Source organism: Cloeon dipterum, chromosome 4 (assembly GCF_949628265.1).
Source record: "Cloeon dipterum chromosome 4, ieCloDipt1.1, whole genome shotgun sequence".
Classification (NCBI taxonomy): Eukaryota; Metazoa; Arthropoda; class Insecta; order Ephemeroptera; family Baetidae; genus Cloeon; species Cloeon dipterum.
This window is the reverse complement of record NC_088789.1, coordinates 21,643,776-21,917,637: the sequence shown is the minus strand read 5'-3', so window position 1 is coordinate 21,917,637 and position 273,862 is coordinate 21,643,776. Positions and strand designations below refer to the sequence as shown.

Sequence of the window (273,862 nt, the reverse complement as noted above, 5' to 3'; positions counted from 1 at the left end):
ATGAGGTATTTTTTTAACATTTTACGACCAAGATGTTAAAATATCTCATTCCATCTTGATATGTAATATTTTGAATCAATAACTGTAATCCCGGTGTAAGCTTGTATTACAAAAGTATTGCGGTAAAATTGGAATTTTAACATCAATTTAATATAACCGTTTAAATCGATAAAAATTGTTAGTATCAACTTTTTGTTTTATATTGTATAGTAAATTGATTTATATAGTTCTGCAGAATATTTCGATTATGGACAAATATATATTCATAATAAAAAGATACACATAATTTTTTTAACAATTTTTTCTTATCTGAAAGTTTTGACTCCACTTTTTTTAAATTTTTCTATCGCCTGGCGTCAATTCTTTGTATAAGAAGAATTTAATGTAAACTTTTTTTACCTCGAAGGGAAGGACCACTATATATAGCGTTATTACACATTTAGGATAACGTTTTATATATTAAGGTTGGGAAATACTCGGGATGAGTGATTCCTTAGAAATATATATGTTCATCCCATTTTTCAACACGTTGTTGTGACATGTCCCAATTGCAGACTGAAAATATTTTACCCCCCATACTTTTATTGGGCAACAATATAGTTTTAATGCAGTCACATCTTCTCAGGCATTTAATCTAAAAACCGAGTGTTTCCATATATTTTGGTGCACAACATAGGTACGGACAACTCAAAATTTTTAAATTGAGAGTACGGGACATTCAGAAATTTGTTAAAATTAAAAAATTAATGGAATTTCAATCTGAATGTAGCAGCCAGACTCTGGCATTGTTGAAGCATTCCGGATTAGGCGACATTGAAACGTTCAGGGCAGTGCGATGCGCAAAATTGCACCACTTGATTTTTTTTATTTGACTCCTGAAAAAGTCATATATTTTGCGCCAATATAAGATATGCATTATAAAAAATCCAAATTAAGCATTAAAAAATTATTTATACTTGAGATTTTTTTATAAAATGAATTTTGAAAAATAAAAATCATGTAGGAATCTGGCGTGAACGGGATGGAATTCAAATAGGTTGGAAGTGAGTTTGACGTCATTAATATTTAATTACTATGTCTGTCAGTGCCAGGCTAGTGAGTCATGATGGCCTCATTTCCACTTTTCAGTCAATAATATTTCCATCAATCATTATTGAAATATAAAATGACTGACTGATTATTCTAGAATATTTATTTTTATTCGCAGAGGTGCAGGAATTTTTTAATCCAAAAAATCAGCACGTAAATAATACCTTTCTCCTTCGGAATTAGATTCCTGATAGGATGGCGAGAGCGAAACTGGAAACTGGTTTTCCGAATGAGATGCGGCTGCTGCGATTGTGCGTTTATATTTCCCCTGAAATTTCGCCTCGGCTCGACTCGGGGGCTCGGTGCATTTTATATAAAATAAAATTGTGAGCGGGTTGCGAGCGAGAGCAGCGCATAAAGAATGGTGATAATTGCCGAGCTGCATAGCGCAATGCTTGCAATGTCAATTGAAGGTCGCGCAGTGCATATCCACACGGCAGCTCACACTCTCGCAGAGCGGCAGTCAGATCCGGTCAGATCGATAGAAATGCTGCTGGAATATAAAGGCAGAAGGCAGGCCGCGGCGGGCGGCCGACCGGGCGGGCGGGCGGGCAGCGAACAACCACGCCGAAAAGGCGCATCAACGTGTGTTTATTTTGGGTGTCAACGGGTGCATCGCGGCCGCCGACGAATGAAGTGCACCCTCCCCTATGTGGCTTCACCCTCTGCGCCTAGGGTTGCCACACGCAGCGAGAGATAGGGCTGCAAGGGTTGCGGAACAACTCCCGCACGACTAACATTTAATAATGACTTTGGTTTGGTTGCAGGAGACGTCACGTTAAATTCTTTCCGAGTTAAATTTGACTTCATGCACGATAAAGTAAAGTTCTTGCGCTTAAAGCAAAATTAAATTTTCTTTTTAGCAAAAAAACTCTGAATAAAAACTATTAGAGCCCCTTCTCCTAATGCTTGAATCCTATTTTTACAATTTAGCAGTCTCACAACATTGAAAGCGCCAGGAATTTAACATATAAGCATTTCTAGAACTTATAATATTGTCTATATAGTATTCTCCCTAGCAACCGTTTGTAGGGTTGAAACCCAATGCTTGCCTGAATTAACAAACTATCGATCTTAGCAAAAAGTGAAAATGCAACCATTGAGCTGGAAATTGTTGCGCATATATGTCAAGTATTATACATATAAGAACGATGCTAAAAAACATAATATTTTGATGTCATTAAAAAATCAGAAACACTCAGTTTGAGCGGGGCTGTGAATTTAAAACATTTTTTATTTTCAGAAAATATTATGTTATGCAAATTAAACAGAGTATGAGCCAATTTAGACGGTTTTTGACGCATTTGGACACGTTTCTTTTATTAAAAATTACAAGATTTCCAATTAAAACGGCTCTTGACCAGAAAAATCACGATATCTTGTCGAAATTTGGATAAAATGCCATTTTGTAAGTGAATATTGCACCGAAGTGTACAAAATAAAATAGCTTTTTAAAAGAAGAAATTGATATTGTTTTATTTTTAACGTTCTTCAAAAATGCAAAATTGTGGCAAAGAAAACTTTGTTGGATTTTCTTCTCTTTTTATACGAGTTGAACGCTATTTTATGCGCAATTATAAGAAGCATAGTATTGCCTCACTTTTAATTGGCTATTTCAAAACACTTCTATATTTGCATGCCATCGAAACGAATGAGGCAAGAGGTTTTCCTTGTTAGGAAGATGAGTGAATATATATAATTGAAATTCCAATATTATTTCTTCTCATCGTCTCGTTTCTACCTCGAAGTAATAAAAACTGTCACACAATGTCTAAAATTAGCTGAAACCAACTTTCATATGTGAAAAAAGTAATTCCGGTAACCCGGTTAAAAATAATTTATGGCTAAAAGGTCCACCAAAAAAATAAAACTCAACGCAAAAACATCTGCTCTCTTTTCCTCGGACTTATAAAGTCGATTTAGACGGTGTTAGGCTATTCTAACACGATTTTTATATGGATTTTGCAGTTTTAGACGGTCTAATTTAAAATAAATTGTATACTTTTGTCACAAAATTTCAGCCCCCAACATTCATCTTGATTCATTCATTAAAAAACGGAGCACGTGGCAACCCCTCGCGTGAAAGGGTGAAACTGATGATTCACATCTGTGGCGAGGATGACTTTTCAAATCAACCTAATTTCGTGGCTGAGAACAAACAGATTAGCATTAGCAGCTCAATATGTGATGATTGACAAATGGAAGGAAGGTGCGTCTCAAGTCTCAAGGCCCGCGCGCTTTCTTTAACGAGTCGCTGAGTGTTTTTGTGCCTCTCGTCGTCGCTTAAGTGATAACTAAATATCATTAAATTTGTTTTTGTTTGCCGAAAGAAATTCCGGCCGTGTGACAATTGCGAAACAGCAGAATATTAACAGGCAGAGATATCGCGTTGGACAAGTGGCCGATCTCATTGTATGACTGAATGAGTTTTTTTCATTGTTATCACTTTGCCCTTGGCATTGGCAGGAAGTTGGGGAGTGACAAAGTTGCGATGGTTAATTTTCTTCAAAAGTTGAAGCGATTGTGGAAATAATGCACTTCCTCTTTGCAGGGAAATGGCCACGACTGTCACAACTTATCAATAAAGAGAACAACAACGAAAAAACGTGGCATGAACTTGAAATGCGGGAGCTACACGTCAGAGTTGTAAATTTTGTCTCTATTGTGAGTTTTAACCGAATCCTTGGATACATATTTAACATAAATATATTTTTAAGATTTTTTCTTTCGAAAATCAAAAAGGGGATTTTATTTAAATGTACAATTATATATAGAGAGCTGTGAATTTTTGGCGTTTTTTACGTATAGATTAGATGCTTTTGGTAAAAGTTTTGATTCCAAGAATACATATTTAAACGGTGTATTCAGCATAATTCCCAAGTATTTGAACCTTCTGGCATGATATATATTGGATAAAACTGCTCCTATTGTCGTTTTTATTAAAGATTCAATTTTTTAAGAATAATTGTCTGAGGAAGATTTTATTGAAATTTCTGTGTCAAACTATATAGTCTACTTTTCCATCTAAATTTGATTATTTTGTCCAGATATACACGCAAACCAACTAAAGGAAAATGTTTTAAACGACAATGAATTACCAAAATGATCAGTAAGTATACTCTCCAATAAATATATGTTCTAAATAATAATTTGAAAAGCATCTTCCATTTTGACAAATGCAAAACCAATGAATTTCCTGGCCTTATCGGAAACTGTTTGGTTACTTTTTATTTATTTATGTTTTACACTCTCTGGAATTTGTTTAAGAATGGGGTTTCTTCTTCTGAATAAAAGAGGAATAAAAGCTAAAGGTTATTATTTATAATGGAACTATTTTTGTGATATATCGTTGCTCAAGGAATTAAACGTCCAAATATTTATCATAAATGGTTTTTTACTGCCGAAAATAGGATTTCTTATTAAAAATAGACCAAAAACAATATATTTTGTTTGGAAAATCACAACTAAAGAATGCTATAGCTTCTTGAGCACGAAGGACCTGATTACAGTTATATATAGAACCCGAAAATTCTGTTATTTCTGAAGCAACCAAAGGCAACAGTTTTATCTGCACCAGAAGAACAATCTGATTTCCTTGAAGCAGCGTAAAAGTATGAAAGGAGCAGCTCCTTGAATTACGAGTGTTCCATGCATTGTTTAATTTTGTAGAATTTGAAGAAAAGTAATAAGGCCTTATGTCTGACAGTAAAGGAACAACTTTTATATTGTACGCAGTTCGAAGAAAATGTAAGATAAGATTATCGTAGTTTTCGTTATCAGAACTATCGAAATCAACTGTTAAAGCTCTTGAATTAGTTTAGAGCACCCTAAAAATATTTCCCCAATAAGATTAAAAGCACAATTTTCCAAATAAATGTTGCATAATTCACTCTTTTTTTCTTACGTTACATAACGCTCTTCCACAATAGACTATCCGGTTTTTTTCCAACGGCCGGTTTTTAACTGAAAAAATAGCAAGAAATGACCGTTTCCCCAGACGATAGCTATATTTTTTGTTCTTAAATCTGTAGCAAATTACCAAATAGTGCAAGACAAGAGCTCAGTGAGGAACAAATCTTTCCAAGTTTACCAAAGTATTAATTTTTTCCAATCATATAGCCAAATTGAAATTGTTTCGTTTGGGCCATGGTGGTTAATTTTTAAAGTGTGACTTATTTTAAACTGAATTAAATTACATAAAAATCTACCTTAAATGTGCAACAATAAAAATCATCAAAGGCAAATGCACTTGGAGAAACAATTTTTACCTCCAAGACCGTCATTTCTTAACTTTCAAATTTATTATTAAAAATAAAGCTGTGCAAAATTAAAACAAATATAGTTCAGTTTAAAATACTCAGGTGAGTTTTATTTGGTAGTTTTTTTCACTCATTAGTTTTTGGACTTCTCATGAAGAAAACACAATTATAATAATGATTAACTTTCCTATAGCGATTTTAAATGGGGGCAATTCTCTTATAATTACTAATTAAGCTAAATATTGGGTTCTCCTATAATTTATATACGAGTCAAAAACATTTGTTCAAGAGGGCAGCTATTTTCCGGAAACTTTTCGACATTTATTATTTGAATAGTCCACCCTTTTTTCAAACCCTTTGCATAGCTCACGAATCGTCTTCGATCCCGAGGGACGAGCTCGTTGTCGGTGCTAATGAGACAATAATCGTCTGTCTGCTGCTAATCAGTGCAGCGGAATTTCTGCGGTCGGAATTTTTTGCGCTCGCAAGGGGGAGTGTGTGCTGCAATGCCATCCCGAGCGAGGGGGGTGAGTTTCGGGTGTGCGTGTGTGTTGCTGATCGGCACTCATGCGTGCATATTAAAGCATTTAACGGACCCTCGCTCTCTCCCCGTGTGTCACGTGCCACCGCGCCGCTGATACTCACTCGCTCGCTCGCTGGGGGAGGTTTTTTCAATTGGCAGCGCAGGGGCGGCTCTCGTTTTGGCAGCGTATTTACTTGGCAACCGCTCTTGAGACGCAATTACCCGTTTGCACGCATTACGCAACAGCTCCCGATCGCGACATCCAATTATACTTGTATATCTGCACCGCGCTCGCAACTCGCTGCTACCCCCTGCAGTCTAATTAAACCGGCTCCTTGGCCAATGACGTTTTCCGAATTCCGCACGTGCACAAACTTTTTGGGGTTTAATTTAGTTCTTATTGAATTTTCAAGTCAATTTAATGAAAAAACTGTTTGTTTTTTTGTCATAAATGCGTTTCGGGTTTGAATCGTAGAAAAAATATTAATATACCGTGTACGCCCTCGTATTTGGAAAACAGCTGTTAACACTCCTCGCAGGCCTCGTTAAGGGTTGGAAATTCAAGGCTATATCGACTTTTTTTGTGCGTCTGAGTAACTTGAATTATTAAGAGCCAGCAGAATATAACTTTACCCCATAATGCCTGCCCCCATCCAGAAACAAAAGATATTACAAATCAAAGCTTTCAAGAGGGTTCTTCTCGGTTTTCGACCGTCTGTTTAAACTCACTCGAATTGCCATTCATACAAATTGTGCTACAGATTGTTCCAGAGCCGCTAAAGAATTGGACTATTAAAAGCACTTGACGGGCACTGCGACTCTTAAAACCGGCAATTTGGACAAAAAAGGGGACAAATTACGAACTTTTAACTTTGGAGCAAACAAAGTTTCTTTAAGGCCAAAAAAGCCGCCTTATTCTTTCTACATCACCTGATAAGCGCTTTAAATTTTGTGTCCCGTTATTTTGAAACCTATTTTTGTCGCGTTTCGGAGCTAAAAGAATTCAGTTGCTGACTCCCAAACATAGCTTGAGGTTCCAGACAAAGAAAAATTATAAATTGTGATTCATTTCTCTAAAAAATTATCGAAATTTCCGGGTGAAACCATCTGGATTAGACCTTGAAGTGTTTTTAGCTATAACCAAAATAGAATTTCAATACCTTGAGAATATATTATTGTTGGCAAGTAAACAACTATGGAAAGAACTGAGAGAATGGCCTAAATATAGTCTAACACCATTTAAATGTATAGCCCACTATTGCAAGAGGATTGATGCTGCAAAATCCCGAAAAATCCTCGTTGACCTGTAAAATTTTCCAAAGTTGGCGTGATTTTCAGGTTGTGAGGCCTGTCTTCCTACTCGAAATCGTATTTTAAAGTGGAATGATACTGGGCAACAATTGAAAATTATTTGAATTGTTGGATGCTATAAACAATTGATCGATAAACAATTTGTTCGACAATTTGCAATAATAAAAAACGGCCCTTCCTACAATAAAAATTCAAATTTTGCCAATTTTCTCCAAAATTTACAGCGCTTGAACATATTTTCTTGGCATATTTCGATTCCTCTCGTCGAGATCTGTCCAACGGTGTATGCCACTTATTGGGGAAACTCTTGGTTTTGAAATTAAATCGGATTTCAAGTAAGGAGACAGCCATTACCATTTGAAAAGCACAGTAACTTTCCAGCCAATTTTCTCAAAAAATTACAGTGCTGCTTAGGTCAATTTAGGCTTCAACTGAATCCTAAGGGATGAGTTTATGCATTGGCAACAAGCGTTTTCCAGGCTTTTGCACTAGCATAACGTCTTTAATTCACAACAAGTAAGAGTTTTCCTTAATAACGTGTCATTGATTGTTGGATAGATCTCGACGCGAGGAACCAAAATCTACCATGTAAATAATGGCCAAGAGCGCTGCAATGATTTTTTCTGAAGATCATCAAAATTTTAATTATAGCAAAGTTTTTACTATTGCACATTGAACCCAACGATCCTAATAATTTTCAACTGTTGCTCTATGTATCACTCCAACTGCAGAGGGTTCTGAATCACCGACCGCAAAATAAAAATGATCGATTGTATTCATTGCTGACCTAAAAAGTGAGGAAATCTGGGGAAACTCCCTGCCTCCCTGCTGCGCCACCCTGGGCTACAAAAATAAATAAATATTAGTTGAATGAGGGCGTTATTGAACGTTTCACAAGCACCATTTAAGCCTTGAAAAAGCAGATTTGACACGAAGAAGCAAGAGACAGGCACTTAAGGATGCACGCGTTGTGCGTTATTTTCTCTTGCATAAACGCCGCATTAAGTGCAGTTTGCGCAATGGAACATCATAAGTTTTCCCTCTGTGTGATTACATTCTCGGTCGGAAAGAAGCGTACACAAGACAGAGAGGGCATCGCCGATCGCCGCCCACATGCAGCAGGTCTGCCCGATGCATATTTATACCGCGAGTCCGCGTAAACTCACTCGCTGTGCTTGTGATAAATGTATGTGTGCGCGAGGCGCGGAGGCAAGGCAACACAAGAGCCTGGGCATAATGTGCATTAGTCTGGTCCGCTCGCTCGCTCGCTCGCTCACGGCGGCACAAAAGCTGCCTGGCCTAAGCCAGTGTGCCGAGTATTTTTATTTATTCTACAAACAGCACTTTGGCGAGCACGGATTCTCGCCGCGCGCGCTCTTTTGTTGCGTGTGTGCTGTGCGTCGTCTATTTATTTATCAGCCGCGCCGCCGACAACCTTGAGACTTTATTTTGGTCGCTCTGTGCGTCGTGGTTGCTTATCTTTTCAATGAAATCCGCGGGTGCCCTCCAAAAGTCGATCATCCACGCAAACATGCATTTATTGTTAGTTGCAGTAGGAATTGCCCAGCAGAGAGCCCCAGCAGCGCAGTGCAAAATTTTCGTCGATAGACCCTTTTTATGGGAAATAATGAAATTGTTTTAAAAGAATAGGATAGTTTCAAAACTGTTTGAACAACCCTCCAATTTCCTCAAAGTCCTATTGTTAAGTTTTGACAATCTCCAAGTTTAGAGCAGAGGTTTGAGTTGATTAGAAATATTTATTATTTGAGGCCTACAAAATTAGTTTAAAAAAAGCCAATCAAATGTTTTTATCAATATCGACCGAAGTTTTTATAAATCGGAGAGCAATAATTGGGTTGGGTGGTATACGCACTCACAATCTTATAAATTTCTGAGGTTTGCTGTATTTTATCGCAGTGCACGTGGGTTGATAAAGTATTTATACAAAGTAAAAAATTGACCACTTAACTTGATATGCACAAGGAAAAAGTTAATTCAAAGCTATGCATGATAAGTATCATATAGGAAACCTTGAGATGATTTTTTTCAATCGACTCTATTTTAAGTTTCTTACGAATCTTGGAATTGATTTTAAAATAGCATAAATTTAAAACTGTCTTTAACTATATAACTATATCAATTGGTTTTTTACTATAAATAAATTAAATCCCCAAAAAGTGCATTCAAAACTCGTTGGATGGTTCTGGAATTGTGATCTTCCTCTCAAGATTTCAATATTTTCACTCTGGAAAATTATAGCCATTAAACTAAGAGTATTTCTGGCTTTTGGATCCAATTTCTAACCCTTGGAAGGGCTCAAGAAACCAAAAATACTCACCATTTTTCTTTAGGTGGACTAAACTTGGCAAAAATAATCGATCGATGGGTCGATTTTGATTTTCTTGAAGATTGCCTATATAGATTTAGGAACATATTTTTGCTGGGGATATTTACAAATAGCTCATTTACGGTTTGAGATACCGTTTTCAAACTTTCTGAGCCAACCACCAAGGTCATCGCGCGTAGTTCCGTTTTCCTTACTAAGATAAAATATCAAAAATATTATCTAGTTTCTTTTTTAAACTTCAAATTTGCCTCTTTTACAGATATAAAAAAATAATGCAACATTTAAAGCTGATGGGGAAAGAATAGGAAATTTCATCAGCTACTAGAATGTTTAGATTTTGCTATTCGGTTCGTGGTTTAAAATTTACAAGCCCCAGAAATAACCTTTATGGTATTTTTTCCGAACTGTCAAAAATGATCAACCGATCGATTTTTATCATTGAAATCTGCCAACAAATCAATGTTGTGTTTTAAATCAATTTAAAAATATTGGACTATAATCTTGCAATCTACAAAATAAAAATTGAATCGTAAAATTTCCACCCCTTTGCAAGGTTCACATAAGGAAAGATTACAAAACTGAAACTTCGAATCCTTTATCATATAAATATATATATATATATATATATATATATATATATATATATATATATATATATATATATATTATAAAATCAACCATATTTTGGTTAGAGTTAAAAAAATTCTAAAAAGTCCACTTTTAGCCGGAAAAAACGACAAAGATTATAGTCTAATGATAAAGGCGTAAAATGTGACACAGCCAAATTAACTATGCACATTCTCTTATCGTATTCCTCACTGAGTTGACCCTTGACCGGGCCGGCCGAGTGCGAGCATAACGGACATTCTCATTTTCCCCCAAATGCATTTCCCATGACGTCTTTTCTTTTTTCCGCTGTTGCAAACGAGCACGAGTAAAAAGTGCATCGGCGCTGCTCTTCTTTCCGTCCGTTTGCGCCGGTTTTTTGCATAATAACGACCGTCCGTCCGATGCACCTCTCTTGCGGCGGTTGCACTCGCGCTCTTTTGCGTCGTTGCATTGCACCCTCTCGCCGCGCCGGCGAGAGCTGGCTGGCAGGCTGGCTGGTTGGTTGGCAACCGACGAAAAATACACGCGGAAAGAGAGAGAGAGAGAGAGAGAGAGAGAGAGAGAGAGAGAGAGAGAGAGAGAGAGAGAGAGAGAGAGAGAGAGAGAGAGAGAAAGAGAGAGAGAGAGAGAGGCCCCTTGGCTGCTGGCTGCATCGGGTGTAAAAATACTCGGGTACTTATTATATGTGTGCTGAGGCTGGATGCTTATATCTGGCGCGTCCCCTCGATGCACCCTTTAAATGCCGTTGCAGTGCTCTCTCTCGATTAGTTTACGGCTCGTTCAGTCGCGCACATACGTTTCCTAAATTTAGAATCAAAAGATTTTGATCGAGGGGATTATTTCCCATTTCTCCCTCGAGGCGTTTTATATATATAGGGTCATGTTTTTACTTTTCAGGTGTCTTTTATTATGTGAAAACTAACCAGAAAAAGTAAACCACTATAAAACGCTGAAAAAAATCCATTGAATAAGAAAATACATGATTTATAAAAGGGGGAATTGATCAATGTAGCCATTTATTTTCTTGTTAATTTTTTTCTGGTGTTTTCATTGGTTTTCAGCGCATCAAATTAAATACTTCCACGTCTAGTTTGCATAATTAGTAATAATGAATCTCATATTACACCTTAGGTGACCATAAATGGAAAAAGGTTGATCTTCAAGCACTATAAGAATATGGGTTGGACATTTAAGACGATCAACTAGTTCTTGTACGTGTGATTTTGTTTCAGACACCAGATGAGCTCATATCACGCAATTTTAAAACTTTCTGAGTCACAATATACCGGCCAAAACCATCTAAGACTTTCTAACTCGTATGAACTTTCATATATTTATATATTTATTTTAAACTCAATCTTATAAACGCTAAAAAGGTCTACAATGTTGAGTTTTCGATTTTTTTCTGGTATTACCACTTGAACATTTTAAAAGGTCTACGTGATATAGAAAAAGACCTTAATTTAATGTAATGACGTTGAAACATTTTCTAGTAATCAAATACTTTACGAAAATTGGATATTAAAAATAAAAAATCTTTGCTGAATTTTTTAAGGCCATTGGTTTTCATCAAATTCAAATAAATAATTTCAAGAGTAGAGTGCACAGTGGCAGAATTTAGTCTGCTGTAATCGCAACGGAAGTGTCTTAAAATCGTAAATATACAGTGTTGCCAAGCAATGGCTTGAATCACAAATGGGTTTGTTTAATTGATGAATAGGCAAGAAACAACAATAGTTTAAAACCGTACAAAAGCGTACAAATTTGTCGTTTTTGTTGAAAACGTGTCCACAATTTCCAACCAAAAGATTGACCTTACAATCAGTTAACAGATTTAAAAAAACACTTGCAAAGCAAGCTTAAATTCTGCAGCTATCTTTGAGGAAAAATGCATTATCTTCTCTGCAAACAAATAATTATATCCACTCTTCCGCGTATTTGACGATTGAACGGCTGCAGTATTTTTTGTGCATTTAAACATGAAATATTAAAAAAAACATTCCTGTGAAGCAGAACTGAGAAGTGCATTTTTCATCGTGCTCACTGATTGGAACCTGAATATCTGTTTGTTATGTTCAACTGATGAGGTCGTGAAGTGTGAAGCTGCAACGCCGAGGAACGGCATTTGAACCGCATGAAATAAATTATTTGTGTTGAAGCAGAATTCGCTGCTCGCGTGCTCCCTTGACAAGCGCCCTTTCAGCCGACAATAATACAAATAACCGTCGTCGCGTAGTCGTCGTCGTCTTTCGTTTTCAAATAGCTCGCTGACCATGGCGAGTTTGCATTTATCTCCGGTTGCCCCGCAGATGCTCACTTTTCTAAACCATTCACGACGCAAATGAACGACGTGTTTTCTCAAATCGAAAAGCGGAAGAGGGCGACTGTATGTTTTGTGAGCGCATGAATGAATGAGTGGCGATCACTGTAGGGTTGCCAATTCATATTTTATACATATATGGTTTTCAAATTTTTGATTTAGTTTGAAAATCAGAGATTAATTTGAAAAATCGAATGCAAGAAAACTAGCAACAAGAGTAAATGATGAGTTAAAAATATAAATTATTCTATTTATTTATAATGTCAGTTGTACACCTTTGGTGTCTAATAAAGATTTTCATTCATTAAAAATATCAATACAGATATTTAATTGTAAAAGACACTAAAGTCCCACGGTGAAGAGTTGAATGTGAATGTGTGGCAACCTTATGAAAAGGCGACCGCACACGCAGCAGCAGCAGAGCATTTCCAACTGGCGACCCGCATATTCAAAGCAAATCGCCGTGCTTGCCTTCTTTTATCTTTAGTGGGACCATTTTCCCTCCTTTTGATTATTTGATGAGTCGAAAAGCTAAGCAAACTTGACGCTCTTTCGTGTTTAAACATTACCACCACGCATGCAGCAAAAAGACATTCGTAGCTCTCTTCAAGAGAAAATTTGTTTTGCTCGACTAGCTTGTTTTTCTATAAGATGAACCTTGTCCACTTCTGAGAAAAGACTTGCTCAAGCTATATGATTAATCGATTAGAAGAAAAGTATTTTTATTCGTTCCAGAGGAGATTAGTTTGATAGATTATACCTGCTCAGCCCTAGTTATTAGTGTTTGAGGAGATAATTTGACACCTTGATAAAGTATACACTATTGTAATAGCCAGTGTATATTTCAAGTTTTATTTGTTTGTTTTTTCATCAGAAAATAATGCAATGAACTTTTAAAACTCAGTTTTTACCTATTTACTTGAAAATTTGCACGATTTTACTAAGTTTTCGTGTCTGATTTCAAAATATTTGCGTCGAGATCTGTTCAAAAGTTCTATGATGGGCTGGGCCATCAAAAGAGCACTCTGACTCATTTGGAAAAATCAATTAGCTCTTCAAACCCAGTGACTCAATAAATTAATCAGGAATTTAGCTGCTAATCTCAGTAAAAGGTCAATGTTTAGTATATTTTCCCGCACTTATTGTTAGCAACACGTGCCATGCCTTTTTATTATTCCGTGGGACTACGCACCTCATTTCAAAATTTCCGGGATTTGCACCCTCCTCCACTGGTCAGGTAATTTAACGGGTTAAATTCCAATTTCACCTGCAAGGGGATTATTTATGGAATGAAGAATGAAGACTGTACTGATAAATATATTTTTTAATATCTAAAAAATAGTAAAAATGTTTAATAGATATTTAAACTTTAATAGATTGTACGGCAAGCATTGAAATAATTAAAAAATATATATTTAATTTCCTAGTAAGCATCTAAAAATTAATTTAAAATTTATCCTTTTACCATTAGAAAAAAAACAATTTACAGCAATACAGACCGAGTTTTTATACAGAACAACCAGCTGTCAGTATTTATATGATGGTTAATGTCCCCTTTGGCTAGATCAGACTTATATGCTCTATTTCCAGCAGCTTTCGTTGATTGAAGCCAATTTAATAAGTTAGTATAAACATCAGAGGCGCGCCGCAAACCCACACGATCGTGCAGAATCCGAGTTTTGCCGGCTTTGCTTGCGGTCGTAGGCGAGCGAGCGTGCATTTATATTATATAAGATCGCGTGCTGCTTATTTAGCACACTCGCAGATGAAAAATGAGCAATCGTGCTGACTTTTTCACTGCTGAGTGCCAGATAAACGCACAATACTGTACAATAATAAAACACTGCTCGTACACGTCGCTGCATGCATGGTGACCTAAAATAATAAAATGGGAGCTTGAATAATGTCAAGGGTGCTCTTCGCTCGCTAGCTGCTTGTCGCGAGCTCGCTCTCAATTATGTATCGCAGACAAATTGTTCTCTTCGCCTGCCTGAGCCCAAGAAACAATCGGCTTCCAATAACAATGGACGAAAAATTATGCTCTCGCATTCAAATGTCACCTCGCTCCGCGTCTCGACACCACAATGCGGCGGTCCACTTTTTTCTTTTCACACCTACGTCGCAACCCCTGCTCGACTAATCGGGATTTTTAATCGCAGTCAGTGTGCACAAACAAATCGAAATATTTCGATTTTGAGTTGATTTGAAACAAAATTCATAACCATACAGAAAATTATAAATCAGCAATTAGTTTTATACATGAGCAAAAATCTCGCCCTTTGATTTAACCTAGCCAACCTAAATTAATCCACGCAGATCTGAGCAATTCGATAATTTTACTGCGTGATTTGTTTACAAGATTTACCAGAAACTTAACACTATACAGGTTTGAGTTTTATTTTTACGTTTTTATCAATTTTGTAGCTTATTTAGTTTTTCTGAAAAACTTACTGTCATTTATGAAAAAACAAGCTATTTTTACAATAGATATGCAGGTAATCTACCAAAACAGACATATCAAAAACAAAATCTATACAAGACTGACAAATGAATCATTTTAATCCAATAAAGTTCTAACTAACAATAAGTAAGAACAAATAAAAATAGCTTTACAATGGGAGCCAGCAATTTCATCATGTATTGTGCACTCTCGTCCTGCCATTGCCAAACAAATTAACATCATGCATTTGTAAAGTTACAAAAGGAGCTCAAATTGCATTTACACAAAATTTTGCATGTCTATACGTTAACCCTTACATTCAGTATTTGACATTATTTATCAAAGAGCAGAAAGCTTCTGTCCATTCAATTAGACGCTTTTGGACGTCTAAAACTCGCATCTCTCTAATTAGTCCACTGCGGTTGAAAATCCCATTTGATGCTTCTGCTTTTGCTCCCATTTCTATAGCACCTCATCTGCTGTTTTTGATATACTTCCGAGCCGAAATTTATGATTTTACAGCGACACACGCGAGCAAGGTCGAATTGATCTGCGCAATTTTTCCGGCATGTGCTTATGCTGTGTGTGTGTGTTGTGTTTGCTATATGTGACGTGATGTAACACACAACAAGTTTACAGCACTCGCTCTCGGCGGCTATTCACATATATATACACACACGTAGACAATAAATTGATCGCTAATTGAGAAAAATTCATTCAAGGGCAAGAAGCACGCGACGCAATTCACACAAACACACATGCTCTTTTTTGTATAGCCAGTTTGAAATGAATTGCATAATCTTTGGGGACGGAACTTGGCGCAAGATTATCGCACTCGGGTAAATTTGCATATTTTTTGTTTCGAGGTCGGAGTTCAGTTTGACACGTCGCACAAAGCCGAAAACGTGACCGAACAGGAGGCAACAACGCAGATGCTATACCATTCCGACAGGAAGTTTGAGTGTGACATGTTTTCCGCGTTTTCCCCAACAACGAATAAAATCGTCGCACGACACTGTTTGACGCAATATTGTTCGACGCAAAATGTGGAAACGCCTATCTGAAACTGTCCATTGAGTCGCAATAAATAATTTTAATTCAAGCTCCGAAATTTTAAAGGCATAAGGGAAATTAGAATCAAAAAGTGCTGATCAGCGCAACAAGCACTGCAAATTAAGAGATAAGAGCGGCTCCATAAAAGCGAAGGTTTTACGATCTTTCATGAAGTTATTTCCCCAGATAAGAAAAAAGTGCAATTAATAATTTTACGTTCATATTCGAGATATCAACCTGTCCTTGTGCTTCAAGGTCTTTTATTAAGGATCAATAATATTTTCCCCGCGATTGGCCCGGAATGACTGGATTAGTTTCAGGGCCGTTTGTCATTTGACTCTTATCGCGGCTGCGACACTTGTGATTATTATTTGACCTCAGAGAAAGAATCACACACACACACACACACACACACACACACACACACACACACATCACACATCCCTTTTGGATTTAGTAATTTTTACATCCTCTTCCTCGATCGTTATTTCTCTATATTGCATCATTTTGACTGATATCTTCTCTGCGGTTGAGCAATATTGTGAGATTTGTATATATCTTTATTTGAGATAGTTTTGAAATTTTTCATTGGACAGAATTTACGTAATATTATGTTAATGTTGACTTTTTGTAATTGAAACAATATGTTTTTGAGTAAAACAGCTTGTCGGGATTAAATTATTGGCGATTACCGATAGTCGAATGCCAACAAGCTTCAAATAAACTTCAAAGTGCCGACAAAAGTTTACCTCAGAGGGCCGTTAAACATCAAGAGAACATCGAAAAAACTACCCATGTGTTTCACATTAAAATTTCAGGAATGGTTTAGATTAGATTTGTTAAATTTTATACTAGGAAATATTTGAAACGTATACAAAAAAAAAAGAAAAAACCTAAAAGGGTCCCTAATGATGAACTTTTGTAATTTAAACAAATGGTTAGGATTTATGGTTGAGCAAAAACCGACAAACATTTCATGTTACTGGTGATTAGCGAACAATAGAATGCCAACCAAGCGTTTTCAAACTTTAAATTACCGACGAAAGTTCACCTTCAGGGGGGCCTTTAAAGTAAAGACGTAGAGAAAAAATTTTAAAAATCCTTGTTTCAATTACTCTTAATTGAGGCTAATACGTAAATGCTGTAAAATCTTTAATTAATTTTTGTTTAAAATAGTTTGGACCCTTTCCACGAAGTTTGCGAGGTCAAGCACATGTGCTTTTTATATAACAATTTTAAGAAAGTAATAAATTTTACACCATTTGCGTGTTAGCCAATTTTGCCATTGCCTCAATTACAAGTAATTGTAACATCCTTTTAATTCTTACTTGAAATGCTCGTAAAAAATTAAGAAAGACGAGCTAATACTTCCAAGGTTTCCGCGTTTAAAGTTCCGGGAAATCGGTTAAAAAGTTTGTAAGCTGATCGAGCGATGAGCACTGTCTCCTTGCTGAAAATCAGGATTTAAATTGCTTGCCCAGTATAGAAGAGAAATTAAGCTCATATTTCGCAACGAGAGGAAGCGAAATCAAGCGGAAAAAAATCGGTGAAAGGCCGTTTAATCTTTCGAGAAATTCGGCAAATTCTAAAACATTTTTATTTTATTTCATTAATGCACATTGTGTGTATACAGAGATTAACTATGATAATGCTAGATCCCAATGATAAGATGAATTTTTACTGTGCAAGGTCCTTTTTTGATTGTTGCAAATTGTAGAATAAATTTGTTATCGATCAAAGGCTTATTGCATCCAACAATTCAATAATTTTCCATTGTTGCCCTGTATCAATCCATGTTAAATTATGTACGTATAAATTCCCTTGCGGGTGAAATTAGGAATTGGGATTTTCGATTTATTTTTTTATTTTTTTAAAGGTTTAGAAATTGGGCTTGAGATGAAATTAATCCTACATTTTGTACGACGTGAGAGAAATTTCCCAAGAGAACTGGTTTTAAATATCAAATGCTATCGACAGAGAACCGTGTCTATCCAGTTTTTAAAATAAAAATTGTGTAATTCTCGGAAAATCATAAAAACGCGTAAAAACTATTCATGAAAATGCATTTAAGAAATTTCCAGGAGGAACAGGAAATGGAAGGGGAACGCCATAGATAAACACGAGGGTAGATAAGTTTTACATTAAAAATTCATTAGTTTCCCGCAATCGTCTGACCACGTATTAGCGTCAGGGGTTTCTGAAATTGCGTATGCCTTCCTCGTAAGTTGAGGCTAAAAACACAAGAAAGCGTTAGCCGTGCGCTTTTCCGCGCCTTATCTGCACTTTCATTAGTGTTATTTCTTTCTTGACAGCTACGCGAGTTTGACGACCTGCGCCGAATGAAGTGCAATCGCGTCTCGAGCGTTTATGAAATCACGGCGCGCGCGGTGTGCCCCCTCGAGGGCCTCTTCATCGCCGCGCTCATCCCAAATAGCACTCGGCCACGGATGTTTCGGCGAACTTTGCTCCTCATCACACTCCGAATGAAAGGTGTCAAGGACCTTTCTCGCGCCGGGCCTGCCAGGGAAATGCGCGCACATTGCTTTCGCCGCCGGAAAATTTCGATTGCAGCAGGGCGTCGGCTCGAGATTTATTACACTAATTTCCTCCCTCTCTCTCTGATGGAAAAGCAGGCCACAACGGGCCTCGAATTGCATTGGCGGTTGCTCACTTGGAAAATCGGTGCCGAATGAATTCAGAGTACTTCTTTCAAACGGAGCCGAATTGATTTCCTCAAATGGAATTATAACTGCATTGAAAAATGAGGACAAATTATAACCTTTAAAAAGCGCAGTGCTTGTTTTTAAACCAATTCTCGGCTTTTAGACGGTTTGTTTGGGAAATATAGTCGGTTTCAAACGGTTTTCTAGAAAGTGCTTCGTTAGTAGCACAATTCCCACGTACTTAATGCAAATTCAAATTATTGCGAAATATTTACAGGGAACAATTTCGAATAATTCTTTTTGCATACACACTCAAAGGTTTTCATTAAAATCGTACTGGGAATACTCAAATATGTTGGAACAATAGTTTGTTCCCAGTTTACACAAAGGGCTATAAATTACAGTTAAATTATTTACCAATTTTGAAAGAGATTGGATTTTTAGGAATCTATTTCGCTTGACACAGAAATAAAGACCAAAAATGTGCCGGAATATATCGTTGCAGAATGAATTTAAACTTAACCATACAAAGGAACTGCATTGACTCACTTGTCATCAAAGAAAAATTAGATCTCATTGCTAGTTGTAAATCTGCTTCAGTAACTTATTTTTTTAAATGTATAATAATTTTGAGCAGTCAAAACAGTCAACTATATACTACTGTTTATCAAGGAAAAATTCTATTTTTAACGGTTTCTTGGTCGATTTAGATGGTTTTTAAAACAATTTCTATAATAATTCCCATACGTACTTCATGCTGTCAATGGTATTTTAATTTTATTCTCCAATTTTGTACCAATTTTCTGCAGATTTTAATTTTTTACCATAGGTTGACAGGTGGGAAAAACAGGCCATAAAATGCTTTCTATCCAAATGATGTTGTAATTTAATTTAAGAATTAGTAACATGATTTTCACCACCAGACATGGATAAACATTTTGGTATTGAATTTATAACAATGGTTTGGCATTAAAAAATAAAATTTTGTGTTTTTCACCAAAGAAAATTAATGGAATGAATAAATATTGTGACAAACCACGTAAAGGTGTAGGTCAATTGTTAAAAACATGAAAATTTATTAAAATTTATCGACGAATAATGGTCTTCAGTTAGCGCGGCATGCACAGGAAAAAGGACATACGTTTGATTCCAAGAATGTGGAGGTTTTGAAGCAAGAATAGAATTCGTGGAAGAGGGTGGTTATGGAGGAGGTGGGAATGGAATGCTCGGAAAATGTCATTAGTATCCCAAGCCACTTGCTTTATGATATTTGGAAGAATATTTCACGCGCTGAAAGGGGACAAAAACCTACCACCTGCATGTGAGTTTTGTGCGTAGATTTAACAAAGGGGTGGCTTTGAACTTTTCACATTTGGTCTTTGGAGCTTGCCTCAAGTGCCTCATGAATAGATGGGTGATATTTGTTAAGAATTGTATGGAATTTTTTGTGATATTAGTTTGTGACATTATTTTATTTGTGTATATGATTGTAATTGTAACTCATGATTAGAACGTATTTGATGACGTCGAAACTGGTCGAGGAATAAAAAGGACCAATTTCTTTTGACAACGAGGACGAAGCCTGGTTTTAATTATATTGAACATGAAAATATATTGTCGTTTAAAAAAAATAATAAAAAAATGGGCAACATACAACGCCACAAGTAAACATTTAAAGTGATTGGGAATTGACCCAAAGCTCTTCTAAGCCCGGCCCTGCCGTAAACAGAATTAGCAAATCCAACATTTTTTCTTGTAAAATGCATTGCGTAAAAACTGTTTTTTGAGGGGTTTCTCACAATTTGCGCTTTATTCCGAACCACATGCATTCTTGAAATATCGAAAAATAAATATTTCACTAAATAACGAATAGATATTAATTATAATTTTTTTTTTACTCTGTCTTATTTGGAATAAAATTTGACCTTTCCACGTAAAATTAGTTTGCATTCCTTATTAACTTTTAAGTTTTGGTCACACCAAGACCATGTCTTTTTGGTCTGTTCCTTTTTTTTAATTCATGATAAAAATCTGTTAAAATATTGTAAGATTCTTCCTTCAATGGCTGGTCCTGCTGGTCAACAGATTTTTACCACCACCTGCTTTTGGAAAAGCGACAATGACCTTTTGTGTTTAGGCCAGAGTGCTCATTTTATACAGTTCCCATATTTTATTCCTCTACAACCTTCACTGCGAGGTAGTGAAATTACATCTTTAAAACATGCGCTCAACTCATTGCTTGATTGATTTGCAGCAAAACAAAGAAGACGACCTAATTTGCATGAGGAGATCAATATCTATATTTAGAACTGAAGCTGGAGTAAGTGGTCTCTTTTTATATTGATTTACAACTAAACATGCAAATTGGTTCTAATTCTTAAACAGGTTTAAAGTGCCTTACATCCTAAAGTGGATCGATACAGGGTGACAATGGAAAATTATTTGAATTGTTGGATAATGCAATAAGCAGTTGATCGATAAATAATTAGTTCAAATAACAAAAAAGGACATTGCTATAGTAAAAAATCTAAATTTTCTCCAAAATCTACAATACTTGACCACTTTTTCTTGGCAGATTTCGATCCCTCTCGTCGAGATCTGTTCAACGACAGCGCATGAAACCTTTTAAGGAAAACTCTTTATTGTTGTGAAACAAAATTGGATTTCAAAAAAGGAGTCAGTCCTCAGTCCTCACCATTCGAAAAGCGTGCTAAGTTTCAGCAACTTTTCTCCATCATTTACAGAGCTAACTTAGGTCAAATTTGGCTTCAACTGAATCGTAAGGGAAGAGTTCATGCATTGGCAACAAGGATTTTGAAGTGTCAATCCTCTTTAAAAGTTTATATTATCTCTTTGAATAACATATAGTTAAAAGTGTTACATATTACTAAATCTAACTTTTGAATGAGTAAGTCCGCTCTCTGAGCTTGTGGTCCGTCATTTTGGTGAACTGCCTTCCCCACAGAAATTGTCTGAACTTCTTGACAGCCCAAACCACTGCACGAGCTTCAATCTCGACCTCGCCTGCCGAAGAAGCAAGTTAATTCGCACTTCCTCTTCTTTTGTCCACTATTACTTTGGCGAAGTCGAGATTGAAGCTCTTGCAGTGGTTTGGGCTGTCAAGAAGTTCAGACAATTTCTGTTGGGAAGGCAGTTCACCATAATGACGGATCACAAGCCACTATTGGTTATTTTTGGCGAGCGCAAAGGCGTGAATGATAATTGGACCACAAGAAACAAGAGATGGAATAAAAATGAATGGTTTATTAACATCAGATTAATTTCGTCTTTCCTAGCTAATATTTTTTCGTTCTCAACAGAGATGAATTTCGAGATTTTTAGACACTTAAGTCAGTTGTCATTAACTATGAAAAAGTTCCATTGACCAAATTTATGGCGTCTTAGAATTCGTACCGATGCACTCAGAGGGTTATTTAGTGGCTTGGACAGAAATTTCTCAGAATTAGTAACCCATCACCAAATTCTTCAATGTACATGTCAATGCTTCCCTCCTCTTTCATGGTTCACAATAAATAAAAAATTGTAATTACGTGTATTTTATCCTGTGTATACAAGCACAAAATACCTGAGGAGAAAAATTCATTGACCCTGCTATAGCATTTACACAATTCTAAATTCTTTCTCCTTCGAGGATTTTTTTATCTCTATCTAGCGTAATTTTAAGAGACAGGAATGTAATCAGATTTATTTCTAAATGGTGATGATAAATTAATAAAAAAAAAAATAGGAAATAGAGTTGCTTTTATAGAGCACGCAAAATGTCAATGTGGTTTTGCCAATCTTTTTGTGGTCAAATCAAAAATGAAAGATAGAAGCACAAAATATCTATTTTTAAATAAAATGAGAGCGGATGTGGTTTTACGAGTTTCAAACACTTGCTGTTTGCCTCGTGATTACCCGAGCCTATTTTCGCACTACAAAGTTAGCAGCAAAATCGGTCGAATCGTCTTTCGAGTCCGCGGTTTCCATCGCATTTGCATGGTAAAGCAATAAGTCGGCGGTGCCGTCTGAGGAAAAGATTACGACTGCGAATTTAAATATCAAACACCCATAAGCGAGAGAGAGAGAGAGAGACAGAAAGAAAGAGGAGCTTTTCAAGTGCTGATTTGAATACGGTTCCTTGTGTACGTACAAATGCATCTCATCCTGCTCCTTTCTTTCATGTGTGTGTGTGTGTGCTGCGAGCGAGGCATTAGCCAACTCGCGCTTGGTGCTAATAATTAAAGAGGTCATGTTGGGGCCTACAAAGTGATACAACGCGCTACTCGGGCGCAGGCACGCGTGTGTCTATCTATTTGTTCAACGAGTTCCGCAGCTTTTTGATGACCTTCTCTCGCTATGTTTTTTGCATCTCTTTATTCCCGCGAATTTATCGAGTCCTTGCCTCCGCCGCCGCGTTGATGACTCCATGTGTGCGTTATCTGCGTGAATTGACGGCCTTAATTTTTTAATGGCGCTCGCTCGTTGGAAGCCGCAATCAAAGTACTCGATCAAAAGTTTCCTTCTGAATGTGAGTGGCAGTCTCCTGAAAACGTCCTACATTTATTTATTTTATTATTTTTTCGTTTGCTAGACCTTCTTTTGTTATCAAAGGTGCGTTGTTTTCGTGTCTTGAAAAAGGTAAAAAAAAAATACCTAAATATTTGTATTTAGGACGAAATTGTTAAATTCTGTGCAGTGAGTGGCTTAAAAAGTTGCATTGAATTAATTTATTTTATGAATCAAACAAGTATTTCTTAGAAATTCTAATAAGGATTCTTCATTGTTTTTGTGGCTGATTTTAATTCCTCTCGTACCGATCTGTTCAAATATGTGTGGCTTCTGTGAACAATATTTCTTTCAGCGAAATAAATCACAATTTACAGGAAGCAGAGGATATAAAAAGAACGCAAACTTTGGAACTGATTTCCTCGAGAATTTACGTACTGCAACATGAGAAAAATGTTGCTATAACAGAGCCCTTTAGTGACAAAAACATTTTAGCCACTTTTTTTACGAAAAAAAAAAAACAACTTTAAATTGTGTTAAATGAGTTTGGAGAGTGTAGAACGCGCAAGTTAAAGAAGAAACTATTTGAGGTATTTCAAAGAAAATTGATGTTTTATCAACTATTGTGGACGAAGACTTAATAAACTTATTCGTAACTTCAGTAAAAATTTAATTTCTAGACTTTTGGATACAAAAAGAATGAAATTAAATTAAATCGTGGACGTTAACGTGTTTTCATTTAATAAATTACTGTTGTAAATGAAAATTCTGCTGTTAAGTGTTGTGTAAAGCATTCAAAAGTGTTTGGAAAGAAAACTGACTTAAAAAAGCAGCAAAATTGAGCTAAAAATGATCTATCAATTGTCTTGTATGCCGGCAAATTGAATATGTACATTTTCATTTTTTTTAACTATGACTGTAAAACCCTAAAACAACTTAACTATATGAAAAATATATTCAGATATAAATGCAGCCTAAAAATGTTTTAGTTTGGAGAGGTGGATAGCGAGTTTTTACACATGAAGTAAAGCTGTTTTGGCATATATTTTTTATTGGAAATCTATTTCCAGCTTCAAGGTTTGCGATATGCAAATAGCAGTTTAATATTCAGTTATCTCTGTCATGAGTAATAAAATTTATATTACTTAAGTCGTGCTTGTAGCAATATGTAAAACTTTCAAATTGCATCCTTGTATCAATTAAACAACGCCCATCCTGCTCCCTTCGCAACAAACAACATGGCGGATATATACCATCAGCGTAAAATTACATCTGTAATTCAATTTATAAAATAAATCACTGTTTTTTCTTTAGCTCGTATTTTAGCTTCCTGTTTAAACTGGATTGATACAGGGTAACAGTAGAAATTAATTCGAATTGCTTGATATATACAATTATTAACGGATGGATATATTGTTAATTCCCAACAATGTGAAATAACCAAATTAAGACCAGTAAGTTAACAGTTTGTTAAATACATACATAGTTCAGACTTTGTCATATATTTTTTGATGAATTTAAATGTTTGTCCATGAGTTTTTGCTTGGTTTCCATTCCTCTCGTCGCGATCTATCCAGTGGTGTGCAAATTACAAGGTAAATTTGCTTAACTGGCGAAATAAATCCTGATATATTGTTAACAGTGCTCACCACTTGTTTGGCATGCAAATTTTGCAGCCGATTTTCTTTGAAACTTAACAACCTGTGTAAATTTTAGCTCTTTCCCAAATTTCAGAGCATATTTAAAGGTAAAGAGGTGAAAATTATATAGTTAAGAATTTTCCAAGTGCTGGTCCACTTTAAAGTCAGCATTGGCCTGACAGAAGGAGCACACACAGTTCGTTATAAAAGTTGCCAGCCGACGAGAAATAAAGGTTAAACGCGTCACTGATTCGTGTAATTGTGCATTCGGCGGCATAAATGTCATGCGCGGTGTCCATATACACACGTCTTGAGTTGAATCCTTGCGAAATTGCTGTGCGCGCTCGTCATCTTCTCTTTTTTTTTGAGCGATTGTATGACTTGGATTGTTAAACACGTCTTGCAAAATGATTTTAAAAATGATTTTTGCAACGTCTTCATCTGCCGATTTCCCCAGGCTGTAAAATGAGTTGATATGCATTAAATCTTTTGTTGAGCGCATTCATGCAGGGGGAAATTTTCGAGCCGCTTTATAGATAATTGCATGCAACGCGGACAGAAATGGGTCAGTGCATTAATTAATCAAGTCATTAGCTGCACGCCGATCGACACAAATCGCCTATTCCGACAGCGCTTTTTAGGAAAAACTCGGCTTTTCGAGCTGCATGTTTGCGCTGCGCCTAATTAGAGTTGACCCGGTTAAAAGCGGAGCGGCGCAGTTCAATTACATGCCAGCCGTTTCACTCTGTCTGCCGAACAAAGCGCTCTTTAATAGCCCAAAATTGGCTCCAATTGTTCCTCTTCATGTAACAAAAAATATAATATAATAAAACTCCCTTGAATGTGTAACAGAGAAAATTCTTTCGGCGCAATCCACGCGTGGGCAAAGCTTGGCAAAATGGATGGCGCAGTTGTGCAGTTGCAAATAATAGGATTTGTTTTCAAATGGCTTCCTCCCGGACAGAGCTAAAAATATAAATTCTTTTGTGTGGATTTGTCTCTAGCTAAAATTGGAACAACATATTTTGCATTTAAAAGAAATCTAGGTCCACCTCTTAATAGCCCAGGGGGATGATTTATAATAATTTTTGCGTCGTCAATTTTCAAATAAATTTTAGGCAAAGATTTAAATTTTCTAAGAATTCAGATCTATAGTTTGTTGGCTGTTTAATCATGATTTATACTTCGCTATACGAGGAAATGATTTCCCTTGGAAGCTACACAAAATTGGTAATGGGAGGAATCGCTCAACAAGCTACAAAAAAACTTAGCGAAACGGACTGAAAAAAAATGTTGTAAGATGTATACACGGAGGTTAATGGTTGAATTTAAATACACTGAATTGCTAAAGAGCAAATACTGAAACTTTCTGAATTTTCAACAAATATGCTTCAATAATTTTGCAGCGCATCATTGCAATTTTTCCCCTAAACTATATGATTGCAGTGCGTTACAATTTTTGTCTGATTGCTCATGCGATTACTAGATTTCATGAGCATATTGGATTTAAAGCGAATGAATAAAATACTTGATGACATTTGTAAAATATAATCTTAAAATTTATTCAAAGTATAATTTACTTAAGTTACCCTGTAAATATCTGAGAAAATCGGCCCAAAGATGAATGCGGCCGCTTTCAAATGTCTCACACTATATTAGAAATCTTAATGTATTTTGCTAAAGCTTGAGAATTTCCCTCACACGTTGCACACCATTAAATAAATTGAGGCGAGAGGAATACAAATGAAGCGATAAAATCAGGCCCAACATTCTTTTTTTTTAGAAAATTATCAGCATCTAAATTTATATTTTAGCTTGCTTTTGACTATTTAATTAATCAATCGCATAAAGAAGATTGATAATACCAAGCTATGTAAGTATCTTGAAAATCCATGTTTCCAATGCATTAACTAATCTCTATGGGCCAAAATTGACCTAGGTGCACCGTAAATAGCTATAGTATAGCAGCAAAGTTAGCATGCTTAATTCAAATAATGGTAAAAGGACTGTCTCCCTACTTGAAATCTTAATTTATTTCGAAACAAAGAGTTTCCATAAAAGGTTTCATACGCTGTTGGATAGATCTTGACAAGAAGAATCAAAATCTGCCGAGAAAATGAGGTCAAGAGCTATAAATTTTGGCGAATTTAAATTTTAGAAGTTTGTCAGGGTCATCTATACATGATTGAACATTTTAGAACACCTTGTTCTCTCTGACAGCTTGATCGACTACTTTTTTACCTAAAAATTATAATATTCTACTCTGTGCTAAAAACCCACCAAGAGTTTCATTGTTTTTCTATAAAACCGCATCGAATTCTCGCAACATTTCGCCCTAAAAATATTCTTCACGTCTAGAAAATAGCCCCTACGCAAGTATTTCAGATATTCTTTGTAAAATGGCTTTGATTCTCCAGCGTTTTTAAGTCAACAAACATCCAAAATATTTTCATACTTCAAAGGCACTAAAGGAAATACAGAATATTGTTTTCTCCGTGCGGTTTACAGTTAACTTTTGAGTATTATTGGAGCTATATTCTTTATCTTCCGTCTTTTTGGTGGCGTAGTTTTTGTGGTTGAATATTCTGTTTTGTGACCTTCTTGGTGACCTCTAGCTTTGTGAAGGAGAGAAGATAAAAATACGTCAAAGAGGACGCTCGGCGCAAGGGAACCTAATTGCCCGCGTGCAATTAGCGTTTCCCCAATGGACATTTTCCACGTATGCAGTTATCGCAGCGTTCTTTCTTTTCCAGTCCCCGCTATTTCGACACACTTCCTGCGTGGGTGCTATCAATCACGAATTGAAAATAGACAGTTTTCCTTTTCTGGATTCAGCAATCGACACGATTTTCCGACCTGCAGAGAGTCGTCATGACACTCTTTCCTTGCGGCTAATGAGTGTTTTTACGCTTTTCTACGGGTCTAATAATATTGCACGGGGTGGCGGGCCGCGTTGCGAGCCACCCACTGTACACACACATATATTCAACGAGCGCGAGATGTGCGCTAGAAAGCTTTCCATGGCTGTTGCGCGGGGCGCGGTCGTTGCCCTCGTTCAATTGTGCGCTCGCCGACTACATGCACTCGCCGCGGACCGCCACTCGTCGGCGGCGCACTGTGCACCAATGCTCGGCTTACACGCAGCGCTGCACTCTTTTCCCAACTGCATGTTTCCGACACAAATATAATACACACCGTCCTTTTTATCCTTTGTATATCGACCACCAACGCATGCGAGAAATATAAATATAATGAAATTCTGAGCGCCGAGGTGAATGGAACAAAATGTCGGGGGTCATCCGAGGTTGCAAAGAGTTTAATTTGATTTTCTAACTCAGAATTTAAAAATTGTTATTTTTGTATGCTTCAGGGAAATGTGTGATGCTTTCCCTGCGCCTAATTCCTGGTTTGAATAAGATCTTGAATTGTCAACGAAAGGAATCGTGTCGCATTTTGCTAGAAATTCTTCAAGTAAAAACATGATTTCGTCCTGGTCCCGGAAAAATTGCGTAACTTTCAACAACCAAACGCGAATTTCCTTGTTGCAAGAAAAGGTCAACAATCAATTCGACACTGAAAATTTGGGTGTTTGTTGAACGTTTTTACCGGGACCAGGACGATTTAATTTTTTTGTGTGAATTGAAGTGAATTGATGCTAGACAACAATACGATAGGAAAAAAACAATAATGAGAAGAGGATCAAATGTGCAACAGTCAAAAGAGGGCCTAACAAAGTCAAATTTACAGCGCCTGATCATATTTTCTTGACGGATTTCAAACTCCTCTCGTCGCGATCTATACAGCTGTGTGTGACACTTCTTGGGGAAACTCTTTGTTGTGGAATTGAATAAGATTCCAAGTAGGGAGACAGCCCTACCTATTTATGAAAACCAGGCTTACATTTCAGCCACTTTCCTCGAAAATTGAGGTCATTTTTTGATGTAACTGAATCTGACGGGATTAGTTTAATCTTGGCTTAAAGGATTGGCAGTGTCAATCATTTTAAAATAAAAATCCTCATGCGTACAAAAGTTTATAAGTGTTTACGAGTTCTCTCATTTTCTTCTTCAAAATAATGTCTCAAATGTGTCAAATTGATAAAAAATGAAAACAATATGTGCAATTTTGTCTTCTTAGTCTGTCCAAGTGCAGTGAAAAGTGCTAACAGAAGCCACGGACTTAGTAATCAGGCCATATCAGCACCTGTGGTGAACGTGATTTTAGTTGTTAACGCAAAAAAATTTTTAAAAACGTTCTCTGGTATAGATTGATTTGATGGTTTTGTGGTGACTCGCGCTAAGCTCGACATTTTTCGTCATGCGAAATAAATTCATTTAATATTTCTAGGGTCATCTCGGTAGAAAACAAACACCTTGCATTTTCTGATGTGAAATTCATAGAGATAAAATACTCATAATAAGCTATAGATCCCGAAAGGTACACGGTATACTCCTCTGGTACGAATTGATAAGCGAAATTAATTCCATTCAACAGTCAAATTCACTTATTTTTTTAATCGTTATTTTATCAAACGATATAATTTGGAGAAAAAGCCGTGAGATGTCAAAAGAACGTTCGCATGAGTGCACTTGAGGCGACATGCCAACCTGTAAAATTTATGTCTGCGACAAAAACACGGATTTTGTTCACAGTTTGTCAGTTTACTATCGCCGAGTACTCTTGCATGCGAGTAATTTGTTTAGAACGGATCGAGAGGCCACTTGAGAGATAATATATTAACTGAACACTTGAGTCATATTTATTATCGTGCAACATGGGGCAAGACAAGCAAACTGAAACTTTTCATCCTTATGGAACGCACGCAGTATATAAAATTGATATTTCAATGCTGAATTTTTATATTAAAACACGGAACTGTTGTTGAGCACGTATCAAATTATCGATAAGTGACAAATTTTAAAAAATTCATGGCATTGCAACCAATACTTCAAAACTATCAATATTTCCTTACGGATAAAGGGAAACTTATATAGGAAACATGATTGACCGGCATGAATATTATCTCAAACGCCAAATCAAATTGAAAAGCTCCTATATACAAAAGGAAATGACCTGGCTTTTTTATAAATAACTGATTCAACTTTTTTATCGTCTTCCCTGTTCTGATTTCAGACTCATTATTATTTCGATTTTCCGTTGATTTTTCTAAAACAAAATTAGCACATAATATAATTACAAAAAAAAACACATTAATAGGGAAATTAGGCATTAGCAAAACGCTCAAACTGAAAATCTACATTAACAAACTCTTCCACATTACATTATATACAGCCTGATTACTGTCACGAAGAGTCCTTGACAACGACAGTTTTAAAAGCAGCAATTTGAAAATGTTCGTTTAATTTGCTCGGTCGGGTTCAAGGAGAGCCAATAAATCAGTATGTATGTGCGCAGTACATGAAAGTTATTTACCCTGGCGGCTTATATATCAGTTTCCCACGCACCAATTGTGTTCTCCAGGAAGTGTCTCTGCCCCTGGAATATGTAATTATTTGGTCGGTGAGGCCGCGCGCGCGGTAAAATACGATTCAACACAGCTGGGTTTCACCTCTTCGCTGATGCAAATCGGCTCAGATTTTCCGTCTCCTCTCCCGACATTACATTTTTTTTTTATTCTTGAGGCGCCCACCCAAGGCAGCAGAAGCGAACAAAGAAGACACTCTGCCGCCGCCGCCGCCGCCGCTTCTGCTTTGCGGCTTTTGTACATTTCGGTAAACAGAAAGGCTCTTTCTTTCTCTTTTTTATCCACTGGAGGTCTCTCTGCTGAGTTGTCGACGACAGGGTGCTCTTCCGTCTGCCAATTAACGCCGTGAAGGTCGTTTTCGATTCGGATAAAATGCTCGATGCGCGGTTCAATGTCGCGTTCGAGTGATGCGCCAGTTGAAATTAGGAAAATTGCTTTAAAAGCTTCAAGCTCTTCTCTTTGAAACATATTTAAAAAGTCTATTATATGCTTAATTAGAGAAAGAGGATCTAAAAAAAATTAAACTCAAATGGTTTCACTGGAGAATTTCGATGAATATATTGAAATAAAAAGACTATTGATTTTTCTTGCGGTCCTAAACTTCTTCCTTAGCTCACTTTCAAGTCAGGTACTGACTTTCTCGGCTAAAACACAACAGGATAATAAATTTGATAAAAACATTTTCCACCAAAATTATCTTTACGGCACGAAATTTATTGGGCTGTTTGGATCTATATCTATTTGTTAAGGATTAAAAAACAACAAAAATAGAAAAAAATACACTGTGATATGACGAGAAAATTGTTGTTTAGAGCCGAATGAAATTTTTGAAAATATCCAGCAAAAACTAGAAACGACTAAAAAGTTCTAGAAAACATTATTTTTTTATTTTTCGAACCAGGATTAAAGTGGAATGATACTGGGCAACAATTGAAAATTATTTGAATTGTTGGATGCCATAAACAATTGATCGATAAACAATTTGTTCAATAATTTGCAATAATAAAAAAGAACCTTCCTACAATAAAAATTCAAATTTTGCCAATTTTCTCCAAAATTTACAGTGCTTGAACATATTTTCTTAGCATATTTAGATTCCTCTCGTCGAGATCTGTCCAACGGTGTATGCCACTTATTGGGGAAACTCTTGGTTTTGAAATTAAATCGGATTTCAAGTAAGGAGACAGCCATTACCATTTGAAAAGCACGTTAAATTTCCAGCCAATTTTCTCAAAGAATTACAGCGCTCCTTAGGTCAATTAAGGTTTTAACTGAATCCTAAGGGGCGAGGTTATGCATTGGCAACAAGCATTTTCCAGGCTTTTGCAGTATCATTCCTCTTTAAAAAAGTGTAGCTTTTATATTGTAGTTTGAATGACCAAAAAAGTCTAAATATTGCGTGATTCATGCTCATTAGGCGTCTAAAAGTAAATCAGACGCACAGAAAAAATATTCATCCAGCTTAAAATACCCAATCTACTCTCTTAACATAGCAGAATATTTTGTTTTCCATTTTGAAAAATGGTGAATTTTATTGTCAGTGCGTCAAGCTGTAAAATTTGAGCGTTTTCAGTCTGCAACATTTATAAAATAGAGCCCTCTCGTTGTGCGGCACCACTTTTATGTATATTAGAGGCTCGGCCCCTGTACCACTGGGAAGCTATTTCTGTTTTCACTTTAATCATCGCCTACATCACATTTTTGAGCCAAAACGAGCCCTTTCATTAGAATCGGGCTTGTGCCTCCTACGCGACAAAAGCCATGAAGCAAAATTTGCCGTGTCATTCAGGAAAATGTGAAATTAAATTCTTGCAGCTTTGAAATAAAACTTCCCTTGGGTATACATTAAATCTAATTTACTCCGAATTGAAGCGTACGCAGCGCTTTTATCTCATAATGTCGCGCGAGTGAGTGAGAGCAACGTCCGCTTCTCGCGTCTGATGCTGTGTTTTTATTGATCACTTTTCGCAGAGCACTGCTCCCGTCATCCGAATTCACGCGCAATAATGTGTAACTCGAATAAGTGCGCTAATTAAGACGCGTTTTGTCCTGCTAGGCGCTTATGGAGTTGCGACAAAGTCTCGGCAGGTGCTTCGGCTGGCTTAATCGGCCCTTTGTGTTCGGCAGCGTTCACTTCTCAGTCTCGACTGCAATACAACAGCACTTTGAAGGGTCCTTTCATTCAAACACACAGCGTACTGTTCTTTTCTGCGCTCTCGGCGAGAGTATTTTTGCGAAACGCTGACGCCGAATTGCGTTATGAATATTGCAAAAGCCATTAAAACGACCTCTTTAATATATACGCTCTGATGTCGTTTTTCTCTCTCCCAATTAGCTCGGATTTTTATTCTTCAGTTATATATGATTCCTGTGAGAAGTGAAGAATTGGATTAAATCTGAAGAAGCACGAGAATTGCTTGTTAATTAATGAAGTCAACTTCTGGAGGTTGTTGAGATTCTATTCAAGCCATTTTTTATTACTACGCATTTTACAGACTGTAGAAGGAACAAAAAAATAAAATTTCCTGCAAGTGCATTTTTATTTCCTCTGTTCAAAACAAATTTATCGTATTGGAAATACCTCCAGCACTTATAGCCTGGTTTGATTAGGGCAGCAGTTCCGGCCGTCAAAATGGAACACGTCAGTCTTCGTGATAAAGAAGTAGAGTTCCACTCTTTTGATTTTTTTTTTTGCTCAGCAATCAGACGTTTCAAACAATCGTTGATTTATAATTCTCTGCAGCTTATTCTGTTGTGTAAATTTTGTTTTTAAAGTAAAAAAGGACTACTGATAAGGCTCGGGGAGTAGAAACAGCGCGCTAATACCAGGGATTATAGATTTTTCGCAAAATTCTACCGAAAGAAGCACATCTTTTAATCATTTCATTACAAAAAATAAGAGCCATTTCGTATTAGTTTTCTTCGTATCATTTTCTTATTCGCACAAATTCTTCTTTTCACCTGGATGTTACTGACAAATGCAAATGTAGTTATTGTAATGCTGATCTGTATAGTATGTACCATATTCTTGATTGTCCTTGTCCTTTAAAACCTTTGACTTTAACCAAAGCAGCCTCATATAAATGCTGGAAATAGTTGTACGCCGTTGGCGTTTAATAAATATTCTATTCATTTCGTATTAGTTTATATTCTGTTTTTCTATGTAGCAATTCTTTTATTCGGATTTATCGGAATTAGATAGGAAAATGTGGTCCAAAAGAGAAAGAAGACATTCTACGAAAGCCGCCATAGCAAACAAGGCAATAAAAGTGGCACCTAATCCCCTTTTACTATACAGAATTTACTTTCATAAATAATCCAGCTTATCATCTCCTCGTTGGGAAAACAAGGGCATTATTTAGCGGACTAATTAGGCTCTTAACTTGCAACAATTGATTTGAATAAACTCGCATCAAGCCAGCACGGTGAGAGACGAGTGAGGTTGCCTTTTACTTTACACACACCTAATGATGTGCGCAAGCATCTTTTGTTGCTGAAACGAATAAAACGCGGCTGCAGATGAAATGCTTTCAGGCTCTGTGCAAAAAGCGTTGGTTGGTCGTGGCTACGGCATTAGGGGCACGTAATTGATTTTATCAGCCGAACGAACGAACGAGCGAGCAAGCGAACGAAGGAACGAAGGAGCAGCGAAGAAAAGTGGATGGACGGACAGAAGTGGCTGTGGGAACGCAGCCTGCGGAGGAGAAGCGTTTGGTCACGGAGTGCGCCTCCGCCGGCGTGCACCGCGGCTTCATTATCCTCTCGTTAAGTACAGTGCGGCGCAAAGCAAACGGCCCGCCGCACACATCACAACAACAATGAATGGAATATCGCGACGAAAACGTCGCTCTGCTCTCGATTTTATTCCGCCGGCCCGTTGAGCAAGCTCTGCTCTGCGCGTATTATAATTAATCACACTCGGCGCGCTGCTCGATAAATATATTTAAACGTATACACACAAACGTCCAGATTGCGCAATTCATATGTGAGAAAGCCTGGCTATGTGTGTGTGTGTGTGTGTCGGTCGCCAGCAATTGCATGCACATGTGCTGTGCACCGACCGAACGGATTGAGCTGCAGAGGCCATCACTCGCGCGCTGGGCCGGGTCGGCGAGACACCAGCAAAAACTGATTTCGCGCAATTATCGCCGGCTTTCGCACGCCCGGCTTCGTTTCCCTTGGCCTCAAACCCATAAATTATGTAAACTTTTCAAACAATCGCCACTGCGTTTAATCGGCAAAAGAGAAAAGCGTCAAGATAAAGACCGTGTTTACAAGCGGCAATTTACACTCAAATGAATTGAACGATGCCAGGAGCGATGGATTTTTTCTCAAGTTAAATCAACCTGTTTGTCAAGAGCAAAAACTATTTCTAAAGATCTTCACGTTGTTTAATATTTGATAGGACAAAATCCTTCATATTTGTAGATAAAACTTTGTAATTTTTCTTATTTCCCGTTACTGACACTTTTGATAATAAATTAGAAAAGAGAGGTCACCTTGTGACCTTCTTTGCCCGAGCTTTTTTTGGCTGTTGCTTCGTGCAGATAAATTTTTAGCTCACATTTTCATAAAGATAGCGCCATAAATTGTAACATTGCCCCATCAGCAATCTTGCACGTCATAACCACCGTCACAAAATACATAATATTAACAGCAAATGCCAAATGTCACTTGTCCGCGTGCACCTGCTTGTCCTCCCGTATCATCATCAACATCATCATGTGAGCACACATCCATATAGCCGAGTCTGCTTTTTTAATTATCTCCCACTCATCCACGCACGCTGCATTCGATCTATTAAAAATAATTGGGAGCGACGAGACAATAATTCCCCCCGTCGCTCAATCATCCACGGTCGCTAGGTTCGTTGAGCGGCCGAGTTGGGCTGTTTTTTTTATTATTATTATTTCATTTTGTTTATCGCGCTTTATATTCCACGGTTCCAGATTTTTCCGTCGCACCCACTGGCAACTGCGCAGGAGGGACGAGACCGAAAAACGCAAGTCTTCCGACACGTCTAGCCGTTTGGCCCGCGGCGGCCGCGACGAGGAACCGGAGAATTCGCAGGGCGGGCGACAAAAAGAGCGGAAGGAGTACGAAGGTCGCGTATACGTAGTTTGCGTTCGGGTTCGATTTAGTGCGCGAATATTAAATATTGAAGGCAACGGACGAACGTTATAGCTGGCGCTCGGGGCCGGGGGAGCCGTTCGGAGCACTTCGGAGGTTCGGAGCGATCGTCGCGCGCAGAAAACAGTCGGTTTATTCAGCTGCTGCTGGTGCTGGCTGCGGACGGTGTATCGGTAGCCGTCGGTTGGCCAAAAGAACCGGTTGTTGGGGCCCTCAGCAGTTAGTTGTTGCCGAGAAGCGGACGAGAGCACGTCGCCATGCCCTTGCAGTGCAGTGAACGGCGGAGAGTGCGAGCCAAATGATGAAGCGCTGGAGCCCGAGGGCGTCGCCCCTGCGGTTGTCGCAGCTGTCGCCGCTCGCGTCCGAGGACGACGTCGGGCCGCGCTCCGGAGGGTGCACGGTGGTGCTCGACCAGCTGCCCTCGGATATGCTCGAGTCGTTGTCGTCGGACGGGCACGTTCGGATGGGCCTGCCGACGCCGCCCGACTCGGTGCGCGGCGACGACAGCACCAGCGTCGTCGAGCAAGACACCGTGTCCGACCTGCTCAGGGACATGGTGGACAGGCTGGACACGCCGGTCAGCCACGTCAGACGCAAGAAGAAACGCAAGTCGAAGAAAAGTAGGCACCACCATGAGCACCAGGAGAGGCCGCGAGTCAGTCCGATCTTCGTGTGGGTCAAACAGGCCGAGGAGGGCGTCATCGGGGAGGTGTGGTGCGAGGATTACGACATTCGCAACAGGCTCAGGCTGACGAAGACGCCGGCCGGCTGGAGGGCCATCCCCCGGACCAACACCCTGTCCGAGATGCAGAGCGCCCTCCGCAGGGACAGCTCCGACAGCGCTGGTTTCAGCGAGGAGGAGCTCTCCGAGCGAGAGGAGGACAAGGCCAAGTCCCAAAACGTGCAGGTCGACCCTGAGAGCGACCCTGAGCGGGAGGATGTCCCTGACGAGGATGACGACGAGGAAGGTGGATTTCCTGCGCGAGAGGACGCTCATGCGCAAATCGAGACTGGACCTGTTGTTCCTGAAGCGGATGAAAATGAAAATCACCCTGAGGAGGAGGAGGAGGCGGCCGACCTTCCTGAGGGGGAGGATACCTTGATGGACGATGCAGAGGACGAGTCGGAGTGCGAAGAAGCTTCACCTGAGAAGGACTGCGGTGTTGCCGACGCTTCTGAATGCTCCATCAAGGACAAGGACGAATTTGTTGACAAGCCGCGGGAGCAGGCGGCAGTGGTCGAAAAAAGTGAGAAGCCGGCGCAATCGGTGCCAGAGGAGATTAAGGAGAAGAAAGTGACCGTGTTGAACCTGAAGGGATACAGTGTTAAAATGGAGGTTCCGGAAGAAGAGGAAGTGGTGATCAACCCCGAGCAGGTGGCCGACCTGAGCGCCAAGAAGCGAGAGCCGGGCCCTTTGCCATGCCGCAGCCCCTTGATTCGCCTGCCTCCCCTCCCTCGCAAACCCCTGCCGAGCCCGGTCCTGCAGCAGCCTCCCTGCGAGTATCGGACACCCAGTCCGGCGCACCAGGCCCTGCCAGTGGCCTTGCCCGGCGTGCCCAGGCCCATGCTGTCACCGCTGCCAGCCCACGTTCACGAGAGGCCGATGAAGAGGACCATCGAGAACACCGAGGTGCCGGCCAAGAAGCAAAAGCAGGAGCCCACCCTGAGGGAGCTGCTGCGGGAGAAGAAGCAGGAGTCGATGTTGATGGAGCTTTTGATCACGAACCATTCCACCACCCCCAAGAGGGTCCAGCCACCCCCTGCGCCTGCGGCGCCCCTGGACGCGTTAGCGCAGCTGAGACTGGTCATGTCCAAACTCAGGGTGCCGGACCCTCTGCTGATCCCCCAGTCGAGACTATCGGCCCTCTTCGCCAGCCCTGCGACCGAGATCCCCCGGTTGCTCGCCCTGCCCCCTGCACCCCTCTCGCCAGACGTGATCGCCGTTTCCCTGGACCGGCTGCAGGCGCTGCTCCAGCGGTCCGACTCGGAGCTGCTCGCGTGGGCCGCGCACGATTGGGCCCTTCCGAAGCCGCCCGCGTGGCCGCCGGCCGACCTGACCGCCCTCCACCTGGCGGCCATGGGCTTCTGCGTGCCGCCCCCGATGGATACGTGGCACACTCCTCCGCCACCCACCAAGCAAATGCAATTCACGCCCGCCGCAGCTGCGCCGATGAAAAATCCACCAGCCCAAGGGCCACCAAAGCCCCGCATCGCCTGCAAGGCGCTAAGCGACCTGATGCCCAAGAAAAACAAGCAGGCCCCCAAACAGAGTGGTCCACTAGTCTCGCCGCCTCCCAGTCTCACTATGGGCTTGCAAGGGGCAACCAGAAATCTTCCTCAACTCTGGCATCCCCTTTTTGGAAGGTGAATATCGTTTATTTACCCTTTTTGGATTAAACATATTCACTTCATTTTTTTCCGCGCAATACGTTAAGAAATTTATTTAATTTGTTTCAGCCACACGAGCGACTCGTGGAACTGGAGGAAAACTGTCCCCGTTCACGGCGACTGATGGGTTGGTTGTTGTCTTCGGCGGGACACTGCTACTCTCGCCTCATTGTGATACTTGTCAGCACCTGGCCCAGCACTGAGTGCCATTTGATGAACAGTACACATCGGCTGCACCCGGACAGTGTGAATCAAATTCATCGCGCGACGACATAGTGAGAGAGACAGCCAGATGACAGTTGTGTGCGGCCGGTGCTGACTGAGCATATATACCAAAGCATAAATCGCGTTAATTATTAAATATTTAATATTATTAATAATTTAAGACTCTTCTACTGGCCAGTCCTGCGTGGACGAATGAAAACAAGCCAGTCTTTCGTTCATATACCCTCATCTGCGTATAATAGAGAGAAACTATGTTTCCATTTTTTCGGTCATTTTTTATTTGTGTCTTTATAGCTAAACCGAGACCAGTCCAAAAACAAAAACTCGCGGGTACAAAATCGAGAAAAAAAAGTTGCTACGAAAAGTTGATGTGAAAATTATTACGTCAGTGGTTGTACTTCTAAAATAAAGTCCCCTGTACAGAATTATACACAGTGAAGTTGTGCCGTTTCATTTCATTTCAGTCGAGTTAGTTTTTGCCAACGAGGGTTGCTGCTGCTGCTGGATGGGAAGATTCGAGGCGGGAGAGCGCAGCGCAATTCTACGTAGCACACACAAACATAATCAATACCGAGAGAGTGTGTTTCACTTTTAGCCACTTGCCCTGCGCGAAACTTGTGCAGCTCGAGCCAGCGCGGCCTCCACCAAATTATTATTTCGTCTATCTTGCCGCCGCTCTTTTAATGTAAAAATCAATGCCCTCAATTGCAACATTACCTTGTCCTGCTGAGCCTAACTGCTCCAAATATCAGGGTCGCACGGCGAGGGTGCAGGGGGTGGCGGGCGGGTGGGCTGGCGGGCGGGCGGCTAAGCTTTTCAAATATTCAGCAGAGCAGCCGTTTCTAGGGCAAGCTTTTTTATCTGAATTATTGATGAAATTTAAAAAAATAATATTTGATTAACGGGGCTTAGGAATTTCGTCGCGCAGAGAATGGGATTTGTATTTGAAAGTGGTAGGGCATTAGTCAGGGATTATGGCACTTTCTTTTAAGTAAATTCGCGGAGCCCCCTCGAGAACGACAATCTCTCTGCTCGTTGGTGCTGCGCCCGCTCATCTTTCATCTCGTTTCAGCTCCGCACTTTCTAACGCTTGCTCCTCTTTGTTGTTGTTGTTGTAACCTTTCGAGGGGCCTCAGCCGCGGTTGGAGAGCAAACAACGGCCAATTTCGTTATTTTCGCAAGGGTGTAGTGCGCCCCACTAATGTGAAGCGCTTCGGCAGCAGCCTTGGAAAATCAATAAGGTGCCAGCAAGCCTTTTATTAGATTTGCAATGCACACCTGTGAGCCATCGAATATTTCATCGATCAAATTCCAAATCCAATTTATTCCTTCTTTTACTTCTATCCTTACACGAATTCCGTGCTGCGCCTTTACCACTTTATCGATTATTTGAATTTCTGTTCCCACGCCTTCCGTCAGAGGCCGCGAGAGTTCGGAGTGGTTCGGAGCGCGCCACAACTCCCTTCCAGTCCGCTAGGGCACCGTGTAAAACCTCGCTTTTTCGACGGTAGATGGCGTACGGCGACGGCTCAACGCTCAACCAATGCACCGGCGAGGAGAGAGGAAAGAGGAAAAAGATCGCGCACCGCTTCTAAAGTGTCCCGGAGTCCTCTACCGGCGTACTTGCTGGCTAGTTGCTTCGCCTCGCCTATTATTCCAATAACACGACAGGGGGGATGTAGAATGCGTAGCTAAAGGAGAAAAACACCACTGCGTATAGCCAGCCATACAATAGAGCAGGAACAGGGTTGCAAGGCCGCACCACCGACTTTCTCTCCCCATATTGAGCATGCACCCCCCCTGGATGGCGACAGCGAAGCGGTGGGCAACAAGCTCGCAGTGGATGCAATGCGCAATAACGACCATAATGCTTCGCACCCCATCCGCACCATGCCGACCATGCATTTGAATCAAAACATATCCCAAGCCGGAAACAGAATAAACTAAAATAAACAATTCCCTGGACAGCCCTTTTGAGGGTAAAAAAAATAAAGATAAATGGTTTTTCTGGAGGTATGATAACCGCCAGCGAGAATGGTTGGCATTGTCCTGAGACTGACCACACAAGCAGGGAAGGCATAGTAAAGAGGCAAATCAGCCACGCAACGCTCTCTCATATTTATCCCTTCAAAAGCACACCGCTCGGCCAACTGCGCACACCTGAGAAACGCACCACCTGCTCGCTTGTTACAAACTATACCTGAGCCTATTCACCAAAGGAAGCGGCCACTGAATTTTTTTTTGTTGTTCATGCTCGGTGCCTCTTTTGAAGCCCCCAGAGATTGGATTAAAAATTAAGAAACGTGTGTGGCATCCTGTACATTTAGGGGGGTGCGCGTTTGGGGTGCGAGGAGGGTACAAAAGGGGAGGCAAGCGTAAGCCCGCTGGTGCACCCCCGTTGTGGACCAAGCTCTGTGCTCCGCTCTTGCTATATTATTTCGACGCTTCTCTCCTCTCGATTCTCGAACATTCGGATTTGGAGAGTAAATATATAAAATGCGTCCATGACCGTCGCGCAGTTTCTAAACGCACGCAACCACTTGGACTTGTTGTTTCCAGTCGTAATACGCATTGCTTGAGGTCAGCAACTTCGCAAATTATGGGGACGAATGCATTTCAGTGCATTCTCGGTCAAATGGTGTTTTTAATGTATCGTGCAGAGAGTCGAGTAGCCGATAAACGCGCGCAGCGGCCTATCTAGTTTGTAGTTTTGCAACTGCAAAAACAGTCAAGGTGATCACCCTAGAAATGGAGAACGCTGTGCTGTGTGCACTATTGGCACGCTGACCAAGGTTGTGAGCGCGGGAAACGCCGCCGCGCTTGCAAAACCACTCCGCGAGCAGGCTCCAGATCCAGAGCTCCATCACGCACACACGTGGATATCGACATTGAACAGCATAAAATGCACAAGAATTGATATAAAATTTTAATAATAAATCAGAATTTTATCGGTGTTCCCCGGACTCGGGACAAAATTCTGCAATTCTGCGTAAGATAGGCTAATTTTCCACCTCCGTCCTCCCCCTCCAACCCCCGACTCCGAAAAATCGAGTAATTTTCTTCTGATTTTTTTTTTATTAATTTGCCTATGGGAATGAATGTGGTTTTGACCATCGGAAACTTCATTTTTGGCACCCCCGTTCGTCGACCGCCCGGGTTTGGCGCCGATCAGACCGTTTTTGCCGATTTTTTCCAGCAGCATAGGGATGTATTTCGCTCGGCGGGCTACTAACAATTTCCTGGTTCGAAGTCACCGCTTTTTAGTGCATGTATGCAGTTTAGGTATTGTATTATTCGTTCTTCAAGGTTGCTGCCAGCAGCCGATTTCAATAGGTACAGCAGCGCAAGGAATTTTTCAATAGGAACCCAAAATCGCGTACCATATACACAATAGTCTTTCAACTAAAGTAAATGACTGATGCTTTTTTCTTAACGGATAAACAAGGTAGAACTATAAAAATTTCCATAAAAAATCAAGAGGTGCACCCCCCCTGTTGAGTGTAGAGCAGAGGGTATCCTGAACAAAGCAATTTGTCATCTTTTTGTGTCAATAGGGATGAAGCTTTCTCTAAAGCTCAATGACCTGGGTTTAAAAAAAATCCTGGTGCGACCAAATATGCAATATGCACCAAGGAAAAATTCTTACAAACATCTAGACAAAAGGACACATTGTGTGCTACAACAATAGGAGAATTCAAAAGATGATAAATTAGCCAATGGTACGTATGCGTCTGAAGTTATGGTACTTTGAAAGAAAAGAAAATTTTAAAAATATTAACTTGTTAAAAATAGTATTACTTTTCGAAAAATGCTCGGATTTTAAAAAACCAAACATTTTCGGACACTTTTGATGATATTTTTGTTTTACCACTAGAACACTACTTGGGAAATCTTTGCAGCTCTGTTATTCGTAAGCTACGCTAGATAGAAGAATTTTAATTGATGCTCGTTTCTCACGGCACTTAATACTAAAAATTGACCACTTGCATAAACCCTAAGTGTTCGAAGCCACCAACAGATGGCGCCACCGTAGACTTTCAATTTTAAGGCACTTCCGCTGCGATTTCAGACTCAATCTAGCTACTGTGCATTCTTCAATTAATATGCTTTTTAGACGTGCTGAAATCAGGGCCGGACTGGTATCGAAAAATTCACCGGGGCAATCTTAATTTTGGCGGCCCACGAGACCACAGCGCCCCCCCCCCCTCCACAAGGGGTTCGCCAAAGCCAAAAACCCGGATTTTTCCGGAAAAAAACCCAATATATTGCAAAAATTGCTTTTTTCAGAAAATTTGCGCATTTTTCCAAAACAAATGCATTTTTATTGAAAATAAATGAATGGGGATCTTTAAAAATCAGAAAAATATGCCTCTGGTTTCACCAAAGACTAAAAATTCTAGCACTAATCGAATTTTTCCAAATTTTCTGGCGCTTTTTGGGTGAAATGTGACCTTTTGGGGTTAAATTCTGAAAAATAATTGTAAAAAAACCCTAAAGTGGTGTTTTTTTCAGCTGTTTTTTTGCGCGAAAAACCAGTGGTGTATTTTTGTGCATTGCAACCCTGGAGATGAGTCCAATTATGGGAAGTTTATGCAATTCTGATGGTTTAAAAGAACCCCCAAAATTTGGGGTTGCAAAAATAATGAAATTTGAAAAATTGCAATTTTTACGAGTTTAGAAGTGTAAAAAATTACCACCAATAAATAATTTGCGTAGATCGCCTTAGTCACGGGACATCTTTTGAACGCATTTTCTAAACTTCAAAATGTAATATGTAATATGCAAAATGTATATGAGCAGTTATTCGCGAGATTGGAGGTCGATTGGACGCGATTTTTCAGCGTAGAAATTTTTAGATGGCAGTCATATTTGCTTAAAGTACTTGTTAATGGATGGTGAAATTCCAAATTTGAAGCTCGGGAATGGGGGCGTTCCCTATTTTTTCGGTATCTCAAAAATACCCAAAAAGCGAATTCTGCTAATGAATTCTAAACTGCAACTCTTGACTGCGTTGAGGTATCACCTTGAAATTTTCACTGCCCAACCTAGTTTTTGATCCTGAACAACTTTTGCGTTTACAAAAAATTCGCAGGTCGAAGGTCAAGGTCACCTTTTGCGACCTTTTTTGAAAATTCAAAATTAAGGGATGATAGCCCCCTACGATTTTTTGGGGTTCAGGGCTGAAATGTAGCCCGTGAAATTCTGAACAAGTACACCAAGTTTCCTAGGTGCAATCGCGATACTTTTGCTGCAATTTGAATTTGAAGTTTGAAAACCTGCTCGAGGCCGCTTTACCGCGCATGCACTTTGAGCGGCGATTTCGCCTCTGTGTGTGTTCGGGAGTCTTTTAAGGGTAATTGTCAATTTTACCGACTTTATTTCTCCATCCTGAATTTTACATATGTTGTTAGGGGTGTTTCATAGTGTGTAACCTGAAATTTTGAGCAAAAAATTCGGGGGCTTTTGTTGGGAAATCGCGATTTTCGAAAACGGAAAATTTCAGATAGTAAATCCGAAATATCAAGGTATCTTCGGTCCAGATTGGAATTTCGATGTAGTTTTTTCACCTCCACACGTAACTTTTTCAGTAAAACAAATTTGCCATTGGTCAAAAATTTGGAGGTCAAAGGTCAAGGTCACAAATTCGCATGCCAAATGTTTGGTTAAAAATATCGCAAAATACGCCCCTCGGATTTTTTTCATGAAAACGTAAAAAATGTAGCCCTGAATTTTTAGAATCGAATGGTGAAGAGAAATCGATGGAGACTCTAATAGATCGCGAGATATTTTGAATTTAAGGATTCGTGTCGGGCGTCCGGCACGACGACAATATCATCCGGCGATTTTACTTTCGTAATTTACGTCGGAATTTGATATGTAACCCACATGTTATGCATATGATTACCTAGAAAAATAAACGAGCTTTCTAGTGGTGTGCTTAAATTTTGTTTTGGTTTCAAACTTCTCAAGAAATAGCGGCGCGCGAAAATAAAATATAAATATTTCAAATTTTGATATTTTTGTAAATCTCAAATCTCGGGTTCTAACCATCAGAATTGCAAAAACTACCCACCGTTGGACTCGTCTCGACCTTCCCTAACCAGCTGAAAGGTTTAGGGGTGTTTACCCTCCACCCCTAAATTTCTAAACTTCAACCCCCTAGAAAAAAACAAAAAATGTAGCGTCTTACAGTTAGGGGTGGAGGGTAAACACCCCTAAACCTTTCAGCTGGTTAGGGAAGGTCGAGACGAGTCCAACGGTGGGTAGTTTTTGCAATTCTGATGGTTAGAACCCGAGATTTGAGATTTACAAAAATATCAAAATTTGAAATATTTATATTTTATTTTCGCGCGCCGCTATTTCTTGAGAAGTTTGAAACCAAAACAAAATTTAAGCACCACTAGAAAGCTCGTTTATTTTTCTAGGTAATCATATGCATAACATGTGGGTTACATATTATCAAATTCCGACGTAAATTACGAAAGTAAAATCGCCGGATGATATTGTCGTCGTGCCGGACGCCCGACACGAATCCTTAAATTCAAAATATCTCGCGATCTATTAGAGTCTCCATCGATTTCTCTTCACCATTCGATTCTAAAAATTCAGGGCTACATTTTTTACGTTTTCATGAAAAAAATCCGAGGGGGCGTATTTTGCGATATTTTTAACCAAACATTTGGCATGCGAATTTGTGACCTTGACCTTTGACCTCCAAATTTTTGACCAATGGCAAATTTGTTTTACTGAAAAAGTTACGTGTGGAGGTGAAAAAACTACATCGAAATTCCAATCTGGACCGAAGATACCTTGATATTTCGGATTTACTATCTGAAATTTTCCGTTTTCGAAAATCGCGATTTCCCAACAAAAGCCCCCGAATTTTTTGCTCAAAATTTCAGGTTACACACTATGAAACACCCCTAACAACATATGTAAAATTCAGGATGGAGAAATAAAGTCGGTAAAATTGACAATTACCCTTAAAAGACTCCCGAACACACACAGAGGCGAAATCGCCGCTCAAAGTGCATGCGCGGTAAAGCGGCCTCGAGCAGGTTTTCAAACTTCAAATTCAAATTGCAGCAAAAGTATCGCGATTGCACCTAGGAAACTTGGTGTACTTGTTCAGAATTTCACGGGCTACATTTCAGCCCTGAACCCCAAAAAATCGTAGGGGGCTATCATCCCTTAATTTTGAATTTTCAAAAAAGGTCGCAAAAGGTGACCTTGACCTTCGACCTGCGAATTTTTTGTAAACGCAAAAGTTGTTCAGGATCAAAAACTAGGTTGGGCAGTGAAAATTTCAAGGTGATACCTCAACGCAGTCAAGAGTTGCAGTTTAGAATTCATTAGCAGAATTCGCTTTTTGGGTATTTTTGAGATACCGAAAAAATAGGGAACGCCCCCATTCCCGAGCTTCAAATTTGGAATTTCACCATCCATTAACAAGTACTTTAAGCAAATATGACTGCCATCTAAAAATTTCTACGCTGAAAAATCGCGTCCAATCGACCTCCAATCTCGCAAATAACTGCTCTTAGGCTTTTAATGCTGCCATTGCTGCCGATAAAATTGTCCCTCTTCTCGCTGAAGATTGTCCCTGTCTCGAAACACAAAATTTGACCCGTCCCACAGGAAATCCCTCAGGGATGGGAATCCCGTCCCCCCTCTATTTTGTTTCAATTTTAAAATATTTTTTAACAAGCAAAATGACAATTTTATTAAAATGCCAAAGCAAGGTTTGGTAATATAAATCTTAAAAAGAAGTCTTTTAGAAAAAAATTCTAAAAACCAGAATTTTTTCAAACAAAAAACAATACCAAAACAAGAAAGGTTTGAGAAACAATACAAGACAAGAAAATTTTAAATATTCCTTTTAAAAACAATAGCAGAACAATACCAGTTTCGTCAAGAAAAGTTCCAGACAATACAAAAGTTTGGTATATAAATACACCCTAATTCAAACGAACTATTTAGGTGTGCTAGAAGTACACTATAGCACGCATGAGAGTCAATGGGATCTTCTTGCAAAAAGTGGTAGAACTTCACATATTCATCACAGTTTACACATTTACAATCGAAACCGGTGTTTATATGCAAGTGAAATGCGAAAAAAAATCAACTTTACGATCGCGAGGCGAAATCGCCGCTCTGAGTGCATGCGCGGTAAAGCGGTCTCGAGCAGGTTTTCAAACTTCAAATTCAAATTGCAGCAAAAGTATCGCGATTGCACCTATAAAACTTGGTGTGCTTGTGCAGAATTTCACGGGCTACATTTCAGCCCTGAACCCCAAAAAATCGTAGGGGGCTATCATCCCTTAATTTTGAATTTTCTAAAAAAGGTCGCAAAAGGTGACCTTGACCTTCGACCTGCGAATTTTTTGTAAATGCTAAAGTTGTTCAGGATCAAAAACTAGGTAGGGCAGTGAAAATTTCAAGGTGATACCTCAATGTAGTCAAGAGTTGCAGTTTAGAATTCATTCACACAATTCGTTTTTTGGGTATTTTTTAGATACCGAAAAAATAGGGAACGCCCCCATTCCCGAGCTTCAAATTTGGAATTTCACCATCTATTAACAAGTACTTTAAGCAAATATAACTGCCACCTAAAAATTTCTACGCCGCAAAATCGCGTCCAATCGACCTCCAATCTCGCGAATAACTGCTCATTTTATAATTTATTTCCACTTTTATTATTGTTGGCATCTCTCTTGATTTGAAAAAATCGGCGCGGCTGGCTTGCACTTGCACTGTGGAGTTCACTCCACGTGGAGTGAACGTGGAGTGAACATGGAGTGAAGTTGTTTATTTTTCCAGGCATTGTTGCTTTTGTTGCCCTCCAGCCCATTGAGGCAAATGGAACCATATAACTATAATCTTCAAAAGTCCGGCCGGACTTAAGCTTCATATTCTTTCGATGGCAAGACATGTCAGCTTTGGGTCCTTTTGCCTCAATGGGTTGGAGGGCAACAAAAGCAACAATGCCTGGAAAAATAAACAACTTCACTCCACGTTCACTCCACGTGGAGTGAACTCCACGTGGAGTGAACTCCACGTGGAGTACAAGTGCAAGCCAGCCGAGCCGAGCCAGCCGACCTTTTCTCGAGCGAAAAAATTCGTCTCACTTTAAGAGCGAAAAAAGCGGCCTGCCGCCTGCCACTTTTGCGTCTCATGTAGAGCCTAAACTGTTTAGTACTTACGATTGGCTATCGCATAAGGCCCAGCAGAACTTTACTTTCAATCCATTTTGATGATCCGCTTGGCCGAAAAACTTGAAACGTCGATCACGCACAGCATTATTACCGCACTTTTTGACACTTATTGTTAGGGACAATGCACTTGATATAAAACGTCCTCAAAACGTCAAAACCCGACTAAAAACGCCAGCGTGAGCACTTGCCGCGAAAAATAGACGGACCAGCTGAAATTGAAACTTTAAAATGTAAAGAATGACACTGATAGGCCAATTTTAATTTTTTGGACCAATCACAAATTAGTTCTGGTTATAACCTCACATCCTTGACTGGCGCGAAATCAGTCTGAAAAAATATAGGAACAAACTAATTTTTTTTTCAAATCAAGAGAGATGCCAACAATAATAGTGGAAAAAATTATAAAAAATTGCAAAATTAGTTAAGATAATAAGTGGTATAATAATTAAAATTATGAAAAAGTAAAATATAAATTAATATGGATAAAAGTCATTTAAATTAAATTAGTAAATAATTTAAACATGAAAATAAATACAGTCTTTAGGAATAATTGTTAAAAAAACTTCTTAAATTCAAATCTTGAATATAACATGCTTTATAAAACGAATAGCAGGTAGACTGGACACGGCTTAAAGAAGTATACATGGCTAGACTCAGTTACACTTTTAGGAATAAACATTTATTAAACCATTATTATTATTATTATTTATTATTATATTAGACACCAACGGTGTACAACACAGAGTACATTATATAACGATATTATTTAACTGCAATTTCTTATATTTAGCAGCTTGAAATAAGGTAGTTGTATTATTTTTACAATTGAGGAAATGATACATGTCTATACCGCTTTCATCGCAGAATTGGCAAACACAATTAGCAGAAACATCTAGATGGAAACGTTTGTCTTTACATAACAGAAAATGATAACCATGGAAAGAGTATCTCGTAAAAACACTTCGATCTTTACAATAGGGTAGCCACCAGTTCTTGTTTGTCATAGCTGGGGTATTGTAAAAATTAGGGTGAATATTTTGTTTTTTATGCATCATATTATCCAAGAATTTAATATAAACAGGTGTGTCCGGCAGGGAGAATTTTGTCTTTAAGTCATTTACAAAATAATCAGTCTCAACTAGATCATATACAAATCTTGATTTCATTCTCTTATCGACACATAAGGCTTTCTTAAAAAATCTAGACTTAGCACATTCAAGATTATTTAAGTCCTTTAAAGTCAAGTATTTCCAGACAGCTTCAATACCATATGAGGCAACAGGAGAAATAGCTAAATCAAATAATTTTTTGGCTGTAACAATAGAACTTTTTGACAAATTTTTAATTTTGCCTGTAGCAAATATTGAGGCTTTAACTCTCTTATCAATATGTTTACTAAAACATACACCTGCAGTTTGGAAAGTGACTCCTAGATAATTAATTGAAGAGCAGAAGGTAATTTTATTCTGTTTTTCCCAGTTCAAATCTACTTTGCTATAACGACCATGACCACCGGCTCTGAATTTCATGACTTGGCATTTCTTTTCGTTTAATTTTAAACATCTTATAGCTAGGTAGTCTGTAATTCTGGGCAGTAAAATGGAAAAATCATTTAAATTTTCACTTAAAAGTACAATATCATCTGCATACAAAATGCATTTAACGCCAGGGAAATCTTTCATAATATCGTTAATATCACTGATAGCAAAAATGAACAGGAAGGGTGACATGCACCCTCCTTGTTTAACCCCGTTTGACTGTAAAATTTCTTCAGAAACGGAAATACCATCATTAATTAATAGAAAATTTACGTCAAGAATTTCTGCAAGCAAGTTTAGCTCTTCACAAGAAAAGATTTTTGTATCTACGACTTTCTTAAAGATAAATGTTCTACTAATAGAATCGAATGCTTTTTGTAAATCTAAAAATAAAGCGTACAGGGGTCTCTTATTTACAATTACTGTTGAGTGAATATGTTAAATAAGTAAATTTACAGCTTGTACAGTAGATTTCCCTTTAATAAAGCCGAATTGATTTAATGGAATATAGCTGATTAGAGAGGAATACAAACGTTTGTTAAGCATTTTGTCCAAAAGATTAAACCATTATTATATTTGTTTATTTTCTTCTAAGTCAATATACATGTAAAATGCAATGTCAGGTTATATTGCTTCCATAATTTTGAATGTTAATTTTGATTAAATCTTTAGCAATCTGGTCGGCCACAGGGACATCATAGATTTCAATTTTCAGATTTTAGATTGACCAGCAAGTCGGGATTTCCCGGGAATTTGTTTTCAGGCTTCTGGGATATCACGCAAATAATGTTTTTAAAATGGAAAGTTGTCCAGGGTCGAAAACTAGGTTGGGCAGTGTAAATTTCAATTTTAAAAGCAAACGTAATTGTCAATTGTCACATAAAAATTCCAACGCCAAAAAATCGCGTCTAATAAATTTTGAAATTCGTGGAGAACTGCGCAGCAATTATTAATTTCTAAATCGAGACGGTTTAAAATAGAGCGTCCATCGGGATTACTTTTATTGTTGCGAGTGTGACTTTGCTCGAAAATTATTTAATTTAAATGACTTTTATCCATATTAATTTATATTTTACTTTTTCATAATTTTAATTATTATACCACTTATTATCTTAAATAATTTTGTAATTTTTTATAATTTATTTCCACTATTATTGTTGGCATCTCTCTTGATTTGAAAAAAAATTAGTTTGTTCCTATATTTTTTCAGACTGATTTAGCGCCAGTCAAGGATGTGAGGTTATAACCAGAACTAATTTGTGATTGGTCCAAAAAATTAAAATTGGTCTATCAGTGTCATTGTTTACATTTTAAAGCTTCAATTTCAGCTGGTCCGTCTATTTTTCGCGGCAAGTGCTCACGCTGGCGTTTTTAGTCGGGTTTTGAGGTCGTTTTATATCAAGTGCATGGTCCCTAAGCGGCAAAAAGTGCGGTAATAATGCTGTGCGTGATCGACGTTTTAAGTTTTTCGGCCAAGCGGATCATCAAATGGATTGAAAATAAAGTTCTGCGGGGCCTACGTGAAACAGTTTAGGCTCTCTGCATGAGAAGCAAAAGCGGCCGGCCGCATTTCGTTCTCAAAGTGAGACGAAAAATTTCGCTCTCAGTTGAAAGCCGATTTTTTCGTCTCAAATTGAGAATTTTTTCTTTGATTGAGGGGAGGACGCGTTTTATTTAAATAACAATATGAGTGCGGCACCATTTGCGCGCCAGAGCGGTGGACCAATCGAGCCAGCTGCCGCGCGTTCGCCTAGGGGTGGCTGTGGTAGTCGTGAGTCGACCGAGCGCAGGGAAAATTTGGTGAGCGTTTCTAGCGATTTCATGCAATGATTCATGCTGCGAGATAAAAGAGAACTAATTCTCGAGAGAAGGGGCGGCTGCGAAGCGTCGGTGGCTTCGGAGAACGTGCGGATACATTAAAGTGCATGCTAGCACGTATGCTGAGTTTAGGGGTACACGGCAGGAGAATCGATCTCTCCTGCATGCCCCTCTATCTGTTATGTGCATAGCACGCAGTAGAATTGCAATGTGCACCGAGTGGGGGAAGAGCAGAGCAGTGTCCCACTGCATCTTATGTTGTGCCTGCCTCATAATGCCGCACAATATACGAGCAGCCTGTGACTCATTCATCTCTCCTGCAGTCAACAAAGGAGAAGCGTTCGGTTGACGTCCAGCGAAATCTCTTCATTTTAACGAAAACCAATTTTCCCTCAACGTTGGTGTTCTTCTATTGTCCAGCTCCCTACACTTGTGTAAACAACAGCATCCTATTCATTTTTAAATATTTCTCATAGGTTCACTGAAGAACTGCATTCCAAATATCACAAAACTATTTTCAAGAACGTTGAAAACACCGACAGTCATATACAGCGAAAATATTCGTCATGAAATTTGTATTTGAAAGTAATAAAAATTACGGGTTTTCGCCTCCCAATAAGCAGAGTTCCGAAAAAAACCGCGTTTTTTACATTTTTCTCGACCCACCTGGGTTTTATTGGGGGGTTATCAGGCCCGGACTGGTAATCGGGCGCACCGGGCGAAACCCCGGTGGGCCGCGGCCCAAGTGGGCCGTCTGGACCGCCCAATATTTCCAAGACTGTCAAGCGGCCCGCGTTTGTGGCTGTCGCGGCCCATATTTTTTAGAGGCTTTTCCATGTTGGGCTGAAGGCAACACACGCTCTTATTATTCAATTCCTTGTTTTGGCTAAAATAATTTCAAAATCAAAGAAAAAATCTTTAAAAAAATCGAAAAATAAAGTTTCATTTTTGTTACGTTTGTTGCATAGCATACCCACCGGCCCACCGCTTTGGCCGTTCGGCCCGCTCCTTATTAAATTCATTTCATCAAATTTCTGTTGGGGAATGTGCAAACGGGAAAAACTATCATATCCTTGATTTTTCCGTCTTAGCACACAGATATAAAAATTAAACCGAGAGCTTGATCAGGTACTAGGACTCGGCGGCCCCCACTTCGAGAGTCAATTCGCTTTGCGTGTTTCAAACTAGCGCGGAGACCATTTTAAATGCATTTTTGGGCTACGTTTTAATTAGATTTTTTGATGAGAATAGGCCAACAAACGGCCGAAGGAGCTAAAACTTATTTTTTCCATTTTCGAAATTTTGACCGGCGGCTGGCGTGCCTGGCGAGCTAAAACCAAAGCGGCTGGCCGAGATTTTGGGAGGCTGGCTGATCTGAGTGCTCTAGCATACATTTATATTTCTATTTGGAAATCGAATATTTAAAAAAATTTCAAGAAAAAAATTAATGTCCTACTAATTCGTTCAAAAGGTAAAAAGGTATTATTAATCTGACAAAAAAATTCATTACTCTAAACTTCTGACAAGAGAGAATTTTGAGCAACACACAGATTTTAGCAACGCAACCTTATTCAATTGTCAAGATTTTCCTAGCTTTCCCAAATAATTAGGTCAGAATAGGTTATTAATTCACACATTTGACGTCACTCCATCCATTTCAGATGACATATATTTATACTGCACTACTAAAATATGTATAATCCGTTTAATAAAAAAAATCGGTTGAAATTAAAGGCAGCTTTATATTTTTCCGTATTTCTACAGAAATATCCTGCTCAGTTAGTTTCGGCTACTGGTTCTAGTCCTAATTCATGAGCTTCCTGTTCCTGTCACGTCCTGAGCAGGATAATATTTCTGTAGAAATACGGAAAAATAAACAGCTCACTATCAGGATTGTGTTTGCTTTAATAATACCACCCGATTTTTTTCACCACTGGTTTTTAACGGTTCATACCACTCAATTTTGAACAATCTCTTGCGCAAGAAATGAATTTATTCCATATTCCCCTGTGAAAATCTAAGATTTTCGATCGGTAGTGGTCAAAATTTCCTCTACTGTAAATTTTTTCTTAAAAATTGCCATTTTTGCTGCCTCATTTTCTCCAAAAAAAAAATTCAAGTCGAGGTCATGAGCAAATAATTTTAGAAAATTATTGAAAACTGTGATGCAAACATGGCCTACAAGAAACTGGTAAAAAAATGAAAAACGGTTTTTAACACTGACATGCAATTTTTTTAAATGCGGGTCTTTCGCAACCCTGCTCTCTCTATCCACCGAGGAAGCTGCCTTTCATTTCAATCGAAAATTATAAAAGTTCGGGGGGGGGGGGGGGGGGGTGGGCTGCGGTGGCTCGGTGGGCCGCAAAAATCAAGTCCCCGGTAAAAAATTTGGTGCCAGTCCGGGCCTGAGGGGTAATATGTTTTTTTTTGGTTTTTCGGGTTTTTTCAAATTTGCTATTCACTGCATTTTTTTCAAGAAACGAAGAAATTTAATCCTCATGCCCCGGTACTTGCCAATTTTTCAATGTGCAAAAATGCAGTTTTACCTTTTTAGCGTTAAAAAACAGCTAAAAAACGATTTTTTTATTTTCCAGCATTTTTTTATTTTTGATACTAAAAATATTGGAGCCTTGGGTAAAATAGTGGGTTTTATTGGGTTTTTAGCCTGGTTAATCCCGATAAAACCCGGACTTCATTGAAACACTTACATTCGTCCCGTGAAGCCAAATCACGCATGCTGGAAAGGTGCAAAGCAGCAAGTAGCGAGTCGGCGCTGGTGCGCCTCCCAGCCCGTTGAGCAATTTGAGCATTTCGAGTCACTAAACTAACCACTTTTTGCCATCTCTGACATTGGGTAGTCAGTATTAGATCTCCGAACTGCTCAAATATATACCTCCCGTTGAAACTGTAGTCGAGATGTCGAGAATTAAAACGACGAATTAGAATAGAACAACGATGATGAAGTCTGTTTTCATATATTCCCAATATGAACACAACCTCAAATTTTTTGAGTATCAGTTCAAGTTTAGACCTTGATTTATCAAAATAAAAAATATTTTTTTTTGAAAGCTAAAACGAGATCCTTTACAAAGAAATGTCACGCCGCACTGAGCCGCAAATTAAAATTTAATATCACTGATCACTTTTATGTATTATATTGTTGTCGTGTATACCCCCATTAAGGATCGACGGAAATCGTTGTTCCCCAGTTTAAAACTTTGGTAGTAGACAATCTGATTTTCTTAAATTAGCTGTAGAGCTGTTGGACAGAATGGAGAAACCCTATGAAGCGTTCCATTGTAATATGAGCTGTCTTATGCTGGTCCTAGTATATGCACGATTTAATAAGCACCATGGACTTACATCCGCTCGGCAAAAATTAAGGAAAAGGTGGTTGGTGCTCGAAAGTTTTGGTTTTTGCTCGACACAAAGAACAGCAGCTGCTGCTGTGATCGGGTACTGGTGGCACTGGTGCCTTGCCAGCTGTCGTCGACTTTTCCTATGGGGCAGCTGCTCTCGCCGCTCGTGCGAGGATCCCCCAATGGTCGGTCGCGCAGTGAATATATACGGCGGCGGCGGCGGCGGCTGGCTCGTGCTCACATAAAGAAACGGGAGAAAATATTATTTGCGTGTTAGTGGCATGATTATGGTGCTCGGTGAATCTGTTTGATTTGATCTCATCTTTGAGGATTTGGTGACTAACCGTACTGGTGGATATAGAAAGAGAAAATGATCGATTCTCCCCTTAATAACTATTTTGTGATAGAATTAAACTATTTATACTTTTTAACCCCTTTTAAAATTTGGGGGATATGAAGAGGGTTTGAAATGATGAAGACCGATAAATTCAGATGAAGAATTTGGTTGGTGTATTGGTTTACAGTTGGATATCCGATCGGATGCTTAATCAAATACAAGAACTGAAATGGTTTACAATAATAAGTTACAAATTCTTTAGTTTAACTGACGGTTGGACTCACCCCTTTGAATCGGGTTCTGCACTATTAAACGAATCACGTCAGCACCGTGTGGCTGACGGACGAAAACTGAATTCTTATTTTAAAATCATCTTTCTGCTGTTAAACAATAATGCAAAATTACAATAATTCAAACCGCCGACAATTGTTGGCTTCCAACAAAAAGCAAGACCGCGTTGTTATACCGCTACATTAGTCCGGGGGTCATAAACTGGAAGTTTGGAAAGCCAAGAAAAATTTAACTGGACCGACTTTGAATCGCCGTAATTAATCCAGCACATTGGTGTTGCACTGCGGTGTCGATCGAGCTTTGCGCTCCAGACCAACCGCAATCATCAACTACCAAAAATCTAATATTTTGTCATACTGTACACTCTGTTGCACGGGAATTGTCGAACGCGTTGTTCAGACAAGGGCAAATGGAAAGGAGTGTGAACTCCTATTCCACTTTAAGAAATGCAACAGCGAGGACAGCGCGTTTGAAATTATTTTGGGTCTGAAATTTTAACGAGTTTGTTCATCAGCAGAAAGGAAAATACTTTGGGTGACACATTTTATCTTTGAATTAAAATTATGGAAACTCAATCGCGACCGAATTTAACCCGTGTCAAATGAGGCAAACCTTTTTGTGATTACAATAAATTACAATAATTCAAACCGCCGACAATTGTTGGCTTCCAACAAAAAGCAAGACCGCGTTGTTATACCGCTACAAAAACAAGCTTAAAACATGTTTCTAGCTTAAATTAAAGTCCAATTGTACAGCAAACGTTTTACCTTAACTTGGTGTACTTTTACTCTATTAAAAAGAGATGAAATTTTCCGTATAATATATTTTTGAGAAAATCGGTTTCAAAGATTCCAATGCTATTAATCAAGTAACAATTTGGGCCCGATCATTAGACGAAGGTTTCGGAGTTGGTTTTCACCCCCTTCCCTGCATTTAAATACTTGGGTATGTATCCTCGTCGGGTGCACCTCGGGCCGATCCACCACCCACGCTCAATGTTAATATGCAGCGCAGGAAGTCGGTTTTTGCATAATTTTTGGCCCTCTATTTAAAAACGCGTTTTCTTTTTTACTGCACCTATAATAACCAACTAAAAATATTGAGCGTGATGAAATGATCGCAGATGTGAGAGACTAAACTTGCGCAGTGACTTCAACGATAGGTTTTCATTTCACTCAAATTATCAGACAGAAAGTAAAACGAAAATCATTATAAGTAAAGAAAAAATACCAATGAAATTAAATGAGAAAATAAATCGCAGCAAATGGAAAAGTTACAGTTTCTGCCGAGTCACACATCTCGTCAAATCTTATGAGAATCCCATAAAAGTGGGACAATTTTTTTATCCTACGGAAGGATCCATATTAAGTGAACCCCTGTTTGGCAAGTGGTCTTCAGATCTTGATGAAATTCGGTGAAGATGATGCCCTAGGGAACCTAAGTTAAACCCTAAAATATTAGGTCAAAATTCCAAAAATTGTTCATTTTACAGGGGTTCAAAATTTGAGATTTTTGAAAAAGGTGATGTTTTCGGCGATTTGTAACTTGGACTCTGTTTATAGTAAACACAAAAATTAGGTATCCAAAATATTTTACGTTTGATGCCAAACAACTTTCCCACGATGACTAACTTCGTAGGTCAAAGGTCAAGGTCACTAAATTGGGGTCAAACTTTTCAAAAAAATCCCACATACCCAAGTACATAAAATTTGGGAAATTCAAAATAGCCAAAATGTGCCTCATATCCATGGTAACATATAAAAAATTGGCGACACGTTTTTTTTTCGTTTTCGAGATATTTTGAATTGAGTGTTTAAAATCGATGTTTTCCGGGTCTTCTGATCATAAATAAAAACACGTTTTCCGCTTAATCTCAGCTTCTATGGGTCCGATTTACAAAAACCGCAAATAACTTGATTAACCTTTATTTATTAATATTTTAACAAAAAATTAATAAATGCAAGCAATTCAAATATCTGAAATTGCACACAATATGCACCAAATAATGATGGTTACACATAAATTAGTGGTTGCATTTATTTATAATAATAAAAGAACAGTGTGAAATATTAAATTTATTTTTAAAATATTAATAAATGAAGGTTAATCAAGTTATTTTGAATAAACTAAAACCTGATTTAATGCTATTTTTAAAATAACCCTAAATTTTTTTTACCATCTTCATATTAGCAATTTTTTTTGAAGGTTTCCTCTACAAAGAAAATAATAATATTTATTATTGTAACTATTTTGGGACATTCTTGATTGGTGTCACGCTTAATTTGTCGAGATAGAGGTTAAAAATATGAAAAAATAATTTTTTCGGATTTCCAGGGGGTGGTTAAGGGTTCGAAGGGGGTCGGCACCCTTATGATCACTTGCATTACCTAGGGGAGGTCATTACGTATCAAACGGTGTGCGGTTTTTGTAAATCGGACCCATAGAAGCTGAGATTAAGCGGAAAACGTGTTTTTATTTATGATCAGAAGACCCGGAAAACATCGATTTTAAACACTCAATTCAAAATATCTCGAAAACGAAAAAAAAATGTATCGCCAATTTTTTATATGTTGTTACCATGGATATGAGGCACATTTTGGCTATTTTGAATTTCCCAAATTTTATGTACTTGGGTATGTGGGATTTTTTTGAAAAGTTTGACCCCAATTTAGTGACCTTGACCTTTGACCTACGAAGTTGGTCATCGTGGGAAAGTTGTTTGGCATCAAACGTAAAATATTTTGGATACCTAATATTTGTGTTTACTATAAACAGAGTCCAAGTTACAAATCGCCAAAAACATCACCTTTTTCAAAAATCTCAAACTTTGACCCCCTGTAAAATGAACAATTTTTGGAATTTTGACCTAATATTTTAGGGTTTAACTTAGGTTCCCTAGGGCATCATCTCCACCGAATTTCATCAAGATCTGAAGACCACTTGCCAAACAGGGGTTCACTTAATATGGATCCTTCCCTACATAATATATAAAAATTGACTAATATTCCCATTCTCTTTTACAGGAAAAATAAACGAGGCTGGTGGTCACAATTATAAAGTAATTTTAGGTTAGAAAATCGGGGGATTTCAATGCTCTGCTTTATAAAATGTTTTACTAATTTTTTCAACGTTTTGTCTTCTGATCCAAAAGCTTCTAAAACAATAAATAAAAATATTGGTTTCCACACTCATCAGAATGTACGTTTGAAATGAAAAATCTTTAAAATTGACGGGGTCCTTGCAAATGTTTTTGGTTGCACCGGTGCACCCCGTGACAGAAGCAGGAGAAATATATTTCCTTTCAAATTTTTTCTTGTCATAATTCTTCAAAGGTACCCAGAATCTTTTTTGAATTGATCCTTGGGTGGTAAAATATTGCGACGTGCATTGTATACCCTATACCTACAGAGGGTTTTGGACCCTTTGTTGATTTTCGAGCATATGTGATTTAGTCACGCGGCAGAAAACCGGCCTTGTGTAGCAAAAGAGGAAAAAGATTGGTACGGAGTAGCATGAACGTGAGAGAGCTATGCACCAACACCAACCCCAAAAAAGGTAGCTGCTCTCCTGCCGCCAAGCCTCGTCTTGCTTCGTTTAGAAAACACTGCTCCCTCTACGTGGTCAGGAGAAAAACAATTATATTTGCCTTTTCTTTGCTTTTTGATTTTGTCCATGTCCACCATAAAATGTCAAACACTGATTTTAAAGTAAAATGCATTTTAATTGATTTCATTGCACAAATATTGAAGTGATTATCAAACAATTTTTTTATCCTACATAATATATAAAAATTGACTAATATTCCCATTCTCTTTTACAGGAAATAAACGAGGCTGGTCTGGTGGTCACAATTATAAAGTAATTTTAGGTTAGAAAATCGGGGGATTTCAATGCTCTGCTTTATAAAATGTTTTACTAATTTTTTCAACGTTTTGTCTTCTGATCCAAAAGCTTCTAACACAATAAATAAAAATATTGGTTTGTACACTCATTAGAACGTACGTTTGAAATGAAAAATCTTTAAAATTGACGGGGCCCTTGCAAATGATTTTGGTTACACGCCGTGACAAAAAGTACCAAAAATATATTTCCTTTCAAATTGGTTCCATTCAAAACTTTTCAGAAACGAGTCCATAATTCTCGTCAACCTTGCAACCTTGGTTGTGTTCCGACGCAGATACCCCCTACAGAGTAAGGGACCCTACCATGATGTTTTACCAGCGTTGGGAATTTGTCCGTCGAATAATGCGTATTGTAAGTTACAAGCAAAGACCTTGTTTTCTCTAGGGGCTGCCTGAAAAAGAACGCGAAGCGGAGGAGCAACAGCAAGGCATAGCAGAGGACACCACCTACCTACCCCCGGCTTCAACGCAAGAGTGCGTGTAGCTTCCCTATATATCAGCCTCTCGCTCAGTGGTGTCAGTTCAGTGCGCGTGTAGCAGCAGTCGTGAGAAGACGTGAGACGCTCCTGCTCCCTACATACACACCACGATGCCTCAGTGCGCCGTCTCGACATGTAACAATTCACACAGGAAAACGAAAAAAGATGGCATCCCTGAAAATCCTGATGATAGGATTAGTTATCATCGTTTCCCACAAGACCCCAGGGTAAGGGGACACTGGATCAAAGCATGTGGCCGCGATTTCAACGACGAAACCTCGCGGTGAGTTTATTTTCTTATGATTATCGTTGCGTGTATGATATACCAAAAAAGTCAAGCAGTGCAGCGCGGCCTTAGGTTAACAATTTTCAAGTTCGGCACGTCCTTTTTTATTTGTTGTAGTTTGGAGCCCAAATGCGGTAATAAGGATCAGCCGCAAAAAAATAGATGGAAGGATGTTGTTAAAATTTATTTTTCTTTTAATTATTTCTGGCGCCAATTCGTGTGCAGCATCCCTGTTACGAAGTTTGGCAAAATGATTGCAGTATGAAAAGCAATTCTGTATCTTTCGTATCTTTTTACCGTTGATTTTATTTTATTTTTGGTGTTTACTCCTAATAAAATATTTAATTTAACTCTTCAGATAAATTTAAAAAATACAAATTGTGTTAGGTGGGATACCAGCCCAAATTTATTAAAATAAATTTGTATTAAAAGAGAGGCAGATGATGAGCTCGTTAGTGTGTGGCATGGCAATACAGCCTTGTAAATGTTTGTTAGGGGTGTTTGCATTGCCCGTAACGTATAACTACTTGAAAACTAACGAAATAATTACCGCCGTTTTTTTACCACGTGCCTTTGTTTTCTGTTTCGTGCAGGATCTGTTCCAAACATTTTGATCGTCGATATTATGTGATCATTCCGCGAGCCAACTCTTCTCCAGGGAACAAAGAAATTCCCAATCGTCGACTTCTGAGAGGCTGCACTCCAACCCTGTCCTGCCCGTTCGTAGTGCCCTCTCTTGTTGAAGAGGCCAAATCATGGGGCCCACCGCAACGCGCAGCGCCACGCAGCGGTGATGACGGGAAGGTTGGCTTCAAGTCGGGGCTCAAGAAGACGGTTGGCGCGAACTCGCCTCTTGTTACGCTGCCTCTGACTAGCCCCGATGCCGCCTCAATCTCTTCAGTGGCCAGCTCCGACGCTTCTACCGTGTCGCAGGAAGAATTCTGCGGGGCTCTGGGCCTCACACGGAATTTCCTGCCTGCGCCAGGGGTAGCGCCGCACAGCCCCTTCTTCAACGGGTAAGAATATTTTGAAAATATTGTTGATTATTTGAATGTCTTTTTTTGCCTTTGCACAATTTCCGATGATTGTGAATATATAATCAATAAAATTGCCTTTCCGTTCTTTTCGGGGAAGGCACGAAAAAAATTCAAATTACCACGTTGTTCAACCGCTCTTTGTCCCGATTTGTGCTTCGATTTTCAGCAGCTATATTCCCAGTACAACATAAATGTTAAACACTGATTTTAATTCCATTTTTGCCTTCCGAGATAGCTTATCAGTAGAAAATTAAGAATTTATTAAAGATTTAATGACATATTTTACTGTGCATCCCCAAAATATGCAGTATAGGGGACACCTTTTTAACAACTGATGAATTTTGCAACACGCGACGAAAGATAAGGAGAATATTTATTATGTTCGTCTCCTGTTCGTCTCACAACCCATAAGCGCAGTGTGCGTTTTGTCGTCTCCCGTCTCCTTGCCTGCGACGCAAAGAGATAATTATTTAGCTGCGAGAAGGAGAGTGCGGCAAGCATGCGTGCGAATAGGTTATCCTTATGCCACTCATTGTAGCCAATGCATGCAGCTCGAGTGAAAGTGCTGTGAGAACGGTTTAAACTGTTTCTAAAGATAGAGAAGAATTATTTATTTTTTTTACAACTACCTTCTCTTGATTTCGATTACGTCGTTCTTTTATTTTTGCGTTCAAGCAAAATCCGATTTTTAAATAAAATTCCCGAGGCAAGTAGCGCGAAAGAATTCCGGCATTTCCGTTTAGGTGAGAGGTCGGTGTACCCTGCTGCCGCCCCGGCAGTACAGCGAACACAGTCGGTGTGGGTGATTTGTGCGCGGCTCCACTCTACGAGGGTCATTGGCCGCTATGTCAAGGACCTCGCCGGGCGCTGCTGCAGCGGCAGTCTCCCGAAGCTGCTATAGCTAGTTTCTTTTGCTCGCGCTCGCTGGCACACAACAGCCAAAGCAGCAGTTTGCGCTCGCGGAGCTGCATGCGTCATACCGTCTCCTTTTGTTCAGGTGAGATAGGGGCTTGATTGCCGCCCCCTGAGACGAACCCTCGTTCTGTTAGAGAGGGGGAGGGGGTAAGGAGGTCGAGCGAGTCAGGGTGCACGCGTGGCAGGCGAAATCCGCCTCAGGGGGTCTCAAACGCAGGGGGTTTCCTGTTTTATTTTCGGACAATTATGCTGGGAAAGGGTTCGCACGTACAAACGGGGTGATGTCTGTTTTGGCCGCATTTGCGAAAGGCGTTGCTGCGAATAAGGCGCAAAATTCACTTTCAGCCGCGGTTTTGTTTATTGGTCAAGGCGAGCCAGTAACCAGTCTGCGGACTGGAAAATTGGGCGATTTTGACAACCTCGGGACGCAGGGGTGCCGAGCGTTTGAAATCGAGTTCCGGCCAAAGTACATAATATATACGTGCTTCCAGACGGCACGTGTCGTGCCAAATGCGTCTGACGTTGCACCTCGAAAATATTTCGGGCTCACCCCCCGGCGGGGTCCGCGGCCGCTGACCTCTGACCCCGCGCCAGGCAGTGACGGGGTCATTGAACCCGATGGCGTCACGCTCTCGCGCGCGCTCTACCTGTAGCAGGTCGTTCACCTCGCCGCTCGGCCCAATTCTCCGGGCCCGATTTTCTCTCTCACTTCCTTTACGCGCGTCTTGATCGTGTTTCGGCTGCTGGCCCACTTTCGACGCCCGCTGGATCGAGACGTTCGCTCGCTCGCTCGCTTATCTTTTGTTGCATTTTTATTATTATTGTGTGTATATTATGCTCGTCTCGTGCGCGCCGGGTGCACAGCTACTCGCCCTCCCAAAGAAAGATAAATTCGTTCCGTTGCGTCGGGCTAGACCTCTGTGCATTTGACGCACCTCTCGTCTTGCAAATAACTTTGCTGCTTATCTCACTTGGAAACAAGGGAAGGCGCATTGATAACTGCACTCTTTTTCAAATTGCCGACTATAATTATGCGTAAACATTGATTTTATTCACATTTCTTGCTCGCAAAACAATGAACCTCGCGTAGATTTTAAAATTGCTTTTCACACACGTCAATGATTCTAAAAAATGTTTAAATTTCTGTTCTGCAACCTACATATTTATGGGATGAAAAATTTATTAATGCACCTATTTTTCTGGCAAAATTAAACTAAAAAAAACTGCCTAAAAACTAAACAATTTTAGTCTAAAAGTGCCTTAATTTCACAACCCCATTTTGCTACACTTTCAGATTTGTTGTATTTAAATATATAAACACAGTTAAATATTCAACGAATTATAGTTTTCCTCCCAACCTATAATTTTCCATGGAAATTTTTATTAAGTTCTCCAAACTGCGAAAATTGTAAAATTAAATACATTTATTGAGCCAGGCTACGAACATTCAACTATTGCGCTGCTCATTTTTATTTTATTTCTCCATATCAAGTCATTAAATTGTTGAAACGTTTCAATCCTTGCGTGTTTTTGTAAGGTTAGTGTGTTGCAAAGCAAAAGTTTATATTACATTAATTTGCTTAATAAAAGAGGCATTTATTTTGTTTCACTTGTTGAGATAAATTTAATATCATATCTTCTGCACAATTCTTATTTAATCTTATTAATTCCTAATTAATTTTTAATCTTTTTGAACGTTGAATAATTTAAAAAAAATTGGCAAAATATTTGCGGTGCCTAATTCTCTCGATTTTTTCTGTGAAACAACTAACTGTTGCTCCCAAGTAAATTTCACTGTTCCTCCCAACCACCAACAAATCATTGCATGTTGTATAAAATTAAATTATTTCCGTCTCCTGTGCCACCGTGAGAGCACAGAGGCTCCAGTGGAGGTCCGAGCGGAATCCGCGCGACCCTCGGCAAAAAATAATGTGCAATAAAGGGCACACACGAGCCGAGAAAGCTAGCTAGAGTATCGAGCGGTGCGTGTGCGCCTGCGCCCTTCGGAACGGGGCGCCGCGGACTTCACTGTCGCGAGTACTGAGTCCGATTTTTTGCTTTTTCGTAGGCCGCACGTAATGCAGGGAGTGAGCCCGTTAAATCAGGCGGCGCAACCGCCTGCACAGGAAGAGAGCGAGGAGGCCGCGGAGGAGGCCGCCCCCCAGCAGCAACTCGAAGGTGGAGAACGCTGCGACTCCATCATCAGCGAGGAGACCGTCGCGAGGACCGCAGCTGCTCTCGTGCACGTTGAGTTCGACGAGGGAGCCAAGCCCCTCGAGTTCACCGCTGCTGGCCACATATCGCCGCCAGGTGAGTTGTTTTTCGCAAAGGTCAAACAAAGGCAAATGCCGTCTGTGTTTATAGAACACGACATTGTTTCACCTGTTCGCGTCCTTCACAGTATTAACACACGTGTTGGCCATGGTGGTGCTTCAGCTAAATTTCTTACATAAGTTATTAACTCCGTTCTATAGTTTCCATTTTTCCTGCGTTGAAAATTGTCGAAATTAATTTCAACCAGCCTTTAAACACACAAAATATAAAATTTTCCCAACTCATTCACGCAATGAGAAACTAAATTTCTTTAAAAATACCAGTGAAGAAATTTAAATCTTGAAACTCATCTTGAGATTTTTTGCGTGCTTAAATACTAATTTAATTTCTAATTTTGCCCATGATTTTATTTTTATGCTTTCACGGCAGCTTGATACTTTTTTCGAATCACTCTCCTTGCACCAAGCTGCCTCTCAGCTTGGCCTTGGCCAACGCGCACAATGCTAAGTAATATCCATTTTCACTTACGACTGCACATTTTTCAATGAAAGCCGAAGCTGGTTCAAGCGGTGGTGGATCCGACGAGGAGGACGCGGCCCCCAGGATGAAGCCGTCATCCCGCCTGAAGCGCACCCACAGGCAGAGCAGTTCCGAGAGTGATGCCAAACTCTCTCGCCTGAGCAACGGCGAAACCCTCACGGACAGTCGGGAACGGCAGATCAATGCCATCCTCGACAAAGCTCGATCTCCGGAAGAGATCAACCGGCTGATCGAAAACACCAGTCGGGAGGTGGAGAGCCTCACGCAGGTGATCTCCTGCAAGCTGGCTGAGCTGTACAGCTACATCAGCCAGAAGAGCTTGAAGAGCGAGCTCTTGGACAAGGCACACGTCCGTCGTTTGATCCCACTGTCCATGAAGCCGCGAGCAAATGGCCTGCAGGAACAACTGCCCATCGGTGAGGGACGGCAAGGACCCATCATCAAAGCGTCCCATATCATCGCTACTCATAGGTAATAATAAATACCTTCGGCAATTTATTTTTTATTATCTCCAAAAAATACAAGAGAATTCTTGTTCTTCAGATAAGACATATTAGTTTTAAGATGGGAAATAATTTTTCTAGAATTCCAAGATTGTGATTAGGCCAGTTTTGAAATAATTAAAAAAATATATGCAAACCTTAATATCAACAAACCGCAGTTTTTTTATGTATTTTTTAATCTCTCAGCCAGTTTTTATAAATAATTTTTGGAAAAATTCCCCACTCCATCTAGAGGTTTATTTTTCCTTTTAGAAAGGCACAAAATGTTTTCAAAATGACTTCATTTAATGACCGTGGTTCTCCTCTCCGTATAGTAACAACCAATTTTTCACTTCCAGGCGAAACAATCCAGATGAAATCCCACGTCAGGGGCGCAGGATGCCACGCCGAGAACAGAGCAGCACCACCACCAGTGCCAACAGCAGCACCATCGCCCTGCCAACGATGGATCCTAACACGAACTTCCAGAACATTCTGCAAGGAATTGCTATCCAGAGCCGCATTGACAACAGAATGCAATCAACCTGCGGGCCCATGTCCAGCCAAGCGAGTCGCAGGCTACACAGCTACCCTGACGTGACCTTGCACCAACTGCCGCAACAGGTCAATCCCGCCACCACTCCCATGCTGCAGAAGATCTTGACCAAAACGCCTGGCAACACCGTCCTGGCCAACAACAACTCGCCCACCTTGATGCAGTTGTTGACTGAGCCCAAGAAGCCAGGCCACCAGGGCGACCGGCTGAGTGACATGCCCATCCCCAACCTAGCGGCTGACCACAACGTCTCCATCACCGATCTACTTGGCTCCTCAAAGGTGAGCCTTTACCTCTATTTTGTTTTTTTAATTCACTGGCATGCATTGAAAATAGATCAGTATTTTATTATTCAAAGGATTTTCCGTGCACAACATCTTGCAATTTTGAAAATCATGAACCATTTTTTGGGTAATCATGTGTTTCAGGGATTTGATTGAAAAATTCAGTGTTACACTAATATTTTATAATAATTTTTTTAGTAATCTCTGCATTTGACCTCCACTTGAGCTATATGAGTACGTAGGATGAAAATTAAGTCCAAATTGATTCAGGAAGAGCATTTTGAAATTATTACTCTTAAAATTGGTTGATTTTTTAAGTCTTTAAAATGTTGGAATTTTACTAAGGAACAAATAGATAAATTGATTTCTTTTTTAATAATTTTACTAAAACTGGGTTGTAAGGCAATGCTGAATTTAATTAAATTTAATTCATGAATTTAATTTATTGGGCAGCTAAGGCAAGACACGATTACATTTTGAATTTTAGGCTTTTATTTTAAGTTCTCGCACGCCCCTGTTCTGTTTGTTAACACATGCACCTTTGCTTTTAGGCCCACAGTGAGCTCACCATCACTGTCACAAACCCCACAACAGAACTCTCCAAGAAGCAGGGAACATCTCAAAGAACTGTACGTATCCTAAATTCCGTTTATGTCTTTTGTACAACCGATAAATGTTTTATTTTTTAATCAATAGTAATTTTTATTTGCACCAAACACGTTATTCTAAGTATGGAAAGTTGGATTTTTTGTCTAATGGAATTTACATAGATGGCATAAAGTTGAGTTTTTCTTGCGGTTGTGTTTCAGGTGGAGAGGCTGTGTGGTGACTTTGACAGTGACCATCTAGTTATTGACGATCCAACGGCGAGTGAGCCATGGAGGTCAGATGGCAAGGTGGAGATGTGCATGAGGTGCGATGAAAAACCGGCTAAGTTTGAGTGCGGTAACTGTCGCCAAGGACGCTACTGCAGCCGACAATGCCAAGTAAATACTACAATCTCTGATTACATAGATAGTGTTGCATAAAAATAGTTTCGGTTGTTATCAAATTTTAATTTTCCGCTGAAGTTAGATTTTTCTGCAGGTGTTAATAGCATTCTTTTACTTGTTGTAGAAAGATGACTGGGAAAGACATGAACTTCAATGCGTGCCCAAGAAGACCCCCAAGACCTCTTCAAATACGCCGTCGTCAAAGGCTGCTTGATCTCTTTACACTCTGAAAACTTCGCTCAAAACTCATTTGGTGCCAGTGTGACCCCACCTAAAAATTAAGCTTCGGAACTTTTTAAAACGACCATTTGAGTGGTTAAGCACCTTCACTAGTTCGACGTCTTCTCAATTAGGAGTATTTTTGTGTATTGGTTCACTTTGTGTAAATTTTTTTACCTAATTTTGTCTCTTTACACATATTCATTGTGAAAAAGCGCTCATGAACCGAGATTAAATATGGTGACACACCCAAATATATTTTTTTCGGCAATAAATTTTGCCAGATTAAAAACGCGGACATTTTTTTTCTCTCTTGAACGTGCAATCCCAAATGGAAATGGTCTAATCAACTAAAAATTTTGTAAATTATATCCAGACCTTTTTCCCAGTTGACAAGATGTCCGCTTTTTTGTTACCCATGTATCAAGTTCCTATGTAAATATTTTTCTTATTAGTTAGTTTAACGGAATGTAGATTAGGTTTGACGCTCGCGACTGAATGGTTCCAGCAACATGGCATGAACTTACATTATATACTTTTCTCCAATTTTTTTATTTCTTTTTTAAAATTTAAGCAGTTTGAAATGCCATTATTTGCTGCTAGGACCGAGTGCTCATAATTGAATCTAACTGCAACAACGCCACTCTTGTTGTCGCTTTTCGTTTCGAATATATTTCGTATATCAGGATCTCAGTTTTGTAATTAGGTTGATGTAATGGAGACAGAGACTCACAGGTTTATAATTACTTGTCTCGACTTCTTGAGAACATTTTTGAGTGGCGTTTTTTATAGTTTTCGTTTCGTGAAAATCACTTATTTACGGCACCAAGACGTATTATACATTGAAAAAGCCGGTTTTGATTTTCACATTTTTGTGAATTTAAAGATCTAGTGACGACTTTCATATTATTGTTACATCTCTAATTTACAATCATTTTAAAAATAGTTTTAATTAGACTGTAAATCTTCCTGGTCACGGTGGCAAAATCTGCTTCAACAAATTTTTCGCTGTTGAATTCAACCTTTTCTTGCAACAAGGAAATTCGCGATTGTTTGTTGAAAGTTAGTTGCACAATTTTACCGGGACCAGGGGAAATTAAAGAGGAATGATACTGGAAAAGCCAAAAGCCTGGAAAATGCTTGTTGTCTATGCATAAACTCGTCTCTTAGGATTCAGTTAAAGCCTAAATTTACCTAAGAAGCGCTGTAATTTTTTGAGAAAATTGGCTGGAAAGTTACCAAGCTTTTCAAATGGTAATGGCTGTCTCCTTACTTGAAATCTGGTATGGCATCCAACAATAATTCGAATATTTTTCAATTTTTGGCCTGTATCATTCCACTTTAAACTAAACCTTACAGTTCCAGCGTAACTGTAAGAAACTGATAATATGATATGTCAATAAAATATTTTGCATACTCTTACAAACACTGCTTTGTTTTCATTTCCTTAGATCACTTAACACCCTACACCATAAAATCCTCTGCTCTATAAAAATAGTTAATAATTTTCCATAAAATAGAGTAAATAAAAAAATCCCACAGGAATTAAAAATTAAAAGCTTTTTCTTAAAACAAGATATTTTTCGACGACTCACAATCATATTTTTAAATCTTTCACATCTGATTTATAAAATATGATGGAGTAAAATCTGCTTTAATATAAATTTTCTGTAAATTTCCTTTTGCAAGCATTAACAGTTAGTAAAATATGCCAAAAAATATAACCATCGTATGGCTCCAAGTCTACACGCTGATGGAATTCTGATAAGAAAAATTTTGACACGCTCTCTTTACTGCACAGTGGCTGATCTGCCCCTTCATTGTCAGACCTCATCAGCAGTATTTATATTATTTACTAAAATTCACAAATTCAAAATATGCAAAAAAAATAGTATCCTTTAAATGAAAAACTAATTTCCAAGTTGAAATTCTGCTTCATCTATAAGCATGGGAGTTCGTTATTATAAATTTAATGATAAATTAAGTGTATTTCTTTAATTTTCTGTTCGTCAAATAAATCAGGTTTGGTGACCGATTTAAACATTAATTTTTAATCCTCAAAATTGAATGATATCATCAAGTATGAATTAATTTAAGCCAATTAGGCAAATTCAGGCTTAATATTCTTGTAACCAGGGACTGACAATGAGAGAAAAATAATAATGAACCGCAATTGAAATTCACACTATACGCATTTGGCGCCACATTTTAAATCTAGCCAACTCTCTAAAGCACCTTACGTCACATCCTTTCGGCGCCATCTTGCAAATTTCTTGTTTCAGTGAAGTAACACGTCTTCACCAACTAGGGAAACATGAGGTGAGTATTTTTCATCTATTTTAAAGACTTCTTGTGTACTATTTTGCTTCTAGTCAGTCTTAATCGATTGATTATTCCGTCGAAGAAAGATTTACCATGATAATAGTGCTGGTTGCGGGGAAATCGGTGGATATTTTGGTCTAAACACGGGCCGGCACGGCCATGTGCTTGGCGTTTGTCGCCATCCATCCAAATTTTATTTATTTCGCATGTATGATAACCGCTAAACGCTACGGACCAAGTGAATTTTTCCAATGAGTACATGCTTTTGATTTGAATTGAATATTATGTAGTTATTCGGGCTGATCGATTGTATATTTTACATACATAAACATGCGTTGAAAAATTTAAATGTCTAAAGGTACAGAAATAAAAAATGTCTATTGACAGGCAGCCCATGAGCACATGGATGTCTGTTATCAGTGCTTTTCACAATATTTTCTCATCACTCATGCGAATGCTGATAGTAAAGATGAAATGATCTCTAATCAGGGTTTTTTTTAATTTCAGTTCCCTTAAGCTACAGAAGAGGCTTGCCTCTTCGGTGATGCGTTGCGGCAAAAAGAAGGTTTGGTTAGATCCAAACGAGATTAATGAGATTGCCAATGCCAACTCAAGTAAGTGTTTTCTTACAATGCTGCCTAAGGAACGATTCTAATTTGAATTAAATTTTAGGGCAAAATATTCGTAAGCTCATCAAGGATGGGCTTATCATCAAGAAGCCGGTGGCCGTGCACTCCAGGGCGCGCGTCCGCAAGAACACTGAGGCCCGCAGAAAAGGCAGGCACTGCGGCCATGGAAAGAGGAAGGGCACAGCCAATGCCCGTATGCCCACAAAACAACTGTGGATCGATAGGATGCGTGTGCTTAGGCGCCTCCTTAAGAAATATAGAGAGGCTAAGAAAATCGACAAGCATCTCTATCACGCTCTTTACATGAAGGCAAAGGGTAATGTCTTCAAAAACAAGCGTGTTCTTATGGAGTACATCCACAAGAAGAAGGCCGAGAAGACCAGGACTAAGATGCTCACCGACCAGGCCGAGGCCCGCAGGCAGAAGGTGAAGGCAGCAAGGAAGCGAAGGGAGGAGAGAATTTCCCAGAAGAAGCTGGAGCTTCAGCAATCTTATGATACTGAGGCAGCCACCACCGCGCCTGCTAAGAAATAATTTCTCTCCCCTGCTCTTTGTTAAATAAATTTTGTCCATTGATATCAAATCTGTCACCAGCTACTTCCTCACTTTGATTTCACTCTTAAAATTAGTTGGAAATTAAGTTAACTTCTTATGTCATTCAAACAATTAAGTTGAATGGAATCAAATGCAGATTATTATTAACAGAATTCAATATTTGTTTAGAACAAATTATAACTTACAATGGAGGTGAGATGCATAGTAACTTTTTGCAAAATTCATATTTGATGAGAAAGTTTATGCTATTAATTACTCGAGTAAGAATGCAATTTTTCTGGCTTTTAAAATATTTGATTCATGGGACTTGTGATGAATAAGATTTAAATCAAGAATGAAAAATCTCATTTTCAAAATAATATTTTGTGAAATAAGTCATACTGAAATTACTTTTTATATAATGGACTTGAAAGTAAGTCCAATTTTAAGGATTTTCAGTAGTTGGAGTAATTGCGTCGATCCACGAATTGAGGTTTTTCTTATTGATGCCAAAGCTTGCCAGAGTGACATTTTGAGATTTGTAAAGTAGAGAAAAATCTGCACAAATCAAAATTAAATTTTAAAATCTTAAAATTTACATAAGTAAAATATGCTGAAAATAATTGAAATTTACGTAAGGCTAAAAGCTTTAAAATGATGGAATTCTGGTAGGAAAAAAATGATGGGCTCTCTTACTGAACAGCTGCTGAATCAGCCGTTCATTGTCGGACCACCTCAGCAGTAATAAAAAAACCATAGCACAGCTTTAGCTTACTGATGAGAATTCTGAATCAGAGATCAGTGATCATTGAAAATGTCCGGCTATGTTATTCTCTTAGGCTATATCAGGATTAACACAATACATAATTACTATTTCCAATACAGACAGGAAGAATAGATGTTTCGCAATGATGACACACGCATTTGGCGCCACATTTTAAATCTCGTCAATTCTAAAGCGGCAACGTCACATCATCCTACATAGTACCTACGCCATCTTGCAAACTTTTCCCTCCCTCATTCAATGTGGTGGAGTACCACGTTGAACACGCCTTCTCCTACTAAGAAAACATGAGGTGAGCATATTATTTCTTCTATTTTATAGACTTTTTGAGTACTATTTCACTTATAGTCAATCTGAATCAATTGATTATACCGTCTGTCAGACGATTTTTCGCGATAAAAGTGCTAGTTGCGGTGAAATTGGTGGATATTTTGATCCACAATCGGCCCGGCATAGCCATGCGCTTTGCGATTGTCGAAATCAACCCAAATTTATTTATTTCGTTTGATAAACGCTAAACTTTACGGACCAAGGGAATCTCTCTATTGAAATGCCTTCGATTAAAAATTGATAATGTCGAAATTCTGGCAGATGGATTGCTTATTATTTACAAAGTGTATGTCGTGTATGTTTGTAAACATGCATTGAAAACTATGGTATTGTATGATACATAATAGGGGACTCACGCTTTCCGCTCACTCATTATACTACTTATCGCCCTCTGACAGGAAAAATCAATGTAAAATGCCCTATCCTAGCGAAAGTGCGAGTCTTCCATGGTATTTTGTACAATTCAAAAGTCCATTGTCAGGCTGCGATGTCTGTTATCAGTGTCTTTCACAATATTTTGTCATCACTCATGCCGAATGCTGAGAGTAAAGATGAAATGATCTCTAATCAGGGTTTTTTTTAATTTCAGTTCCCTTAAGCTACAGAAGAGGCTTGCCTCTTCGGTTATGCGCTGCGGAAAGAAGAAAGTTTGGTTGGATCCAAACGAGATTAATGAGATTGCCAATGCAAACTCAAGTAAGTGTTTTCTTACAATGCTGCCAAGGGAACGATTCTAATTTGAATTAAATTTTAGGACAGAACATTCGTAAGCTCATTAAGGATGGGCTCATAATCAAGAAGCCAGTTGCGGTGCACTCCAGGGCGCGCGTCCGCAAGAACACGGAGGCCCGCAGAAAGGGCAGGCATTGCGGCCATGGAAAGAGGAAGGGCACAGCCAACGCCCGTATGCCCACAAAACAATTGTGGATTGACAGAATGCGCGTGCTTAGGCGCCTCCTTAAGAAATATAGAGAGGCTAAGAAAATCGACAAGCATCTCTATCACGCTCTTTACATGAAGGCAAAGGGTAATGTCTTCAAAAACAAGCGTGTTCTTATGGAGTACATCCATAAGAAGAAGGCAGAGAAGACTCGCACAAAGATGTTGACAGACCAGGCTGAGGCCCGCAGGCAGAAGGTGAAGGCGGCACGAAAGCGAAGGGAAGAGAGGATTTCGCAGAAGAAGCAGGAGCTTCGGCAACTGTATCAGAATGAAGCTGAGACTGAAACCACTGCTCCTGCCAAGAAGTAATCCTTCCCCCTCGTCTGTGTTTATTTAAATTGTCAATAAAATTGCATATAAGAGACCTGGCGCGTATTTGGTTTTGCTCTCCCATAATATAATTGTTCCGCCTACATAATTATCCAAAATGTTTTAGTGAGTTTGAATTGGAATTAAGTTCGCATAATGACAAACATGCACGTAAGTGAAGTTGGCGATATCGCCAGCCCATTTTTCAAAATTTTTAAAAGTAGTGAACTTGGCGATATCGCCAAAATTCCATTTCAACAAAAATACGTTCAGAGGGTTGAAAATAGCATCAACACACCACCCCCGAACACACAAAAGTGGTTCAAAGGGGGTTAAAACACACGTAAAAGCCGAAGAAAAGAGATAAAATGAAAATTAAACACTCAGCAGGGTTTAGCCACCTGGAAACCTCCTCAGGTGGACTCCAAATTTCATGTAGAACAAGATAGGATGGGTGCCGTAGTGGCTAAACCCTGCAGTCTACCCTGAAAAAGGGACGAAAGGGAGAAAATTGATGTTTTTTAGTTTTTTCCGCATTAAAACTATTTTGAACAGTGTCTGCAGGGTTTAGCCACCTGGAAACCTCCTCAGGTGGACTCCAAATTTCATGTAGAACAAGATAGGATGGGTGCCGAAGTGGCTAAACCCTGCAGTATACCCTTAAAAAGGGACGAAAGGGTGAAACATGCTGTTTAACGTAATTTTTCCACTTTAAAACTATTTTGAACACAGTCTCCAGGGTTTAGCCACCTGGAAACCTCCTCAGGTGGACTCCAAATTTCATGTAGAACAAGATAGGATGGGTGCCGAAGTGGCTAAACCCTGCAGACTGTGTTCAAAATAGTTTTAAAGTGGAAAAATTACGTTAAACATCGTGTTTCACCCTTTCGTCCCTTTTCAAGGGTAGACTGCAGGGTTTAGCCACTTCGGCACCCATCCTATCTTGTTCTACATGAAATTTGGAGTCCACCTGAGGAGGTTTCAAGGTGGCTAAACCCTGCAGACTGTGTTCAAAATAGTTTTAAAGTGGAAAAATTACTTTAAACAGCGTGTTTCACCCTTTCGTCCCTTTTCAAGGGTAGACTGCAGGGTTTAGCCACTTCGGCACCCATCCTATCTTGTTCTACATGAAATTTGGAGTCCACCTGAGGAGGTTTCAAGGTGGCTAAACCCTGCAGACTGTGTTCAAAATAGTTTTAAAGTGGAAAAATTATACGTTAAACATCGTGTTTCACCCTTTCGTCCCTTTTCAAGGGTAGACTGCAGGGTTTAGCCACTTCGGCACCCATCCTATCTTGTTCTACATGAAATTTGGAGTCCACCTGAGGAGGTTTCCATGTGGCTAAACCCTGCAGACACTGTTCAAAATAGTTTTAATGCGGAAAAAACTAAAAAACATCGTTTTTCACCCTTTCGTCCCTTTTTCAGGGTAGACTGCAGGGTTTAGCCACTTCGGCACCCATCCTATCTTGTTCTACATAAAATTTGGAGTCCACCTGAGGAGGTTTCAAGGTGGCTAAACCCTGCTGAGTGTTTAATTTTCATTTTATCTTTTTTCTACGGCTTTTACGTGTGTTTTAACCCCTTTGAACCACTTGTGTGTTCGGGGGTGGTGTATTGATGCTAATTTCAACCCTCTGAACGTATTTTTGTAGAAATCGAATTTTGGCGATATCGCCAAGTTCACTACTTTTAAAAATTTTGAAAAATGGGCTGGCGATATCGCCAACTTCACTAACGTCAAACATGCACATTGCACTGATAGGTTATGTAGTAAGAAAACCAGTCTGCAGGGTCTCTAAATGGCCCTTATTTCAAAACTTTGTGTTGAAACAATTTCCAGCGAGTGCTGGCGTGATTTAGCCGCCCAGTTAGCAAACAGGATCAAATAATTACCTCTTTGGCCTGCAATGCAGATCAGAGGGACAAATCGAGTTGAGCCACTTGGTAGGAGACTGGGGAACAGTATTAAGTAACACAAAATGGATTCATTTTAAGTATTTATTTATATCCTTGGGAAGGAATGTTCCAAACTAATGATGTGTATATTACAATAATTATTGCAAGAGCATAATCATTAATGTCGTAAGTTAAATGAGCATTCAAGAATTGCGCATCATGCGCTTCATCAAATTTTGTACACAACATTTCTCGGCAGTACAGTAAATTTCCTAGCTGCAAAATTGACATGTAAGTATATATATGCGTACAAGGAGTATAAGTTATATTGCTTGACTCTAAGACTAATGGTTAAAAGCAGCATCAAGAGATCCTTTTAAAATTCGATAAAATGCTCTCTAAAAGTCTACAGAGGAAATCACAGGAAATTCCGGTAAAAATCAATTCGCTGGTATAAAAAAACAGTTAGTCAACGTGGAATGTTAAAATGTGGTGTTTTCTAGTATTTTGCGCGGTTAGATCACAATAGCACAGGTGCTGGCTCGACGCATTATCAATGGCGCCATCTGCAACAGTTTAATAATAAAAAATAATCAGTAATGAAGAAGGAAAATTTCAATTTTTAAATGATGTCCCAAGTTTCCCTGATGTGCTTCACTTTATTTACGAATTAAAATATTAACCTAAAACATCTTCGCTTGATATTAGTCTATTTTCTACAAAAAAAACTCTGATTTTATATTAAATTGTAGGCTGATATTTGGGGAAATTTGATTTCTTCAATAATAGGAACTAACTGATCAACAAATATTATGTAATTTTATTTAAAATTTTAATTATGGTTCAGGATTTTAGATGAGTATTTATTTGTCTAATTTTCAGTTAGAGACTCCAATAATGATTGATTTTCAGATTTTTCAGCCAAATTTAAAACCATCCCTAGAGCCCAAAAGCCCAAACCCATATGATACAATCAAAAGTCAAATAAGCTCAACATTGGCGGTTATTTTTATAAAGAATAAACATTCATTTTTGGTTTTGAAAGTGGAGCTGTCATAAAATCACAATTTCCAATTAATTTTGAACATTCCTATTGCCCATTTTTTCGAGATGCAAAATAGTTTACTATGGATAATTTATTAATTCTTTAAAATAAATTGTTATCCTGTTTCCTCTTGACCTCAGAAAAAGATTGAGACAGCAAAATATTCACAAATTTATACTGTCGAAAGCAATCCAAAATTTGACAGAGAAACCAACCGAATTTCATTTCAAGGCACTGTAAATGCAAAAATAATGCAAAAGAATTGCAACTACTAAAATTGATAGATTATTGGTGGGAAATCGCGAAAAGCCAGTCTAAAACCATTTATAAAAATAAGTATTTTTCGGGGGGGGGGGGGGGAACCCTCCTATAAATTCCCAATCTTAATTAACCATAAAAGTGTATACCTGAGTCCAAGAGTTAGTGAGAGGGTCATAGGCTTCAACCAAATCCAAATACTGCGTGCCGTCGTGGCCGCCAACTGCCACGAGCCTGTCGCCCAAAACGCTGACGCCGACGCCGTCCCTCCCGACGCTCATTGGGGCTATGGAGGCCCACGTGTCCGTCTTGGGGTCGTACCTGAAATGAAAGAGTTGAGGTACTTCATATAACCATATTAATATTCTCTCACCTCTCGCAGCAGTCGAGCCTGGCCGCCGAGGGGTGCGAGGCTGGCGCGTCGTGCCCACCGCATACATAAATGCAGCCGTTCATAGCCACCACGCCAGCTCCGCCTCGCTGCTTGGCCATCGAGGCGCACGCTGTCCACTTGTTGGTGTACGGGTCATAGCACTCAACCGTCTTCAGACAAACGCTGCCGTCTCTGCCTCCGATAGCGTACAGTCTGTAGAAGATTTTTGGTGTTATATTTAGCAGCTGCTTTATCACGTTTGGTGTTTCTCAACACCCAAGTTATGGTTCAGGTTTTTTACAAATCAATTTCCCCAATTTTGTGCGCATGAAATTGCACACATAAATTTAGTTTATAATTTATTTTAGTAAAAATATAGAGGAAAAAAATATTTATACAAACGCCGCACTTAAAAGCTTCTCTATCTATAGAGCAAAATTTAGGGCTGTGAAAATAAGATGGTTTGTTTAGGGAAATAGGCACAGTCGACTATTTTTTACTGTTGTTTGGTACAAAATAGACGGCTTTTGACAGTTACTGAGTTTAAGAGACACAATTTTAGCCCAATTATCACGTTTTTCTGCTTAAATTTTGCAGTTTCCAATGTTCTTACCTAAACGTTATTAAACACTAACATGTCATTTTCTTGACACGCAGGAATGCTCCAAGAGCATGTTCTTAAATTAACAAAACATAAGTGAAAAATGTTTGACACAATATACCCAATTGATTTGATCTGGCTAAGTTTTTTTGGAAGCTATTTCGGACCCATTAAATTTTGTATCTTGGTCTTTAGGATAAAAATCTGGTATAATTAGTATATTGGTCTTTTGCCTCCTGATATTATATTAATATTTTATGATAAATAACAGGTCAAAACTAACTGGAATATAGGATAATTGCATAATTTGGTAAAAACAGTTTTTACCAATGCACTGCATTTTTATAAGAATTTACATGTGCTTTCCAAAACTTGCTGTTTTGTCTTTAAATCTTACGCACCTGTCCCCAAGCACAGCAACCCCGACCGTGGACCGCTGGAACGACATCGGGGCAACGTAGTTCCAGTCCCTGGTCTGCGGGTCCCAGCGTTCAACAGAGTTCAGGTAGCTCCAGCCGTCGTGGCCGCCGACCGCGTACAGCGGGCCTCCCAGGACTCCGACACCTTTCACGGCAGATTAGTGGACAAAATATTTGATTAATTCGTAATTACCTAGTCCATGGCGGGGTGTGGCCATGTTGGGCAGCGAGCTCCAAGTTTTTCTGGCAAAGTCGAAGCTCTCGACGATGCTCATTGTTTTCAAGCCATCCCTTCCACCGACGACCACGATTTTGCCATCCAAGAGCGCCACCCCGAATTGTAGCCTCTGGCCAGACATGTTGGCTACATGGCTCCACTTGTTGAGTCGCAGATCAAACCTCTCGATTGAATTGGCGCCTGTAGGAAATTCTGAGTTTACACTAAAATTGTGAATTTAAGAAGATCAACCATTTTTTTTATCTACCAATCGTCAATTGATCATTAAATGGACACTTCATAAAATTACATAATTTACCTAATTGTAAGAAACATCACAGGTGTACAACAGATATGAATAGAATAATATTACATTTCACTTGCACGCATGAGAGTAAATGGGATCTTCTCGCATTTTAAAAAGTGGTAGAAATTCACATATTCATCACACAAAAAACATTTTTACAAACAAGACCAGCCTTACTATGATATTTCTTATTAGTTCACGTCAGTAAACATTGAGAGTCATTTTTACTATTCTAAAAACAGTAAATCTGTCTGAATTAAATTCAAAATCAAGTAAAAAGAAGAATTTTTTGCTTGTGGGAGTACATTTGATCATTTAAAAATTTCCCAGTCAAAGTTTAGTCAAAAAATAATTTTGATGAATTATATATGAATTGCAAAAATTATTTTAAATGTAAAAGAAATCCACTTTGTTAATTAATTTTTTGGGGAGGAAGATGAATAAAATTGTTATACTTAAAGAACTAAATTAGCACTTTCTTATTAATATAACACGTTGATTGTGTAGATGCACATCCTTTTGAAAGACAATATCAAGGACCAAACTTAAGTTCTTAAGTTCAAAGGGTTGCAAGTGATTTGTAGTAAAAAATTAATTAGTTTTTAGTAGATCACCTGTCTATTTATTGTGAAGGAATATTAAAGTTTTTTCACCGCAAATGAAACCAATTTTCAGACAGAGTTCAACCATTTACAAAAAAAAGAGAAAAACTAAGAATTTTTCAATTAAAAATGAATGGATATAATTAAAATAAAATTATTCTGTGAATTATGTGAATTGTGCGGCTTCTCAGCTGTGGCGTAATTTATGAATTAAAGAATCAAATTTCAAGAGATGTCCCAAAGAAAAGTTTCATGACTGAGCATTTTAAATTCACCCAAATGCCAATCAAGAGGTTGCATTTAAAAAACTATGCCATATGATTCTGTACCTTTGCTTGAGTCGATTCCACCCACTGCGCACAGTGTGCCCACAGTGGACTTTCTGGGTCTGGTCCTGGCTGAGGAGAAGGTATCCTTTCGCTCTGGCAGCAGGTGAAACTTCATTGCCTCCATGATCAGTTCTTTGCATTTAGGGTCTTCGTTGAAGAGGGGATTGCTTTCAATGCGGTCAACAACAAACTGAAAAGTCCAATTTTGAGTTTGATTTCAGAATCTGGAATCCTTTCAACCTACCGATGGCGGAAGAAGGGGCAGCTTCACGTTTTCCAGCAGTTTAGAGACGTGCTCCTTCCTCGCATCCGGGGAGAATTTGAGCCAAGTTATCAGTGCCTTTGAGAGAATAAAAACTAATCTCAGCTGCTTAATGAAAGAGAGTATTTTACATTGACAACATCTTCTTCATTTGGCACATTTAAATCGTCAGAGGCGATCAGTTTGGCGAAAGTTTCAGCGTCTAGCTGCAGGAACTCTTGGTTGCCGACCACTTCCATGAAGTGCTCGGTGGTGAAGTTGTGCGCCTTCTCCAGCAGGCTCAGACAGCTTTGCGTGTCAGCGAACAGGGTGATTCCGATGCAGTTGGATGGATCCAGTCGCTTTTCTAGGAATTTGCTGCACGCGTCGGTAACCTGGCCACAAATTCATTACTAATTACATCCGAATTTTTACAAATGAACCACGCACTTGTGTAATTTGCAGAAGAGAAGAAGTAGCGAGCATCAACTCGACTGTGTCCTCTTTCAAATCCAGGCACCCTAATTAAATAAAATTGAATGTCATCAAAGTTCTATCAATAGACAATAGTCGCAAACCTGTATAGCAATAGTGGACCAGCTCCTGCAGGCAGTCAGGGTCAATGTCTCGCAGCACCACCTCAGTCTGGAATGATTCCTTCAGTCCATTGGAAAACATGGCTTCAAAGTACTCGCTGCACGCGCTTAGCACCAAACGGTGAGCGGGAATACGGTGATCCCCTTGTTTAATTAATGACGTGGTCAGTGTCTCCATTTTTCAGGTAAAGAAAATTAGATACTACCAACGCAGAGAACGATATCTGTGAGCTGTAGATTCTGCAGGCAAAATTCCATCCGCTGCAGGCTGCGTTCAGCGTGGTCAGAGCACCGAAAACTTTCATCCTGGGGGCTCTCCACAGCATCTTGCCTGTCCAGTAAAAAGGTTAAATTTAATATTTTAAGAGACATTTAGCTCTTTCCCAATTTTTAGAGAGAACAATAATTATTATAATACATACATAGTGTAAAAAGGATTTTTCGTGTTTTATTTATTTACAGCTTTACTCACATTGAAACCACACTTTCGTCGGAGGAGGCATTCATCACCTCAATCGTCTCCACACTTGTCTTCTCTTCAGCCATTTTCGTTCTTATTTTATACAAATTTGGCGTCTTCTATAAGTTGAGAGTCTGGCTTTAAAATTGTTGAGCACAATTAATCCTAAAGTTGCTTTAAAAAGCTAAAAATTCAGCGTGAAAGTCGAGTCTTCATGTTAGTGTTTTGGCCTGCTCTTTTCTCTTCTTTGATTTCCCACCCCAACAGCGGACTGTCTGTCAAAACAAAAACGAATGACGTCATTTTCCCTCCAGCTGGCCCAGAGCTGGCAGCTCGGCAGATACGCGGGAACAAGACACAACAGTAATGCGAGTAATGCATGCTTTCTCGAAAGAATCATCTGACTCTTTGTTATTTTTTTCGAGAGACATTTAATTTGGACAACAAACCTGAACCATGCTTTTTATTGATTTTATTAAGTTAAGGTGAGATTTATGATTGCAGAATGTCATTATTTTCTCAGTCAGGGAATGTCTAAGTTTAAGTATGTCTGTTTCCCTGATTTCCATATTTTTTTTTCAGGATGAGGTTATGATAGAAGCAAAAGGAAAGGTGCTCAACATGTCCAATATAAACTGCAGTTCACCCAGTTCACCAGAACAACACTCAATGTCAGATCCGATCGTTATTCCAGAAACTCCTGTGAAATCAATTGAAACAGAAACACCAGGACTCCTTCCTGAGTTTAGAAATTTATTAAAAGGTGCAGTATATCATAATTTGTATCTATTCCTGAACAGTTGCATGAATGTGTATTTTATCATCCTTTGAAATTTAAAATTCACAATAACAAATTACCATATGTACATATTATATTAATTAACAAAAATACACAGTTGATTTTTTAAGTTTGAGATGATCCAATAAAATGAGAAAAATCCAATGTTACAGTTCCTGGATGCTCAGAAAATCAGGAGGCAAACAAAAAAGTTTCAGCGGCTAGAAATTTGAGTATGTTATTTAATCAAAAGAAACCTGCGCCAAAATTGGGAAACGTGAGCAAGAAAGTATCTCCAGCCACCCGTAAGTCTGCGACCAAGAGGCGAAAATCCAATATTGGCCACGCGATCAAGCGTCCAAAGCACAGTGTCAACAGTCCAGTTGCCCTCAGCGACAAGTAAGATCATTTAAAGTTCTCTGCCTTGATCAAATTTTGTGTTAAAGCTGTTAAAATAATTTGTATTTATTTTTAATATATTAAAGAAGATTATGTTTTAATTTAATTTTTGTAGTGTGAAAGCCATTCTTGAGAAGAAAAAGGCGTTCGCCATCAGCACAAACAGTGACAAGGACGTCGTGCAAATCCAAACTCAGGTAAACAGTTTGTTGGGCGCCCTGGCGGAGCCGTTGCAGGAGGAAAAACATCTGAATGTGCGGATGGAAGAAATAAACAAACTCATTAACATCGTGGAAAATCCTGTTGTTGAAAACACACCTCAAGAAGCAGCCAAAGTGCTTGATGACAGTGAAATGGACCTGCTGATTGACAAAATACTCGGCTGCGAGACCCTTTTAAGTCCTCAGCCTAACTGCATGCTGCCTGAACCTGAACTCAGGGATTTTGAGCAAGTGGTCAGCAGGGTGGACAGTACCCCTGAGACCGATTTGTTTGCCGAGGAGGAGGAGGAGACTAACAATAAGAAACTCTTTCCCGTGTTCATCAAAGGAGCGACAAACAAGTATCTAGAGTAAGTTATTTGTCTAAATTCAATGCAATGAATATTAATGTAGAAAAACAGGTCTTCTTTGAAATCTTCAAATCTGAGCAAATCTTCCACGGTGCTGCCTTACAAAGACTCTGGGGACAAGGAACAAATGATTCTCGACGCAGGTCAGAAGAAGTATGGACAGGTGGAATGTCAGAAATGCGGCTGTGTTTACGATCCTGATGACCGGAAAGACGTGGAAAACCACCTGGAATATCACAACAGGAACAATGTGATTCTTCGACATAAGGTACCCTTACATTTAAGATACTACTTTAATTTTATTATTTAGATGAATTTTTGTTGACCATAAAAGAGGAATAATTAAAGTAATAATTTTACTGAGCGCTTTCCCTCTGTTAACACCACATTTCCAGAAATCAAAATTTGTCCCTAACTTGTTATTGTCGCTGGAAAAACTAGGTCAATTTCTGTTGGCTTCATTGGCAAATTTTAACTGTTTTAGATGAAAATCTGGGACCAAAAATTAATAAACCAATTAATTGATTTGCCCATAGAAATAAATTCAGGTGTTTTTATTTCTTCTTTAATTTATACTTTTTACATCTTGGTGGGTTTAAATTAAAAATGCCTTTTTTATTTTTATGAATTGTGAAAACAATTCTTACTTTCCCAATCTGAAACAAAATCACTCTCCAGGGTTGGAAGAACGAACGAATTGTAACGCTCTGCCCTAATGAGGGAAGAGTAATCCAAATAATAAAAAGCGATCCATCATTGTGGTGGCGCCGAATCAAAGAAGTTCTGGTCACCATTGACTTTGAGCTGGGAATCGTCGGTGGCGAAGATCTGGAAGAGCACAAAAACTGCACGGTAATTTTACATTTTACAGCACTAATTAAGTCTTGATAAATCACTGCCTTCTGAATAGGTGTACATGTACGTCCAGAAAAAGCAGATAGTGGGCTTTTTGCTGGCTGAGGACATATCACAGGCTCACAGGATGCTCGACTCATCTGAAATTCTTTGCTCTGAGGAGACTTATCCAGTCCTCTGCGGAATCTCAAGACTTTGGACCGTGGCACATGCGAGGAGAACAGGCGTGGCCACCAAGTTAGTCAACACTATGCGGTATGGTGAAAATAAAATCTGACCATGGTTTGAATCTAATATCTGCAATTTTTCAGGGAGACCTTCGACCCCCGCATGACCCTTGCTGTGGACGAGTTTGCTTTTACAACCCCATCGAGTTCATCAGGTCGAGAATTCGCCACGAAGTACACTGGAAACTCAAGCTTTCTAGTTTACTGAATCTCTTAAAAGCAGATCTGAATTTTTATCTAATCTCAAAACTAACTTTGTTTAAGGAGACAGAAGATGCATTATTTATCAATACCTTAAGAAGGGATTTAAAGTAGATAGCAAAGTTGTTTTAATTCTCAAGACTGAGTAGGTTAAGATTTGAATCATATGTATTGCAAGCATCTTTTTTAATTAAATCAGCTGCTGTTAGTATTTGCAAGGAACAAAATTGAGTATTAATTGTAAAGTGACATTTAATTAAAACTCGTTATTCACTTTTAAACTAATATTTCATTTGAATTTTCTGACCCTACTTTTTAATTATTCATCCTTGATCTTATTCATGATTATGCTGCTAACATTGTAATAGAAATCCTGCTAAAACAGTACCACGCACCTTTCCCGCTCAACTTCAAAAAAAGTGGCAGCAAAAACCAATCATATACGCTGTGAACTGATCAAAACAAACCGGCAGGGGCTGCTGCCAGTGCCAGACAAAATCTCAAAACGTCAAACGTTTCAACCTGAATTTCTGACTCGTTTTGGGTTCAGGTTTCCTCGCATGTCCCTCAGAAAAAGCAGTTTGCTCTGCTCTCGGCTGTGCTTTCTGTCTGCTGCAACAGCAACCCTTTCGAGTCTGTTTCCATTCGTTGCGGCATCTGTGTGTCCAGCTTCCACAAGCTCAACAAGCAGCAGAATGGAGTACGAGCCAGGCACCCACAGTGTAGCCTATGTCACGGCGCCAAACGACGAAACAGCGAAGAAGATTGCTCGCGGGCTCGTGGAAAATAAATTGGCTGCCTGCGTTAACATCATACCCCAGATAACCTCTATGTATAATGTCATATTTTTTATATCTGTACTCGAGTTTAATTTTGTTTCTCTGTTTCACCAGCTATGAATGGAAGGACAAAATTGAGGAAGACAGTGAAGTTTTGATGGTAATTGAAAAATACTATAAATTAAATCAGTCATTAACGTTTTGCTCATTTACAGATGATCAAAACACGAACAAGCATTATTGAGGAGTTGACAAAATATGTTCGGTGAGGACTTCAACTATAGAATTCTTTTGAGACTTGACAACTTTTATTTTTAAATTTCAGTGAGAATCACCCCTATGAAGTTTGCGAAGTTATCACTTTGCCTGTAAGTTATGATTTTAGATCCACTCAAATAACGCTTTAAATTATTTTCTTAAAATTGTCCAGATCCAAAGTGGAAACCCCCCTTACTTGAAGTGGCTTGGAGAAGCAGTGAAGGAGAAGAACTGATTTTGTAAACAAACAATGATTATTCTACTTTAATGTTAAATGTTATATTTTGCTTTTCCCAACAGAAAATAAATAGAAAATCAGATCCGAATATTATGAAACAGTAAATAAAGTTTTACATTCGCACTTGGAATTTCCCAGCCTTGGTAATGTACTTGACGCCTTTGAAGGGTTTATACTTCTCTCCATACATGTCCAGACGGTTCACTTTCAAGCCGGAAACAGCTAGTTGGTTAATCGTGAACTTGACCTAGACACAAAATAATTTAACCACACGCAATGATAAAAAATACTCAACTTACATTTATCGATGGGTTTGCTTCCACAGGTGGAGAACCACTTTGCAAGGAAATCTAAAAATGTATTTCAAGTTTTAATAATTTTTCAAATAATCAAATGAATGGTTAATTATTGGCTTCCCCAATGCTTTTTTTCTATGTTTGTCACTTTGTTAAATATTAAAAAAGCACATGTCATATTGAACTTGATACTAATTAAAAAATGCTAAATTCCAAAATATTATACATTTTACTGAGTATGGGATAATCCTTGTCAATAATTAATAGGCAAAGTTCAAAAGGCACAGGGACCTTACAAATTTAAAGACTCAATCTTGGTCTAACCTAAAGAAAAAGCTTGCTCTTATTTGGCGTTCAAAAATTATCTACTAATTCAGTTTGTCATAAAAATTCCTAAGTTTTAATTAATAAAATTAAAAAAGCAATCCAACCAGTGGTCCCAATATTCAGCTAGAAATATACAGCACTGAAGTGACAATTAGTTACCGTTCCTCTGATGTTTGGCAGCTTTGTCACGTCAATACGACCTACTTCCCAGACAAGCAGCTTGCTCACAGGGTCAAACGTGTATTTGCCCTGATTTGTGACCAGGCCACAGTTGAGGACGCTCTTGGGCATTGGAATTTCAAGCACGACATTCTCGATCTGATCACAAAAAGTTTAAAAAGGACAGGTTAACAATATTGCAACTCTATACTGTTCGGCCGAGGGTTTGCTTTGGGCCCAGAGTAATGTCCAGACGGCCCCCGCTTCCAGATTCTCGCAGGCTGAGTGAGTGGCGGACGTAGACGGGAATGGCGACGATGCTTTGCGAGCCAATGTGGTAGCTCATCAGGCGGAAGTTGCCATCGGGCGGAATGAATGACAGAACTCGCTCTGACTGAAATTGTAATTGTATTTAAATTTGAAAAAAATTGGATTAATCGATTTACCTCCCATCTCTTGAAGCGAACGCAGGGGTGAAAGCTGACGTCATCAAACAGTCTGGGGTTTACAAACGACAAACTCAGATCAGGCATTCCGCTCAACTTGATGCAGCAGTCAATCTGTTAATATCATATTTTATTTAAAATGAATCACTGAGAGTCTGAATCCCTCACATATCCCTGGATCTCGGCGCACACGGTGGAGCCAGATTTATCGATGATGGCGTCGACCTCTTCAATCATGTCAAAATAAGCCTCATTGTTTGTGTACTTGACGCCGGTGCGGCGCCACGGAATGTTGGACAGCTGGCCGCTCGGCAGGATGGAGCTGACACTGAAATAGCTATGTTCCTTACTGTCGTCAGAAAGAGTCTAATTGAGAACTTTACTTGGATTTGCCCGTGACTGTGTTGGCGATGGTTCGCAGGATATTGGGCGGCTTGATTAGTTCTTTCAGAATGTTCGATTCCGTGGCCAGAGGAAATCCGTTGTCCAACATTTCGTCTAAAAGCTTAACAACCAAATTAAACCTGAACTATATTAGAATTTAAAATAAATAATACTTCATAGACGACAACGTAGTGCTCTTTAATTATGGATTCAGTGCACTCGCTGAAGTAGTCTTCGAACGTGTCGACAACCCTGTGCAAAAATTCAACGACGAAAAGAGGGGCAACTGAAAATAACATGAAAGTGATATTTAAATACATAACTTGCTTTCATTGTTAAAATTACCTTCAGTCGTGCAGACTGCCACGAAGAACATGGAACTTCTGTAAACACTGATAAGGTAATGGTGCGGTGTGGCGATCACCGGGGGGATGTCTTCTGGGGACGATGCTTTACGTTGGTGGTCGAAAAAATAGTCGCACACAGACCTCGATATTACACTTTTCCAGTGCTTCTCCATAAAGACATCCCTAAAAATATCAAAATATTGTAAGTGATCATTTATTGATAAAATAATGTTGCAGACAAGAAAGCTAGACATAAGACAAAGGCATCTTAATTTAAAATGAAATTGAGATTAAATTAATAATTAACCTCTTGCATTTCAAACACCGGGACTTTTTATTCGATTTGGAGCAGGGAAAGGGAGATCATCTTGATGCGAGGATATGTATGATAATAATACACAAAATATCAAAAATTAGAAATCTTACCCAGAGGGATTAATTATGAAAAGACTGTGGATCATCTTGATGAGAAGTTTTTATCACAGCTGGTCTAATGCGGTGAAAATTGCACTCAAAAATTTAAGCTTCTTGGCACGAACTTGAGTCTCATGACATAATTTGACTACTTGACGTACTTGACATCGACAATAACAATGGTCACGCCCCCTTTACGTCGAAAGCAGAACAGAGAGCACAGCGCAGAGAACAGTGAGGATGACTGGAATTTATGTTTCTCAATGAACATTTTTTTAGCATCTAAATTTAATTATGAATCTTAATATATTATTGTGTTTCAATATTTTAACCATGCCCTGATCATGCCTTTTTAAGATGAGAAATTTAACAGCTTTCAGCACTATTTTTTAAAGAATTAAAAATTTCAAAAATTCTGTGTAGCACACAGAAAGTTAAATTATTTTTCAAATTCAAACAAGAATGCACTGAAAATAGGTATAAAATTGTAGCCGCAATTAGCTTTTCATTGCCGTTTTATAAAATAAGAAAATTGTATGCAGAAACAAAAATATTTTTATTTCTTTTTAATACATTTACAGCAAGTTGTGAACATTATATTAATTTAGTCATGTTAAGAAATACTGCGCAATTGGGGGGTTCAGACATAATGATTCCCGTGTAATTCATTCACAACAGCTCAACATATCATCCAGTTGGATATTTTTTCAGATGCTCCTCCATTCAAAATTCTAATCAGTAGTCTAAGTAACAAAAGACAACTCAGGAGCACTTTAAAAGGTTCATTGCAAATTTACCCTGGTATAACTAAAAGCACAATGATGCGCCGGTGGTGTCGTTGTTCTCGTAAATAAGAGCAGCACAACCAAATTAATTTAAGAATCTTTGGACAACAATTATGCGATGCGAAATTTCTGCGACTCGAAAATCGATTTGACACACACTCGACTCTGCAGGCTTTACCACTCCGCATCACCATTAGCCTTTTGGAACACAAAATCTCGGCCGTTGAGATTCATGATGCCGTCTTTCAAGTAAAATTTCCACTTGTTACGACTGCGGGTAACCTGGAAGGCGAATTATTTTATTATATTATTTGCATTTGATGATTTCTTTTTTCTTATACCTTGTCATATTGGCACACAACCACGTTGTCTGTGTCGAATTGTTCAGCTACATCTTCATCACTAACATCATCACCGGAATTCAAAGGCTCCTGAAATTATTACAGAAAATCTGTCACATAAATTTTTAACCCTATAGAAAAACCGTACCTCTTCGTTTCCACCAGACTCCTCGCCAGCGGAGTCGTCTTTGGCAGAGTCTACGTCATCGTCATCATCATCTTCAGCGTCATCATCGTCCACATCATCGTCAGACGAGTCACCAAGCCCATCTACCTGAAACACTCGATGTTGCCCTTGCTGCTGCGCCTGCAATATTAAAATTACTGTCAATTTCTTTAAAAATTCCTTTGAATTTGGCGGCCGTACCACAGTGGAGGCGGCGGCCAGGTTCGGTGCAGCTTGCGTGACTGGCACAGCCTGGGCGGTCACCATCCGCACTTGAGTGGATAACATATTAAATGACATTTTTTTATTTCTTTTAAGATAAATACCTGAGTTGGCTTGTGCTTGCCCTGAGAGAGCAGCAATAATGTGGTTCTGCAGCAGAGTGGAAGCAACGGCAGGGGGCAGTGCCAGGGTGGCCGTCATCACTGGGCCCGACAAAATTTGATGTAGTTGGTTGCCTGGAAAAAATTAATTGCATCAAAAACCATGAACATTATTTCTAAATGCTTGTTGCGAAAAAAGTGAAAATTTAGTCTATACATAGATGGATAGCTCCAGGAATTTATCCAGTCGGGTTTTTATAGAGAAAAAATACAACAAGAAAAATCCAGTTATTATAGTATTTTGTTAATAATTTATATAAAATAATCCCAAAGCAAATAATGGAAAGCTTTGAGGCTGAAAGTTTTTTAGGGCAGAATTAGTATTGATTTAGTTGTTATGAAAAATTAAAATCAGAGCTAAAAACTACTGGTGCCAATGATATAATATAAGAAATTGCCATTGGTTCATATTGCATAAAATTTCATTATTATTTGTGCTCATTAGTTAGCCCCGCAACGTTTGGAAAATCAGAAAAAAATGGTTGGTTGTAACTAAAAACGATTTTTTTGCAATCAAAGACGTAACAATATTTTTTTGCCTCTTTCCGCCTCGTTTCAACTAATCCTATCAGTTCCTTTATCTCTGGCCAAAATTTTAGAGACTTAAGTGATGATATCACTGATGAGCTACTAGAGATTTAGCCTAGTTCCAATTTTACATTTTTCCAATTTTTCAGGTAGTCAACAGTGTGCTAGAATTTCCTTTATTGATAATTTCATGGCGATTTTTACCTTGAAGAGCTGCAGCAGGAACTTGGATGTTGAGGACTCTGGGCTGTGTCTCGGTACTGCCCGGCTGAGGAGGCAGGGTGATCTGGATCGGCACCATCCTGCCCAGGTCGGCGATGTTCGCGATCGCGGCCGTCTGCAGGACCGTCGAGTTGGTGGCCGTGGTCGGTGTCGCATTCGAGGTGGCGGCGACCAACGCTGGGGCGGCGGCTGAAATCGCAAAAATTCGAAACCATGGTTTAGGATAAAAACCTTTATCCTACTTTTGGTGACAGTCTGGTGGGGAATCAAAGTGGTGTTTTTCACCGCGTTGCTGGTGACGTTCGTCGCCCGCATGTGGGTGCTCAGGGTGGGTGGTTGCGGCTCTGGCGGCTCCGGCAGCGGCTCCAGCGCCTTCAGGCTCGACAGTTTTGCTTCCCACATCTGCTTCAACTCGGTCAAAACCTGATGGGAAAATATTTATTTAGAATCAAGGCAAGAGAGTATAATTTTTTCTCAGCTTATTTTAGAAATCCTTTTTTACAAAAGGAACTAAATTTGTATTTTTAGCTATTTTGATTAATTTGCAAACCAATATACAGGTAAAAACTGTTCAATTACTAATAGAAAATCGATAATTTAATGCAAAGAGAATTTTTTAGGAATTAAAAAAGTAAAGTTTAATTATTACCTGATCGTCGATGCCTTCGTCGAGGAAGGTGTCCTTAATGTTTGTGATGACATCGTCGATGACACTTTGGTACAAGCGTTTCTGCAACAGCGGAGCGTAAAAGGTAAGTCATTGCAAGGCGTGCTCTCATCTAGCGGTGCCGCGCTAAAGCGGCGCCTCAGGCAACAGGTGTCACGGCGGCACCGACCGTAAATTACTAACTGATCCCGCGCTGCTGTGCGATCCGTGCAAACAAAGAGACTTCATATCTTTGTAACTATGAGATAGTGAACGTTTGGTATGTCTTCTTCTAAAATTAAATTTCTTTTCTTAAAAATTGGGAAAGAAAATTAAGGAAGAAAAATAATCTTTTAAAGGCGAAAAAATTCACCCATTTTAGCAGGTCATTAATTTTAATTTAATTTTTCTATTTTACTAGTAGAGAGAATATAAAAATAATTTTAAATTTTGATTGTTAGTTGTTTTGAAGCCTTGTTTCACAATTTTATTCTAAGCGACAACAGTTCGTTATTGACAGGAACTTGATTATTTATGTTTTAAGCAGCTTTTCAGTTAAATATTTTGTTTCAAACTAATTTTTGATATAAAAACTCTCCAGAAAAGCTCAGCCCACGAGAATTTACAATATATAGAGATAAAGCTGTACACACAAACTACCAGCACCAGCACACACATCCATAGCGATTGCCTCATATAAAACAGCTATGATCTATGATGCAAGAATAAGTATGTGAACAGCACATTTTTTTATGTCGAACCAACAAAGTAATTAATTTTATATGCCTAAAAATAGCCCTGCTATCACTTTTTTAAAAAGTCGAGAATAAAATAAATTTGCTTGGTGATAAGAATGGCAAGAGAAAAAAACTGCACCGAATCATGTGATAAAAATGGTTTTGTCACTCTGCCGCAAGGTGACGGACTGAAAATCAAACATCGTCGAGGACGAAAATAAATTGTCGAGATGTGCCCCGGCCAGGGGTTCTCCATTACAAACGGCTTTCCTGCCGAAGGCATCAGCCTAGTAATGCAATTTATTTTTGCAATTTTATTCGCATTCTCGAGGCGATGGAGGAGGAAAAGAACGGGTTGGGGCACGGGGGCCGCACTCATGGCGGTCGCCGACGACACGGCGCCGCCGACTCGTTTTTCGCCATTTCGGCCGCATTTTTCTCCGCTCGGCACTCACCACAGACGTTTGACAGATAGCCATGCTCGTTTCTCGATCCGCGGTGTACTTTTTGAGCTGATCGCCGTCGAATCGCGGCCAGCTGATGTTCACTCGTCGGCTGCTCCTTTTATAATGCGGTGTCACCACAAAATGGCCCGACTTTCTATTAGGCGGCCATGTTGAATCACAACGCCCTTTGCGCATAACTGGCCAATCAGAGGGCTTGGTAAACTCTCCAATGCGTCTGCGCCGCGCGTTTGGCCAAATTGGCGCGAAGGGAAATTCTTTGCTCTTACTAGAGATGCACAGTGCGCATAAGGCAAGAAGGGAATGACTCTCGAGGGAATTTTGTAGTTGAAATTGATGTTTGGGAATGAATTTCTGTCATTGCAGATCTACATGGCCCAAATTTTCTACTGTTTTGAATGTTTTGATGCTTTTTGATACCAATTTGATATGAATTTGAAGAATTCAGTGCTTTTTAACCGTGTGATTGGCATGAAATTTACACTAATTTTATGATTTTAATCTATAAAGCGTCTTTTATGCCATTGGAAATCCACTATTAAACGATTCAAACACAACAGGAAATTAAAGTCAGCCTGCCCGGATGAAATGAAGTGATAATTTGACCCCAACCACCAACCCTTGACAGAAAACCCTTATTCCATTCCATTTGGTCTGTAGTTCTGTTTCTGATCCATCATAAAAATGACAGGCTCTTGTTATCGAGCCTGTCTTCACGTTATGAGGGCAATTAAAGCAGCGCAGCAGGGCGCGCGAACTCGTGCCTCCCCCGAAAGGGTGGAGAGCTATGCCCGCAATACGTATATGTATGCGGGGTTGGTGGGTGGAGAAGGGGTGTTTATGTGTTTAATGCTGCGATCGGCTTAGTTGGAGTTATATTGCATGGCGTGATTGCACTCTCGGAGCTTTCTCCGCTCTCTCTAATAACACCATAATCAAGGCAAGAATCGAATTTGAATAACACCGATAAGGGCCATAAAATAATCCATCGCTTCTCAAGGGCCGTAAATCCACGCTGACCTCGAGTGCCTCGAATATTCGCCTGCCGTATCGGAAAATGGAAGTGAAAAGCAGGTGAGCCCGCCGGATCCTAATTTATTTTTCAGCATTATTTGCGCGGAAAATCAATACTTTGCAATCTACCGTGTACAATAGTTAGCCGCAGGTGTTGCGGAGAGGCCGAATTATTTTTGATGAGCCGCGGAGTCGAAGGAAAGTCATTAATTCGCTCCTTTTAATAACCGCGAGTTTAAATAGCCGCAAATGATAAATGAGTTTTTTGACGGCAATTGCGGCTAGGGTTTTCCTCGTCGAATTTTTCTTTTGAATGCAGTGCACAGTCGGGGGTGCAGGAAAGTCGCATCATTTTATTCAAGCGATTTGAATAGATGTGTGTCCTTATAAAAGTGTTAATTATTAATTGATTTTAAAGTGTGGCTTCAAAACTGACTATTTTCGTCGCTTTCTAATGCCAAAGTAATTATTTTTCTCGTTAATTATGCATAGTCCAGTTCAGTGTTTAAAAAGCGCGGAGCTACTGAACGTTGTGCAGAGAGTGTTTTTGGCTTTTATAATATTGACAGCAGAGTCTCAGCAAATGACAGTCATTGATAACACGCCTGATAAAGTGTATTGTTTTGTTATCAAAAGTTGGGCACTTTGCAAAAGCGATTCACATTATCGCTTACTGAAGATGATTTTCAATAAAACTGATAATTGACGGATTCAGCCGCATTAGTTTCGGTTAAATATTGCTGGGCCAACACTATGTCATTTATTATTTTTTTTATTGATTGATGTGGTATGATTCACGTGACTTGAAGTGTTTACTGCATTTTCAAATCAAAAAATTGAAACTTGAGTCGTGTGTGCATTTTCTTGCTATCACTAAGGCTCTGAAATGCTATCTCAGCATGACTGAATTTCAATAACAGCAACCTTTTATTGGCAAAGTTATCTTGAAAATAAGGTCGGAGCAATAAAATAATTATTACTGTTAGATAAAGGCTGAAATTCCAATTTTACCACAGGATTTAAGATAAAAATGGAAATTAAAAGAGGAATCGATTTATTCCTTTTTTACTTTTACAAAATAAAATAATTCATGACAGCTGTGAAAGCACAAAAACATAAAAATATTTTTATCTTATATTTTTTCAAAGTAATGAAACAATATTATCGATCCATAATGGTTCGATTTTCGTGTCGCGACAGGGCTGAAAATAAATGATAGCACCTGCACTGATGGAGGTTATGCGGCACAATTTCCCACCCTTTGTAAGGCACATTTTTAAGCAAGTTATTTATTGATGAATATGACAGTCTGGGCTCTGGGCCTATTTCTTTGTCCTCTCAAGCAGTGTCTCAATCAGCTGACAACTTTGTGAAAATGACCAGCTTTGAAAGTGACTAATATGATTTAATTGGATAAAAAATTATGAACGGATTCGTCTATTTAACATAATTTAAATACAAACAGTCTTATATTTCAGCTTCTTTTTTTAAAATCACATAGAAAAAATGTAGCAGAGGCGAGTCTAAAGAATAACTTGTTCTTCAGAAAATGCTGGACGAAATCAAACTAGTGTAGTATTTTCGGAATTTTCCATTTCATTATACAAGATTATTAAAATTAGATCTAGAAAAAAATATAAAAATGTCCTAACTCGCCTTTCCTGAAGTTAAGCTGAAAATAAACTAAAAAATAATTTTCCAAGATGAAAAATCTTTGCTGACATTTCTATCGCAATTGGTTGAGCCGTTTAGATTTTTTAGCATATCATTTAAAGTAAATTCTATAATCCCAGATTTAATCTCTAGTATCAGACTGCTTTTTGTCTTTTTTTTTCACTTAACTTAACTTTCCTTTATTTGTATTACACAGCGGTACAAAAATCGAAGCTTCTCCATTTCTGTCCGTACATTTACAAATGAGTCTCAAACAACAAAATATTAATAACAATAAATAGAAGAAACATAGTGTAAACATTTCGTTATGTTTGTGTCGCAAGCGAGTGTGCGTGTTTTGTTAGATCACACTTAAAGTTAAGATTTTTTGCTCTGCCCAAAAGTATTCTCATTTATTTTGTTCTATAATTTTTTTCAAGAAGGGCAAAATAAAGTTGTTAAAATTCTCAATAAACTTGATACAGTCATTCTTCCTTGTTATTAAACTTTTAACTTTCGCCATAAACTCTTGCCACCCATTTTAGCAGGTCATTAATTTTGATTTAATTTTTCTATTTTACTAGTAGAGAGAATATAAAAATAATTATAAATTTTGACTATTAGTTGTTTTGAAGCCTTGTTTCACAATTTTATTCTAAGCGACAACAGTTCATTATTGACAGAAACTTGATTATTTATGTTTTAAGTAGCTTTTCAGTTAATAATTTTGTTTCAAACTAATTTTTGATAAAAAAAAAACTCCAGAAAAGCTCTACTCACGAGAATTTACAATATATATAGAGATAAAGCTGTACACACAAACTACTAGCACCATCACATACATCCAGTGATTGCCTCACATAAAACAACTATGATCTATGATGCAAGAATATGTATGTGAATAATAATTTGCTCTGCCCAAAAGTATTCTCATTTATTTTGTTCTATAATTTTTTTCAAGAAGGGCAAAACAAAGTTGTTAAAATTCTCAATAAACTTGATTCAGTCATTCTTCCTTGTTATTAAACTTTTAACTTTCGCCATAAACTCTTTCCATTAGCATTCAAGGAGCAGTCATTGGTCTAAATGATTTACAGACAAAAAATATTTTTCTCTCTGTATAATCCACCACATCTGCGTTTTCATAGCCTGGATTGACAATTTTATTATTGGCGAATTCGGCTTGGACATCAACAGGTTTGACGTCAGCTTGTCAGTGTTTGTTGGAGAAATGCGTGACGTCAGAGTGTGGGTCGGCCCAAGTCGGAAAAGACGCTGTATATTTCGCGAATAAATGAAAATCGGATTGACATGCGCACGAATAAAACGCACGCGGCGGTAGCAGCCCTTTTTCTCAAGTCAGTCAGCTCAAGTGCCGTGGCAGTCGACCTCAGAAGGGTGCGCCGTGGGTGACATGAGCACCAGCGTCGCACCCTGCGCGCCCGGCAGCGAATTCTCCTCGCCTGACACTTTGGCCAAACGCAAGGCCCCCAGCGACCGCACGTGGAGACTCAAAAATTATTACCTCTTGCTCGAACGGCAACGCACCAAACTTGTACAGTGAGTAATGATTTTTTATTTTACAAGCGCTGAGAGCAATTGTGATGTTTTATATCTTTCTATAGGTTTCCGATTTTCAAGAAAAAAATGGACGCATATTATTTGTTATTTTTAACAACATGCACGAAACATTCTGAAATTAACAACAAGAAGTTAAAAATGAACGCTACTTGCAAAAATGAGTTAAACACTGAATGAATGAAAAATAAAAGCAAGCATCGATAGCAAATTTTTACTTTACATTTTAAAATGAACAGAAACTTTCAAAATAAAAATATAATTGAAAATAAATTAGTCTTGCGCCCATTGGATGTTATTGGTACGTGGAGTTTTCGTGAGTTGTTCGATCAAAATAATAAAAAGATTTTCCAATAATATTTTGAACAAATATCCTATTTGTCCTGTAATTATTTGTATCGTCTCTAAAGGGAACCCTTGGGTTCTTTTTACCTTAACGTACTTTTTTCCTCAAACACGTGTTCACTTTTGTGATGTTTAAATCCAATTTAGCATTGTTTTCGAGTTAATGGAATGGATATATTTTTATAGGGAAACGCCGAAAATCAATTTAAAATTACCTATATTAAAATTTCTGTTCGATCATGATAATTTTTGGTAGAGAACTACCTTGACGGAACAAATCGATTGATGATGAGTAATTTCCTGAATTTTACCATCATCTTCAAAAATTCAATAAAATCTCTAAAATTATAGAAGCTAAACTTAATTATTTTTCTTGCTGCTGTATTTTTCATATTTGAAATTTGTGTTGCTTGTTAGAGTGGTTTCCTTTTCAGCGAGGAGGGGGTTCTACAATTGGAAGTTCTAGTAAAGGAGATGCTATACTCATTTAAATAAGTAGAAGATCCAATAAAACTAAAGTTTTTTACCATATTTAATCCAACGCAAACGCACCCAAATGATAAAGTTGTATCTGATTTCGATATTTAAACTGCTAGATATCCTCTTAAAAATGTATTCTATTCAAACAATTATACACTTAATCCACTGAAAAGCGAGTGCTGTCAAAAAAGGGAAATTTTATAATGAATAACTTACTCTATTTGCTCCTTGCTCCAATTGAAAATTTAGTTATCTTAATTATCACTAGATGTTTTTGCAAAATTCATCTTCCGTTTTCAGACCATGACGTGTTTTAGGCACACTTTTATTACTTTAGATTTTCATGACAAGACATTTTTATGTTTTTACTCAGTCCACTCACAATCAGTTGACTCAAATAACTATTACTCCAGCACAGGCCCCATTGCAAGAAAATCGAACCAGATCCCCGTCTAAAAAAGAGAATCATCTAAAACCTTTTAACCGCGTAAGATGTAAGTTTTAAATTTTAATATCAGAATTTTTAAGCAGACTAAAAATTAAATTCAAACTGGGATCAAACCACCATTTTTATGGAATTCTATTTATGTTAATTTTAACTTATAAAATTGTTAATATTAAAAATTGTTGAAAAATAGCTATCTCTTTAAAAATTATAAGCCACGTCAGAAGAATTTTTAAATTTAAATTTAAGCAAAATGCACTATTTGACAAAATATTTCTCAACACAAGCACAAGACTGAATTGTGGAAAAAGAAACAGCAGTTCCGCGTGCTTATGAAAGTACTTTTAAACGTCATAAATCGCGACGAAACATCTGGCTGCGCTTCCCACCCAAGAAAGGCCGCACAAAAGCCGCTGACACCCGAGGCATCAAAGAGGCCATTATGATGCAAATGTAAAAAAGTGAGGCGTCCTTTATTTCCCACGCATTAAAAATGCATCGAGCTGCACCTGTGTGCATAAAGAAAGAGACAGCAGTCGCGTGGTTCGGTTCGTGTCAAGCTATTCCCGGCGGCACGACATGAATTTTTATTCGCCGAGGATTGTGTGTATCGCAATTATTACACTTTTGCGCTGTTTTGACATACTCCGCACGTCGCGTTTTCGAAACAATTTGCCCTATTCGATTGGGAGTGAATCGATACGTTTCCGTGCATGCTCGCTAACCGTTTCGCAGATTGATGGAAATTGTGCTGGTTTCGTTTTCATGCTTGGCCAATATTTCATCCTCCCTCATGTGTGTGTGTGTCTACTTTTTCGCTTTTTCGGTTGCGAGCAAACTTTTGCGCTAACCGTACGACGCGAATTTCCCTGCTCGGACTAAAAGCAATTTGTGACTTTTCTCACACAGAACGTAAAAAAGAAGCAAGGCTATTGAGTGTAATAAAATAAATAAACATAAACACACGAGAGTGGAGCAAACTGCGGCAATCGTGATGCGAAAACTGATTTTATGCACCCGTCGCATGCATGCTGTGCGCGCCACTTTGATTTATTGGAAGTTGTAAAGCCGACTAATGAAGGCGAAATAGAATTATTTCGCGTGAAGAACAAACTTACTCTGTGACGTATTATTTCGTTGCCTATTTCTGGTCTCGAAACTTTGGTAATCACATGCTCGAAAACGACATTATTTGTAACGCGAACTCGGCACTCCAACAGCTCATTCCTGCCATAAAGGGTTGTGAATTTTAATCTTCTTTATAGGGGCTCTGAATTTAACCACTAAAGACATCTTTAAAAATAATAGAAAAGGCACAAGTATTTTTGTTTGCGAAATATACAGGTCAATAATTAACATTTTACATTGTTACCCAATTTCTCAAAAAATTAATCGGTTTTATTATATTGTTTATAATTTTTCACTCGATTTCTCTCTCTTTGTAAATATTGATATTAACAAAATCTCTCGCTGCGACCTATGCAATGGTGTAGAAATTATTATGAGACTAATTTCCCTGCTGGCGATCTGGATTTTCAATAAGGAGACAATGCTTGCCGCTTGATTAACGAACAATCTTTGCAGACGATTTCCTCGCAAGTTTAAATGGCACCTCGGAAAATTGAAGCTCTTTTTTAAATTTTTAGACAGCAATTCAAGTAAAATTTAAAAAAGATTTTCCACAAATTTTTCTGTGTAGCTTGTCTTTAAAAATTTAAAAAGGCAATTATTACTATGCATTGTGTGCTACGGTGCGGATGATATTCTTATTCTCCTTTCTATTTTTAACAAATTGTTAGCGACTAGGATCGAAAACTCTGAGAGGCACAAATCGACACGTGTGCGTGAAGCTGATTTATTATATTCGCTCTCGTGCAAGCTGACAAACCCCCTTGAAACGCGAAATTCGGCCTTTTCCTCCAAATTTATGGAGGCGGCGTATTAGGGGCAGTGAGTGGTTGAGGGTTGAGGACGTCTTGTTTCTGCCTCCCGTGTGCAGCTGCAAACACGCCACTCGCGTCGCACCAGAGAAAAAAAGCAAGAGCAGGATGGGCAGTCAGCATTGCTAATCAAGTCACGCGAGCAGCATACCTCCGCTTGTTATGCTGCTTGGAACGCAGACGAGGAGTTGGAGGTGCAAAACTGCTCTGCGCGTGATGGTTAAACAACCCTTAGGAATGTGTCAATCACACAGGTGAAGCGGAACCTGCCTTTGACAGAAACAACTGTTTCCAGCTTCCTCCTCACAATCAGCTCGGCCGGCCGACCGGGGGATGGAGTTCAGGCGGGGGAGGCTCTGGCTCACACACGCTATTATATGCGATTGTGAGTGATTCTGAGTGATTTTTGTCAGAATTAGGCCAGCGCAGTTTTGCACCACGCAGGCACGCAATTGATGTTTTGTAAACTCGGGCAATTTTGTTGTCTGAATAAAAAGCGAAGGTGAAATAGAGGTGCCAAAAAGCTGAAGCCAAACGTGTTGCCGTCACTCTAAACAGTTTATAAACGCTATAAATTCAAATTTAGCTACTCATATGGGAAATGAAAATAACTCTCATGTTTTATTCAATAACGAGATGATAAATTAACTTCATATTACAATACGTTGTATTTCAGTTGAAATTTATTCATGTTACTTAAATTGAATTACTCTAAATCTAAAAATGTAAAAAATAAAATCCTATTGTTGAACTTAATCATGCGGAGCTGTTGAAATTACATACTAATTACTCACGAGCACAACGAGAATAATGATGAGTAATAAACATGCTAATCCTTAATACAAAGCGTGCGAGAGGAGAGGCACTAATATAGCTGATACGTGCATGTGGAATTTTGTGCTCTTGCGAATGATTTACAAAGGAGTTTTATCGCAGGGAGAACGAGAGGCGGGGGTTTCCACAAGATTTAGGAACACGTTCTTTCCTTTTTACTGTGTTCACTCAGCAGAATGAGTGCAGCAAATTGTTTTCTTTGGCCATACAGTGATTCAAAATTTCCTTAAAAGTTCTGCTGCTGAGGCCTGAGATGAGCTGAGTTAGAAAAAAGCCAGTATCTTCTCTTAAATTAAATAAATCAAATCCGCACAAGAGGAGAGCCATTTAATATTTTTTTGTTCTTTGAATTTGAGGGAAATTTGAACCGATGAGCTAATTCCATGTGATGAATGAAAATTTATTTAGACCATCGAAAATTTAGAAATAGGTTCCAACCCTTCAATTTAAAAATTTTAGCAGCCCCCAGTACAGCAAATTTTCATTCCAAGTTATTAAGGTCAACACTGAGTCCATTTTTGTGTGGAATTTAACAACCGTTTATCTCTATAATGAGCAATAATGAAATCAGGATACCAAGTAGTTAAACTTCCGTTTTTTCTGATGATGATGGGTGGATTTTGAGGCAAATTTCCCTTCTGGCAAAATAAATCATGATTTTCAATAGAGAGACTGTTCTCACCGCTTAATTAGCATGTAAACTATGGAGCAGCTTTTCTTGCAAATTTAAACCACACTAGCTCTAGGTGTATTTGAGCTTATCCCCAATTTTTAACAGAAGTGTATTTCAAAAAAGAATTTTCCATAATTTTTCTTTAAAGGCCTCACATTAAATTCCGACTGTCTATCAATTTCAGTGTGGGCGATGAGCTGGATAAATCGAATTACACCAACGACTTTGCAGCCGTTTCGCTGGGCGTCGCGACAAAAGATGCAATCGGCCCGATCAAGTTCGCCGAGCAGACGTCGGGCGGCGACGACGAGGCGTGCGACATGGGCACCCTGGTCAAGGCGGGCTGCCTGCTGGCCAGGGAGAAAATGGACGTGAGCTTCCGGCACGAGGAGGAGCAGCGGCAGGTCTTGGCCCTCACCTACGACGCCTTTAGATGTGGGTGAATATAATAACAAAAAAAAGTTTCAATTCAAATGCACGTGCGAGCGTTCCCAGGGGCAGCAGAGCAGTGAGTTATTTTCAATTTGCAGACCGCAGCGTCTTTAATCAGGCACTACAAGACACCAACTTCTTTACGATTTTTCCGCAGGCGAGTATATGAGCATAATTTCGAATTTTTAGTCACGAGAGCCCTCTCCTCGACGCAAGGCCGTAAATCGACCTTTCGCGTGCACCGCGCCGTGCGGATCAGATCAATCAGCACGCGGCGGCACTGCTAAACGACTGCCAACTTTAATTAAATCGTTGCAGACGGAGCAGCCGAACGCGGTGGATGCTCATTTGGCTTCCAGCCACACCGCTTAGCACACATACACACACACTCGCTTGTCACTGACTGTCCTCAACAGGTGTGCGTAATTTGACGTGACCATTTTTCATGATAATGGTGGCCGCGCCAAGCGACGTGATTTATTTAGTTGCCTCTTCCCGCGTTATTTGCTGTTGAATGTTTTATTTTCTCTGTTAAACGGCGGGGAAACTTGACAAACGATGCAAAATGGTTTGGAGAAACGAAGTAAATTCAAATTGCATTTACAAAAACCTTGTGATCTATTAATTTTAAGAAAAACAACCAGAGAAAATTAGAGTCAAATTGCGAGTTAAAGAATGAACTTAAAATTGAAGACAAAAACTGAAAAATTACGTAAAATGGCCTTACATTTGTGTTTCTTTAATTTATCTGTTTAAGATAAAAATTTTAACATGAATTTTTGTAAAAATAAATTCAAAATATATTTGTATATCTCTGTAATTCCTTTAGAAAATTAAAATTTAGCAAATTAAAACTGAATTTTGTAGTGGTTTTAATTTCAAATTAAAAATTAGTTGTGCGGCGAGAGTATGCTGGTGCACCTGCTGCTGTGCCGATTGTACCAGCGGCGCTTCTACTGCAGGGAATCGCACTGCCCAGCCGACCTGCGCGACCTGTGGCAGCGGGCACGCATGGCTGAGGTCGAGGAGGCGCTGTGGAGCGTCAGGGTGAAGCTGGCAGCCGCCCTGGCGCGCCTCAGGATCAAGAGCCACGCGCTCAGGCTCGAGCAACTGCTCCCCAAATCGCTGCGCGACCGCAAAGACTGCCGCGACGAGCACCTCATCCCCACCACCATTTGGATCAACACCTGCAAAATCAGGTTAAATGATTCTTATATCAGGTTAAAATGCGGAAATTCAATGAAATTGAAGGCAAATACATTTAATTTTTTTCTGATTTTATAAAATTAAATTTGAGCTTTTCTGATTAAAATAAAATCATTCTAATATTTCAGACCTGAATTGCATTTTATTGCTAATATTCCCGGCTGGGATTATCAACTTGGAGCAATTTATTTAAAAAAAAAGGAAATTTCAGCTTTACTACCAAGTGATTTTATGGATTGAAAATTAGACCGGTTTTAACATGAATCTCTAAATTAAAAAATCCTTTATCTAGTAAGAAGCCCCATCTGATTTTCAATGCATGTTTTATTTCAAGTCAAAATTCTATCAAAAACCAAATTAAATTAAAGAATAAAAGAAATTTAATTCCCCCTTAATGCATTCCGCATGTCATTCACGTTGCTCAGGTTGCCTAACGAATGTTTTCGTAGGAGAGACGACGCCTTATCTCTGTTAGAAGAGTCTGGCTTTGTGATAGACGGTCCAAGCGAAGAAGTCAAGTCGGTGCGAACAGACAAGCGGTGTCCTGGCCTGCTGCACCACCACCCTTCACTCAGGGCAAGTTTCGCACAGTCCCAACTGGTTCAGGAGGGCCTTTTAGTTTTACAAGTAACTCCTGTTTTTAGCTAGGCTTCAGTAATTTTAATTCAAATGTCGATTTCAAAGGGAAGGGCATTCTGCTTGGGCCCGGCCACGTTTTGCTACGTCCTGGACGACTTTGCCCTGACGGGAACTGTGATTCAAAGTCACGCTCACTCACCACGCACGTCGGCTTATCTGGCCACCCTGCTCGCGTCCTGCACCTCAAACAGGCCTCTCATTGTCTTCGGAGCTGGAGACAAGTATGCGTTTAATTTTTATTTAAAATAATAAAAGTTAGAATTATTTTCATGAACAGGAAACGTGAATACGAAAAATACTTGCACAGCGTTGGCATTTCCAACGTCTACATTCGATCTGAAAAATTTGCTGAGTTGTCTCCGGACAGTGACATCCTGGACGGTGCCGTTGCACTTCTCGCCAACCCTCCCAACTCCCTCTCGGCCGTGCAGGACCCGGTTGACTTGGCTTGCAGCAGTGGAAGGAGTAATTATTATTCTAAATAATATACACACTAATCCACTTTTTCTCAATAGTGTACCAAGTTAAAATGTTAAATATGATGTGGGAAAATATTTTGATGAATATTTTCTAAACAAAACCTTCAATTGAATTGAAAAAAGTTTTTTTTTATTTAAAATTTTCCATTTTAAAATTGAAAACTAAATAAAGAAACTTTGACTGGCGCGTGTCTGTTTTTTATGTCAACTTTTTGCCACAGAATTTCAGCTGGCTTAGCAAACAATTTATTTTCTAAAGAGAGAACACAAATTAAGAGAAAAGTTTCTTTCAAAATCAATTAGCTCTACCTCATGTATAATTTATGTGTATTTCTTAGATTTGCAGCTGCTGGAGGATATGGCCCTGGCGGCCGAAGACTCAAGCGAGGAGGCAAAGGAGCGGCAGGAGCTGCTGGAGGAAGAGCAGCGAGCGACGGTCCGCCTGGCGTTGTCCGCGCCGCAGCTGCAGGTCGTGGTCTTCGAGTCGCACTCGGTCCTTCCCCAGGAGACGCGGCAGCTGCTTATCGACGAGATCGAGTCGGCCAACGAAGCCGCCAGGGAGAAAGCGGTAATTTCTTCAGGGCCACTGGCACGGTCGCACAGCATCGGCGAGGACAGCGTTTTTGATAAGGACGGCGACGAGAGTTCTGTGGTCAACGAGCCTCTGACCGCCAGATCCGGTTGTTCTACCACGGTAAGTCAAGGAAATTGGTTGTTGTGTCTAATCTAAAAAGCGAAACACTTTGCTCGTTTTTATTTCTAATTTCTTCTATGAAAATTGGATCAGAAATTAAACTCCTAAATTAGATGCCAGGCATCTTTAAACGAAATATTTGAAGTTCTGCGCGATTGGAACAAAAATTACACACAATAGACAAACAATTAATATTGCGTGCTTAGCTAAAATTTTATAAATTTCAATATACCTGAAATTTTTAAAGTAAACTCACAAAAACCAAAGTCATTTAATGATTAAAGCTCAAAATAAAATGTTTGACTTTAACAGATGCGATATTTAACAACAGAATAATTACTTGACAGGTTCCTGCCACGGATCTGTTTGAAATCGCCCCACTCCAGCCGAAAAAGCAACACGAAGTGAGCAATGAAGATGATGAGGTGGATCCCTGCCCTTCCTTTGAGGAGGACGGGTGCTTCTTGGCGCTATTGAAACGACAGGTCAGCAAAAGATGTGCAAATTTAAACGGATAAAAATAAATTTAATATAGTCGCACTTCACTATAGGGAAGGCATTCTCAAGCAACTCTTTTTTACTCTTTATTCAGGAAAAATTCAAAGGATTGTATGCCCTGGTGGAGAAGAGTATTTATTATATCTAGAGTTTTTATTTGTCATTAGCGAGTACGAAGTGTCTTAAATATTTTTTGTTTAAGAACTCATCGAAATTGCAATAATTTCTGTTCCATTCTGGCTAATTTTGTTTTACAAATCGATCGATGGGTCATTTTAATTTAAAAAAATTTATTAAAAAATCTAGAAACTAATAGAATGACTGGGGAGTGATAATTTCTTCGACTATCGCAAAGAAATTAATTCATTTACTAATTAAATTTCAGGAGATAACTCGTTTGGACGCGCAGTACATGATTCAAATCGCGGAATCGCGCGGGCTGTTTGGCGGACGGCACAAGAAGCACTCGCCGTACACGCAGCGCAAGCAGCACAAGAAGAAGAGCGACACAGTCCTCAGGGACATCATGATGCGCAACAAGAACAAGCAGAAGGAAGCGGAGTGTGGCGAGCGCGTGTCGCAGCCCACGATTGCCTCTCTGCTGCGCCGGACGTGCTCGAGGAGCAGCAGCCCCGACCGCTCCGACGTCATCATCTGCACCGACTGCCCTCGTAGGGCCAAGGCTAGTGAACCACCACCCGACTTGTTCGCCAGGTATTTTATAAAATCAAGGAGCTCTACAAATGTATTACCTCATCTTGTTTTTAGGTACATTTTCAATCGGCGGCAGGATGCGAGACGCTGGTGGAGCGAGGCTGCCAGGAGGGTGCTCGCCCTGCTGAGGACAAGCAACCCGCACGCCCTGCCGAGGTTCAGACTGGTACGCACGCCAGTGCCGGGACCAGGCGCCACGTGGAGGGCGCCGTACCCCCTCAGTGTTCACTCCCTCGAGTTCCACGACGAAAGCCAAATCTCGGACGAGTACGACAGCGACCACAGCGACTCCGTATGATAGATGCCATGATATATTGACACGTGTAAATATTTTATGTCTAATAAATAATATATTTAATTTCAATTTTAATTTGTTCACCTTTTAACGGCTAACAGAGCAATTACAACTATTTGATTAAGGTTGATTTTCATAAGATACGTTGAAAACAACTGTGGCCGGTAATTTAAGGGAATTTTTAAAATAAAATGAAAATATTACACTTTGGTTATGTCCGACAGTTCCAAGAGCGCATGCTTTTCATATCTCAAGTTTTGAGTGCACTTCTTTTCAATAGTCCTACCTAGTCCTCTATTAATCGCAACATATTCGCCCCTATACACACAAAATGCATTTAACAAAACACAATGAAAAAAAAGAAATCGATCTCAACATAATCGCGAATGGGAGGAATATACACAGTTGAGCAATATGGAATTTAAAATCAGTGAAAACCAAGGTCAATATACGCGCGTGAAGAGGATCCTTGTACAGTCTACCAAAACTCGTCAAACCGGTCAGACTAGTGATGCATAAGCACCACACCGGAAAAATTGATTTTGAGGTGATAAGCCCGAGTCACGGGCAATTTAGTTGCTTATTAAACGCAACTTCGTCGAACGAAGCGCAACGACCGCTTTCATTCTCGGTCCTCAATTTGCTGACCAAACCGTTAGTTTCGGCCGTACAGGAAAGATCAAACTAAAACAGGTGTTTACTTAGTGACAACAACGTTTTGTGTTAGATGCTCAAACCAATAATTATGGGAAGTGCTCAAAGCGTTTAAGTGATCGGAATCTAAAATCTATAAAAAAATGTGCAAAGAATTGTTTGTTCTACTGCTGATGGCCATCATGACTATATGCGAAGGAGCGACGTACGTTAATCTAGAGGTGATATATTTTCAGTATTTGTTTAAATGCTTCTTTCAAAACCAATCAAACACCCAGTGAAGCCTAAAACCAGAGCTTGGGCATGGGAATAATTCGATTTTTTTGCAGATTTTTTGAGGCTAGTTTATCCCGGGTTTTTGCAATCAAATTTTGCAGCTATAGATTTTTGCCTTTTAGAACTTTTGTCAGCTTTTTAAGGCAGAATTTTTATTGACGTAAACGCATAATTAAAAATACTAAACGCCGTGAACCCAGATATTCAAATACCGTTTAACATTATGTTTTAATGGAATAACTGGTCAATTTCTAGTTCTTTAAGTGCAATGAACCGCACGAAACTGGTAAGAACAACACAAAAAACAATAAACTACAATTTTGGGAAACTCCCCGGGAGATTCCCAGCCCTGCTAAAAACTCAACACACATGTTATACTTCGCATTTTTATTTTTAGGGGCCCAACCCAGTAAGAGAGTGTAAGAACTATGGCAAATATAAACCTACTAAAGCACCAGGTTTGTTTCATTGTTTCAGAAATCATTCTTGCACGCCTGATTTATTTTTCGCTTTAAAAGTAGCATGGAATCATATTTTTTTATTAATATAAGATATATGAAAAACGAATGACTGTTCTATTAACATAATAATTATATCATTTATTTATTTCCCTGATCACCGCAAATTGAAAGTTATGAATTTTCCAGAATTTTAATACGATTAAATTAACCTAAAATTACAGTTTATTCCCCTACAACCGAAAATTTGAGCTTTGAAAAATGCGGAGAATGGAACGGTAAAGGTGACATGCCTTGGACAGTGATTATTGCAGCTAAACCTAACAGCAGCGCTTGGTCGAGCTACGCGGTGACACAAACAGTGACTGAATTTTTAATTTTAATTTCCTTTTTTGGGTCTGTTACATTAATTATGTTATCATTGAAGTTTCCTCGTGATTTGACGGACAACAAAGAAACCTATGGATTTTTGGTGTCTGAGCAAACCGTGCTGGCTGGCTTCAGTGAGTATCCGTTAAAATTTGTTATTGAACTATATACTTTGTATAAAATTATTCAAAAATGCACCTCCTCCTAATCTCGAATTTCAATAAATAATATAAAACTGAAACTCTGTTAAGACCATCATACTAAAACATAATAAAAGGATTTAAATGTGCTTAATGAATAATAATTCCATTTGCAATATATGCTCATTTATTCCCATTTAATTGAAATCATCGTGTCAATAAAAAAAAATCAACTTATAAAACATTCAATTTTTAGATCCACACCATTACGAAATCGAAAACTACCGTATATATGCTGGCCCATGCTACTCTGGGTCAAAGGACGAAGAGCTATGCAAGTTTGGTAGAGGATTACTACAAAAAAGAGTAAAATGCGTTCACCCTCCCATTTATAATTAAAAAAAATCTAGTTTGTTAAAATTGTTCAGTTTTAAAATGTAAATATCCTCATCATTCTAGGCACTATCGAGATCAAGAATCGTCTTTCGAAAAAATGGGTATGAAATGTGGAAAATTGAAAAAGTCACGATCACACAGCATTTGAAACCAATCTGCTTGTGGAATCTGAACAGCTATGATCGAGAATCCAGATTTGATTCATTTGTCTTCACTCAAAATAACGTACTGACTCATAAATTATATCATCTATTCGGTTTTATTTAATTAATTTTATTTTTCTCAGACGAGGAGTTTAAAAAGGACAGAGCTTTTGAGTCATCAGCAGTGCTATCTCAATAATTCGATATCCTCAAGTGTTTGCGACAAGTTGGACTCACTTATGTGTTCTGCGTTTGAATATTCAGGTGATTCATCAACCCTTAATATGAACCAATATTTTTCAAACGACTGCTTCACAAACTTCCATACCTCCTACATTTTATGAGTTTTTAGAAACTAGTTCTACCATTTATAATTTACAATTTAATTTCCAGGATTTTTTCTGATAACGAAGGTCGATAACAGATATTATTTACGTGCAACCAGATGGGGAAATTTCTTGCTATCGGAGTATCGGGTTGAAAATAGGATTCTCTGGTTCGACATTCTGCAGGATATTGACAGGATAGTTGCTAACTCGACCGGCTTATTTCTGATGCCTCCAACTCCAAAACTAGAGACGGAAATAGGTGAACAATATTTAAAAAAAAATAAATTATGAATGTGAGTTTTAATATAAATTAGATTTTGGAAGAGGCGAGAGCTATGCAGGTTGCGGAGAAGTCGCTCAGGATAAAACCAGAGGCCGTGAAAGACGAGACACGGCAGTCGGGTTCATACACCACGGCACTAATGCCCCAATCGAGCAGAATCCCTGGCATGCGAGCCTGTCCATCAACTTTCCAACGACGGATTCGCTCTATGACTTATGCGGCGGCACGCTAGTGTCCAAGAGAGTAATAGTGACTGGTAATTATTGCGATTTTCACTGATTGCCAGCAGTTTAGATGAAACACGAGATATTTGAGCAACTCTAGGATCTAATACATGGCTGCCCATTGTCAGAGATATGGCAAAAGGTGGTTAGTTTATAGTGACTTGAAATGCTCAAATAGCTCAATAGCTGGGGGTGATATAATTTAAAACAAATATTTGAGCTTGGCTTTGAAACTTTCATTTATATATAAATTTTGCAGCTGCTCATTGTTTGTATGATCCAAATACTGGTGATAAAATTGAAGCGGAATGGCTGGAAATCACCTTAGGAATGTACGACGCAACAGACAGCGAAGAAATCGGGCGTCAGACGGTCCAGGTAAAAAGCTTTTTTAAATTTTAATGCTTAACTTAACCTTCATGAATGTTAACTTTCAATTAAAAAATTCAAAATAAATATTTCGTAACGTTCTTAACACCTGCTAATCGAATTGCAATTCACAGGCTGCTTCCATTGTGATTTATGACGGATATGACTACTTCAGAAACGATTTTCAACACGACTTGGCCCTGATAATTATGAAAAAAGATAGCATCCAAATAACAGAGCGAGTGAGGCCTGCCTGCTTGTGGAATAGTGAATATGACTTCGAAAATATCGCCGGCAAAAATGGAAAGGTTTGGTCCCCGTTTTGGCTGTTTGACACACTCTGATTTTAATTATACTTGAAAGGTGGTTGGCTTTGGCTTTACGGAACAATTCACAAAGTCGAGCATCCTGCAGAAAGCGTACTTAAGAATTGCTCCACACGAAGAATGCTTTTACACAAACAAAAAGTTCTACTCAAGGAATCTGAGGCCCACACAAAACTTTTGCGCTGGATTTCCGCACAATGGTTAGTAATTATTCCACTTGAGTCTAAAAAATCTAATTCGCCTGCACAGGTACAAATGCTTGCAATGGAGACAGCGGCGGCGGACTGCTCATTGCTAATGGTCCTTCGGCAAGGAAAAAGCGGTTCTATTTGCGAGGCGTCATTAGTTTTGGTCCCAGCCAAAAAAAGGAAAAAAATAATGCAGAAATACGCGTGTGTAACCCATCTAAATATGCCTTGTTTCTTGACATCACAAGCTACATGCAATGGATCGTGGATAACAGTCCTGATATTGCACCAATTTAACCAAATCACCCCTAGACGAGCGTTATAGAATATTCAGCAGCGATTGCATTTTACCGTAGAGATTTCCAATTAACTAAACTGAACGTACAAATTGTAACAAAAAATACGTTAGAAAATTAAATCGTTCATTATTTCCCTGTTTCATTACGGACGTGTGAATGGTCTCTTAGGGAAACCCTATATATCATACCAAGATCAGGCGGTACAAAAATCTATTTTTATTGATTCTATTCTAATGCTATATTTAAAGTTATATTAGGACTAAACTGGCCAGTTGTAAATCTCTGGGCGAATTGTTGTAATAAAACGATTTCTGAAAAGTCACATTTTGACGTATTTGTTATTTACCGCCTTGTTAATAGCATAGTTAAAAAAAAATTATATCGACTACCTGTGTGGTACCAAACATTTTGCTAAAATATAAAACAAATCTCGAGCTTGAACGTTTAATTTCTTATTACAAAAATGTAAAATAAACAATGAATAAAAAGCTAAAGATTCGTCTTTGGAGGGAAAAAATCCGCCTTGCTTACATGAATTATCACAAGACTATGTCCTGCTAGATTAACTATAATAGAACTTGGATAAATCAATAATAATAATTATCACGTTTCCTACTGCGCCAGGCTGAACCGTTTTCTACTTTTATGGTGCTTATTATCAGCCATGAGCGTTGATAAGGATCAATCTTTTTGCAAGACCTGCATGCTCACTTGTGTGATTTGCATCTTGCACTCAAGATGCTACTTCTCTGGTCATTGCTCCTTGTCTCCGCGACACCCGTCACACCGGACTGCGCGCAGGACGTGGCGGCCTACCAGGTGGCCGTGGCCGCCGGCGAGCCGTGGGCCGTGCAAAGCAAGTCGTCAACAATCCTTTTTACAAGGGTACCACGGTTTTTCTCGAAAATAGAATGCCTGTAATGGGTAATAATGGGATTCTAGAAAAAAATATGAAATGTTTGTGCCTGAAATGGAGGGCGCTGTACCCCTCAGTGTTCACTCCCTCGAGTTCCACGACGAAAGCCAAATCTCGGACGAGTACGAAAGCGACCACAGCGACTCCGTATGATAGATGCCACGGTTTATTGACACATGTAAATATTTTATGTCTAATAAATAATATATTTAATTTGGCTTCTTTGAATTTTAATTTGTTCACCTTTTCTGGTGTTATAAACGGCTTACAGAGCATTTAAAAAACTGGCTATTGTTAATTTTCATAGGATAGGTTGAAATCAATATTATTTTACTAGTAGGTCTGGTATTTAAATTTTAAAAAATAAAATGAAAATAACACTTGGTAATGTCCGAGAGTTCCGACAGCGCATGCTTTTCATTTCTCAACTTTTGAGTGCGCTTCTTTTCAACAGTTCTACCTAATTTCTGATGGTGGAATTAAATTATCAAGAAAATATAGTACAAATTGTAACAAAGAAAATAGTGCTTTTTTAAAGTCAGTTCGAGGGAGATTTAATTTTATGAAAGCCGCAAAGGATAATAAGGATGATACATTTAATTCGTGATCAAATATATAATATTTGGAAAAATATTTTAGTAAATAATCTAAAAATTGAAGTGTTTTTAAGAGAAAAATTAAATTTATATTCAGCTTAGAATAATTGGCATACCATTTTTTTGCACGCGTAGGAAAACTGCCTATTAAATCGATCTTAAGATGATCGCGGATGAAATGAATATGCACTGTTGAGCAACACGGAAAGAAAACAAATGAAAACCACAAGGTCCGGATGCGTGCGAGGAGGATAATCTTTGTATTTTCTACCAACACTCGTCAAACCGGTCAAACAAGTGATGCCTAAGCACCAACGGCAGCGAAATGATTTTGGGAAGATCCGAGCCACGAGCTTTAGATGCCTGCAACTTCGTCAAACGAAGCAACCACTTTCATTCCTGGTCCACAATTTGCTGACCAAACCGTTAGTTTCGGCCGTAGACGAAAGATCAAGCTAAACAGGTGTTTACTTAGTGACAACAACATTTTAGTGTTACATGCTCAGCCCAATAATTATTGGAAGTGCACAAAGCGTATAGACGATCGGATCCAAAACCTGTGAAAAATGCGCAAAAAATTGTTTGTTCTGCTGCTGATGGCCATCATGACTTTATGCGAAGGATTGACGTACAATCCTGAGGTGATATATATCTTCTTAAATTTGTTTTAATGCTTCTTTCAAAACCAATCAAACGCCCAGTGAAGACTAAAAACTCAACACGTGTCACATTTCGTATTTTTACTTTCAGCCTCCCAAACCAGCAAGAGATTGTCCGAACTATGGCAAACGTAAACCTACTAAAGCACCAGGTTTGTTTCAGAGTTTCATTCTTGCACGCCTAATTTAACAGCGTACACATGATAAAATTAACCAAAAATTCCAGTTTATTCCCCTACAAATGAAAATTTGAGCTTTGAAAATTGCGGACAGTGGGACGGTAGTGGTGACATGCCTTGGACAGTGATTATTACAGCTAAACCTAACAGCAGCGCGTGGGCGATCGACCCGGTGAGAAAAGAAGAGTAACCGAATTTTTCATTTTCATTTCCTTTTTTGGGTCTGTTACATTGATTTTGTTATAATTATAGATGCCTCGCGATTTGACGGACAACAGAGAAACCTATGGATTTTTGGTGACTGAGCAAACCGTGCTGGCTGGCTTCAGTGAGTATCCGTTAAAATGTGTTATTAAACTATTTTGTATAAAATTATTAAAAAAATGCACCTCCTCCAAATCTCGAATTTCAAAAATTAACATGAAAAATGAAACTCTGTTAAAACCATCATGCTAAAACATAATAAAAGGATTTAAATGTGCTTAATGAATAGGAATTCCATTTGTAATGGTTCATTTATACCCATTTAATTGAAATCATCGCGTCAATCAAATTAATCACTTATACAACAATCAATTTTTTTAGATCAAATCAATCACGACGACATAGAAGTCTACCGTATATATGCTGGCCCATGCTACTCTGGGTCAAAGGACGAAGAGCTATGCAAGTTTGGTAGAGGATTACTACAACAAAAAGTAAAATGCGTTCACCCTCCCATTTATAATTAAAAAAATTCTAGTTTGTTAAAATTGTTCAGTTTTAAAATTTAAATATCCTCATCATTAATTCTAGGCACTATCGAGATCAAGAAACGTCTTCGGAGACAATGGATATGAAATGTGGAAAATTGAAAAAGTCACAATCACTCAGCATTTGAAACCAATCTGCTTGTGGAATCTGAACAGCTATGATCGAGAATCTAGATTTGATTCATTTGTCTTCACTCAAAATAACGTACTGACTCATATATTATATCATCTATTCGGTTTTATTTAATTAACTAAATTAAACTATTTTATTTTTCTCAGACGAGGAGTTTAAAAAGGACAGAGCTTTTGAGTCATCAGCAGTGCTATCTCAATAATTCGATATCCTCAAGTGTTTGCGACAAGTTGGACTCACTTATGTGTTCTGCGTTTGAATATTCAGGTGATTTATGAACCCTTAATATGAACCAATATTTTTCAAACGACTGCTTCATAAACTTCCATACCCCCTACATTTTAAGAGTTTTTAGAAACTAGTTCTACCATTTATAATTTACAATTTAATTTCCAGGATTTTTTCTGATAACGAAGGTCGATAACAGATATTATTTACGTGCAACCAGATGGGGAAATTTCTTGCTATCGGAGGATCGGGTTGAAAATAGGATTCTGTGGTTCGACATTCTGCAGGGTATTGACAGTATTGTTGCTAACTCGACCGGCTTATTTCTGATGCCTCCAACTCCAAAACTAGCGACGGAAATAGGTGAACAATATTTAAAAAAATAAATAAGAAATATTAGTTTTAATTATAAATAGATTTTGGGACTGGCGAGAGCTATGCAGGTTGCGGAGAAGTCGCTCAGGATAAAACCAGAGGCCGTGAAAAACGAGACACGGCAGTCGTCGGGTTCATACACCAAGGAACTAATGCCCCAATCGAGCAGAATCCCTGGCATGCGAGCCTGTCCATCAACTTTCCAACGACGGATTCGCTCTATGACATATGCGGCGGCACGCTAGTGTCCAAGAGAGTAATAGTGACTGGTAATTATTGCGATTTTCACTGATTGCTAGCATTGTAGATGAAACACGAGATATTTGAGCAACTCTAGGACCTAATATACTGTCTGTCCAATGTCATAGATGTGGCAAAAGGCGGTTAGTTATTTATGTAGTGACTTGAAATGCTCAAATAGCTGTGGGAGGCGCACCGGCGCCGATTCGCCACTTGCTGAATTTCGCACCTTTCCACCGGTTTATGGATAAATTTTTGGCATTTCATTAAAAAGACGGCGAAAAGCCAAAGTGGGCACAAACTCCTCTGCGGCCACTCTCGCGCCCAATGTTATCCGCTTGACGGTATTATTGGAGCGCTGTCAAATAGCCCCCGCGGTACGCACTGAGTGCTGAGCAGATGATGAAGTTTAAAATATATTTTTGCTACCATTCAATGCGATATAATTTAAAACAAATATTTGGGCTTGGCTTAGACTCTTTCATTTATATCTTTAAATTTTGCAGCTGCTCATTGTTTGTATGATCCAAATACTGGTGATAAAATTGAAGCGGAATGGCTGGAAATCACCTTAGGAATGTACGACGCAACAGACAGCGAAGAAATCGGGCGTCAGACGGTCCAGGTAAAAAGCTTTTTTAATTTTAATGCTTAACCTAATCTTCATGAATGTTAACTTTCAATTAAAAAATTATAAGTAAATATTTCGTAACGTTCTCAACACCTTCTAATTGAATTGCAATTTACAGGCTGCTTCCATTGTGATTTATGACGGATATGACTACGCCAGACACGATTTTCAACACGACTTGGCCCTGATAATTATGAAAAAAGACAGCATCCAAATAACAGGGCGAGTGAGGCCTGCCTGCTTGTGGAATAGTAAATATGACTTCGAAAATATCGCCGGCAAAAATGGAAAGGTTTGGTCCCTTTTTATGGCTGTTTGACACGCTATCTAATTTTAATTATACTTGAAAGGTGGTTGGCTTTGGCTTCACTGAAAAATTCACAAAGTCGAGCATCCTGCAGAAAGCGTACTTAAGAATTGCTCCACACGAAGAATGCTTTTACACAAATAAAAAGTTCTACTCAAGGAATCTGAGGCCCACACAAAACTTTTGCGCTGGATTTCCGCACAATGGTTAGTAATTATCACTCTTACTATATATTAAAAAAACAAGGAAATCGAAAAATTCGAAGTCGAGTTAGCGACGGAGGATCGCCGGGGAGGTCCCCGCGAGCGTTTTCGCAATTGGGCGCCCGGGCGCCGGACGCCCCCGAGGGGGCGAAAACCGCCCCCGAAAAAACTTTCGTCTAACGATCCGGCCCGAATTCGGCGGGCGGCTCCGGGACACATTCCGAAAACCGCCGCGCGGGCGCGTTCGCCTCGCAAAAGTCCGCGGGGCGCCCGGGAGCGCCCACGGGGAGGGTCGGCGGATCGGCGTAAGATTTTCACCGGTGGAGGAGGCGGCCGAGCCGAGCCGGACGAGCATAGGGACCCGGGGTCGCAGAGCGCGGGAAAGGGGCGCGGCGGGGCCCCGAAGTCGCCGCCCCCGGGGGTGGCTCTGGAACGGCCGCGCCGATCGGGCCGAAATTTGCGTGGGCCGTAGCGCGGGGGTCGTGGAGTCGGGCGCCGTCGTCGCGGGAGCCCGGCGTCGCCCGAGGGGCGCTCGGGAGCCCCGCGAACGAGAGGCACCCACGGGACGGGTCGTCGGATCGGCGCGAGATTCGCGGGAGTGGCGGAGGCGGCCGAGGGGAGCCGGAAGAGCATACGGTCCCGGGGTCGCCAAGCGTGGGAAAGGGTTGCGGCGGGGCCCCGAAGTTGCGATCCCCGGGGGTTGCTCGGGAACGGCCGCGCCGATCGGGTCGAAATTCACGTGGACATTAGCGCGGGGTCGTAGAAAATGACGCCGTCGTCACGCATCCACGAGGGTACCCCCAAACTTGAGTCGGCCACACCCCATGGAGTTTACCCCGAGTTCGCCAATAAGTTTTGTCTGGCACCCGAGTGGGGTGGCCGCATCCTCGTAGCTACCCCCAACTGGAGTCAGCTGCCCCCCTAGGGTTGCCATATCCCCAGAGTTCGCCAATAAGTTTTGTCAGGCGCCCGAGCAGGGCGGCCACATACTCGTAGCTACCCCCAACTGGAGTCAGCCGCCCCCCTAGGGTTTCTATGTTCCAAGAGTTCGCCGGTAAATTTAGGCAGGCGCCCCCGTAAAGCGGCCGCGTCTCCGTTGGTACTCCCGATCTCGAGTCAGCCGCCCCCCTAGAGTTGCCAAATCACCAGAGTTTGCCAATAAGTTTTGTCAGGCGCCCGAGTTGGGCGGCCGCATCCTCGTAGCTACCCCCAACTGGAGTCAGCTGCCCCCCTAGGGTTGCCAAATCCCCGTAATTAGTCAGAAAGTTGGGTATGGCGCCCTCGTAGGACGGCCGCATCATCGTAGCTACCCCCAACTGGAGTCAGCTGCCCCCCTAGGGTTGCCATATCCCCAGAGTTTTCCAATAAGTTTTGCAAGGCGCCCGAGCAGGGCGGCCGCATACTCGTAGCTATCCCCTAACTCGAGTCGGCTGCCCCCGTAGAGTTGCCGAATCCGCGGAGTTCGCCGATAGGTTTTGTCAGGCGCTCACGTAGGGCGGCCGCGTCTCCGTTGGTGCCCCTGATCTCGAGTCAGCCGCCCCTATAGAACTGCCGAATCCCCGGAGTTCGCCGATAAGTTTTTCTAGGCGCCCGCGAAGGGCGGCCGCGAGCTCATAGCCATTCACCGCTTCGCGTCGGTGCCGGGGGCGAGCCCTCGGTCGCACGGAACAAGTCGAGACGTATAGGGGGGGGTGGTGAAATTACCATATTCTAGTTTTACTGAGTCTAAAAAATCTAATTCGCCTGCACAGGTACAAATGCTTGCAATGGAGACAGCGGCGGCGGACTGCTCATTGCTAATGGACCTTCGGCAAGGAAAAAGCGGTTCTATTTGCGAGGCGTCATTAGTTTTGGTCCCAGCCAAATTAAGGAGAAAAATAATGCTGAAATACGTGTGTGTAACCCATCTAAATATGCCTTGTTTCTCGACATCACAAGCTACATGCAATGGATCGTGGATAACAGTCCTGATATTGCAGCAATTTAACCAAATCACCCCTAGACGAGCATTATATAATATTTAGCATTTTACCCTAGAGATTTCTAATTAACTAAGCTGAACGTACAAACTGTAACAAAAAATACGTTAGAAAATTAAATCGTTCATTATTTTCCTGTTTCATTACGGATGTGTGATTGGTCTCTTAGGGAAACCCTATATCATACCAAGATCGGGCGGTACAAAAATCTAGTTTTAATGATTCTAATGCTATATTTAATGTTATATTAGGACTAAACTGGACAGTTGTAAATCTCTGGGCGAATTGTTGTAATAAAATGATTTCTGAACAGTCACATTTTGACGTATTTGTTATTCACGGCCTTGTTAATAGCATAAAAAAACTTTTATATTGACTACGTGTGGTATTAAACATTTAGCTAATAACCTCTCCAAATACAAAAATGTAAAATAAACGAACAGTGAATAAAAAGCTAAAAATTCATAAGACGCATGTCTTTGGAGGAAAAAATCCACCGTGCTTACATGTATTATATATTATTACAGGTTGCTCACCTGCTAGATTAATTAATTAAACTTGGATAAATCAATAATAATTATCACGTTTCCTACTGCGCCTGGCTGAACTGTTTTCTACTCTTTTGGCGCTTGTGCAGTTTTGATGTTTAATAAGCTGGGCGCTATGCATCACTTCAAGTTAATTCATTAGAACCAATCTCACATACTGATATCTGGTGAATTTAATATGATCAATCAATAGAAAATTCATAATCCATGATAAAATATTTCTACATGGTGACAATTAACAATCTGCAACCCAAATTTTTCTGGGTCAATTTTTAATCTGTTTGTTTAAATCTGAGATGTGGGTATAATTCCTTGATAGCGGCGTTTGGTGATAACCAAACTAGTCACAACAAAAATAGCCTTGAGTTAATAGCAAATTCAATGAAAATAATAGTTTTCTGAGATATGAACTTAAATTGTTTAAATAAAGAGATTAATTCTTTACTACTGACTGCTCTTCACATCACGAACTCAATGAGATTGCCACTTGTCAAAAACAGAATCCTAAATTCTCGTTAGAAATCTTTTTTGAACCCTAAATCAAAATTTTGAGCGCACGTGCAATCGCAATATGAGGATCTGTGCGATGTTTAGAGTAAAGTGCAGGCATGTTTTCACCTTTCCAGCATGCGTGAGTGAATGTCATATGGAACGAATATCTATAGCGTTTGAAGATCCTTCGATCTGGTCCTTTTCTCGACTGAGCTTCCTCCAATGAGGCCCATGTCATTCGTTCGCGATGTTAATATGGGCCAAGGAGTTTTCTCTAGAACATCCATCTCGAAACAACTCACATCCTGGATTAAGAGGAATTACAGATTATGCGTCCTGATTTCGTCCATCCCTTATCAGCCATAGCGTTGATAAGGATAAATCTTTTTACAAGACTTGCTCACTTGTGTGATTTGCATCTTGCACTCAAGATGAAGATGCTACTTCTCTGGTCGTTGCTCCTTGTCTCCGCGACACCCGTCGCACCGGACTGCGCGCAGGACGTGGCGGCCTACCAGACGGCCGTGGCCGCCGGCGAGCCGTGGGCCGTGCAAAGCAAGTCGTCAACAATCCTTTTTGCAAGGGTACCTCGGTTTTGCCCGAAAATGGAATGCCTGAAATTGGTAATAATGGGATTCTAGAAAAAAATATGAAATGTTTAAAATAGTTTTGCCTGAAATAAGAGAAAAAAACAGTTTGGGCTCACCAAAAGGCGGACTTTCAGGACGGCGTTGGTATAAAATGCTATGGAAAAATCACAAAATGGAATAATTTTTCTAAGCTTCGTGTTTTTAATTGTTTTTTAATAACCGTGTAAATGAGGAACTTTTAATTCAAAACGTAAAATGCATTTATAAGAAGAGATCTGTTAATTTTCCACAAGCAACATTATTTGAAATTCAAATTATCAAACTTCTTTAAAGAAATACAAAATTAATGTTCATCGCGTATTTTTATTTCATTCTTCAATTTCCAAAATTGATTTTGTTGAAGGACATGGCAATTTTTTTTAACTAAAAATAAATTATTCTATAAACCAAAATTTAATTTTCGGGCATTTCATTTTCGGGCAAAACGAGCGCCACCTTTGGCCCGTGTCTTTTAAAATTTGATCCTCTTGCGCCTCGCAGTGCTCGACTCCTCGGTGGTTTTCCCCGACGGCCTCTGGCACAGCGCCCATCCGCGTTTCGGCCACTTCGAGCGCTGCCTGGCCGCCCCGTCCGCGGCCAAATACTGCATGGTGGCCTTCGAAACGGACGCTGTGCCCGTGCGCTGGGTTTTCGTGCGGCGGCAAGAGGCGCTGGCGGCCGTGCGGGCGCAGCTCGCCACCTGCGTGCCGGCCTCGTGCAATGCGACGCAGGCTGTCCAGGTGGCCGCCTTCAACCTGGCCGCCGTGCTGGACACGCTCGGCGGCCGCCTCAAGCCGTCCTTCTGCTTCGAAGCGGAGCCTTTTGACGCCAAAGCCATTGCCTTTGCGTGTTTTGCGCTTGTCTTAATTGGCGTTGTTTTGGGAGCATCGTTTTCAAGAAATAATGGTAAATTGTCATTTTTAAATAATTTAATTTTAAATTGTTGGGGTGCTCTCGACAAGATACTAAAAAATATTATTAAAACTAAGATGTACAGCTTTCAATTCGGGATTTAATACAATGATAAAATGTTGTAGGAGCGCTGACTTTTTTTAAAGTGGAATATTGGTGATTTTTTTATTTGAAATAAAAAAAAAATGAAATTTCATGTAAAGTTAACCCTAACCGACCTATTTTTTCCATTGTCCTTCAGAACAAAAGTGCCCCAAAATCCAATTTTACTGGTTACACGCCCTCTTTTTTGAGGAAAGGAAATTGTTTGCTCCCGGGGTGAGAAAAATCATGAAAATTTAATAGTGAGAAAGCTACAAAATAGCACTTTTGAGTCTTGAAAGTCATTTTTTATTTTTTAAAAAAATTTCATATTTTCGAAAGGACTTCATTAAAATTTACCAGTTCATAGTAGCGTTAATATCACATTTCAAGATTTAAGAATTAAACTAGCTCTCAATTAAAAGATCAAACCACAAACAAGGGTGTGTGCGCACACATTTTATTATCTGCGTTAAAATAATGAGAAAAAAATACGATTTTGCCTGCAGCAGTGTCGTGGCTGTCCGCGCATCACAACGTTCAGCGCCTGTTTAGCGCCTCATCACCGGGTACAATCCACTGCGTTCACTCGATCCGCTTCCTCAGCATCTGCTGGGTGATGCTGGGCCACAAGATCTACACGCTCTGCCTGACCTCCCCTCCGACCATCACGTCCTCCGGGCCGCCGTGGGTCGCGGCCATCGTGCTCAACGGCTACCTCAGCGTGGACACGTTCCTGTTAATGTCGGCGCTGCTGTCTGCGCGTGCCGTGGCCAAAGCCCGTCGGCTGCCCCTGTTGCCCTTCTATCTGCTGCGCTACCTGCGCCTACTGCCGCCCCTGGCCGTCGTCGTCTTCTTCTACGCGTGCTTCTCCGCTGTGGTGGCCCGAGGACCGCTCTGGCCGCTCTACGTGCAAAATGAGGCCCTCTACTGCAGACAGCGCTGGTGGTCCACCCTCATCTTACTCAACAACTACAACGACGTCAATGTCCCCTCGGTGCGTGCTGCACATTTATTTTCATTCTTGAAAAAAATTATTTCCTCATTGATAAAAGGACTGTCAATTTCAGATGGTTACAAAATAAGACGATAACTGAATAGCTTGCTGCTGAACTTTTAATAAAAATCCTTTGAGACGTGCCATTTAATTTTTTTTAGTATTTGTCAAGGATTATATATAATAACGTAATTAATTAAATTGATTCTAGTGTCTGAGCAATTCCTGGTTCCTGTCTGTCGACATGCAGCTAGTTTGGCTCTCTCCTTTGGTTTTATTCCCGTTGCTGCGGTGGCTGAAATTTGGAATTGCTTGGATCATCACTCTCTTAGTTGCAACTGCAGCAGCAATTTTTGCACTGACTTTTGTGTACGACTTGCCGTGGACCATGAGTGTGCTTGCAAGGTAGGGGAACTTAAGATTGCCTTAAAAAATAATTAAAATAAATTTGACCGGAAATTTTAAATATTGCTTTTAAAAACCTATGTATACGAAATGGCAATTTGGAACAATTGAAATATCCCATTTAGTACAACTAATAATATCGTAGAGAACAAAAAGGATAGCATGTCTAAGAAGCTATGATAAAATGTCCTATTTTATTTAGATTTGAAAATTCACTTCAGATATTATTCAAAAAAATTTATATCAAGGTTGGCTTAAAATATTGCAGATTTTTCCCAAATGGTTAATAATGCCAGAAATTTTCAGCAATTATTTTAAGGCATTAACGAGATTATCTAAAAATGAAAATTCAGCCCGTCAGAGTAAGGGTGACTATCAACAAAACGAAAATTCAATTCCAAAACAATTGCAATGTTCAGTTGTATCAATATAGTAAAATGGAGAGTCCTTTTAAAACCTATTTTTTTCTGAGTAATCTAACTTCTACTCTTAAAGGCGATTCCTATTTTTTATCTATAAAACGTAAGTGAAACAAAGCTCTTTTTCCTTCACGGTTTTCCAGTGGCGATAAAATAGTGCGGTACTGGGAACTGATCTACACAAACACGCCATTGCGGGCGCAGCCCTATCTGATCGGCCTGCTGCTGGGATTTTTCCTGGAGCGGCCGGTACGACGACTGCCTCCGAGGGTGGTGGCATCGGCCTGGTTCGCCAGTCTCATCTCCGTCGTCGGAGTCGTGTTCACCATGATGCTGGACTATCGCAGCGCACTCGCGGACTCGGCTCTTGCCGCAGCTTTCTACGCCTCCATCCACAAAATCGTGTGGTCCTGCTCCCTGGCCTGGATCATTTTCGCCTGCCATAAAGGATATGGAGGTTGCTAATTAAAAATCCTAATTTTTAACCTAATCAGTATGGATTCTAAGGCCCAATCAACAAAATCCTTTCTCTGAGATTGTGGGTGCCGCTGAGCAGGCTGACGTACTGCACCTTTCTTGTCAACTTGTACGTGATGACCATTCAGGTGGGCGCGACGAAGGCAGACTCGCAGTTTTCCGTTTACACACTGGTAATTTTAGGAACTGTTCACATTTAATGGTGAGAAATAATTTGATAAATTTTGCAGTTCCATGGGCTTTGCGGGGATTTTGTTATGATTCAGTGCTGCGCATTTATTCTGTACATCACCGTGGAAGCTCCGGCCGATAACTTGCTCAGACTTGCCAGATTCAAGTTTTTTAAGTAAAAAGTTGAATAAAAATAGTTAACTGTAGACAAGGATGAAAACCAACAATAACGGGACTCGTCGTTAGAGAATAAATGTGATAATTATGTACATTTGTATTTGAATGTGCATTTTAATTAAATTTTCAGCTTCTTTTCCATTCGTTTTTATTTTGTTTACCAACAATACAAGCTCAACAAAAAGGTTTTTATTCCCAATTGTTAAAGTTCAAAATAAAGAGTACCAGAAATGGCAGCCAAGGTAAGAAACTGATTTTTGTCAAATTAAGTTTATAATTTAGACAGAAAGGTAAAATTCGCCATTCATTTAAAAAATTAGTGATTTGGGCCTGTGCGACACTCATCAGTCTTTCCAAGCTATCAAACAATGACGCGAGATTTCCAATTTTCACACTCAACTCGACCCTAATATTTTTATTATGTATTAATATGTATCTTAAAAATAGCTTTAATTCTAGCTTTTAAGAGTTGTGAATTAAGCCCAAGCTCATCAAATAAAATCCAGATTTTAGCATAATTCGACTTGTTTTGAGCCAAGCAGCAACAAATATGGTTAAAAAAGACATTATTTTTAAGAGGTTCGTTGCTTATTTTGTTGAATTATTAAATTTTTAATGAAGCAAGTTTTCTCACCATTTTCACACTTAAGTGTCAAAGAACATAATGTTTTGCGGTTTTCAATCCAGTGCATTTTTAAAAACCCCTGACGCGTATCCAAACACTCAACACTCTGTTTTCTCTTCTCGACGAAGTTGAAAATTAAAATAAAGTTGATATTGGCAATAAAAATTTTATTACTTTCCAATAAATTAACACCCGCAGAGAATTTGCATAGACAGAGAATCCAGTTTGACATTTTGTTCAATAAAAGTGAGCTGTGAATTGTTTACTTGTTATTAATTATGCATTCTGCTAAAACTCTGAGGCGTCTACTACAGCAGTTAGTCACCGCGGCTCACTGCACGAGAAAGCAGCCGCGCACACTAAGTATACAATTATAATTATAATAATAACAACTACGCGTGAAAATCAAAGCGACGCTCGAATAAATCCGCGCGCAGTGTGGTGATCGATCGAACAGACAGAGAAGAACGAACGAAAGAGCAGCGAGGAGTGGAGTGAGTGAGAGACAAAAATCAAGCCACCTACGTGGGTGTGTGTGTGTGTGTATTTCGAGTTCACTCTCAAGCACTGAGTTAGTTGGGCGGCAGCTGGTACCTGATGTAGGGCACCTCGACGTCATCGTCGCTCTGCACGTCGTTGCAGCAGATCTCGAGCACGAGCGCTCGCACGTGCGGCTCGATCGTCTTCTTGGAGACGCGACGCACCAGCTCAGGAATGGTCAGCGCAAGTCGCTCCTCGCGCTTCGCCGCTGGCATGAAGAAGCTGTAGAGCATGCACACGCCCTGCGACAGCATCGTCACCTCCAGCCCGTACACGTCCTTGAAGTAATCCAGCAGCTGCTTCAGCGTCATCTCCTGAGTGATCTCAAACCGGTCCCACAGCGTCCACTCGCGCTTCTTGAACGTCTGTCGCGCCGCTGCCAGTGGCTCAGAGAACGCGAACAGCGGCAACGCAAGGTTTACGAAGCCGTTCTTGAAGCGCTCAAGCTTCTTGGCGTCAACTGGCGCTGCTCCAGACGGGCCCCAGCCTTCTTTGCTGCGATCCCTGTCCGCTCGGCTGCAATCATTACATGAGTGGTTTAATATTCTCAAATAAAAAAAAAACATTGAATTGAGCGGAAGAGGAAATTTGCACATTTGTGAATCATTATGTGCCCTGGTAAAATCATTTATTCAACTATATTAGCGATTTAAAAACTATTTGAATGATCTCACTGCAAAAATAGCCAGAAGAAAAAATGTATTTAATTTTACCAGTAGCCGAGGAGGACCAATTTGAAGAGCTCTAGAGTGACAAGGCCGGCGACCACGCTAGTTGTGGTGGCGATGGCTGGGATGATCTTGCCGGCGATCAACTTGCTCTTGTGCCTGTCTGCTGGCTCAATGCTGTAGTTGGCCGCCCTCAAATTGGACGCGGCGACGATGAAGTCCATGTGCTGGTTGCTGTCGTCATCCTTCTCAAAGTCTAGCGGTTTAATCTGAGGGAGAAAATTAATCAGTTTGGTATTCAGGGTACTTAAAAAAAATGAATCGTTACCTTGAGACCAGCGATCTTTTCTCGCGCAGTCTGCAACTCCTGAACGATGTTTTCCAACTGGTCCGAGTCGAGGTTGCTGCTGTTACCGTTCGCCAATTGCGAGTCGTTCTCTGCGATTTTCACACCTTCCTTGGGCTCGAAGCGAGCCACGGCCACGGCAGACGCCATCTCAGCTACTTTGCTTCTGTCAAGAACCTTCTCAATTCCGTAAACCTGCAATTCAATAAAGCGATGGTTACAGAATATCTTAAAAAATGAAACCTTTCCTAACAATGACGAGAATTACGGTTTCTTTCGGAATAATTTGGCATATTGAGTTAAATTTTTGTAAATCATGCCGAAAATAGCTGCGTGAAAAACGTCAAAATAGGCTTAGAAACCATCTAATTACGACAATTTTTCTCAAAACGTAAATTTGACAGTTAAAAAAACCCTAGTATTTTTTAAAGGTAAATCGGGGTGCTAGTTTTCACATTATTTACATAGCCCTTGATCCTATGCCTTTTAATTGAACTGTAGGTAGATAAATTCTTCATGCATTGATATCCTTAGGCGTGTACAATTAATTTACAATTAGTAAGGCAAGCGCCGTGCAAACAAAATGCAAAGTTTTCTAGAAATTACTTCAGTTTTAGATAATTGTCAGGGAAATTATCATTTTAAATAATTTGTGGGAGCTATTCACTGTAATGAACAACGCTTGAAAATGATTTAACTCACCTCGGCATAAAGGTTGGCGGCGGCCAGGACGTAGTCCAGGTGCAGGTCGTTGGCTACATCAAACTCGAGCGCTGTGGGCTGGCGTTTGGGGCCGGACCAGAAGTCCTGGCCAGTGCTGGTCTTGAGGTGCGGCGGGAAGTTGTGGAGTAGCTGCCTAATCTGGTTGTTGTACTGCTCTTGCCAGTGGTTGCGGGCCCAGACGACGCACTCCTGGAAAGAGTGAGGCCGGTCGACCAGCGCCTTGCGGACGGCCAGGAAGATCTCGAGCGGCTGGTAGCCTGGCAACTGCTGCGTGCGCTGCACGAAGTTGGGGTCGCGCAGGAACTGCGCAGCGCTGTCGGGCGCCTGGGTGAACAGGCCCTCAAAGGCGTCGCGGGCCCACTGCAGCGTGTGCTCGATGGCGTTCGGGAAGTTCTTCAATGTGCAGATGGGGATGCTCTTCTCAGGCGGGTCCTGCGACGAGCTGTACGACTCAGTCATGAACGGCACTACCACCTGCACGTTTCCTTTAGTGCCCAGCGTGCCCGACTCAAGCAGCGGCAGGTGGTAGAACACGCACCGCCGGTCCATGTAGATGCGAGCATCTACGTTGTCCAACGCGTTTGCCACACCGTCCAGCTCCTGGAAGAAATCGTCGTTGTACACTGACTCAGTGTCCACGCCCACGCGGTTCAGGTGCGCTGTGATGTTCACTTCAGGATTCATAGCTCTGCAACACAAATTACGAAAACAGGCTTAGCATTATTTGCCTCAGGATACAAATAAAATCTGGTGAGGCATAACAAAAAGGCCGAAAAATTAAAACGTCTCTAGGGATTATAGTTTTCAGCAACACCACTGAATTCGTGTAGCCTTTACTGATGCAATCCAAGTAGAGGGGAAATTCTTCGATTTGACGATTTAAATAATTTTTGGAGATTAAAAGAAACTGGCCAAATATTACTTAATTAATTAGAAATACAAATTTTTACGACTGAAAATAGACATAATAAAAGGAAGTAACAAGAAAAATTCATCAATTAGTTATTTCCTTCTGTCTCTAAATCTAGCATCAACAAAACATTTTCGAGTGGTAAGATCCTTACTTGATAGCCCTAGCAGCGCAGGAAGACTTGGCCTTCTGGATGTCATTTCGCCTGAATAGGAACTGTCTATTCAGGTTAGACATCTCGATCAAGTCCATGTCGGTGACAAAGATGTTGCCGTCGGGCCCAGCGCCAATGCCGGACATGGCAAAGTTCTTAAGTAGTTCACAACCGATGGCGCCAGCGCCAACAACGAAATAGCGCAGGCCACCCAACTTTTGCTGGAACTTGTGGCCCAGCACGCTGACTTGCGACGCATAGCGCGTGTCGGGCACCTCAAAGTTTTCGACCGGCTTGAGATCGTCCGGCAGGCACTCGACGGCGTCAAAGTACAGAAACTGCTTGATCGGGAAGAACTTGCCACTGCAGCCCTTCATCACCTCCTGAGCAACTATTCCGCCGATCTGAAAGGGAAATATGAACATGTTAGGACATTGGAATTTATTAATTTGCTGGTTTTCGCGAGCTAAGGAAAATATATCCCAAGAGGAAGTAAAAAAAGCTATTTTTCATTCAATCTTGACAGTTTTTAGCATGGAAACAATTTAGGGCGGTTTTATTTCACTTTTCGGAAGATTCACCCAAGATAGTTATGGCCGGGCAAATCCAGAATGACTTGAGATAATTGATTTTAATTTACTTGAGCTTGTTTATTTTCTATCTTGCTCTATTGTTTAAATTTTAGAAACAACATTAAATTTTAAAATCTAGTTTTCAATCTCAATTCAATACACAAATTTTTACAATCTTTTCCTTAAAATTAAGATAATATTTTTAACGACTTGATAAAAACAGGAACTGTCCAGTTTTCAGCTAGCTGGATATGATTTTATTACGAGAAATAAATAAATGTTAATTTTTGTTTCTTTAACACGCGATTAAAAACTTTTTACCTATGGGTATAATTATAATATCTGTCCAGTGAAACTATCATCATAAATTAATACGAATTTAAAAAAAATACAGGATTTTTTCTTAAGTCCGTAAATTAGAAAATTTGCCACCATATCTGGGTTTCCATCACGACAGGAGACATGAGAACGAAATTTTCCCATGAGTATATTTTTTCATATCAACTGCAATACGTATAAAATTATCATTGCATGTTATCTTGTAGCGTATTTCTCATCGAAAAACGTGTCTGAATGCACAAGCAGGAAAACGCCGTGCGTTAATTAGGGCTTGAAGAAATGATTGAGGACGGAAATTAATTATTAAAATGAAACCCACCACAGCACACATGGGCACCAGCTGGCCGGCGGCCGTGTAGCTGAGAGTCTTGATAAGCTTGGCGTCCACCTCGTTGAAGTCGCCCTCGGCCAGACTGAGCAGGCCAGAAGCGTCGGCCTCGTTCCAGGGGCGTGGCAGGCGGCCGTTGGCTTTGACGAACTGGTGCAGCGCCGTGAAGGCCGCGTGCAGCACCGGAGGCCGCTCGAACTTGGCAAAGTCGGTCATGATGAACTCTGGCTGCTGGAGGGCCTCGGCGAGCGGCAGGAAGTCCACCTTGACAGGCATTTTGACCTGCGTGGCCACACCGCCACCTGTGTAGGCAGAAAAGCCGCTCGTGTCGCCGATGGAGAAGGTGTACGGGCCGAGCACCTTGATCTTGTGCGCCTGCTGCTCATTTGGTCGGTTTCTGTCCGCATTCAGCTCCGTCATGCCCTTGATCTCGCTGAAGACGACGTGATCGCCGTCCTCAAAGCCGTGCCGCATCTCGTCCAGGCAGGTGACCAGGCCCTCTTTGTCGCTCGACACGCTGGCAATCATCGTGCTGACAGGGTTCTCGCCCGTCTGATCGATCACCGTGAACTGCTGGCCGAAATCACAGAACACCTGGGCGAAAACACCCCTCGTGTCGGCCACGATCAGAGGGATGTTCTTAGCGTGGGTCACCTCGGCGATGCGCAACTGCTCATCTCTCGTTGTCTCAGTCAGAACGACGACCTGCAGACCAACAAAGTTTAATTTAATTAAAGAGTTTGACAAAATTTAATCTAAATTTCCGGTTTCCGCGTGCCCTTAACCCGCTATCACCAATTCTTGGTCAATTTCCAGTCCAAACACTTGAAGTGATTCTGTTAACTTCTAAATTTTAAGAATGATTTGTAACTTTCCACAGTATGTGTTAAAATAGAAAAATCCTATTATTAAAATTGGTCAAAAGTTAAGTTAAACAGGAAAAACCTGTAACTAATTCTCAATTTAATTTTTGGCTCAAATGCTCACTTAACTTTTAAAGTGTATTTCCTAGACAAGATAATTTTTAAAACAAGATGTACTACATTTTTTGATTTCCTAACGAAAGCAGTACCAAAAGTTTCTACCTGAAAATAATTTTTCTAGTTTTCCAATTAAAATTTCCTCACTTGGAGCCTTGTTCAAAAAAGGTACCGATCACAAAATTTAATACTACATGTTTCTGGAGAATTTATAGTGAGTTTATTTGAGTGAGTTTTCTGTTCTTTTAAGCTTTCATGAGAAATTTAAGTTTTACAACTTAAATTCCAAGTGGTAGTAGTAATATAATACTATCTTATCTGGAACGCTCAGTGAAATTGAGCACTATAATGAAATTAAGCGTGACGCAAAAGGTTTTCTGCTAATTTAATTAAAAGGAAAAGGAAGAACAGCCGCCACCAGTCGGCACGCATCTATTTTTACCTGCAATGCCTTGTTTTTTATTTAATTAAATACTGGAAAACATTTTCATGGATTATGTAAACATAATATTGTTAATGGTTAATTAAAACCGTAATATTTTCCCCTTTTTTCCTTCAGAACAATAATTTTAAATTGGATGCAAAGAATCTGACTAGACTAACCGCAAAAGACTCGACGAACTCTGTGGTGAGCTCGCCGACGAAGGACTCAACGGCGACGCTGTTGTTGAGCTCGGCCAGATGCTTGCAGGACGCCTCGGCCCTGTTGCGGCCGACGTCGGCCGTGCCCAAGAAGTACTGGGTGGCCAGGTCGGCATTACTGACCAGCTGGCTGTCGTGCAGCACCACTTTTCGCACGCCGGCCAGCACGACGTTCTTAGCCACTTCGACGCCGAGTCCTCCGAGACCCGAGATGAGTACGTTCGACTTGGCCATCCGCACCATGGCTTCGTGGCCGAGCACGTACAGCTGCCGAGAGTACTGGTTCTCGTCCAGCTGGGGGCTCTCGGAGTCCTCGCCGGCGGCCGGGGCCGCCGTGTTGTTTCCGTCGGGGGTCTGCTGCATCTCGCCACTCGGCGCAACCACGGATGAATTGCTGTCCACCAACGAGCCCTGGCACTCTAGTTTTCGCTTCTTCGACGGAGGATCAACGGTTTTCTCCGGTGATCCGCTACAAGACATCTACGCAGAAAGGGCAAAATCAGCAATCGCAATAGGCGCCACCAGTTTTCCGCTCGCTTATCGGCCTCGACTAGCACGAATAATAATCAGTCGCTCGCTTTCCGTATAACATACATGCACCACCATTAGAGAATTACTTGCATGTCACTACACAGCGAAAGCGCGGAGCGGCTGCAAATTAAGCCAAGAGGCGCGTGCATTTGAACTTAAACCAAGCGAGGCGCTTACGGCTTCGGCCGTGTGCCTCGAAAAACCTGTCGCTAACCTGCATAGGTGAAACGTCGGAAGCCCTCCTGGGTTTGCAAACAAAAGGTTAGCCTGGACACAGCTATTAGGCCAGACAATGTTCGGACATCGATGGACACTACAGACGTTGCCGGCTTTTCTACTTCCTCAGCACCCCGCGAGACTGCCGGAGCGTGGGAAAAGAACTTAACTGAATAAATGAATGCAGGCAGTCGCCATGTTTGCTCGACTTCGGGCAGCGCCAAATTCAAATATTCTCATTGCTGAGAACTGAGGTTGATTGCTACAATGGAATCTTGATGCAGCCTGCACAATTGATCAACCATGCTTTTATTGCATACAGTCTGCAGGAAGCCAAAATGAAATACATGAATGTTCCCTGCAAAAATACATTATGAGCTACAGCGCGGGAATGGGAGACAAAATGACTCATTTTGTGCCATTCTTGCAACCAATTCAGAAAGAGGGCAAAAGAGAAGACAGAATAATGCTGACTTTTATTTCATAATAATCTTAGGTGAACTTTTCAATAGTCAAAAGCTTAAATTCCAAATAGACTCGTGACTCGTTGGAAAACTACTTAATGCACGTTGTGGCTCTTATAATTAGGTACCTCTAGGTTAATGCAGTGCAGCAATATTTTGATATTCTAAAAATATTTAAATTCGCAGCAATTAAGGTTAAAAAGGCAACAAGAAATCAAAATGCTCGATATAAAAGATATTGAATTTCATCAATTTCATTTAATTATGTGATGATGTTCTATAAGGTAATTCACTACGAAAGTGGGTGTTTAAAGAGAAGGCAAATTGTGAACTTCAAATATTTAATCATCCACTTTCAGTAGGCGGTGTATTTTCAAAGAAAAGTTTCTTCAGTAAGAGTTTAACTGTATTCGCATTCGCTGTCTTTGTTATTTTCTCCTTCTGCAACAGGTTCAGTAGCTTCTTCAGGTTCCAAAATTGCTTCGTCTGGTTCCACAGTTGCTTCATATGGTTCCACAGTTGCATCGTACGGTTCCACAGTTGCTTCGTATGGTTCCACAGTTGCTTCGTATGGTTCCATAGCAGCTTCTTCAAATTCCACAGCTACATCTTCAAACTCCGCAGCTGCTTCTTCAAGCGCCACAGTGGCTTCCTCAGGCCCTAGAGGAGCTTCTTCAGCCTCCAATAGAATTTCTTCTACGATGAAATTAGACTCTACATTGGCAGTCTGAACTTCGTCTTGAAGTGGATCAGATACTGGCAAGTCATCACCTTGGTCTCCAGTGCCCTCACACAATTCTTCCACAACGACACTTTCAGACTCAATGGCATCCACGGTTCTTGAGTCCCAAATTTCCTCGACTTGGTCTGGTTCTCCTGTAACAAGGTTCTCTTCCAGTACAGCCTCTGTTTGAGGTTCTTCCTGATTAATTTGGTCTTCACCAAATAACTCCTGCACATCTTCTTCGTAGTCAAAACGAGTTTCTGCAAAAACCTCGGGTTCTACGGTAAAGACACTCTCTACAATATCAATTTCCTCTTGACCAGGCACATGCAGAGCTACTTCAGTCTCGTCATCCTCTTGGAAAAATTCATCACCAGCTTTGTTGGGCAATTCCTCAGGTATTTGCATTTCGCTGATCAGTTCAAGGTTTGCATCCAAATTCTCAGCATTGTTAGCACTTTCAGTTTCAGCTGCCAACTCAGAGAGACTGTGAGTGGCACAATCCTCAGCCATCCCTACGGTTACCATGCTTTCAGCTTCGACAACAGGAGCAACATCAGCATTCATGGCTTCCAGATCCATCACCTCCACATTGCTTATAACAGAGTAAACCTCAATATTGCTTCTTGAGGCATCATTAGACTCATCCCCGGATATAACAATTGCACTGATCGGACTGTGGTTCTGACTCTCCATCAGGAGGTCGTTGCGGGTCTTGGTTTTCTTGATCCTCGGACGAGGGGAAATGCGTTTAATAGCTGGTTTTGTGGCTTCAGTCACCTCTGGAAGCACTTGAGATGAATTTGTCGGTACAGAAACACTCTCAACATCCATGTTGCTGTCTGTAAAAGATGTAATCATACTACACATGGAAATTACAGGAGATAACATCTATTAATCCACAAAGAAACTTGTCTAACAGAGTTTGAAACTAGATTAAAATTTGCCAAAGAATATTTTCTGATATTCACGATTTACAATTAATGGAAATTCAAAACTAGATTTTCGGGGACTTTCTACAGCTGTTCATGTTAGAACAAAAAAATTGAAACTTGTTTTCTAGATTCTCAAAAATTTTCTGACTTATAAATTCAATGCATTGGTGAATTACACATTAAGGAGTAAAAGCTCAGCTTTATTAAACAGCAAATCGTCCTGGTCGCGGCAAAATTGCGCAACGTTCAACAAACACCCAAATTTTCATTGTCGAATTGATTGTTGACCTTTTCTTGCAACAAGGAAATTCGCGTTTGGTTGTTGAAAGTTACGCAATTTTGCCGGGACCAGGACGAAATAGAACCTGGAGCAAAAATTTTGTCTCATTCAGAGGGCTGATAAAATTTCAACAATCTGAAAACATTTTACCTCTTTGCAGTATCCCATAAAAGCCGTTTTAAAAAATTATGAGGCGTGGATCTCGTGAGACATAAACTACAAGAAAATATTTCTTTGCCAAATCGTCATCTTCCATAAAAAAAAAACAGCAAATAGAGGTGAAAAACACATAAGAAAACGTAAATATTTTTACCATCTGCGATTGTAAACGTTTCAGGGACCTCCTTCTCCTGGTAGTCTCTATTGTCAACGTCTTCAAACACTTTGCAGCAAGAGTCAGCCTGAATAAATAAAAATTTTAGTCTAAAATTTATAAAAAAGTTCACGTTAATTTACCGACTGCGGGCCTTCAAAAATGACCACATTTGGCTCCTCGACCCGCGTTCGCTTGTCTGCTGAGTGCTGTTCCCCTAACTGCTTGCCAGGAGATTTCCTCTTGCTTGGTGGCTTCACCCTGATAACTCCGACTTCAGTCTTCTCGATGTCGATGGGGTACTCTATCCCGAGGAGAGAGGCAACTCGGAGCACGGTCGTCAACTCACTCTTGGCCACTCGCATGAAGCCGGTGTACAGAAAGCTGATCAGTAAGTTCAGCGCTGTGAAGTCGACTTCTGGCAATATAACAGTGGACACGTCGCTGGTGTCTGCCGCAAAAATGGATGCGAGGAACGAGCTGACTGAGGCCAACCGAGACCGATTTGCTTTAATGACTCTTTTTCCCACGACTAGGTTGACGTCAGCATAGATATTTTTGTAGAAGTAACTCGAAAAGTCAGGGATTTGGTTGCAGTAGAATCGGGTGCTTTCTGGCTGCATGATGTCTGGATCAACCCATGACGCGCTTTCCGAACTTGCAGCGGCGGCCATGATTCCTGAGGAAATTTCACAATATAAGTATTTTCATCATAAACGGCTGAGCAATAAGAGGAACCGATTTCACAATTTTTACGCGCCCTTTCATTCCCTAAGACCAGAACTGAGGCCACCATTGTGAAATTCTAGCTGCCTTTTCAATATTTGACAATGCAAGCACAAGTAGTGTGGTAATAATTCAAACCCCTCACGAGAAAATGTTAGCAAATAATTTTTTTCAACTCGTTGTGCATGCCTGGAATTATACAACAATATACTAATAAATAAAAGGAATTAAATTGGAACATTTTTACTAAAGGTTTTTTCTGTGCCCTAAATTTGTGAGACAGCCGTCGATGATTATTTCAAACATCTTCTTAACAGGGCCAGAGTATCCTCCAATTTTCGCCACTTGATAAGACTTTCTTCATAATCCGACTGGACTTTTTCCAGTACGAAAGCTTTTCATCGGCAAAAAGCATGCCACGTGATCCCTGAGATTCGCTCAGTTTACTGAATTATGTACATAAATCATTTTCATGGATAATGCGGGCATTGGGAGTAGTGTTTTAATATGCGCCATTTCCCCCTTCAACAAAATCATAATAATTGTTACTATCATAAATTTGGTTTTAGTATCATACATAATTTTCTACTAAACAGTTCTGGTCTTGAACGTTTCAGTACCCCACACTCACAGAAAATTTTTTCACTATGATCAAAATGTGGCTCTCAAATTGATAATGCAACTTTGAGTCTAACAGTGAGTATCAAAGGCGTCCGGACGCTTCTCGTACTCACTGTGATGACCAAACACTCGTTCTCAGTTGATAATGAAGCGAGAGAGCATTTTGGTCATCACAGTGAGTACATACGAGAAGCGGCCGGACGCTTTGGGTTCTCACTGTGATGACCAAACGTTCATTCTCAGTTGAGACTGACGCGAGCGACGATTTTCGTCATCACAGGGGAGTACGAGAAGCCGCCGACCGCTTTTGATACTCACTGTGATGACCAAATGGCTCGCTCGCTTTACAGTCTCAATCTGAGAGCGAGCGCACATCTCTCTTAAGTAAAATTAAAACTCAGCTGTTAAAGCAATGCATGTAGAGAAAGGAGATAGCGCATTAGATATTTGAACACTCACGTTTTTTCTTTATTTTTATTCATTTGCCAATATTTTTTGGCTAAATTTTGCTGATTTAAGCCTCTTTTGGCTGCGATTATACGTAATTAAGGCAACTTATATCGGCCAAAACATAATAAAAATGATAAAAATTTTCATTAGCGACTTAAGTAAGTGCTTGTCCTAAGTTCCTCGTCCTTGACACTTCTCTCGAGAATGTCAATCAAATCAAACATGGATGCCGCCGATTGTGTAAATTTATGAGATCTTATCCAAATGAATTATAAAATGATTAAAAATGACTGAAACCATGATCTGCAGGGTATGTGAGTACTTAAAAGAGATGTGCGCTCGCTCTCAGATTGAGACTGAAAAGCGAGCGAGCAATTTGGTCATCACAGTGAGTATCAAAAGCGGTCGGCCGCTTTTCAGTCTCACTGTGATGACCAAAATGCTCGCTCGCTTCAGTATCAACTGAGAGCGAGCGTTTGGTCATCACAGTGAGTATCAAAAGCGGTCGGCGGCTTCTCGTACTCACTGTGATGACGAAAATCGTCGCTCGCGTCAGTCTCAACTGAGAATGAACGTTTGGTCATCACAGTGAGAACCCAAAGCGTCCGGCCGCTTCTCGTACTCACTGTGATGACCAAAATGCTCGCTCGCTTCATTATCAACTGAGAACGAGTGTTTGGTCATCACAGTGAGTACGAGAAGCGTCCGGACGCCTGTGATACTCACTGTGAGACTCAAAGTTGCATTATCAATTTGAGAGCCGCATTTTGATATTCATATTGAAAAATTTTTCTGTGAGTGCAGACCCGATCTCGACTGTTTTCGCACGTGGTTGTGATAAAATGTGAAAATTTGGGTCACTTTGTAAAGCTCTAGAGTTATACATACATAATCTACGTTATCTACAATCAACGTCCTACGTCGTAGACTATTCACAAAGATACATATTGTGATGCTTTTTCTGTTCTAGATTACCTGCTGTATTATTTGTTGCAGTCCTCTTGACAATCTTTTCCTCTCCTACTATACAATACACCACACGAAGAAGTACAAAAAAGAGTCAATTTAAGTGTTTTTAACTGGGTCCGGTCGGACCTTAAATTCAAAGATTGCTTCTAAGCAATAGCTGTTGCAGTATCTTCTACAACATCAGCCATAAGAAAGAACTGGAACTGCAGGCGTGCAAGCACGTAAACGTGAAGTTGAAGCAAGCATGGATGGCTGGATGCTGATTGGTCGAAAATTCCGATTGGCATTTGTTTTGGCTCTTCCGTCTTGCGCGTTGTTTGGACTTCGGACTGCAAGCTCTCTAGTTTTGACGAAAAACTCCGCACACACGCCCCTCTCCGCCTCCCTCTGCCAGTGGGCGTAACAGGCTACAAACTCCGAAGTCCGAGACGGCCTCTGATTAGCTTAAAAAGCTATCGACCTGCTACCTGTGTGTGGCTGCAGAACTATTTAGCTGGCTCATTTTCGCGCCGCATGAGTGAACAGGGGCTGGTTTTGACTACGCCTACAACATGACATAATCGTGCACAGCGCATGCCTGCATGCTGGCCGCCAATCAGCAACGGGCCGGATGTACAGTTTAAGGGCTCGGCTCAGCGTCACTCAACACAAGTCCGCTACGACCGCGACTCTCTGCCACAGCGGCGACGGCGTGAAACACAAGCAAAAGTAACGCTGCAGGCAGCTCAGCTCATCTCACAATCAGCGCACAGCGCCAGAGCGGACTTGCGCCTTGCATGACTAGTAAAGCAGCAGTCCCAGCTGTCCTGCGCAAACAAAACGTCACAAAATGCCCTGTTTTGGTTTTTTACTTGGAAAATACTATTAATTTTTGGTGAGTAAGGCTGTATTTTTCTGTGTCTTATTTGTTCAATTTCTTGATTAAATCGCCAGGCTTGATTTTGAATGGGTTTTCTTACTTAATCTCACAATTCTGTTACTCTACCAAAATCGAAAGAACCTCATAACCATCCCGTTATATTTAGTTAAATTGTCGTTTAAAAGTGAGGCTCTAGCTTATGTAGTCCCCAGTCTCTAAACCTTATATTTTCCCTTTTAATTTTAGTGAGAATTTAGGGGAAGATGGAGGAGAAGGGCAAAGGGAAGGCCCTGATGAACCAACTACTTGGCGTGATGAAAAACCAGTTCAACCGTGGCGAGGGTGAAACTGAAAAGGGCTCTGCGCAACCCGAGGGCCCTGAGGACTCGGAGGCAGGCAGGCGTTCCCTTCGGAGCCAGAGCAAATCTGGCGACGAAGCAGCCGAGAGCACCGAGCTGAAGCGGTCCACCAGAAGGTCCTTGCAAAAGGGCTCAGGCGGCTCCATACTGCAGTCGGCCATCGCCAGGAAGGAGAAGTCCTTCTGTGTGACCTCCCCTCCGAGCAGCGCAGTCTCAAACTCCAGCAAGAACAGCCGGCCGTCGCCTGCCCTCAAAAAGAAATCTCTGAACCCTGTGAAATCTCCGCCGCCCTCTACCATCTCGATTATACCGGCCAAGAAGAAGGCCAGGGTGACCGAGAGCGTGTCTAGTGCAGCCTCAGATGTCTCATCGATTTCTTTGGACAAGGTCAAGGAAGAGCAAATCGAGTCCGAGGACAACGAAAGCGTTTCTTCTATGAAGATTGATGAGGAAATTTCTGTCACCCCTGTGAATAGTCTCAGTCCTTCACTGGCGCCTGTGGAGAAGAGAAGGAGGCTCACGGTCGAAGGGGACCTTCAGGAAGGTTTGTTTCCTCTCTATATAAACCATAATTTTCTGAATAAGTCATTCTGATTTTTAAATTTAATTTCTTTCAGTTCTTTCTCCTGATTCTGATCCACGTAAAAAGCTGCGAAAGGCAGCTCGAGCCTCTCCACCTCTGCAAGACTCATCTTCCGACTGCGGTAGTGCCTCAAAGGCGAAATCAGGCTCTGATCCCAATGTAATTATTTTATAACATGACTGAAAATACATTAAATTCCAATTATTTAAGGCCAATGCTGCGGTGAATCGAGCCATGTGCTTCTGCCGAACAAGGAAAGGGCCACGAGCGTCCATGTGCTCCGTGGAGCCCCTCCAGTCGTCTGACGGTGAGGAGATTTCAGTCTCAAAAGAGCTGTATTGCCAGGCTGTGGAGAGTGTGGACGAAACTCTGGTCGGTTGCTGCAAACTCGCGTCAACCACGCGTCTGCGGCGGCCGTCTGCGAAGGTACCGTTCATGCTCTTGTGTGAGAGCCACGCCTATCGCCTGTCCCTGCACAACTGCTGCCCTGGATGTGGCATATTCTGCTCACAGGTACGACTAGATTTTTCTGCGTTTTGAAAAGAGTTTAAGCACCATGATTGTTTCAGGGCCGCTTTGTTCAGTGCGAAACCAATGGTAAATTTCATCACTACCATCGAAACTGCCAGCTGCCAGTGGCTGGTGGAGGAAAGGATGGTCTCTGTCCTCACTGCGGCGCGGTCAGCCCCGCTTTTGACGTCAGGCTCATCATGAAAATGCCCAAGAAGCCCGTGTTTTTGCCACACCAGAGGAAGCTCCGCAAAGAGTGAGTTTTCTAATTGGATATTAGACAGTTTTGACCTCCTGAGATGATTGCAGACGGTTTTAAAAGGGTCGAAACTGCGTGATTCATGCTCATTTAGTATCAGTAATCAATTTTTTGTTTGCATTTCTAATTAATATTTCTTGTATGAAATTCAACAGCAAATCAGCCAAAATGAGCTTTGCTGAGGATGCCGGCGCAAAAGTAGATCTGCTTCCACGGTCTTCCTTTGTCCTGCCGGAGGCGCCGCCCAACATTGTGGACAAGGAGAAGTACACGCTGGACCACCTTTACGACGCGGCCTCCGATGGCGACACAGAATACGTTTTGAACATTCTTAGTTTTGGACACAATCTGAACCACGTGTTCACCTCCAATGAAAACAAGACCGCGCTGCATGCTGCAGCAGGAAAGGGCCACTTGGCCACCGTGCACTTGCTTGTCCAGGCAGGTGCGCAGCTCGACGTCATGGACAGCGAACAGATGACGCCTTTGATGCTGGCTGTCATCACTGAGCACAGCCCTGTTCTCAAGTATTTAATCAAGGCTGGGGCCTCACTTACAATCAAGGTAATTATTAAATTGGTTATTAATATTGTGAGGTCTTTAAAAGAGAGACAACCACTCTTAGTAATTCATTTCTAATTACGTTTCCCTTCATGAACCATTTCAGGGCAACGATGGCATGACTGCATTGCACCTCGCAGCCAAGAACGGCAATTACGAAGCATGCACTTTAATTCTAACCGAACAAAACACCACTTCTACCCGCACCCTTCTGGACGCCCAGGATGATGGGGGTTGGACTGCCCTGGTTTGGGCCTGTGAGCACGGCCACTTTGGCATCGTCAAGTGAGTCTTATCTTTTTATTTCAATCTCTGAAGTTTAAAATATGATTAAAATAATCAATCGTGGCGATAAAACCACTCATTTTGAAAGCTCAAAAAGTTAATGTGTAAAAACAAAATTATCTCTTGTCAGTCCCCAAAAATTAGCATTTAGGAAGTCAAAAGTATGGTGGCCGCGACAGGGTGACGCTCTCTCCTCCCTTGGCTACCTGAATGTATAAGTTGCAACTTGGGATAGTCATTCTAAGCTAGACATTTGATTGTGCAGTAGCAGCAAGACAATTATTAGTGTTGCTCCCTTGGCCGCACAGCAAGGTGGTTGTTAACCTTTAATCAAATAGCTATCATTACGAACCATTGTGAGTTGAATAATCCTTATTTGTTTTGCCTAATCGACATAACCCTTTTGTAGGGGTAAGCAAATATTATTATTTATTGTGGTGTATCATATTTATTTTTTAACAGACCCTCCTGCTAGCACCAAAAACAGCCACTTTAGCACCAAAAAAGACCCCCCGCTAGCATCAAAAAATGACCCCTGTGCTTGCACCAAAAACTGACCCCCCTGCTTGCAGCAAAAACTGACCCCCCTTCTTGCACCAAAAACTGACCCCCCTGCTAGCACCAAAAACGGCAACACTGTAGCAACACTGTACCCTTTAATTTATTGTTTTAATTAATTTTGAACACTCTGTTTAGCCTCGTGCTATTTTAACAAGTAACATTTTCGACCTTGAATAAATATGTAGACATAGAATATATCAAAATTGTGACAAGTTATGTCAGAGTGTTCAAAATTAATTAAAGCAATAAGTTAAAGAGTACAATGATAAATAGTAAGAAATAAATATGATACATCATAATAAATAATATTTGCTTGCCCCTACAAAAGGGGTCTGTCGATTAGCCAAAACAAACAAGGATTGTTCACTTAATTCAACTCACAAGGGTTCGTAATGATAGCTATTTGCTTAAAGGTTAGGCCGAGGGAGCAACACATGCTGCTGCCGCACACATCAAATGTCTAGCTTAGAATGACCATTTTAGGTTGCAACTTATATAGTCAGGTAGCCAAGGGAGGAGTGAGCGCCACCATAAATGTATAAAATTATGATTCAATTCGAACACCAGCTTAATATTTTTTTACTGAAACAAATTTCTCCCTTTAGGTACTTAATCACGAAGAAGGCTGACCCTTTGATTCGCGACACGGAACAGAACATCGCTTTGCACTGGTCCACGTTTTCTGGCAGTGCCGACATTTGTGAGCTGCTGATGAACAGCGGCTGCAACGTGAACGCCGCCAATGCTCAAGGAGACACGCCATTGTACGCCTTTTATACAATTAGTGTGGAATTTTTGTAATTAAAAGTTGTTAAACAGACACATTGGAGCTCGGCAAGACAACTACGAGGTGGTGCTGCTGCTTCTGGCCCGAGGAGCTCAGGTTGACAGCACGAACCTCAACGGGGACAGGCCCTTGGACTGTTGCCCTGTTGAAGGCGGTGATTGCTGGACTGCCATTAATATGAATGTGCAACTGCAAGCTCTCCTTGCAAATACTCAAGAACGCACAAAGAGAATTGTTTCCAAGTAAAAATATTCAAATTTTAAATAATGATTTCTTATTGCTAATTTTCTTAAAAAAATTTCAGCGACATATCCAAAGGCAAAGAGAACAATCCGATTCAAGTCATCAACGGCATTGATGACCACTCGGTTCCGACCGATTTTGTGTATGTGACCGAAAACTGTTACACATCAGATATTAAGGTCGACAGAAAAATTACGTCTCTCCAGGTTAGTCATTCCTCCAAATCATTTCCGTTTTTAGTGTTCGCAAAATGCCGCCTTTTTCTAAAAAAGAGTAATTAATAATGATGCCCTATATAAAAGCCAGAATATGATAAAATTATATTTGTTTGCTTTGTTAAAACTATTCATATTTTAAACGCATTTTTCAATTTAAAATATTTGTAGCAACAAATATATTAACATTTTTATAGTTCTGTTCAATCAACAAAAAGATCACTTAGACAGCTTGTTCATTTCCCACAAGTTGCACATGCTGTGCACAAATTTTATACAATTTCAGGCTTCAATAATTGATTAAATTTTACTACAGGCAAAGAAAAACTGGTTTAAACCGACTGGCTGAATTGTGGAGTGTTGTCACTTCATTTTCTCATCTTTTTATGTTTTTCAGTCCTGCAGGTGCACAGACACTTGCAGCACGGCCAACTGCCTGTGCGCGCACTTCAGTCTGCGCTGCTGGTTCGACGAGGAGGGCCGCCTGCTGCCAGACTTTAACTACGGCGACCCGCCACTTCTGTTTGAATGCAACGTCGGATGCGCCTGCAACAAGGTCACGTGCAACAACAGGGTCGTGCAGCACGGCCCGACGGTGCGCTTCCAGCTCTTCAGGACTGAGGGCAAAGGCTGGGGAGTCAAGACCCTGCGACCGATCCCGAAAGGAGCATACGTCTGCGAGTGAGTTTTAACTATTTTAGATTGCGTTTAAAATTCAAGAAATTCTCCTATTTTTCGTTGTTTTATTTTATTTAATAACATAATTCAGCATAAATTGCGCTATTATAATAATTTTAAACTCTTAAAAAGCTGTTTAATTTGCTTTTCTGCTTATTATCATGAAAAAAAACGCTAAACATTCCATATGACATTTTGGTCCTGTCTTTTTCACTTTTGTTTTTTCTAGTCAACCTTAGAGTAAGCATAAATTTTTATTTAACCTGCTGAGCTGTTAAGTCTAAATTTGTAACATTCTCTTTGATATACTAAAATTTTAAGTTTGATTTAATGAGCCTTTTTAAAGGAAAAAAGACTAAATTTTAATTACTGTATTTAAGGCAGGGGCTTTGATTTGTGTAAAAAATCCAAACGAGAATGGAGGCAACATTTCATAGCACTTCAAAAAATAAATTTATGCTAAAATTAAGAAAAATAATGACACAAAATATCTACCAATAAAAACTAACTGTTTTTCACATTCATCTTTGATGGCCACGTCAGTGTGTAGGTTAAACTCTATAATTATTCCATCTTGTCTAGGTACATTGGCGAGGTGATCACTGACAGCGATGCAGACAGCAGGGATGACGACTCATATCTGTTCGATCTGGACAATCGCGAGGGAGAAACGTACTGCATCGACGCCCGCAAGTACGGAAACATTGCTCGCTTCATCAACCACATGTGCTCGCCAAACCTGATGCCTGTGAAAGTATTCATCGACCACCAAGATCTCAAGTTTCCGCGAATCGCTTTGTTCGCAAACAGGGACATAGCCGCTGACGAAGAACTCGGGTACGATAAGTTAAATTGTCGACGAGCGCCTATTTAGCCTGTTTTTGTGCATGCGCTGCTGCTAACTATTGGCCGCAAGCCGAAGTTTGTCCAGCTTTGTTCAGCTACTTTTGCATTAAATTCATTAGCATTATTAGACCTGGTTTCATTTTCTTTCTCCCTTTCTTTCGTGTGTGTAACCTCATCTTCTTTTTCAAGGTTTGATTATGGTGTAAAGTTCTGGATAGTGAAATACAAGTCTTTCACGTGCACCTGTGGTGGAGAAAACTGTCGATATTCTGACGAAACCATCGAAGACACTCTAGAAAAGTACAGGAAGAAGGCTGAGCAAGCCGAGGCACGACGCCTTGCCGAGGTTGGCCAACAGCAACTTTAATTCTGCGTGTGTTTATAGCCCGATTCATGTGATGTGCGATTTCTACGAATTTCATATTGTGCCAATCAACCGGTTCGATTGTTTCTGTGTAATTATTGTATGTACTTAACTTGGTGTTTGTAACGTGATGAGTCTAATCTTGTGCATTTCACTGCCAGTATTTGTATAACTTCACAACGAGAGTTTTCCACTCAGGATAGATTATTTATAATAAATAAATGTATCATGAGTATGTCACTTTGCACCACTTAATTATATGTATTATACAAAATACGTGTGTTACTGCTTATGCAATAAAATAGTTAACCTACAAAGCAATAAATAACATTCCTTGACTTTTTCTTACCAGACACCTGATAAATTAAAAAAATCCAAACATTTAACGGCACACAAAACAAATCATGTTAACTAATCATTTCTATATTTGGCAGCTAAAATATCGTAATATTGTATTAACAATTCAAAAAATAATGCAAATTAATACTTTAACATTAAAAAATTAACAAAATATGAAGAAAACTTCCAAAGGGAAATTCCATCTTTACTTAACAGTAAGCGGTATGACAAATATTTCGTTTTGTTTTACTTTCTGTTCTTTGTGATAGTGCAAATTGAAATGGTAAGCATTTCCCAGTAAAAATCATTTTTTGCTTGGATAAATTTAATAAAAAAATAATGTAAATTAGAAGTAGATAGCCACATCAAAATGGTTTTTTGTGAAAGCTTAATTATCATTGCACATATAAGCTTATTTAACTAATTCAAGGTTAGTCACCAGAGGAGAGATGGCGAATTTGTTTATATGCAAAATATCACGTGAGAAAAATCGATTAGTGGGTCATATTTACATCCCCAGAAACACTCTAATTTTCCCTTTTGATTTTATTTATAATCCTGTGTTTTGTAAGTTTTTAATGGTTATTATAACCTTTGAACAAAAAAAACTAGACATATTCTGGAAGCAGATAAAATTTTCTGTTTTCAAATCTTGACCAAAACTCTCTAGTAAAGTAATTATTACTTCTAGAAAAATAGGTTGAATGATAATGAAGAGTTTTAGTGTCGAAGGCGAAACTGGAGCTACATTTTACCTTATTTTTTACAGGATTTTACATAGTCTGTTTCAAAATTCAGGGACAACTTTTCCGACCAGATAAAAAATGGCATGTCGATCGATTCGTTTCATCAAGTAAATTCTGCACAGATAATCATGGTTGACCGAAAACTGGCTTTAAAATTCGATTTGGGTTAGTTCTTATGCTAAATCCCATTAGTATTTTTAACCTTCAAAGCCCCATATAGTTTGCAAACTCCGTCGAATCGTAATTTTTCCCATAATAAGAATCCTCTAATAGCTCGTTGAATAGAACATAATATCAATAACGATCACTCCAAAAACTAAAACGTCGAATTCTAAGAGTTTCCTTGTAAGATCATATAAAATTTCGCTCAAACGAACAATGTCGTCAGAGATTATTTTTAGGCCGAAAATGGCCGCAAAATAAAATCAGCGAGGAGAGAGGCGCGGTACTCAGTGATGCATAAAGGGGACGTGCGTCGACGTCGACAAGCAGCTCGCCAATATTTTATACATAAAGACAGGCTAGCTGACGCAGCTCGCAGATTACACTTATATGAGGAAATTCCTCTCTCTAATCAAGTTGGCCAAACACAACCTGTGCTCTGCTCTGCTCTTCTCGCGCCTTATTGAATTTGAGCGTGCGTAGAAGGAATTCCCAGTTCTCTCGTCGTCGAGATATTATATTATTATAAATCCCTGCCTCCGCGCTCCGCGCTCGGCGGCGGCGGCGGCAGTTCAGGGAGCGGGCCAGGAAAGTTTGCCGGCAGCGGACGTGGTTGAGAATGCACATTGATGACTAAAGCAGCATTTAAAGGGCTCTTGAAGGGAGCAGCTGATGAGCCGAGAAGGGTTGCGGATTGCTGATACGACACGAAGCCAAGCCGGTCCCGAGATTTGACACTGCGCTGCCGCGCGCAGAATGTTTGCCAAAGACGCAGCAAATGAGCTGTGAGCCGTACTCCCCGCACATATACCAAGATTCAACCGTCGTCTAGCAAGCAACACAATTCAATCCAGCCACGGCCCCAGCCACCGGCATCGGTTATTTTTAGAACAGATGAAGCAATAATATAATGAAATTTTCCTGTATTTTTACAGCTGGAATAGTTCATTTTGTTAATAAATGGCTCTGAATTTTATACGAGGAAATGATAATGTACATTTTTTGGAGGTCGTCAAATTTAAATTATTCGAACTATCATCAACTCGATGGACTGTTCACAGTAGCAGCGATTTCAATAATTTTCATTGGTAAAAATAAGGAAAAATTCCACTTTTTAAGGAACTGCTAGAGAGAGGAGATGAAATATTTAATTATTTCCCCTTTGGACTTCTGAAATCCCTCCCCGTCTCTCTGGGATTGTCAATCAAAGTTGTCAAAAGGCTGTATGCCTGCGGGTGGTTGATAAATAATTCATTAACTCATTTCTCCTCGTTTAACAGCGCTGAAAAACGTCCAGCAGCGGCAAAAATGCAAATTCTCTTACTTATTCATCAGCAAAGTCATTCCAATCGAATTTTTACGTGAAAAAGTCGAGAAACTTCCATTAATGATGCAGGCTGTTGATTTACTGCGCGTGTGTCTGCGAGAGAGCGAAATAAAATCAAATAGGGCAGCACCGGTGCATGCGTTTTTCATAATGAAATGTATGAGAGAAGTCGGTTGTGCACGCGTCACTATAGAGGGTTGGTTGCTTGGTTACCGGCATCATCGGCGCGATCGGTGCACAGGTTATTCTAAGGCCGCTCTCCCCCATCGGCAGGGCACCGCGGACGCACGGAGCAGGGAAGCCACCGCAAATAATAATGAAATCCCGGAAACCGGCCAAGGAAACTCGTAAAATTTATAAGAAGTCGAGGGCTTTTGAGAGAGTCTCCCGCCCGCTCGAGGGGCGAGGCTACGCAAGAGAGTGCGGCGAACGCAATCTGTCTTTCCCGGTGATATTCGACGCGAACAAGGGCTGCGAGCAGATTCTTGGAACGTGTTCCAGAAATGTCAAGGGTGAATGTAATCTGGCCTGAACAGAAAGGCAAATTTGCTCTTCTTTTTTTATCAATTAATTAGAGCGTAAGCTTATATAAATGGCAGTAACAGATTTTCTAGGAAAAATAAGTAATTGTAGTCTCTTTAATTAAGAATCCTTTTATACAAATAGTAAATGCTTGGAATTTCAAACAGAGAGCCTGTGAATGGTTTTCTTTCATTCCTGAAAAAAGCTAATAAATGTATGTATGCAACCGGCTACATTTCAGTGCGCGGCACAATGCCTAACAACGCTAAATGCAGGCGATTTGATCATCATAATTATTACATTGTTTAATTTTGCAGGGAAACAAATGAAAAGTATTATAATTGTTAACTATCATAAACATTTACCTCGCAACTGAAAAATTCAAATTTTTCCGATATTCTCCAAAATTTACATCACTTGGTAGATTTCGATTCATCTCGTTGAACCCTTTGTTGTAAAAAAAGGTTTCAAGAACAGAGACGACTGTTACAATTCACTGCAACTTGAAGAAAAGGGGCAACTGCGAGTAAATGCAGGCAATTTTGAATAAAATATATTCACTCTTTATTTCTGTTTCATGAATTTTGATATGAAAATGATTCACTCTTTATTAAATACAATTCTTTTTTTTAATTTCCTCCGGGCATGCTGATGAAATCGGAATTTCGGCTTCAATTTTAACTAATTGCTCTACGCAATTGTTGTGGTAATGCATTGGTTAAACAACATGCTCTCGTCCAACAAGCATTTTTAGGGTTTGATACGCGCAAAGCCCGACAAGGACAAAAAAAGGGATAAGTAGGATTCGTGGAAGCATGCCGCGTTCTCTCGAGATAGAAAAAAAGCGCGAGAGGACGCACGCAGCCGACGGGTGGGGGGAGGGGGAGGCGCGCCTGATGCCTTTGTTTGTTTTCGTCCAAGCGGGCTAAAGCGCTTCTAATCACCGCGCCGGGGAAAACAAGTTGCAGCAAATTAATCCGGCGAAATTGATTGCGCCGTGAGCGAGCAGAGGAGTGAAGAGAGAAGAGCAGAGAGATACATCGGCAGGTGTAGCGATGCGCCAAATCAATCATTGCTAAATCAAATTTTCTTCTCGGATGAAATTTTTATGACTCGTCGCTCCGCTGAGTCTAAATGCTCTCGCTCGCCTCGCCGGCTGCCTGCCGATTATTGTGTGTGTGTGACGGAGAAATGTAATAACTGCGTAACAGAGCGTCACAAAAGAAGAAAGTTGCCAGGTCGATAAAGGGGCAGCCATGCAGTCGGTACATATTTTACTATAGTAGAAAAATGATGCTGATATTGAAGAATGCTTTTGGGGCTTGCCGATTACGTTAACGCTTTAGGTACATTTTTGGCGGAGGAAGTATCAAACTTGATTTATTTACAAGCAAAAGAGACATGACGGGGTTCTACGTTTTAGTCAAGCAACCGCATTGGATACAAGCAGCCTGTCGTGACTTGACCCAAGTTCAGTGGTCGCAACATTTCGATTGAAAAATTCGATAGAAAATCGCCAATAATTGTTTCTATAAAATTTTCACCTGGAGGTCGTAGTTTTCATCCCTGAAAAGTGCACAAGTTCAATAAAAAATAAAATAAAAATTAACCCCGCCATTTAGTTTGATTTTTAAATTAATGCTTTTTACTATCGCTTAGTAAAAGAGGATTGGATTGTGGGTTCCTGAGGCCTCATGAAGAGTAGAAAAACCTGGTGTCTATTTCAAGAATAAAGAAATTAACCTAAGTTGAAGACTATAAAATATTTGTATATAAGTTTCATTCACTTTAAGACACCAAATGCGAACGAATCACGCAATTTTAAGACTTGAGCAACACTTCAAATCTCCTTTAACTATCGAAAGTGCCCAAAAACCGTTTAAATTGCTTCTGGAGCCCAAACGACGTAGAAGATAGATGTAGACTTTGAAGAGCTTGCAAAAGCTTTAAGTCAACAAGAAGTCTCATTTTTTTTTAAATTTTACAACGAAAATTATTCAATTTTAGAAGTTAAACAATCTGCATTTGATCTAATAGCTCATTTTAAAAGCAAAATTCATGGAACAGAAATGCAACCCCTGAAAATTTGAATTTATTTGCCAGAGAATATTTTGGAAAGATGGATATTTTAAAGAGTGATAAAACGGCCAAAATATCTCCTCTTTTGTTTTTCAAGCTTTTTTAAATTTCGAACATTTCCGATTCATCCCGGTAGCGGTAAAAATGCGCATCGTTCAACAAACATCCAAATTTTCACTAATCGAATTGATTGATGCCCTTTTCTTGCAACAGGGAAATCCGCGTTTAGTTGTTGAGCTATTATGAGCAATTTTTCCGCTAACAAGACAAATTCTGTTTGTAAAATCCTATTATCGTCTTAAGTTCTACAGACCAACAATTCAAAAGATATTGTATTGTTGGTTAAAGCAATTAGTGGTCCATTGAAAGTAGAGCCCTACTGACCAACAATTTAATAACATTTTCCATTGTTGGCAATATTGCGAAAGTTTCACTGAGTTAATTAATTGTTTATGAAATTTAGCAACAGTTTATCTCTACAATGTGCAATAATGAAATCGGGACAACGTTATTGATAAATTTCAGATTTTGCAGAATTTTTCGAAAAAATTAACGGTTTGTCAATAATTATTTCGCTTGATTCCAACTTCCTCTAGACGCGATCTATTCTACAATGTGCGAATTTTGAAGTAAATTTCCCTCCTAGCGAAATAAATCATGATTTCCAAAAAGAGAGGAGACAGTGGTGACAGAGTGCACGTCGCTTGATTAGCATGCAAACTTTTAAGTTTCTCAAAAATTTAAACGGCGCAAACTGGGAATTTTTCCCTTATTTTTACATATTTCAAGTAAAGGTAAAGAATTTTTACCATTATTCTACATAGTTTTACTCTTAGTAATTTTCACAAAACTTGTCGAGTAATTTAACTTATGGCAACCTTGATGAAATGTAAAATATTTGCTTTACTTCCTGCACTGCCCAATACTTGATTGCACAAGGTCTTGAAATAGGTGTATATCGTTCCAAAATGCCACTTGTTGAGAGCACGCGGAGGGCGAACTGGCACGGCTACGCGTGAATGCGCGGTATGTGCACCTGCGGGCGGTGGCACCGCCGGCCGGCAGCACCGCACCCGGCGCTCGGGGGAGTGCATGGGGGTCGGGGGGCGGCGGGAGGGAGCGGAGGTGGCAGCGGCGGCGACGCACCGACGAGAGGCAGCGCGCATGCAGCAACCTGTTATCCAGCGCGAAAAGTGCAGAAGGGATGGAAGGAGGAGGAGGAGGAGGAGTGGTGCGTGCTCGCACCACTCATTAGTCCACGTCGCGTCTCCCCAGCACAACATGCCGCTGGCGCTGCTCGCGGCGCCGCCCGCCCCCGCAGTCGGCGCCCAAATGCACTGAGCCAGCGAAAAACGCCAAACACCAGCCCGACGAACCACTGACTCACTCAGAGTGCGTGTTCCGCCGCCGTGATTTATTTGCATGGAAGGATCTCCGAGAATTTAGCCCCGCTGCCGCTGCCGGTGAGTCTGCTTGCCGCCTGGCTCTTTTACAGAAATCCGCCCTGATGAATGACTCTGCTTTGCTGTCGATATATCAAATTTCGCTTGCTCGCCGCTAATTCCGCGACTTCTTCTTATTTATCGTTGCGGCGAACCTGATCGGAATTTCTAATTAACTCGCAGGCAGAACAAAAGCTGTTTTTCCTCTTCTCCTCTTACCTGTTTGATTGGGATTTCTTTGACCTAAAGAGGGATTTCATTCAATTTTGCATTCAAGAGCAATTCGTTTTAAAAGAAACTGTTTGTTCTTTTCTTATTATTTAAGAATTTTAAGTTAATTTTCACTTTATTAAAACACGAGTTCCTCAAGTGCATTAAGCCAATATTTATCTTATAAAGGACACAATAATTTAAAAATAGATCCTGGTTTATAAAATTAAAATATATATTTTTTCAGAATTCCTCAATATGAATAAGATTTTTAAATAACAAATTTATTAATTATCCCAGGTCTCTAGTGCAAATCAAATTTTGCACAATTTTTTGATGCATATAAAAGCCATTTTTCTTTCAAGGCACTTTTGAATATCGTATTTTTCACAATAATCGCCGCAAAATTAACTTTTTTACAGTGTTGTAAAATTTCTAGTGCAGTTAATTTCCTATTGAAATTCCTTGAGTTATGAAACTTTTTATTAGTACTAGTCTCAAAAAGGTAAAGTTTAATTTAAGTATCAGCTTCAAATAAATCTGACTCTAAGTCCACTTAATTTACCAAAAGAATTTTAAAATATTTGCCGAGATTTACCTACACATTAGGACGTCTAGCTTTCTTTTCCCAATAAGTTTCCCTTAAAAAAACTGTTTGCTTTATAAATTCTTGGGTTCTTGAGTACTTTAAAACCTCTACTGTAGTCAAACTCAACCAAAATGGGAGGTGAACCAGTTTTCTGGCTCACATTTTCATAATTATGTTGCAATTTTTATTATAAAATTCACCCAATTTACTGATAAAAGTGGCCTATTTTTCCAATTATTCTTTGAAAATACACTTGCCTATGCTCAATTTTTGTGCCACGACACAGTGCCAATTGCGATAATATGCATTGCGATTCGCGAGACACCTGTCAAACCTGACTGAGTAAGCAGCGCAGCTTTATTTCGCTTTGTTTGGTGGTGAGCCCGCTCTTGTTTGGTTTCGTGGCGCCAGAGTTCAAAATATTTACCTCCGGCTGATCCACTATTGCTCAATTGGCAGACCCAGTTTAGGATTATGCAGCTTAAAATCAGGGGGAAGCTTGGAAGTGCGAGAAAAACAGGCTTATGACGGCTGAAAAATAATCACGCTCATAAAATATTCATGACAGTGGCGGTCCCGCTGCGAGAAAAAATTGTCTAGTCGTTAGGCTTCATTACAGGGGCGTGAAACATGTTCTTTTTTTACATGGCACATTGCAAGTCATGTGAATAAAATGGCAATTAATTTAATGTCATTTTATTCAACGAGTTGGTAGGTAATTCAAGAAACCGTATAAAACATAATGTAAGTTTTAAGTATATTCCACTTGATTGCTGAAAGCTTCCGGCATTCTTAGTGCAAAAATTATTTTTTAAGCATTTTTACATTTTCCTGGCGGTTCATGATAACTTATATTGACCATTTTAAACACGAATTTTGGCACATTTTACATTGTTTTCTTTTGAATCCAGTTACGACGGTTAAATTATTAAAGTTGATTTTATATTTAATTTGAATAATTAAATTTTGGAGTGAAATAGCCTTTCCGCGTCTTTAAATCACATTTTTCTCGATATAAAAAATATTGTTTCTTTTTAAGCATAATTACTTTTGAAATCCCCAATGTTACATTTACGAAAGTTGAACGCATCCATCAAAGAGTCTAATCTAAAATATCCTATAAACGATTTTATTTTTTATAATGACTGACGATCTTCTTTATTGAAAGTAAAGAAAATACGCAAATTTACATTTAACTCTTGAATTTTGGTTCATTTTCGGTATGGAAATTGTCATGAAAATGGTTAAAATTCCAACCAATTTTTTAGCTTTTCGGAAGTACATACTTTGTCCAAAACGAATTTGTCTTAAACACGACCCTGAAATTTTCCGAATGACTGAATTTTTTGGAAATTAAATTTATCCGGAAAGAATTAATCTAAATCGGAATTTGCAAAAAAAGATTTCATTTCCAAACTTTAGAGTTCGCCCTTAAGAAGGCTGGTCATTCAGAGCTGCTCTCGCAGGATTAAAAGAAATGAATGCGTTCAGTATTTTGAAGAAACTTTAAAATGGCCGCATATTGAAAATTTCCAGATCAATTTGTCAATTCCGGATCATCTATTTCGGACAAAGTATATCACCCCAGTTTTTTTTCCTGTAAGTTTCCGGTGTTGCTTGCTTTTGAGAGAATCTAAATCTTGTATCCCTGCGTGCTGGCCTGTTTTTCACGTCCCTCTCGGCTGCACGCTCTTTAATCATTCAAGCGGCTGGATTAAAAAAAACTGACAAGTCACTTTACCCACTGAAGCGAAAGTAAAATATTAAGATGTGTACACACGCGAAAGTGGAGGACGGTAGAGTACGAAGCATCCGCAGCTAGACGCGGAGGCAGGCGATGACACGGCGGATAAAAATCCGGACGCGTCTTGTTTATGATGCAATAACGAGATCGCCGGTTGATTACTTTTTTAGCAGCTCGCACAGGCCAAACAAGCCGCCTTTGCTCCGCCGCCGAGATGAGATATTTGATGGATGCCGTGAATGTGCCGAGATTTATGTATTTACTCACTCGTCTGGCGATAAATCGTACTTGATATGGTATTCAGTCCGAATGCCGCCGCACCGACCGACGGATTGGAGTGCTCCTTTGAACAAAGAACCGCGAGCGAAGCGGCAAGAAAAGCGTCAGGAGATTTATGTGGTGCGCCCCAGTGTTCACGCAGAATAAGCGTGTGTGATTGAGCATTTACACACTGCATGTCTGGCTCGACTGATTTTTTTTTAGTGTAATTATTTTGCGTTCGTTGGTAAACAATTTTAGAGTTTGTTTGGAGAGTTCAATATTTAATGCTTTTCGCGGAAAACTAATTTAGGGTTGTGCGTATGAATAAGCTGGTTTAATCTGCAAACAGCAAAAAATGAAAAATTATTTAGCACGATTACAAAATTGGATTAAACTGGCGTGAGGTGAAGCGAACTGAATGAAATTTACGTAAAAAATTAGTCTAGACTGTTTAGATTGTGTCATGAAAATATGTTGAGTAAATATTCTTTTTTACGGGTTATACGGGATAATTTTGAATATCTCTGAGACCCCAGTATCTCATCTCCCCGTGGTGCAATTTAAAAAAGTGGTGAACTTTGAATTCCTCTTATTCTGTTTGAACTGATCCAAAATTTGATGACCAATATCCAGGCTCTTAATTTAAAATTTAGGAAATGAATTCAGGATTTTAAAAATGTGCTTTAAAATTTATCCCATGCATGTACGAACCTATATGAAATTTTCATTGTTTTTCGGTTCCGAGAAATGACTCGAGAAAACACGATTTTTTTCTTTTTTGTTTTTGGAAATATTGTAAATTCTTAACCTCGGGTTCTAACCATCAGAACTGCAAAAAATTTAGTTCGTTAGACTCGTTTCCACCTCCCCTGACCAGCTGAAGGGTTTAGGGAGTGCTTACCTTCTACCCCCAAATTGATAATCTAAATAAAACAGTTTTATTTATAAAATTAATTTAATTTAATTAAAAAGTAAGAAAGTGCTCGCTATAGGGCTGTGAATTTTAGAAAATCGTCTTTTTTCTAAGCTTCAAATCGTGACGTCAGCACCAACCATGCAAATTAAAGCATTGTGGCGGCGTTGCAACAACAAAAACCAGAGCCTTCTAAAATGTTAAATATAAAATTGACTTTAAAATTTGTTGGAATAAGAAATTGAAACAGTAATTCATTTTTTTGTGTACAAAAAAATGTGATCGTTGGGGAAATTAACATTATTTTAAAGTATTTAGTGCACAACTCAAAAATTAAATTACTCACATCGATCAAGCTCTAGAAATTATTTTAGAACTGACAAGACGTTTAACAGGATTGTAAATTCAGCCTCGAATCACGATTTGAGCGCTGCGGCTTCGTCTTTTAAAGCTGCTTAGAATTTCGAGACTTGCAGCCGACCCACTTTGGCGAGGAGCCCTCCCTCAAAATAAGATTATTCGTCCGTGCATACATGTAGGCGGCCGCGGCATTACAATGCACAAGGGCTCTCTCATTTCGCTCCCTTTTCGCTCTTTCTCTCTCCATCGAGCTTAAAACAAAGTGATGCGCCGCGAAAAATGGATGCCGCGCGCGCGCCAGTTTGTTGGCTTCATTTTCAAATTAGATGCATCGAGCAGCACTATACTCTCTAAGCCAAATTACTCTCTCGTATGAAATTATCATCGAGTGAAACCCCGCACAACACACTCACTCACTCACTCACATATTGCCAGCGCAGTGCGAGCATGAACAAAATACATTAGCATTATGGAGTGAGCCGCGACCGCGTGCCGAGAGCGGCTGTGCTCACTGCTCTGTATCTTTGTGCGAATCAAAAATGGGCCCTTCGCACACGGCAGCAGCGGCGCAGGATGAAGAAGCACTCCTCCAGCACCACTCACTGCCACGGTATGTACACTCCAAAATCCGATAATTAATTATAGGCCTGCCTCGTAAGACCGCGTGCGTGGCCAAATAAAAATCACGCCCTAGTGGGCTTCTTGCATTCGGGGCCGTGAAAAAGGGGAAACTCTTTTATTTTACAGGATGTAAGTATTGCGTCGAAATTTATATTTTTCCTGTGCAAAGCTAACTAAACTCAACTAAAAACTAATAGTAATAAATTTTAATCCATTTGTGGAATCAACTATCAGTTATGTCTAATTTAAAATGACTGACTTAGCAATATATTTTATTGGTTTTTAAACTTTACTTTTAATTTTGCAAGCTTAAAAAACAAAGCATATATCTATCACTTCCTGCCTGCTTTTGAAGTGATGAGCATTGTCTACCTACCGAAAATTGAGATTTATTTCTCCTAAAGGAAAGGTTAAAGTTGTATTTTTTTTTTCATTTGAGATTTCCTTCAGATTTTGCTGTGGTAGTCCAACGCCACTTACAACTGAAGAATAAAAATCACCAGGAAAATACTGTTAAAAAGGAATTAAGTTTCTAATTATGGGAAAAGTTTGGATTCAAATTGTTCCTAGATTTAAAAATGATGTTTGCTCGGCTTTTAAATGTTCCCCTTTGATTTTAATAATTTTCGCTGCCCACTTGCTACTGTGAATGGTTTTTGAGGCAAACCTTTAAGTTAAATAAATTGCATTTTTCGGTTGGCATGCACTTTTAAGTCGGATTTCATATAAGTTTTATTAAACTTTAGCCTTCTTAAATTTAAAAGGATTCTCAAAATTCTACGGTTGAAATTTTAGGCTTCTGGAGGTTAAAGAAAATTTATTTAACTGATAATTTTGCACCCCTAACTCCGCCAATTGTAAATTATTGATTTCCAGCAAGCAGTGAGAGAAGACAATTATAAGAATCATTTGTTTTCACCACTAAACCCATTACTTTTCTTCGGTGCAGCTCATTACATTGAGATGATATCTGCTTCATTCTGCAAATAATTGATTCAAAATTAGTCTTTCTATAGACAATTAAAAAAATTCCCACGATGCTCCAAATGCTCCCTGATCCGAAAAATGAGAACTAGACAGATGACTGAGGCATCTTTCATTCATTCCGGCAAAGAATGGAATATCGAATAAAGGCAGCACTATTGTTCACCACCCCGGCTGGCGTGCCGGCGTAATTATCTTCAAGTCTGCGTCTGCAGAGTCGGATTAGAAGAAGTCGGCGTTGGAGAGCGTGCGAGTCGTTACGTTTGTGTGCCGGGCCGCAGATAAGATCAGCATCTAATGCACCTGGCTATCCGCGTGGCATGCAAACCAGCCAAACAAGATCTCGCAGCCGCGATTGGTTCGCCCCTCAAGTCGAGCCGCCGAGAAAGCAGCGCTCGCTCTCTAATGAGACCCGGCTAAAAACAATAATTCAGCCTGCCAGAGGTGCAACTGCTTTTGATCATGACTACCTGACACGCCTGCCGCTTTTGCGCTGCACTTTCGTGCCGGTGGCGGCGGCGGCGGCCGTGTTTTTCAAGAAGTCAAGCAACTGGCTGGCAGCTCACCCCTTTGTAATTAATGAGCTGTGTTTGATCGCGCCAAGTGACAACTGTGTCTCTTCATCGTCTCCGGGGGCGCAGCCCTAATTTGATTCGCGAAATGCAAACAGAGACGATTTCATATTTATTTTTTTCTTTCGTTTCGAGGAAGCGGCAAATTGCCGAGGCCTTGCCAGTATAAATGCGCTTATTCACGACTTCCTTGATTGCCTCCATTACGAGGTCGTTAGGCATTGATGGCGTCCATTTTGCCATTTCTAGGAAAGACCGCAAACAACATTCATTCATGAACCGCAGCGCGCTTTTCTCCCGCGGCATAGATAATAAAAAAGCGCCTGCCACTTCCGCTGCTAGGCACCGCGCCGCGCACTTGAGTGCAACCGGTTGCATACATCCTCTCGCGATCAGTGATCTCCCCAGCTGCACAAAAACTGCTCATTTTATTTTATGGAAACGGAAAATAATAAAAATAGCTCGATAAAAATTGATATAACCATTAGGAAGGTCAAGTATTGGATTTTTATAGATATATAGGATACAATTTGACTGCTTGTTTTTTAATGAAAAGTAAGGATTTTTAAATTTTAAATGAGGTGATGAGATATTTATGATATTGTAGCGGTTAAGTTCCTTAAGTAACGTTAAGTTCCTTTGCTATTTTTAGCTTGTCGTGCCGCAACCCGCTGCAGTATGAAGTGGATTGTTATGGGGCAGCAATTTAAATTATTTTGAATCAGTAATTTGTAATTGCAATAATTGTTAGTTTGAATAATAACACCAACAATGTGCAATAATCTAATTATGATCGAGTATAGGTAAATTTCAGTTTGCCAAATTGATTGAAAAAATTAAACAAATTGTCAATTAATGGTATCCCCGGGAAATTTGAGCTCTTTCCCAAAATTCAGAGAGGGTTCGAAGAAACGCAGAATTTAGCTTTTGCAAAATATATTTACTTTCACTACCTCTGTATTAATTTGTGCAAAAATATTTCGTAGGTCCTTTTTGCACACTGTAAATTAACGAACTACTAAATATACTGTTTGATAATTATACTGATAGAGGGCAGATAGACAAGCAGCATCTCCACTGATCAAAAAGACTCGAACGAAGACGGTCGTGTGGGACCATTCTCCTCGCTAATGAAGTGAATGGAATGATCCAGATGAAGCTGTGATAATATTCGATCCCGCAATGACGGGGTAAGCTATTTATTGTAATTTATTTTAATTAGAAATCGGTTATAATTTACATGGTACGAAATTTTGATTTACGTGTTTTATTTATGAACTAAAAATATTTTCCTTTTGCTTTAAATGTAAATTGAAGAGTTGTAATTCTGATGTATATATCTTTTCTGTTCTATGTTTGCAATGCTGCACTTTGTGATCAGGCCTAAAACGAACAAACAATTTATCCTTTTTCCTATTCTGACCGCCTTAAAAAATACCTAACTCCGCCTTTTTCATATTTTTTTAGAAAGAGAAACAAACTGGAAGAGGTTTTGGCTAAAAAAAACAAACAAGAAATTCAATCAGCTTTGAGAATGTGTTCAGTATTTTCATTCGAACAACGAGTGAGAGTTAGTTGTACAATTTCAGAGCCCAGGAAAACCTCTGATTAGATATTTATTTATATTAAATAATCGATCAATTCGTCTAACCGAACTTTATCTGTAATAAAACACATCAGTTCAATAAAAATTATAAATTTTTAATGTTTTTAGTTCTATATAATTTTCAATACGAAAAATTAAACTCGTGAATAGAGTGCCAGTTGAAGACAAAATATGTCGAGATAAATAAAAGTTTTAAGCTTTCGAGCAACGGGGCAAGTCAGATTGTGATTTATAATACAGAAATGCCTTCCTCGAGTGTAAACCCCTCTAGAAGTTATGAATTTTAAATAAAAATATCCAAAAAATTTCAAAGTTCTAGAAATTGTAAAAATTGTGAAAACGTGGAATCCTTACATGCTCCTTGTCAAAATGCAATTTATGACCAATTTGCATTTCAACAAACTCCATTTTTAACATTCGATTTTTAGATTGAATTGAGCCTCGAAGAGAGAAATCAAAGCTAAAACCGCACGGCTCTAAATCATCAGCCGATTGTGCGGTTTGACGGCCACAAAATTCTGCAAGCCGACACACAAAGCATCCCCATTTGCGGTCTGCGGGCGGAAGGGAAATGGTTTGCGTGCGTGTATCGGGGTCACCGGTTGCGACAGCCTCTCTCTCTCTCTTTTGTTAAAATTAGCCAGCGTCCACCTGCCGGCACCGGGGAAAAGTCGTCGCATCCTCATTATCGCTACTCGCAATGAACTTCAAAGGGCCATTCATACTCACTAATTAACGCAAATTGTCGCCGGCGTGACAACAGCTGTCATTTATAAGCCTGGCCGGAATTTTACGCGCTCGCGGAGCTCAAGGTGCCGCTGCCGCCGCTTTAGCTCTCGCTCTCCTTCCTCGCGGGCCCTCGACTCGGGGTGTGCAGAGCAAACATCAAAAGTTACACACGCACCAACTGACTCTCGCAAAGACGAAGAGTGAAATTCCGTCAAAGCTGCGAGCGTGTCGCGTTCCAAGCCCTTGTTATACACATGAAATGTGCAGCGGAAAATTCATTTGCCTGCCTGCCGGAAAAGCAAGCGAGGTGCAAACTTTTCGGCCTCTTTACGAAATCATGCGAATATCAGCTCGCTAACAGACTCTCGACAAACTCGGCTGGATTATTAAAATTCGCCCGGCTGTCGATACCCGGCCGGCTCTCTGCGAATAAGCTCTATATCAAATTAGCTCCAGCACCGGCCGCGTTTCTTTTATACTCTCTTAAATTTTAGCATTCTCGCTCCGCCCCAAACCACCATTGCAAGACGCTTGGAAATTAATAAAGAATTTTACAGCTGTCGGTTGGAAATTTCTCATTTACGGGAAAAATTGAACCAAAGAGGGGAAAATTGGAAACTAAAATGAAACATGGTTCTTTGACGGCCAGTGAGACTCGTGGATGTAAAACTATTAGCTGATTATTTCTGAATTTTCATCGAGGGGTTTGGTAAAATTATTGATCGATGGTAAGCTGGCTGACAAGGAAACGTTTTGAATTTGTGTAGCCTTTCATGACGTGAACCACGTACATTGGTGGAAATTTTCGATTCGATGATTTTTGGAAATGTAAAGAAAATTGCCCCAAATTAAAAAAATACAATTTTACCTCAATTTAGCTGAAATTCAGTTTGTAGTTTGTTCAGCTAAACAAATCAGTTGGGTCATTTTGGACGTCAAGGAAAAAGTAAAAAAAAATACCATGAACCATCAAGGGTTCGTTTCGGGGATTGTGAGTTTTTAATGACTAGCCGTAGAGCAAAAAATATTAAAACCGAGGAAATTTCCTCTTTTTTATATGGAAGAAACGACCGGCCCCAGTGAAAAACTCTTCTGGGAGAAAAATGACTAACCGAGCAAATTTTATCCAAAATAAGAAAAAAAGGACGAATTTTTTCTGCAGTGAGCGAAAATAAAAATGGCAGGAAACAGGAAACTCAAGGACTCAAGCGACCGTTAATGAAACAAAAATGCGGTGAGTCGATTTTTACTCTCTAGAGCCGAAAAATGGACTAAATTTTAAGAAGTTTGACAAGAAAGTAAACTATAAATATTAATTAGATTATATTTCTGCTTCAAAACCTGTGATTTTTCGAAGAACTTTACGATTTTTTAATTTTATGTTAAATCCATCGATCAGGATTGTATCCATACAAAAAATTCATGCAAACATTTGTAACCCACTACGTCAAAGCTCGCTTTATTGGCTTCCAATTGATGTATAATTTGTTCAAAGTCATTGCCCAATCAAAAAGCCAAGCGGTTCAAAAATAAATTCTGTCACAGGCACTTTTAAATCAGAATCAGAGTCTCTGAATTGTTTCTGTGGCAGGATTTTGGAATGAAAGTGTATCAAATATTATTTTCTGAGCAAAACTCGCCGGACGGTCGTTTCCATAGCGATTGATCATATTACGAGGCTATACTTCATAAATGTCCCTGGGGTGATGGTGAAACTTTTTCACTCAGTTAATAAAAGAAGACGGTAAAAAACAAGGGTGGCGTAGGCTAGGCAGGCATCCTGGGTGTGCTTGATCAATCTCGATTTGGCAGCTGGAGCGGAACGCGCGCGAATCGATTGTGCGCAAGAATTAGCAAACTAATTAGTCGTCGGGCTGAAAGTTTAATAACGCGCAACGACTCTTAAATCGATTAAACGGGCACTTTGGCGGGCGAAAACTTGAAAAGTGGATAATTACACGGCGAAAAGTTGCACACAACAAGCAGGCGGCGCGCGTCAAAGCTCTCAGGCCGAATGACGTGCTCGTTACTTATTCATTCGCTTCACCTGCGCTCCGTGGCGGCGTTGCATCAGCCGCAGACACAGCACGGTGCGAACGTAAAAATGGACCCAGGTGGTCGGCGAGTAATGTGCTCGAATCAGGTTACTTATCATGTCCAAACATAATTCCCAACTCGCTCGGGGAGCAGGAAAAGAGGGTCGAAACGAAACGACGCTGAGCGAGGACGCGTGAGCCACCTCCGTTTCTTTCCTCCTCGTTCGCTCGCTCGCTCGCTCGCAGAGAATCTTTTTCCTCCTCATCAAGATTTCCACGATGACAAGCTCCACCGCAAATCGCAAAAGTGGCTGCCGACTTCGAAAAGACGATGTCTCTGATAACACAAGGGGAGCAGGCCGGAAATACTGCGGCTGTCAACTGATAATTTCACGCGGTTGCTCTCTTGTTATGACACTTCGGAATTTCGACAGGACCGCCATGAAATAAATATTGCTTATAAGGATACTCTTTACGATACTACGTGTTGGCTGGTGGGGAATTTATTGACCTGATGTGAGCCACGTTCAGTGGTCAAAAATTTTTGATCCAACAATTTTGAGAGGGTTAAAATGGACCAAAATCCAACAGAGTTAGAAAGGGTCGATCGATTTTAATCGAACTTGGTAAGCTTATTGCCTCTTGGTAATATTTTCGAAGTTGCACCACGGGGATAGTTTAAATTGTCCCGTAAAACCCGTAAAAAATATTTTGTCGAATAATAATTACGACGCGGTCTACTAACAAGCACGTATTTCTGGTGAAAATTTCGTTGAGATTGCTGCACCCCATAGTAAAACCGTCGTAAAAAATCCTAAGGAACTTTATTGCTCGCTAACGCCTTTGAATACAAAAATTTAAAGCATACACAAAAAATCTAGCATATTAGAAGTGTCCTAGCTAAGAAATATCTTGTCTGAAAACGTATTTGGTAAAATACATTAAGCTTTGTCCCTTCAATGCAAAAAGGTCGATTGAAGACGTAGATTTAGAATATTTAAGTGAAGGAACATGATCATCAGGAGCAACAAAATTGGCACTTAACCTCCCAGAGTGCTCAATTTGGCGCTCAACACAGTTTTCGCATCTGCAGCAAACATCAAAATGCGTTTACGGACGCATTTTGGTGCCCATGCCTGCTGGTAATCGAATTAGCCGAAAGGAAGCGGTGTTGCTCTTGTGTTTGACTTGGGGGGATCGTTTCAAATGAGCAGCAATCGAAACTGCTTCCTGTGCCGGCCACAGGGACGCTGGCTGCTCCAACCCCGGTGACCAATCCTTTCAGGACGGCCTTTTAATATACTTAAAAGCTGCTCTCGCGCGCTCGCTTGCTCTCTCTCTCTCTCTCTCTCTCTCTCTCTCTCTCTCTCTCTCTCTCTCTCTCTCTCTCTCTCTCTCTCTCTCTCCCTCTCTCTCTCTCTCTCTCTCTCGCTCTCTCTCTCTCTTTCTCTCTCTCGCTCACGAGCCGCGCACTCTGCCTCTCGTCTTTCACTGAATAGAACAAAAAAGTAGCGATTTTGCAAAAGAGCTTGAAACTGTCGAGCCTCGAAATGAGATACGCTATGTCCGATGGGCTCGCCATCGAATATGATATCTCGGGAAGCAGTAATGGAGAACTTAATTAAACTTTTGGAGGTGTGCTCCTAGCGTTTTCTTTTTCTAAATTATTTTTATAAAATGGAAGAATGCTTCAAGGTCATAAGATCTTCTTCATTCATTAGGAAATTTTCTTCAATGGTAATTTTAATTAGTGCTATTTTAAATAGCTCGCCCTATTTTTGGGATTTAGATATGTTTCTTGCTGCCCAAGTTTTTCCAAATCTCTGTGTCGTTTAGTGCACAATCTGACTTTTTTGGGTTTTTAAAAATATGGGGGTTTCTGGTGGTGCATTCTAACAAAATTGGTGAACCCTGATGGGAGTTGGCCTACTATAAATTTTCTTAGTTTATCTAATTTGAAAAAATTTCAGTTAGCAATACAGAGAGCAATCAGTTCATAATTAATTTTTATTAAAAATAGCACCAAAAACCAAAAAGCACCGATGGAAGCAAGTTTTACGAGATTTATGTCCACGGTTCACTCCTCGCGCCTCCGTGCGTGGTGTGTGTATTTATTTGCATAATATGAAATGAATACCGGAGTGCGGAGTGCGAACTGCGTGTGCATCACCGTCGTCGTCGCCGTTTAGAAATTTCGCAGAGAGTAAGCAAATAAAACAGGGTGCGCGAGCGTGCCGAGCTTTATTCTCGTCCACTGGCAACACGTGCCATGCGGACGCAAACGAACCGACAGGTAAAAAAAGATGCGTTTCGCGTCTCCCTCGTCTCTCCACCCCCGTCCGGACGCATATACATACATGGAGGGGGTGGGGGCGGCTCTGGCTCCGGCTGCTGCTACTGCTTCTCGGGCAGAATGCATAAGTTATAAACAGAGTGAGAGAGTTTGTATGAACCTAATCGATGGTTGGCAGAGCAAAGCCCCGACCGGGCGTGGAGGAGCTTGGAGAGATACTTACGCCGTGTGGCTTTGGAAGGTCAGAGAGAGAGAGAGAGAGAGAGAGAGAGAGAGGAGCGCGATTGGCACATCGGCACGCGGATGAGGCTGGGCCGGTCGAGGGGCTGCGGGACAGATTGACAGGCTCTCTCTCTCTCTCTCTCTCTCTCTCTCTCTTCCACAGTAAACACACGCTGTCTCTTCTAGCTGCCAACGCCGCCGCCGCCGCCAAGCGACAAACACACTTTGTGTTCTACTTACTTAGACACCTCCTCGACCTGCTTCGCCTCGCTTCCGAGCTATTGGCGATTGCGAGACGTGTTCCAACCTGCTGCCTCGTCGGCCGAATGGTGTAAATTTGCATGCACTAGAATTTAATTGATTATTGGATTGAATTATTAACATATTTGCACTCGTTCAGCGGCTGGAGAGCAATGACTACCGTTGGTATATCACCAAGGAAAATAAATTCAAGTAAAGCTGAAAAGAGATTTTGTCAAATCCATTTTCCTGTGCTCGAAATGATTTTGGAAATTGGGAAATTTTCCCAGACTGCCGTTTAAATTTGGTAGAAAATTGGCTCGAAAGTTTGAATGCTATTCAAGCGGCGATGACTGAAATCAGGATTTATTTATATTATTTCAAATTAAATTTACCACAGTGTAAAAAGGATGCAAAAATTCTATGAGCAAACAACAGGGTTGGGAATTGAGATTTAAAGACAATTTGGGGTTTAAGATTGGTTCACACTTTTTATTCAAGTTTTCCTACCGACTTATTTTTTTGCCAATAAAAATAATAAATAGAGTTTCACTGCTTGATTTTGATGATTTCCTACAAAAATGAATCTCGGTAATCGGACGGTTTTCATAAATTTTTTTTAAATAGAACTCTTAGAAGGATAAAAAATGTATTAAAGCAGAAAAGTTATAGTTCAAATTTGCCTTAACCCTCAATCTTTGATTACAAAACCTACACAAAATTAAATAAATCACAGGTCAACGACTAAACAACGAGTTAAAATAAGAATTCCTTCAACTCACTCAATTCCATCTAAATTCCAAGATAATCTGTTGACCCTTTCGGAGCGGCAACTTTTGTTTCGCAATAGCAACAAGTCCCATGCCTGCCTTAAAGGGGGTGGAATGTAAACTAAGTTTGAAACTTGCACTGCAATGCTTGCATAAATTTAAACTCTCATTTGCGCTCGACACGAAACGCCGCGATTTATCTCGAGGGATTGGACGCTCACAAGTGGTTCTGAAACATGCATAACTTGAATTATTCGACTCCCGTGTGTGCTGCATTCGCGACGGAGCAGTGTGGAATAAAAATGGCAAATTCAATCGATCACGTCTGCTTCGAGAAAAAAGAACAAATTGCATGTTGGAAAAAATTGCTGTAACCTGAGCAGCCAGCTCTGCGAATGAAACTGGTATTAATGCACATAATTTTCTTTTCGAGCGGCCGGGATGCACGCGGTGCGTCGACGGCGAGCTCATTAAAACTTGCCGGGCGGGCGGGCGGGACGGCGTTTCTTTTTCAATTTATGCTCGCGATTTAATGAAAAGTGCCCACTCGAGAGGCGCCGTCCCTCCTTCGCACTTGCCCCTCGACAAGGGTGAGCGCGCGTTTTTGTGTGTCACCCAGTGTGATTCGACCCACTTTTCTACAAGACTCATCCCACCTGATATGCATAGCCCCTCTTTAAAAGGATTTTTTATAATAATTTTCAAGACTGGAGAGAAAAAAATTAAAAATTTTACAAAATAATAAGCAAAAAACTAAAGACAATTTAGATAAAAATAGGCGAAAATAGTTTATAATTGGGAAAATAAGTATTTTTTGAGCATATTTGTTAGTAAGAACACACAAATATGAAGAAAAATCTGAATTTTTTGTTTTAGTTGTAATTATTTGCATCAAAATGAGCTTAAATTGCCTGAAACTCAACGTTTTTGGTTTATTTCAAGTCAATTACTTCTTGGAGCGGACCAGAAATTTTTCAAAAATTTAACGCACATCCCTTTCCATTCGAGAAATCTATTTTGAAATATATTTAACTGAAAATTGCAACTTTAGCTCCACCGAATTACTATAGTAAATGAAATTTTGATTCAGCTTTGCAAACTAAGAGGATTAGAGATGGCTTTGGTGACATCAAAAGCCATAGAAGCGGATTTTAGCATCCAGATTAACTCCTCAGCGTCAGAAGCAATTTCTATAGTAAAGTCAAATCGATCCGTCAAACAAAACCCCAGTGAAATTTCGAAATTTGCATTCCAAGAGTTTTGATCCCGACGTTTCCACCGGTCACATATCAAACAACAAGAGTTCGGTCTAATGATTAATCACGGCAGAAAAGAGACCCGAGACAAAAGGACATTTACGCGGCTGCAGCGCGATAAGGAGCGACAATTCATCTGGCTGCGAGCCCCTAACGGGCCGAGAGTGTTTTGCCTAGATTAGGCGAGCGGCTGCACAATTACAAAACGTACCTCATGCAGTCGGCACCACTCGCGCACGCATGAATGCCTGCGACAGTAGTCCGCTGATGAAGCTAGCTTAGCGCACAATCCGAAATGAAGCGATGTGACTGTCGTCCCTCTCGGTGTCTGTTTTTTTAATTGGAAAACGATCCAGATTAACCGACGGCCACGCAGCCAGAGCCGTGATAAATAAATGAAAATCTGAATTTCCCTGATTATTCCTTCATTATTTGTAATTTAATTCAATCACTGCGGAGGCCACATTTACGCGACGCGCAGGTATGGCGTCGGGTGGGGTTCGGATTACGGAGGTTAGAAATGTCACAGAAGCGAGTTTTCAACAAAATTATAATACAATTTGTATAGAGCATGAATGAATTACAGCGACTGGATCAGAAAAACACGCTCGCGACAACTATATAAAGTTTAAAGTTGCCTACATTCCGACGCCATCTTGGATCTGAACAGTGAGACCTAATTAATTCCAGCCCTCATCTAGAATTTGAGTTTTTTGACTAAACATGATTTAAATCATTTATCAGAAACTAAATGTAAAGGCCAAATAAAATATTTTGTCAACTTAAAATAAATTTTACATAACAAAACATTAAATTGTTAAATTTTCCGATACAATTCACACAAACAAACAACATGTACCGCTGACAGGTCGGATGGAAAGTGGCTGCCCTGCGATTTGTGCTCGTCAGGGGCGCGTGTTGGAATTACACGCGTCGTGACCCGATTGACAGCGAGCCTCGGTGTGTGTTGGTCTCTGCGGAGTGTCGGTCGGTCCGTCGGTCGGTTGGTGCGCGCCCCGAGCGGCTGCTGATCAATTTCCTCCGCCTTTGTCTTCGCACGGCCTGCTGCTGCCCTGTTATCAATGGCCACTTTCATTTTCGAGTTTGAATGGCAGCTGCGATTAGCTCGCTCTTGTCTGCATATATTCAGGGACGGCGGGGTTCTAATTAATTTCATTCCATTCCAGTTTGGTGCCTTCCCCATGATTCTCTTTGTTGGAAATTAAAATAAAGGGGGTAAAAGCCGTAAAAGCAGCATTCTACTTGTATTAACACTATATAGAATTAATTTTTGACAGTGCCAATCGATTTCCGAGACCGACAATTCGACACGACGAGCCGAAATCAGCGGAAATATAAAAACCTTTACTTTGCGGCGGTTCTTGGTCTGAACCACTTCCTTCTCTAATTGGTCGCCGGCGTTCTGGTGGCATTTTTTACTAGGTTAAAGTAACGGCTTTTTCGTTACCACCGGCTTTTGCTATTTCATGACAAATTTCAGCCAAGTGATTCGGCTGCTACTTTAAAATTGACGGAATTTTTACAAGCTTCAAATCCTCTAAATGCTAGAGGTTTTTTTAAATATAAAATAAAATGAATTGGTTTTAAGTGTTTGTTCTAGCATTTAATTGAAATTTAATATTGACTCTCTTCGTTTTTATGATCAGCTTCATGAATTTATAATCAAATCCACTGAACTTGTAATGAAACGCGAATTAAACAGCGTGTTTTACCGTTCATAAAATTCACCATGCTAAAAATAAATGAACTGAAGCACTTTTCGTTAGTCAAATACACGTGCAGTTGTAATAATTATTCGAATCGCTTTGCGTGCGCAATTCAAACCAAATTTAATAACGTTAATGCACTGATATGCCTGTCCGGGCAGAGAGTAGAGGGTGTATGTACGTGTATTCCACACATCATGTGGCACAACCAATAACTCTGTAAACATCAATAGAATGCGATAAAGCAGATCAATAACTAGACCGGCGATAATGTGCGGCACGTTTTCCGCGGCGACAACACACGCCTCTGCAAAAAGTCGGAGATAAGCTTTTGATTGCATGCATTCAGCTTTTTTTCCGAGGCACCAAAGATTTCTCATCCGCGGCTGATCTGTTTATCTACTCGGCGCGGGCGGATTGTCGGGGCGGAAAATAAATAAAAAAATAAAAACACCCAACGGGCGGGCCTGATATTTTTTCGCCGTCGTGCGTGCGCCACACCTGCGAAGACGATGATTTATGGCGACGTAAAATCTCTCCGCCTCCGCTTTTCTGTGCGAAAATGACGAATATTAGCGCGTTTTATTGCGTCAACGAGCGGCGGAAAAGTCGGCAGGAAATTGCATCTAGGCGTTTGTGTGCCTGCATTTTCCGCGCTTGACCCATTTATAGCCAGCAGAGGGCGGCTATATGCGTCGGTGTGAAGCCTTGCGTGGGAATTCAATTTATCGTTATAATGTGTATGCCGTGATTTCAAGCACGTCCAATTTTAGCTCCGAGCTGCCTTTGCAATAATTCGTGACACTCGCTGACTGACAGCCTCAACGCAGTCGTCAGAGGAAACGATCAATATGATTCTGGAAATTGTGACATGAAGGACGGAGACTGTGGCTGCAACTTACATTGATTTAAAGATTAATTGAAACAGTTAAAAAGCATATTTAAAAAAAACTAACAAGGTTTGAGTTGGTGTTGGAGAAACCGGCTGAAAATATTTCAAATACCAAGTTTTCATTTAGAAAATTTATGCGTCTTTTCTTAAAAATTTAAAGCTAAGGGTTATTTTAAATTTATACAAAGATTGTGTAAATTCTGCGATTTTGAGGAGTAATAATTTAATATATTGCGATTTTCAATATACGTTTATGTGAAGTTAGTGTCTGGAAATTTTCAAAAAACTCTAATAGTGTAACTAATGTCTCATTCTAGCTGCAACCTTTAGCCGAAAAAATAGTAGACAACTGTGGAAAAATAAAAGCTCATGCACTATACTGCTTCTAATTTCAACCTGAAAAAATAAAATCGTTGTTTATTGGGCAGCAGTAGCTTTTTTTGGACCAACATACCTCATCAGTAAAACATGCAAATAAAAATCTGCAAAATTTATGGCAGAGGATTTTGTATCACCGGCTGTCAGATTTTACAATCAAAACGAGAACAAATGACAAAATGTTTTAAAAAACACTTCCTTGAGCATGTCTTCTCAAAAAAAATAATAACGAGCTATTTATGTCTAATTCGAGACAAGTTTTAATTTAAATTTTCCCTTTTTAATCAATCTTGAATTCAAATTCGCAATTTTTGTTATGTAAGGCTTTCAAAATAATTAAATTCAACTGGGCTGTTTATTTTTCCATATTTCTACAGAAAAATCCTGCTCTACTAGTTTCGGCTACTGGTTGCAACCCCAATTGCTATCCCGTCTGGGGGCTGAGGATAAGTGAGGTTGGAAATGCGACCAAAATCCTACAAATTCTTATTTTTAGTCGGGTTTTGCTGTATATTAAATTAAATCTGTTTCGAAAGGCGCAGACATAGAGGAAGAGGCACACATGTCATGTATTTGCGCACGCGGCACCCGTTCACTCGACTCGCAGCTTTTTGCGACGGCGGTAAATTGGCGGAAAACGGATCGGCGCCTGCCGCCCACCAACCGCCCTCCTAATCCCGTTTTCAATATGAACCGCTTCGAGGACCTGTTGAATACACTCACACACATACAATAGTGGTGGAAACTCTGCTGCAAATACACAACTTTTGCTCGCTCGCTCGCTCGCATGAACTACACTACACATACGCTTAGTGCGTGTAGGCAGCCGCGGGCTGCTGCCTTTTTTCCCTTGTTCGTGTTCGTATTTGTCCAAGGGGCGCTCAAGTTGCGCCGCGGGAGTTTGATATGAGTTTCCGCGCGCATTCTAATTTCTAAATACAGCCACTTGTAAGGGTTTCACGTGGAAAATTGCTGTCGGCTGGTGCGAGGTGCGCGAAACTTTTGCTATTAAACGCGGCGCAGGCGGATTCGGTCGCCAGCCAGCTAGGGAGATGAAAAACATGGAAATCAGCCTCGCTTTTTATGCAGCGCCGCCCCCGGGGGTGGCGGGCGGTGGGTGGGTGGCGAGTTGATTGCTTTAAAAAGAGAGCACGGCCGCCGCGATTGGCCTAATTACGGCTGCAGCTCACCTGTTATGAATGTTTGCGATGCGAGGTGAATGCCAAAATGGGATTTTTCGTCTGTTGTGCCGGAAAATCCGTTTCCTGCGAACTCTAATGAAGCCAGCTGCCGCTTTTCCTCCTTGGTTGCAAGACTGCCTGTGCTCCCTGGGGAGAGGTAAAAAGCATGCATGGATGTACATATGCGCATAACTAACCGAACGGAAAGCGGATTGTGAGTGTGTGTGTGCGCGCTCACGTTTGACATTTAGCCCCGCAGAACCTAATTAAAATTCCAATCTCCTGGGAAGGAGATGCTACACTAGGGAACGTGCAGGGAAAAAGCAGCGATTTTCCAAGAGTGGAGTTTAAAATAAAATATTAAATCAAAATATATTTTCAAAATCAGAAAAAAGAAGGACACACAACACACGCAGGCAATTTAATGAAATTCGAATTGTCTTATGGCTTTTAATCCATCGCTTATTAAAAGAAATTTCCCTCCAAAATAACTCTTTGTTGATAAAGAAATTAATGAGTCCGTGTTCCTTATCAACGAACACTGCTCGTAAGTTGAGTTTCACCGGAGAGATAATCAGGAACTTCGCCGTTTTTCCTCCTTTTTTGGAAAGGTTTTCGGGAGGAAATAATTTTGAACTTTTTTCCTGTTAAAGCAGCTGAGCGAGCACCTGAATCGGCTCAAATTTATTTCTTTGTTATTAACAGTCTATATACAGAGCTTAGAAAAAATATACATATAATTTTGTTAGACACACATGTGGTGCACATTAACAATAATAGCAAAATTACAGGCTAAGATTATTGTGAAGTGGTAAAATTGTTTTTTTTCTTCTTTTTGTACGAGGAAATTTCATTGCACGTTTTTCGCAATGTAGTAAATAATTTGGCACATTCCAATTTATTCTGGACTTCAATATCAGAACCATCCAAATATGATAATTTTTACACTCTAAAAAATCGTCACCAAATCGATTAAAATTCCCTAGTAAAATAATAAATTTTAAAATTCAAATTCTGTGAGGTTCGACAGATGAACTGTATTTACCTGCAAAAGGGGATGAAAGAAAAGGTCAACCCGCTCGTTCCTCGTCGATAAGCAACAGCCGGCGGTTGCTGAGCGAGGCAGAAAAAAAACTCGCAGCGGATAATCAGGCTGCGTGCTGTCTGTTTGATTAAGCATTTAATTAATCCATCTCCTCTCGCTCGGCTCGTCATTACTCAGCCGGGCACTTTGAAGGCCGTCCACGGTTAATCCACCGAGGGGGTTGGGCGGCAATTTCCTGCTTTGTACCCTGAGGATGCGAGCCAGCTTTGTCGCCGCCGCCGTCGCCGCCGCTTTTTAATCTACTCCAATCTGACCGTCCTCTGGCCGGTGGGTCTTTGTGTGCCGTCCCTCTCTACTCGCTCTCATCACCATAATTGCGAATTTTCATTTTCGCCCTGTTAGCATCCTGATGGGCGCAATTACATTTGCCTGCTAAGCAAACGACGCTGCGTTTCTCCTTCTGTTCAGCTGACGACAAACCCGACCGGCCGACCAGCCGACCGACCGCCACCGCCACTCTCGTCATTCTTCTTCAACTTTCTGCCCCTCTTGTTTAGACTCCTGCGCTGCTTTGATTCGATCTCCGGCTTAAATTGGCTCTCTTAAGTTGTTCGTCTTTGATATATATGTATTTTAGTTGAGTTCAACAAAATAGTAAATTTGACAGCATTGTGTTTTATATGCACAAATAAAACTGCAACACTCTGTAAAAAATAATTCTTTCAATAATTTTTTAATTTATTTTACTCTATAATTTTGTTCTTGTACAAAACAATTAATTTAATTGCTAAATAATAAGTAGCGTATTTTTCATCAAGAAAATAAAATATAGTTTTAGATCAAACAGATAATATTTATTAAAACCAATTCAATTATTACTTATATTACATGAGCAAAGATAATGTCAATACAGGACGATAAAAGTTAAAAAACATTAGCTCTTTCAAAAACTCGAGAATTAAAAAAAATAGTAGTAATATTACAACTACTTAAATCCACTAAGAAATATACTTTTTTTGTTAAACTCGACATATCTTATCGGCTAAAAAGTTACATAGAGAATTGAATCCCTCCCATTCAAAATGAATTCAAATATAGAGTTTTCTTGCAAAAGAAATTTTCAAGATCGGCCAACAAAAGGAATGTTTTGGAGAAAAATTTACAAATTAAAACTAATTTCTTTTCAACATGGCGTCATGTTCTTCATATGATTTATGGTCTTTTGTAAATATAATTGTATCTTGACTGCTGAAAAACAAAATAAATTAATGTAATCCATTACTTCAAAGCACAAATTAGTGGGAAGGTTTAAAAACTAAACACCAGCACCTAAATATTTTGTAAATAAATATAGAACAAAAATTAAGAGATATATAAGCTACATTTCCATAATTTTCTTCTCTGCTCCGTCGAAAGCAATCCGTTTTCAAGTGTCACTGAGCGGATAAGACAAAAACATCCGCGGAGACGGCTCGGGAGTCTACATCTACACTCTTTGTTACAATAAGAAATCTGGTGCTCATTAATATTTTCCGCAGCGACTTCACTCGCTCGTCTGAGTTTGAGACAAAGCCAAAAGTTTTAGGTTGATTGCGACTTTGCTCAAACACTCATTCTCAGCGCAGTGCGTGCTATGCGCGTTTTGACGTCTCCCGCAGCCGCAAGCAAGCAAAATGAATGCGTGCACATTTCAAACGAGTCGTTCGCTCGAGACGATCGCATTTTTCGCCCCCCGAGCATCGATTTTCGCATTGTTCGTCTTCCACGAGCAGCAGGCGCGGTTCACTCTCATTTTTTCTCGCTTGATTGCAGCCCAGTATCGACTCACACGCCAATTCTCCCCTCTTTGCATTGTTTATTTTTTTAAAGCGTTTAAAAGTTTCGCACTGCATGTCGTCAATAAAAGTTACATTAAAGCCGCGTCGAGTTTCAAGTGCGCCCAAGATCGTAAAACGCGAAATGCGCTCAAGTTTTATTTTGTTTGTCGTCTCGTCAGTCTCATGCATGGCGTGCGCTTCTTTGTTCTCGGCAATGTCTGATTCTGATAGCAGCCCGGAAGCGGCGTCGACGCTTTCGGATCTACAGCCAGAGATAGTTAAATCACTCACCGACATTTCAAATGTGTGCGCTGAATCTGATTCACATACAGAAACTCTTGACTTTAAATTCTAAACCTGCAAATCTGGAAAAATTATTATACATTTTAACCATTTGCAAGGAATAGATCTAATTCAAAATTTAAGATCTATAAATATAAAATTGAATTGTGCTTTAATTTAGCTAATAATAAACTAAAATTATGTAAAATTTTTCATTAATTTTGCAAATAAAAGGTATGAAATGGCATGCAGAAGATTAAGTTTTATATTCATAACGCGCGTTCGCTTCACATAAGATTTAAACATTTTTGAGATACTTTATTTTTTATAATATATATTCTAAAATATAGAAAAATAATTCCAGCATAAAATTTAATAAAAGATATTTGAAAAAATCTATTTAAGGTTTAAATTTGTTGAATGAAGAAATCGCTAACAATTAGTGAGGCCAGCTGGCAGAATGGAGAGAGTATATTAATTGTTCCACGTGACGCGTGGAGCGAATTGACACGCGTATTAGCCTCAAACAATCACACGCGGCGCAATTTGCACGTGCAGGCATTTAATGGTCTCCGTTTTAGCTAATGATAGTAATTACACACATGAACACAACTTACATGTGAACACAGGTAGCATTTGTAGTGCAAAGCACGTGCTCTTATTGTTGACTTATCAAAACAATTCAATATTTTTTTTTATTTCTCTGTTTTTTATTTTAGGCAATGTTGACGATTGTTTTTCTGGTTAATCAAGTTCCTTATTATTGTCATTTTCAATTACTTGTATGTTGATCTTATAGAAGCTACGATTTGGCGCAAAAAGTGTTTTTTTTTTCGGAGACCGGAATAAACAAAAAACAGTGCGACATCTACATCTCGGGCATTCACGAAAACTGCATAACGCTCAACTCGTCTTCATGTTTTAAGACTTACGAAAGTAGTTTCTGGGCGATAGAAACCAATTCCGTTGCGCAGTGAGATGCAAATATCAAAAATTTTAAAATGGTCAATTTTTTAGGTGTAAAAAGGAGATGGAAGGGTTTGTACCCTTTAGACTAGTTCTGTTATATTGGAGCTTGTCTAGGGGTGTGCAGTTTTTGAAAATCTAGCAATTAGAAACCTGTCGCCGAATCTGTGTATGAACGAGAACTCAAGTGCATTCAAACAAAAAGTTAGCCAAATACTGGACTGATTGACTGATTTTACTTTTCCTTCTCTCCTTCTTAAAAAATAATGCTTTTTTATAATTTTGTTGTGTTCTGGATGTATGAGGCACAGTTGCCCTGCTGATCCGCAATAAACCATTGTAAATCTATAGAAACTGAGATTTAGGCGTGAACATTTTTGTTGAAATCTCGGAAAATCACCAATTTTGTAGTTATCTTTTATACATAAAAAAACAGCTAGGGGAAAACAAATGCCATTCCAGATTTGCACATTGTTTAAACTAATTTTTCCCCTCTACATGATATTCAAATTTTTTAAATTTTTAAAAAGATAAACATATAAATCAAAATTTAAAAAATGACGACATGTTCATTTTAAGATTTGAGGACCATTTTGAACACTCAATGTAAGTTCACTTGACCTTTGACATACTGCTTTGAGGTCAAGAGGAAGGTTTTTGACTTGACGAAATGAATACAACCGTGCCCGAAATTTTTTCCTGCTACCCATTTGAACCTATTGGGAGCAAAACTAAAAAAAAATCCAAAATATGAAACTCAGGGTGCTCGTAAAACCCGCAAATTTGGGATTTTCACGGTTTCCTAAATGGTCTCATTTTTGGTGCCTACAGTTTCGTTAAAAACTTCATCAACTTCCTTAGACCCCTGCCAGGACTTTTAATCTTAACTGTCCTGGACATATGTGTAGGCTCAAAAATGATTTTGGTGTATTTTGCATTGAAGATCGACTTTAGATTTTTGTCAGGACCCTAATTGCTGTGTTTTGGCCGAATTTTAAAGTGATTTCGTTTTTTGTTGCAGGTGCGGAAGCATGTTGGGCGGGGTGGCGGGTCGGCACATGAGCAACCGTCGGCGCGGCAGCACGCCCAACACCTCGTCGGCGCTCAAGTCGGCGCTGAGCGGCAGCCCGTCGGAATGGCATGCGACGCCGGTGGCGACGACGCCGTCGTCGCGGCGCCAGAGCGTGTTCTCGGCGGTGGCGCCGGCGACGACGGCGCCATCCGTGTCGGCTCGTGCCAACCTGGAGGGTGTTCTGGCGAGCGGGTTGCCATCTGGCAGGGGCAGTCTGCAGCAGCGGCACGTGCGCCTCTCCATCCCTGAAGTCAGCTCGCCCCGCTACCGCCGCAGAAGGGCCGTCACGGACAGTGACCAAAAAACATGCGCCCTCATCCAGTCGCGCTTGAAATTGGGCGACATCATGTAAGTATGCTTGCCTCGTCCCCCCAGTCGCCCGAAACTCGCGCTCCGCGAACATGGAGCCGCTTCTTCCGCCGCCGCCGCTTCCTCCGTGTTTCGACAAAATGTGAAACTCGTTGACAAGTGCTGCAAACGGACACTTTTTCTTTTTAAAACATGGACCTGGGCAATATCATGTAAGTACCAAAATCTAAAAGCCGCATATTTTATTCTCATCTCACTCACGTTTTACGCTGAGCATGCGATTTTTGCACTCCGATTTTCGAATTCGCGATTTCACTCGCTCTCATTTCCTTGCGGCACTTGCGGCCAACGAGCTTTTTCCCCGCTTTTTACTTCTTTCTCGGCCTGCTCCCAGCGTTTAAGTTTCGTTCAAATTAAGAGGATTACACTCAGTTACGTGCGTCTTAAACTGGAAAAGTTGCATTTTATGGTAGCAAAAGGGCCTAGCTTGCCTGCGGTAACTTATGCAAATTACTCTTGTTAATTAACTGACAAAACGTGCCGAAATTAAAGGAGTTGCTGTATATTTAAGAAAATATATTATATATTTTCGAGTAAATTTCTGCTAAAAAACTTTCATCTATTTTTTTAAACGCTTTTTTAAAGGAGATCAATGCTTTATTTTTTAAATTCTTTAATATTGGTCTTACTAGAGTTTATTTTTAATCATAAGTCCTCGATTCTTTCCATCAAAATCAAATCAAAATATAATTATACGCAGATTTTTACATATTTTCAACCATAGCAAATCAAGTTTGAAAGTTAATAAGTTAAATTATTTATTTGTAAAAAGATTAATATATTTATGAAAACATGAAAAGACCAAGTTTAAAGTTCACGGCGCGTGTTAAATTCAATAAGACATTTTTTTACTTTTTCGAAAGCCATTTTTGAGGGGCCCATTTGAGGTTAGGCGTGCAAAAAGCTCAAGGTTTTTATTTCTGAAACATTGAACGAAAATTATTATGGTTGAGAAATAAGGAAAATTTCAATAAAAAGACTTCTACTACTTTAAGGGGATTTAGTATCCAATTTTTGCGGTTTTAGACTATTTTTACAAGCAATTTTCTTACCAAAGATATCAAATTTTCAAACGGTGGCAATTCTTAAAGAGGATCTGTAATTTTAAACTTTGATATTTTGATGTCGAGGATTTGATTTTGTTATGAATCATTTTACTGACAATTTTAGATTCAACAGTAAAAACAATAATTTGGAAACCGCAAGTAAAAATTTGGATTTGGCCGATAATGTACAAACCATTTTGCGCGTTTTAAAAATTGTGTTTTCGGCTCAAACAGAAGTGGCTGAAACGTTTTTAGATGGTTTTGACAGTTTTATAGATTTGTGGGCTCAAAAGACGAAACTTAGTGAGGAAAATTTCAAGTTATTTGCCGTCTAAAAGCCAGACGCGCAGAACAAATTTACCGAACGTCTTTAATTTGTTAATTTCCTAGCCCCTACATTTATCAATGATTCTATTTAGTTTATTATGTAGGTAAAGAACCTGTGAATAACACTCAAAATTTGGGATTTTTGAACCTTTCTCTCGAAACAGTTGTGAAAAATATTATCTTATGAACAAATATTTTTTTAGGGAGCAAGAGAATTGCTTTACTGTCGCCAACTTTCCGCATTCGCGATTTGCATAAGTTACATTAATGGTCTCGTTTTTAGCATAAACACAGAGCAGCAGAAAAATTTTTCGCATTAAGAATGATGGTGCTTCACCCGAGAACTAAGAAGGCAAAAAAGTGTAAAATCTTGAGCGGAAATTTTTACGACTCACTAAAAGAGTTGCCGGAGAGAAAAAGAGGTTTTTGATGGCGGCCGGCATGAAAACGCGGATAATTATGACATCGAGCAGACGTCCCACGGAAAAACGGGAAAATCGGGTGGGAAAAGGGGGCTGGCAAATTAATGTGTAATTATATCTCGGGCATCGAGAGAAGTGATTGGCCGGGTTGCTCCCCTGGGGCGGCCTTTCCTGATGAGATTCGCCGGCCCTAACTAAGTATGATGCCCTGCTCGAATAGTTCTGCCATAAAAATTCATACTTCGGCGGGGAAAAATTTGGCTTCGGCCGCTTTTATGGAAATTGCTTTGTGTTCTGCTGCGGCCCTTTATGCTTGGCGCAGCTGAAATATGAAATTTCACTTTCGCCGCCACACACGTTGTCGGAGCAGAACACATTCTTATTTTGTTTCATAGCACTGCGAAAGGGGATTATTATTTCGCCCCAGATCTTTGCCTTTTTTGCTCTGGCCCGGGGACGTGTTAAAAGACTCCCGGGATTTCCAAGCGACTGATTTCTTCCTTTTCTTTATTAGATTTTTTGTTTAACGTGCGTGACTTTAAGAGCATCAGAAAAATCCTTGTTTCAAATGCATAAACTATGTTCTAAGGTTTCAGCGAAAGCCCAATTTGCTGTAATTTTTTTTTAGAAAAGTGGATGGAAAGCTATTATGATTTTCAAATGGTGAGCACTGTTTGCCTACTTAAAATCTGATTTTATTTTACATCAAAGAATTTCCCCTGAAATTGTCGTACACCGTAAAATAGTTCTCGACTAAAGGAATCGAAATTTGCCAAGAAAAACAACAAAATTTGAATTTTCACTGTTGCAAGTTCCTCTTTACGTTTTTGCACGTTGTAAAACAAATTGATCAACTGCTTAATTGCAGCCAACATTGTAATAATTTTACTGTTGCCCTTTATCAATTCACTTTAATCGCTTGCCTGCCCTTTCAAAGCAAGAATTTGTCATGAAATAGCAATTTAGATCTTTTTCCGATGTAAAAGAAGAATGATAAAAGGGTTGTTTGTGCACGACCCTCCTCGACTGGCTTGTCTTGCTTTTGCTTCCCTTTCCCGCTAAGTCTGACTGCGAAATGATGCGCAGCGATTTTCATTGTTCGAAAAATTGGCCGTTCGCCGAAAATTGGACAGCCTCCAGCCGGAATGATTTTGCATTTATTTATATTGGCCCGCGCCGCGGGCGATTTGTCTCGGTCGAAAAGCGTGGCGGCGCCCTTTTTAGCCCCCGTCTCCTCCGCGAGAATAATATTCCGGAGCTTGTTATACCGTGCCCCTGCGTTGGAATTGCGCAATTTTCGCCGGTTTCCGCTCACGTGCGTGGAAAGCTAATGAGGTAATGAGGGGCTCGCGCAGGAATGCTGCTTTGTTTCGAATCAGGCAAACGTGGTGGCAAGTCACTTAATCGCCCGCCTTTGCCGCTGTTCTTTGATAAAAGGAAAAAAATAGTGTAACATGAGACCTGAACTCGCAGTGATCCAATTAAAGGGGCTCGCCCTATTGATTATCCGTCGGATTCCCTAAGCAGAGCCTTTTTTTTGTGACACTCGGTTAATTTTATATGGCTGTCTTATGTTTCGACATTTCTTTGTACGATTTCTATTTATCTCTTTTTTAAAGAGCAATGTAAAATGTGTCAAAATAACACCACCAAAAGCGGTGAAAAAAGGGTTGATCAAATAGAAAGATCGCACACAGCTCATTCCAAAAAATCAACTCCGCACAAAATTAGGATAGGAAAAAGCCATTTGGAAAGTTTTAAGACGGCACCACTGTCTGTTATCTATTGCAGCACACATAAATTCCATTATTTGCGTATGCCCCTCAACGTTCATACCGCCAAATGATGGTCTCCCCAGTTTTTTACGATTTTAATGCAATTTTCAGCTGCGATTTCATACTAAATCTTGCCACAGCGCATTCTACACTTCATATGATTTTTTATGTTCTGAATACAACAATCAGTCCAGCAGATCAGTCACTGGAGAAAAATCAGCAACCAATTTTTTATTAAGGAACATAAAAAAATAATTTTGAGTGCTGAATGCACGAAGGTTGGATTAAATCTGAAATCACTGCAGATTTATCTTAAAATTGTGAATATACAACGGTGCCATCTACTGGCAGCTTCAAACACCAAAGGCCTACACAAATTAAATTCAATCCTGTGTATATTTGGATATAAAAAGATTTTATTTTATGTGATAAAAACCAAAATTATTTCAGCCACTTGCGGTTTAGAAACAAGCCAAGAGTGACAATTTTTTGTCTTTAAAAATATTATTTCTACCTTTTTTTCATAAAGAGAATGTCTAAAAAGTGTAATGAAAGAAGAAATGAAGAATTTATTAGCTTCTTCAAATAGCCATTCAAAATGGCTAAAATGTTAGATTTTAGCATATGGTGATTGAAATAGGAGCAAAAGAAATAGTTGTTGAAATCTAGATTTCTTCGGTATTTTGCCACGTTTTCGAGCCTGATTTAAAATCCTCCTTTTCGTGAATTGTCAAAAAAGTTGGAAATTTTTCAATTTATCAAAGGAACTCAATTTTCAGCAGAAGTTTATCTTGAAAATAAATCATTGTTAAACATGCACTGAACAGGAAACAATCCTTAGAAACCAATTTAAAATTAAGTAAGACTGCAGAGGAATTTTGCAAAGATTCGATTCGGTTTCAAAGGTTTGTAGCCTCCCAGGGAAATAAGCTAATAATCTTTAATATTCAATGCTCACTACAATGTCAAAACAGCAACCGAATTGAATTTGCTTCAACCCTCGTGTGGTACATCTGCCTGGTGACGACCAGAATTTTCAAGGCGCTGGTTGATCAATCAACTGGGGGCGCATTTTTAACGTCGGCTGAGAATTATCTAAACTTGATCGCAGTTGGAGGGTGGAGCTCGCTCTTTGAAGGGAACACACAAAGCCCTGATTGAGAGTTAGAACAGCAGCGTTTGCTTTCGACTGAAGAGACGCGGCTTTCGGGTCTCTCAAGTCAGACACAATTCGCCACTTCTTAAAGTTTCATTGCCGGAGGGAAATAACGCGTTAATTTTGAAAGCCGCGTAAATAAAGTTTTATTCGCCCATCGACTGGGCCACATCAAAAAGTCATTAGCCAGTCCGAAATGCGAAATCGGCAGCCAGTGTTGACGAGAGAAGTCGGCCAAACGGGGGTCGATACTATCGATAGGCAAATCTTGTGCAGCCTCGCATTTAAAACACGGGCCGTGGGCTCTTTCTGCACGCCAAATTCAATAAGAAAGAAAGAGAGTTAGTTGTCCTGGGCTGCGGAGTGTAATTGCCGGCGCCTTATCGCTGATGAACTTCCTCTGGCGCCGCCGGCCACGGCCTGGTGCAGCTGGTTGCGTTCGCCGCCGCCGCCCGACAGCGCCGGCGTCTCCAGCGCCACGCGTTCGCCGCTGACTGAGGCCCTCTGCGGCTCGGGGCTGCACACTAGTTGCGCCCACCCTGCCTGCGCACCCCCATTTCGCATTGCCAACGTTTCTTCTTTGTCAGCAGTGCAAATCAGTACGCATAATTTGCATAGATATTGTTATTATGCGGATGCACCCTTTATGCAACTGGTGCTCGATGAGAATTCTCGAAAATCAAGTCTTCGTTCGCAGGGGAATTTTTTTATTAACCTGGAACCGCAGAAAGGAAAAGGAAAATTATCTGAAGATTAACCTAAATAATATACTAGATGGTTATTTTAATTTTATGAAATTAAATTCTCTCTTGAGTAGTTTTAAATTTTGATTGAACATTAATATTTAAAGCGTTTCAATATCTGCTCTCCTCCTTTGATAATTTATTTTATTTTAAGAATCAGCCAAGGAGAAAATTGTGAAACCCTCGACCATTTTCACCACCTTTTGTTGCTTTCTCGCTATTCAACTCGGCGCAGCGCCCTTTATTTTTCTCTCCTGTTTGCCGATGCAAATTTAATGAAGCAAATTGCGCCAGCGTGCCTAATTAACTGCTTGCATAAAATCGGTTTTGGCTGCAACCCTGGCGAAAAGAAAGCAGAGCTGCTCGGCTGAGCGGCAGGCAGTGTGTTACTTGGACACACATGTATTGGAATTAAATTTATTGAATGCAGTAGGGCAAGTCTATGTGCTGGAAAGTGGTGAAATGGCAACGCAGCCGTAGCTTAGTTCTCTGTCCCACGAAAGTTCTACCAACGTTTCCATTCTGTCACTGTTTTCCCGCCTTCCCACACCATTTTCCAGACGGACGTCGGTGAGAGAATCCGTAATTTTCGGCCTGGAAATAATTTTTGCGATTTTTTTAGGCTAATGCTAATTTTTGCCCTCTTAATAAGCGAGAAAAATAAAAATAAATGCTCAAAGAGGCATAAAGTGAAATGCTGATTTTTCTGGATTTAAATTTTCTGGCAGTTTTCCGCAATTTTTGGTTATAAAGATGAATTTTTGTTCAAATAATTTCGTATTTTCGTGGAAAAGATGCACCTTAAAATCTTCTAAATTGGTTTTAATCTTTAAAATATTCTTGTTTTATTCTTTCTTTACTTAATAAAATTTTATTTGATAAAGAAATAAATTTTTTACTAAATCTTGCTGCAGCTACAGATCCACCGTTTCCAAAGTATGCAAGCATCTCGTCCGGTCTGACGAGCGGGTTGCATAATCTCGAATTCGGCAGGCGTTTTCTCCTGGTCCTACGCACTCCTACGCAGTCTAAAAATTAATTGCGTCTGGAAATCTCCCACAAAACAACGTTCGTTTTAATCTGCAATGCATATAAAAAGACGGCGAAAGGGAAACAAACATGAGCTTTTTGCTAATTCGACTCTTGCGGTTGCAATTTTTCCTCGAAAGAGTCGGACGAGAGGAGGAGTGCGGACGCCATTGTGCTGGTGCTGTTGTTTCTGCTTGTTCTGAGAAGAGAAGTAGCAGAACTCGAGTCCGATTAGGCCAAGAAAAATTGTCAACAAAGAAGGCTGGCTCGAGTGAGCCGTGAGCGAGCGGGAGAGGCTGGCTGGCTGGGCGATTGATTTTCAGTGTTTTGCCAAGCAGGGCGGTTGGTATGCTTGCATGTCGACCCAGGAACGAAGGGGCTAGCGAGCCGAGAGAATGGCTGGTTTGGGCAAGAAGCTGCTGGAGTGAGTGGCACTGGGAAAGACCCACTTCTGCCTGGGCGAATTCGGCGAGCCGAGGCCGCGACAGTCGGCCCGAGAGTCGGGTGGCGGCGAGTGAGTGCGACAAGTGGTAGTGCTGGTGCTAGTGCGGTGACACAGTTTTCGGCCAGCCCCCGCTCTGTGTGGACAACGAGCGAGCGAGCGAGCGATGCGTCGGCCGCAATGCCTCGGACCGCAGCAGCGCCGCCGCCGCCTCCTCGGCCGCCGATTACGCCGAAACGTCGTCGTGTGTGCGTGATTCGCGTTTTTTGCTCAACACCAGCAGCACGATGAGGCCGCAGCAGCAGCAGCACTAGGCACGCATTCGACCCACTAACGGACTCGCGCGCTCACCGACCGACCGACTGACTCTCAGCAGCAGTCGAACACCCCGAACACAGGCAGGACTCGACGACTCGGACACTCCGCTCGCGGTGCCAGTGGTCCTCCTCCTCCTCCACCTCCTCCCCCAAGTTCAGTGCTCTTTCTTTCTCTCTCTCTCCGCGGTCAGTGTCGAATCTGAAGAAGACGCAACGCAACTCATCCGTGCTTCTGCTTTCCTCTCTCTCGACGAAATTACTCTCCAACATGGCGTCTTTTGTATTTGTGGCTTTTAAGGTTAGTCTCTCATCATCCTGCCCCTTTCCTCCGCACGAATCTCGACCGAGAGAAATGCCCCGGCCGGGCCGCCGACCCCCTGCCCCGGCCCTGCCCCCCTGCGCCGCTGGCCGCCCGTCCGCGGGCGGCCCCGATAAATCCATCCGGCTGCCGTCGCAGCAGCCGCCGAATTTATGAATGGACTCGTTCTTTCCCAACCACCGACTTCTTTTTCTCGCCCCGGCCCCTCAAGGGTTGCAGCTTGCGTCACGATCATGTACTCGCCGCCCAGTACATACATTTCGCATCGCACACGGCAGCGATTCATTCATCAGCTGAAATATTCATCGCCTTTTTCTCTCTCTATGTTTAGCGCGCGGCCCGCGATAAACTTGGCCCGCTGTTCTCACTTATTTAGCATTTATCGAGCGTGTTGTGTCTTCTTCCCAGCTTGCACGAGCGAAAGCGCTGGAAGGACACAGATTTCCGGACGGCCTGCCCTGATTTCCGCATCTCCAATAGGGCTGCTTTCATTTCTCGCTCGAGTGACTGGAATTCCGATTTATCGCGTCCACCCGAGCAGTCTCTGAACTAAAAAAAATATAATGAACGAAGTTTTAGTCGATGAAAATAACATGAATCTACAAAAAATCTTAGTTTTTAAATCTGATGAATTTTGAAATGAAAAACTAGCATTTCCATGAATTTTTAATTCAGGAATTATTGCTACCTCACAGGGTTCACCAACTGTGTAATGCGAAAATATTTTCTACGCTCAAAACGAGCCACATTTTTTCAATTAGATCGGAAACATGGGATGTTGCTCTAAAATATGGTAAGTGCGGGAAAAATTCCACATGTTTTACAAAAATGAATGGTCTTGTTTACTCAATCATTTTTAAATTTTAACTATAGAAAATTTAATTCTGGGCCCGTTTCGGCTTTGCTTTCCTGAGAAAAATCATCACAATTGGTGTTTCCCGTATTTCACTGTTTTGACTATTTCATTCGTGTGATAAACTATGTGTTTTTCCTTTTTATAAATTGATAATAGATTTAAATATAATTAAAATAGATTATGCTAGCTCCTAAAAGGTTTTAGCTAAAAAAGTTCAGGATTTTAGCCCTGAAATTCCACCAAATCACAGCAAAAGAAAGCAATGCATCGAGCAACACAGGTAAAACCTTATGAAAACAAAGTCGCCGGCCTTTTCATCCGTCGCGAGCAAAAGAGCAGTATTCACCGCATAAAAACTGAAATTACACGAGAGCATTAGCATTTTGCAGCGCAGCAGCAGCAGCAGCAGAAGCAGCAGCAGCAGCGGGGCTGGTTTCGTTGCAGTGCTCGCGGCCCACATAAATCGTTACACTTTCCCTAGCACTCGTGCGCTCGCTATGCCACTGCTGCTTTTTTATGCTGCTCGCTGCACTCGCTCGCACATTATTGCTGCACGAGCAACCGACGACGACTACGAATTTTAAAATCAATACGTGCAGAGAGTAAACACATGGGGGGCGAAAAACATGTTTGTGGTGCAGTGGAGTCGGCCGGCCGGCCGGCCGGCTGACGCGCAATCGATTATTTCACATTCCAGCAATCAGTGCGCGCGGAAAGCAGGAAAAGTGCATGAATCACTTGGCGCCGCGCGACTTGTTGTGCCGCCGCCGCCGCCACCGCCGCGAGCGTTGCCCCCTCGCGCACTGATTTATTTCCAAGCAGCCGACACACGGAATCCAAATTAATCACGCCGATCTGCGCTTCTGACAGCCCCCGACCATCCCCTCCGGTAAAAAATGCTAAACGGCGCGCGCGACACTTGTTTTGGCTCACCCGCAGGTACTGAGACCGGGAAATGTGTCGACACAAATCGCAAAAAGAGCATAGATCAACGAAACTGTCGCCCGGAGTAATAACCATAAATATTTATTTAAGATCTTACAGAGGAAGATTTAAATAAATCAAATTTTGCCTTTTGTTTATTTTAAGGCTTTTAATGAAATAGTTCTAAAATTTGAAGAAAAGAGGCTTATTAAAAATTGAATTTACTTTTGGAATTGTTTGCCTCTGGTTGAATTTCACATCAATATTAAACTTTAATAAAAATATTATTTAAAGTGTACTCTTGTAACGCATAAGATATTTTGTCTATTTTAAATAATTCAACTTAATTTATTAATGTATGATTAAAACATATTTATATCAGCCAATAGAGAAATTATACACAAACAAATTTTCAAAAATAAATTAAATAAACCTAACATAATTTTTAACTAAGTAAAAACGCAGTTAATTAAATTTTCCATGGAGATTACCAAATGCAAAATAATTTAGCCTATTTTTCTTATTTAACGAGGGAACGCAATATGAACGCAAATTGCATCTTTTTTTCAACCTTAAATGGCAATTCAAAAATCATCTTTCGACCCCCGATTGAGATCTTTGCACGACTGCATTAGCGAATCCAACTACAGCTCAATCACTGCAGTCAGAAGTGGGGCGAGTAACAGTCGAACAAACAGTAAATAACACGAAAAAGTGCGTTCTAAATAGAAAGAAAAAGGCAGGCTTTCGCGGATGGAGACGAGATTCTTGGCAGACTGCTCTCGCCCGGCGATTTCCTTTGCAGACATTCAATAGTATTTTGGAGTGGCGCCAGCCGCGAAAGAGAGCAGAGAGATTGCTAATTGCATTTTGAGCTATGTAGATTTATTTTCTCAAAGAGCACCAGATCGCTCATTCACCAAATCAGAAAAAAACACATTCAAGAGCACTTTTTCTGTGGTATGGAAAGCCAGATTAATTTTTATAAGTTAAAGATTTGATTTATTACAAAAATTTGATCGATTGCTCTCTTAATATTAACTTTTTTAAATTAAACTAGCAGCAAAAAACCTTGACTTCAGAATTGATAAATGTGTGTATTTTTTCCTCCCAGTTTCATGGTTTGAATAGAATTCAGCACTTAAATTTGAGACGCTATTTTTTTCTGTTTTTAGATTTATAATCATTTCTTTTCTATTCTTCCTCGATCGAGACAAAACTTTTCCATGACTCGTCAGCATTTTTCCGTGGGATTTCCTGAGAATCACATGGCCATGCAGAAACATTATTTGATGTTTTTATTTCCCTTTTAAATAACCCACTGCTAATTCTTGTGGTATTTTCGTCAGGATTTCCGGCTAAAGTGGTCGTTCTGAGAGTTGGAAGGAGCCATTTGATGGATTCTCTTCAGATAATTAACATTTAAATGTCTTAAGTAACGGAAACTTAGTTATTGCGTGACTTTTCTACAACAATTCTTGTTAATTTACTTCATAGAAATTATTATTTTTTTCCAGCCTGAAATTAATGACAGAGCATGAGGGTGTTTCAATATTTAATAGCAAAAAATCTAATCTGATTTTTCTGCATTTTGCCATTTTTCATTTATATTTTTTAATACTTTAAATTTAAATTTTCATATACAAATTTTAGAAAAACTGACGGCTGAATTTAATTTCTAAAAATTTTAAACAGTAATTTTATTGTAAAAAACTCACTATATTATGGAAATTTAAAATATAAGCAATGACTTTGCCGTAGAGTTTGCATTTTTTGTAATAAGCTTGATCGAGATGTCGGATTGTGGATTTAGATTTGAATATTTGATGTTTCATAATATGACCTAAAAATAATCTACAGCGAACTGAATTCTAATTTTAATGGAATTTTTCGATTAGAATTTTTTATACTCTTTTTTGCGATAAAATATGACCTTTATGGGACGTCTAGAATCAGGCAAAATGCGAAAAAAATATTCACAGTCCTGCAATTTCACGCAATGAAAATTTGGAGCTGTATGGAATGAAATCAAAATATTTAGGCTAAAAAAGTACTTGCATTTTAGTTCAGATCTATAATTAGGTCAAAAATTGGCTCTTAAACCAATAAAAAACAAGCTGATTTTGCTCTTCTTCTTAAAAAAAAAAATAATCACCAGTACAAAAATGTCCACGAGTCGATATAATATAAAAGCAGCGACCCTCTTAATTACACGGGAACACAGTATCCGAGTGGGACACAAAAAAACGAAAAAAATAGCGGTGCACGTCCTAGTTGAGCGAGTCACACGCGCGGCTTGCATATCAACTGGTGCCATTCTTGGGGCGGCAGTGCGCCCGCAACAGCATTTCTGCATGAGCTGTTTCAGCGCCGCCGCCACCGCTGCCGCCGACTCGCTGCTCTTCTCCGCACTCCGCACGCGTATATAATAATGTGTGGGACTGCCTGCCGCCCGGCCACCCGCGCACAAAGGGAGACAAATGCCCCGAATGCCGCAGCGTTAAATATACGCACTTTGCTTGTCGGGCTTCGCCAAATGAGCGAAATGCTGTCTGCAAAACGCGCTCACACAAATATGTAATCCTCGGTCGGCCGGCTGGCTCGCCCTCCGCGCCAGCCAGCCAGCCTGCCAGTCACCCCCTCCCCAGAGGGTGCAAGTGTACTGCGGTTTGCCTCTACTTTTGCGTCACTCACTAAATCTCGTCGCTCGTGAAAAAGCGGCTCAACTGCCTTTTGATCCGCCTCACGTGCATCGCGTCTTTTCTCCTTTTTCCCGATTCATGCGCCCCCGCGTTTCCGTCTGCTGCGTGTTTATGAAATTAGGTCACCGTTGCCCACTCGCCCCCTAAAATACTGTTTTTTTTAGATTCTAAATCGCAAACTGTGTTCATTGGTAGGTCTAAGCGGGAAAATTCGAGCAACTTACGTTGTCTTTAATTTTTAATGTTTTTCATTTCAAAGCAAAAAAGTGACCTTTAAAATTGTAACATATTCAAATTCAAAATTGAAGTTAAATTGTTTTCTAATTTCCGAAACCGTGAACTGACTGCACTACCGTAAATTCGCAAGAGAGGAGATTCGTGTTTATTTTTAGGAAATTTGCTCTTAAAATCACATACATCAGCAATTTTGAAAAATTATTAAAATGAAACTTATAATTTTTTAAATTTTATCTGTACCATCCTCATTCTCGTCGGATAAATCTTGGAATAATGTGAATTAAATTTAGTTGCTGCTTTTTATTTGTTCTGTGCAGCTTTGAAAAATAAAATGCCTACGAGATTTCATTGATACTCTCTTTTTGAATTGTATAAGGCATATTTTTTTCCTTAAAATTATTTTTATCATATTATATTGGATTTAAAAAAAATAATATTTTTAATTGATAAATATAAAATAATTGTAATGTTTAAAATAATGATGAGACGAATCGATTTATGAGTCGTTTTTAAACATACAGTTAAAGCTTTAACAACTAACCAAAGAGCAGATCTCACATTCTGAAAGCTAAATAAATTTCTTATTATTCCTAACTATCCTAATTTTCTAGCAGTTGATATTATACATTCTTCCAGAACAAATATGAAAATAAAATCACCTTCGTGATTTATTAAACGATCCAATTTAATTTTTGTCGAACGTGAAAAAAGGCTCAGCAAACTCTCCAGTTGAAGGAATGGGAAAAGTTTATTCTGGACGCAATTCCCGTTTTTTTTTCCTCCGCATTGGATTGAAAATAGCATTTCACCCGGCGCCACTCTTTTCGGAACAACACACAACGTGCAGCCAAGCACATCATCAAAGGGCCGCTATTTTCGTCTCTCGTTCGTTCCATGATGTCACGATGTGCATGCACATTAAATTATTGCCGCCACCGATGGCGGCGGCGGCGGCGGAGGCGGTGAACGCGGTCTCGATCCATATTATGCACATACTATATTTTCCCAGGCCAGCTGTTGCATACCCAATCAATAATTAAGTCGTTTAAATAACTCTCCAACTGGACGAGTCAGCAAGAAAAATCTTTGCGTCGCATGATTAAAACCCCCTGTACGTGAAATAAATTGTGCTTTGCGCTTAAATTCTAGGGAGAAATGTTTCTACAAAATTTCAGATGTAAACTAGTTAAATTTTAATGTATTTTTGTGTTACGTAATCAATGCAGGTGAACTGCTTTTAAGCAAATTGATAAAAAAAAATTCAGTGTGAAATCATCAAATCAATATAGTATATAAAGTATTGAAATTTTTTAATTATCAAATACCGCATCGTTCTGCTGACAGGAAATTAAAATTGAATAATTAATGGTGAATTTTGTTTTAATTTTCGCAGCCTGAACTCTTGAAATTTAATAATTCAAGAGAGTAATCGAAATTTAAAAATAGGTTTTTGTTCAATTTTAGATGAAATTATTGAATAGGACGAATCGATCGATGAGCTTGATACTCGGAGTAAAATAGAAATTTTCCTTCAAAGGGTTGCTTTCTAGGACCTATAAATTATATAATCTTGATTGCATGCAGAACAAAAATCTTTTAACGACATGAAATGAAATTTGGTGGAGGTGTTGTTCTATAATTAACTAATGTTGGTTCAAAAATGTATATTTGCGATTTTTAAAAAGGTATTTTTTTAGAGAAGTATAATTTTTGTTCAGATTGAGGAAAATTCAAAATGTTGGTGTCAAAAATCTTCTACGTTAGATGCCCAAAAACAGTAACTGTCGAAATGTGTGCTCAAACTAATTAAATTTTCTACAAACCAAAACGTATAGCATTCGAAAAGTTTCCTTGTGAGTTAGCAAGGAAGCATTTGCATGTTTGAAACGCGTGGGTCTGGGGCTTTGCCGCGAAAATCGCCATAAGTCATGGCCTGCTGAAGACCCGCCACTCGGCCTAATTGGCAAGCACTCTGTTTAGCCGCCCCCGCGCGTCTGCCTCGGGGCAAAAAACGGGCAGGAGCGGTTTGTCCATTAAAGGGTGGCGCATTGGAGCAGTAATAAAACAGCATATCGGCCGACGCAATAAATTGCTGCTGCAGAAAAAATGGGCTTGCTCGCTCGCTCGAGTCGAGTCGAGCACAGAGAGAAAGAGAGAAAGAGAAAGAGAGAGAAAGAGAGGGAGAAGTGGCTGCTGCTGCTGCTGCCGCTGGATAAATAGTTGGGGATGCGAGTGGTGACACAAAGTCTGGCCGGCCGCATCTGCATTGTGCGTACGCACTGTCTCGAGGACACTTTTCGCCTCTCTCTCTCTCTCTCTCTCTTTCTCTTTCTCTTTCTCTCTCTCTCTCGCGCGCCGGCCAGAAAATGAGGCTGCTTTCCGTGATGAATTGCAACCCCCTTCTTTGCCTGCTCTTGTCTCGGCTCTCTTGTTCGGCTAATCCACCCACTGGCGCTCCTGACGCGTCCCAACCTCCATTAATCTGATTGATTGCGGATGTGTCGGGCCACTTCCTTAACCAAAATGAAGCCATTGCGAATTTGCAAGCTAACAAAGGCTGCAATTATTTGAAAAATGCTTACAAAGGTTTTTAATCCGAAAATTGTGGTGCATTTTTTTGCTAAAGTTTAATAGCTCGTGATAAAAAAATGACATTTTGCCAAAAGAATAGATCCCGTTTTTTATGGTAGTTCAAAGGTCTAAATGTTCTTGGATTCAAACTGTTATAATTACAGAATTTGCTCTAGCACTCATAACTGCTACATTATATAGCCAATTAAGCGTGAACTTTTTTGAGTAGTTGTGTATTTGATTTTTTGAAATCATTTATGAATTAAAATAATAATAATTTTGTCAAATTTCATGATTTTAACTTAGAAGCTTTTGAAGTCGTAGAAATTCTCCATAATTTGATAATCAAACGCCTATAACTCAAAAACCGTGAATATGAGCGAAAAATGTTCCTTCTGCAAATTTTAATCTATTTTTATATTACTTTTTTTGTAAAAATATATGCTCGCTTTGTTAACGACCTGAGTGTAACTTTAATATCGACAGCTATTTTCCAGATACATATTCGAATTGGAAGTGGTTTATCAATTATTAGACTTTCATTTTAAAATGTGATTTAAGGAAGATCTTTTCTGGAGAGCTGTGAAAAATTTTATATCGTTGGCTTTAGCTAGCGGTTTGATTGAATTGATTATTAAAATTCAGCCACGACTCGTTTCCACATTGAGAAATAATACAAAAATTAAGCTATTAATAAAATAAAATAAAAATACCAAAACATAATTTTTGTCCCATATTCCTTCAGATTTGCACAGCTTGAATATATATTTTTGTATTTGATTTCAATCCTCCTTGACAATAGTGCGAGGCTTGTAATTACAGTTATTCCTCGTTATAAAAACTATAATGCATGGTTTGTGCAGTTGGACGATGCTTTCCACCCTTTGAAATAATAAATTTATATTATTATTTAAGTTAGTTACATTAAAATATTTTAATTTGTACTTTTTCAAACACAATAGATATTTTAATTTTATTTATTTTAAATACTAATTTAAAGATTTAAAGCAATTTAACATTTATTTTATTTATTAATTATATGTTGTTTAAATGAACCTTATATGTAATTGACAACTTTGATCTTTTTGCTAGTTTTAAAATTGCTGGCTTTGATTTAATTTTTTTATTTATACCAAGTGGTGCTGTTCATAATTGTCATTCAATTTATAAATAATAATAATTGGTGTGATTGTGAATGCTGGTGCTCGGATTCCATTTAATTTACATGAAATACAAGATATAATTAATGAGCAATAAAACTGAAATAGATTTCAATGAAGGATTGAGAATTAAATTGTATAACTAATCAAGTACTTAGGAAAGGGGCCACTTTTCACCAGTCCAGTGTGTGATTTGAAAATCCCTCTCGCCGCACAGCCTTATTATACGCGCACTGGCAGCCTCTCGAGAAAAGCAAACAAGAGTTGGGCCGTTTACTCCATCGCACTCGAGCGGCTGTGAAGTTGGCTCGCGCAGCCCCTCTGTTTCAGAAGGAAAAATTTTCATCCCGGCCGCCTCAGTAAATTCGATCGGGTGGAAAAAAGCAGCACGAAGCCGGTCAGACGGAGACTGACTGACTGATCGCGGGACAAAAAGCGCGACAAGTCGTCGCTTGTGCAATCTAAAATGCCGCGACACGACTGCTGCTTCACCACTGGGGAAATTGATCAAGTAAACCGACCGGCAATGCACTCATTACGTAACAGCAACAAACACGGCCCAGCACGAATATTTTTTTCTTTGCCTACAAGGAATAAAGAGGATTTATCTGTCGTGATCGAGATAAATGCAAACAAGAGGCAGACTGCATTTCAGCTCGATTGAAATGTCAGACTTGGTATTCAGAACAATAAAATGATTGAACACATGAGGTGCAGTTTTGAAATGAAAATAATAAAGATATTGATTTTCGTGTTGTATTTAACATACAGCTAAACGGCAAAAATTAAAGATAAAATATTTATTGTAAGGATTGCACTGCATTTAAATTGATCTTTAAACTCTATAGCGGTAGCGGCTAACTTCCCCTATGTTCCCCTGAAATTTACTATGAACCAAGACAAAACGCGTTTTCTGCTTGGAACAATAATCAGATCGATTTTTAAATCTCAACATTTAAAAAAACTACCAAATATCACGATGAAGGGTGGCTTTTGTGACAGTAATTTTCGTTATCAAAATTAAATTAGGTTTTTGCAAAAACCAATAAAATCTTGTGATAGATTTTGGAATAAATATACATAGCAACCTAGCTCTATTTGGATACAGTTTCAAAACACCCAAATTTATGATAGGTTCCATCAAATATTTAAAAAAATCATTTGAAAATCTAGACATATATTTTTCAATTTTCTATAATGTTTTTTCTGTGATAACTTTGAGTCTGATTGGTGTAATTTTATTCGTTTTTTCATGAGCCAATAAACCTGATCAAAAATCAAGCTCAAATTTGGAGTCTCTGACGAGGTCATGCATTAAGAGTGCAATTGCGAAGTAAACAATTCAAATTAATTTCAATTGTTGCCCTGTATTCATTCACTTTAAAGGCTCTTAGAATCAAACAATTTGACGATTTTATTTTACTAGAAATAAAAATACCAGATTTAAAACTTAAAGACAAGATTTTTCATGCAAATTATTGTTTGGCTTACTTGTCACAAAACCAAATTGTACGTTTGAAAAACTGTCACAGATCTGAACAATTTAATTAGTCACTACAGAGTGGCGTCAATCTTGTAAATCAGGGTGTTTTTAAAATTAAAGCTTATATTCCAATTTTATTGGTTCACATTAATTGTTTTAAAATCATGATTGGAATACAGGCTTAGGATTTCAGTCAATGGCGACGACAATATACTATTTATTTTATCGAAATTAGTATAGTACATCGAATATATAGAATCCTTTAATTACTATTTAAAATATGACGTCTCAAAACCGACTGTTTGGACAAAAATATAAAATAAATCGCCAAAATATAAACCACGAATTTGTGATCAATTGTTGAATGATGCAAATAAATTGAGGTTGTTTAATTATATCTTCAACTGAAACATAAAATGATAATATTCTATAAAATAAATAATAGTTTACCACTCAAACTGCCAACGTTTTTCCTTAAGAAAAATAATTAATTAAATATGGAGTTTTCTGACCCTCCGTAGCAATTTTTTGAAGCAAACGAATAAGACACCGGACATTACACGTTGTACACAATGTTCGTCTTTTTTGCCATCTATAGTTTTGGCTGTCCACAGCGTACCTTTTCCAGTGTTTCATTCTTCTTCTGTGAAGGTATCCTCGAGTACATACTTCGTTTAATTATGTTTTTTGTCTTCACAAGGGATTGAAGAAATCCAAATTGTCAAGAAGTCTTGGATTGATTTTTCAATTGTAAGGTGTGAAATTTAATGCCATGTCCCACAGCAAAAACTTAAGTCTGAAAACGAAAATTTTAGCTGTGTAAGTCAGATCGATCAATCAACTAATGAAACTAACTCTTTGGCAGTTAAAAATTACTAAAATTCCAAGCATTTAACGTGAAAAATGGCTGCCGGGACGAGTTAATCGCGGGGGGAAAAACTCACCAAAGATTGAAAACAAAAAAATGCAAAGAAAGTAGAAAGGAAGAAAAGTTGGTCGCGGCACGGGCGGTTGGCGCGTGCGAAAGCCGGCCCGGCGGTTTTAGCGGCGCGCGCGGTGCGAGTGTGGCGCGGGAGCAGCAAAAAGGGCCAGCCTGAGTGAGGCAGTAAGCAGGCCAGGCCTGGGGTTCTGTCAGGCAGGCACAGAGCACACCAACCAACCGAATTATCGATCGCTGCATTCGCTTGGTTCTCGCGCGCGCCTCGCCTCGCCGCCGTGCCCCGTCCGTCCGTGTGCGCCCGCCCGCCCGCCCGCTCTCTCTCGCTCTCTCTCGCCAGCCAGCCAGCCTCCGACCCACCGGCCCCAAACAACCCTCTTTGATTGCCACGTGCGCGGACCCAAATCATAGCCAATGACCCTTGGATAGACAATAGCGAGAAAATTTCAATTGTTGCTTGAGAATGCGCAGACACGTTAAAACTCCTGTAATTGGAAAACCTTGATTTAAAAAAATCATTTATTTAATCCATGATTAAGATAAGCTTTCAGAGTTTTGATAGTAAGAAAGGTCCAGGCTTGTTGCTCTCTTTCTTTCAAAGATTGAAATGTCAGCCAAGTAATTTTTATACCTTTTGTCACAAAATTATTGGTCTTTTTTGCAAAATTGGTTGGTGGAAACAAGTAAGTGCACTTAATTTTTTCATATTAAACTTTATCTTATTTAAATAAAATATTAGGTCTTGTCTAATAAGTAGATAATTTTCATTTTTTTTATGATCTCACCAATTTTTATTTATCAAATATTCTACTCTACCTTGGTCTAACTAAAGCAGCTATACTAAATGTATAATGTATCGAATTTTTCTACTCGTTGGATCACATTTTGACATACAACTGTGCCTCCTCTGTCCGCAGTATGTGATATTGATAAAAAATTTATCTTTGGTAGAAAACCACACGTAAAATGAAAGTATCCCCTTTTTCTTTTTGTACAAAAAGGTTTGGTTTAAGTGGTTCCATCCCAAGGGTAAGTTTAATTATGTACATAAAATAATTTACGTAGAAGGAAAAAAGGAGCCATAAGAAGTCAGTTCTAAAAATTTGGTTTAATTATTTCTAACCATTAATTAGCTATTTTTATTTTCAAAGCCAAAGAAAAAATGACAAATCGGTGAATTCGTAGTAATGACAACTTGTAAAATACCATAATTGCACGAGAAACTGGCTTTCCAGCAATTTCTGAGTAAAGTTTTCTCTCCTTAAGGGTTGTTAAGTACCACCACGTTTGCCATCAAGCACTGGACAAAGTGTTATGTTTGGTTTAAAAAGTTTGGAAAACAAAAGAAAATACAACACTGTAAAATCTGACGCATTATTATCCTTACTACCCTGAGCATTGATGACGTCACACCGTACTGGCTGTTCTCTTTGACTACGGCAAACGCGCTGGTCGATACCAAAAAATTCCAACTGCATTCTTACTTTCGGAATTTTAAGCTTCACATAATTTTGTTCATTTCTTTGACACGAACGTCCTTTAAAATCAACTTTTAACTGGTGATTTTAGTTTCCTCGTTGAAACAAATATAAAGGAAATATTTTTACTACTAATTCAACCGTAAAACATGTTCCTTTGACAGTTTTGGACCTCGTGCTGCATTGCATTTTATCTAGCTCATTTCATACAGAGCCAATGTGGCAACAAAATCATAAAGCAATTCGAAGCAGTGATCATTGTGAAGTGAGTGCTGATATATTGGTTACTTGTGCGTCCAGTGCAGGGGATCGGAAATATGCCAAGGTTGCGTCCGCAGTGCCTTTTTCAATACGCCGCACTGAGTTGGCGGCGATGAAAGTTCAGCGCGCGCGGAGGAAAGTTCAGCGAGCATTGCACACTCACATAGAGAGCGGTGAAATGCAACCCGTGCAGTTGCGAAATAGGACACAGGCCGAGTTGCATGCAGTCGCGATTAACCCAGTGAACTAGTTTACTTTGCACGCCGCGCGCCGTGTGCACCGCCGAGCATCTCGCCCTGCTCTCTCTCTCTCTCTCTCTCTCTCCCTCGCGCGCGCTGCAGAAATGGATCACAAATTGAACTATTTTATGCGCACATGAATTTCAAAGTTTATGGAGGAGCTGACACGAGAGTGCTTCTCATGAGGATGCTTTAGAATTTAAATTGTACTCCTCGCCTCAACTCGCCTCGCCGTGCAGTTGACTTTTTTCTAAATGGGAGAGAAACTGGGCTAGAGATATACACACACACTCAGTCAGGTAGGCCACTTGTCTCGAGAACGCGCATTTGCCTCTCTTCATCTCGATGGAAAATGTTTATTTTTCACCTTTTCTCCCTGATTTTTGACAAACTGCCGCAGCACTGCCCTTTTCAAATTCATTTCAGCAAAATTAAAAAAATGCGCACTGTTTGGCTCGACCTGCTGACACAACCGAAATGGTACACATTCATCTACGCTACGTGCAGGGATTCAAACATACAAATGCATTTGTAGTTTTCAAAAATGCTTAAAAATCGTGTCTTAAAATCATTTATCATTCCAACTACCTAGAAAACAATACGTTGAATTTAACTGAAAGTCATTTTATTCCAAGTTGTAAAATTAAAACGGTCGATCTTCATTTACATTTATAATTTCTCATTCTGGCAAGTTTTGGCGTCACAGTAATGCACTATTATGTGGTTAATTAACACAATAATACTCATTAGTTTTAGCATTTCTTGCTTAGAAGCTGAGATGTGGTTGACTCAGTGTGATTTTCAATAATGTGAAACATCCTTATGTAAAAGATTAGCAATTTAGCAACCGCAAACCTCAACATTTGTTCATCTCCCAATAAAAAATTGCATAACGTTCGATTCACCTTGGTAAGAAGAAGGTAATTGAAGTAGTCCAAAGGGACCATCAATTCAGCCTGCCTTTTCACCTTCTATGTATTCTACATGAAAAATTTAGATTTTAGTCACAATCAGATCAAGCAATTACGTAGGAAATTCTAAGATGAGTTTTAAGTCATGCGTTTTATTAATTTACGGCTCATAGAAGCTGAGATTTGATTTTATTAACTGCGCTTGAAGCACCAAATTACTTGTTCAAAAGAGCAAAATGAACTTTAGAATGATTAGATGATTATTTTTATGTCTGTCGTACACCTTTGGTGTTTCTTAAATAAATATATATAAAAATTTATTTAGTAAACTTACGCATTTAAATATAAAAATATCTTCAGTTAAATACAATTTAAAATGCTGCATATTTGTATTTTTTAAACGTTGTAAAAACATATCGATCTAGAGAATGATGAAAACGACAACAATTTGTAGAATGTGACAAAAATATGTATCTCTAAAATTTGCAAAAATTGGATCAAACACAAATAAAATCTAAAACCTTAACGGATCAACCTAATTTTCATGAATTTAATGAGTCTTTTTGTCATCAATTTTTAAACAAGTCATGGATTTTGAGACTTTTCCTTGCAAGCTTTTTGTCATTTCATGCACCTTTGATACAGTCCAAAAATTAGAGCCAAGATTCTTGTTTTATGGATTTTGGTAGCATTAAATATTTTACATTCTGTGCTCCACAGTATGATAAAATGTTCTCTCATAATTGATTAGCTATGTTTCGAGTAACGATATAATTTTTGCATTTTGTACTATTTTTTGTAGTTAAAAAGCTGCAAATAAGCAGCTGACCGAGCACCAGCCAGGAAGCGTTGGTCGTTGAGTTTAGAAACAACTCATATTTAAAAAAAAATCATCCAAGGACGACTCATAGGTGATAATTTCCTCTTAATTGGTTAAATGGGTTAAAAAATAAATAAAAAACGGTTTAACACGGTTACATTTATTGCAAGTAAAAATTAGACGGCGCTGGTCAAGAGGCCATGAAGCAATTATGGAGCGAGCAAAAAAATCAAATTAAAAGGTGCACGAGAGTGTCGGCCGCGGGGGAACGTATGGCGGCCAATTCGGGCCATAAAGCAGTAAAGCGGCGGACTAGCACACGTCAATAGACGCCGTGTCGGCGGTGGCGGGTGGCGGGCGGCCGGGCGGGTAACGTGATTCCGCTGAAAGGAGGCATAATTGCGCGTGGCGAAAGTTTTGTGCGTCGGAATGTTAATGGGTGCAATTAAAAAGGCGTCCATCACGGCGGCGAACACGCGCCGCGCACCGCTCACAGGTGGGCGAAAATGGCGGCCGCGGCGCCGCGCTTCGGGAAAAGCGTCAAAGAAGCAAGACTGCTCTTTGTTTGCGCGCTCTAATTATGCCAAGTAACCACGGGCCTTTTAATCTGCCGCTGGAAATTGTCCCCGATGATTATTGTTATGAAAATAGCGCGCGGCTCTGCTTTTTCCTTTTTGCTTTTCCCCCGAGTGAGTGTGAGCGCGCACGGTTGTTATTTCGTCGCCTCCGCGAGCCGCACCTCGGGGACGCTCGATTGGGCTTTGCAAATGGAATTATGCGAGTTCGCGCTTTTTCCCCTCGGTTGGCTTCGAAAATTCGAATGGCGCTACGTCCCTCGTCAAAGGCAGCCAGCGCCTTGTTTGTCGTTTCGCCAACTACCACTACATTCGTGTAACAATGAATTTCGCCCATTGTTTTGAGTTGAATAAAAGATAAGGATCAAATGAATGACGGAGAGAGTGCTGCGACCTTTAAAAAATATAACTAGGCTTGTGGACGTGGACGGGCGGGCGAGAACCGACAGCCGAGAGCTGCAGGCACCACCACCACTGTGCTCTGGCCTGCTAACATAATGGAAGGGACGAGTTTTAATGCTTTCTCAACAAAAATATGATTGTTTGAGTAATATCCTAGAGGTTTTGCACTGATTTTAAAGCTTGTCTGCTAAAAATTTAAATAATAAGATAGCTCCAGCCAAAACAATTGCAATACAACACAACTTTTTTGAGAGGTTGAAAGGCGAATTAATGCTTTAAGAATTGAGGAGTATAATGACTGCATATTTATTTTAAACAAAAATCTATATAAAGTTTCGACAATTTTTTTGCGGGTAAAAATAGAAACCTGAATAACGTGGTTATCGGTTAGTTACTTGGTTTTTTTAATTCGTTTCAAGTGGATTGATACGGAACAACTTCAATTTGAACAATAATCTCTGCAATGTGCAAGAAACAAATTAGGACTCAATGCGTAACAATTAAATTTCAGATTTTTCTAAATTTCTCAAAACGTTAAACGGTTTGTCAATTTTATTGTCGCTTGATTTCGATTCCTCTTGTCACAATTTAGCCATCTAAAAGCGAGTTGTGAGCAAAATTTCCCCCTTGTGATGAAATAAATTAAATTTTAATTTTCAATGGGGAGACAGTTTTTACCGCTTGATTAGCATATAAACTTGATTTTCTCAGGAATTTTAACGATAACCTTGCGAAAATGTTAGCTCTCCTCCCAATTTTTATAGAACATTTTAGGTAATGAACAGATAAGGAACAGTCAGATTTTTCACAATTTTCAGTACATACCCACTTTGATCTACTGCATTAACTTTTCCTTTTAGACAACTCAAATGGGATTTATATTTTGCACGGTATATGTCGTTTTTTTAATGAATTGAGTTTGAGACAGCTTTTTAGCCATTTCGAACAGTTTGGGTAAAATTTAGGAACGGTTTAAGACGTTTTTGATAGATCTGGATGGTTTTTATTATGGATTTTTAGTGTTCATGGTTTCAAATAATTATTACAGTCATAGAATATCAACAATTAAAATAACATGAACAAAAGCAAAATAGAACTAGCAGGAATTACATAAACGCGCGAAACAAAAAATGAGTCGACGTTGATACGAGCTGTTTTAAACTGAATAGTGTTCCTTCGACATACTGAAGGTTAAAAAATGGACTTCCTAATGGAATAGCCGGTTAAAATAATCTGCAAATGAAATTGAAAAAAAATTGTTTTCTTGCATTGCAATGACGAGTAAATTCGGATTTTCAAGGATTTTGCGAAAGCTTTCCGACTCGCTACTTGCTCGTTTGCACCTTTCAAGCACGCGTGAGTGAATTTCACGGGACGAATATCTGGCGTTTCAATAAAAGACCGCGGTGCGGGGGCAGGAACATGAGCTGGTTCATTTTTTCTAGACTAGACTTCCTCCAATGAGTAGAGTTTTCGCGAGTTGCTTGCCCATCTGAAAAGCGACCAATAAACGGCAATACAACGATTGATGAGGTAAAAATCTTGTGCCCGTCTGAGGCTGTCGGAAATATTTGACGAAGGCAAGAAGTAAAAAGCTATAACAAGCAATTAGGGCGGATCGACGCGTAAAGTCGGCGGCAAGACTCGACTCGGAGCGTCACGAGGCCAATCTTGGTGCTAATTTCGCGGCATTCGGAGGGTGCGAAAGAGGCCTGGCCCCGCGAGGAAGAGGAGGCGCAGGGAATTCGAGAGCAGAGGGTCGTTTCCTGCTGCAATAGAATTACTCTCGCTGCCTGCTACGACGACGTCATTGATCCGTGACGTCACGCGGTTGCTTCGGGGTGGGGCTTGCACCCGGCCTACGCGGTCCGCATGGCAAAAACCGCTACGTCACCGGCCGGCCGGGGGGTGAAGCGGCCACGTGCCGCCCCCGCTCGCCCGCCAGTCCGCCTCCGAGGCCGGCCGGCCGCCCCCGGTACTCGGCGCACACTGCATTTTGCGGCCGGTCGATAGGAGAGCAACGCGCCAGCTGACGACGGCCTGCCTGTGTGCGTTTTTTCTTTCCTTTCAAGCCCGGCGCGAGCGCGTGTTGCATATTGCAGTGGTTTGCTAGCTTGCTTTTCTTTCTGCAAGTGCCGCCGACGTCAGAGCGAGCGCACGCGGCTATTTTTATCAGCAGCCAGTCACGGGAACAAAGTCCACCCTTTTTCTTTCTTTCTCTACCCTGCTCCGGCACTGCAACCAGGTCAAACGGTCGCTTTTTTAATTGGAAACAGTCATAATTTTCACGCTATGCGGCACGCTCGTTTGCTGAATCCTAGTTTGAGCCGCGCTCGTGCGCTGGCTGGCTGACGAGTGAGTGCGTGCAACAAGCGACACTAATTTGATTTCAAAATAAAAGCCTCTCGACTCGTAATAAAATTTCTCTTGCGAAATACTTAAGATAATGATTCTCTGCCTTTCACAAGGTAATAAAGAACTGCGGTAATTCCGAGAGCTAATCAGAAATTTCTCATTCTCACTATTTTTAGGTTTTATTATGTCAAATTAAAATTATTTGCTTTAGCATAACTGCAAACTCACTGTGGATGTTATAAGATTGTGGTAAATGTATAAAGTTTGAGCAATTTTTAACGGTCACTACAGGGGAAATGTTTTTAATTATACACGGGCCTCCAGAGAAACAAAATTCTTTATGAAATATTACACGGGAATTGTTTAAAAACCAATTTTGAAGTCAGTTTCCGTCCAATCAAGAAATTTATTGAAAATTAGACTATTTGATGACACAGATTGAATCTTGTCAGTTTTTATTATTAAGCCTGCAAAAAATTGCAGTGCTCGTTAAAGCCTGAAAATTTATTGCCCCAAATTAACTCAACTACATGGTTGCAAATCTGTATGTTTGATATTTCGAGAAAATGAAATTAATTATTTACATAAGTGTTCTAATTTTTAAATTGCTTGATTTTACGATAGTTAAAAATGCAAGAAAAAAATCAAGGTTCGTTATAGAGTTGAGATTGTTGCCCTTTTTCTTGCAACAAGGAAACTCGAGTTTGGTTGTTGAGCTATGCGCAATTTTTCCACTACCATGACGCGTTGGAAAATAAAAAAGGGGAAATTTTATAAGCTGTCAGCATGTGTTGAGATATGCCAGCCCTGAACAAACTCTCAAGGGGAAAATTTTATTTTTACCGGAATGTAAAATATAGGTTGTAAAAATCGATCGATCAGTTACGTCATCAAAAAAGTTACAATCCGAATTTCCTCTGAAATCGTATTTATATTTCAATTTTGATATTTTAACGTCCATGATTATCAAAAATTGTTGGATAAAAAAGTTATAACACGAGAATTAAAAAAATGTTGCGTCAAAAGATTTTTCTTACCAAATGAGATGATTAAACAATATTTAGATTTATCTACGTTTAAAAGTCTGAGGAAAATTTGGTAGTAAATGGCAGCGTATAAATAAAAAGCGAGTGAGTAAAGCAACAAATAATAAGATTTGAGCACGTTTCCTTTTCAAGTCATTTCGTTAGCTGAAGGGTGTCCTCATGTGTATCTAAAGTTGTTTTTTTCCTCTCGATCAGAGCAGTAAAAGTGAGCACATACCAACATTGAAGAGCTGGCTGGCTACGCCTAAAGTTAACGGCTTCGGTGTGATCGTGAACTTTTTTATTAAAAAAGTTTTAATGAATGTTGATTGAACAGACAATGGCAGTTTTGAACTGGATGTGTGTGCACTTGGTATTTTTACTTTCATTGAACATTCCCAGTGTACGTGAAGATTAGCTGATTTTAAACCGCAGATCTCAACTTGAAAGAGAATCAAATTCAATATTTTGCAGTTTAAAAGTCTTGAAAATGTTTTAGTTTGCTTACGACGGGATTTATCTAACAGAGCGTGGAAAATTTTCACTTGTACGATATGAATCATAATTTACATTTGACAGACAGTGCATGGGAATTAAAGTTTTTATTTAATTTCACAGGGCAACGGGCAAATTTGAACTTTGACCCAATTTTGTTAAACGGAGGATCAGTCTGCTTTATTAGTTTTCTCCGTTTTCTGTTCTATCTCACAATAAATCGCAAAATCGTTTTTATTGAAGCACTAAACTCTTGTTTCCCGATTAAATTCGTTTTACAACCGCAGAGCTTTTTTCCTCAATTCCACGTTGTAAAATGACTATAGGGTTGGGAATTTTAGACGATCGTTTATTTTCTCTGAATTAACGGACTCCAACGAATCGTGATTATTTAATACTATAGAGCATTACTTAAAATCCTCTAAATTTCTTGTGAAGTCTGATAATCACTCTTAAAATGCGGAAAATGTCCGTCATTATTGTCGGTGATGCATGTAAGATTTATGTTCATGTAATTTAGGAGGGATTTTTATTTTTAAACATATTGAATAGTTGCTTTTTGAAACTTTCATATATAAGAAATAGTGAAAATTTAGGCTTTAATACGGTTGAAATCCTGAGGTTTTTTATTTCAAATTAGTGAATACTCAGAGTGGTGTCAAAATATCGTTCTTAAAATAAAATAAAAAATTATGATTAAACCAAAAATCCCGAGTTTAGATTTTAAAAAGATGTCGTCTTGTGACAAAACATGCGAGTTTTTTTTAATATCGATTTAAATGTTAAAATTAAACCATTTTGGCTTTTTATAGTTTTCATTGGGACCAGCCAAAAAACTTACTGCGAAATGCAATGCTCTCGTTGTTTGATGATGATTTTAAGGTGAATTTTCATAAACACATTTATTTAATGCTATACACTAGAAGTCAGCTACTGACATTTGGCAAGAAAATCGCCAGTTAAAAATCAGTCTTAACGGAGACCTAGTCGTTTTATAAAAAAGAACGTCTGAAATTCTCAACTCTTGAAATAAGCAATAATTTCATCGGCACGCGCGCTCCACTTTGCCGCTTTATTTCTCACACAATCGTCTGCGTACGATTTGCATTACGTACGAACACGGTGCTCGCACTCGCATATTCATTTATTTCGGCTGGAGCAGGCTAAATGCAATAAGAGCGGGCGCGACGATCCATCCGTCGGAGGCGATAAAAACAAGCCTGCATTAGGCGCGCCGTGCCGGGCCGGCAGACAGCACTGATTTTTATAAGCGCAAGCAGCACGATTGCCAAACTGCGAAAATGAGCAGCAGCAGCAGCAGCATCCCCCGGCCCGCCCCTCCCGCCGCCCCGCCAGTCCGCCCCAGCAGAAGGCAGAAATAATTTATTTGTTGATTTGCGATGTTGCAGGCTTGCGGCAGCCCAAGAGGCTGCGGCGCAGCAGCAGCGAGACGGCGAGGTTCGTGATCTCGGGGCCGCCGCAGGCACGGGTGAGTTCAGACCCCTTTCGCCGCCCCCGCCCCCTCAGCAGCTCACCTCTCAACTTGCTCCGCAGGTATGGGCGGTCGGCGCGGAGGTGCAGGGGCCGACCCAGGCGCCAAAGGACCGAGCTCGCTCTTCATCCTCAGCGAAGAAAACCCCCTCAGGAGATACACTCGTTTCATCATCGAGTGGCCATATCCTTTTCACACACAACGTCAAAATTTTAAATTAATTAGATCAAAGGCAAGTTTTTTCTAGAAATTACAAGCGTCGTGGAAATTTATGTTGACATCTTCTTGTAGTGAACAAATAATAGAACAAAAACGTTTGAGATCTGTCCGGTTTTCTAGTAAATTTATTCTACTGTACTCTTTTTACGGCTGTAAGTTCCTTTCATCCAAAACGAGAAAATTCTATAAATGTCTAGCCAATATTAAAATGTTTCAAGCTTTTCAAAATAGTGGCATTTTTAAAACTGTGATTACCTCCGAAAAAAACTCTAAATCTTTTGAGATTTTTCCAGCTGTTCCAATGCTATTTCAGATTAACGGATTCAATTTCCAATCTTATGCTAACTGGATAAATCTGTCAATGCCACGTTTTGAGAAACAGAGTACATTCAAAAAGTAAATAATCTAAAACTTATACAAATCAGGGCATTTATAGTTAATTAAACCAAATTTTGACAAGATAATTTAAAAATAGATCATCAAAAGAGTAAATTTAAAAATTAATGAATGCATAGGGGCGTCAATTTTTTATCAATCATAAATTATTATTTACAGCGAAATAGATGGTTTTAGATTCTGACGTTAAGTAAATATTGTTATTAACACACACTTGAGGATTGAAAGGAAATTAGATAAGGAAAAAAATTATTTTTAACCTTTTTAATCAACGGGTGCCAGATGTGCGATAAAATTGGTTCCTACTGCGCAGATCCAAGATGGCATCTGAATGTTGGAAACAAAAAGCTCTCTTTGATTCCCGTACGAGTGTCAAGAGTTTGTTTTTACGATCCAAAAGACACAATTAGTACAAGTAATGCGAATTATGTCACAATATTGACCAAAACTTGCTTCTTTTCGCGCATTTTCACGTGACCGGACTCCACCGGACGCCATATCTGCGCGTCGCACGAATCTAGCCCCCGGTGTTTTTTTATCATAGGTTTAATTTTCTTGAAGATTTTTGTCTCACTTGAGGTATAACATTGCAGAAAGCTTATTCGCTGAAATTTTAAATTAATGTAAAGGTTTCCTCGCACAATCCAAACATTCATTCTGTAGAACTGATTTCAAACGCAAAGTTGCATAGTTTGTGTTCATTTGACGGTCCCATGGCGACTGGAAGCTCAGCAAAAGTCAACGGTCTCAAATTCTCAGCCCTGTTCATGAAGCAAAAACGCGGAAACAGCAACAAAAGAAGAATAATGTAGCAAGGCCACAGTGCATTGTCGACAGGCCGTCGATTAACGTGAAAAGCGGCGTGTAAATGGAGCCGTGTTTCCTTTGACGCAAGCCAGGGAAACAGGGCGCTTGCATTACATAATTCAATCTTTTGAGCGTTGAAATTTCATACATTCCATTTATGCGAAAACAGTCCATTCTTGGCAGCCCGTCGCCCCTGCGCGTGAGCGCGAGCGCGGCTAATGAGAGTTAAATGGCGTAGCCCTGCCAGTTTGTTGGTTATGCAGCCGAGTGGGTTTGAATGCTCAACAAAAAGCCTAAGTTGAACGCCAACAGCGGCTGCGGAAGCCGTACAACGGCTCTTTTCACCACCGCGGCGCCTAATACCTATCAGCCGAATGCAAATTGCGCCCCGCGTACCACCCACGCGACAGACAACGACGCGGCGCCCATTTAATACTTTCACAAAAGGAATGGACAGTGTGCCTTTGACGAGAGCCTTTTTGGAGTAGGATTTTGACTACTCCAGATTTAGTTTAATCAGAATTAGTATCTTTTTAAAGAAACACTGTCTATAATCAAGCTTGAGTGATTCATCTGATCATATTTTTGTCAGTCAAATAACAAAATGCTTCGTGAACATGTGTTTGTTATAAAAAAGTAAGGAAATAAAATAAACCAAAAAATTTGGCTGTGCTCACTTTGGAATTGAAAGAGGCAAGACTTATTCTATGGCTTTGCGTTTAGTTTTTTCGGAGGGTGCTTCAAAATAATTAAACTTCAAGTAAGCACGAATCATGGAATTTAAATTTAAAATAAATTAAAATTAGTATTTTGCTGAAAGCCAACTTTAAATTACACCGAAATGTTCCATCCTTTTTTTTCATATCACCTGTTATATTTAAAAATTAAATTTATGCATCAAAACTCAATCTAATAACTAATGTCGAGAGTGAAAAATTGGTAATTTAATAATTTCATTTAATTATTTCTCCAATTCAAATCAATTCTCCAAATCTAATTAATTATTCACCTCTCTTAATCCCAATTATCATTTATTATTTGAAACAATTATTTTGCATTATAAACATAAGATTATGTCTGTCAAAAAGCCCCGCCCTAATTGTCATTCAGTATTTGCAACCGCTCAGCTGAGATGAGCAGTTAAAACGAAAAAGCTTTAAATTTCTCAGAAGCCGAATCGTGTCAAGGCTGCGGCTCGGCGTGCACACTTCATTAAAATGTTGATGAACCCGATGGAACGGACCAGTTTGTTTTCCATTTTGCTCGGTGGTCTGGGCGAATCGTGGAAATTGCGATGGACCGTGCTCTCTGCAGCACGGCGGCACGTTGACCTAGATTGCGTATGGATGGTCCTCGAAAGGGAGTGGAATTTCGAGCTGTGGCTTTGCCTCTGTCGCGACCGGAAAATTGCATTGCTCATTCAGAGGGGTACATTCTGATTTGCAAGACAGACGACCCACCGACCGACCGCGAGGGGTTCGTTCGAAAGGGCTGCGCGCGCATTCTCCAGCGCAGTGCGAGGAGGGAAGCTACTTCTTTTGCAATATAGGTTACCGTGCCGTCTGTGGAAAGAAAACGGGCACTAGTTTGCTAAATAAACGTTCAGATCAATGCGGACTTGCGATTTTCCGCGCTATGTTTTCGGCACACAATAAAAATATGCATAAAAAGCTTTTCTGGGTTTCGTCTGCGTCGTAAAACGTAATGCCCCTGCCCGCCGGCCTTTTATTTTTTTATTGCCCGCGCCGCCTTAAGGTTCCACTGCAACTTCTTAAATCCCAGCCCAGCCCGACGGGCATTGGCACAGCCTGGAATTTTAAATTTCAGCTTTACTCTCCGCAACACAAAAATTTGAATAAACCAGTTCGAAAGTCTAAATGGGGAGAGGGGAAACCTCTTTTGTTTGGCTTCTGTTGGATTACATTTTTCCACCAATGTTGTCCGACAGATTTAACGTGGAATCATGCAGGAAAACAATTGAAATAAATATTTGAATCGTTGGCTACAATAAGAAATTTTCACTACAATGTGTAATAATAAAAGGAGGACCTTGCTATTGTTAAAATTCCGAATTCGATAATTTTCTCCACAAGTTACAGCCCTTGGCCTTATTTTCATGGCAGATTTCGAATCCTCTTCAACGGTGTATAAAAAAGCCACTTTTCTAAATAATTTTGGCTCTGATTGAATCATCATGAATCAGTGTATGCATTGGCAACAAGTGCTGTCAATTTCATTAATTTAATGACACAATTTCAGAAATATCTTTTTCATATCATAAACATCCAACCAATTTATTTTTGTACCTCAAAGATTTCTCAGCAGTTTTCCTTAACTGAAGCACACTCCGTTCGAGTACGCTGTCTTGCTGACAATTATTGCAAACTGCATTGTTCTCGCACTGGAGGAACATCTGCCAAATGGGGACCGCACCATCCTCGCCCAGAAATTGGTAAAAAAAATTGTGGATTTAGTGCGGCGGCGATGATTAATTCTTAACCCTCTTTCCGCAGGAGCTGACTGAACCTTACTTTTTAGGAATTTTTTGTGTTGAAGCATCATTGAAAATACTAGCGTTAGGATTTGTTCTTCATCCTCGTTCCTATCTTCGCAATATCTGGAACATGATGGATTTCGTCGTAGTGGTCACAGGGTGAGTGTCGCCCTCTTTTTTCCTCTCTTTCGAATTTATAACGCAGCTGCCGGCAGTAGAGAATGATTTCAATCAGGGGCGAAGCAAGGCGTGCGTTTGGCTGCGCTCGCCGGAATTAATGGTTTCATTATTTCAGCCCATTATTGCAGAGTTTCGGCGACCGTGTGTTGTAGCAGTGCTATTGATCGGGCCGCTGGGATCGTCTCCCTTTTGCCGCTGCCGCCGCTGCCACCACTGATTATATACATTTCCATAAATAATACCGAAATACGTGTGTGTGTCTTTCCTTTTCTGTACATAAGCGCACGCACTTTACAGCCGATCAATCTTGACAAACCTTTGCTGCTGGCCGCCGCTCCAATTTCTTCAAACTCTCTCAATTGGATGGGAAAACCACTTCTTTTCCTCTGTCATTATCACAATTTTTTTAATTTAACGTAAAACGTCGTAATACCAGGGTTTGGCAAAAATGCGGACATTTGAAAGGGTTTTTTGTTTATTTGTAAATAATTAAATGATAACCGACCCTCTTTAAGCATTGTATATAATACGATTAAAAATATAAGACATTCTGCCGGAAAATATTTACCCTAACAGTAGTAAAAAAGGAAATATTTTTCTTAAATTTTATCTCTGTTTGGCTTACACGAGACGCTCAAAATCGTTATTTGATGTATAATTACCATAGAATGCAAATTGTTTTTTTCCACCTTGTACAGTTATTAAACATTTTCAAGAGTTTCATTTCATGTACAGAAATGAAATAAAATATAACTAAATTTCTGATTTAAAAAATTCATCCCCGAGCTTTTAGAGTAGCAAATATTCGGCAATTCGCCAAGAAAACGAGTAACATTCGCTGGAAATCCCTATTATCTGGAAAAACCAGAAATTTCTGGCTGTTTTTTCCTAAAAAACGGACAGACAAAACTGCAAACCCTGCGTATTTCTATTAAAATTTGTATAAAAACTCCCTTCGTTGTGCCTGTGCGGCAAATTTTATTAACTGCCAACTTCCCAGCCCCTTTTAATTATGACAGTCTTGTTATAAATTAATCAACTGTGTGAATAATGTTGTAAATTATGTATAAATTCTGCTGTATAGGTCCATGACAATATTCGCAGAGACAAATGTAGATATGGATCTACGTATGTTGAGGTCCTTTCGAGTATTGCGTCCCCTCAAATTGGTCTCTCGAATACCAAGTAAGGACACACAACTGTCGCATCATCACGTCCGAACCGCTCTATCTGTCATACAAACACACACACACATACATACACACACGTTGACATTCGTACATGCATTGCATTATTTTGTGTGGCGTGCGCAGAAACGTCTCTGCTCTCTCATTAAATACACGGCGCGCAGAACTGTAGCTCTTGATTTGTTGCCTCTCTCTCTCTCTCTCTCTCTCTCTCTCTCTCTCTCTTTCTCTTTCTCTCTTCTCTCTGTCTCGTGTGGCTAGTTTTTCGTATATATATACGGAATTAATCAACTCTCTAGCTGTTCCCAGTTCTAATAAAAGCGTCTGTGTGTTGTGTGTGTTTCTCGTCAATAGAAAAGCAAGCGCGTGCGAGGCGCTCGGCAGGGCCCTCGCACGCGCCCATTAGCGTCTATATTTTTGTGTGTTGTATTTTCTAATGCCGCTTTGTAATACTCACAGGTCTTTTTCATATTTTAGTGTTTTAGACTTTCTCCTAGATTCAGATCGCAGAATAGGCTAACTAACACTGGGAGTTTTAGTGCATAGACTTGTAGACGATATATATATCTAGGCTAGGATACATACATATATATTGCAGGACATTTATGTGTTTTTGAGCGCTGAACGACGAAAAATCTGATTAGAGGTCAATCAATTATCGTAGCGCGAGAGCTCAGAAACGTGTTGCTTGCTTAGAGAGAAATACTAGGCAAATCTAGAATCCGAATAAATTAATTCTGTATTTCAGAGCAGGCATGCAGCTAGTCTAAACAATAACAGACTATCTCGTTGTAAAAATTGTGCTAGGCAATTTTTGATATACATAATATTCATTAGACTTTACTATACAACTTTTTGTCACATGAAAATCTCTACTTTTCCTGACTCTGTAATGCAATAGGTAGTGATGTAGTCGAGTTGCTTGCAGGTTCATCACACTTTTTCCTCAGAATGACTTAGATGTTGATCTGAGGACTTTAAGAGCCATCAGAGTGCTTAGACCTCTCAAATTAGTATCGGGGATTCCCAGTAAGTACTTAGGAACGATGTAATCATTGCCGTATTTACAAGTTCAATGTCTCACTCACAATATTAATTAGGCCTAAAATACATATAGTCTCCGTACTAGCTTCAACCCTTTGCTTTTCGTTAGAACCACACACTTTCTTTCTTTCTTTTTTTGTATTTTCAGTTGAGTCCCTGAAATTGCCCTGAACGGCCGCATACTTCTAATCACGAATCCTTCCCGCAGGTCTGCAAGTGGTGTTAAAGTCCATCATCAAAGCCATGGCACCCTTGCTGCAGATAGGCCTGCTCGTGTTATTCGCCATTGTTATATTCGCCATCATTGGGCTCGAGTTTTACTGCGGGGCCTTGCACAAAACGTGTTACAGTCTCGAGGAACTCAGTGAGTATCGCCACAAAAACAAATTATTTATTTTCATCCACGTGTCGTAATTTTTATCTGGGTCCATGGTGTTTTTTATAATTCAGTTTTTAGTGAAATAAAGCAAATATTCTCATTTTATTAAAGAGGAACATTTATTTTTCCTAAAAATAACCCTTTTTGCATGTGACCAACTGTTTCTAAAATGTTTCTGTGCAGCTCGAGTGTACAAAGAGGGTGAATGGGCAACGCCTTGTAACACGGACAACAAGACAGAAGCGCCTGCGGGCAGTTACGTGTGTAACTCGTCCGTCTCCACGTGCCTAGAAGACTGGGAAGGCCCCAATTTTGGGATAACGTCCTTTGATAACATAGGATTCGCTATGTTAACTGTGTTCCAATGTATTACCATGGAGGGGTGGACCCAGGTGTTGTATTGGGTGAGATTCGGTGAATTATAGAGCCGCTATTTCACTGCTAATGGTCCATTTCTTTTTTGCAGACAAATGATGCTTTAGGGAGCACATTCAATTGGATATATTTTGTACCGCTTATCGTCATAGGTTCCTTTTTTATGCTCAATTTAGTTCTCGGTGTTCTTAGCGGGTAAGTGACATTCTCTTTACTCGATTAACTGTGTCTTTTCTTTACGTTCCTTTCGTTTTGTTTCTTTTGCCCCGAAAAAGAGAGTTCTCAAATCAAAGGCGGCGCGTTGAAAGGCAGTCCGAGTTTCTGAAGGCGCGCGAAAAAAAGCATTTCGTGGACGCGTATGACGCATATCTCGAGTGGATATGCCAAGCAGGTATCTACCGCGCTAGTCGAGTCTGTATAAATAAAAAAAGTATCTTGATGCTACATAACTTTGAGCAAAAAAAAAAAAAAATACTGTAAAAAATGTTCTTCTGCACAGCCATATATAAAGTTGAGCCAGTGAAGTGAAAGTGGCGTCCACGCAATTTCTTCCGTTTTGCAATAATTTCTGAATTGATTTTTTTGTCTGGACGACATTTTCCTTCGGCTCCACACGAGAGCAGCAGCCTCCGTAATATCTGGGTATCTCCGCTGTAAATGTCCCGTGTTATTTAGTTTTGAAGTAATTTGGTTCTAGTTACACCTTGGTTTTGTGTACGTACAACATGTGCGTGTCGACTCTTCCGTAAGTTGGAAGTAAGCTCACGGCTTTGCAATTTTGTGCTCGTTGTTCACAGTGAATTTGCAAAAGAGAGAGAAAAAGTAGAAAACAGACAAACATTTTTGAAGCTTAGAAGAGCGCAACAGTTAGAGCGAGAGTTGAATGGATACGTAGAGTGGATATGTAGAGCAGGTAATTATTTCAGCACCGCTGCGTATCAATTAGCCTCCGCTCCCCGTCACGCTGGGTAATTGCTAAAAACCGAATTCGATTTGCAGAGGAAGTGATATTAGCCGAGGAGAGAACGACAGACGAAGAAAAAATGCATATAATCGAAGGTAAACGTCAATCTCTTTTCCCCCAATTTCCAACTGATCTTGATTGTCGACCTCAGCGAGGAGAAGAGCAGCCGCTAAGCGCAAAAAATTAAAAAATCTGGGCAAAAGCAAAAGCACAGACACCGAGGAAGAGGAGAACGAAGAGGAAGGAGACGATGGTGAGTTTAATTCCTATAAATAACCGACTCGAAAGGGATGTGTGTCAAAATTACGTTGCGGCTGACAGGATAATCACACCCCGAACTCTTCGCCCACGCAGATTCGGTTCAAAAATTAACACACAGCTAAACTAACTCTCGATAATTAATTGCAAAATCTTCGCCGAGGCAGAACGTGCATAATTGATTAAACTGAGCTTTCTCGTTACAGCTAAAGTGGTGCTCATAAATAATTTTTTTGGTGTCGGTGAGGCTCATTTAATTAAACTAATCAAACTTATGATTTACGAATTTGATTTTTCTCTGTGATCTGGTAGCATTTCATTTTTTACTGTTGTTGGTTTTTTTAAACAGTTTTTGGTCCGATTATTGGCTGAAACTTTTGATAACCGGCCAATTAGTGGATATTTTCATTGTGGTTGCTGTGGAATAGACAGATTTTGTTGCCGTAAACGTGTTTTTACGATGCCACGTGAAGTGGTTGGTTAATTTTTGTTTCGAAATAAATGTGGTTTTGATAAACTAGAGTTAGCTACTATAACTAAATATGATACAAGAGTCTGGTCTGCAGCCAAAGACCAACATTTTTCATATATTTATGTGTGTGTTTAGAAGTGAATTTAAAATATTCGCTGATATTATATTTAGTGTGAAAGGTTCTCAGTCAGACAATCGTAATTCTAAAGTTATTATTTTGTTTTTGTTTCAGTGCCTAATAAGAAAAAAAGTAAAGGTATGGAAGGGTATCTTAGCTGAAGCTCCCCAATTTTACAGTTTTTATCAGTATATGCAACTGATTGACTGGTAGTTTTGTAATTAGTAGTTGCAACATTGTCTCATTTATACATGAAAAATCCATTTGTTCTCTCATTATAAACCCTATACACTCTTGGAAATAACAAAAAACCGGGCATTCTCCCTTTGTTCGTCCTTATGTTTTGCAACTTTCTCATTTCATTGATCATAACTATTACTGACCAGTGCGAGAAAACATGCTGCAAACTATCCGACCCTTCCTCATAGGCCCTGAAACAATTTTACATTTATAAACATTGTCACTTATATTCTTGCAGGATTTCCTTTCTCGTTTTGCTTCATAATTGATTTTTCTGGCTGTGTCGCTAGTTTTGAATACATATGATCCCTATTTCTCTTTTATATAACGAGCATGGTTTATCTCAGTCCTCGTGCATAATAACAAGTCATGTTATATTGTACATTATTTATCTTTTTTAAATCTACACACGGCAGGGGCAAAAACAACTAACTAACTTCATTAGATCAATTGTTTTTGCCTCTGATCAGCGGTTTGTGAGCGATCATACCGGCTATAAAGAGTTGATTATTTGTGGAGAGCGCTTCCAATTTGGCCTCGAACAGGAAATTCAAAGCTCCACAAATACATACATATAATGCAAATGAGAACCCTTTCGTTCGTTATATTTGAGGTTAGAGTGTTTTACTCCAGACGCTATAGAGTTAGAACCTTGCATCGTAGCTCTCTGATTTATATCATATATATTCTGCGAAATATTATCTACATAATTAAAATTTAACTAGACTGGATTACGTGATTTGTGTGATGCTTGTTGGTTTGCAGTAATTATTACCGAGTGTCCATTTAGGCGTTTTCCTGATTAACAAGGCATCTCATTCTCACGTCAAACATTCAAAAGTAGCTCTTGTTGAAATTTAGTCATAAAGTTAAAAAAATCACATTTTCAAAGCGAAGCTCGTTGTAATGTTGCTGCTTTTCGTACCACTAATATGCCATCGTTGCAGTAATTAGACAGTTGAATTGCATAAATGCAGATACTTGGATTTCATACTTCTTAATCTGGAAAAAATTCAAGTGCCTGCCTCTTATTTTGTATCCAGTGTATCAAATACTACATATATTAAATTATCTCGATCGTATTTTGCTAGTAGCCCTAGAGAAGTAATTTTAAGAACAGCTCTGTCTTTTTTCACCTGATTCGCTTCACGTTTCCAGGGACTCTGAAAAAAGTAAAAAACCAAGGAGCCTGTGTAGAATTTTGGAGAGCAGAGAAGAGATTAAGGTAGTATTTATAAATTGATTTTGATGACATATTTGCTAAAAATTTCTTTCTTTTTCAGATTTTGGATACGACACACAGTAAAACAACAATGGTTTTACTGGTTTGTTATCGTACTTGTGTTTTTCAACACAGCCTGTGTAGCAGTAGAACACTATGGGCAGCCACCATGGCTGACATCGTTTTTATGTAAGTGTGAAACTCCAAATTTTTAAGAAATATATATGGCTTGCTGTTTCCCCTTATTCTAATAGGACGAATTTGATTTCTAAAATTTATTATTTTAAAAAATCATATAAAATGACAACAGTGACAGAAGCATGCGAAGTTGTTATAATTATAATAAAAATAAAAATTAACTTTCCTTGTGGCCCCAACATTTAATCTGAAATTTAAAAAAACAACTACCAAATCAATTTTAATCAAATCTAATGCTCTCGTTTTTTTGTGATTTCAGATATAGCAGAATACGTTTTTTTAGGACTATTCATGATGGAGATGTTTATAAAAATGTACGCACTAGGACCAAGAATATACTTCGAGTCTTCATTCAATAGATTCGATTGTGTAGTCATCAGTGGCTCTATTTTTGAAGTTGTTTGGTCAGAACTGAAATCGGGATCGTTCGGTCTCTCAGTGCTAAGAGCCTTGCGACTACTGCGCATTTTCAAAGTGACCAAATACTGGTCTTCGCTGAGAAACCTCGTAATATCATTGCTCAACTCGATGAGATCCATCATTTCTCTGTTGTTCCTGCTGTTCTTGTTCATCCTGATCTTTGCACTGCTTGGCATGCAATTGTTCGGGGGAGCATTCAACTTCGAAGATGGAACACCGCCTACTAACTTCAACACATTCCCTATTGCACTGCTTACGGTCTTCCAAGTAAGATTTGTATTTATAATTAAAGAAATGAGAGTGAATTCGATCATTTTCTTCTTTCCTCAGATCTTGACTGGCGAGGATTGGAACGAGGTGATGTACCAAGGAATTCTGTCGCAAGGAGGCCACAAGAAGGGCATGATTTACTCGTTGTACTTCATCATTCTGGTGCTCTTTGGTAACTATACTCTGCTAAACGTCTTCTTGGCTATCGCTGTCGACAACTTGGCGAACGCGCAAGAACTGACCGCGGCTGAAGAGGAGCAAGAGGAGGAAGACAAGGAGGTATATATGACGCTTTTTATTATCGTAAGGGAATGAGAAAAAAATGAAAAAAAAAATCAGAAACAACTTCTGGAGCTAGAAAAGGAGATCGACGCTTTGCAGATGAACCCCGACGGCACCCCTGCGAACGGGGACGGCGGAGGGGGCGGCAAAGGGGGAGCCAAAAAGCCTGCCAAAAAGGAGGATGAGGAAAAGAAGGATGTGGGAGACGACGACCAACCGGGCCCGAAGCCAATGCTGCCCTACTCGTCCATGTTCGTCCTCACCTCCACCAATCCGTGAGACACGAGAGGCCTGCAATGGTGGCGAAAAAAAATATTCTAAACCGCGTGATTGATTTTACAGGGTGAGGAAAGCAGCGCATTGGGTTGTGAATCTGCGCTACTTTGACTTCTTCATCATGGTGGTGATCAGTTTGAGCTCCATCGCTCTGGCTGCCGAAGACCCTGTGGTGGAGGAGAGCACTAGAAATCGCATTCTCAACTACTTTGACTACGCCTTCACTGGTGTGTTCACGATAGAGATGCTTTTAAAGGTACCAAACTCTTCCGTTCTTCTAATCTGGACCAGATTTTTAACTCTCGTTCTTTGCAGATTGTAGATTTAGGCGTAATACTGCATCCTGGTTCGTACTTGCGAGAGTTTTGGAACATTATGGACGCAGTGGTAGTCATCTGCGCCGCCGTGTCATTCGGCTTCGACATGTCGTAAGTTACCATCCGTTTTTTTCCTAATTTATCCAATTATAAAAAATAAACTTGTTTTGCATCCCTTTGAGGCTTCAAATGAAAAAAAAAACTAACACAAACCGATTTCCAGAGGGAGCTCTGCGGGTCAGAACTTGAGTACAATCAAATCGCTGAGGGTGTTGCGTGTGCTGCGACCCCTGAAAACCATCAAACGAGTGCCGAAGCTCAAGGCCGTGTTTGACTGCGTGATCAACTCGCTGAAGAATGTCATCAACATCTTGATCGTCTACATTTTGTTCCACTTTATCTTCGCTGTGATCGCGGTGCAGCTGTTCAACGGCAAGTTTTTCTACTGCACGGACGAGAGCAAGCACACTGCCGAGGACTGCCAGGGCCAGTACTTCAAGTTTGACCCTGAGAACCAACTGCCGTCAGCGGCGCCCAGGGAGTGGAGACAGCAGAGCTTCCATTACGACAACGTCATGGCTGCCATGCTCACCTTGTTCGCCGTCCAGACCGGCGAAGGATGGCCTCAGTGAGTGCATTTTCAATCAGGGTTTTGGTTTTTCTTTAGTTTTTAAATTATAATTGGAGACGAGTAAATAATTAAATTAATTTATAGGTTTTGAATAAATAAAATGAAAATCCCTAGGATCCTGAAAAAGTTATTTTTTATCTTAATCATAAAAATGTCACGTTCAAGGGATGATTAATAAATAATGGCTGTTATTTCAAATTTTCCCAGGGTGCTGCAAAATTCAATGGCGGCGACCTACGAAGACGAGGGACCGATTCAAAACTTTCGCATCGAAATGTCCATATTCTACGTCGTTTACTTCGTGGTGTTCCCTTTCTTCTTCGTGAACATCTTCGTCGCCTTGATTATCATCACCTTCCAAGAGCAGGGTGAAGCTGAGCTGCAGGACGGCGAAATAGACAAAAATCAGGTGGGCTGTCGCATCTTTCTCTCAACCTTTCAATTGACTGATTTCCGTGGGTGTGTTTTGTTTGTTTGTTGCAGAAATCGTGCATTGATTTCACGATAGGCGCGCGGCCCTTGGAGCGGTACATGCCCAACAGACGGAACAGTTTGAAATACAAAATCTGGCGAGTGGTGGTGTCCTCGCCTTTTGAATATTTCATCATGCTGTTGATTGTGCTAAACACGCTACTTCTCATGATGAAGGTAATTGTCGTCAAACGCTGCTTTGACTTTAAATGTTCGCCAAAGATTTACGAGCAGCAAACTCGCAAAGCGCGCGCACGAGCGCGCGCGAGTGCGGGTTTGCTCGCGAAAACTGCTCTCTATATCTATAGCGAGAGTTTTCGTGGCTCTCCCTCCCAGACACAAAAATCGGCAGCGAGAAACACAAGAAACAGAACCCTCTCCACAGAAACTAATCCAAAACTTTCAGGATTGCTGAAACGGTGCCGAAAATTAATACTTTACTGTACTTGTCGAACCTAACTCTTACTTAATGCTTCCAAAACGCAATATTTTATCTATGATTTTAACCTTTTTTCACTCGCATGCTTTGCATCTTGTTGAAATGCATTTCCAACAGCCCCGTAAAAAATATAATTTTTTAAGATGAGGCGCATGTTGTAAATCTTACTCGATTTTTGCCTTAAACTGCCCGGATAATGCGGAAAACGAAGATTTGCATGAACATTAAGTAAAAACGAGCCACCACCTTTTAAATTTCTCTCATTAAAGTTGCTGTATTTTTTAATTTCTTTTTGCTAATGTAAATCGAAACTTTTAAACCCTGGAATGAAAATTTCGGATCGACCACGAGTATTGCCCTTGTTGCGAGATTTGCCTATAAAAACCTCTTCTTCGGATTTGGTAGCTTCAGTTTGCCCAAAATCCTGAATCTCTTGGAAATGCATTGATTCTGGTGCATGGTCTAACGAATTTGAACTCTCTCAGTTGATGATAAAGTATCCAAACCTCTCTCTATCTCTATATACTTTTGGCTTCAATTTACGCGTGTCCACAGCCTCTCTATCTTTCTACTTGTTACTCTGGAATGTTTACTCTATATTAAATATCGATTTTGCAGTTTGAAGTATTTACTTCTTTGTTGCACACACGTTTCTTTGATTCACATCTAACACTTTTGGCCTTTAAACGAGTCTCAGAATGTAACTTTTTTTTTAATCCTGCTCCTAAATACACGTACGTTTTCAGATCGCATGCGTTTTTATAACATAACTCTTTCACTTTTTGGATTATACTAAAAATATGTTCTGAACACAACTCATCAGAAACACAAGCAGAGATTCAAACAAACACGTGATATACTTTGTCCCAATTGAGAATATATTTTTGTGATTGTCTTTTTTGTGAACTGTGATTGTGGAGATTATGTTGTGATAATTCTCTTGGTATGTCTTCTTCAACTTTCTAGTTTTACAATCAAGGCAAAATTCAAAGGGAGACGCTCCACTACATGAATACAGGGTTTACCGCCATGTTTACCGTAGAGTGTTCACTTAAGGTGTTGGCCTTTGGAGTAAAGGTAATGACCAACCTACCGCACTCACAATCTCGACGCGAGTGTCAACTTTTTACGCGAAATAAAAGTAATTTGGGGTTGCCAATAAGGTGAATTCGGAAAAAGCAAAATAAAAAAAAAAATCAGGAAAAACGTTTTTCGATTCCATGATCCCTGAGTCCCGACTGCCATCTCCCGTTCGGAAAAAAATGAACAATCTCTCGAACCGCCTGCCGCATGCACTTATAAATGCTACAAAAAGTGACTGAGCACGCAATTAAGCAAATGCATCATCTCATTAACATTAGAGCCGCGGCGCCATGCAAACGAACGTAGAGCTGTATGTGTGTAGTGGCGCTCGCTAATTAGTCGTCGGCATGTCTTTTAGCTCAACTCGACTCGTGTATGTGTTGTGTGTAGTGTTGCAATGCGGCTAATTAGCATATTATTTAGCACACCAATTATTCCGTGCATTGCTTTGTCTGGCTGTTTATTCGTCTGTCTGCTTTGGTGTGTAAATACTTAATACACGATCATTTCCTTTTACAGGCAGCTGACCTGCTGAGTTAATTGTCTTACATAATATATATATTTACCAACCTCCTCTTCCTCTTCAATTATTACATTCGCAGATAGTGGTATTAGAAGAGTATATCCCTTTTTACGGGAAATTGTGTGTATTATAGTAAAATAAAAAAAACACTTGAAGGCGTTGGCTCGACCTCAGTCGGGTGTAGAAACAAACGCTCGGCAGGCAAGCTGCAAGTGCGAGGAGCCGTTCACGGAGTTCGGAGCAATTTGGTTTAGGGGCGAGTTTTGACATTCACATTTGTCAAAATTTACTCCTTGCCCAGTTTGCGACAAACTCTGAACAACTTTTTGCGCCCGTCGCGTGCGAGGGGAGCCAGTCGCCTTTCGTGGTACACACGCAAAACACGCAGTTCACAGTCTCCCTCCTGCTCATTTAGTGTCTTAATCGACGACCAATTAAAGTGCACAGCGTCTGTGTGAGAATTAAGAACTGACGCCGACCTATTAGTAATCCAAAACGACAGCAGTCTTGCTTGGTAGTGAGCCAGAAATTAGGCTGAAAGCAGAATTAGTCGCTCGAGTTCTTAATTGTCAATTAAAAAAAGTTAATACATATGTTGACCATTGCCACTTGTCACTAGTTGTTGATTATAACTGACTTTTTAAAAGCCGTAATCATACAACACTATACAACTATATATTGTATTGTTATCTCATTATTATTATATAATACTAGTGATGTGTGCACGATTAATTATTTTGCTGCTTGTTCTCTTTTCCATTATTTTATCTGCCGGTGCGCGGACATATCCTAGTATCATGAGGCTCCTGGGATGCTCACCGATGTACTAGGAATGACCAATAACATCTTTACAATGTTCTTCCTGTTAGAAACTATACTAAAAATATTAGCCTATGGGTTAAAGGTGAATTTCCATTCGTTTATCTCATGCATTTTTCGATATACATACATTATACTTGTCCTATAATTATTGTTTCTTATTTTTCTTGCAATGACGCACTTTGGTTTCTCATTTTACGATTCTCTCTCACGTTCGACTCACCGCCTCCTCCATTTACTGGGCTGAAGCAATACACTTGTAGTGGAGGACTTGCATGCTTACTTATATTTTTAACTAATGCTGAGTACTAAGTAATTAAAACGATCCTTGGACTTGCTTAAAGTATTTTAATTAATGCATGCTTTTAAATTTGGTAGTTTTGAGATAAATCCACCCCATCGATCAATTTCGCTGACTCCATTCATATAGACGTACGAGTTTTTCTTCATTTTCCATCCAGATTATCTGATCAATACATATACAGTATATCTATTTCGAGGGCTTTTTTGAAACGCTGAAGCGAAATTTAAATGCGAAAAATTTTCATTGATTTTTTCATTCAGCTTTTTGAGCTTTCCAGATTACTTTTTCAATTTTTGACAAAATAGACAGAAGAGAATATTTTTGGATTTTCTTTCAAGTAAGCGCATTCGTGATGGTTTGAAATGCACAAATTTGCATGCCGTATGTAACTTTCACAGTGATCAAACGTTACTCAAACTGCCGCCAATCGGAACAAAGAACCACAAAGTTCACATCACTGTAAAAGTTGATAGGCTTAAGTACGAGGCTGAAAAATAGCTTGATTCTTATTTATTAACTCTCGATAGACCTAAATGAGTTCTTTATTACATATCAATCAACTCTTCTTGCATTTGATTAAAAAAAAACAAGCATTTTTGAGCCTCTCAATAACGGACTTGCAAAGTCGCGCGAGACAGACCTTGCAAGCCCCTTATTGCCGACGAGTTGAAATTTTCGCCCGCACTAATTCCGGCCCACTCTCGCAGAATTTCTTCAAAGACCCGTGGAACACATTCGATTTCATCACTGTGATAGGAAGTATAGTTGACGCGTTAGTAGTAGAGTTTGGGGTAAGAACGAGCGCCTGATTCGAAAGACGCGGCTGCTAATTGAAATTTCCTCAGGAAAACTCGATCAACGTCGGTTTCTTGCGACTGTTCCGAGCTGCTCGCCTCATCAAACTTCTCCGCCAAGGTTACACCATTAGAATTTTACTGTGGACCTTTGTACAGTCTTTCAAGGTAACGCATAGGGTTTTCACGCTTAGTTAATCGAGTTAACTCTGGATTTTCCCGACAGGCCTTGCCTTATGTATGTTTGCTCATTGCCATGCTGTTCTTCATCTACGCCATCATCGGAATGCAGGTAAGCACTTATTCCACGGCAATTCGACATTTTTAGGGGGGTTGACGAAACACGCAGATTCGAGCAAAGCGGTTCTATGAACAACCGTCGCCTTCATCTATTAGGACTTTTTCCATATTATATTATATATATAGCAGTGAGAGATAAAAGTAGCCGTAATCGATGATGCCGTCTTAGCGAGGCAGTGCATGCCGAGTGGAGATTTAGGCCAAAGAACCGAGTGGCTGCGCGTTGAGCGGAAATTGCGACTCAAAAGCAGCCGTTTGGTTCTGATCAGAACATAGAGATAGCGTCTCCAGAGAGATAAAAATAGACTGTTCTAATGAGAAACGTTAGTTTGCAGACTTAGGATTATATGTATAAGTTCATGATAAGCAAAATTCTCTCAGCAAAAACGCAGCATTATTAATATAGTGTGTATTGTCTTGTTTCATGTTCTCTTTTTCACTCTTCTTCGTTACACTAAAGGTTTTTGGCAACATGAAGTTTGACCCCGATACAGCTCTGAACCGCCATAACAACTTTCAGACCTTCTTTGGGGCACTATTGCTTCTCTTTCGGTGAGTCCGAGTTGGCCCTCGATTTGAAACAAAAGCAGTAGCTCGGTCTCGGATCGTATAAATTGCTATGAGTCAAAGCCCCCCGAGTCAGTCGGTTTAAAAAGGCCAGTTTTCAGCTCAGGTATCGGGCGAACAAAGACGAAAACAAGGTGACTCTATGTGGTTGCTTTTTGAGCAGTATTTTGAGCGGAGTTTCATTGTTAGTACTTGGTGTTTTGAATCGATGTTCTTGTAGTTCTTCCCCGCTTCTTATTTCCTATAGTTATACATAGACCTAAACTCTACCTAGGTAATTGTAAAACGCACCAATATTTCAAAACACTTTCCGTTTTTAATGTATCATAGAAAAGGAAATAAGATGCGTGCCTCTCCAACCCCGTTGTGATGAAAGGCATGATGGTTCTTACAATTAGCGCGCTGCCAGTGTCTTTTAAATATTCACATTATTTCTGTTAGTTGTCCTGGTGAAAGCAGACTCGCAATAGATATCTTTCCAATCGCTGACACGTCTTTTGCAGACAACTTCTCTCTCACACCAAAGTTAAGGTGCTCATTCCACGTGAATCTCGAATTGGATGACCTCTCAAAAAGTGGAGTCAGCAGCTTAAAAAACTACTGTAGCGGCTCTTGAGTAGAAAAACGTAATTTGCAGCAGTCAGTGTGCCTGATTTGGTTGAAAGAGTTTCGTTTTGGATACAAATAAATCCTAGAATTTCAGCTCACTGTAATTTGTGAGATAATTAGTGTATCTTAATACGTGTTAATCGTAGCTAATATTATTAGAATAATGTCGAAGATAGAGAGAAATCTCTTACTACGTCCTGTCCATCACTGAAACCGTTTTGATTCACCGCTATGTACACACAAAAATACGTTCATGAACACTTGTACCATTGCTGTCTCTCAATTTCGCAATTCAAACTCTCGACACGCAATTTAATTGAAAACCTCACATTTTCATTTCTACATATTATATATTTTACTGTTATCTGTGTGAATATTGAAAAAGGGGAAACGTGTAAAATTTTCTGATCAAATTTCATTGATTGGCCGCAGTGCAGTAGACTGATAAGCATTTGGGTGCGTATTTGCCACTGTCACAGGTGTTTGGTAACATAGCCCTCGACCCTGAGACCTCAATCACAAGGCATAACAACTTCCGAAGCTTCGTGCAGGGTCTAATGTTGTTGTTCAGGTAAGTACTCCAAAAGTAGACACGTACGTTTAACTTTCAGAAAATCCCGTTTTAATTTTCTCGAGTTTTTTAGTTCGTCAGACATCTTCCCTTTTTTTATTACTAAATAGCTCTTTGCAATCAAACCGGAGAAAGTCCATCTCGATTGGGTGAATTTAAACCGTTTTCACGCCAACCTTTTGTGGAGATTGTGTCACACAGTTTGTTCACTAAATAATCACTTCACTGTTTGGTAGTTGAATTTTCTATCGATACACATATTATAGGGAGAAACATTGAAGAGCGCTGTACTCTTAAGATCGTTTAGTCGTTTAATGTAGTTGCTTTCAATGTGTATTTAGCAATGTTTTGAGGTAGATTTGGAGTTTCATCCGCGAAATTCTCACGTTATTCATTACTTGAGATTTGAGGTCTGTACATTTTGATTTTTTACTGTACTTTAGTAGTTTTCTAATTTGCGATTTTACATTTTAAATTTTTATCATTCGAATCACACACAAAACAGCACCACATACTGCTTTTGTTTACGAGTATTTAATTAGAGGTCATTACATCATTTCTCTTGGTAAGCAATAATTTAGTACGATACTGAGTTAGTTTTTAAACTGATATTAAACTCCTTCAAAGAATAGTTCACTTTCCTCTCATTATAGAGATTAAATTTTCCCATAGCCTCCTGAGAATTGATTAAATTGCTTTTCCACTCATTTTAATGCCGGCCGATCGGAAGACAGCGCAGAGATTGACCGAGTGCAAAACTTTTAGGTGTGCAACAGGCGAAGCGTGGCCATCAATTATGCTGTCTTGCATCAAAGGCAGACCCTGTGATCCGAGGGCACAAAAGCCAGAAGGCGAGGGATGCGGCTCCAACCTTGCTTACGCCTATTTTGTCTCTTTCATCTTCTTCTGTTCCTTTTTGGTACCGAACGCCGCCCTTATAAATGCTTAACGTACCTTTCTCACCCGCTTCTCACCTGCAGATGTTGAACTTGTTCGTCGCTGTCATTATGGACAACTTTGATTACTTAACAAGAGACTCGTCCATCCTCGGAGCCCATCACCTGGATGAATTCGTGCGGATATGGGCAGAATACGATCCAAACGCAACGTAATTCTAAACTCTGACAGGTTAATTGGAATCAAATCTTAACGTTGTGTGTGTGTTGGCAGGGGTAAAATATTGTACTCGGAAATGTACGATATGCTGAAAAACATGGATCCACCGCTTGGCTTTGGAGGAAAATGTCCAAACAGATTAGCGTACAAGAAATTAATAAGAATGAACATGCCTTTAGACAAAGATATGAAAGTGCATTTTACCACGACCTTATTCGCGCTCATCAGAGAGAATCTGAGCATAAAAGTTCGCAGTGGTGAGTAGAAAACGAGCTATATATATTTCAAACTAATCCCCCACTAGCCGAAGAAATGGACCAAGCCGATGCGGAGTTGCGAGAAACAGTGCAAAACATCTGGCCTCTTCAAGCGAAGAAGATGCTGGACTTGTTGATACCGAAAACCGACGGTTAGTTTCCAAAGCTGGATCGATCAAATGACTCGCACAACAAACAGATTAGATAAAATTGGAGTTTTCACCGATTTCTCACTCTCCGCAGAACTGAACAAAGGGAAGCTGACGGTGGGCAAGGTCTACGCTGGGCTTCTCATCCTCGAGAACTGGAGGATGACGCGATTTGGCCAAATCGAAGGAGCTACAGTGCCTGTAAGTACCGCAAAAGCCTTGGGCCTTCTTGTTCGAAGCCATGAAGCGCGAAATGAGGAGGTCCCATATATAAAAAGAGTCGAGACAGACATACATTTCGATATATTATCTCTGTTACTACACAACTATTGAATATGTGTCCTAGCTTCCATGTGATAGAATACAGATAAAATCGATCATATACTTCAACACCTGGATAGAGTTAGCGCTGTTACTATATTGATTACTTTTGATATACGAGACAAAGAAACGAGACAAAATATGACATTTTCTGCCCAACACATCCTTTTAGAATATTAAGCCGTGATGCAGACGCTATTATTATCAAATATATTATGTCACTGTGTGCATGCACCACTGTAGATAAGTACAGGGAGTTGGGTCGTCGCAACACTCTAGACCGATAATTTATTATTACAAACAACCAACCTTTCCTCATTATTTGCGCAACTCTCTCTTTCTCTCTTTTTAAATTTGACAGTTTTATTTGCTGGCAAGAATTTTCGGTTTATTTGAAAGAGATTTTTAAGCCAGCAGATTTATTTCAAGTGTGTACTAAGTGATGGTGTTTTATGTTTCCAACAGGATGAGAGTGGGGAGCAAACACCCTCGCCTCAAGGGGTAAAATTTCACTATACGTCACCCTTTCTTTGAGAAAACTCAAGCGTATGAAGATGCTCTCTGATTTCGGCCGAAAACCCGCTCAAGGGAATTTAAAATTTCAAATCGCAGCATCTTCATGCCAAAATGCAATCCTGCGTGATAAGCTAAATCTGAGAACTAAATTTCAGCTTGCTCCATATATTCTCATTCATATTCTGCTCTTATTAAGCACCTCTCGCTCTTCTTTTCGATTCTCTTTTCTCTCAACGGCCCGTCCAAAGATAACAATTTGGAAGCGCCGTGCCTGCCAAATCAAAGCGTTTCTTTTCATTCTTTCCCACATTTTCGTGGCGTGAATTTTCATTACTCGCACTCACATCCTTTCCGGCTCAGTCGCAACGAACAAAAAAAATATGAAAAGATGGGCTTGCAGATTTGCTGATCTAGTTGCTAAAGATTTTCGTCCAAATGCTCCTCAACTCTCTCTTTGATAACTAACTGTTGTGTATTTGCCAGTGATTCATATTTTGCTGTTATATATATTATACAATGTATCAAGGTGTTTTCCTTTAAAGAAGGAAAAACGCAGAAAACCGCCCAGTTCTCATTTAGTTTTAGAAGTTTTTCCTTCTTTAAAACCCTAATCGTTTTTATATTTGTACTATTTCTTTTAGTGGTTGTTTGATTTCATTAATGGATGGTACCTCTCAAACAACGTCAGTAGAAGGCGTACATTTCAAGGTGGTAGTCAATAAATTACAAATTTCCACTTTCTATATAGAGAGATTAAGCTTTTAATCTCAAATTTAGAGCACTGCCAAACAATATTTCAACCATAGCATAGTATTTAGATAAATAAAAACAAATAAATAAATAAATTGAATGCTTTAGAAAGTTGCTTTTTGTTTGAGCCAGAGGCGTGCCAAAGTAAAATTTGGACACCGCATGACTCACACATTAGGCAATTTATTAAAAACTGCGGAAGCTAACCTTTTTTATAGCCTGCCAATCGAATTCCAATTCAAATAGCCACTCTAGTTGTCTCTTTGTGAGTGTGTCGCACGCTGCATGCTTCTTTGAACATATACATCTGAGTATTCGCATGCTTCATAAATGGTCAGTCTGTGAAGTAGAGGCTGTCGTCTGGGTTGGCCTGTTAATTCAGGGGAAACTGCAAAAACTTGTTCCTCTGCAGAAGTCGTCGTTCTTCAACTGCCTCATGGACATGGCTTGGAACAAGCACGAGGACGGAACTGACGAGGAGAAAGTCGGCCTCACCTCCAATACGGAGCGGAAGCCTAGCTTCAGGTAAGTTCACTTCCTTTTCCGGGATACGCAAAAACAAAACTGTCGTCAGGCGCGAACAGAAACTGATTTTTCTGTCCTTGTGTTTTTCCAGGGGGAACAAAAACAAGGTGAAGGTTCATCTGACTACACTCCTCGATATGTAGTTTGAAAAAACATCTATTTGCCGTTTTTATTTTTGAACAAATTTTAGACGAAAGAGTGATAAATAGATTTTTCTGGTCATTTTAGAAAAAAGAGATCACATTTTAGATAAGATAAAGTTTTCATATTTTGCGTAGCACAAATGTATAGTGAAACCGAAATCTGTCAAATATTGTGGTCCATAGCGTTTGTCTCTCAAGCAGTGTATACCTTATAAAAATTTGGAGAGTCAAGATAATTAAATTTAACTTCCTCTAATCGACCATTAGTTTGTAGTTATTTAGGAACTACTTGTACGGAAGTAATGAGCGCAATTGAAATTAGACAACATAAGTTTACCAAATTTAGACTAGGCATTCATTACTTCTGACTTAGGACTTAAATGTGTGTACAATAATTATCCAATTATATTTACTTTAACTTTTAGGCAAACGGTGGGTAGATATTCATTTGAGACTAGTAAGATCCACAGATTTACTACTATCGAAAGCTTTGCGTATTCCAAAATTTCTGGTTACTTCCTTATAAAAATCTCTACATTACTTCTGCATGTTGCACGCTAATTTGCATACATGACTATATATTTTTCTATTGATTTCACTATGGTATGCACTGTAAAATAAAAAAAGTTGCATCTCTCTTAATTCTGCAATAGAAATTAATCGATTACCTCTGCGGTGAGTATATTAGCCTGTAAAAACTCTCTACTTCCCCAACATTCTCAGTGGCAGATTTTCTCTCATCAACTCAAATGAAACACGAATTATAAACGGCAAGGCCTCATCACTCACAAACCCACCGAATTCAAAGAGTAGAACCGCACTAAAAAGCTGCATTTTCAGACAATGGAGCTGACTGACGTGGTCGTGGGCGCCGGCACGACCGCTGGGGCTGTGGCTGGGGGCCTCTCGGCGCACCCCTCGATGGAGAGTCTCGGCGAGCACGGACACCTCCAGCCAGACTACGGCCACGGAAGGTGCGTTCAACCTTTTTCCTAACTATGCTAACGACTCAAAGCGAAGAATTCTTTTAAAAATATATTTATTTATATATTCCCCACCAAGCTGAACTAACACAAACAAATATTGTCCTGAACAAAGGTATGGATCTCCACCGCACTCGTGTGCGGGAAGTCCGCCACATCCCCAACAAGGTGGCTATCATTCCCCGACACAAGTCGATGGTCACCACGTAAGGTGAGAGGAGCTCAGAATGGCATGCACTGCAACCATTGACCGCTCCATCGAATGTCTCACTCTCTCCTTCATACGTATGATCTGCGCGGTTTTGACCCAATGCGAACACTGCTTCATCAACCTTCCATAATTAAAGCAGCACTGGTCTAACAATTTTTACAGTGCTAATCGATTCCTAAGGGGGGAATTAGGTTAGGCAGCCGAATCGCTTGGGCAACAAATCCACCAAAAGTTTCGAAAATCTATGGAAATACGTACAAGTTTAGCGGATTTTGCTATATTCTGACCAAAAACCGCCAACGAAACGTTTTCCCGTTTCCGTCGATTTTCGTCACATTTTTTTTTAATTTTCGACGAAGTGATTCGACTATTTAGTCTGATTTGACCCTCAGGAATCGATTGGCAGTATCAAGTATGAACTCCCAGTGCTACTTTAAAATATAGGCTTGGAACACACACGAGACCGCTTGTGCTAACAGAAAACCGAAAGCAATAATCTACGCTTGGCCCCGTCAAATGGAATGCGATCATTGTTGTCTGTCTGGAGAGGACGGAGCTGACCGATAAATCAATACACACACGGCATGCATATTCCACGACACACAGCCAGGCACACGAACACTCACACACACACATTCGACATCGAAACCCGCTTTAGTCAGATTCGAGGAAAATATTTCACAACACACACTACTACTCTCTACACACTTGCCCCCTCTGCAGAATGGAAAAAATGGTGTTATGTTGAACGCATGCAAGATTGCAAAACCTCTTAAAAGCTCATATTAAGTCCTGACATTTATCAAAAAGACTCAGCATGTCATGATTGGGAGTGATTTCTGAAAGAAATACTGCGGTGCCAACCATTCCGACTAAACAGCTCGCACGCATTCCCAATTTCATTGAATATTTATCTGCTGAGTGAGGAAAATATTTGATTTGAAGTTGCAAATTTAACAAAAGCTGAATTGGGCAACCTGCGTGACTGATACACGCAACTGGTTGCATAACTTCTTTTCAAAACAATTATATCAGCAATTTTTCTCACTCCTGCCGACTTAAATTATACATATATATGAATCTCGGCTCAGTGAGCATGTTTCTGTAATTGACGATGGTTAATCTTCGCTTTTGAAGGTGTTGACTGACAAAATTTGCCACAAATCTCTTTGCTCTGTGATTGTCTTCCTTCATAAAAAAACATGATTAAAAGCCGGCAAGGCTTGCACTTTGCACGCGTGACTGGTTTGATTGGTCTGGCCCACAGGCACGGAATGCACCGTTCTCCTTCCTCGAGAGGTCATCACCATCCACACCACCATCCTGGTTTCAGTGACACCGTGTCCAACGTGGTCGACCTCGTCAAGCACGACATCAGACACTCCAGAGGGCATGGTGAGTTGATTGTTATTAAAAGATACCAACTAAATAAGTGACATATATTGTGCCATTACTTTCTCAGTGTATCACGATGAAGAGGGTACGCACCATTTTATATCACTAGCGATGCATCCTGACCATTCATAGCTCCCGAAAAAATACGCTAGACCGTTCGGTGCTTTAACTTAAGAAAAAAAATCATAGGAAAACAACCTTTTAAGCTTTTAGTGAAAATGAAAATAGAAAAGTGGCTGAGCCTGCAGCCATGTGGCTTTGTCTGTCCTCTGTTCGTATTTTGCGTGTGGACAGCGAGTAATCCTTATTTTTCTCGGCAGGATCGTGGTCGTTGTCCAACAGTCCAGAGCACTACGGAATGCACTCGAGAAGTCCGAGCCCTGTAGGCCACCACGGCGGCCGCTACGTGCACAGCCACTCGCACATGGTCACCGGACACAAAACTGGACCTCACCTCCACCACCACAGACCACTCGTCTACCCCGCTCGAATGAGGTACGCTTTTATTCTATTATTATAATTTTTTTGAAACATAAATAATTAGATTAAGTTGTTTTCTTGTAAATTTATACTCGTTACGACGTGTTAAAAAATGTGTAGCTTCTCGAGAGTTTTACTCGTTTTGGAGAAGATCACGAGTGTTAGTAGGTCAACAGTCAAACTTTCAAGCCGATTTTCTTCGTCTAGCTACTTGGGTGAATTTCAAGGGTTTCCTATTTTGTCTGTCCGGTTTTTCCACGCCTTTTTTTCGAGAAAAAGGCAAGAAAAAGTCTAGCTTATTCCAAATTATAGATATATTTGGAATTATGATCCATATTTTTCAAAGAACCTACCTAAAAATAGTAATGAAAGGTTTGGAGGCTAAAGCAAAGACTTTCCAACCGTGAAAATATGTGGGTCATCTATTTTTAAATATTCAAAATATCTCTTTAGGATATTTCCAGATATAAAAAAGGCTTGGGTCCATTTTCCAAACTCTAAAATATAAGCTTTCACACCGTTCTTAAAAATTATTATTGATTTAATTGGCAAAAAAACGCTTTCTACTGAAATCCTGTAATCAAATTCAAGCAGAAAATTATGCTGATCACGACTTAAATATAATATGTCATTAGTTTGAATTACGCCCTTGAAACAAGTCAGGTTGGAAAAATATTAACTCCTGCATTTTTTTTCAGAATGGGTGCGTCGCCAGCGCGGCAGCAGTACGGCACGACGAGCTTGGAGCAGCGGTCGCGGAGCCCGTCGCCGACGTCGCACCGGCGACATGGCAGCCAGGCGCCGCCGCATCCGCACTCGCACACGGGCCACTCTTACCCGGTGCTGACGCCGAGCGGCGGGCGACGCGGCGCCGGGCGACGGCTACCGGCCACGCCTAACAAGCCGTCGACGCTGCACCTGTCGCCGCAGCAACAGCAGTTTCCGCACCTCAACCGCTCGCCGACAGGCAGCAGCCTGCCGGTGCCCGGTGGCCTCAAGCCGGGGACGGCGGGGGTGGTGCCGCCCAACTCCAACATCAACTTTCCCAAGCTGAACGCGTCGCCGACGCACGGACCCAAACCGGAGCTACCCTACATCGGCATCGGCAGCAGCGGGCGCCGCATCGTCTCGGCCACCATGGGCCGCTTCGAGGAGCCCCTCAGCTTCGAGCAGGCCATGGCCATGGGCCGCGGCGGGCCCGGCCTGCTGAGCGGCGGCAGCGGCCGCCAGCTGCCGTCGCCGGTGCCCAACGGCTACAAGCCCGGCTCCTCGGAGCAGCGCCGGCCGCCGAACGCGACCGGCACGCCCCGCGACCAGCGCCGCGGCCCCGGCGGCGGCGGTGCAGGGCCGCGCCACAGTGACTCGGACGAGGACGACTGGTGCTAGCCAATGGCCGGCGGGCAGGGAACCGACACGGACTCGTTTTACGCGGGAGCCGCCGCAGTGAGCTGCTCGGACTTCGCGCCGCTCATTCCGCCCTCTCCCGACGCCCTGCCCGCGCCCCCCAGCTAACGAATGACGGCAAGTGATCCACACACGTTCGTTTGACCGCAACTCACCACGACGCCCTCCAGCCCCCGCCCCAGCCCCCTCACGCAGACAAACACACACAAACGACAGATTCATATAAAAGGTTTCCTTGATTTGAGGTGAATAATTCAAATAATATGGGATCAACAACCTACCTATAAACGATAATTACGAACTTACTTACTTGTTACCTTGATAAATAGTAGCCCGCGTGGATTCACTCACACACTAACACTCTCACACACACAAACATGCAAACTCTCACGGTTGAATTACACACACCCTCTTATTGCATCCTAGTACCTCTCGAGTGAGCAGTCAGACCGCGCATAGGGACATTATATACGATTAAAACTCTGCTCTGGGGGTCGAAATAATACACTCTCTCTCTTTCTCTCTATCTCTCTCTCTCTCTATCACACACACACTCACACTGACAGTCACACACGCCCCATCGAACGAAACAAAAGAGCAAGAGGTGTAAAGGATATTAAACGGAAAAAAACGCGCTGATGATGTAAACAGACACGACGACGAGGAGGGATTGAAAATCTCTTTTCTTCAAACAACTGCCACATACATGCTGAGAATCATGGAGGATATTTCATACCTTATTAATTACAGAAAGATGAAGAATATACGAGAAATCTTTGCATAACAATATTATATGAATATATGACGAATTAATCACGATGCTAATTGTATAGAAAACATTATTAAATACATTTATATTATTACTACTTACTACCGAGAAGAAAAAGAAAAAAGAGGAATATCTACCGCTACTACAAAAAGTACACACTTTGTATTTAAAACAATCTCTGAGAATTATTGGTTGCGGCTGCCTCCCAGAGATCGCAATTAATTCTTTTAGCATTCGCCCTCGGCCCAGACCCCCGGCCCCTGCCCTGCCCCCCAACACATGCAGACAGACCGTGTAAATAACTATAATATATAGACTATCGAAATCAAGCGCGCTTGAGAACCAAAATACATATATGCGTACGCGCGTCTGTTCAAAACGAAAGCGTCACAGTTGTGCGCGGCATCATTCTGTGCGTGGGTGCGATGAAAATGACTCTGATGAATATGTCCAAGATGACAGAGAGTGCGCGTGTGAAGTTGCGTCGAACCAAACTGTATACATTTCGCGAATCCAGTGTAAACACGAGACCGTTTTCATACGATAAAACTTATCGAAAGGGTGCATGCCGTTGTAAATAAACTACAAAATGAGAAACACTAACACACACTAACACACTCACACACACACATTTATATCAAAAAACAAACACGTACTTCATGATGGTTAGCATTTGTATAAATATTATATATATATATATATGAAATTATCGATCGAGAGTCGCATTTTTCCGTTCAAACTCTATCTGTCTCTGATGGTTTTGATGAGCTGTGACATCTCTCCCCCTCTCTAATCAACGTTGACAATTTTTGCATCTAGTAATTATTCGAGAAGCACAATAAAGATCGGACCCAAATGAAATGAAAAGAAATAATTATTGTGTTGCGAATCTGCGTTTTTTAATGTTACGTTGTGTTTGCTGTATTGTGCAATCTATAATGCTGAACAAAATATAATAGCTGTTGAACTATTGGACTCGCTGGGATAAAACGATGTAAACGATAGAGACTTGATGAGTTGCTCTCACGGAACCACCCGATTCAATTGATTCTTTGAGCTACGTATAATCTCGAGACGCTGAAAATAATATTGTATGTTTCTTACACAACGCCCTCCTCATCCCTGTAATTGTTTCTGATGCATCAAATGAAAGTTACAAGGCGTGTAAATTACCGAGATAATTATATTAACTGTACCCCCGAATCTCTCCTGATAAGTGCTTTTAATATTGACAAATTGAAAAATACACTTACTGCTTATGAAATATTCATAATGTGTGTAAATAAATGATATAAATTTTTTTCGTCTGTGATATTAAAAGACAATTTTCATGTTAGTATCCTTGACATATTGAGAGAGCAAACAAAAACTCATCACTACCGCATCCCCTTCAATTTTAGCTTGTCAACAAACGAATTGATATATAAAAAATCAGTCTTGTTAGCTTTGAATGACGGCAAATCCTCGCGGCTCGCGCAGGACGAAAAATAGCTGCTACGTTTCCGATATAATTACCACGCATATTGATCTAGCAAGTCGTGTCATTCCAAAACAGTTGTATCCCTGATTTTCTGGCACAAAACTCTCGTCACTTCTCCGGCAGAATACTCTCGAAACGGTGTGCATGCGACCCATGCTAGCAAAAACACGCATAAAATTGTAGTTGAAGCGCCATTGTTCGTTTGACTCTTTTCGCAAATATGCCGTCAAACTAAGTCAACTGCCAAATAACATGTGTCCTCTTTTGAAGAGAAAACAACGTTGAAAACTTTGCACAATATTCGAATTTTTAAAATCCATTCTCTCTCTCACACACACAGACACCACACACTTCCACAAACACACACACACACACAAAGACGATGTAATTATCTTGGCTGAGACGTGCTTTCCGCATTTCATAATAGTTAACGATGTGTGTCAAACTAAAAAAAGCCAATCGGAGTATGCAACCGGTGCGACACGAGAGACCAGATGTTTGCCTATCACGCATTTCGGGAGAACGTGATAAACAGCGCTCCCCCAAGGTTGAAAAAGGCGCCTAACAGTAGAGTTTTTCGAAATAAAACGAGCCAGAAAATCGCAAAGAATCAAAAAGTATCGTTTAACCAACAGGTAATCACTGCATAATTATAAAATAACGCTGTATAATTTCTTATATGAAGTGGCGGTGAGTAATAAAATTGAAGGAAAAATGCCGCCGAGAGAATTACAATCGAATCCTAAATATTAATATTGGACAAACCCGAGGCAAACGGATTTAAATCAATAGAGAGTGTGTATATAAGGATGCGCGCTTATCAGCCTAAAATTTACAAATCGGTATGAGTTGTGGACGTCAAAATAAGCTTTCTTGCCCTTTGTGACTCGGACACACACACACACCACACACTCACTCTAGCTTTGTAATTAATTCCCTTCTCTATCTCTCAATCTCAACCTTACTGCACACACAACACACACACACGTACACACACACACAAGCAGCGTCGAATTTGATTGCGTGTGGTTTGTTTGTTGCTTTCCGCTCCCCTAGCAGTCCTTGTTTTGCGAGCAGTGGGAATTTTTAGCAAGAAACGAATAACTTGTTTTCGCATTCACACAAGACACACACACACACACAGACAGACACACACATCCAACTGTATGGAGACACTTTACTTCCCAGTGGAAATTGCTGCATTTTTTAATTTTTAAGAATGGATGAGGAAGCAACATTTTCTTACTTGCACACACACGCCTTTTCTAATTTGGATATAAAGCAAAACGATTGATTAAAATACATAAAATAAAATCATATCATATTTACTGCAATGTGTGTTTGACTGCAGTATTTCGGTATATATGAACAAAATGGAAATATTGTTGCAGCTTTAAAAATAATTGTATGGAATTCATTCTTTCTCTCATCACACCTGTGAAACTAAAGATTTACAAAAGGTATAAAAGTTGACAAAAAAATAATGAATATATCTATAGATCAAACAAAAATATTGGAAATAATTTCCCAACTGTAGTATTTATATTTAGTGTCAGGATGTTGCTTGAAAAGTTTTTAAATAAATACTTCTATACTAAAAACGGGTGTATTTTCTTTCAAAATCCCTGCTTAACAAGACTCGCTTTTATTCAATCACACCTTCAACGGAAATAACTTAATTTTCACTTTCGGTCTTTCACTGTCTCTTCTTCGACGCCTTGGACTTTTGCTTCGGCTCTTCGCGATCGGAAAAGAGGTTTGCAACCACTTCGGACACGTCCGGCAGTTCGTACTTAGTCATGTTATTCAGTTGTTCCATTTCCTGTCACAAAAGTCAGCACTTTAGTTCGCTTGAAACAGGAAAAGCGGGAAAAGCGGAAACGAAAAACGCGCAAGCCAAAAGTGAAAATAAAATCTAAGAGTTCTAAGTAAGAAAATGGGTGTCCTACCTTTTTGGTTTCAGGGTCGTTCATCATCTTTGGAAGAACCATGATGAGAAGCAGAGGAAGAACCATCATGAGAACCTGTTAGGAAAGAAATTTCATATTAGTTGGCTTGATTAATTTAAAAACATGATTAACTGAAGTAAATTTGGCAAGTTCTGTCCATATTTAAGTTTAGAAGCTGCTTCAAAGTCGGGGTACGCACAAACTTTCAAACGTTTTTTTTTTCAACGGCTGGTAAATTAAATTATTATTTTTTCCTGAAAAAAAAATCTGCAATAAATGTCCAGTGTTTTTCCAATCTATAGACGTTTATATTTAAACTATTCTAAAATGTATGAAAGCTGCCAAAAATTTTCAGTTCAAAAGCTAAAAAACAATTCGTTACAAGTTGATCACAATATTATTGTTTTGCATTTTCTAGGCGTTAACTAATATCAAGAAGAATTGTGACAGCAACTTCAAAGCAAAAATTTGAATTTCCTATTTTACCATTGGGCTGAAGAGGAAGTCAGTGATCCTCCACTGCTCTCTTTGCTGGAAATATCTTATCTTGCCAAGAGACTTCATCTTCAGAGGGTACGCCACTAGGTTTACGACAGACGGCTGCAGGTGGTTCAGTTTGCGAGCCCTGAACTTCCCTTTGTTGCTGATCTCTACCCTGAGTGGCTCGTAATAGTAATTCGGATTGGCCACCTCCAGCGTGTAGGAGCCAGATGGAAGGTTGCTGACGATGAAAGATCCATCTTGTCTGGAAAATTAAATTTTAGCATAATTATTAAGTCACTAGCGTCACATCCAAATAATCAAACTTACTTCTTCGACTGAACAGAAAAATTAAACTTAAATAATTAATGTTAAAAATTAAAGTATGATAGAGCCAAAATAAAACTTACTTAAGGAATCCCAGGTATTCTCCTCCATTCACGAGAATCCTGGTTTCCCTCTGCCAGCCGTTGGAGTTTTCTCCCTCTGCAGAGTAAATCCTTCCCTCCACGACGTAGAGCGACTCTTCGTTATCGACAACACCCTCTGCCTGCGAGAAAGCAGCAAGGCTGAGTAGCACAAGGACAATCAGACTTTTCATCTCTGAAGCTCAAACGACTCTAGGTGAGGTGAATCCAGTTGAATTGCACTCGAATTCAATTTCAGATCGGCAAACGGACGCCAGAAACCCCAAAAACACTAAAAATGTGTCAATGCTTTGAAAACAAAATTGCTTAATTGGATCGCTCGATCGCTGTGATTGTGATTACTTTTCTGTTCATTTACAATAACAAGACCACGCCCCCTTGTTTCCGTGCTGCTGACTAACAATAAGGAGAGTATCTTTTCTCCTTACTGCATACGCCCCTTTTTGAATCAGTTGTTGGGAGTGGGGACTCTCACTAAGGCAGAAAGGCGGTAAAATTAATAATATCATTTATCATATTCAAGCCGAGCGGGAATCACCAAGCGTCTGTGTAGTTGTTGCTGTGTGGATTTTTCGAATAATTGCCCTTAAATTGGGGGAATGAGACCCCAACCAAGGTGGAGGAAGGACCCGCATTAGTTTACGGTGAGGCCCAGCAAAAATTTAGCCCGCTGTTTATTTAATTAAGACTTGGAAAATGAATTTAGCGGAAAGGGATTTTGGCGCTAAGTTAGCTTGGCTTTTATCCTGGGGTTGTTGGAGTTGTTTCTACTTCTTGCTTAAATTTATTACATATTGTAATATAATGAAGAGGATTTAGCTTAAATGTTGCATGGCATTCCAGTGATTGGGAAATGTTTCAAAAACATTTCGTAATCATTTCACAACCATTACATTTCCTGGAGGGTATCGGTTGTTGGCGCTAAATTTTGTTTACACTATCATACCTTTTTCCGATAGTGTAAAACTCTCGGAGATCAATATTTTTTATAAAACTATTCGCTCTCTGCACGTAAATCAATCATTAATTTAATTATCCTTTCAATATTTCCTCTATTTGAAGCGTTTTATTTTTCTAGATGCCGAAAATTGCACCATAACAAGAGCAGAAGATGGAGGTAATTTCGTTAAACAACCTGCTGCAGTACCAGATCGCCACCAAGGCTGTAAACTCGTTGCTGTTCCCTGATAAGGGTACCGACGATGCCTTGGACCTGAGTTTCAAAGCTCCCTTTGCCAGAGCAGTGCCGGCAGATAATTCCACCCTCGAGTCCTCTCAGCTGGAGACGTCGTTCTCCAACGCTAATTCGTTCCACAAAGACGAGGTGTCCAGCTCGAATAGCGAGGACAGTTCTTCTGCCGAAGGTGAAGACTCAATTAAACAAATTGTGGGGAAGTTTTAATGGAAATTATTTACAGGAAAATATGAGGTGAATAATCAATTCAAACTGCTTATGCCGGATCTGCACAAACACTTCGAACTGCACTGCAAAATCGGCTCGGGCACATTCGCCTCGGTGTACCTGGCTTCCCTGAGGACCGACCATTCTCAACAATTCGCCATCAAACACCTAGTTCCAACGTGCCATCCGAAAAGAGTAAAAAGAGAAGCACTGTACCTGAAAGGAATTGGGTGAGTTGAAAAATGGGATCTTGTTTGCATGGTTACAATTTATAATTCACTTTCAGCGGCTATGATGGGACTGAGAATGTATGCGGAATCAAGGCTTGCATTCGGAATAAAGGAAACGTTGCCTTCATCCTGCCATACCTGAAGCATGTCAAGCTGCAGGATATCATTTTCGACATGGACTGTGAGGAGACAAAACTGTACATGAAAAACCTGCTGATTGCGTTGAAGAGGGTGCACCAGTTCAACGTTATACACAGGGACGTCAAGCCAGGCAACTTCCTCTACGATAGGGAGGCGAAAAAGTAATTTTTGTTCTTGAAAGTGGTTTGAAAGATCAAATCAATTTCAATTCCTTCAGGTTTATGTTGGTCGACTTTGGCTTGGCGCAGTATATGATGCCACAAGCGGTGGAGCGCCAGAAAAACCTGGTCGATGAACCTTCCAAGAAGAGGAAGGCTGATGTTGAGAATGCCCTTTCAGTGAGCTTTTGTTGCTTCTTAATTATTGATTATCATTTTTTAACTTGAATTTATTCTCATCCGATTTCCTAATATTCTAAAATTAAAAATGCGTGCGACTGAACAAACACTGGCTTCTAAGTTTGAGTAAAATATAAAACAAAATTTGTATTATTTAAAAAAATCTCATGATCCCTTTTCTATATTTGAAAAAGCATGAATTTGATTTAATCATTAAAAATTTAACGTGTTTTTTCTGCTCCTTGTGCAGCCTAACAAGAAACTGTGCTCCCCGACGAAGAGAGCAGTGCTGCAGGCGCAGCTGGACACTTGCAAGAACATCATTTCTGGTCAGCCGGCCGCGCCGAAGGTGGCCAGCCCGCTGTTCCAGTCGCTGATGCGTGCCAAGACAACGAAATTCTCCAAGCAGTCCATCGCCAGCAACTCGGACACCAGTTTCGTGCGCGTCAAGAACTCGCGCATCAAGATGATGAGTGCTCCGCTGCTGCCTGGCTCGAGGCTTTCAACCACGAACGCGTTGCCACCTTTGAAGTGCCCGTGCCACATGAAAACCCAGCTGTGCGAAGTGTGCCTGAACCGAAAGAAGCAGCTTCACGCACCCAGAGGAGGCACCCCCGGTTACAGACCGCCGGAGGTGCTGCTCAAGACCATGCAGCAAACGACAGGTAGGAAAGAACGAAATTAATTATACTAGGCACTTCATTCTTAAATCTGCGCAAAAAGTATCAAACAATCTTTAGTTTCTAGAATATTTGCATTTTTTTTTATTTTGCTTTGTGGCAGTTCCAGAGCTCAAAATAATAACACCTTCATTGAACAGAACTGTTTCTTTCTCTTAGCCTTAATTCAGGGTAAATGTTTCATACTGATGTTTGTTTTGATTACGGTGAGCATTTTAGTTCTAAATCAATTCAACGTTGTAAAATGGCGTTCTCAGGTTTAAATTGTTTTTTTTTCCAGAGCTTTTTTAGAGCTCAAGATTTTCACTGTTGAACAACTGCGAAGTAGCAAAATAAAAAATTCAAATCACTGATCAAAGGTTGACTTAGAATTTAATCATCTCATTCATTTCAAAACGGCAAAAACGCATCATTTTCATTTCTAGAAAAAAATTAATATAAATATCTTGGAAAGATTTGTTACTCTCTGAGATTTCTACCTGCACTTTTTCGGTCATTTTTAATGGATTTGATAATAATAAAAAATATCTATCCTCTCGGGAATACCATGTGGGCAATTGACTAAAAAATCAAGATTTATGTCATTTGAAGAAGATGGGAGTCAAAATTTGACCAATGATGTCAAACCATAACTGATTTTAATTAAATTATAACATTGTTAATCCTTTTTAACGGTATACGAGTCGCCAAAACTGACAAAAAAAAACTTATTAAATGTTTCAGCTGTGGACATTTGGGCTGCCGGCGTGTGCTTTTTGTCCATCCTGAGTGGCTCCTATCCCTTCTTCAGATCTCCTGACGACATGACAGCCCTGTCTGAGATTGCCACTCTGTTTGGCACCAAGGCTATCACTGACGTGGCTCTAAAACTAGGTATTTTTAATTTAAATCCTAGTTAAGGTTTGCAAATGTTCTTTATTTTTATTGAATTAATATTATTTTTACTTTTTTTAATACTCATTGGTATTGTTTTGAAAAAAAAATTAATTCTGGTGATAAAAATTCTTAAATTTTGTTCTTCTGGCTTGGATATTTCTGACCTTTAAATTTTCAAGATGACGAATCCCATATTTACAAACAAGGGATAATTTTATTTGGTCGTACACTTGTTAATTTTGTACAATTTAATAAAAAAAGAAATGGCAACAATGCTAGTATGTAATTAAATGCAACAGTTATCAATTACAACGACAATATCTCATCACACTGAGCCACAATTCATTTTCTAGTGCATTTAATTTGTTACAGATAATTATTGAATTAATTAATTTTCATCGGTTTTACAGAAAATTTCTTTTAAAAGTTACGTTCCCAAAAAAAAAGTTTTCAAAAGAAAAATGTATTCTGGCTGAGACAGTTTGCTGGCGTTCTCTAGCATACCAATCCTTGATTAAATTTTTATGAATGCCTTTAAGTTATTGAAATAACTTATTTCCCAAATATTATAGATTATTTTTTGTACTTTGAAATTTTACCAGGTAATCGCACACTTAAGTAATTTAATTTTCAAATTTTATGCAGATCGGGTTTTTGTCTGTGACAAAGAGCGCCCACCATTGGACCTGCAGAAGTTGTGCTGCACGCTGCGGAAAAACCGTGTTAACGGGATTGACGTCAAAGACACCTCGCAACTTCCAAAGCGCAGCAAAACTCTGTGCGACAAGTGCTCGCCGTCCTTGGAGACGAGCTTGCGCGAGTTGCCTTGCCTTTGTCCATATTATGGAGCAAATCCCAAGGCCGACGCTTTCACCTCTGAAGCGTATGATCTCCTGAGAAAAATGCTGGACCCCAATCCGGCCACGAGAATCACTGCCGAGGAAGCTCTGCAGCATCCGTTCTTGGCCGATGGTTGCACCAATTGATTCTGGTCCAGCAACTCCTAGATTAGTTTGATCGACTTTGAGGGGAATGTTTTCGCACTTCGCACTCTTGTTGAATTAACTGTTGCAATTGTTAAAAACTGTTTACAGCTCAAGAGTCAATGGTTTAGTTGCAATATTTTAGCTTGGATGGGTGCGGTGTTTATTTGAAGACGTATTGACGAACGGAAATCAGATTCCTTTAATTTTACATTCATATAAGTATATCGATATAGGTTTTTTATTTGAAATATTTTATCAACGGAGCTAGAAAACAGAGATGCATGAAGTGTAATTGCATGCCTAGTTCACATTTACTTCGTAATCAAATCCTGTATGCATACTTATCCAATAAAACAACTGAACGAATAATTTATGGCGTTTCAATTTTATTCCACACCATTATTTTCTACTGTTTTAGATCTTGACAGCAAATATTTTCTGAGGGATTCTAAACAATAAAATTTACAAGTATGGACATGCTTTACTTTGCAGCTGCGGGCTTCTTGCTGGGTTTTACCATATTGTAGAGAATAATTAGTCCGACGACACCGTATGTCGCTTTTCCAACCTGTGAAATTAAAAATATTTTTTATTTCGGTCGCCCAAAATTAAAACTTTGAGTTCATTGTTTTGACAGATTTTATAATTTAAGTAAAATATTAATTTTTCTTTAAATACCTAAAAAATAAGGGGCTGTAATGATTGAAAACAAATAATGACTTTGAATTGTCAAGTGATCAAGGTGAGATCATTAGCATAAAAATTACAACGCTAATACTCGCTGAGCATGGCTACAAGGCGCTCAGTTACGACAAGATTACATTTTAAGCAAATAATTTTGGCAACTGAACTCACATTCGCTCTGCCCTTCATGGTGGTCGAGTTGAAAATCTTGCTAAGACCCTTGAACTGGGAATCTTCAACAGCAGCGCCGGCCATTTCTCGTCTGTTTGATGGTTATTCTGCGGAGATACGAAACAAAAACAGCATAAAACGAAGGTTGCTTAAAATTTTGTTGAATAAAAAGCGATAAAAGTCGGGTTAATGTGACATTAAATCGAATAAAGCGATTTTTACCTGAGAGAAAAAAACAACAGGATCAGTCCAGCTGCAGAGAAACAAGTGAATGTCAATGTAGAGGCACTAGAGGCGCTGCAGTAGTATGTTGTAATTTGTTAGTCTGTTTCGGGCTGATTGGCGCAAAGGGAAAAATCGAAGTGGTGTGAAATTCTGGAAATTCTCACACGGAAACCCCAGTCCTTACAACTTTACATTGTTTTGCATCAAACGTTGGTTTCTATAAATTTAAACATGAACTACCAGTCAAAGTTTTTATATTTCTTTTGAGCTACAGATTGGACATGTTTAAGTTTTCAATAGCAATTTTTTCCAACTTCAAGAAAGTCTACACGTGTCTAAATTATTCTTGCTACATACTTGTTTAGGTCGATATGCAGGGTTTCCATGTCACACAAATTTAAGGATTTTTAAATTTTACTGTTGAAAAGAGACGAGGAAAGCGTATTTCACGAAAATTAGGTTTATTTGTCATGAGAAATGAGTCCATTTGCATAGAAGCAGAAATTTTTAATTATTTTGAAAGCCTTGTTTTCAACGTGTTTTTTTCACTTGATCAAAAAACAGCCAGCAAGATTTATCAATTATAAAAATATTGTGATTATAAATAAAACAAAAAATTGCTTCAATGTACATACATAAATCTTTTTGCGTCCGTTCCTTTTTTAAGACAACAAAATGATGAAAGTCACACAAAACTTGGAAACAATTTTATAACGAAGTCGTGTTCCAATCCAATCAATCGCCCAGAAGATGTTGAGTTAATTTCAACAGAAATTTAATAAAACTAATAGCTCACCTTAGCTACTTGTCAGTTTACTAGAGAATTTTGAACAGCGCTAAACTCCAACAGTGGCAGAAAAATGCGATAAATATCCTAATCTGGCCAACTATAGGGCGTAATTTACGGAGCAAAACCATTAGTCAAAGCCAATTATAACTTTCATAACCACCACTTAAACGAACGCAGGGTTTAAATCACGAAAATTGGGTTAATACGATTAATACGTGTGAGCCAATATTAAAAAAAAGAAATCTGAATCTGCTGATGGTGGAGAAAAATAAAACCTTTTGAGTTACACGCTTAAAATGATAAAAATGCATTTTCTGGGTTATTTTCTAAGAGCAACAAACTGGTCATATAAATTGTTATACAGAAATAAGAAAGATGCCAAGGATGCATAAAACTGCATGTGTTGGACGTGAAAGCAATCGCTCGATTTTGACATTGGCCCACTAGCTCTGGCCCAACTAACGCTGCTGCTGCTGCTGCTGCTTAGGCTAACTTTCCTACAGTGTTATGTCCCGCCTATGAAATTATTTTAAGATACATTCGGCCAGCTACCCTATCCTCTGCGTGCTCGTTCCGATCGGCGGATTCCTTTTGAAAATCGGCACTACGATTAATTAATAATTATGCATGAGGACAAACTAATCTGAGGTATAAGTACATTTAAAGTAAATTTGCATACACTCGCTTGCATATCGACGCGGACTGTGCGCGCAGTGTGGAGGAAATAAATCGTTGGAATGTTGAATCATGCCACAGAGTGCTGACAAACCTTTTTTCCCTTCCGAAGAGTCGTAAATGAGTAACAAACAATAATTATTATGCGTACGGCTGCTTAACTTATGAAACAGTCAGAGGTGTTGCGACAAATTTAGCAAGCAGCTGATCTTAAGTAAAATTACAATGGTGTCAGGTACAGTTAAAAATTCAAAATCCAAATACAAACTAATAGCAAATGATGAAAAATATGGCATCAAAATGTGTGACTTGTTGGGAAATCCTCTCCTTTTCAAAATCCGTAGTCCGATGTTAATGTTACTTTCTCAACAGGTAAAAAAACGTGGGCGGTGCGTTTATTTTTTCAACTCTTGCTCAACAACGGCGGCATGTCGAATAGTCATCGGTTCAGGCACTTAGTCACCGCACACTGAACTGCCTCTGTGATGTTTTCAAAAACGGGAACTCCGTCCCTGTTGGCCAAATCGGACAGATACATGCGGCCCCTGTTGTAGTCCTTTATCGCTTGCTTCGACAGCTGAAATTAATGCGATTACTGATACGCAAATTCACTTGAATCGGCTTGCATTACTTTTTCGCCATCAATTACACAGTCATCAGGAAGATATTGTACACACAGAATTATGTTGCAACCCAGGCCAATGTAGTGAGATGCCTGAAAGCAAATATAATGCAACAATGTTACGTTTTTCAGCGTTTGCAGTTTGTCCAGTTGGCAGGTTTTTTGCCGAAACTAATTTTTCCAACAAAAAAGTTTGAAACGTCTGGTTTATTCACATGAGCTATAAATATTGAAATGAAGGGACAGAAATCAAATTTAAAAATGGTTGTTCAAATGGCTTATATTTATTTAATTTTAAAAAGTCAGAATCAAAGCTTATAACTAATAAAATTTGAAATTCAAAATATTCAACGAAATTTAAAATTCAGCTAAATCATACAATTGATGAAAGTATGATTCTGTTTAATCATTCATCCAAAATCTGTTGTGTTATAGAGTGGTTATTTAAGGGGGAAAACACAGAACAGTCTTTTTGCCTTATTTTTTGACTTATCTCACCATTGCCATTGATGCCACGGCCCTGCAGTTATTGGTGATCACGAACAAGAGGAGCCAACTGGCGTCCATAGCAGCAGCCTCGATAGGAACTAGCCGACTACCCCAGCTGCCAGAGTTGCGTTGCGGGTTCACGTAGGTGAGCCCGTTTTTCCTGCAGAGAGCAAAAAGGAATCTGTGAATAAATAGCACGAGGGACTAACGGGGGTAACGCACTTAAATATAGGAATGGCAATTTCGTCTCGCCAGTTTGAGTCGCTGACCGAGCCGCCCAGGTAGACGTCTCGCAGGCAGCTGGGTGGTTGACTCATGGACATGTTGTTTGTGCTCGACGGAGAACGCGAAAGGGGCGACCTTGACGCCGGTCCAATTACCCATTCTAGAGGAGAGTTGCAGGAAGGGCGTTAGAAAATTTTTTGCTCTGACTAATAAGCAAAGAGCTAAGCAATGCGCCGTCACTCGCCAAGATCGCACATCATGTCTGCTCTCAGGTTCTTTTAGCAATTTGCTCAAAACGAAAGGGAAGCCATTTTATTAAAACCTTAAAAAGATATGTTTAAATCGTCAATTTCCACCACTGTACTCGATTCATGTTGGGAAAGGCTACATGAGTTCAATAATTTCGCCAAAAACTAAAACATTGAAACCTTAAGGGTTTCCTTTTAAGTGACGAAAACTACAAGTTTTTCCTAGATTTTATTTTGACAGTATTTCTTTTGTTAACCTTTTGCTCGCAATTTGACCCAAACAAACGTTTAAAACCCCCATATTAAAAAAATTTCCAAGTTAGATTTATAGTCTACATGAGTCCCCAGGAATTATAAACAGCTTCGCTTGTCTTAAGTACCGCTAAAGAACACTGGAGCGGACATACTTGTTTACGCTTTGTCGCGCTTCTAGGCCGGCGTGACGGCGCATTGATGCTTGAGAAAAAAGCTGAAAGCGCGGTTTTAAATCTAATCCGTCTGTTGGCAGAGCAGAAGAAAAAAACCAACAGTAAACAAATAGACAAACACCAGAACCAGATCGAGGTAGAGAAAACAGAAAAAAACGAACAAAAATAATACCAGAGAGCAAAAGAGTCATGCTTGTTAGTGGGATGCTGGAGAGAGCAGAGAGACGGCAATCTATGCTACATTATTGAAAGGTACCTATGAGCCCAGAAAAAGAGTCGGACAGAACCATAGCTGTTTGATTTGCAAGCGAATTCATCCACCCCCACATTCCCGAGCTGACTGGCACGAGTGCCGTGCTGCTGCTGGTGGTGGTAGGGGTGGAATTGCCTCCCTGGTTATGAAAGCCTGTAGAGGAGGAAGTAGAGGGCTGCGTGCGGCGCAGTAACAAATGTGAACCTGAATATTGATTCTCACTTTCTCTCATCTTGAATTCAGCCATGATAGAGCAGAACTGCTCGAATGTGACGCACTGTTGCTCAAGAGGCACGTCGGTTACGTCTTTTCCCAGAACTCCTGCGAATATTAATGATGCATTTTGGCATTAGGTGATGACAAATGAAATACCTCTCTGACTCGCGACAATACTCCGGAGGTCTTTCATCGAAAGATTCTTGCCGGTTAGTATTCTGAACGCCATGCACACCTGAAGAGCGGAAGATTTTTTAATAATGAATTTACATTGAAAGGGAAAGGAGCACTCACGTCGGCCAGGTTCAGCTGCCCTGAGCTGTTGTGGTCTAGCGCGTCAAACGTTTCCCTTAATTTTCTGCGGAAAAATATATCAAATTGATCGCGATTCACACGCAAATTACGTGAGCACTCACATCAACTTATCTCCAAGCTGTACATGCGCCATTTTCACTGGCTGCGCAAAATCCTTCAGGCTCAAGTCTTGTACGCTGAGGTTTTCTCTCAATATCTGATCGAATAACAACAAACAATCACTTTAACAAGCCGTGTCACAATATAATATGCGGACTAACTTTAGCTGTGCAATTCAGCGCCACAGGAATGCTGTCAAAAACAGGGATCCCTTGTCGCTCGACCAAGTCTTGTAAAACCGTTTGCCCTGCTGCCAGGTCGTCGTACTCCCTGCGAGATCGAGACGGAAAAATCAGTTTGCAGACTTAGTCCAGCAGCAAGCAAACTCACTTTTGCGACAGGAACTCGCCGCAGATTTCCTGTCCCGGCCCTTTGTACGAGCTGATGACCAGGATCAGCTTCCGCTGCTTCGCGGCGCTGTGAGCTGCTTCGATCAGGGACGCCACTGAGCGCGTCTCGTTGTCCATCACAAAGAAGAGGACGGTGGCGTGCTGCTTGGCTTTCCACTCCAACTCGACCAGTTCGGGGCCCCAGTGTGACACTTGTGGGTTGTAGAAAGTGATTCCCAGTTTTTTCAGCATGGGTATTGCTGTGTCCTGTCGCCAGGTTGTCGGGTTGCATGAGCCGCCGAGGAATACCTCGTATTTAGGCACGCTCTCTGCAAAACGCCAAAATGCTATGTAAAATTTACGCGAAATAGATAAAAATGATTCATATATGCATAATTTCGAACATGGAAAATGAAATTTAAAGAACAAAACTGGTTTGTATTTAAATAATAAAATTTCGGTAGTAATTTAATAAAAAGGTTCTTCAAAAATAAATTCAATCGTTGCTTTAAGCCTTGTTTTAGTTACTTTTTTCAAGTTTCAGCGTCACAGTAAATTTTGAAGTATTTAAAACAGGGTCAACCGATCCCGCGGAAAGGGCATCGGTTCCATACACGTTTTCGACCTGATTTGTATGAACTTGACCTTTGCCCCAAAAAGTAAGCAAAGTTGTTGGGTATGATACGCATAATATTTTAGACATTTATTATTTCCCACGATCAGAACAGAAGTTACTTTTGTTTGCTGAAATTGCAATTTTGAAAAAGGGACAACTTTGAGTCTTCTAAAATAGTCTTGTAAAATATCCAATTCTGGGACCTGAGATTATCAGGTGGGCCTTGAGTCTATTAGAATAGCCCCTCTATCAAATTTCATGAAAATCTGAAGACCCATGCCAAATAAAGACATGTGCGAATTTATTTATCCTTTCAATAGAAAAATTTTAATATAAAAACTGAACCTCTGTTTAATTTTGCATTTTATCGTCAAATAAGGAGCTACCATAACGGTGAAACTTGTCGAATAAGGAATTTAAACATGGGATTTTAAGCAACGACGATAAAGAATTTTAATATCTCACCATCATAACAATCATCACCTTTTGAGTAAGCAGTGAAAAAGAAGTTAAAATTTATTATAGCTCAGAAAAAAATGTCATTCAACTCACTCAAATTTTTGTTATTTCTCCTTTTGTTGTTTTTCTCCTCGGTCTCCCCGTTTTTTCTCGACATTTGCATCGGGCGTGATATGCTGCTGAGGGCAAAAGTCAGTCTATTGCTCTCCGCAAATACAGACGGGACGCAAACTCACCCTTTTTCATAGCAGCGCTTGAGTTCGGTGGCGAATACGCAGAACTCGCCGAACGTGAGGTAAGCTGCCGTGCTGCGGTTGGCGCACTCCTTCGCGCACTGCAGCATCTCGTAAACTGCAACACAAAAGTCCAGATTCCTTTTTTAATCGGGAATCCAAACGGGTCAAACGCACGCGAAAGAGCACGCGCTCACGGCCACGGCGGCTGCGTCGATGCGGTCGCCCTCACTCGCACACACCATGTGTGCAAAATAGACGAATGACAAATCTCGAGCCTTCTCCGATTGGCTCCCAACTAGAAAATTGCCATCTTGGGGGCTGGTGACACGAGCAAAAGAGTCTGACTCCTCCGCTGAAATCCCCGATTTTCATGTTGGTGCACGCTCACTCACACACACGCTCCACGCCTCGCACCTGAATACCTGTCTCGTGTAAATAACAAAACGCCAGTCCCTTATTGCATCTCGTTATTTTTCGAGTCGCCCACCCAGCCGCTAACCGTTGCGAGTGATATATCTATATCAATTGCGCGTGGGTCCGACCGTGTGTGTTGATATTAATTGCTCTGCTCGCGTATTAACAGAGAGCGCGAGAGAAAAAATAAACCGTGTTATAAATCAAGCTTTGCCGAGAACGGAGGAAGAAGAACGAGATCGGTACATCAATTACACAGTTAAACAAGACACTTATTCTGCATAGCCAACTTCATTAACTTCAAATATCAAAACTCAATGAAAATAGAACGGTCAATAAATATGCTTTTTCTGGAAAACTACCACTTTTTGGAATTTATTTTGACTTTTATCGGTGAGATATGTTCAAATATGAGTAGTTTGTGAGGGAAATTCTCCTTTGGCGAAATAAAAATTGATTTTCAGTAGGTGGACAGTGCTTTTAAAGCCTGAAAACTAAGGATCCGATTCCATCAGAGAATTTAAACAACGCCCTGAATTAATTCGAGCTTAAACCCGAATGTTTTGAGCAGTCATTTTCAAGAACTAAAATTAAAATTTTGACCAGTAGCACAAGTTTGTTTCTAAATTTTATTCTGATAAATAAAAAATGGATGAATTGAAACAAAACTTTTGAATGGTTTAAATAGGTTTTGGAAACCCGAATCAAGCACAAGATACAAGACAGTTACCCTGCGACTTGGAAGGGTAGAGATCCATATCGTTGAAGACTTGCTGAACCTGGTCGGACGTGATTGAGTTGGTCGTTCCCACTCGGCCATACCACACCGAGTACACCTTTCTGAAACACACACACAATCCAAGATTAATAAAGCAGCGTGGGCCTGATTCGGGCCTGATATTTGCGCGGGGAGGCGTTTAAAAAGCAATAATTACAGCATTTATCTGGGGCCCACTCGAGTCTCGTGAGTACTGGCTGGCGGATTCCGCCGTTTTTTCTGCAAAACAGGTTCGCGGCGCGCGTGGACAGCTCCGGCCGCTTTTGGCCAAATCGGACGGATGGACGGCGGCTGTCAACGCCTGCTTTACGGCATCAGAGCGCATTAGCCAGCTCGATCACGTAGCGAAGGATGGACACACGGGGCATGACGGCAGACGTTCGGAATGGACGAAACGCCGCGCGCGCGATGACATAATTTCCGAACGAATTTTATCATTGAAAGTTGCTGGGTCGGCTCTCAATTATGCATCTGAAAAGTGTTTGGTGCCACAAGCTGGCTTATTTATCGTCATTATCCTATCAGCGGAATGTGGCACCGCGCTAAACAAAATTCAATCTGCAAAACAGCGTCATTTTCTACTTGTACACACACGCACGCAGATGCGCGCGCGAGAGAGTTGGCCTGGCCCGACACAAAAAGAGGCGCTATTTTCAGATGATGTCACGCGGCTTTGATGCATCTCTCTCCCAGTCGCAGTCGGTCATAATTGTATTATCTGCGATGATTTTGCCGTGGCCCATGATGCCATAGCCATTATTGTGCTGCTGACTTGATCAGCCAAAGTGGATTGGCTAGATAGATCGCTCTGCTCGAGCCGCGCTGATGCGCGCGATACCGACCAGAATAAAAACTCGCCTCATCGCATCGCGGACGAAAACAGCTCCAGAAACGAGAGTAGAGATTTCGCGGCTTTGTTTTATTTCTTTCCGCGTGTTCTTTGCGAATGCGAAGGTGCCGCCGGCTGGGCTCGAACCTTTATGCAACCCGCGTGTCGAGTGAGCCGCTCTTTCTGGCTTTGGGACGGAAATATGACGTCACCGACGCCTTGAAAACTGTTTCAGATATTTTCGTCGTGTCGTGCGTCGTATTAATAAAAGGCGAAATGTCCATCCTTAAACTGCACAATTAATGCTGACTAACTGCGAAGGGTGACTATGCTAATTATTTTCCAGGAATCAATGATACATCTCGCTTCCGACAACACGCAGATCAGGAAAAATTGCGAGGAACTTTTGCAAAGCTTATATCGTCGGCACGGTTTGCCGCGCATTATCGCTCGATAATTAACCGTGGCCGTCTCGAAAGGTCCCTTTTGCTCGCTTGCCGGACACGAGTGTAGCGAGAGCGAGTGGGCATTATTGAGAAAATACGTAAGCAGCGGCGAAACTTGGTTCACCGATCTCGCCCGTGTGTGTGTAGAAAGGTATATAAAATAATAATCACATACATAAACACGACGGCATGATGTCATCGGGCCAGGCGTGTATTCGAAAGAAAACTCACTTCTACGCTGCGTATACCTTCGGCTCGCGTAGGACGCGCAGCCAACAGTGAGATGCGGTCTAAGTTCCTTAAATGGTCATCATCCTCAGACAGCACGGACCCCGCGAAAGAAAAATCACCGAGAATCGTTTTTTTCGTGAATGGGACGCAGACGAAAATTTAAGCTGGATTCCTATAAATTTCTTTTCGTCAGCGCGACTGCCAATTTTGCGACACGATACGTGACAAAAGCGGTGTCACGACTTTTTTTGAGAACGACGCCCAAAGCGGCATCCAGCAGCAGCACGGTACGACTGAATGAAAAAGGTATACCAAATTGGCGTCTCGCTCCGCGGCAGCCCGATTTCGCGCGCGCGTTAATGAATGTGTGTGTGTACCTCATTTGCAATTCAATTAGGCGCTCATATGCCCCCACGTCCGAGCCGCCGGAGAGACACTATCAGTCGGAGAACAGTTTCGAACACGCTGATGGCGCGGCAGATAATTTTTGTAGTGCCGGGAGGTGGAAGTAAACGTTCGGTGATCTAACGTCTAATAATAACCATACTACTTTTCTTCACAACAGTCTCGCTACTTATTTATACGTGACGTCACATTTTCCTCAGCGGCGCAGGCAGCGTGCAGACACACGCACCGCAATACTCGAACGGCGTTCACGTCTTTATTTCTCAAACACGCATATTTGTCATTTGCTTAGAGAGGAAAAACACAACAAAATGCTGAATGCAATGTGCTAACAGCCTCGCCAGGAAAAAAAGCGGGAGTGTCCGTTGGACTGTGTCTGATTGAAACTGCGAAATAAAAAAAGTGAATGTTTAGTTTTGGTCAAGTCCACTTTCGCAAATTGAGAGGACACCTTTATCAAAGTGCCAATAAAGCGCCTCATTCAGTCCGACAGATTGAAAACACCTGTTCGCCAATGACTGCATTTAGCTAAAAATGGCAAAACGGCGGGTAGGCGTCGCAATCGAAAAGGTCGGTTGGTCATTTGGTAATTGCGCGCTGAATATGGGCGGCGGCAGACGGCTGAAAAGAAGCCAATTAGCAGGGAAATGGTCGCACGGGATGATCTCCCGGTTGGCATTGTGGGCAGCGGTATCATTTTTACCTGTTATTTATGCAGCGAGTAGGAAGCAGCGAAGGGCTAGTTTGATTGGATGTGTGTGCCATCGGCATCTAAGCAGAGGACCGAAAAGCGCATGTGGGAGCAGACCTTTGTGGGCAGACAGATTCCTCGAGGGTGCGTGGGACACGCCTGCCTGCCTGCCTTCCTTGTGAAATATCAACGTACACACACTCTCGATTTTTATTGCTTATTATTCGTTTCCAAGCACAATCACATCCATTTTCAGCCTGATCGCCTACCTATTGTTCGGGGTTTGTCACGGTTCCCAGATAAAGCTCCGCAGAAACATCAAAAAGTAAAAATAATGAGCTAATGTTTTTATTTCTTTTAACAAAATTAGTGGAAATATTAATTAAAGAAATATTAAATGTTTAATTACATTTGAACAAGTGGGAAAATTGTCAACACGGTTGAAAGTATTTACATCTTAATAGTCCCTTAAGGTAAACTTTCCAACATTTAAAAATAAATTTGCATGGATTTTTTAGTAATAACCACTTGTTGGAATTAAATTACTTGCGATTATAGACAGTTGGATGGCAAAAAGCGTTTTAAAATTTCATTTGCCGAAAAAAATCCAGCATTTAAGGGTCCTTACAATTCCTTTAAGTTCTTCAAAGGATTAAAAATTAATTCGTAAGGAAATTCAGTTTCATAAATCACGTGAACGATTGCTTAAATAGGCAACAAATATTTGGTACATTAAAATTTTATTTATTTTCCATGAATGATTTTAAATCCATTAAATAAAATATATGGCACCGATCATTTCCAAGCTGAACAAATTTAGATCCTGGTGATACAACGCCAACGTAATCGCCTAAAAACGCCAGAGGGAACACGAAAGCGGCACGTGTGTTTTCACTGGTTTTAAATCAACAGTCAGTCGAGTGATAAAAAGATTTTACGGCCAATCAAAATTATTTACAGTCGCGCTTTAGCGGTGGGCATCTCCAAATTAAGGCGCAGGCAATTGAAGGGACGGAGGTGTGTAATTATAAAATAGCCGTCTTGGACGAGGAGAGGAGAGGCGGTGAACCCAAGCGAGCGACGCACGGCTTCGTGCTCCTGATGGATGACGATGAGATCACTGCACATCCAGGAAACAAACATGCATACACACACTCGAGACGCGCGAGATCAACAAGGTTTGCTCTCTGCCTCTGCGACGTCCAATAATAAACGGATTGCAGAAAGGATGATTGCACCGAACAGGAGACCCTTTTGGCTCGATTTGGGGTCAGACGGACAGTTTGTTTGCGAAGATTGTCAGCTCATTAAACAGACAGTTTGTGTGTTTCTTGTGAAACTCGTAAATATTATAATCTCAAAGGGTGCTAACTACTCATTTTTCGATTGCGAGATTTCTAGCGGTTTTGAAGCTTTTGAAACTCTTCGAAATCGACCAGCAAGTCTTTCATACCCTTGCTGCGAACCTCCTTTGGAAACAAATGTGTCGAAATTGTCACTGTACAGTTTTAAAAAAGGTGGTCAACTCAATTCAGTTTACAAAATTGAATATCGACTATTTTTCAAGTGTGCTCATGATAAAATTAACAAAATGAATCACGATAGAAGATTGCAAGGTTTATTTCTGGCTGTGAGAGAAACGATTTCACCAGAACGTGAAACAAAGACAAAGTTTGTTAAGTCAAAGACAACAATTTCTGTGGCGAAATAATGCATTTCAAGATACCCTATCTCGGCATGTCATCCGAACCCCCAATATGGTCGTGTTACAAGATAACGTCAGAGCACAAGATCACAATATATGCTTGTGAAGGCTGAAGGTTGAGCGTTTCTAATTAAATTAGACGTGACACTGCCTGAGTACAGCATAGCAAGCAAGTATGATCTCAGTTTTCACGCAGTTATTGCATTGCACTCGAGGCGATCGAACCTTGCCTGCTGCCTGCGTTTTCAAGCCAAACCCGTATTCATAAATTATTCCGTCGGGCGAGTCATGCTGGCTCAATATTTGCCAATGCACCATTGTGCAAATCGCAGCGGCGACAAAGATGGATAGATGGATGCACCGCTCTTTCTCCGGCGGTGTCGCCGGCCGCTGCCGCGAGATGAAAATGCCTTCAACCGGGCCTTGAGAGGGTACACTCGCTATGACTGTTGTGGTTGGCATTGAAATTAACTGCTGACGACCACCACGATAAATTTTCAGCGTTCTCCGCATTCTGCGCAGCTCTGCGTCTATCGAATTATAACAATGAGTTCAGCCGCCTCATCAGTTTATCCTCCAAATCGCTGAGAGTCGAGCGGAAATTGAATGAAAACTGCTGAGCTTGAAGAATGCAGTCTGGAAATGTAAAAGCGCATTGCTAGCTGGCCAAGGCTGGAAACATTGAGTCACCCCTAAATACCTTTAATAGGGAAGTTGCTCAATTAGAGCTCGATATTAAGCAAACAGACAAAACAGGAAACGTGCCTTTTACGAGGAGATTGAAATAAATTTGTTGTTTAGCAGTTCCAGAGCGCGTCTCACGTATGAAAATGACAATTGGCGACGAGAATATTATTGCACACAACGCGCAATAAGTTTAAATCGCAATTCCTTCGCATCCCTGAACGATGCCGACACGTACTCACGTCACCTGAAGGAGTTGCATTGTAAAAGAGGCTTTGAACTTTGAACCGCACACAATAAATAACGTGCGAATCACGATTTTGCGCATATTGTGCGCTCGCTCGCATGAAAGAAAAACGTGTGTTACTGTCGGCGCGGCCGTAATTGACAGTCGATTCGCCCGTGGGCAGCCTTTCGCGTTTCCACCCTCGCATTAATAATCAAAAACCGCAACGACGCTGACAGTGTGAGTCGACACAAAGCTGAAAGTGAATCGTGTGCGCGCGCGAAAACAGAGACTTTTTGCATCGTCCTTGCTGAACACGCCTGTTTTCGAAAGCCGAGCCGAGCAGGTCAACATTGACCCCAATCCGCGGTGCCCAAATCAAGACGGATTTAATGGCGCCATTTACGCCGTCTCGATCCAAGCACACAATGCGGAAAAGCAGCTGGCGTGTGCCCTTTTTAATTGCCATTCACGAATTCACGATTTTAAAATGTGTATGATCGATATTCCCTCGGATTTCCGGCACTCGCGCCGTAACAATTTAGAGACAAATTAAAGTCTGGGGTTTTTATGTGGGTCAGATAAATCACGAATGGCTCAATGTAAGGTTGAGATAATTGCTCAAATTTTTCAAAGCTCAATTTTTACACCAATAAGGAAGAAACTCCAATCATTTTTTTAAAAGTAGATTGATCCAGGGAAAAAATTAAAATTGAAAATCATGAATTTACAGAAGGAGACAGTGCTCACCGATTGATTAGTATGCAAACTATGGAGCCAAATTATTCAGAAATTTAAAACACAACTTGGGAAATTTTAGCAATTTCTCGATTTTTTTAGCAAATTGATTTTTTAGGAATTTTCAGTGAATATCCACTTTTATCAAATATTGAAAACGGCAAGATAGTTTTAATTTACAAGACACAGCAGGTTATTCAGCATTTTAGCTGAATTTTAAGTCGCAGAAATAAAAAAACCGCGCGGTTAACACAGACTCATCAAACGTTTCTTTTTCTATCAGTCAGCAGTTTTCTCCGTGATATAATTATTTTTGCGTGAAAACTCGAAACAGTTCGTAAACTTAAGAAAAGAAAACTCACCTCGTGTTTTGACCAAAGACTTGCGCGGACATTGAAGCGGAGCCCGCGACAGCGGGGCGTCGGGTGCTCCTAAGGCGCAGCCAGCGGACCGCCTTCGCAGGCCACGGAGCGGGTGGCGGCGCAATTTCTGCAAAACACAACGCTGTTTTAGCTGATGTCACGACAACCACGCGATGAGTAATTCCAATTTGGCCAATCTGTTCAACGATCGGCCTTTGTTCTGCGAGCACGAGAAGTCACGTTTGCCAGGAATAACATGAAAAAAGCAGTGCGTGCGGTTATTGCTTTCGGATAGCTCGCTTTGCCTTTGCAGCAGAATGAAATTGATCGCGTTGTGCAAGATGAGGTGTTATTTTACTGAAGAAATTTTTAAGTAGAAAATTGCCTCGAAACGAGCAAGAATAAGTGTTGTTAACGTTGTTGAAATTTCATTTCGTCACAACAAGTTTGGCGGCTGCGTGCCATGGGGCATTAACACCGTAAAAAGTAGCGTGGAAATTCTTTGTCAAAGCAGTAAAGAGTTTCCTGAACCTTGCGACGAATATTTTAAAACAGTGAAAATTCCAGATTTAATACGAAAGAGAAATTTAATTTGCGCAACCGCGAGATAAATTTAGAATGAGAAAGTAAAGAATTTTACCCATTTCTGCGCAGGTACAGCAGCAATTTTACCAAGAAACCAAAGCAGCTGTAGAACGGAACGATGATGCTACCCTCGGATTTCTAAAATGATTGTTGAAATACTAACCAAATAGGTAAAATGGATTTCTCAAATAATTGCCATTCTTTTTAAATTTCATTTATGTGGAGCTATTAAAAAATGAAAAGCAAAGTCCTGCATCCATGTCAACGAAGCACAAAAAGAACGATCTGTTTTTCAATTCAATGAAAAAATCTGTAAATACCACTCAAAAGGAAACTCTTAGGGTTTGTTATCAGGGAAGCTATTTTTGGGGTTAGGAGGTGACAAATAAATCTCTCAGGATCTTGAACAATTCTTCTTTTTAATCAGAGAGTCTCTTGTTGACTATGACTAACAGAATAACAAAATTCATAATCGACTTTAGAATAAACAATTAAAGAATTGACTGAAGAACAATTTAAAGTGAGAAAAGAATTTACCCAATTGAGCCGGGTCCTTCTCAATTAAACGCTTGGAACTCTTAGAGATATGTCTTGTTTGCTTGTGTTTCCGGCGAAAACTTATTTTAATTAAAAATCTTTCTCTGTTGCAACGAATTTTCTAACAAATAATGCCTAACAATAATAACGAACAATACCCTGAACCAAAAATAAAAATGAAAAAAGAATGGGAGCTGGGCTCCGCAATCAATACATAATTAATTCTTTCAACCTTTCCTGATTTTTCGATTCAGGATTTTTTTCTATGACAAATTAAACAAAAATGGAGCTACATGACGTGGTAGCTCCATCATTAGCAAACTGCGTCGAATCAAAAAATTTCCCCTGGTGATCTCATAGCTCGTTTGATACTCAAGATTTCAATAACTTCGCGAAAATCTGCAACGTCGAATCCTTACTTTCCTTGTCATATTTAAAGTGAAAAGTTATTAAAAAAAATTAACAGACCAGTCCACAGTTCCACACGGCACTGGGTATTATTTCGCCATTTAAATAATCATAAAGTATAAATCCCGAGATGACGATTTGTCATATGAAGATAATTACGTTCTGATGTCGAAACAAATTCAGAGAAAAAGTGAACAGCACATGCAAGCAGTTTGCTCGCGTGCATTTGTCGATTGTGGCGGAACGCAAGGCGACGGAGATTAATTCGCGCACGTTCTAATTAACAATTGAGCCGGAATTCGCCGGGAAAATTGGTCATGCAAGAGAAAGAAGGCAATAAAGCGTGCGAGCGGAACATGTGTGTGTGTGTGCAACCAAATGTTTGTGCCAAAAGTTAAGTGGAAGCCGAGCAAGTGCTGCCTCTAAAACAAACATCTCACTCTCGAGCCCAACAATCGGATCCCGCGTCGCGTGCGGATTAATCAAAACAAAGGGGAAAAAGTGCCCGGATCGACTGGCGCTTCTCAAAAGCCAATTATATGCCAAGGGCAACTCTCAGGCATGCTACGAACGCCTCACCCCCAGGCCAGGGGATGTTTTGTTTTCATCGCGTGCCGATTCACCTCACAACTTTCGATCCTGGATTATTTCTGGAATGCAGGTTTAATTAAATAAGTTTCCAAGCTGAAGAAAATTCTAATGGCAGCGACCATAAATTTGACTTTGGAAGTATTCATTACAATTCAAACTAAAAAGGGAACACAATTAGTTACCTTATAATGATAATTACTCTTGACCTGTTCAGTGCTACTGGTTTAAAATACAATTAATTATTGTAATTTTCTTCAGCATTGAACTGCAGTTTACTGCATATGAGTCAAGCTCGTAACAATAAAAACCTTGATAAATTTATAAAAACAAAAAGTATTTTTAAAAAGTGTTATGAGATAATAAATTACAGCATGGCAACTATTTATGGAAGCAAGTGGCAAAATTGATAAAAAAGCGTGTTTGTTGTCCTCATCACCAGTCATAGTCCACCAAGAGCTCGGAGAAGGAAAATCAATAAGAGCGGCGGTCGGGAAGTTGGGCGCAATGCAGAATAATTTCCGGAAGAGCATGCCGCTGTTGAAAGTAAATATTTATTTTTTTCAGTCGACGAGGAAGCCTTAATCACCAGAAATGTTTGTAATTAATTGTTTGCTGAATGAAAGCAATTTCATTGACGGCCAAGTTCTGTCGCAAAAGCAACACTGCGAAAAAGCAAGCGGCCGTGCGACCTCGAGGGCCGGCCAAAACACATATATATTTATTTTGAAAGAGCACATAAAGCGTGTGGGCGCAGTTGGTGGGCATGTTTCGATTTGCATATCATCGCTAAAATTATCTGTTTACAAAAATGTTTCGCAAAGCTTAGACAAAGTCGCACATTTTGCACTCGCGGTAAAAAAAAAGTGAAGCGCCGGTGTTGACCGCCAGCGTAATAAAAACAAAACAATGAGTGTTTGCCCGTCCCGCAAATCCACATTCGGTACACACACACACAACATGCAATTTGAGCAACGTGAAATTTCATTCAACTTACTTCTGAGTGGCTGTATTCCAGCTTAGGCTCGTTGTGTCGACTGATGCTGCATCTTGAACTTGCTGCTGACTCCCCGCTTGGACTGGCAGTCGTGCTTCGCGGACATGCTCTTCACCGAATTCGAGCAAAATTCACTGTCAGGTAGTATCGCAGGTAAAAGACTATCTTCCAATATTTTTACATCTTCTGAGTCTGATTTTGTACGTCATTTGTCTAGGTCAACCTGCTGGCGGCCAATCAAAGCGCAGGATTTTTACGTCATTGGTAGCCAATCAGGGGACGAGCACCAACAGGCAAAAGAAGAGAGAGGGTAACTGGGCGCCACCACTTGAACGCCTGAAATTCGCATTGGCTGATGGAGTTTCGCATAAAAATGCACTTTCCCTTTTTTCTTTAGTCTGCAAACGCCGTAAATTCGAATTTTTGAACTGTATGAGATCATTTGATAACTCCACATGACATCACCTGCATAATTTTATTGTCTCGCATAAAAAACACGCAGGCTAAAACAGGAATGGCTTCTTTTGTTTTCCAATTTTATTATTCCGCCTCCTATTACTGATTTAAAAAAGATAGCCAAAATATCCATCATTAAATTTAATGGGTTGGGTTTAAATACTAAAGCACGATTTATCTAACTTTCATTTAAGGAATTAAAATTTTAATTTGTATAGTTCATTATCAAAAAGATTTTCAAGAATTTGTTCACTTTCCGAAAGGGCTGAATTTACAATTTGAATGGAAGCTGCTGACGAACTGTCAACGCTCTTGGTCGACTGCTGTTTGCTTATTAGCGCCGTTTCATCGTGCAATTTCATTCTGAAAGTGGAAACACATGCAATTACCTCATTTCACGAGAATAATACCAGTAAAGTACGCACTTGTGCATACGCAAGGCGGTCGACTGGGCAAACGCCTTGCCGCAAACATCGCAACTGTACGGTCTGACCCCTGAGTGGATGCGCTCATGCCTGATTATATGAGAAACGTGGGAAAAGGTTTTGCCGCAGGTCCCGCAAATGTATGGCTTGTCATTGGAATGAATTCTGCGGGGAAGGAGAGAAATAAATTGAAACAAACGATGGAAAGTTTTGCGAGTTTTCCTACCTGGTGTGAACGGTTAAGTCGCTTTTTTTAAAGAACGCCTTTCCACATTGTGCGCATTTGTGAGGCTTTTCTCCTATGTGGTCACGACGAACATGTTCCTGTAAAATTTAGTGTTAGTACAGAAACGAAATTAAAATTTAAGGGACAGTACAGAGAAGGCTTGACTTCGGTTGAAACTCTTTGGACAAAGGTTGCATAAGTAGGTGCTCGACTTTTCAGTGTGGTTCATCAGCACGTGCTTATTTAAGGACGATTTCCACGCGTACACCTGGTTGCAGATTTTGCACACGTACTTTTTCAGTTCAATGTTGTGAGTTGCTAAAAGACATTTGAATTGATTTAATTCCACAACTTTGCTTAAATACAATTTAAAATACAACCTAAATGCTGCTTATAATTGTGCTTTTTGGAAAAACTCTTCCCGCAGTCACCACACGCGAATTTCTTGGTCTGCGGCGCCTCCTTCTCGGGTGGCTTGGGGATCTCAGCTATTTTTGGAATTTCATTTTTAACTATTTCCGGAGCGACGGGTTTCACGATATTTGTCTCGGCACGTTTCACGTCTTGATTTTCTGTAGGAATAATGTAGTTCATGTCGTATTTGACGTGGACAGCCATCAGTTCGCTGTGACCCTCGGCTTGCACGTGGAAAACCATTTCCCGCATCGCACTTCCATCGTTTGTCGGCGTGGAAATAACTTCTTCCACAGGTTCATTCGGAGGCACCGTTTCATTGCATATCACTTCCTCACTGACCAAGTTTTCTTCTTCTTCAGAAAAATCATCAGTCTGCATATCCAGGAGCTGCTTGACCATCAATCTTGTGGTGTCACCAATTGGACTGACACAGCAGTGCGTCTTTATGTCCCCGATCGATTTGAATTTCTGCAAAATTACCGTCATTAAGATAGTGGCGACTTGAAGCATCGATTAATTTAGTACCTGGTTGCAGCTCTTGCAGGAAAACTCCTCTGCGCTCGCGTGAGTTTCCTTCTCATGGTCATGCAGCGCAGACTGGTTGTTGAAATTAAGCCCGCAGATTTTGCAGTAGAATTTACGACTACTGGTCTCTTTGCTCTGAATCTAAAGCATACAAAAATTTAAAGCTGTATTTTTTAAATGTCCTCGTTTTACTTTATTAACGGCACTGTCCAGACTTGATTTGTGTACTAGTTTCAGGTGTTTCTTCAGTACAGCGATGGTGGTCATGATTTTGCCGCAACTCGGGCAAGGGTAGCCGTCTTTCTTGTTGCCGACAGGGTGCCGGTGCGATATGTGGTTTTTCAAAGCGCTGACTTGGTTGAACCTCACACCACAGGTGCAGCAAACATACGGCTTTACGCCTGTTGACAAAAATCGTTAGATCAGCAACTCGAAAATGACAGGTTGAGAGTTTGAGACTATTACCTCATCATTTACAGTCAACAAAAAGACAGACATCTTAAAAATGAAAAAAAAAATCACGCGCAAATTGACCTCTGACCCACTTTGACCGTGATTGATGACCTTAAATTGATGCCAGTACGATCAGGCTTATTAGCGAGAGAAATCCAACGCTCACATCAACTTGATTTAAAATTTAACCAAAGGAAAATATTCTGCAGTTTTAAGAATTTCAAAATTCAGTTAAAGCCCATAAAATTTGCAGTAATTATAATTTTGGTCTCAAAACTTTTTCCTGTCATCTGCCAATACGACTTCAAAACAGTGTGAAATTTCATAAATTTATCGCAAAATGGATAGATATTACACCCGCGCATTTTAAAGGTTCTATATGCGTAGTTATGAGCTCAGAGTAAAGAATAGATGTGTGCCTTTGGACTTAGAAAATGAAAAAAATGTACGCTGGGCAGTGGCGAGCCTTATATAGAAGTTTTCATAAAAAATAAAGGAAAGGAACTATTGACGTGATTTTTGGAAAACAGTGTTGGTTGCTAGGATAACACAAGAATCCTACAATCGGGGTTGTATATTTTGGAAGTATGACGTATCCTCGTCTTTATTATATCATTTTCTGAACAGTGGGGAGACTACAAAGGCGGAGTTTTATAGTGGGGATTATCCCTTCATGTTCCAACCCCGTTTATGTCCCGCGCCGCGTAAAATAAAACAATCTCTGTAGATTTCTGTGAGCATGATACCAAGATATTTCTACGCGTAGGAAATATTTCTCTTTATAGTGAAGCAGCTGGTTTTGCCCTATTTGTTATATGACTTGTAAGATGAAATGTTTCACTATGTGATTTAGTGTGTACAATTCTTAACAATTTAGCTATTTTGAAAAAAGTGTTTAAAAGAACATTAGTAATTCCCCCCGTATTCATTATCTGAACTAATCGACCATTTCAATCTTTAGCGCGGTGAGAAATTAGCCTAATAGATATTACAAATAATACTTTTCTTTTAAATTTACCTGAATGCAGTCTTGAGTGCCGTATGAGATTAGACCTGTGGTGGAATTGTTTCCCGCATATTTCACATATGTTTTTCATGATTCCAAGGTGAATGTTGAGGTGCATTTTCAGATCACATCGCTTGAAAAATCCCTTCCCACAGAACTGGCAGACCTGGCTTCTTTCTTGCAGATGCACTCGTCTCTCATGGTATTTCAGCTGAGTCTGACGCCCAAACACGAGCGAACACTTGCCGCAACGAAACAGTCCGTCCTCTTTATGCGTCTCTTTGCAATGCTTGACAAGATCAATGTGGCTTTTGCAAGGTAAGTTACAAGTTGGACACAGGTAGGCGCTTTTCTTTGAGTGCTCTTTGACGTGGCTTGTGCAGTTTTCGAGATCGACAAAGTTTGCGTCGCACAAGTCGCAAAAGTACACTCCATTTTCTATCCTATATTTAGATGGCTTTTCTTTGGCAGCTGTCGGCAGGACAGCATCCAAAACCTTCAGTTTGGTTTCGAAATTTATATCTTCTGATATGCTCGCTAGGCTGACATTATCTATGGTGCCTGTGAAAAAATTAACAATGAAATAATGAATTTTTATGAAGCAGCTAACTTACTGCCAATATAATTGGTGTAATTCGCTTCTTCTGACGCACTGTCTGGGGGAAAGCACCTGTCGCCACTCTTTTGGTTACCAGAAAACTATAAAAATAAAAATTTGCTAAATAAAACGAGAATGAAATAAAACTGTGTTCTTACGTCAATGAATATTGGCTCAGCTGTTTCCGTGTGATGAGTTTGACCATCCTCTGATGTAAAAGTAATGCACAATAGTTGCTGCTGGTCTCCTGATGCGAGTAGGTGGCTAGTAAAATTGTTATTTGGCTTCGTGATCCAGGTCAGAGGTTGTCGATCATCTTCTTTGTCACCACTGAAAAATAGGTAGCAAAATTTGTATTAACTTGTTTTCTCTTATAGCAGGAAGCAGGATTTATATGAGGGTTTCGAAAAATAATATTTCAAGCTATATATAAGGTGATATTGGTTACAATATAAAGCAAAAACAGAAAGCATGTAGGAAATAAATTTTTCTGTAGGAAGCATTGGAAATTATGTATGGTAAAGTTACAGTTTCTGCCGCGTTACACATCTCGCCAGTTCTTATGAGAATCCCATGTTAAAGTAGGGGTGGCGAAAACTGTAACTCGGCGGCGAAAACTGTAGCTTTTCCATATATCATGAGCTTCAAAATAATATCTATGTTCAAAATTTTTATTTCAGACTAGGAACTAGGAGTGAGTTGATTAACCGATATTTGGTCTTTAAAAGGGTTATAATTTGGATAATTTTTCCATAGATCTCAAATTAATATATGATTTTAGAGCTATTTTGACCACTGAAGCCATAAAAATGGAAACAGATCAAAACTTACGAGACAAGATCTTCTTCTTTTTCATCTGAAATCATTTTAAACACATTCCTATTGACAGTTTTAGGTGTTCAAAGTGGTTTGAGAAATGTTTGGTAATCAACCAGAACAGAATCAGTTCGATCCAGAGGGAAACCAGAAGCACGAGGGGCACAAAACAGTCCTCAAGCCACACAATAATAAAAAGGGGGAGCGGCGTGCTTGTTTTTGTTTACGTCGTACTGGCATGAAGTCTGCAGCGCCCTCATGCTCTGCTCATGCTACTTTCCGCGCGCGATGCCAAACTCCAAAGGCGAAAGTCGTGTGCCGTGTGGGAAATAGGGAAATAGCAGCTATGCTAATAGTACTAATAGAACAAGTTTAATATTGATTTTTATAATTTTTAAGTCACAGGACAGGTTTGATTTATTTATTAGTTCCTTTAAAACAATAATATGGGCGCCTGTATTTCCATCTGCTCAATAAACGATTAGCACAATTCGTTTTTTTTTTTTATTAATTCCCCGCACTCAAGTTAATAAAATGCATCTCATGCTTATTGAACAGTGGTGTTCTAAATCTCAATATTACTTGTCTTTGAGCTTTTTGAATAATGAATATATTTATGTGTAAATAGCTGTTGCACAAAATTATCATTCAAAAATGTGATTAACTTAAAATGAAACTTTTTTTAATTTTGTTAGCTGTTGAGCACGTGTCCTACCAACTGGATCCAAGAGGTTATTAACTCACTCAAAAGGGTGCATAAATTTCGGAAAGCAGGTCCATTACTAAAAACCTCACGTACCTGTTTGACTGGTCACTGTTGCGCGATTTCTTGTCAGACTTTTTTTCTTAAAGCGGTATATCTCCAAGGTTTATTATCTATTCAGCCTCTTAAATTCTCAGACTAATTGGTCAAGTTGTAAAAATCTAGTGATAAGACACGAACAGAAACACCCCATTTCTTAGAAAGTTAATAGCAACGTCATTTATTGCAAAATATTCTGATAATGGAAATGTACACGATGGAACTAAAATAAATTCCTATGCCATCAAATTTGAATTGCTCAATTCAAGAACATCCATGAATTAGCTCCCGTGATGTTCTCCAGGATCACTTGGCATGCACACTTCAGCATACGACTCGACCAGGTCTGAAGCTTCTTCAGAAAGGCCACAATCGGGGAAGTCCATGCCATTTTCACTGTACACATTTGCTGAATCGTCTTCTTCTGCAAAAAAAACGTATTATGTTGAGAAACCCGTATGCTTGATGTATTTTAAATTTGTTACCTTCAATTGGTTCCATTTCAGTTGATAGCAAGTCGTTTGGATCGGGTATTTGGGAATGGTCATTGAGTGTATCGCTTTCGTCGCCCATGTCTTCTTCTTCCATTAAGCTCTCAACGTGACTGACTGGTAAAGATTCGTCTCCGTCGTCATAGCCTTTGAACGGTGAAACCTTCAAGAGAAAACAAGTTGCAAACAGCAACATAACAAAATAAATAAACCTACTTTTCCTATTCCATAATCGTCAGGGGGTTCGAGAGATCCATCGTCATTACTGTCTATGGGTTCCGTTTTAATCTCCTGCACCAGAAGAAAAAAGTTATTAATGTTTAACATTTTCAAATCGGTTGAAATTTACCTCAAATGACACAAGTGGCGTGATTTCAATGCCTGGGGACAGGCCTCGCAGACTCTCGGCGATGTGCGGTGCCATTTGGGTATGTTTCTGAGATGGAGATTCTTTCGCCTCTTTTTTTGATGATGACTGGGCAGTCGCGGTCGCTGGACTTGAGGTAGACTGTTGGGAGGACGTGTTGTTTTGAGGGGTCGGCTGGGGCGGTTTAGGCTGTTGGTTCGTCTGCGCTGGTGACTCTATCCGCTTTCTCTTCACGCCTGGCCTTCCGTCTTTTCTGCTCCCCGCGTCTCCTGGAGATCCGGCCAAACCTTTGATTTGCAATGACTCGGCGGCGGCCAGCAACGGCGCCAACTGCTCGTGCTCCACGTTGACCTCGCCGCGGTACATGAAATCGACGATGGCTCGCAGGGCCCAGTAAGGAACATCTTTTGGCATCAACACGATGGGGTGTTTGCATGGATTGTCGCTGAGCAGGCGTTCTAAGTAAGGACTACATGACGAAAGCACAACCTGCACACAAAATTTAAAATTAAGTCGAGAATTTAATATTTTATATATTTTAAATTTTAAAACAATAGGAATAGCACTTTGCTTATTTTTTCAGCACCTAAGACGTCAGTAAAAAATGTTTTTTTTTTTCAAAGAGACTAACCAAATAAGGAAGAGGGAATTCAAGTAGAAAAAAGGTCATAATGATGAATTTCCCAGAGGACAATAAATTAACAATAACGCTTTGGGCACAATTGGATATCAGTCTCGAATATTCTTACGTATAGTAGGACCACTTAATTCCCAGTTGTTAGCATTTAAAAATTAAAATGCAAGAAAATTTTCTTAAGAGAAAGTGGCCATGCCCTCATTTGTAAAAATAAAATAGAGAAAATTTAAAAAAAGAGGTTCGGTCGCCGACCTTACCTCAATGTTTCCTGCCTTGAGATATACTACTTTTTTACAATTTGCTTTCTCTACTTGCACAATATTCCTTAATAAATTCTTGGAATACAATAAGAAGAATGATAAGAAACAAAATGAACGATATGTGCTCATTTTCTTTGCACTCTTTTTCATAATAAATTTGAAAGGTTTACTTTCTTGCGCACAAAGAGGACATTTTTCAATTTTTTCTCTTGTAAAAAAAAACAAATATTTTCGGATTAAGGTGAAACAAATTTATGCGTTGGAGAGTATTAGTTCCAAAATGCAACTCCTACCCTCGCGATTTTGATAAAAATTTGTGTACCCATAACTTAAACTGAAGTCATGGGCAAAAAGATACATTGTTTAAAAAAAGAACTTAATTGCAAAAATGCCAAAGCATAATTGTATAAGTTACAATTGAAACATTCCAAAACTAGAAAATTTCTTACATGTAGTAGGGCCACTTAATTCCCAGTTGTTAACATTTAAAAATTAAAATTACAAGTAAAACTTCTTCAGAGAAAGTGCCTTTCATTAGAAAAAAATAGAGCAAACTAAAAAAAACAAGTTCGGTCGGCGACCTTACCTCAATGTTTCAAGCCTTGAGATATGCTACATTTTTACGATTTGCCTTCTCTACTTGCACAATATTCCTTTAAAAATTCTTGGAATATAATAAGAAGAATAATAATAAGAAACAAAATGAACGATATGTGCTCATTTTCTTCCTGCCCTCGCGATTTTGATAAAATTGTGTCGACCCATAACTTAAACCGAGGTCATAGGCAAAAAGGAAGCAATGTTTAAAAAAATTACTTAATTGCAAAAATGTCAAAGCATATATATATTACAATTGAAACATTCCAAAACTAGAAAATTTCTTACGTGTAGTAGGGCCACTTAATTCCCAGTTGTTAATATTTAAAAATTAAAATTACAAGTAAAATTTCTTCAGAGAAAGTGCCTTTCATTAGATAAAAAATAGAGCAAACTAAAAAAAACAAGTTCGATCGCCGACCTTACCTCAATGTTTCAAGCCTTGAGATATTCTACATTTTACGATTTGCCTTCTCTACTTGCACAATATTCCTTTAAAAATTCTTGGAATATAATAAGAAGAATAATAAGAAACAAAATGAACGATATGTGCTCATTTTCTTCCTGCCCTCGCGATTTTGATAAAATTGTGTCGACCCATAACTTAAACCGAGGTCATAGGCAAAAAAGGTAGCATTGTTTAAAAATAATTTAATTACGATAAAATTGAAAAACATTCCAATGCTCAAAATCTGAACTTTTTACCAACCCAGTCCGAAAAAAAGAAAAAAAAGAAAAAAGGTACCTTGTGACATTTTATGAGCCGTCCTTCGCAGGCAAGGGTGACATCCACAAACTTCTCCTTGTACAAAAGCGTAGGGAACATGGTCTCCATGTTGGAGTGGAATGAGTTCCAGCGGAGGCACACCTGCTGCGGCTCCGAGTCGTCGTTGTCCGAGCGCGGCTGGGACGCGGCGGCGCTCGACTTTGGTTTCGGTGCGGCCTTTGGCGTTTGCTTCGGCTGTAGAGGTCGCGCCTGCGGAGCCGGCTGCGACGAGTCCTGGTACGGCGGGCTCATGGCGGCCGCCGCCGACGTCGACGGCTTCGGCAGGATTGGTTTGATTTCGCGCTGGGTCATCGACTGCGGCGCGTTGAGGAGATCGCCAGACTTGAGCCGCTGCACCACCTGGGGGCTGTTTACCGCCGGCCATGACGCCTCGGCCGAGCCTGGAGTATCTTTGGGAGCTGCAACACGCCAAGCGGCAGGGGTAAAAAAATAGTCCACTAAATTTTCACGAATAGTTTAAACAAATAAATACACCGTACCGAACGCGTGAAAAACGAACTCGATTTCTGGGTGCCGGAGTCGAAAGTCGTTCCACCACGAGCGGCCCGGCCGGCCGTGCGCGAAGGGGTTTTTGTTTCCCGAGAGGCGGCGCTCGACTACTTCCTCGATGTTATTGAAGTTGAAAACAACCCCCTCGTAGGTCATGCTTGCCAACACGCGAACTAATTCATTCTCCTGGCCCTTGGACATGATAAACGGCGGTCGGTTGAAGTCCATCTTCGACTTGCCCGTCACGACGTAATGGAGGGTGGATTTGGGGATGCAGAAATAATTGGCGGCCGAGTTGAGGTTCATCCTCCTCTCCTGTACAGCCCTGACCGCGTCCTCCATGTCCTTGCGGCTGTAGTTGCGACGCACGCGACCCATCCTGGTCGACTTTTTGGTCAGCACGTAGTGCTGAGACATGCTAATATAAACAGTCTCACTGGCAGCCTGTCTGACGCGCACTACGCGACTGCCGACTCCAACCAGCAGTAAAATGGAACGATCCGCAATGGGCAGCTGATGTTTTGCACGTTCGCCAGCAGGCCCTCCAACCTAATGGAAAGGTCGTTGCAATTATGCGTGTTCACCGACCGAATGATGACCAGGGCGCACGAGTGGGGGCCCACGCGCCGCCAAAAAAACGCTTCGGGGTTTATTGATCGCACGTCCGCAGTGTTTGGAGGGAAGCGGCTAAGGATAGGGGCCTGTCACGTTGGTGGCATTGCACTCTCGTCAGCATCTCGTGCTGCGTCTCCTGCGGGAAGCGATTCCCCCTTCCCCTACGCCTGACAATCGCATTCGACCGGCAGGGACGCCTAGTCGAGTCGAGCACGTTTGCGACCTTAAAAGCTTTTTTAGCCAAATTGACTGAGAGAGCTGGTTTCATCAGGTTTAGAGGGAAATCGGGCGACGTGCATTCGCAATATGCGCATTCTACACGTAAACGTAATAAAGAGAAAAATAAATTAGCTACCGAAACCGGTTAAATCGCAGGCTATTTCAAAACTACGCAGGCCAAATTATTTTTTTTAACTTTGGTGATTATTTTTTTCTGTTATCGTTCCGAAAACCTTATCAGTCTGAATTATGGCCGCACCGCTCTATTCCGCGAATTTTTTACGAAACACAGCCTTGACCGTACAAACGGCGTGGCTTGGTTCATATACGATGGCTTATCCGTACCTCCTGACTTGCGGACTTTTCGGACGGGTGCGTCGTCGTTGCCGCATACGTGCAGGCGGAGGGTGCTGGTGCCCTGCGAGCTGTCTTTGTACGAGTAGACCTTGAAGCAGAGGCTGCAGGCCACCACACCTACCACCAGGTTGCCCGTGGCTCGTATGGCAATCCGGCCGAATTTCTTCCACACGTCGCTGACCATGCTGCCGCCACCCCCGCCCTTGAACTGCGTGACCACGGCGTCGCCGCTCAGCAGCATCCGCTTCATGTACAACTTCGTCTCGTTGTCCATCGCGGCGACAAAAAGACTAATCCGAACCGGCCCGCTCAAACGCCAGCGCGTCAGTCCGGTCGCGATCGGTCGGTCACGCCAGCTGAAGCGGATCCGAAAACGAACGAATCCACTCGGTTTGTGTCGGTTAAACCGGACGGGCGTGTTGGCGTGTTCCGGTCGGCCGGACGCCAAACAACTTGCGGCGGCATGGCAGCTGCGTGGTTCGTAGCGGTCGCGGTTTCGGAGAGAGAGAAAAAAAACACGAGGCACCGCAGCAAAAAGTTCTAGAACAAATAAATAAGACTGAAACACAGCCGAAACACAAAATAAAAAATATTAATAAATGAAAATAAGTTTGTAAATGATAAATTAAATTCAAGGAACTTGAAAGGTTGAAAAATCGCCGGCACGCAAGATAAATAAAATTGAAATTAATTTTTTTGAATAAATCTTCGGATAATTATGAATTTGCCAGAAAAAACTGACAGGAATTGCCACGATTGGCACTTGAAAATTTTGTTTGAATGTCGAGATGAATTTCCCCAAACGCATTTAGATATTAAATTCCTACCATTCCTGAAAGTGTCACGGAATTGGGAACACTTTTTAATAATAAAACGATATTCAAATAATCCTTCGGTTTGAAAAGAATAATCGGAAAACATATAGCGCTGGAAAAAATAAAATTTAATCGGAATATTGCATAATTTCAATTAATTTGAAGACGAAAAACTTTAAAAAAAATGGTCTTTTGGAGTTTGCGAAGGGAAAGAAAAACAATAATCAGCTGTTTTTTAAGTGCAAGTTTACCAGCCATTACGTAACAAATTTTGGCCGCGTAGAAACAATATCTAAGTTTCTGTTTCGGATCGCATCAAGTCTCTCGTGCGAATTTGGCCCTTGCCGTGGACTTCCTTGTTCACAACAGTGCAACGACCGAGCGAAGAACAAGGACTTTTGATTCATGCGATTTAGGACGTTGGTCTCTCGAGAAGCTTGAAAGGTCATTTTTGTTTCCGCATACCTTGGAATTCGACAGGATTAGCGCGGCGCGCGTTAGAACACAAATGACGCACGAATGCAACAGGCTGAGCGGCCCTCAAACGGGTCAATCAACCGATTCAAGTCGCAAGGTTAACTCACGGGTCGGGGGCCACGGGCAAAGCGCGGCGGAAGGCTGGTGGTTGTGGGCGTTTTTTGCTCCTCCGGGCTCCAAGAGCACCCTCTGTCTGTCGATGTCGGTGCGTAGGTGCGCCCTGCACACCTTGGCGACGCAGCCGCGTCTTACGCAACGCCAGCGGATGAACGTGGCGCCGACGCTGTGCACCGAGTACTCGAAACCCTTAAAGGCCAGTTTCACACCGCCGTGCTTGGTCGGCGAGAACTCCATGCAAGATCGCGATTTTCCAAACAAATAATAAAAACAAGATTTGCCCAGCCGCGCCTTCTTCTTGACTCGGCGTTCTTTCTGTTTGCGAGTGCGAGAGGGCTCTCTTCGCCAAAGCCGCAAAAGCGGCAAGGTCGTTCGCCAAAGCAGCGGCCGTTGTTTGGCAAACAGTGTCGGTAGCAAGTTCGCGTTGCCGATACAATTAGCAGATTTAGGGTTACCAATTAACAGATATAATCGATCATTCCCTGCAGTTTCATCGATCTCAACTTGAAAATTGAACGATTTTAAAAAAAATGGAGAAATTTCCATGTTGGAGGAGGAAATTTCCCAATTTGCTTTTGCCGTCAGGATTTGAAATTTAAAAAGTGCATACAAATTTAGTTTTGATTCTGATTTGGAGATCAAAGTTGTAACAAATGTCATTATTTTAGCAGCTAATTAACCAAAAAAAAAAATACCATCCATTGAATTTTAAAAAGCAACTTAATCTAGAGGACGATGGTAGGACAAAAATACAGGCAAATCAAGATAATTGAGAGTTGGCAATCCTAGTCCAATATAAAGAGCTCATTTTTATATATCTTTCTTTTTTATCCCGATTCATTCACTAAGATGTGATAAAAAGTGAAGAGCAAAAGGCGATAAAATAAATTAAAAAATACATTTTTTTAAGATTCATAACTTTGAGGTTGCAAAATTCGGTCAATGGAAATTTGGCTAACAATTAGGGTCTCTAATGGTGACCTTTTTTGCCTTTTAGTAATTGTTAGGATCAGATTATTAAGCATAAATTTTTTTTTGGAGTTTAATTATTGTAGATTACCGACAGTTAATTGCAAACAAGCATTTTCAAATTTTGAAGTGTTGGCAAAAGTGTATCGTTAAGGGGGCTAACTAAGAGACCTTTATATTTTTTATACTTTTGGTTTTGTGTAAGAATTAAGAATAGCAGAGATTAGGATCTGACAATTGACAATAGACACACTGGACAACTGTCTAGTCTATAGCTAGGAATCAATGCAAGATTTAAAAATTTCACTGGTGGTCCATGCAAATATCACAATAAATAATAATATGCTCGAGAAACAATTTGCGAACCCAAGGGTTCTCTTGACAGATTGGAGCATATTAATTAAAAATAAAAGCTGACGTTAGGAAACTTGAATACAAATCGATAATTATTATCAAAACTATCAATTCCCTGTAATTATGAGAAATAAATTTTTATTAGACAAATAATAAATAAATTTAATTTACTAGCACTAATAATAGGGAAAGCAACACAAACTTGTATGATAAATTATAAAATTTAGAATAACTTAAATCCGGCAAGCACTGGAGTGAACCGTAAAAACTATGAATTTTGCTATTATGCCCACACTAACGGGTATTGAACCTCCAATATCTTGACTCTGGCTAAAATACTTCAAATTAGTTAGTGTAGCATGTGAATGCCTTTCCCTAGTAATTTAAATTGTATTTATTTTTTCAGAATTTATTTGAGGTTAAATTCATCAGTTTTCTGTAGGCAGGAGGCAGGAAAGCAAGTTGTGGCCGAGGAAACTGATATTTTGTCGTTTTATCAGAGAGAATTTCCTGCTGTATTCCGTTTCGTGATAAAACAAGTTGTCCCCGACTCGATTTTGTAAAGTGAATAAGATTGTTTTGACATAAAAGCTGTCTTCAGCGCCAGTTAGAGTTTCTAAATAAATATCGCTTCTGTCTGATTTATGTCGGATTATTTCAGAAGGTTTTTCATAAAAAATATAGTTTAAATTTATGATAATTATCCTCTGTTCAAGCTGCCAACTTTTTTCTTTATTTCAAGGCTCTGAGAAACTTGAAAGAAAAGTAAGGTTATCGCTGAATTGCTTGGAGGCCATGTTTTGCCTACCACCTGTCAAAATACAGAAGGCGCGGGAATACAAAATTACTTAATTTTATTAAGATCCGTCAGAATTCAATATTTTTTCGAGGCATGTAATTTCAAGTACATATTCACTCCAATGAATTGGTGAGCGAATTGAGCTAGCAATTGTCTCGGAGGAATTTCTTCCTGACCTACCGTCAAGTAAAAGCAATTGTGCCTCGTGCAAGTAGGTCTGTAAGTCAAGCCGAATTATGTATTAATTTATCGAACGCGGACGGGTCTGAACCGAACGCGAGTAGCTGGGAAAATGGACGAATTCCCAATCGAATGTGCCGCGCGGGGCTGGTGTGGGCCGCAAAAGTGGGGCGCCTGCCGGACGGCCTGCTCTGCTCGGTCGGTGGGTCGCGAGATAAAAAAAATAATAATATCAACGGTCGGTTCGGCACATGCGCCGTGCAGCGGGCAGCGCTCGTTGGACGCACACGCGACAACAAACGGGGCTGGCTGAATTATATTATACATTTAATTTGGCCAAAATACTCAAATCCGAGACTCATGCGTCCGAAAACTCACATCCGTGAAAGTGCTGGCCGTTGATGCCGACGATGAAGTTGCCGAGCGTGACGGCACGGCACTTGCAGTTGAGGTTGCGCCGCTGGCATCGCCAGTAGGTCTTGTTGTTGTCCGGACAGTGCCTGTCCTTGTGGTAGATGTAGCCGAGCGAGTCGACCAGCCGGATCACACCGCGGGCACTCTGCACGAAGAGGCCGTGGGTCAGCGGGTCGGACGCATCGTACTCGCCCATCTCCGTGTCCTGCCCATCGAACAGGTCGAACGCATCGTCTTTGACGGCCGACATTTTCTTCGACACTCGCTGCGCTCTCGGTCTCGGCAAGCGTGTATCGACCCGAAGTCGAACGGCGAAAACTGCCGAGTGCCGACATGGCGACTCTCGGCCCGCCTTCAAGCCGAATACCGGCTCTCGACTCGCTCTCCCCACCACCGCCACGCCAGCTCGAGCCAACACGCGGTCGGCAGCAGCAGCAGCAGCCGCCGGTCACTCCATTCTTTCTTTCTTTCCTGCTGCTGCTAGTCGAAATCGAAATGTAATTCGAAACGCGTTTGTGGCTTGCGAACCTCCATAATGTGTTTCACGTTTACCCCTCGCCTGCACCAGTTTTTATTAAAAATTACGAGTTTTTGGGCTTGAATTTAATTTTAAAAATTAGAAATTGGTAAATTTGTGGCATTTAATAAACAAAACTATAATATAAAAACAATTTAGAAACCTCTTCTTAATTTCGAAAATTTTAGCTACGATCTCATTGACAGGAAATATTTTAATCTATCGTTTCGAAAAATTTTTGTTCATTTTATGGTAGAAATAAATAAGTTTAGTAATGAATCACTCTTGTTGCACAATAGGGGAGAAAATTGTGAACGTCTCTGATTACACTCCCACAAAATCAACGTGTCCCGCACCTGCTTCCTTGGAATAATTTCTAAAGGTTTAACAACTCACTTGAAAGGAGACCGGAAAGAAAGTGTTCAGCGTTATCTGAATCCTGTGACTGGAGGTGGCTCCGTTTCAAAAGACTAGCTGCAACACAAAAATGATAGTTCCAAAATTAAATAATGACAACAGAAATGGCAAAACATTTAAAAATAAAATAGGGAAACATTCAAACAGTTAACAGGTGGTTGAAAGCAAAACAAATTTTTTATTTTCCCACCTCTTTTTAGGAGTTATTTATTTTCAAATAATTAAGATTTATATTAATTTTAATTTTCATTGTAAACATCATTTTAACTGTTGGTCTTCTTACATCTAAGTGTAACTGAATGGAGATATAAAAAAAAATATCATTATCATGAGATGACATACCACAATCAGCAAAATTATTTCTCGAAGGAAAAACACGAAGAAAAAATAACAAATAATAGTCCTGGTCCCGGTAAAATTGCGCAACTTTCAACAACCAAACGCGAATTTCCTTGTTGCAAGAAAAGGTCAACAATCAATTCGACAATGCAAACTTGGGTGTTTGTTGAAAGTTGCGCAATTTTACCGGGACCAGGACGAAATATATAAATTCACTCCAAAGATTTCTCACCTCTGAGAATTGCACCATCGTCCGGGCCGGTGGTCTGGTCGCCCATGATGGAGTCCATGAGGGAGTAGTACTGCCAGGAATTGCGGGCAAAACTCTTCGGACAGTTCTCGTACTGGTCTTTAAGCGACCTGTACTTGCTCTTGAACTTCTTGATTTTCAACCGGCACTGCTCGGCCGTCTTACGGATTCCCTTCTCCCGCAGGGCCTCCGAGATGTCCTCGAAGATGTTGTGGTTGCGGAACGTCCTCTTCAGGTGGTGCTGCACGTTGCGGTCGCCCCAAATGTTGAGCAGCTCGACCACCTCCCTGTCCGACCAGCGCACGGAGCCATTGTCCGCGCCCGCGTTCATCTTAATTACGTCTACTATCCCTACTATCACAATATTTCACGACTAAATCGGTTGGTACGGACGGTCCGTAAAGGTGGGTGCGTCCCGAGGCGCGTCCGAGCTGGGCAGGTTGGCCTGGCGGACACGACACACCGAGACAGCTCCCACTTGTTTACTTCCCGACCGCTGATTGCGAATGTCGACTGATTAGAGGCACCAGGCGCACTGCGACTGCGCCATTTTTTATTTAAATTCCTCTGGCGCGCTCACTGAATTTGCGACTGTGCGAATTCGGATTTTTACGGTGGCAAAACACCTGACTTTCTCCAAGAGATTACAAAAAGTGAAACAGTTTACACGAATATTTTTCATGAGAAAATTCCTTTTTTTGATATGACACATGTTGGTGTTTTTTAACCTTCATTTCGTCTTTTATTTTTTATTCTTGTTTTTTTTTGTT

At 40.0% G+C, this 273,862-nt stretch overlaps 24 protein-coding genes and 1 long non-coding RNA gene across 57 annotated transcripts; 15 read left to right on the top strand and 10 right to left on the bottom strand.

Annotated features, from left to right (window-relative positions):
• Nucleotides 1–35,508: 35,508 nt before the first annotated feature.
• LOC135942597 (uncharacterized) lies at nt 35,509–38,430 on the top strand. Its single transcript, XM_065488784.1, has 2 exons — nt 35,509–37,742; nt 37,836–38,430. The coding sequence occupies exons 1-2, from the start codon at nt 35,677–35,679 to the stop codon at nt 37,888–37,890; spliced, it is 2,121 nt and encodes a 706-aa protein (XP_065344856.1). The 5' UTR covers nt 35,509–35,676; the 3' UTR covers nt 37,891–38,430.
• A 20,582-nt stretch (nt 38,431–59,012) lies between these two features.
• Nucleotides 59,013–67,706, top strand: LOC135943506 (uncharacterized). Of its 2 annotated transcripts, XM_065490066.1 has the most exons (8): nt 59,013–59,213; nt 59,810–60,232; nt 63,237–63,478; nt 63,994–64,453; nt 64,824–65,301; nt 65,856–65,933; nt 66,114–66,290; nt 66,421–67,706. In XM_065490066.1, exons 1-8 carry the CDS (start codon nt 59,041–59,043, stop codon nt 66,508–66,510), a joined length of 2,121 nt encoding a protein of 706 aa, XP_065346138.1. In that variant the 5' UTR covers nt 59,013–59,040; the 3' UTR covers nt 66,511–67,706. The 2 variants fall into 2 exon arrangements, with proteins under 2 accessions (XP_065346138.1, XP_065346139.1); XM_065490067.1 differs by lacking the exons at nt 59,013–59,213; nt 59,810–60,232 and adding an exon at nt 61,109–61,250.
• Nucleotides 67,707–68,753: 1,047 nt separating this feature from the next.
• Nucleotides 68,754–70,063, top strand: LOC135943251 (large ribosomal subunit protein eL19-like). The gene is made up of 3 exons (XM_065489704.1): nt 68,754–68,834; nt 69,345–69,451; nt 69,510–70,063. The coding sequence occupies exons 1-3, from the start codon at nt 68,830–68,832 to the stop codon at nt 69,998–70,000; spliced, it is 603 nt and encodes a 200-aa protein (XP_065345776.1). The 5' UTR covers nt 68,754–68,829; the 3' UTR covers nt 70,001–70,063.
• Nucleotides 70,064–71,025: 962 nt separating this feature from the next.
• LOC135943250 (large ribosomal subunit protein eL19-like) lies at nt 71,026–72,420 on the top strand. Its single transcript, XM_065489703.1, has 3 exons — nt 71,026–71,076; nt 71,704–71,810; nt 71,869–72,420. Exons 1-3 carry the CDS (start codon nt 71,072–71,074, stop codon nt 72,363–72,365), a joined length of 609 nt encoding a protein of 202 aa, XP_065345775.1. The 5' UTR covers nt 71,026–71,071; the 3' UTR covers nt 72,366–72,420.
• Nucleotides 72,421–74,352: 1,932 nt separating this feature from the next.
• Nucleotides 74,353–79,970, bottom strand: LOC135942842 (kelch-like protein 5). Of its 2 annotated transcripts, none has more exons than XM_065489169.1 (12): nt 79,725–79,970; nt 79,459–79,583; nt 79,235–79,396; nt 79,107–79,177; nt 78,809–79,051; nt 78,660–78,755; nt 78,416–78,605; nt 77,154–77,390; nt 76,943–77,105; nt 75,941–76,153; nt 75,717–75,888; nt 74,353–74,830 (listed from the first exon to the last, which is right to left on the bottom strand). In XM_065489169.1, the coding sequence occupies exons 1-12, from the start codon at nt 79,796–79,798 to the stop codon at nt 74,780–74,782; spliced, it is 1,797 nt and encodes a 598-aa protein (XP_065345241.1). In that variant the 5' UTR covers nt 79,799–79,970; the 3' UTR covers nt 74,353–74,779. The 2 variants fall into 2 exon arrangements, with proteins under 2 accessions (XP_065345241.1, XP_065345243.1); XM_065489171.1 differs by having other exon boundaries at nt 77,154–77,378.
• Nucleotides 79,971–80,041: 71 nt separating this feature from the next.
• eco (Establishment of cohesion) lies at nt 80,042–83,024 on the top strand. The gene is made up of 8 exons (XM_065489172.1): nt 80,042–80,197; nt 80,295–80,475; nt 80,664–80,889; nt 81,005–81,460; nt 81,512–81,728; nt 82,139–82,312; nt 82,371–82,570; nt 82,627–83,024. Exons 2-8 carry the CDS (start codon nt 80,304–80,306, stop codon nt 82,748–82,750), a joined length of 1,569 nt encoding a protein of 522 aa, XP_065345244.1. The 5' UTR covers nt 80,042–80,197; nt 80,295–80,303; the 3' UTR covers nt 82,751–83,024.
• Nucleotides 83,025–83,211: 187 nt separating this feature from the next.
• On the top strand, nt 83,212–84,148 carry LOC135943241 (protein CutA homolog). Its single transcript, XM_065489695.1, has 5 exons — nt 83,212–83,575; nt 83,637–83,682; nt 83,738–83,787; nt 83,848–83,890; nt 83,953–84,148. Exons 1-5 carry the CDS (start codon nt 83,304–83,306, stop codon nt 84,013–84,015), a joined length of 474 nt encoding a protein of 157 aa, XP_065345767.1. The 5' UTR covers nt 83,212–83,303; the 3' UTR covers nt 84,016–84,148.
• Nucleotides 84,044–86,542, bottom strand: carmine (AP-3 complex subunit carmine). Of its 2 annotated transcripts, none has more exons than XM_065489693.1 (10): nt 86,404–86,542; nt 85,976–86,160; nt 85,804–85,916; nt 85,630–85,751; nt 85,415–85,583; nt 85,247–85,360; nt 85,012–85,194; nt 84,801–84,959; nt 84,318–84,368; nt 84,044–84,265 (listed from the first exon to the last, which is right to left on the bottom strand). In XM_065489693.1, the coding sequence occupies exons 1-10, from the start codon at nt 86,436–86,438 to the stop codon at nt 84,131–84,133; spliced, it is 1,266 nt and encodes a 421-aa protein (XP_065345765.1). In that variant the 5' UTR covers nt 86,439–86,542; the 3' UTR covers nt 84,044–84,130. The 2 variants fall into 2 exon arrangements, with proteins under 2 accessions (XP_065345765.1, XP_065345766.1); XM_065489694.1 differs by having other exon boundaries at nt 85,415–85,574.
• Nucleotides 86,543–86,923: 381 nt separating this feature from the next.
• Nucleotides 86,924–90,814, bottom strand: TfIIA-L (transcription factor IIA L). The gene is made up of 9 exons (XM_065489868.1): nt 90,655–90,814; nt 89,466–89,546; nt 89,059–89,239; nt 88,799–89,005; nt 88,010–88,141; nt 87,885–87,955; nt 87,666–87,824; nt 87,518–87,607; nt 86,924–87,458 (listed from the first exon to the last, which is right to left on the bottom strand). The coding sequence occupies exons 1-9, from the start codon at nt 90,676–90,678 to the stop codon at nt 87,351–87,353; spliced, it is 1,053 nt and encodes a 350-aa protein (XP_065345940.1). The 5' UTR covers nt 90,679–90,814; the 3' UTR covers nt 86,924–87,350.
• A 648-nt stretch (nt 90,815–91,462) lies between these two features.
• Nucleotides 91,463–100,651, top strand: LOC135942877 (uncharacterized). 2 transcript variants are annotated; one of them, XM_065489218.1, is made up of 3 exons: nt 91,463–91,737; nt 99,810–100,060; nt 100,156–100,651. In XM_065489218.1, exons 1-3 carry the CDS (start codon nt 91,721–91,723, stop codon nt 100,224–100,226), a joined length of 339 nt encoding a protein of 112 aa, XP_065345290.1. In that variant the 5' UTR covers nt 91,463–91,720; the 3' UTR covers nt 100,227–100,651. The 2 variants fall into 2 exon arrangements, with proteins under 2 accessions (XP_065345290.1, XP_065345288.1); XM_065489216.1 differs by lacking the exon at nt 91,463–91,737 and adding an exon at nt 94,494–94,890.
• Nucleotides 100,652–100,966: 315 nt separating this feature from the next.
• On the top strand, nt 100,967–104,651 carry LOC135943664 (putative methyltransferase NSUN7). Its single transcript, XM_065490312.1, has 8 exons — nt 100,967–101,256; nt 101,713–101,890; nt 101,948–102,123; nt 102,180–102,367; nt 102,720–103,075; nt 103,423–103,560; nt 103,959–104,287; nt 104,342–104,651. The coding sequence occupies exons 1-8, from the start codon at nt 100,967–100,969 to the stop codon at nt 104,583–104,585; spliced, it is 1,899 nt and encodes a 632-aa protein (XP_065346384.1). The 3' UTR covers nt 104,586–104,651.
• Nucleotides 104,652–105,135: 484 nt separating this feature from the next.
• Nucleotides 105,136–109,358, top strand: LOC135943351 (uncharacterized). Of its 2 annotated transcripts, XM_065489840.1 has the most exons (13): nt 105,136–105,457; nt 105,910–105,970; nt 106,195–106,331; nt 106,398–106,473; nt 106,736–106,845; nt 106,939–107,100; nt 107,162–107,282; nt 107,412–107,606; nt 107,662–107,886; nt 108,114–108,232; nt 108,358–108,531; nt 108,587–108,749; nt 108,799–109,358. In XM_065489840.1, the coding sequence occupies exons 1-13, from the start codon at nt 105,380–105,382 to the stop codon at nt 109,032–109,034; spliced, it is 1,857 nt and encodes a 618-aa protein (XP_065345912.1). In that variant the 5' UTR covers nt 105,136–105,379; the 3' UTR covers nt 109,035–109,358. The 2 variants fall into 2 exon arrangements, with proteins under 2 accessions (XP_065345912.1, XP_065345911.1); XM_065489839.1 differs by having other exon boundaries at nt 106,195–106,473.
• A 1,526-nt stretch (nt 109,359–110,884) lies between these two features.
• LOC135943352 (transmembrane protease serine 11B-like protein) lies at nt 110,885–116,530 on the top strand. Its single transcript, XM_065489841.1, has 13 exons — nt 110,885–111,189; nt 111,299–111,359; nt 111,434–111,558; nt 111,639–111,714; nt 111,972–112,084; nt 112,182–112,343; nt 112,418–112,538; nt 112,668–112,862; nt 112,916–113,143; nt 113,621–113,739; nt 113,864–114,037; nt 114,096–114,258; nt 116,007–116,530. Exons 1-13 carry the CDS (start codon nt 111,115–111,117, stop codon nt 116,240–116,242), a joined length of 1,848 nt encoding a protein of 615 aa, XP_065345913.1. The 5' UTR covers nt 110,885–111,114; the 3' UTR covers nt 116,243–116,530.
• Nucleotides 116,531–117,705: 1,175 nt separating this feature from the next.
• Nucleotides 117,706–121,678, top strand: LOC135942437 (O-acyltransferase like protein-like). The gene is made up of 7 exons (XM_065488557.1): nt 117,706–117,829; nt 118,405–118,809; nt 119,409–119,893; nt 120,105–120,298; nt 120,861–121,174; nt 121,225–121,367; nt 121,425–121,678. The coding sequence occupies exons 1-7, from the start codon at nt 117,706–117,708 to the stop codon at nt 121,542–121,544; spliced, it is 1,785 nt and encodes a 594-aa protein (XP_065344629.1). The 3' UTR covers nt 121,545–121,678.
• A 639-nt stretch (nt 121,679–122,317) lies between these two features.
• Nucleotides 122,318–129,287, bottom strand: Uba1 (ubiquitin-like activating enzyme 1). The gene is made up of 8 exons (XM_065487916.1): nt 129,115–129,287; nt 128,331–128,849; nt 126,739–127,452; nt 125,509–125,912; nt 124,424–125,132; nt 123,704–123,916; nt 123,421–123,644; nt 122,318–123,223 (listed from the first exon to the last, which is right to left on the bottom strand). Exons 1-8 carry the CDS (start codon nt 129,118–129,120, stop codon nt 122,740–122,742), a joined length of 3,273 nt encoding a protein of 1,090 aa, XP_065343988.1. The 5' UTR covers nt 129,121–129,287; the 3' UTR covers nt 122,318–122,739.
• Nucleotides 129,288–129,809: 522 nt separating this feature from the next.
• On the bottom strand, nt 129,810–134,804 carry LOC135942368 (protein P200-like). 3 transcript variants are annotated; one of them, XM_065488446.1, is made up of 4 exons: nt 134,605–134,804; nt 131,976–132,511; nt 131,833–131,920; nt 129,810–131,146 (listed from the first exon to the last, which is right to left on the bottom strand). In XM_065488446.1, exons 2-4 carry the CDS (start codon nt 132,504–132,506, stop codon nt 129,981–129,983), a joined length of 1,785 nt encoding a protein of 594 aa, XP_065344518.1. In that variant the 5' UTR covers nt 132,507–132,511; nt 134,605–134,804; the 3' UTR covers nt 129,810–129,980. The 3 variants fall into 3 exon arrangements, with proteins under 3 accessions (XP_065344518.1, XP_065344520.1, XP_065344519.1); XM_065488448.1 differs by lacking the exon at nt 134,605–134,804 and adding an exon at nt 133,397–133,415; XM_065488447.1 differs by lacking the exon at nt 134,605–134,804 and adding an exon at nt 133,190–133,308.
• A 509-nt stretch (nt 134,805–135,313) lies between these two features.
• G9a (histone-lysine N-methyltransferase G9a) lies at nt 135,314–142,031 on the top strand. Its single transcript, XM_065488444.1, has 13 exons — nt 135,314–135,472; nt 135,704–136,360; nt 136,434–136,558; nt 136,610–136,912; nt 136,969–137,165; nt 137,324–137,732; nt 137,836–138,014; nt 139,181–139,339; nt 139,395–139,604; nt 139,667–139,811; nt 140,218–140,501; nt 141,081–141,335; nt 141,534–142,031. The coding sequence occupies exons 2-13, from the start codon at nt 135,721–135,723 to the stop codon at nt 141,709–141,711; spliced, it is 3,084 nt and encodes a 1,027-aa protein (XP_065344516.1). The 5' UTR covers nt 135,314–135,472; nt 135,704–135,720; the 3' UTR covers nt 141,712–142,031.
• A 10,895-nt stretch (nt 142,032–152,926) lies between these two features.
• Nucleotides 152,927–233,262, top strand: cac (cacophony). Of its 11 annotated transcripts, none has more exons than XM_065490917.1 (44): nt 152,927–153,012; nt 173,041–173,439; nt 201,877–201,956; nt 202,022–202,142; nt 205,728–205,833; nt 205,895–206,034; nt 208,171–208,271; nt 208,495–208,650; nt 208,849–209,069; nt 209,132–209,235; nt 209,838–209,953; nt 210,040–210,099; nt 210,156–210,257; nt 210,469–210,504; nt 210,967–210,990; nt 212,266–212,317; nt 212,376–212,503; nt 212,772–213,199; nt 213,263–213,481; nt 213,584–213,759; nt 213,827–214,016; nt 214,076–214,188; nt 214,301–214,705; nt 214,916–215,117; nt 215,192–215,356; nt 216,585–216,695; nt 219,055–219,138; nt 219,193–219,309; nt 219,368–219,433; nt 221,097–221,188; nt 221,954–222,107; nt 222,169–222,296; nt 222,359–222,561; nt 222,609–222,713; nt 222,805–222,911; nt 223,497–223,532; nt 224,710–224,822; nt 224,914–224,929; nt 225,806–225,939; nt 226,064–226,159; nt 227,427–227,554; nt 227,622–227,639; nt 227,875–228,049; nt 228,733–233,262. In XM_065490917.1, exons 1-44 carry the CDS (start codon nt 152,942–152,944, stop codon nt 229,418–229,420), a joined length of 6,486 nt encoding a protein of 2,161 aa, XP_065346989.1. In that variant the 5' UTR covers nt 152,927–152,941; the 3' UTR covers nt 229,421–233,262. The 11 variants fall into 11 exon arrangements, with proteins under 11 accessions (XP_065346989.1, XP_065346986.1, XP_065346985.1 ...); XM_065490914.1 differs by lacking the exon at nt 216,585–216,695 and adding an exon at nt 218,018–218,128 and having other exon boundaries at nt 213,542–213,759; XM_065490913.1 differs by having other exon boundaries at nt 213,542–213,759.
• Nucleotides 233,263–233,316: 54 nt separating this feature from the next.
• EMC7 (ER membrane protein complex subunit 7) lies at nt 233,317–234,898 on the bottom strand. Its single transcript, XM_065490924.1, has 4 exons — nt 234,527–234,898; nt 234,123–234,381; nt 233,637–233,711; nt 233,317–233,509 (listed from the first exon to the last, which is right to left on the bottom strand). Exons 1-4 carry the CDS (start codon nt 234,715–234,717, stop codon nt 233,384–233,386), a joined length of 651 nt encoding a protein of 216 aa, XP_065346996.1. The 5' UTR covers nt 234,718–234,898; the 3' UTR covers nt 233,317–233,383.
• A 161-nt stretch (nt 234,899–235,059) lies between these two features.
• On the top strand, nt 235,060–239,566 carry LOC135943597 (cell division cycle 7-related protein kinase-like). Its single transcript, XM_065490224.1, has 8 exons — nt 235,060–235,188; nt 235,623–235,908; nt 235,963–236,176; nt 236,233–236,478; nt 236,535–236,655; nt 236,906–237,320; nt 238,059–238,208; nt 238,857–239,566. The coding sequence occupies exons 2-8, from the start codon at nt 235,656–235,658 to the stop codon at nt 239,195–239,197; spliced, it is 1,740 nt and encodes a 579-aa protein (XP_065346296.1). The 5' UTR covers nt 235,060–235,188; nt 235,623–235,655; the 3' UTR covers nt 239,198–239,566.
• Neb-cGP lies at nt 239,564–240,253 on the bottom strand. The gene is made up of 2 exons (XM_065490226.1): nt 240,053–240,253; nt 239,564–239,765 (listed from the first exon to the last, which is right to left on the bottom strand). The coding sequence occupies exons 1-2, from the start codon at nt 240,134–240,136 to the stop codon at nt 239,679–239,681; spliced, it is 171 nt and encodes a 56-aa protein (XP_065346298.1). The 5' UTR covers nt 240,137–240,253; the 3' UTR covers nt 239,564–239,678.
• A 468-nt stretch (nt 240,254–240,721) lies between these two features.
• On the bottom strand, nt 240,722–257,043 carry raw. Of its 12 annotated transcripts, none has more exons than XM_065490773.1 (17): nt 256,902–257,042; nt 254,427–254,509; nt 253,787–253,913; nt 247,422–247,531; nt 246,278–246,392; nt 246,135–246,220; nt 246,048–246,065; nt 244,968–245,295; nt 244,799–244,907; nt 244,640–244,734; nt 244,518–244,581; nt 244,380–244,458; nt 244,011–244,328; nt 243,076–243,238; nt 242,863–243,013; nt 242,374–242,457; nt 240,722–242,319 (listed from the first exon to the last, which is right to left on the bottom strand). In XM_065490773.1, exons 2-17 carry the CDS (start codon nt 254,428–254,430, stop codon nt 242,182–242,184), a joined length of 1,989 nt encoding a protein of 662 aa, XP_065346845.1. In that variant the 5' UTR covers nt 254,431–254,509; nt 256,902–257,042; the 3' UTR covers nt 240,722–242,181. The 12 variants fall into 12 exon arrangements, with proteins under 12 accessions (XP_065346845.1, XP_065346846.1, XP_065346851.1 ...); XM_065490774.1 differs by lacking the exon at nt 256,902–257,042 and adding an exon at nt 256,276–256,391 and having other exon boundaries at nt 246,135–246,217; XM_065490779.1 differs by lacking the exon at nt 254,427–254,509 and having other exon boundaries at nt 256,902–257,043.
• Nucleotides 256,920–258,106, top strand: LOC135944074 (uncharacterized). Its single transcript, XR_010575271.1, has 2 exons — nt 256,920–257,054; nt 257,119–258,106. It is a non-coding gene; the product is annotated as an uncharacterized LOC135944074 (long non-coding RNA).
• LOC135944070 (zinc finger protein 85-like) lies at nt 257,541–262,043 on the bottom strand. The gene is made up of 11 exons (XM_065490765.1): nt 261,839–262,043; nt 261,166–261,337; nt 261,024–261,108; nt 260,422–260,970; nt 259,143–259,351; nt 258,951–259,091; nt 258,389–258,893; nt 258,160–258,326; nt 258,009–258,106; nt 257,783–257,947; nt 257,541–257,720 (listed from the first exon to the last, which is right to left on the bottom strand). The coding sequence occupies exons 1-11, from the start codon at nt 261,871–261,873 to the stop codon at nt 257,555–257,557; spliced, it is 2,292 nt and encodes a 763-aa protein (XP_065346837.1). The 5' UTR covers nt 261,874–262,043; the 3' UTR covers nt 257,541–257,554.
• Nucleotides 262,044–262,778: 735 nt separating this feature from the next.
• On the bottom strand, nt 262,779–273,603 carry LOC135944071 (protein tramtrack, beta isoform-like). 5 transcript variants are annotated; one of them, XM_065490768.1, is made up of 7 exons: nt 273,075–273,603; nt 272,483–272,560; nt 265,723–266,162; nt 263,466–263,972; nt 263,333–263,407; nt 263,111–263,279; nt 262,779–263,049 (listed from the first exon to the last, which is right to left on the bottom strand). In XM_065490768.1, exons 1-7 carry the CDS (start codon nt 273,421–273,423, stop codon nt 262,907–262,909), a joined length of 1,761 nt encoding a protein of 586 aa, XP_065346840.1. In that variant the 5' UTR covers nt 273,424–273,603; the 3' UTR covers nt 262,779–262,906. The 5 variants fall into 5 exon arrangements, with proteins under 5 accessions (XP_065346840.1, XP_065346842.1, XP_065346839.1 ...); XM_065490770.1 differs by lacking the exons at nt 272,483–272,560; nt 273,075–273,603 and adding an exon at nt 271,534–271,949; XM_065490767.1 differs by lacking the exons at nt 272,483–272,560; nt 273,075–273,603 and adding an exon at nt 268,844–269,112.
• Between the last annotated feature and the right edge of the window lie 259 nt (nt 273,604–273,862).

What these genes read in the sequence shown, in the direction of transcription:
- LOC135943597 (XM_065490224.1), top strand. Translation starts at nt 235,656, where the DNA reads ATGGAGGTAATTTCGTTAAACAACCTGCTGCAGTACCAGATCGCCACC. An exon ending in CTGTACCTGAAAGGAATTGG is followed by an intron (nt 236,177 to 236,232) that starts GTGAGTTGAAAA and finishes ATTCACTTTCAG; the next exon opens with CGGCTATGATGGGACTGAGA. An exon ending in ATGTTGAGAATGCCCTTTCA is followed by an intron (nt 236,656 to 236,905) that starts GTGAGCTTTTGT and finishes CTCCTTGTGCAG; the next exon opens with CCTAACAAGAAACTGTGCTC.
- carmine (XM_065489693.1), bottom strand. Translation starts at nt 86,438, where the DNA reads ATGATCCACAGTCTTTTCATAATTAATCCCTCTGG. An exon ending in ACAGTCACGGGCAAATCCAA is followed by an intron (nt 85,584 to 85,629) that starts GTAAAGTTCTCA and finishes TAAGGAACATAG; the next exon opens with CTATTTCAGTGTCAGCTCCA. An exon ending in GCGCCGAGATCCAGGGATAT is followed by an intron (nt 85,361 to 85,414) that starts GTGAGGGATTCA and finishes TGATATTAACAG; the next exon opens with ATTGACTGCTGCATCAAGTT.
- LOC135943506 (XM_065490066.1), top strand. Translation starts at nt 59,041, where the DNA reads ATGCCTCAGTGCGCCGTCTCGACATGTAACAATTCACACAGGAAAACG. An exon ending in AGGGAACATCTCAAAGAACT is followed by an intron (nt 65,934 to 66,113) that starts GTACGTATCCTA and finishes GTTGTGTTTCAG; the next exon opens with GTGGAGAGGCTGTGTGGTGA. An exon ending in ACTGCAGCCGACAATGCCAA is followed by an intron (nt 66,291 to 66,420) that starts GTAAATACTACA and finishes TACTTGTTGTAG; the next exon opens with AAAGATGACTGGGAAAGACA.
- LOC135943251 (XM_065489704.1), top strand. An exon ending in GATTGCCAATGCCAACTCAA is followed by an intron (nt 69,452 to 69,509) that starts GTAAGTGTTTTC and finishes ATTAAATTTTAG; the next exon opens with GGCAAAATATTCGTAAGCTC.
- LOC135944071 (XM_065490768.1), bottom strand. Translation starts at nt 273,423, where the DNA reads ATGAACGCGGGCGCGGACAATGGCTCCGTGCGCTGGTCGGACAGGGAG. An exon ending in TCTTTCCGGTCTCCTTTCAA is followed by an intron (nt 266,163 to 272,482) that starts GTGAGTTGTTAA and finishes GGCGTGTTGCAG; the next exon opens with CTCCCAAAGATACTCCAGGC. An exon ending in CGCCACTTGTGTCATTTGAG is followed by an intron (nt 263,408 to 263,465) that starts GTAAATTTCAAC and finishes CTTCTGGTGCAG; the next exon opens with GAGATTAAAACGGAACCCAT.
- LOC135942368 (XM_065488446.1), bottom strand. Translation starts at nt 132,506, where the DNA reads ATGGCCGCCGCTGCAAGTTCGGAAAGCGCGTCATGGGTTGATCCAGAC. An exon ending in TTTTTGAAGGCCCGCAGTCG is followed by an intron (nt 131,921 to 131,975) that starts GTAAATTAACGT and finishes TTATTTATTCAG; the next exon opens with GCTGACTCTTGCTGCAAAGT. An exon ending in AACGTTTACAATCGCAGATG is followed by an intron (nt 131,147 to 131,832) that starts GTAAAAATATTT and finishes CATCTTTTACAG; the next exon opens with ACAGCAACATGGATGTTGAG.
- Neb-cGP (XM_065490226.1), bottom strand. Translation starts at nt 240,136, where the DNA reads ATGGCCGGCGCTGCTGTTGAAGATTCCCAGTTCAAGGGTCTTAGCAAG. An exon ending in CCATGAAGGGCAGAGCGAAT is followed by an intron (nt 239,766 to 240,052) that starts GTGAGTTCAGTT and finishes TTAATTTCACAG; the next exon opens with GTTGGAAAAGCGACATACGG.
- LOC135942437 (XM_065488557.1), top strand. Translation starts at nt 117,706, where the DNA reads ATGAAGATGCTACTTCTCTGGTCGTTGCTCCTTGTCTCCGCGACACCC. An exon ending in CGAGCCGTGGGCCGTGCAAA is followed by an intron (nt 117,830 to 118,404) that starts GCAAGTCGTCAA and finishes TGCGCCTCGCAG; the next exon opens with TGCTCGACTCCTCGGTGGTT. An exon ending in CTGCCATAAAGGATATGGAG is followed by an intron (nt 121,175 to 121,224) that starts GTTGCTAATTAA and finishes ATGGATTCTAAG; the next exon opens with GCCCAATCAACAAAATCCTT.
- LOC135943664 (XM_065490312.1), top strand. Translation starts at nt 100,967, where the DNA reads ATGCTGGTGCACCTGCTGCTGTGCCGATTGTACCAGCGGCGCTTCTAC. An exon ending in GTCTTCGGAGCTGGAGACAA is followed by an intron (nt 102,124 to 102,179) that starts GTATGCGTTTAA and finishes TTTCATGAACAG; the next exon opens with GAAACGTGAATACGAAAAAT. An exon ending in GATCCGGTTGTTCTACCACG is followed by an intron (nt 103,076 to 103,422) that starts GTAAGTCAAGGA and finishes ATTACTTGACAG; the next exon opens with GTTCCTGCCACGGATCTGTT.
- LOC135944070 (XM_065490765.1), bottom strand. Translation starts at nt 261,873, where the DNA reads ATGATTTCAGATGAAAAAGAAGAAGATCTTGTCTC. An exon ending in CTGAGCCAATATTCATTGAC is followed by an intron (nt 261,109 to 261,165) that starts GTAAGAACACAG and finishes TTATTTTTATAG; the next exon opens with TTTTCTGGTAACCAAAAGAG. An exon ending in ACCGCCTTGCGTATGCACAA is followed by an intron (nt 257,721 to 257,782) that starts GTGCGTACTTTA and finishes TTCCACTTTCAG; the next exon opens with AATGAAATTGCACGATGAAA.
- G9a (XM_065488444.1), top strand. Translation starts at nt 135,721, where the DNA reads ATGGAGGAGAAGGGCAAAGGGAAGGCCCTGATGAACCAACTACTTGGC. An exon ending in ACAAAGAGAATTGTTTCCAA is followed by an intron (nt 139,605 to 139,666) that starts GTAAAAATATTC and finishes AAAAAATTTCAG; the next exon opens with CGACATATCCAAAGGCAAAG. An exon ending in GCCGCTGACGAAGAACTCGG is followed by an intron (nt 141,336 to 141,533) that starts GTACGATAAGTT and finishes TTCTTTTTCAAG; the next exon opens with GTTTGATTATGGTGTAAAGT.
- LOC135943250 (XM_065489703.1), top strand. An exon ending in GATTGCCAATGCAAACTCAA is followed by an intron (nt 71,811 to 71,868) that starts GTAAGTGTTTTC and finishes ATTAAATTTTAG; the next exon opens with GACAGAACATTCGTAAGCTC.
- LOC135942877 (XM_065489216.1), top strand. Translation starts at nt 94,745, where the DNA reads ATGAGCACCAGCGTCGCACCCTGCGCGCCCGGCAGCGAATTCTCCTCG. An exon ending in CAACGCACCAAACTTGTACA is followed by an intron (nt 94,891 to 99,809) that starts GTGAGTAATGAT and finishes TATCAATTTCAG; the next exon opens with TGTGGGCGATGAGCTGGATA. An exon ending in CACCTACGACGCCTTTAGAT is followed by an intron (nt 100,061 to 100,155) that starts GTGGGTGAATAT and finishes TTCAATTTGCAG; the next exon opens with ACCGCAGCGTCTTTAATCAG.
- Uba1 (XM_065487916.1), bottom strand. An exon ending in AGTTCGTCGAGTCTTTTGCG is followed by an intron (nt 127,453 to 128,330) that starts GTTAGTCTAGTC and finishes GTTGGTCTGCAG; the next exon opens with GTCGTCGTTCTGACTGAGAC. An exon ending in TTGGTCCTCCTCGGCTACTG is followed by an intron (nt 123,224 to 123,420) that starts GTAAAATTAAAT and finishes TAATGATTGCAG; the next exon opens with CCGAGCGGACAGGGATCGCA.
- EMC7 (XM_065490924.1), bottom strand. Translation starts at nt 234,717, where the DNA reads ATGAAAAGTCTGATTGTCCTTGTGCTACTCAGCCTTGCTGCTTTCTCG. An exon ending in GAATACCTGGGATTCCTTAA is followed by an intron (nt 234,382 to 234,526) that starts GTAAGTTTTATT and finishes TTAATTTTCCAG; the next exon opens with ACAAGATGGATCTTTCATCG. An exon ending in ACTTCCTCTTCAGCCCAATG is followed by an intron (nt 233,712 to 234,122) that starts GTAAAATAGGAA and finishes CTTTCCTAACAG; the next exon opens with GTTCTCATGATGGTTCTTCC.
- eco (XM_065489172.1), top strand. Translation starts at nt 80,304, where the DNA reads ATGATAGAAGCAAAAGGAAAGGTGCTCAACATGTCCAATATAAACTGC. An exon ending in GCGACAAACAAGTATCTAGA is followed by an intron (nt 81,461 to 81,511) that starts GTAAGTTATTTG and finishes GTAGAAAAACAG; the next exon opens with GTCTTCTTTGAAATCTTCAA. An exon ending in AAGAGCACAAAAACTGCACG is followed by an intron (nt 82,313 to 82,370) that starts GTAATTTTACAT and finishes CCTTCTGAATAG; the next exon opens with GTGTACATGTACGTCCAGAA.
- raw (XM_065490773.1), bottom strand. An exon ending in CTCTTTTTCTGGGCTCATAG is followed by an intron (nt 243,239 to 244,010) that starts GTACCTTTCAAT and finishes ACTCTCCTCTAG; the next exon opens with AATGGGTAATTGGACCGGCG. An exon ending in GTGTAATTGATGGCGAAAAA is followed by an intron (nt 242,320 to 242,373) that starts GTAATGCAAGCC and finishes CATTAATTTCAG; the next exon opens with CTGTCGAAGCAAGCGATAAA.
- LOC135943241 (XM_065489695.1), top strand. Translation starts at nt 83,304, where the DNA reads ATGTCCCTCAGAAAAAGCAGTTTGCTCTGCTCTCGGCTGTGCTTTCTG. An exon ending in ATACCCCAGATAACCTCTAT is followed by an intron (nt 83,576 to 83,636) that starts GTATAATGTCAT and finishes CTGTTTCACCAG; the next exon opens with CTATGAATGGAAGGACAAAA. An exon ending in GCGAAGTTATCACTTTGCCT is followed by an intron (nt 83,891 to 83,952) that starts GTAAGTTATGAT and finishes AAAATTGTCCAG; the next exon opens with ATCCAAAGTGGAAACCCCCC.
- cac (XM_065490914.1), top strand. Translation starts at nt 152,942, where the DNA reads ATGGGCCCTTCGCACACGGCAGCAGCGGCGCAGGATGAAGAAGCACTC. An exon ending in ATTAGTATCGGGGATTCCCA is followed by an intron (nt 208,272 to 208,494) that starts GTAAGTACTTAG and finishes TCCTTCCCGCAG; the next exon opens with GTCTGCAAGTGGTGTTAAAG. An exon ending in AAACACCCTCGCCTCAAGGG is followed by an intron (nt 223,533 to 224,709) that starts GTAAAATTTCAC and finishes GTTCCTCTGCAG; the next exon opens with AAGTCGTCGTTCTTCAACTG.
- LOC135942597 (XM_065488784.1), top strand. Translation starts at nt 35,677, where the DNA reads ATGATGAAGCGCTGGAGCCCGAGGGCGTCGCCCCTGCGGTTGTCGCAG. An exon ending in TGGCATCCCCTTTTTGGAAG is followed by an intron (nt 37,743 to 37,835) that starts GTGAATATCGTT and finishes AATTTGTTTCAG; the next exon opens with CCACACGAGCGACTCGTGGA.
- LOC135943351 (XM_065489839.1), top strand. Translation starts at nt 105,380, where the DNA reads ATGTGCAAAGAATTGTTTGTTCTACTGCTGATGGCCATCATGACTATA. An exon ending in CAAGAGAGTAATAGTGACTG is followed by an intron (nt 107,887 to 108,113) that starts GTAATTATTGCG and finishes TAAATTTTGCAG; the next exon opens with CTGCTCATTGTTTGTATGAT. An exon ending in TCGCCGGCAAAAATGGAAAG is followed by an intron (nt 108,532 to 108,586) that starts GTTTGGTCCCCG and finishes TATACTTGAAAG; the next exon opens with GTGGTTGGCTTTGGCTTTAC.
- TfIIA-L (XM_065489868.1), bottom strand. Translation starts at nt 90,678, where the DNA reads ATGGCTATCTGTCAAACGTCTGTG. An exon ending in CTATCTGTCAAACGTCTGTG is followed by an intron (nt 89,547 to 90,654) that starts GTGAGTGCCGAG and finishes CCGCTGTTGCAG; the next exon opens with AAACGCTTGTACCAAAGTGT. An exon ending in TTGTGTGCCAATATGACAAG is followed by an intron (nt 87,459 to 87,517) that starts GTATAAGAAAAA and finishes TTCGCCTTCCAG; the next exon opens with GTTACCCGCAGTCGTAACAA.
- LOC135943352 (XM_065489841.1), top strand. Translation starts at nt 111,115, where the DNA reads ATGCGCAAAAAATTGTTTGTTCTGCTGCTGATGGCCATCATGACTTTA. An exon ending in CAAGAGAGTAATAGTGACTG is followed by an intron (nt 113,144 to 113,620) that starts GTAATTATTGCG and finishes TAAATTTTGCAG; the next exon opens with CTGCTCATTGTTTGTATGAT. An exon ending in TCGCCGGCAAAAATGGAAAG is followed by an intron (nt 114,038 to 114,095) that starts GTTTGGTCCCTT and finishes TATACTTGAAAG; the next exon opens with GTGGTTGGCTTTGGCTTCAC.
- LOC135942842 (XM_065489169.1), bottom strand. Translation starts at nt 79,798, where the DNA reads ATGGCTGAAGAGAAGACAAGTGTGGAGACGATTGAGGTGATGAATGCC. An exon ending in CTCTTCTGCAAATTACACAA is followed by an intron (nt 79,052 to 79,106) that starts GTGCGTGGTTCA and finishes ATTTGTGGCCAG; the next exon opens with GTTACCGACGCGTGCAGCAA. An exon ending in TGGAATCGACTCAAGCAAAG is followed by an intron (nt 77,391 to 78,415) that starts GTACAGAATCAT and finishes GTGTAAACTCAG; the next exon opens with AATTTCCTACAGGCGCCAAT.